Raw genomic sequence first — 288,358 nt, forward strand, 5'->3', positions numbered from 1 at the left:
TGCTTCAACAAAGTACTGAGTAAAGGGTCTGAATGCTTATGTAAATATTATTTTTTCTTTTACATTTGCTAACATTTCTGAAAACCTATTTTTGCTTTGTCATTATGGGGTATTGTGTGTAGATTGATGAGGGGGAAAAAACAATGTAATCCATTTAGAATAAGGCTGTAATGTAACAAATGTGGAAAATGTCAAGGAGTCTGAATACTTTCCGAATGCACTGTAAGATTGTTTTTAATGGGGAAAAATAAACATGAATAGCTATTTATATTATTATATTTCATTTGTTTTAGGCATAAGGGCAATGAAAAGTACCAATATTTATGTCTGGTTGCATGTTTTCATAAGCTTGGGTTGCAGGAAAACACAGAATTTCTCATTTAGGTCCCAGGAAAACACAGAATTTCTCATTTAGGTCGCAGGCTGAAAAAGTTGAAGAACCCCTGCTCTAGTAGGTTTCCACTACACACAGGTCAGTTTTCCCCTTGTATCTAAGTTCACATGCATTCAGTCCCACATGGCACCCTATTTTTTACAAAGTCCACTACTTTTCACCAGGGCCAAATAGTGCACAATAAAGGAAATTGGGTGCCATTTGGGAAGCAGATAGAGTTACTCAGAGGCATTAGTGTCCTCCAGTGGCCATTTTCAGAGAAGACAAAGTAACAAATGATCAGTCTGGGAGAGAGAGGGGAGGTGCACAATGTACTGTACAGAGAAGGTCCAAACTAAGAGGCCATTGATTTAGATGCCAGCTTGTAGCTACGTCAGATGTGCACAGGGACCTTCCATTCATACTCTCACATATGTAAGAAGACTGTATGTTATATCATACATACAGTATGACTGTAAGTTTTGTGTAAGAGGACTGACTACGGGCTCTGTAAAGCATTACAGATTCCGCATTAGAGATTTTAAGGTAATTTCCGATTGAGCCGACATATGCAGTGTTTACAGTGAGTCTCCTTTACAGTGAGTCTCCTTTAAAGCAGGAAAATAGCCTTTAAATGTCCATCATTCTGTAAAGCTTCTGCCACGCAGATTGAATACAGCAATAAATGATGATATATGTACAGTATGCATAGAAAAAAGTTTTTCTGATTATAAAACTTGATGTTGAATAAACCTTCATCTGCATCTTGAATAAACATTATGTTTTACTATCTTGAGACAATACTAAACCATCGCAAAACACTCATAAATCTAGCTTGTCATCTATAATTTCTCCAACACCAGACAAGGCTGTGCTGATAGGGCTTGGAAATCTGGCAACGAGGATCAAGCCTAGCCTGGTTTATTTTCAGTCACTAAAGCTTGACAGATGTCTGAAATCTGTAACTTCGGCTTGCAGACATTGTGAAGGGGCCTCCAATAAGACACTGGACCCTTATTAGGGAGGGCAACTGATCAACACAGGGGAATTGGCCTCCCTGTGGCTCAGTTGGTAGAGCATGGTGTTTGCAATGGTGTTTGCAACTCCAGGGTTGTGGGTTTGATTCCCACGGGGGGCCAGTACGAAAATAAAAAATGTATGAAATAAATTGAAATGTATGCATTCACTACTGTACGTCGCTCTGGATAAGAGTGTCTACTAAAATGTAAATGTAAAAATGTTAAGAGTTGCTAATCACTGCAAGCTTGTGCCCCAAATGGCATCTTATTCCCTACATAGTGCACTACTTTTGACCAGAGCACTATATATGGGCCCTGTTCAAAAGTAGTGCACTCTGCGGGGAATAGGATACCATTTGGGACGCAATCCTACAGTAAATAAAGGCCCTATGCATTTCAGTTCTCAGCCTTCTCATGTTCTCCATCCAATCACCAAGCAATTTTCCATCTTATGAGCGGCATTATGGCTAGCCTTGCATCTGCTGCTAGAGAATGGGTACATCCCAAATAGCACCCTATTCCATATGAGTGCATTACATTTGGTCAAAACCCTGGTTAAAAGTATGCCATTTGGGATGCAGAGAAGTGATATAGTCAGGGGGTACAGCGACAGTGCTTGTCTGAGAATAGTAACAGCAACAGGGACCCACCAGCGAGAAGAGAACAGAGGCGTCATTAGCCTGTGGTATGTTCTGCTCTCTTCTCAACAATAAGCTCTTTAACCCCTTCTATTCCTATCTTCCTCCCTCATTAACCTTTTTGCTGCTGTGTTAGGCTTAAATCATGCAACTCAGAGACAGGACATTTTGCCAATAGACAAAACAACAGGTATTACAGTGTAACACATAAGTTTCATTGAACATGTACTTTTCTATGAACTTTACACATTTCCACAATGTTAATATCTGGTGCGGGCCAGTGCATAGCTTTTACTTGTCTGATGTACTGAAACCATGTGATACAGGACTGATACACAGCACTAGATGGCAGCACAGAGATTAGGCATGTTGTCTGTAAGGGTTGGTTTGACTGCACCACAACAGGTGAGACCAGTACAAAAGCAGCCAGCGTTCTGTAAATATCCCTGATGCAGTAATACATAAACAAAAACATTGAATAATGAAGTAAGCTTTATGCTACATATTTTTCAGTGCGAACCCATTACACCTCTTTGAGCATCCTGTAAAGATCCAGTGTGACTTACATACTTGTTGCAATAGTTTATCAATGTCTCTAGCAACTGATTTTATTTCACCTTTATTTAACCAGGTAGGCAAGTTGAGAACAAGTTCTCATTTACAATTGCGACCTGGCCAAGATAAAGCAAAGCAGTTCGACAACATACAACAACACAGAGTTACACATGGAGTAAACAACATACAGTCAATAATACAGTAGAAAAAAATAAGACTATATACAATGTGAGCAAATGATGTGAGATATGGGAGGTAAAGGCAAAAAAATGCCATGGTGGCAAAGTAAATAAAGTATAGCAAGAAAAACACTGGAATGGTAGATTTGTAGTTTGAAGAAGGTTCAAAGTTCAAATCTAAATAATATGGTGCAAAGGAGCAAAATAAATAAAATAAATAAATACAGTAGGGGAAGAGGTGGTAGTTTGGGCTAAATTATAGATGGGCTATGTACAGGTGCAGTGATCTGTGAGCTGCTCTGACAGCTGGTGCTTAAAGCTAGTGAGGGAGATAAGTGTTTCCAGTTTCAGAGATTTTTGTAGTTCGTTCCAGTCATTGGCAGCAGAGAACTGGAAGGAGAGACGACCAAAGGAGGAGTTGGCTTTAGGGGTGACCAGAGAGATATACCTGCTGGAGCGAGTGCTACAGGTGGGTGCTGCTATGGTGACCAGTGAGCGGAGATAAGGGGGGACTTTATCTAGCAGGGTCTTGTAGATGACCTGGAGCCAATGTGTTTGGCGACGATTATGAAGTGAAGGCCAGCCAACGAGAGCATACAGGTCGCAGTGGTGGGTTGTATATGGGGCTTTGGTGACAAAACGGATGGCACTGTGATAGACTGCATCCAGCTTGTTGAGTAGGGTATTGGAGGCTAATTTGTAAATGACATCGCCGAAGTCGAGGATTGGTAGGATGGTCAGTTTTACGAGGGTATGTTTTGCAGCATGAGTGAAGGATGCTTTTGTCAGAGTGTTGCTAGGAGTGGTGGTAGGAGTCAGGCGCAGAGAGCAGAGGTACAGAACTTCGTGTTTATTTTGAACAAAAAAACCAACACGATAAACGCCAACACAAACGGCGTGGGAAAATTGCCAAGTGCCCAAAACAGGTGCACAGCATGCAATTAATAATAAGTAATAAATCGCCAGCACATTCAACGACAAAATACAACCTGACGCTAAAATAATCCCGCACAACACTGGGCGGGCTAACCAGGCTTAAATAACCAAAATCAAAAGACCAAATGAGGGACAGGTGCAAACAATAAGACATACCAAACGAAAAGGAAAAAAGGATCAGCGGCGGCTAGTAGGTCGGTGACGACGACCGCCGAGCGCCGCCCGAGCAGGCAGGGGAGCCACCTTCGGTGGGATTCGTGACAGTACCCCCCTCCTGACGCGCGGCTCCCGCAGCGCGCCGCCACCGACCTCGAGGGCGACCCGGAGGACGAGGCGCAGGGCGATCCCCATGAAGGCGGTGGAACTCCCTCAGTAGTGGGGGGTCCAAAATGTCCCTCTTGGGTACCCAGCACCTCCCCTCCGCGCCGTACCCCTCCCAGTCGACGAGGTACTGTAGGCCCCCCCCCGAAGTCTGGAGTCCAGAATGGCGCGTATCCTATACGCTGGGGACCCCCCAATGTCCAGCGGGGGGGGAGGAACCTCCGGCACCTCACCTTCCTGCATGGGACCAGCCACCACCGGCCTGAGGAGAGACACATGAAACGAGGGGTTAATACGGTAGTAAGATGGAAGTTGTAATCGGTAACACACCTCGTTTATCCTCCTCAGGACTTTAAACGGCCCTACACACTGCTTTAACGCGGTCATCCTCCATCACCACCCCCGAGGTGGAAATGCGATACCCCAGGAAGGAAACGGCTCATTTGAAAAACTCACATTTCTCAGCCTTGACGTACAGGTCATTCTCCAGCAGTCGCCCAAGCACCTTGCGCACCAGGGAGACATGCGCGGCGCGGGTGGCGGAATAAATCAGGATGTCGTCAATATACAACACCACCCCCTGCCCGTGCAGGTCCCTGAGAATCTCGTCAACAAAGGATTGAAAGACGGCTGGAGCATTCTTTAACCCGTACGGCATGACGAGGTACTCATAGTGGCCCGATGTGGTACTGAATGCGGTTTTCCACTCGTCTCCTCCCCGGATACGCACCAGATTGTAAGCGCTCCTGAGGTCTAGTTTCGTGAAAAAACGCGCGCCGTGAAATGATTCCACCGCCGTAGCGATGAGAGGTAGTGGGTAACTGAACCCTACTGTGATGGAATTTAGACCTCTATAATCAATGCACGGGCGCAAACCTCCATCCTTTTTCTTCACGAAAAAGAAACTCGAGGAGACGGGTGACATGGAGGGCCGTATATACCCCTGTCTCAGAGATTCCGTGACATATGTCTCCATAGCCAACGTCTCCTCCTGTGACAATGGGTACACATGACTCCTGGGAAGTGCAGCGTTTACCTGGAGATTTATCACGCAATCCCCTCGTCGATGAGGTGGTAATCGGGTCGCCCTCTTTTTACAGAAGGCGATAGCCAAATCGGCATATTCTGAGGGAATGCGCACTGTGGAAACCTGGTCTGGACTCTCCACCGTCGTTGCACCGATGGAAACTCCCTTACACCTGCCTGAGCACTCCTCTGACCACCCTCTGAGAACCCCCTGTCTCCACGAAATATTGGGATTGTGATTGGCCAGCCAGGGAATCCCCAGCACCACTGGAAACGCAGGAGAATCAATGAGGAAGAGACTAATCCATTCCCCATGATCCCCCTGCGTTACCATGTCCAGTGGCACCGTGGCCTCCCTGACCAGTCCTGACCCTAATGGTCGGCTATCTAAGGAGTGCACGGGGAAAGGTTGGTCCAACGATACCAGGGGAATCCCTAGCCTTAATGCGAGCCCACGATCCATAAAGTTTCCATCTGCGCCTGAATCGACTAGCGCCTTATGCTGGAAAGAGGGAGAAAACAAGGGGAAAGTTACTAAAACGAACATGTGACCAACAGGGGGCTCTGGGTGAGGTTGGTGCTTACTCACCTGAGATGGACGAGGAGTGCTCCACCTGCCATCCCGATTCCCAGAGGAGCTCCCCCAGCACCGGTCGGTAGTGTGTCCTCTCCGACCACACTGGGGACAAGGGGAGCCTCCTCCTCCGGTTCCCCTGGACGCGGCCCCCCCTAGCTCCATAGGTATGGGAGCTGGAGGACCTGGAGGTGGAACCAACAGGGCCCCGTCTGGACGCCCACGCGCAGCCAGCAGATTGTCGAGACGAATGGACATGTCGATCAGTTCATCTAGCGACAGGGTAGTGTCCCGACAGGCTAGCTCACGGCGGACGTCCTCCCGGAGGCTACACCTATAGTGGTCCATCAGGGCCCTGTCGTTCCACCCCGCTCCAGCAGCCAAGGTCCGGAACTCCAGAGCAAAGTCCTGTGCGCTCCTCGTCTCCTGACGCAGGTGGAACAGCCGTTCACCCGCCGCCCGGCCTTCTGCTGGGTGGTCGAACACGGCCCGGAAACGGCGGGTGAACTCGGGGTAATGATCCCTTGCCGAGTCTGGGCCATACCACACTGCGTTGGCCCACTCCAGGGCACGTCCCGTTAAGCAGGAGACGAGGACGCTTACGCTCTCCTCTCCCGAGGGAGCTGGATGAACGGTAGCCAGGTACAAATCCAACTGTAGCAGGAACCCCTGGCACCCAGCCGCCGCTCCATCGTACTCCCTGGGGAGAGCCAGGCGTAGGGCTCCGGGTCCGGACGTCGGTGGAGGGGTAGATGGTGGAGGGGGATTTGGTGCTGGGGACGCGGTAGGGAGGCCACTCCTCTCCCATCGGTCCATCCTTTCCATCATCTGCTCCATCGCTGAGCCGATTCGGTGGAGGATGGTGGTATGGTGAAGGACCCGTTCCTCCATCGATGGGAGAGGAGGGGAGGCTGCTCCTGCTGACTCCATAGCTGGTGCGGGATTCTGTCAGAGTGTTGCTAGGAGTGGTGGTAGGAGTCAGGCGCAGAGAGCAGAGGTACAGAACTTCGTGTTTATTTTGAACAAAAAAACCAACACGATAAACGCCAACACAAACGGCGTGGGAAAATTGCCAAGTGCCCAAAACAGGTGCACAGCATGTAATTAATAATAAGTAATAAATCGCCAGCACATCCAACGACAAAATACAACCTGACGCTAAAATAATCCCGCACAACACTGGGTGGGCTAACCAGGCTTAAATAACCAAAATCAAAAGACCAAATGAGGGACAGGTGCAAACAATAAGACATACCAAACGAAAAGGAAAAAAGGATCAGCGGCGGCTAGTAGGTCGGTGACGACGACCGCCGAGCGCCGCCCGAGCAGGCAGGGGAGCCACCTTCGGTGGGATTCGTGACAGCTTTGTTGCGAAATAGGAAGCCAATTCTAGATTTCACTTTTGATTGTAGATGATTGATGTGAGTCTGGAAGGAGAGTTTACAGTCTAACCAGACACCTAGGTATTTGTAGTTGTCCACAAATTCTAAGTTTGAACCGTCCAGAGAAGTTATGCTGGATGGGCGGGCAGGTGCAGGCAGCGATCGGTTGAAGAGCATGCATTTAGTTTTACTTGTGTTTAGGAGCAGTTGGAGACCACGGAAGGAGAGTTGAATGGCATTGAAGCTCGTCTGGAGGGTTGTTAACACAGTGTCCAAAGAAGGGCCAGAAGTATACAGAATGGTGTCGTCTGCGTAGAGGTGGATCAGAGATTCACCAGCAGCAAGAGCGTCATCATTTATGTATACAGAGAAAAGAGTTGGCCCAAGAATTGAACCCTGTGGTACCCCCATAGAGACTGCCAGAGGTCCAGACAGTAGGCCCTCCGATTTGACACACTGAACTCTGTCAGAGAAGTAGTTGGTGAACCAGGCGACGCAATCGTTTGAGAAACCAAGGCTACTAAGTCTGCCGATGAGGATGTGGTGATTAACAGAGTCAAAAGCTTTGGCCAGGTCAATGAATACGGCAGCACAGTATTGTTTCTTATCGATGGCGGTTACGATGTCGTTTAGGACCTTGAGCGTGGCTGAGGTGCACCCATGACCAGCTCTGAAACCAGATTGCATAGCGGAGAGGGTGCGGTGGGATTCGAAATACTCGGTAATCTGTTTGTTGACTTGGCTTTCGAAGACCTTAGAAAGGCAGGGTAGGATGGATATAGGTCTGTAGCAATTTGGGTCAAGAGTGTCACCTCCTTTGAAGAGGGGGATGACAGCAGCTGCTTTCCAATCTATGGGAATCTCAGACGACACGAAAGAGAGGTTGAACAGGCTAGTAATAGGGGTTGCAATAATTTCGGCAGATAATTTTAGAAAGAAAGGGTCCAGATTGTCAAGCCCAGCTGATTTGTAGGGGTCCAGATTTTGCAGCTCTTTCAGAACATCAGCTGAATGGATTTGGGAGAAGGAGAAATGGGGGAGGCTTGGGCGAGTAGCTGTGGGGGGTGCAGTGCTGTTGAATGCAGTAGGGGTAGTTAGGTGGAAAGCATGGCCAGCCGTAGAAAAATGCTTATTGAAATTCTCAATTATAGTGGGCTTATCGGTGGTGACAGAGTTTCCTATCCTCAGTGCAGTGGGCAGTTGGGAGGAGGTGTTCTTATTCTCCATGGACTTTACAATGTCCCAGAACTTTTTAGAGTTGGAGTTGCACGAAGCAAATTTCTGTTTGAAAAAGCTAGCCTTGGCGTTTCTAACTGCCTGTGTGTATTGGTTTCTAACTTCCCTAAAAAGTTGCATATCGCGGGGGCAGTTCGATGCTAATGCAGAACGCCACAGGATATTTTTGTGTTGGTTAAGGGCAGTAAGGTCTGGGGAGAACCAAGGGCTATATCTGTTCCTGGTTCTAAATTTCTTGAAAGGGGCATGCTTATTTAAGATGGAGAGGAAGGCATTTTTAAAAAATAACCAGGCATCCTCTACTGACGGGATGAGATCAATATCCTTCCAGGATACCAGGGCCAGGTCGATTAGAAAGGCTTGCTCGTTGAAATGTTTCAGGGAGCGTTTGACAGTGATGAGTGGAGGTCGTTTGACCGCTGACCCATTACGGGTGCAGGCAATGAGGCAGTGATCGCTGAGATCTTGGTTGAAAACAGCAGAGGTGTAATTAGAGGGCACATTGGTTAGGATGATATCTATGAGGGTGCCAGTGTTTGCGGCTTTGGGGTTGTACCTGGTGGGTTCATTAATAATTTGTGTGAGATTGAGGGCATCAAGCTTGGATTGTAGAATGGCTGGGGTGTTAAGCATGTCCCAGTTTAGGTCGCCTAGTAGCACGAGCTCTGAAGATAGATGGGGGGCAATCAGTTCACATATGGTGTCCAGATACATGCTACTCTTACATACATACATACATATATATAGCTCTGAAGATAGATGGGGGGCAATCAGTTCACATATGGTGTCCAGATACATGCTACTCTTACATACATACATACATATATATATATAGATACATGCTACTCTTGATTTTGTTTCATTGTTTGTTTTTCATGAGTGTTAAAAAAATGTAGTTGATTGGACGGAGAGCCTCTCTTTTCTTCTAACTTGTGACTTGTATATGTGTGTAAGTCCCACTAAAACAATACAGGATTTCAGATTAAGTCTGAGTTTTACATGAAGTCAGAGTTGTACATGAGCCAACGTCAAGTTAGGACCCAGCCCTGTGTGGTGACTGGAGGATAATGTAATGAGAAGCATCTCGAGGACATCCTTTGTACCCAAAGGAACTCAGTTAATTCCTGGAGTGAAAGATAATAAAGTCCCTTGTGGTGGTGGAGGATCTCCCTCCGACCATCCCTCCATCCTTCAGCTTAGTGTCAGGTTACCACTGCCCCCTCGTTGAATGGTCTCTCTCGCTCGCTCTCTTTCTTTCTCTCTCGCTCTCTCTCAATTCAATTTAAGGGGCTTTATTGGCATGGGAAACATATGTTTACATTGTCAAAGCAAGTGAAATAAATAATAAACAAAGTGAAATAAACAATAAAAAATGAACAGTAAACATCTCTCTCTCTCTCTCTTGCTGTCGCTCTTGTTATCTTCACCTTTCTCTTTCTCTTTATCTCTTTATTTCTTTCTCTGTCCCCATCCCCCCTCTCTCTCTCTCTTGCTCTCCTAGTCACAGGCAAAGGACAGAGCAGTGCTTTGTTTAGCTTGGCCCTGTCTAATCCCTGTCTGGCCAGTATGAGTGACTGTCAAAGTGAGCCACCAGCCCACCAACCCTACAGTGGGCCAGAGAGACATTCATCCCCCTTAAGGAGTCATGCCCCCTCTCTTAGAAATCCCAAGAAACTTCACACCTCTGCAGGGCCCTATAAATAGGTCCCATCTGTCCCCTAGGCTCATTTACACCCACATTCCTTTTGGTGCGCTTGCATGGCTTGGGGATGGGGGTTGGGGGTTGATGGGGGGGCCTGGAAGGAGGTGGTGGTGGGTGGGGGTAGAGGGGGAGAACAGAACCAGAGTCCAAAAGCAATACAGCACTACCCTCACCACCCAGCACTCACCGCTCATCACCCACTACTCACCACACACTACCCACCACTCACCACCCACCACCCACCACTCACCACTCACCATCCACCACCCACCACCCACCACTCACCACCCACCACTCACCACTCACCACCCACTGTCCATCACCCACCCCACCACCACCACCACTCACCAGCTACCACCCACCCACCACACACCAGCCACCACTCACCACTCACCGCCACCACCCACCCACCACTCACCGCCCACCACTCACCGCCCACCACCTACTACGGAGCCAGAGTCCAAACCATTACAGCAATACGCCCACCACTCACCACCCACCACCCACCACCCACCACTGACCAACCATTCACCACCCACTCACCACTCACGACCCACCCCCCACCAGTCACCACCCACCCACCACTCACCACCCACCCACCACTCACCACTCACTACTCACCACCCACCACTCACCACCCACCCACCACTCACCACTCACTACTCACCACCCACCACTTACCACCACCCACCACCCACCACTCACCACCCACTGTCCACCACCCACCCCACCACCACCCGCTCACCACCCACCACTCACCAGCTACCACCCACCCACCCACCCACGCCCACCACCCACCCACCCACCACTCACCGCCAACCACCTACCACGGAGTCCAAAAGCATTACAGCAATACGCCCACCACTCACCACTCACCACCCACCCACCCACCCACCACTCACCACCACTCACCACCACCCACCACTCACCACCCACCCACTCACCATTCACCACTCACCACCCACCACGGAGCCAGAGCCCAAAAGCAATACAGCAATATGCCCACCACCCACCACTCACAACCACCACTCACAAGCACCACTCACCACCTACCAATTACCACACACAAAACTCCTCCTCAGAGAGGGTAAATTACCTTAGAGACCCTTCCAACCACACCTTATTTTATCTCATGATTTTCCCTCGTTAGCCACACTTAACTCTAGATTACCCATGTTGAGAAGAAGATCTATTCCCATTGGATATTCAGAGTCATCATACCTTTTATAGTAATTGAACAAGAACAATGTTTCGGAGCTCAATAATCTAAATGCTATTTTGTAATCTATGGTATTTTGTCTCCCTATGACCATGGCAGATCGAATCCTAAATTCTAATTTGTCATTGTTTTTCTTACAACTAGAGTGTATTTAAAGATGTTAATAATGATTCTACAAATGTAATTTAATGTATTATTGTATTGTGATTCAGCAAACAACACCTTGACTATACAATGATAGTCATGTTCACTCTTTGAGACTGAAATTATCACTACCGTTGGTAAAGAGTGAAATCAAGGACGGACTGCGTCCTAAATTGGCGAGGTTGGAAGGTACGGTGTTATGAAAGTCACACCCTTCCATTTCAAGGAGAAGCCCCCCAGGCCTGCATGCTAGAGGAGGGGAGGGGGGGGTGATGAAGTGAGAGAGAAACAGACACCTGGGCATTCTAGTCTCTTCTCACAGAGCTGTATCTCCGTAGCACCCTGAGTCAGATGAAAGAGACTACAGGCATTCTAGCCCCCAACCAGCAACCCTAAACAACTAGAGAGCCCAACCTGAACTTCCCTCTCAGACTTCCTTTTAAGTATTCACCCCACTACTCGTGGTGTCCCTGTCCACCTTCTATTGTCCCTCAGCTGTTTACCAAAACAAGGTGCAAATTAACAAATGAACCGCTTTGTTGTCTTTTTAATCCCAGATTTCCCCTTTAAGGTCTCTGCGGGTTATACTACCTGCCTGAAGTAACCAACAGACATTATGCTGTTGTGTATCTACTGTGAATGTAGCTATCTGAATTCATTCAGGATTTTTTTTCTCCTTGCAAAGTGTGCTACATAAGAGCGTTATTGAGGATAGCTGCATTATCCGTGCTACAACTGTTTGTTGTAATGGTGACTCGGTATTAAAAGTTGTTTTCTGACAGATGTCAAGGTAGGTATTCTGTGTGCCTTGTACCAGATCACTTACTGTATGTCTCTATTCAGGAAGAAAGACGTCAATAGCAGCGTGTCATCAAGAAACAGCTCAGTGTATTGACAGACAGTGCAGCCAAGTTGCCGTCAATTAAATGATTGTTTAGCTATGGGATTGCAGAGAATGACAAACTAACTCTTTCTTTGGGTTGGGATGACATGGATACGTGACTTATTCTGTCGGTGTTAAGTTGCAAAGTTTATAGAGCGGACGTGGGCTTTGCCAAGCGGCAGTCAGTCCTTCAATGATCTGTCTTTATAGCTTCAGATTAAACCTGCGTTGTGGGGGGGATAATTCCTCATATCCAGGCAGTGATAGGGTTATTTTCACCTGTTGTCTGTCTTCATCTTACTCAAATAATTTTGACTTATCGTTCATAGGAAAAACATCCGCCCCCTACTGCTTTAGCAAAGCATTTTGGGTCTGGGTTTTGATTCTCTACGCTTTATCCAGTGTGCACACGTTCACTCCTCGTCATGCATTTAACATCATTGGACTGCTTCAAGCATGGCTGGAAAAGGTTTCCACCACTTTCCTTGTACCAGTCCATTCCTTTTAAACACATGAGCGGGAGTGTACAAGTACACTTTGGGAGAAGAGTGGAGTATCGTAACGTTGCCTGGGATTTGGATTCAGAAGCTACATGTTGACTTCGTAACCTTCAAAGGTGCTCCTGCTGTTTCCTGCTTCCTCTCTCGCACTCTGAGGAGGCTCCAGGCCAGGATCATATTCATTACGGCATGCAATGGAAAATGTTTAAATGTTTTTATTCCATGTGGTACCTAATGAATATGACCCTGCTTCCTCTCTCCCACTGTGGGAAGGCTCCACTGTCTCCTCAGTCTTCTCAGAGTTCTTGGCTCCAAGGCCTTGGGGTTTAATTTGATCCCAAGTCGTGCGTCACCCCAGTGTACAGCAATGGAGAGGAACGGAGCCCGCTTGCCCTTTACGGTACATAGGTGCAGAGTAAATCACCACACCCCTTTGGACAACTGATCTCACGTCTTCAATATGGCTGCCAGGAAGGAGGAGGAAGGAGGAGGAGTCAGCACTGCTTATGAATATGTATCTAAAATAATCCATGTTTACTACTTATAAGATGTTTATTGATGATTAGCGCCTGCCGATGTAATATTTATGTCCAGCCACTTGATTCTTAGAAGATATTACATATTAGTAATTAACTTTCTAACAGATGATAAGCTAATTTTGTATTATTTTCAGGTCTTTAAAAAGGTGTCAAAGCAAGCCACAAGACACAAGTCAATTCCGTCTGAGCAACAATCATACAAAACCACCTCAGTCCACAGAATAAAATAAACAATAATTAAAAGTCTGTGAGGCTCTAGTCCATAAGCCCCCATTTTAGGTATGCGCTGATTTGTAGTTTCTCCTCCACCCATAATAATAAAATAGCAGGTGTTCCTCACTATAGTTTTGGTGTTTAATTACAACCATTTATTTTTAAACCCATTCCACTTTAGTGGACAATTCCACAGCTGAAGGACAGACAACCAGGGCTACCAAGCCATTCAGCCTGCTGTTCCCCTTGTGTACTCTCATAACAAGCAGAAACCCTCTTGGGACACCAGGTGTTAGCTACGCTACCTGATGTAATACTGTCAGGGTTTGGGGTAAATTACATTTCAATTCAGTCAATTCAGGAAGTAAATTCCAATTCCAATGTTTTCTCATAGAGAAGCATTGAAGAAAATTTGAATTTCAGATGTCTGTTTCCTGAATTGACTGAATAGAAATGGAATTGACTGACCTCAACCCTGGTTGCTGTAAACCTGAAGAGGTTGGGCAGTGAGCAGGGGGCGGAGGGTGGAGGTATTTCTCTTGTCACGTCTTTATGAGGCCCTTGTCAGAAGTGGGAGTGGGGGGTAGGGTTAGTGCCACGGCCGGCCTCTTGAGACCGATATAGACAAGAGGAAGGAGCTACAATTTGCTCTGTTGGCCCTGCCTGGTTACTGACATCGGCAGCTGAAGCTCAGGCCCCCTTGATCTCCCATCTCCTACTCCCAATACCTCACACATCCCCCAGACATGGAGGATACCCAAGGCTCAGTGGTCACCATAGAGATAGAGGACTCATGTTTGTGTCAGTCTGTGACGGCAAGGGCAGCTTAATTGAGGCTATCTCCATTTTAAAGTAGTCAATTTTCTTCTTCACAATTAGCTACTGCCTCCTGAGAACCCGGTTGGACATGAGGGATCAGCCAATGAAGTTGGAAGTCCCACTCAGTTGACTACATTAAAATGGTGGACACCCTCAATGGCGCTGCCCATTCTAAAATGTTCTTTTGGCCACTATCATTCTCTATGGTGGTCACTCACTCTGACCACCACCCTGGCCTCGCCACCCCATGTGGGGTCATTCAAAGGGAGCTGGCCACTCATCACGTGCTCTAGTCTTGGGTGACTATGGCCCTGGTCCAAAGCAGTGCACTATATAGAAGTGCCATTTGGGATGCATGCCTAGTCTTGGTTCTGAGTTTCAAGATTACTTCCCCTGTCCTTTCTCCTAACTTTTAACACCAGAGCACAGACCAGTGAGGTGGATCATCACTCCATTCACAGCCAGTTAAAATGTATTGATGAAACCCTCTTTCGGTGCAGTAAGACAGTGTCGGAAAAACATATTATTCAATCTGAATGAGAAGAAGTACAGTACAGAGATGATATTAGGATGAATTAGAGGGATGTTTTCATGAATCAGACACTATGACTATTTGTTTTGAATCTACTGTGTGAAAAATGTACAGAAAAAATATATACACTGCTCAAAAAAATAAAGGGAACACTTAAACAACACAATGTAACTCCAAGTCAATCACACTTCTGTGAAATCAAACTGTCCACTTAGGAAGCAACACTGATTGACAATAAATTTCACATGCTGTTGTGCAAATGGAATAGACAACAGGTGGAAATTATAGGCAATTAGCAAGACACCCCCAATAAACGAGTGGTTCTGCAGGTGGGGACCACAGACCACTTCTCAGTTCCTATGCTTCCTGGCTGATGTTTTGGTCACTTTTGAATGCTGGAGGTGCTTTCACTCTAGTGGTAGCATGAGACGGAGTCTACAACCCACACAAGTGGCTCAGGTAGTGCAGCTCATCCAGGATGGAACATCAATGCGAGCTGTGGCAAGAAGGTTTGCTGTGTCTGTCAGCGTAGTGTCCAGAGCATGGAGGCGCTACCAGGAGACAGGCCAGTACATCAGGAGACGTGGAGGAGGCCGTAGGAGGGCAACAACCCAGCAGCAGGGCCGCTACCTCCGCCTTTGTGCAAGGAGGAGCAGGAGGAGCACAGCCAGAGCCCTGAAAAATGACCTCCAGCAGGCCACAAATGTGCATGTGTCTGCTCAAACGGTCAGAAACAGACTCCATGAGGGTGGTATGAGGGCCCGACATCCACAGGTGGGGGTTGTGCTTACAGCCCAACACCGTGCAGGACGTTTGGCATTTGCCAGAGAACACCAAGATTGGCAAATTCGCCACTGGCGCCCTGTGCTCTTCACAGATGAAAGCAGGTTCACACTGAGCACGTGACAGACGTGACAGAGTCTGGAGACGCCGTGGAGAATGTTCTGCTGCCTGCAACATCCTCCAGCATGACCGGTTTGGCGGTGGGTCAGTCATGGTGTGGGGTGGCATTTCTTTGGGGGGCCGCACAGCCCTCCATGTGCTCGCCAGAGGTAGCCTGACTGCCATTAGGTACCGAGATGAGATCCTCAGACCCCTTGTGAGACCATATGCTTGTGCGGTTGGCCCTGGGTTTCTCCTAATGCAAGACAATGCTAGACCTCATGTGGCTGGAGTGTGTCAGAAGTTCCTGCAAGAGGAAGGCATTGGTGCTATGGACTGGCCCGCCCGTTCCCCAGACCTGAATCCAATTGAGCACATCTGGGACATCATGTCTCGCTCCATCCACCAACGCCACGTTGCACCACAGACTGTCCAGGAGTTGGCGGATGCTTTAGTCCAGGTCTGGGAGAAGATCCCTCAGGAGACCATTCGCCACCTCATCAGGAGCATGCCCAGGCGTTGTAGGGAGGTCATACAGGCACGTGGAGGCCACACACACTACTGAGCCTCATTTTGACTTGTTTTAAGGACATTGCATCAAAGTTGGATCAGACTGTAGTGTGGTTTTCCACTTTAATTTTGAGTGTGACTCCAAATCCAGACCTCCATGGGTTGATAAATTGGATTTTCATTGATTATTTTTGTGTGATTTTGTTGTCAGCACATTCAACTATGTAAAGAAAAAAGTATTTAATACGATTATTTCATTCATTCAGATCTAGGATGTGTTATTTAAGTGTTCCCTTTATTTTTTTTAGCAGTATATTTTGGGGAAAATTATACCACTACCCAAAAGGGCACTTTGGAGACTGGAAGGGCAAAAGGGCATGTGCTCTGCACAGGTAGAGCCCTATCTGAGCATGTGCCTGGATAGCTGACCAGACTAACTACCAATCTAAAACATTTTGCTGACGAGGTTAATTGAGTGTCTGTCATTGACTGACATAACAAGAAAAAACTGCTGATGCACAATCTCATTTCAAAATTGCAGCTGGTGTATTCTACTATTCTAACTCTCAATAGTAAGTTGAGACCCGACTGAGTCCCCCCAAAAAACTGCTTATGTCGCTTACGCCTGGAACCGGTCCTGTGTGTGTGTGTGTGTGTGTGTGTGTGTGTGTGTGTGTGTGTGTGTGTGTGTGTGTGTGTGTGTGTGTGTGTGTGTGTGTGTGTGTGTGTGTGTGTGTGTGTGTGTGTGTGTTCAAAGATGAACAAATAGTCTATGATAAGGATAAAGGACACCATTTATGAAGTCCATACAAACATACTACCATAACTGTCTGAAATCTAAATTTGCACATGCTGGTAGCTTACTTGTGTAAACCACTCCCCCACTACCCCCTCATCCCCTGGGTCAGCAGCAGGAAGTGTCATTCCACTGTCATTAGGCCTACTGTTTCTACTACAAATAGAAACAGTTCCTTTAAAAAAGGATATTCAAGTGATTTCTACCAAGTAGAGTGAACGCCTTCACATGTTCATTTCAATAACCCATGGATCACGACAGTGAAGATATGATTTCAATGTCATTCATCATAGAGAGATACAGTATAAGACGTCACGAATTGTGTGATTGAATGTCTCTAACTGTGTGTGCGTGTTTCTGTGCGTGCGTGAGGGCGAGAGGGTTTTGTCTAGAAAGGATATAGCTTTTGTCAAAATTGACGTTTTGTAGCAGGTTTAGTTGAATTTATGCAGCAGGTTAGGATAATTAACGTAGCAGGATATAATAATTAGGTAAAGGTTAGGAAAGGGTTTGGGTTACCAAAAATGCAAAAAAAAGCTGTATCCCATCTAGAGAGAGAGCAAGTAGGCATATACATTCCGGTTTGATATTTTTTCTAAAGTGATGAAAGTAGCCTACCCTAGGCTACACTAGAAGTCATAACATAACGAGGGCATCGACATATACCACATTTGAAGCAGTCGTATTTCCAAGATCTGTTATTCTATTATATCCTATTATATATCACTGCATGCTGCTAACCCACATTTGACTAGAAGAATAGAACGCTTTGGCTACAATTTCTGAATATTGAAAACTGAACTATCTTACTGATAGCCCCATAAATAAACTTCTTCATACCGAGAGAAAATGGGAAAAATGATGCGCGATGTTGTGTCATCACACTCACAGAAGACTCATGCATTCCTTGGCTCAGCCGAAATAAAACAGTGAAATTATAAATCAGGCTACCGTTACCAGGCGGCTGCCCGTTAGGCTACCGGGTGACCCCGGACGACCTCAATCACCGTTTCCCATTTTTTTATTTTTTTATTTTTACACAGCTTACACTGTTTTAAATTAACATCTTCTGACGCTCAGCCCCGAGCGCGACTTAGATGGGGAGTCCCTATATTCCATGTATAGAACAGTCCCCCACCCGTCTCCTGTCGTTGTCCAATCCGGTCCCTTGAGCTACATTGACGAGGGTGCTGTGCAAAATATTATCATATATATACGCCCAGACCCACCCTTGATGCTCTGAGTCTCCTCCAAGCTTACGCGGGAACTGTCTGCCTGTATTACCGGTGAAGTAGTGAACTAATTTACTATCTGCTAAAATGGCACCCAAGAAGGACGCTAAGGCACCCGCCAAGAAAGCCGAGCCGGCAAAGGCAGCTGCACCCGCACCCGAGCCTGAGGTGGTAGCCGCCCCCCCTCCACTCGACTTGTCCACAGTCAAGGTAACTAACTATGTTCTGCATTTCCCTACCTCCTCTATTCTATGCCCTGCATCCTCCCTCTATCCCTCTAGCCTGGCTTCTTTGTCTGTCTGCAAAATAAACGTTTCAATTATTCTTTCCTGAGTCACAACATAATGTAAATAGTTAGGCTACAAAGCTTTATTATTTGCTATACTCCTTTAGTCTTTCCGTTGTATATGTTCCGTGGTATTTGGCCTGGTTGGTCATTGCAGTGTGTTTTGCTGAAGTTAGGTACAAGTTAGGGAATGGTTGTCAGTGAAGGGCCATTCTCGATACATGCTGATGCCACAATCATATAGGCCTAGGCTGCACATTTATAGGAGAATGTGAAACTCTATTCAGTTTAAATGTGAAAGACTGCCTATCTATTTGTGTGCTGTTTGGATATCGTAGGCAACTGTTAGGCTACTTATTATGTTTGATGAGTAGGCCTAGGGTACCTATTTCAATTTATGGAGTTACCACAGTTCTGGAATAGCTTAACTAAAAGTGGTGTTGTATTTGGACAAAACATTAGGTTGGGATTATTTTGGCATGTATTTTCCATACTGTAGCCTATTATTCTAACCATATTTGACAAGCGATAGCAAAATGGCAAGAGCCCGCTTGGACCCACGGACCTAGTTCTGAAGCAGGGTTGAAAGTGTTAAGACATCAGCACCTCGGATAGCTCCGGAGAGACGCTGCTCGCTCACCTAAACCCCGCCCCATGTGCCCCTCGGCTTCCTTGATAGGATGAAGGAGTTTGTGACAAGGTGAAACTGCAATGGAACTTGTCACCAAATGTGGACATGTTAAGGTATCTAAAGATGGACCTCCAAGATCGAGTGCCATCGTAGGAGTATAGCTGTGGAGCTAATTTTGTCTCGAGGATTGATAGGGGGTTAGTGTTTCTTCCGTGATTGATGAGCTGATGGGAGCGAAACGTTTTGCCTTTTTTTTTTGCTTGCTTGCTTATCTGATGTGGTGGTTTTGTTGTATATGCCCAATTTTGAATCCAACTGTCAAAATAAAGATCCAAATTATAAAGTAGGCTACAATACCACCGGTATTGGTCCATTATACATGATACAAAGAGATATATGCATATTAGGCTATATATACCTTCTTCACTTTCTCATTTGCAAACTGACTGTCTAATTTGCTCTACACTGTGAGGAGTCAGGAGAAAATCCACAGCTACATAATCACTTAAAAGTTGTACCTGCTTGCTCTTAAGGTAGTGAGCCTCTTGTGTATAGCCCAGGCCTACCCCAACAGTCCACGTCCTTACAGTTTAGGTAGTATGAGACCTAAAGTAAAACTGCGAGACTATTGCTCACAAAACCTCATCCCCTTCTTATGGCACTCTAATTCATTAGTGTTTGAGATGGACTGTAAAATAGTAAGGAGTCGTCCCAAACACCCTGCAAGTCATTATCTGGGCCTGGAAGTAGCCTAGGTGGAGGTAGCCTACTACACTGGTAGTCTTGCGATACCAAGACTCTCATTCCAGAATCAGGCTTAGGAGAGAAACTGTTCTGGGGTGAAATAGAAAGACTGTAGTCGAGGCTACTCAACAATTTCCCTTGACAGTGTAAAAGCAGGGTTTAAATCCATAGAAAGTCTCAGATCTGATAGCAGACAGGGGCTACGGTAGAATTGTGCCTAAATGGAATTACTTCACTGGCTGTAAATGTTCGAAAGTGGGCCCCACTTTCTTTCAATGTTCTGACTGTTGTTCTCTGCTGCCCTCTATAGGTGGAGTTCACTCCCGACCAGCAGGAGGGTAAGTTCACTAAACCAAATTACTAAGGGCAAGTTTCCCGGACACAGATTAAGCCTAGTCCCAGTCTAAAAACCATGATCAATGGAGATTCTCAGTTGAAAGTGTTTCTTAGGCCAAGACTAGGCTCAATCTGTGTCCTGTAAAAAAAAAAAGATATCAGATGTCACTATTAAAACGTAATCAGTAACAATACTGTGAAACAGATCATTATCACTGCACCTTCACAGACCTGGGTTCAAATACTATTTGAAATCATTTCAAATACTTTATCTGAGCTGGATTGAGCTTGCCTGGTTTAATGGACCAATAGAATAATTGCAGAACTGAAATCCAAAAACCTTGCTCACCTGGCACTCCAGGCAGGCTAGAGCAAACACTCAAAGTATTTCAAACAATTTCTAGTAGTACTGCACCCCTGACTCCTAAAAAACACTAAAATAAATCCACTCTAGGTCCTTTTAAAAGATGGATTAGCTGCCACTCTGATTTCTATCTCAATGTTAGCCTACTGTTACTAAACCCGGACTAAGTAGTGTTTACAAAGATAACAAATACAAAGATGGGTGAAAAATGCAATAGGACTATTTTGGCTAGGCTTACTTCTGATCTGACTAAACCAAATAACTTGTAACATTAAACAACCTCTGGAGTGCATTTACAATGTAATATTTCCTATAGAGGTGAACATTCTCAAATGACATGCACCTGAAGCCATTTTCAATACATTTTCCAAAATTGCAGTGGTCAGCCTCTAAGGTTCTTTGGACACGGTTGACCCCTCTGTATGAACCTTAATGCAAAAGAATTATGGCTAAATGAACACTGGCCAAAAATAATTATACATTAGCTAGTTTATATGAACAAACAAGAAAACTATTCAATTAAATCGAAAATATGTTTGGACCACAGATTAGGACACCACTTGACCTGTTATAAAATGTTCTAATCTGTCACAATGAGTTATAATGTTATAACATGAAGTCTAGTTAGCTGCTGTCAAAGTGAACCCATTGTAGGGGATGATATCCTAGGATTACATAGTATTCATTGAACACATTCACTGATTGACAACATCATGTGGACAGATAACTGGCATAGGTCTTTAAAGTTGTTGGGGAATATGGAACATCTAAAACACCTTTATCCGTAAGCCTAATAACACACATAGGAATCCCATTTTTAACTCCATTCTCGTAGACATTCTAAATGTCAAACAATTAAACGCATCCATGTCTTATATTGTCACCCTTTGATAAAGTCTAGCTCATTACGAGCAAGCGATAGGCCGCGCGGTCATCACGCCAGCCGGGAGTTGTTTAAGCCGCGGTCAGCATTCTCTTGGTTTATTCGTGTCAGTCCACTCACAGTATTGCCTTCTAAAGGAGCGAGCTCATATTCTCTCTTCAGTATCGATTCCAAGTCGGCTCCTGGTCGACGAGAGAGGGAAAGAGAGAGAGAGAGAGAGAGAGAGAGAGAGAGAATTGGCGAGGGCACTAGAACAGTCTCCAGCACCCGGCCTCACCCTACTAGAATCTAAAGTCAAATGTCTACTGTTTTCTGTTGATCTGGTGCTTCTGTCCCCCCCAACCAAGGAGGGCCTACAGCAGCACCTAGATATTCTGCACAGATTCTGTCATACCTGGGCCCTGACAGTAAATCTCAGTAAGACAAAAATAATGGTGTTCCAAAAAAGGTCCAGTTGCCAGGACCACAAGCACACAAAAAACTATACATACATTTGCCTTAACATCGGCGCCACAGGTAACTTCCACAAGCTGTTAACGATCTGATAGACAAGGCAAGAAGGGTCTTCTACGCCAGAGAGTACACAGTGGCAGAATACCTGACCACTGTGACTGACCCAAAATTAAGGAAAGCTTTGACTTGGTCCAGACTCAGTGAGCATAGCCTTGCTATTGAGAGAGGCCGCCATAGGCCGACCTGGCACCCAAGAGAAGACTGGCTATGTGCACACTGCCCACAAAATGAGGTGGAAACTGAGCTGCACTTCTTAACCTCCTGCCATATGTATGAACATGTTAGAGACATTTTTCCCTGACCCACAAAGAATTCGGAAACAAATTACATTTTTGATTTTGATAAACTCCCATATCTATTGGGTAAAGTACCACAGTGTGCTATCACATCAGCAATATTTGTGACTGACTTGGTATCCCCCTTTCCCTTTCCTTTATATGGGTCCACAGACTCAACACTTTCAATGTTGATTAAACACTCTGTGTTAATTATTTTGTTTATTTTTAACACCGGAGAATTTGCAGTGTGGATAATTAATAAAGGTTAAATAAAATAAAAACATTAACAGATGGTAATTCTACATCAAGGATAGGGCGAAGCTCTCATCATTCAATTGAGATATTCACAATAATCCCTGCAACAAAACAAAACACCAAAGTGGTGTGCATGTTCATTTCATAGATCTCTTGGTATGTTATCATAGCTTCTGTTGGCCACTAGCCCAGGCATTCTGAGGAAAATAAAACCCTCCCTCTCTCCCTCTCATCCCTCTCTCTTCCTCTCTCTCTCCTCTCACCTCACCTCACCACAGACTACAAGGAGGCTTTTGGGCTCTTCGACAGGGTGGGTGACGCAAAGGTGGCTTACAACCAGGTCGCTGATATCATGCGCGCCCTGGGACAGAACCCCACCAACAAGGAGGTGCGCAAAGTCCTGGGCAACCCTTCCGATGAGGGTAAGGCCCACACACACGCACACACACACATACGCAAGGTGATACAAGGATACACAAGCACAGGCACACACGCACACACGCACACACACACACACACACACACACACACACACACACACACACACACATACGGAAACAGTACAAGGACGCACAAGCACACATACACACACGTACACACACACACACTTTCCTTAATACTGACTCTGTGTACACTATTCTCTCCACTTCAGACCCTCTGTCCTTCATAGTTAAATTTGTCCTAATATAGCACACTAGGGGGAGGACATTTACACATAAGTGACCACACCTTGGCATTTGTCTGCTCCCTTTTATAGCACATTGTAACAATTCAGCACCCGTCATGATGGACATATCCCTCCATCCGTGGTGTAGCTGAGTAGCTGCAAGAGGCATTTGAAGTATTTTGGGTTACAAAGCCTGACATTGTGAAGCGTGATATACCTTTCTGTTATATCACCATGTATGTGTTTATAAATGCATTGTGTGTAGTTATATTTTGACACACACACACACACGGCCATTTTCAATGGTAAATCTGTGTGTACATGAGCTAGTATTATTATTTATTATTAGTAGTAGTGTACTGTATGGTAAGGGCCAGGGTGAAGTTGCCCCTACACACTGATCTGGAGTCAATGTAGCATATTCCCAACTAATGGTTAAGGTTAGGATTGGGAGAGGGAAAAGCTGATCCTAGATCTGTGCCTAGGGGAAACTTCACCTCGGAGCGTACTGTATACTTCTAATGCATTTCCTCTCACTCTGGCTGCCCACAGACATGGCCGGCAAGAGATTAGAGTTTGAGGCCTTCCTTCCCATGCTCCAGCACATCGTCAATGACCCAAACAAGGGAACTTTTGATGACTACGTTGAAGGTCTGCGCGTCTTTGACAAGGAGGGCAACGGCACCGTGATGGGGGCTGAGCTGCGTATCGTCCTTGGAACACTGGGTGAGTGGCTGCCCAGGCTTAGTTGTAACAGGAAGTGCTTGTGTGTGTGTGTGTGTGTGTGTGTGTGTGTGTGTGTGTGTGTGTGTGTGTGTGTGTGTGTGTGTGCGTGTGTGCGTGTGTGCGTGTGTGCGTGTGTGCGTGTGTGCGTGTGTGTGTGTGTGTGTGTGTGTGCGTGCATGCGTGCGCGTGTGTGTGTGTGTGTGTGAGACACCAGACCAACTGATGACCTGGCCTCTCTCACCTCTCCCTCCCTCTAGGTGAGAAGATGAGCGAGGCTGAGATTGATGCCCTCATGCAAGGACAGGAGGACGAGAACGGCAGTATCAACTTTGAAGGTAATCCTTCAAGTCTTCTAAGTCTTAGGTCATGTCCTAAATGGTACCCTGTTCCCTATCGGGAGGCATTTTCGTAGTGCAAAGCCAATATGCAAAATGCTATTATTGCCATTAACCTCATTATAATCTGGCAGCGTGATTTGATTTTAAACTTGTCTTCAACAATGTGCATTATAAGTAGGTGACTATTTATGTATTGCTCAGTTTACTAAACTCTAATTAATTGCCACCTTATCAAGCAGATTGTTGATGAAAAGTTTCAAATTAAATCACGCTCACAGATTATCATATGGTTTATTGTAATTGTTGCACTTTGAACATTGCTTTTTCCATATGAGAATCGCTCAAAGTGTACTACTTGATACCAGGGTCAATAGGTGGGAATTCGGACCCGAGTTAAACGCGCATAAATGAAACGTAATTACATTTTTATGCACTTTTCTCTCTATGCATATTCTGACCATGAATTTCAGCATGAGAATAGCATGCTATTCGCCCGCTATTCATTTGGGGTGGAGATCAAAGAAATGAAGGTGTGACGAATACATCCATATTCTGACCTTGACTTAATTCCCTCATAATTCCACCACCTTTACGTGTGATGAAACGATGAATAAGGTCGAGAAACGGTTCAAATAAATGGAACAGCATCGACTTTCTTTTGTAGTTGATAGAAATAACACCATTCTCCATGCACATTCTGTAACACCATTCTCCATGCACATTCTGTAACACCATTCTCCATGCACATTCTGTAACACCATTCTCCATGCACATACTGTAACACCATTCTCCATGCACATTCTGTAACACCATTCTCCATGCACATACTGTAACACCATTCTCCATGCACATACTGTAACACCATTCTCCATGCACATTCTGTAACACCATTCTCCATGCACATTCTGTAACAACATTCTCCATGCACATTCTGTAACACCATTCTCCATGCACATTCTGTAACACCATTCTCCATGCACATTCTGTAACACCATTCTCCACACACATTCTGTAACACCATTCTCCATGCACATTCTGTAACACCATTCTCCACACACATTCTGTAACACCATTCTCCACACACATTCTGTAACACCATTCTCCACACACATACTGTAACACCATTCTCCACACACATACTGTAACACCATTCTCCACACACATTCTGTAACACCATTCTCCACACACATTCTGTAACACCATTCTCCACACACATTCTGTAACACCATTCTCCATGCACATACTGTAACACCATTCTCCACACACATTCTGTAACACCATTCTCCACACACATTCTGTAACACCATTCTCCACACACATTCTGTAACACCATTCTCCGTGCACATACTGTAACACCATTCTCCACACACATACTGTAACACCATTCTCCACACACATACTGTAACACCATTCTCCATGCACATACTGTAACACCATTCTCCACGCATTTACAAATTGGATAAAGGGATTGAAAATATAAATGACAATTGTTTTGGATCTAGTTTACCTTATGATCACTGAACACAAATGTGAAACCAGTCATATGGCAGCAAACTGAAGCATATCAACATATCACCTTTTCCACACTGAGGTTTATTTAATGCTGGCCTTATAAGTTACAGGGATGAAATTTGGAGGAGACCCCAGCTATAGGCTTCTGTAGCCATGAGCAAATTACAGTATAGCGCCAAACCTTCCGAGTTGATTTATGATTTGTAGAATGTTTGGTAACACTTTACTTGACACCCAGCATCATAACACGTTATGACATGGTCATAACCATGTCATAAGATGTCATAACGGCTGACATAACTTGTCAAAACCTGTTATAATATGGTCATAACCCTGTCATGACACATATATGTACACCTGTTGTGATGTATATTGCATTATTTTATGGCTGGTTATGGCACCTACATAAGAGTATGAAAACCCACTGAACCTACCACACAAGGAAAAACATTCCATTCCACCATAGCCTGCATGTCAACAGTATGTTTCTGTTGTATTTTTTATTTTTTTTATTGACCATATTACATTTTCTTTGTAATTGCGGCACACACATTGATGTCAGTCATGCACCTACCTCAGTGCTCTGTTGCTGATGACTGGGATGAATGCAGGAGCAGATTTCAGGAGCAGGACAAGACACCATATTTTTGACTGTTGACTGATATAAGGGCATGAACATGACAGGCCTATCTGCCTTATATGATTATGATGGTCATAATGCTTCATGACAGTGTCATAAAGTGTATTTCCTAGAAGTTATTTAAAATATGATGGAGAAATAAAACTGTAAAGAATGAATTACAACAGAGCCCCACCTGCCCTGAATGACGGGTCGCCACTGATAGTGGATCATAGTAGGCTAACTTATTACAAGTTCTGCAATAACTTGGGACATGCATCCTATTTTAATCATTATGGAACGCAGACCATAGGTAGCAGTTCACGATGACTGGATCATTGTCATCACATGATTAGTGAGGATTATTAGGGTAGATTTATAGGTCTACTGTTCAACTGCTATTGTATACTTTTCTCCCCTTCCAGTATTTCATGGATTGAACTTTCTGGATGAATCAAAACACTGTATTTTTTTATTTTATTTTATTTAACCTTTATTTAACTATGCAAGTCAGTTAAGAACAAATTCATATTTACAATGATGGCCTACCCCAGCCAAACCCTAACCTGGATGACGCTAGGTCAATTGTGCGCTGCCCTATGGGACTCCCAGTCATGGTCGGTTGTGATACAGCCTGGAATCGAACCAGGGTCTGTAGTGACGTCTCTAGCACTGAGATGCAGTGCCTTAGACCACAGCGCCACTTTTGTACGTGTATGATTCATACATACTTTCCTAACTCTAAAATGTGCCTAAATAATATAGTTTTTTTTTTTATAAATCTACCAGTTGGTGCTGAAACAGAGACATATATGCATATATTTAGATGGATTTCTTTCATTGATCCCTAAAATTCTGAACCCGTTCTCTCAATGTATTTATTCCGTTCAATCTGTCGACAAAATTCGAATTAAAGGGACACCGTAATTAAAGGGAAGGCTTAAGATAAATGTACTGTAAGCCCTATTGAATGAAAATTCCACAAATAAATCTGTTATTCAGTGTGCTCAAGGTAGACACACCTGTAGAGTGAATACCTACTGAGAAGTGCATAGGAAAGGCGTAAATGTCCGACGTCTCAATCAGGCCAATAGGGAATAGGGTCCAATTTGAGAAGCAAAGATAGTTTTACGTCATACAGGTCTTGTGATATATTGTACATACATTAGAGCCACATTTCAGATTACACTGTAGTTCTAGATTTGTTTGATGTTTTTGTTTTTAATTTAGATCAAATGCTTCACTAGCTCACTCCTCTTTCTTTCCTTTCCCCTGTGACCCCCTGCCTACCTACTCCTCACCCCTCCCTTCCTCTCCTCTCCCTCCCTCCCTTCCTCTCCCCTACCTCATCCTCCCTCTACCTCCCTCACTCTCCCTCCACACCCCTCCCTCTACCTCCCCTCACTCCTCCCTCCCCCTCACCCCTACAGCCTTTGTCAAGCACATCATGTCTATTTAAGGATCCTCCGGCTGCAGTGGCTAACGAGGACGCTAACGTGTTATCTGCAGACCCAATGGTGTCAGGACATCCAGCCCCCACTGTTAGTCAACCACCACCTGAGAAACAGACAGGGGGATAAAGGACTATAAGATGTCATTTCTAAACCGTTCTTTTTTTTTTCATTATTATTTTTTTGGTCTGACTCCGACCTTCGCCTCTCTGCTCTCTATTCTCCTCCATTAGAAGCTGTCCATTCTTTTCAACCACCAACCAGCAGATGCTCTTGTTGTCTTGTCCCCCGCCATCTTGGCGGGGTATGCCTCTCCACCATGGTTCGGTGAAGGAAAGGGGGTAGGGAGGAGCTACCCATTCCATCCCTTACTTGCTGCCTGGATTGGGCCAGTAGAGGTAACTGGCTTTGCTGTAGACTGGCCATCAAAACTCACTCTCCCCTATGTCTTAATTAATTTTTCTCCTCCGCTATTTCACAAAATAAACTTTTCAAGAACCCTCCAGTGTCGCAGCTCTTATTCTTTGCTCTGCGGGAGAGTGCGGAGAGTGAGGCTTGTGTCCCAAATGGCACCCTAATCCCTATATAGTGCACTACTTTTGACTAGAGCCCAATAGGGTGCCATTTGGGACTCATACTTAGTGTAGCTATAGGGGAGAGGTTAAAACAGACAAACACTGGTGGTGGCCCAGCAGCCCAAATGTTCGTATTCTTGTTGCCTCTGAAAGAATGATTAAAATATTTTAAAAACATGCTTGAATCTCTTTCTTTAAGTATAGATCCCCACCACAACATTATAGGTGGTAACCATAATCTCCAAAAAGTTTGGAAATACTCACGACAAGAGTGTTTTTCATTGTTTTTATTGTCTTTAATTGTTAAGAGCATTTTGTTATCAGTATCATATCAACAGGAGAAAAACTGCGTACATCTACTTTTAATTACATTTACAGTTGCTGTAGGTTGGGGTAGAGGTTAGGGGATCGGGATTAGGGGGTAGGGGATAGGGGATAGGGGGGTGCAGAACGAACACAGAAGCAAACATTAATACTAAAAGAAGGAGGAATAAATACCACAAAATAGCGACAGAAAAAATATAGAGGAACACTTTATCAAACAGATGCAACATGACTTGTTGAGTTTCCTTTTTTTAAAGTTTTATTTCTTTTCCCCCTTTCTTTTCCCCCCTAAATGTTTTACACAAAACAAACCTAGCATCCAGAAGTGAACTGTAGGGACACAGGGTCCAGAGTTCCACAGCTGCTTTGTAAATGTCATCTTTAAATAATAGCTTCATCCACAATATGGTTCAGACAACTGCAAGCCCTCATGAGTTCAATCTCAGCCTGCTCTGAGAGCCTTGGGGTGTTCATCGAACACTATGGACTAAAATATCTTACAGCCATCCAATGCGTATTGCTAGCATGGTGAATGGATTGTGATCACAGCTTCTGTGAGCTCCTAGCTATATCAACGTTTCTTTTGAACTGGGATATTTGAGATGAGAATCAAAGCAGCATCCTCTTAAACTAGACTAGGACTGGCTAAGCAGCCTTTTAGAAGAACAGCTCCCAGAGAGAGTAGCATTGGTTAGTTCTCTGTAATTAAAGTAAGCCTGGTCCGAGCCAGAACGGCCCATAGGGGCAGGAGCTTATCTCCTGTTTCTGTAATGGGAGGCAGCTTGATGTACAACTACTGTACACCCCCAGGACAGGGCGCTAGTCATTCGCAGGGCCTTTAGTACTCTGTTGCAGGCCTGGAAGATGTACTCCTTAGCAATACCAGCACAGTTGTCTGAAGTCAACTTCAACAAGCATAACATACTAGTCAACTAATATCTACAAAAACATGAAGTGTTAATTTTTCTATCCAATGATTAAGGAAATAACTTACTAAAATCCTTTTATTTGAAATAGAAAATAGCCTTTGTAACTAGAATCAATACATGCTCATCATACCATTATCTAGTTATTGAAATAATGCAATTTTTCAGGTATAAGATACTTATAGGACTAATCACTTTTTTAAAATTGTTTTTCGAAGAGATGTTGTTGAAGACAAAGAGCTGGTATATTTATACATATTTTCAATATATTGTTTATATATTTATTATATATTGGATCTGGGACTAGCTGCAAGGATGCTTGATGTATGGTGAATGTTGAGTCTGGCGTCCATGCACTTTACTGAGCAAAACAAGACGTGCTGGCGGCATGGCATGGGTAGAGTACTGTATGGGCATGGCCACGTGACTTCCTACTTAGTGTAAGAAAAGGCTGCTCGTAAGAACTGAACAGAGACCAGCCCACCCTATACCTGGCCCATACCCAGATTATGTTGTGCAAAGAGCTACAGCTGATCTTGAGTCAGTGCTTGGACACTATCTATCTATACGCAGCATTAAAAAAAATACACCAGATAAAAGATGGAGAAAAAAGTACAAGTACTTGAAATGGAAATTTCAACAAACAATTGACCAAAAGTACTTTCTAAATAGTCTCTAGTTCCATAAGGGTTGTTGTTTTTTCTTAATTTGTCTTGTTGACATAGGGTGGGGTAGGCAGCTCCATCAGGCGGTGAGTATGAAGCTGCTGCAGGATGGGTGGGGTGTCTGGGCATCTGGGCTGGGGTTGACGAGAGGCCTGGGACAGGGTGAGGGAGCCTGGGTGGTTGAACTGAAGGCAAGATGGGAAGAGGGTGTCCAGGGCCTGGGATGGACGGGAGACAGGTTGGGTTCACGGTGTTCAGGGCCTGGAATGGACAGGAGGCAGGGTGGGTTCAGGGTGTCCAGGGTCTGGAATGGACGGAAGGCAGGGTGGGTTCAGGGTGTCCAGGGTCTGGAATGGACGGGAGGCAAGTTGGGTTCAGGGTGTCCATGGCCTGGAATGGACGGGAGGCAGGGTGGGTTCACGGTGTTCAGGGCTTGGAATGGACGGGAGGCAGGGTGGGTTCAGGGTGTCCATGGCCTGGAATGGACGGAAGGCAGGGTGGGTTCAGGGTGTCCAGGGTCTGGAATGGACGGAAGGCAGGGTGGGTTCAGGGTGTCCAGGGTCTGGAATGGACGGGAGGCAGGGTGGGAAGAGGGTGTCCATGGCCTAGAATGGACGGAAGGCAGGGTGGGTTCAGGGTGTCCAGGGCCTGGAATGGACGGGAGGCAGGTTGGGTTCAGGGTGTCCATGGCCTGGAATGGACGGGAGGCAGGGTGGGAAGAGGGTGTCCATGGCCTGGAATGGACGGAAGGCAGGGTGGGTTCAGGGTGTCCAGGGCCTGGAATGGACGGGAGGCAGGTTGGGTTCAGGGTGTTCAGGGCCTGGAATAGACAGAAGGCAGGGTGGGGTCAGGGTGTCCATGGCCTGGGATGGATGGGAGGCAGGGTGGGTTCAGGGTGTCCATGGTCTGGAATGGACGGGAGGCAGGTTGGGTTCAGGGTGTCCATGGCCTGGAATGGACGGGAGGCAGGGTGGGAAGAGGGTGTCCAGGGCCTGGAATGGACGGGAGGCAGGTTGGGTTCAGGGTGTCCATGGTCTGGAATGGACGGGAGGCAGGTTGGGTTCAGGGTGTCCAGGGTCTGGAATGGACGGGAGGCAGGGTGGGTTCAGGGTGTCCATGGCCTGGAATGGACGGAAGGCAGGGTGGGTTCAGGGTGTCCAGGGCCTGGAATGGACGGGAGGCAAGTTGGGTTCAGGGTGTTCAGGGCCTGGAATAGACAGAAGGCAGGGTGGGGTCAGGGTGTCCATGGCCTGGGATGGATGGGAGGCATGGTGGGGTCAGGGTGTCCATGGCCTGGGATGAATGGGAGGCATGGTGGGGTGAGGGTGTTTGACATGGACCGCATGGCAGGTAGCAGGGAAGGGTAGAGACTGGGTGGAGGCACAGAGAAGGTGTCCGGGGGGCAGAGTGGGGTTGAGGCAGAGTGGGGTTGAGGCAGGGTGGGGTTGAGGCAGGGTTGAGGCAGAGATTTGTGTGGGCTGTTCGGTACCCGAGGCTGGGGGTGGACTGAAGGGAGATTGGAGGCTGGGTGGAGGCATGATGAGGGAACTTGGGCTGGACTAGAAGCAAGTGAGGGAGTCCAAGGCTTGGGGTCAGGTTGAACTTGAGGCAAGTTGAGGGGGTCAGGACTGTTGGCAGGGGGAAGGTGTTCCGGGGCTGGGGTGGACTGTTGGCCTGGGGAAGGTGTCCCGGGGCTGGGGTGGACTGTTGGCAGGGGGAAGGTGTCCCGGGGCTGGGGTGGACTGTTGACAGGGGGAAGGTGTCCCGGGGCTGGGGTGGACTGTTGACAGGGGGAAGGTGTCCTGGGGCTGGGGTGGACTGTTGGCAGGGGGAAGGTGTCCCGGGGCTGGGGTGGACTGTTGGCAGGGGGAAGGTGTCCCGGGGCTGGGGTGGACTGTTGACAGGGGGAAGGAGTCCCGGGGCTGGGGTGGACTGTTGGAAGGGGGAAGGTGTCCCGGGGCTAGGGTGGACTGTTGGCAGGGGGAAGGTGTCCCGGGGCTGGAGTGGACTGTTGGCAGGGGGAAGGTGTCCGGGGCTGGGGTGGACTGGAGGCAGGGGGAAGGTCAAGAGATCCGGTGCCTTGGCTGAGGGGGTCAAGGCGCTCACAAGCCCTGCTTGGCCAGTGCGGCGGTGACGTCTTCAGCTAGAGTGGCTAGCTGTGGAGACTCCAGCAAGTTGATGCTGCCAGAGGAGGACAGGTGGCTGTCGCGGTGGGGGGACACCGTCCCTGACATGCCCATTTCCGGAGACTGGGTCATGATGATCTCCGCCCCGTGGTCCACCCGGGCCTTGGCCGTATCACGGAACAACAGCTTGTGGCTTTCGATCTACAGGGAGTTAGGGTGGGTGAGATAGGCGAGGGGTACACACACACACAGGTGGGTAATACATACACACATTTGGAGGATACACACACAGGTGGGTGATACATACACACACAAACGTCATATGGATGGTTGGAGGGGTGCTAACCTTGGAGGAGACTGTCTGAGACTGATGTCCAACTGATCAGGGCTGTGTCCCAAATGGCATCTTATTCCCTTTATCGACCACTACTTTTGACCAGGGCACATGGGGCCCTTTAAAGGGAATATGCGGTCATTTGGGATGCAAGCAATCTTCGTTGTGGAGTTTACAGTATGATGGGACTTACCATAATGTGGCCTCCACCAGGGGTGTGGTGTGCATTATCCAGGGAACCCACCTTGGGCTGGGCCTTGTCTTTAAAGTCCAGCTTCACACTCTCTATGCGCACGTTACCTCCCCCTAGTGGAGTGGAGTGGAGGGAGAGGGTAGAGAGAGAGAGAGAGGAGAGGAAGTAGAAGAGACTTCAAGACAGGAATGTATTATCCTCCCATGAATTTGTTCCAATACATCATTATAATTTATTATCAATAATTAGTCAAACTGATTATATGACAGAGTAGGCAGACCCTTATTCCTTATTAGGAGCCCCATCAGCTGTTGCCATGACTACAGTTAGTCTTCTTGGGGTCCATACCCTGCAGATATATCTGTAGTTTAATATGTAATGTAAAAGTTGCTTCGGAAATTGATCGTTACCTCTAGGATGCAGGGTGAGTGTCGCAGTGTGAATTTATTATTGGACAGAAGCTGATAATCAGTATGACCACGAGATGGCGCTGTAGGACTCTGACGCAGTAGTCAGTCACCACTATCAGAGCAGGGGGGATTTTTCCGTATCACACATTAGATCCTCTCACCGTGTGGAAGAATCCCAAATGGCACCTTCCCTATAGTGCACACATTTTGACTAGAGTCCATACCCATAGGTCTCTGGTCAAAAGTAGTGCATTATACAGGGAATAGGGCGGCATTTGGGACAAACCATATGATGCTCTCTCACTCTTTCCTTTATCTACAGTAAGGTAAAGGTCTACTTCCTATGCAAGCCCACCATGGTCCTAGTGTGTTGTGGATACACTGTAAGCTCCCATATCTCCCGACACATATTTTTGTAGTGTAAAGAGACATAGCTGCAGCTGGAATCAGATTGCCAAGGCACCTCCGTACACACAGTCTACAGGTAGAGCGGGTAGGTTACCTGGCCGGTGGCGGATGTTGTCCAGCGATCCACACTTGGAGGTCACGTGACTCAGGTCAATCTTCTTGGTCTGAATCTGCACCTGTGGGTATGATCTGTGTTAGTTTGCCAAGTCTGGTCATTTCTACCCATTAACCCATTGTCCAACCAAGGAGGATCAAGAGGCTGAGAACCACCATCCTTTACGTCTCTGACGTAAAGGACTGAACCAAGAGCCATTTGGCTATGGCTGGCCTGGATTAGAGGAGTATACTATGGATAGAGATGACACGTTTGGCTTGACCTCAAATTAAAAAGAAGATTTTGTAGGTTTTGAGAGTCATCACCTCAGAATCATGGTGTGTTGCTCTCCACAATCCTAGCAATATCTACTTCTAATATCAAGTACAACATCTGCTGTTATTATGCCTAACGACAACCCTCTGGTTCAGTTATGAAGGTCTGAAAAGACAATAAAATCACATATTCAGAATATTAGCCATATAATGTTAGCCAATAAAAATCACACATTCAGAATATTAGCCATATAATATTAGCCAATAAAAATACACATTCAGAATATTAGCCATAAAATATTAGCCAATAAAAATACACATTCAGAATTAGCGAGAAAGAGAGAAAGACGGAAGGAATAAAGTATACAAACAACCAACAGGAATAACAACTGCAGAATGAGTGAGTGAGTGAATTAGTGAGTGAATTATTATGAAAAATAAACCAACTATATCTTGATTATATTATTCATCCCCCTGTCAATACATGTTAGAATCACCTTTGGCAGATGTGAGTCTTTCTGGGTCTCTAAGAGCTTTGCACAGCTGGATTGCACAATACTTGCACATTATTCTTTAAAATAAATTCTTCAAGCTCTGTTAAGTTGGTTGTTGATCATTGTTAGACAGCCATTTTCAAGTCTTGCCATAGATTCACAAGCCAATTTAAGTCAAAACTGTAACTAGGCCACTCAGGAACATTCAATGTTGTCTTGGTAAGCAACTCCAGGGTACATGTGGCCTTGTGTTTTAGGTTATTGTCCTCGAGGAAAGGTGAATTTGTCTCCCAGTGTCTGGTGTAAAGCAGACTGAACCAGGTTTTCCTCTAAGACCTTGCCTGTGCTTAGCTCTATTCCGTGTTTTTTTATCTTAAAAACTCGATAGTCCTTGCTGATGACGAACATGCCCATAAATATGAAAAATATGAAGAGTGGTACTCAATGATGTGCGTGATTTGCCCAAACATAAAGTTTTGTATTCAGGACATACAGTTAATTTCTTTTCCACATTCTTTGCAGTTTAATTTTAGTGCCTTGTTGCAAAAAGGATGCATGTTTAGGTACATTTTTATTCTGTACAGGCTTCCTTCTTTCACTCTGTCAATTAGGTTAGTATTGTGGAGTAACTACAATGTTGTTGATCCATCCTCAGTTTTCTCCTTTCACAGTCATTAAACTCTGTAACTGTTTTCTTTGTGAGGCATTGGAAAACCTCCCTGGTCTTTGTGGTTGAATCTGTGTTTGAAATTCACTGCTCGACTGAGGGTCCTTACAGATAATTGTATGCGTGGGGTACAGAGATGAGGCAGTCATTCAAAAATCATGTTAAACCTTATAATTGCACACAAAGTGAGTCCATACAACTTATTATGTGAATAGTTAAGCACATGTTTACTCCTGAACGTATTTAGGATAGCCATAACAAAGGGGTTGAATGCTTATTGACTCAAGACATTTCAGCATCTCATTTTTAATTTTAGAAAAAAATAAATAAAAATATAATTCCACTTTGACATTATGGGGTATTGTGTGTAGGCCAGAGACACAACATTTCAACTTAATCCATTTTAAATTCAGGCTGTAACACAACTAAATTGAAAAAGCCAAGGGGTGTGAATACTTTCTAAAGGCACTGTATATGCTTGTTGCAACAGTATCTGATAGAAACTATACCCTCCCTAACCATGCAGAATGCTAGTGAACACGTTGAGAAAGATGGAGCTGTGGTTTGTGTCAGTGACTAATCTATCCATCAATCCATCTATCAATTAATTTTCACAAGTGGGGTTTGAGAGAGAGGGAGGTGAGAGAGATAGCCAATGTTCAAGTTCAAACCTTTCCCCTCCAAGAAACAGAAAGCACAACCATAAAAGAGATAGCCTGGTCCCAGATCTGTTTGTGCTCTTTTCTACTCCATTGCTTTTACTGTCAAGCCAAACAGTCTGGTATGACAATTCTATTAGGAGTTGGCAGAGAGAAGGGCACCCAGGCTATAGCAGAGGTGGTGTCAATTAGAGGTCGACCGATTAATCGGAATGGCCGATTAATTAGGGCCGATTTCAAGTTTTCATAACAATCGGAAATCTGTATTTTTGGACCTTATTTAACTAGGCAAGTCAGTTAAGAACACATTCTTATTTTCAATGATGGCCTAGGAACGGTGGGTTAACTGCCTTGTTCAGGGGCAGAACGACAGATTTTTACCTTGTCAGCTCGGGGATTCAATCTTGCAACCTTACGGTTAACTTGTCCAACGCTCTAACCACCTGCTTTACATTGCACTCCACGAGGAGCCTGCCTGTTACGCGAATGCAGTAAGAAGCTAAGGTAAGTTGCTAGCTAGCATTAAACTTATCTTATAAAAAACAATCAATCAATCATAATCACTAGTTAACTACACATGGTTGATGATATTACTAGTTTATCTAGCCTGTCCTGCGTTGCATATAATCGCTTAGGTACATGTTGCTCCAACCATAAACAACAATGCCTTTCTTAAAATCAATACACAAGTATATATTTTTAAACCTGCATATTTAGTCAATATTGCCTGCTAACATGAATTTCTTTTAACTAGGGAAAATGTGTCACTTCTCTTGCAAACAGAGTCAGGGTATATGCAGCAGTTTGGGCCGCCTGGCTCGTTGCGAACTGTGAAGACTATTTCTTCCTAACAAAGACAGCCGACTTCGCCAAACGGGGGATGATTTAACAAAAGCGCATTTGCGAAAAAAGCACAATCATTGTACGACTGTACCTAACCATAAACATCAATGCCTTTCTTAAAATCAATACACAGAAGTATATATTTTTAAACCTGCATATTTAACTAAAAGAAATCCAGGTTAGTAGGCAATATTAACCAGGTGAAATTGTGTCATTTTGCGTTCACTGCACGCAGAGTCAGGGTATATGCAACAGTTTGGGCCGCCTGGCTCGTTGCGAACTAATTTGCCAGAATTTTACGTAATTATGACATAACATTGAAGGTTGTGCAATGTAACAGGAATATTTAGACTTAGGGATGCCACCCGTTAGATAAAATACGGAACGGTTCCGTATTTCACTGAAAATAAAAACTTTATGTTTTTTAGATGATAGTTTCCGGATTCGACCATATTAATGACCAAAGGCTCGTATTTATGTGTGTTATTATGTTATAATTAAGTCTATGATTTGATAGAGCAGTCTGACTGAGCAGTGGTAGGTAGCAGCAGGCTCGTAAGCATTCATTCAAACAGCACTTTCGTGCATTTTGCCAGCAGCTCTTCGCTGTGCTTCAAGCATTGTGCTGTTTATGACTTCAAGCCTATCAACTCCCAAGATTAGGCTGGTGTAACCGATGTGAAATGGCTAGCTAGTTAGCGGGTGTGCGCTAATAGCGTTTCAAATGTCACTCGCTCTGAGACTTGGAGTAGTTGTTCCCCTTGCTCTACATGGGTAACGCTGCTTCGAGGGTGGCTGTTGTCGATGTGTTCCTGGTTCGAGCCCAGGTATCAGCGAGGAGAGGGATGGAAGCTATACTGTTACACTGGCAATACTAAGTGCCTATAAGAACATCCAATAGTCAAAGGTATATGAAATACAAATCGTATAGAGAGAAATAGTCCTATAACTCCTATAATAACTACAACCTAAAACTTCTTACCTGGGAATATTGAAGACTCATTTTAAAAGGAACCACCAGCTTTCATATGTTCTCATGTTCTGAGCAAGGAACTTAAATGTTAGCTTTCTTACATGGCACATATTGCACTTTTACTTTCTTCTCCAACACTTTGTTTTTGCATTATTTAAACCAAATTGAACATGTTTCATTATTTATTTGAGGCTAAATTGATTTTATTGATGTATTATATTAAGTTAAAATAAATGTTCATTCAGTATTGTTGTAATTGTCATTATTACAAATAAAAAATACAAAAACCGGCGGATTAATCGGTATCGGCTTTTTTTGGTCTGCCAAAAATTGGTATCGGCGTTGAAAAATCATAATCAGTCGACCTCTAGTGTCAATGCCAAGTGGAACAAAGTGAGAAGGTGAACACAGGTCGCATCTCAAATGGCACCCTATTCCCTATGGGCCTTGGTAAAATGTAGTGCACTAAATAGGGAATAGGGTGTAATTTGAGAAGTTGTACAATACATAGCCTTGGACTGGGATAGGAACCATGCAGTCCCCAGTCCTGCATCTCCCTGGAACTCTGACTGGTGAGTGAGTGAGTGAGTGAGTGAGTGAGTGAGTGAGTGAGTGAGTGAGTGAGTGAGTGAGTGAGTGAGTGAGTGAGTGAGTGAGTGAGAGAGAGAGAGAAAGAAAGAAACAGAGATGAGGTGTGTGTATGTGAGAGAGAGAGAGAGAGTGAGTGAGAGAAAGGGAGAGAGATGAGGTGTGAGTGTGTGTGTGAGAGAGTGAGAGAGAGACAGAAAAAGACAGAGAAAAGAAGGATGAAGAAGAGGAGGAGGTAGAATGTGTGTGAGAGAGAGAGAGAGAGAGAGGGATGGAGGAGAGACGTCAAGTGTATTAGGGATAAAAAACTCACATTTCCCCCTCCCGCAGCATACTGTCTTTTGTCCAGGGAGCCACACCTAGACTGAACATGGCTAAAGTCCAGTTTAACACTGGGAATAAGCACCTGTAGGAGTCGGAGATAGTTTATATAACATTTATATCATGTTTCTATTTATTGAAGTGAAGGTGAGCGGCGGGAGAGGGATTGGGTTTGTGACACAGAGCTTCATCCAGATGACTCAACAAACAGCTTCCCAAACCTCTAACCTCTGACCTCTCAACACATCAGGGCATAACATTAGTACCAGAGTTTAGAATTCAATTTCAATTCAATCAATCGTCAAAGAAAATGTCAGTTTAATTTATCCTCCAATAGGTTTTGAGAAGGACAAGAGGAGAGAGGATGTATTGAGTATGCAATTGAGATGACACGGTGACCTTCCTGCCTTGTGTCTACAACGGAGCAAGCTAGTCGTGATCCTCAAGAGTTAGGATAAACATACATATAAACTCAGCAAAAAGAGAAACGTCCCTTTTTCAGGACCCTGTCTTTCAAAGATAATTAGTAAAAATCCAAACTTCACAGATCTTCATTGTAAAGGGTTTAAACACTGTTTCCCATGCTTGTTCAATGAACCATAAACAATTAATGAACATGCACCTGTGGAACGGTCGTTAAGACACTAACAGCTTACAGACGGTAGGCAATTAAGGTCACAGTTATGAAAACTTAGGACATTAAAGAGGCCTTTCTACTGACTCTGAAAAACACCAAAAGAAAGATGCCCAGAGTCCCTGCTTATCGGCGTGAACGTGCCTTAGGCATGCTGCAAGGAGGCATGAGGACTGCAGATGTGGCCAGGGAAATAAAATGCAATGTCCATACTGTGAGACGCCTAAGACAACGCTACAGGGAAACAGGATGGACAGCTGATCGTCCTCACAGTGGCAGAACATGTGTAACAACACCTGCACAGGATCGGTACAGCCGAACATCACACCTGCGGGACAGGTACAGGATGGCAACAACAACTGCCAGAGTTACACCCGGAACACACAATCCCTCCATCAGTGCTCAGACTGTCCGCAATAGGCTGAGAGAGGCTAGACTGAGGGCTTGTAGGCCTGTTGTAAGGCAGGTCCTCACCAGATATCACCGGAAACAACGTCGCCTATGGGCACAAACCCACCGTCGTTGGACCAGACAGGTGTGGCAAAAAGTACTCTTTTTAACCTTTATTTAACTAGGCAAGTCAGTTAAGAACAAATTCTTATTTTCAATGACGGCCTAGGCACAGTGGGTTAACTGTCTTGTTCAGGAGCAGAACGACAGATTTTTACCTTGTCAGCTCAGGGATTTGATCTTGCAACCTTCTGGTTACTAGTCCAACGCTCTAACCACTAGGCTACCTGCCACGTCTTCACTGATGAGTCACAGTTTTGTCTGACCAGGGGTGATGGTCGGATTCGCGTTTATCGTTGAATGGAATGAGCATTACACCGAGACCTGTACTCTGGAGCGGGATCGATTTGGAGGTGGAGGGTCCGTCATGGTCTGGTGCGTTGTGTCACAGCATCATCGGACTGAGCTTGTTGTCATTGCAGGCAATCTCAACGCTGTGCGTTACAGGAAGACATCCTCCTCCCTCATGTGGTACCCTTCCTGCAGGCTCATCCTGACATGACCCTCCAGCATGACAATGCCACCAGCCATAATGCTCATTCTGTGCGTGATTTCCTGCAAGACAGAAATGTCAGTGTTCTGCCATGGCCAGCAAAGAGCCCGGATCTCAATCCCGTTAAGCACGTCTGGGACCTGTTGGATCAGAGAGTGAGGGCTAGGGCCATTCCCCCCAGAAATGTCCGGGAACTTGCAGGTGCCTTGGTGGAAGAGTGGGGAGCAATCTCACAGCAAGAACTGGCAAATCTGCTGCAGTCCATGAGGAGGAGATGCACTGCAGTACTTAATGCAGCTGGGGGCCACACCTGATACTGACTGTTACTTTTGATTTTGACCCCCCTTTGTTCAGGGACACATTATTCCATTTCTGTTAGTCACATGTCTGTGGAACTTGTTCAGTTTATGTCTCAGTTGTTGAATCTTATTATGTTAATACAAATATTTACACATGTTAAGTTTGCTGAAAATAAACGCAGTTGACAGTGATAGGACATTTCTTTTTTTGCTAAGTTTACAATGACTAGAACAGGGAAAGCCCCTCAGAGCACAGCAATTGACTTGAATGGGGATGGATCTAGTGAATCTAATGTAACATCCCCTGACATGCTGTATGTACTCCGTGCCTGTCAACGGGGAGATAGAGTGCTGAATCTGCCAGGACTACTCAGGCAGTCTTTTCCAGAGACTATCTTCTGTGCATCCCAAATGGCACCCTATTCCCTATATAGTACACTACTTTTGACCAGAGCCCTATGGGTCCTGGTCAAAAGTAGTGTACTATGTAGGGGAATAGGGTGCCATTTGGCATGCATCCATAGACTGTGAATATGGGATGTAAACTAGAATGGATAAGGGACAGGATTTCTTTCTAAAACAGTCACGGTGATTGGTCCAGGGCCTGCTGTAGCTGTAAGGAGACAAAGTAAGTTCGATTGAGACACAAACATAAAATAGCAGGATTGGTCGCGCTGCAAGGTATAAAACATGTTAATACATTTATAACGCTAGACATGCAGAGAGTGGGGAAGAAAATCTAAAGGAAAGTCACAGGCCAGCTGATAGCACAAAGAGAAAGATAACCTGTGAGCAGTGGATTGAAGAGGTTTTAAGCGGTGAGAAAGAAAGAAAGAAATAAAGAAAGAAAGAAAAAAAAGACAGAGCAAGAAGAGAGATAGGCAGAGGTCATCTGGTTGGAGGTCACTGCTGGAGCTTCACAGAAAAACAACACGTAGAAAACATTCTTCTTCCCACTGCATTTCTCTCACAACAACACAGACATTTTGATAAATCCCCTCATGTTGTACTTCTCTATACACCATGTACAGTATGCTTATAACACACACACTTATACATATATGCATATTCTCTATAAGCCTACACCATTTTAAGGCCACTACTGTGAAGAATAGTTGTTTTAATGCATCTCTATAGAACATGTTTGAAACTTCCATGTTGTGTTCCATGTCATAACAGGTACAGAGAGGTACAAATGATTGTTTGAGTATGTGAACTCTGAATGGAAGATACATACAGTAGATGCACATGTGTTGTTGATAAACTGTATCAACACCATCATTGTTTTGTTGCATGTGAATATATATACTTCCATCAATAGAGTGGGTATATATTACAACTGAATGACGAACAAGAAGAGGAGACTTCAGCTTTGATCATCAGGCTGTTCAGATAAGATACTGAACTATACAGGAAGTGCTCAGGAAAGGGAGTCTGTGATTTAAGTGTTTTTGGTTTTGTGCACATATCAATGGAACTGTACTCCCATTACAGTAGCTAGCTAGATGTGGTTCTGGGTTCCGAGATGAATGGAACTGAGTCTACAGTTCGCTCTTCAAGTGAGAGACAAGGAGATATCTTCACTTATAGGCTAATTGGAGAGTTCTGTAAACATACCAAGGTGGGAGTTGGTACATCTCAGAGCTAGCTGATTTGTAATGGAAAGAGGGGGAGCAGATTGTGCATGTTGGCAGACAGGCTGAAGTAGGACTGGGGACTGGGGTTGGAGAGAAGGATAGGGGCAGGGGTGGAAGCAGGGTTTGAATAATACAATACGATATGATATTTAAATGTTCTTGATATTTCAATTCTTATGGGGGGGACCCTGATTTATTATGGGGGTGCCAAGTCCCCCCCTCACCCCCCTGTAATTGGAACCCTGGCTGAGGGTAAGAGTGGCCCCTGTACGGACATGTGCTTGAGGGGGTCACAGTCCACTCATCTCCCAATAGAGGGAGAGGTCTAGTACACACTCAGGCCGTACAACTGACACATTTTTGCTGAGTTTTTCTGCACAACAATGTTTGCACAACAGTGGGTGTTAGGGGTGCAAAATTCTGGTAACTTTTCCCCAAATTCCAGGGAAAAACAGGGCATTTTGGGAAAGTCATCAGAATGTTGAAACCCTGCCTAGTGGTGTCTCCATAAGTACATCAGTTGTTCAACATGAGTGTGTAGCCTACTAGGCCAGAGACAGGAGAAGGGAGAGAGGGAACAGAACGGTAGGTAGAGGTACATACATGGCCTCCACGAGGAGAATGCTTCATGTTATCCTTGGATCCGCATTTTGACTGTACGTGACTGAAGTCCAGCTTCTTGTTTAAAATCTGAATCTAGAGGAAATACAGAGATATAATGTGGCTATTTACATGAGGATGAGGATGGATGCTAGACTTATGTGTTATGGAAGGGACGTATAGGCACAGCATTAACAGGACAGACAGATAGCTATGTATGAAGGCAGGACAACTGTTGAGGATGATCAGAGGAGCGCTGGATGAAGATTCAGTCGAAGGCTACATGTCTTAATAGTGATGATACAGTATGTCAGTAGATACAGAACACAGCAGGTAGGTGGAGTTCATGACCCTTTCTACCATTACATATAGGGCTGGTAGAATAGGTCATCAGACAGTGACCTTTGATAAATCAGAAACCAGAGTACTGTGAAACCAGAGTACTCCGGGTCAAAGGGGGACTTCATTTCCTGGCAAGATTTGACATGTCCCACTGGGCACAAACGTCAATTCAACGTCTATTCCACGTTGGTTTAACATAATTTAATTGAAATGACGTAGAAACAACATTGATTCACCCAGCGTGTGCCCAGTGGGGGGTTTGCGTTTGCCTCTTGTGTTTGACTGTGTGTGTGTGTGTTTGACTGTGTGTGTGTGTGTGTGTTTGAGTGTGTGTGTGAATAAGAGCGATCTTGGTAGATAAAGGTACTGTATACCAGTTGGTGTTTGGCTGGCATGGGGGCCCACGTCACACTGTGTGCAGCAGACAGATATAAGGAGAGAGAGACCAGGCGAAGGAGCAATCTCCAGATCCACGACGGGCTGCGTTTGGGCTCTGTTGTGTTGACCGTTTGGCCCCTGTCTCTGTGTTGCTGATAGAAAAGCAGACACATTATTGTTCTAGCTAGATAGGGAGTCACTGTACTGTAGATGGGTTACTGTATAGGTTTTGCTACTGCTACTGGGCTGGTTGGAAGTACTGTCATGGGTTCTGCTATGCTTCAGGGCTGGGATACTGTAGGTCTGACTGGTCTGTGTCCCAAATAGCAACCTATTTCCTATATAAGCTCTGGTCAAAAGTAGTGCACTATGTAGGGTATAGGGTACCACTTGGGATGCAATCTTGGTCTGCTACTGGGCTGGTTGGAAGTACTGTATAGGTTCTGCTATGCTACCGGACTGGGATACTACTGTAGGTCTGTTACTGCTACTGGGCTGGTTGGAAGTACTGCATAGGTTATGCGATGCTACAGGGCTGTGTATATGTATCAGGGCCTACTGAAGGCCCTAGAGCAGCCTATAGGAGTAAATCCAAAATGGCACCCTATACCCTCTATAGTACACTACGTTTGACCAGTCTCCACAGGGCTCTGTTCAAAAGTAGTGCACTATATAGGGAATAAGGTGCCATTTGGGATGCTGTCCTAGACAGCAGCTCTGAGTCAAGTCTATGCTGGTCATTAGAACCAAAGGTATCTTTCAGTTAAATGAAGAAATAGCTTTATATACAGTATATCTTTCCCCAAAACAGACTACATAAAGATGGAAGGCTGCAGGATACACAACCCTGAGAAAGGCTTATAAACTGTAGCTTAGTACTAAAGATGAAGAGACATGATATGAGAAATTCAGAAGAGTAGCAATGGCCACTCAAAGACAACAGACTCCCACACACAAGGTGACACATTTGAGATGTAGGACACATCAGCAGACAGGAGCAAGCAAGTGTTGGCGTTTAAAGGGTTTCAAGGCTCCTTTCAAATGCTGAAGGTAGCCCAGCTTGTAATAACAACAAGATGTTCAGCTTGCAACAATGTAAAAACATGAGGTGGTATCATGTGAATTAAAAGATAACCAAAAAGTTATGTTGTCTGGTAAAGTATATACAGACCTCCTGTTACCTGGACAAGAATCCAAGTCAAACAAGTTTATATACAAAATATTATTTTTAACAAAAACAGTAGCCAACACCAGCGCAGGCAACAAAACAAGGGTTTATCCTTATCCATCCTAGCCAGAAATGCCTCTTAACTCAAATATTTTTAGACAGTGAACGCTTAAAAAGAAATAGCCTACCACAATTCATAACATTAAGAATAAGAAATTACACTAAGATTGAAAATCTCCCCATTCTCCCTCTATTCCAGTAACTGTCTGGTCGTCTTCAAAATTATTCATCAGCTTCTCCGACAATTGAACCACTTACGGACACATATAGAGCCATTTCTAAGTGGCTGTCTAGGGTTATGCTACTGAGACTGCTAAAAGATTCATCATACCTTCCAAAAGCTTTGGAGTCGTCGAGTCAAAAGAGCCAGAAAACAAACACCATCGCCTCAAAGGGGTGATTCATATTTAACAAAGTCTGTTAGAATCAGTCTGTTAGAATCAGGCACTGTCTGCATTCCAAATGGCAGACAGTGCCTACTTTATAGAGCACTACTTTTGACCAGGGCCCATAGGCTCTTGTCAAAAGTAGTGCACTATATAGGCAATAGGGTGTCATTTGAGATGAAAATATTGAGAGGCTGGGAGAATTACAGCCTGGCAGCTGAGGCAACCCCATGCCCAGACAGTCACCCCTGGTTACGGGTTTATGTTGTCACTTCCTGTCACTGAGTACAGGGTTATGTTGTCACTTTCTGTTGGAACCCATGTCAGAGACACTTTCAGCCAGCCAGTCACCCGGGGGTTTAGTCTAGCTTGCCACGGTAATTATATAATCATATAACTGACGGTTATGGATGAAGACAGTCATGAAAATAAAATAACCGTCATAACTGTAAAAAATAAATAAATGTAACTTTACCCAAAAGTAGCAAAGTAAAAGTATGTTTGGTTTACATCTGACAGCCGATATAAGGCGAGAGGAGGCAAAGAAGACAGGACGGCTGTGCATTCAAAATGATGTCACGTGAGGTTGAGTCCGTTTCTGCGGTAACATGGACGCTCCTTGTTTTTAAGTGACGTAAGCCTATAGGCAACTGCACAAGAATGATGTTGGATTCTCTCAGACATTTCAAAAGGGGAAAATAACATTACTTAGGGCTCTTGAGTGGCGCAGCGGTCTAAGGCACTGCATCTCAGTACTAGAGGCATCACTACAGACACCCTGGTTCAAATCCAGGTATCACAACAGGCCATGATTGGCAGACCCATAGGGCGGCACACAATTGGCCCAGTGTTGTTCGGTGTAGGCCGTCATTGTAAATAATAATTTGTTCTTAACTGACTTGCCTAATAAAATAAATTATGGGAGGGTCCTCTTTAGACAGTCAACTCTCCTAACAAATCACAAGTTTGTGTAGACGGGGCTTAAAACGCGGGCAAGAATTGTGCTCATATTTAGCTAAGGCAATAGTAGATACGGCAGTGACGTGCTTCCCGTTTTCAACTCGTCCTCTCTGTCCCAACTGATGCCAGAACTTGTACAGATGTTTTAGCTGGAGCATTGATACATCCAGGAAGCAAACCGTCTGTCTAGAGACACTACCTTGTTTCAGCATGGTGCTGTAGCAAATGAGCCTTTGGTTGCCTAGGCAACACATCCCATCTGGGAGGCTAGACAGGTAGAGGTGTTCCAGACTATTCTTTAGCATCAATGGTGAGCTACAGAGGGACCGGACAGAGAAAACACCCCCAAGCACTCATCCTTTTTCTGTGTCAGCCATTTGAAAAGCTCAGCTGCTACATCTAAATGAGCCATTTTTCTCATTGCCCTCCTTTTAAAACCATGACCCAGCAAACAGAGACCAGACAGACAGACTGAGGGAGAACGAAGCTACAGTAACAAGGGAGCGACAGGCTATGAACATGAAGAGGAACACGAAAGACAGAGAGAGGGACAGAGGAGGGAGGAACAGGGTCTGAAAGGCTGGGAAGAAGCCCTGGAAAAGGAACTAGCAGATACAGCATCAGTCAAATACAATACAAGACTGAGGTAGAAAGGGAGGTAGAAACAGAGCATAAGGAGGAAAAACGAAGGGAGGTTAAATAAGGAGAAGGAAGAAAAGAGAGAGGGAGGGAGGGAGGGTGGATACATCAGGTAACCAAAGAAGGGGCACTAACCTGTCCCCCCTTGGGCTGGTACTTGATGTTGTCTGTGGAGCCGATTTTGGACTTGATGTTCTTGAGGTCGGGCAGAGGCTGGTTAAGGATGCGGAGCTGTTTGGGAGTGGTGGCAGGTGACTTGGGAGGGGTGCGGAGCAGAGCCACCTTGAATTAATGAATGAATTAATTGGGACCTGAATTGCCAAATGATAAATTGCTTCCATGATAAACTATGGTCTCATTAGGAAAATAGATGTCTCAGTATGATCTCCTGAATAAATAAAGGCTTAATAATTCAAATAAAATACAAATCCATTTAAAACACTTATAGAGTACTTGCCTCAAACGAGCACAGTACAACACCATTGCTTCCTTCCCAGCTCTATTGAACCGGTTACCTAGGGTGCCATTTCAGAGGTAGACCATACCTTCTTCTCCTGCAGCAGGCTTCGAGAACGGGGTGTGCCAGGGGTGAGAGGGGTCCCAGGTGTGCGGCAGGAGTAGCTGTAGCTGGGAGGAGTCCCAGGGGAGATGGCTGTGGACCCTGGGGTGCGGGTTGTGGTGCACAGCGAACGTGAACGCATCGACTGTGTGCCTGGGTGTGGGGAGGTTACATAAAGGTTACAGAGGTCATATAGAGAGGTTACTCAAAGGTCAATCAGGTTGGGCGTCTCTCAGCATTACTCTATCCTGGTCCCAGATTTATTTGTGCGGTTTTGTGTTGTCTATGATCAATATGAGTTGGAAAGACAGCACAAACAGATCTGGGACCAGGCTTACATTACTACACCAAACTATCGAAGTTCGTCAGATGAAGAGTGGATCAAAACAAGCACAAATGTGATAAAACAATGTAGTTAATAGAATGAAAGAGGTTAATGAAGCCCAAACTATAGGCTTATTACCATTGGGCACAGACGTCAATTCAATGTCTATTCCACTTTGGGTCAATGTAATTTCATTTAAATGACGTGGAAACAACATTGATTCAATCAGTGTGTGCCCAGTGGTTAACTACCAAGGATGAGACATTCCAACTAGTCATCTCTTACTAAGGATGTGATATTGAACACACAGAGATGAACTGGATGAGACTGGGTGAGACCATGTGAGACAAGATGAGAATAGCTGAGACACTGCAGGACTAGCTGAGACACTGCAGGACTAGGTGAAACCAGTTGGGATGAAGAGGGACCGAGTTAGACATGGATGAGACTGGATGGAACTGGATGAGATTGAGAGTTCCTCTATACCTGTCCAACTAGGGGCGCGTCCTGTCCTATGCTCCGCCCTGACCTCTGTACTGAATGCTAGAGGAGAGGATGAGCGGTAGAGGATTAAACAGAGAGAGAGATAGAGACAGAGAGACAGGGCGAGAGACACAGATAGGGCGAGAGACAGAGAGAGAGATAGGGAGAGAGAGTGAGAGGGCGAGAGAGAGCAAAAAGAGAGAGAGAGATTGGGAGCGAGAGAGATAGAGAGAGAGAGATAGGGCGAGAGAGAGAGAGGGCGAGAGAGAAAACGAGAGAGAGAGGGCAAGAGAGAGAGAGAGAGATAGGGCGAGAGAGATAAGGCGAGAGAGAGGGCAAGAGAGAGAGGGCGAGAGAGAGAGCGCGAGAGAGAGAGGGCGAGAGAGAGAGAGAGGGCGAGAGAGAGCGCGAGAGAGAGAGAGGGCGAAAGAGAGAGCGAGAGAGTGCCAGAGAGAGGGAGAGAGAGGGAGATGGGGCGCGAGAGAGGGAAATAGGTTGAGGGCGAGAGAAAGGTCAAGAGCAAAATCAAGAGGAAAAAAAGGTGAGTGCCAGATCAAAAGAGAAAGGGAGAGGTAGAAAGAGAGAGGCAGAAAGAGAGATACCAGTGTATCAAGGTGAGGGGATGGTGGAGGAGGGCTCAGGAGAAGTGACTTACACGTGGGTCTACGGGGTGCGGTAGAGCCGGAGCTGGTGATAGAGGTGGAGCTCTCCTCCTGGTCATGTGGTTGGTGGTGGGTACGCCGGCTCAGGATCGAGGCAGGCCGCGGGACAGAGGCAGGCCGGGGCAGGGACGACCTCTTTGGGCTCTGCGAACCGCCATCCTGTCACACACACACACACACACACACACACACACACACACACACACACACACACACACACACACACACACACACACACACACACACATGCAGGCAGGCACACACACCCACACACATGCAGGCAGGCACGTATGCAATGCACACACACACATTTAGCTTAGTACAGTAGTTACAGAAGTTAGGAGAGTGCCTAGCTTTATATATTCTTCTTTATACCCTGCCTTGCGAAAATATTCATTGTTGTGTTACAGCCTGAATTGAAAAATGGATTAAAGCAATTTTTTATTTACAAACAATACCCAATAATGACAAAGTGAAAACATGTTTTTAGATACTTCTGAGTCAATACTTTGTAGAAGCACCTTTGGTGGTGATTACAGCTTTGAGTGGTCTTGGGTATGTCTGTATCAGCTTAGTACATCTGGATTTGTTTTTTTTTTCCCCATTCTTCCTTGCAGATTTTCTCAAGCTCTGTTAAGTTAAATGGGGACTGGCGGTGAACAGCAATCTTCAAGTCTTTCCAAAGATTTTCATGTCTGGGCTTTGGCAGGGCCACTCCAATACTTTCACATTCTTGTTCTGAAGCCATTCCAGCATTGCTTTGGCTGTATATTTGGGGTCACTGTCCTGTTGGAACATAAATCTTCACCCCTAGGGATGGTGTTAGATGGGTGATGAGCTATGCCTGGTTTTCCCCAGACATAACACTTTGCATCTCAGCCAAGGAACTCTGTAGTTCTGTCAGTGGTCATTGGGTTCTTGGTCAACTCCCTGACCAAGGTCCTTCTTGCCCAGTTTGGTCAGATGGCCAGCTCGAGTCTGGGTAGTAACGTATGTTTTCAATTTCACAATGATGAAGAGCACTGTGCTCTTGGAAATGTTGAATACTCTTTAACAGTGGTCACCAACCTTCTCCGAGTCAAGATCACTTTCTAAATCAAAATGTAAGTCAAGATCTACAGCTCAGATTTTAAGCTGAGTGAGTTTAATAAATTGCATTTTTTTTACTGGACTGATTGCCTGCATCTGATGTTAAGTCTGAGGGGAGGGAGGGAGCAGCTGTGAGGCCTTCTCACCATCCCTCTGCTGAGAAAAGGGTATATAGTCTTCCAGCTGATGGCAAAACTCAAGTCACACTGTATTATTTCTGCCTCATGCACCAATTATTTTTGTTACTCCTATGACCAGAGAAAGTGATATATTCCTCAATATTAAAGAAAGACACAAGCCGCTAATAATAATAATGCAAGCTTATCGGAACACTTTGCTATGCTCATCCATTGCAGCTGGTTGTAGCGCGAGTTGAATTAGGGAGAACATACATTGTATTGCTTAGTAACAATTTAAACATGAACTTCCTCATCAAAAACAGCAGCTCTATGCTGTATTCATTGAGTCTCTCTCTAGTCATGGTTTCAAATGTTTTGTAATCTCACAGTATCAACTTTGCTGTGCATTCAAAGCTTCTTTTTACAGTCTATGGCTGGAGGAACTGTGCAGACACGGTGATCTGAGCTATCTGATTGGCCAGCTGTAGGCCTACAGGTGCACTTGATTTGCTCTGTGGGCCTGTCGGATAGGTGAAGTTCTACCATCAAACACATAAAATGGTTCAAAATGGGAACGCTTTGCCTTCCTGGCACCAGGGCTGCTGAATCAAGTGCACCTACCGCCAACAACGCGAAAATAAATAAAGAAATAGGAACACAATGTTAGGTTTTTCACATCACCGTCTGTTTCGACTAGGAATGCCTTGGAGATGGGCCAGTCTATCGTGATCGACCGGTTGATCGACCCTTGATATATGTATGCCTCATCCCAATTATATCTTTGAGATCTATGGACAGTTCCTTGGACTTCATGGTATAGATTCTGCTCTGACATGCACTGTCAACTTTGGGACCTTACATAGACAGGTGTGTTTCTTTCTAAATCATGTCCAAACATTTAAATTAGCCACAGGTGGACTCCTATCAAGTTGTAGCGACATCTCAAGGATGTGTCATAGCAAAGGGGTCTGAATCCTTATGTAAATTAGTTATCTGTATTTCATTTTCAAAACATTTGCTACAACTTCTAAAAACATGTTTTCACTTTGTCATTATGGGGTATTGTGTGTAGATGAGTGAGACAAAATAATTTATTTAAACCATTTTGAATTCAGGCTTTAAGACAACAAAATTTGAATAAGTCAAGGGGTATGAATACTATCTGAAGGCACTGTATATTGTTTATTGTTATATATTATTGTTTTCATCTCACATATGTGAGATCAGTTGATCAGTTCAGGGCCATATGCTAACCTTACCGCGTATATTAGTCTGTGTAGTGTGGTAGAGTCACGAGGCCCAGCTGAGGAGGGGCGGGGCCTATCAAGCTCCACCTCCCCCAGCAAGTTCTTTTGAGTGTGGGAGGAGCAGGACGAGTTAGGGCGGGGGGGCAGGAGGGCGACCACTCGCGTTTTACAGGTGGGGATCTTTGTTAATGGTGGTGACTGAGTTACAGACAGACAGATGGGGAGAGATGGGTGAGAGAGGGGGGATATGTGTGTGAGAGATGGGTGAGAAACATAGGCTGCAAACCACAGAAGTCATCAGAGGACAAAAAACTATGAAAGTGGAACCAAAAGATGACATGTTGTTGAAAACCAACCAGATTTACCCATACACTCCCTTAGATATTTATTTGGACAGTGAAGCTAAACCTTTTTATATGGCTCTATACTCCAGCATTTTGGATTTCAGATCAAGTGTTTTCAAAGAGGCGACAGTACAGAATGGCACCTTTTATTTGATGGCATTTCCATACATCTCGGTTTTACCGTTTAGAAATGAATGCACTTTATGTATCTAGTCTCCCCATTTGAAGGTTTCATAAGTATTTGGACAAATTCACTGATAGTGTACAACATTTAGTCAAACGTTTAGTATTGGTCCCATATTCCTTGCACGCAATGACTACATCAAGCTTGTGACTCTACAAACTTGTTGGATGCATTTGTAGTTTGTTTTGGTTGTGTTTCGGATTATGTTGTGCCCAATAGATATTAACGGTAAATAATGTATTGTGTCATTTTGAAGGTTGAGTCAAACAGGGAGATAGCCTACTACATGTATTCGATGGAACATGACATTATTGTGATGCAGTGTGCTGTACTTACTGAGGCTCTGTCCCGAGACTGTCTAGCAACACTGAGGGGCCGACGACCTTCTGGTACACCCACTGAAGAGAGGAGGTGAGAGAAGAGGAGAGAGGATGCAAGAGAGAGACGAGGAGAGAGGGAGACAGAGAGAAGTAGGAGGGAGAGAGAGAGAGAGAAAAAAGGGAAGCAGAGAAGGAGGAGAAAGAGAAAGCAAATGAGATAGAGAAGAGGTAAGGACAGAGGAGGAGAGAGAGCAAGAGTGAAGGAGAGAGGAGAGTGAGAGAGAAAGAGAAATACAGAGACGGTCTACAGTTAGACATGTGACTTAAAAGTTAGGTTTTCATTTTAATAACCAAATCTCAATTTATAGAAACTTACCCCAATCAGCAAATCACTTCCTCATCCTCGTTCTGTAGTATTGCAGCCCTGAAAAACTTGAACAAAGGCTCCAAAAACACCCAAATATGTTATTTTTTAATCCACAAAGCTCTCAGTATAGTGATGCAGGTCTTTAGATGTTGTACACATGAAATTGTGTCATTCCGAGCTTAATCAGCAATGTTATATTCAATTTTGTTGCGACTCGAGCGTTCATTCTACAGGTAAAAGAGCGTCTGCTAAATTACTTAAATGTAAATGCCAAAATAAAGGAAACACTGGAGTAAATAAGGGATACAAAGTATATTGAAAGCATGGGGTGCTTCCACACAGGAAGTTCCAGACACATGTAGAATCTATACCAAGACGCATTGAAGCTATTCTGGTAACTCGTGGTGGCCCAACGCACTATTAAGACACTTTATGTTGGTGTTTCCTTTATTTTGGCAGTTACATGTAGCAGCAGGCTACACGGAGAATGGAACAGCTGGATATGGGAAACGTCTGGTGACGCTCAAAACAAAATAAAACATTTCGGATAATTAAGTGTTAGCCACCAGAAAAGACAGAACAAATATTAGAGCAAATATTATGGTTAAACTCAAATATACTAATTGGTTAAAAATATATATATATTTTGTGTAACTTTTTTTAAAATGGTATTATCTTCATAAATTATATTATAAATAGGACTGGTGGAGTTATGTCACACATGCAGCTAACAAAAATATATGTAAATGTATGCTCTATTCAAAATTATAACCAATTAATTTCAGCATTACCCCAAAAATGGAAGAAGCAAGTGGAAGGGGGAGAAGTTAAGGGACTTGTCTGATGGCTATGCATTAAAGACCAAAATTGGTTAAAGAAAATTGTGCTAGATAAAAAAATATACCAGTTTAATTTAAGGACCAAAAATTGACAGCTGTGCCCATACAGCTAAATAGTTGGGAAGAGATTTTTGATGTACTCATTCCATGGCACATGGTTTATGAACTGATACACAAAATGACGCTGGAGTCAAAATTCAGTTTTTCAATTTAAATTATTTATATAGAATTCTTGCAACCAACAGAATGTCATACAGTGGCAAGAAAAAGTATGTGAACCCTTTGGAATGACGTGAATTTCTGCATAAATTGGTCATAAAATGTAATCTTATCTTCATCTAAGTCAACAGTAGACTTATAACACAAACAATTATACGTTTTCATGTCTTCATTGAGCACACCGTGTAAACATTCACTGTGCAAAAAGTATGTGAACCCTTGGATTTAATAACTAGTTGACCCTCCTTTGGCAGCAATAACCTCAACCAAACGTTTTCTGTAGGTCAGGAGGAATTTTGGACCATTCCTCTTTCAGTTCAGCAATATTCTTGGGATGTTTGGTGTGAATCACTCTCTTGAGGTCATGCCATAGCATCTCAATCGGGTTGAGGTCAGGACTGTGATTGGGCCACTCCAGAAGGCTATTTTCTTCTGTTGAAGCCATTTTGTTGTTGATTTACTTCTCTGTTTTGGGTCGTTGTCCTGTTGCATCACCCAACTTCTGTTGAGCTTCAATTCGCAGACAGATAGCCTTACATTCTCCTGCAAAATGTCTTGATAAACTAGGGAATTCATTTTTCCGTCAATGATAGCAAGCTGTCCAGGCCCTGAGGCAGCAAAGCAGCCCCAAACCATGATGCTCCCTCCACCATACTTTACAGTTGGGATGAGGTTTTGATGTTGGTGTGCTGTGCCTTTTTTTCTCCACACATAGTGCTGTGTGTTCCTTCCTAACAACTCAACTTTAGTTTAATCTGTCCACAGAATATTTAGCCAGTAGCGCTGTGGAACGCAGCAATGTTTTTTTTGGACAGCAATGGCTTTTTCCGTGGTGTCTTCCCATGACCACCAATCTTGTTCAGTGTTTTACGTATCGTAGACTCGTCAGCAGATATGATAGCATGTTCCAGAGATTTCTGTAAGTCTTTAGGTGACACTCTAGGATCCTTCTTAACCTCATTGAGCATTCTGCGCTGTGCTCTTGCAGTCATCTTTGCAGTACGGCCACTCCTAGGGAGAGTAGCAACAATGCTGAACTTTCTCCATTTATAGACAATTTGTCTTAACGTGGACTGATGAACATCAAGGCTTTTAAAGATACTTTTGTAACCCTTTCCAGCTTTATGCTAGTCAAATAATACTTAATCTTAGGTTTTCTGAGATCTCTTTTGTTTGAGGCATAGTTCACACCAGGCAATGCTTCTTGTGAATAGCAAACTCAAATTTTGTGAGTGTTTTTTATAGGGCAGGGCAGCTCTAACCAACATCTCCAATCTCCTCATTGATTGGACTCCAGGTTAACTGACTCCTGAATCCAATTAGCTGTTGGAGAAGTCATTAGCCTTGGGGTTCACATACTTTTTCAAACCTACACTGTGAATGTTTAACTGATGTATTAAATAAAGACAAGAAAAATACAATAATTTGTGTGTTATTAGTTTAAGGACAATGTGTTTGCCTATTGTTGTGACTTAGATGAAGATCAGATCAAATTGTATCACCAATTTATGCAGAAATCCAGGTAATTCCAAAGGGTTCACATACTTTTTCTTGCCACTGTATATATGGAGGATACAACCATCCTAAGAGACAGCATCATTAGAACCCTTGTTATGGTTCTGCCCATATGTAGCTTGTTTTTGGTCACAGGTTCATGAGTGGCTGAAGAATTACCACATTTACCTGGAGCTAAATCTGCAATCAGCACTGCTGGGTGATTTGAAAAGTCATAGTCAATTTATCAATAACTTAATAATACTCTTAGCAAAACATTTCATCTTTAATTTACAATCTGTAGAAACTATGAGAATAGAAATGTTCAGGACTTTTGTGAAACATCACAACACAGTTGAAAAATATATGGCTAATAGAAACTGGATGTTGTTCAGAAATAGATGGGAGGGGTTGAGGGGAGCTGAAAGGTGGGACTAAAAATAACAAAAATATATTTTTTAAACAAGATAATTATGGTAAAATATACTCTGTCCATAAAATGTATATAGTATGTTTAAGCTGGAAGTAAAAGCCTAAGTATTGTTGTCCAATTATGTTTAAGGGAAAATAATATATTAAAAAAATATATATAGCAAAAAATATATGGGTGATTGGAAATGATGCAGACGATTACATTGGTAGAAGCCAGAATCTATCTACAATATTAAAGCTGATCGACCCACTTAAAAATAAAAATAAAACATGGCGGATAAAGTTCGAAATGACACAATTTCATGTGTAAAACGTCTAAAGACCTGCATCACTATACTGAGAGCTTTGCTGTTTCTAAAATGACATATTTGGGTGTTTTTGGAGCATTTGTTCATGTGTTTTTTTTGGCCCCCATACTACACATCAAGGATGAGAAAGTTATTTCCTGTTTAGGGTGCGTTTCTCAGAATCATGTGAAATGACAAAAAAGAGGTCTGGACATTTCTATAACATACAAATAGATATTTGGTTGTAAAACAAGAAAACCTCTCCTTTAAACATTACAACAGATTGACAGCAACACAACAAAACTCTCCCACACACACACAACAGCTGTGGCTGAAGCACGCCACCCACTCTACAGCCTGTACAAACACAATCTAACTGACAAACTATTGGACAAACAGTTACCCCTCTTCTGTAAACAACTAAAGAAAACTTTGTGAGAGGTAATTTAGCCCTAAATCGGGTACAGTACTGTATAATTACACTGTATTACTGTATACAATGAGGGAATTGGCTGAGACCCTATTCAAGCTGCTAGAGAAAAGGTCTTTCTTCAATGCTTTGGAAGGAAATCATACAGACTACATAAGTGCACCTCCCATCCCATCCTCTATCTCACCCCTGAACGATTTAATTAGGGCAATGCAGCAATTTAGAGAGATTCTAGAATAGTCTATCTGTCTAAGATACACAGTTAGTAGAGAGTCACAGTACCAGTCAAAAGTTTGGACACACCTACTCATTCAAGGGTTTTTCTTTATTTTTACTATTTCCTACATTGTAGGATAATAGTGGAGACATCAAAACTATGAAATAACACATATGGAATCATGTAGTAAGCAAAAAAAGTGTTAAACAAATCAAAATATATTTTATATTTTATATTCTTCAAAGTAGCCACCCTTATGGTAGTAAGTGCCAGGTGCACCGGTTTGAGTGTGTCAAGAACTACAACGTGGCTGGGGTTTTCAAACACAACAGTTTCCTGTGTGTATCAAGAATGGTGCACCACCCAAAAAACTTGTCACAACTGTGGGAAGCATTGGAGTCAAAATGGGCCAGGATCCCTGTGTAAAGCTTTTCCGGCACCTGATAGAGTCCATGCCCCGACGAATTGAGGCTGTTCTGAGGAAAAACGGGAGCAACTCAAGTGTTCCTAATGTTTTGTACACTCAGTGTATATCTCTATTGTGGAAAATCTCTCTGTCAGATGAGGTACACCAATATCTGAGAGCTGCCAAACTACCAGTTGCTTGGCAACCACTACAGTTATTAGGTGTAAGTTTAAGAGGCTGTTGGTTACATCCTAAATGGCACCCTGTTCGCTAGGGGCTCTGGTCAAAAGTAGTGCACTACATAGGGAATATGGTGCCATTTGGGACTAATACTATCCTGCTCTGGGGAAATGCTGGGAGAACACACTTTTTTCACTGTAGTTCTTTCACAGCAAACAAGTTGCAATCATTACAAAGTTTAAAAAGAGACAGATAAAGTTAGGTGATAGGGTGAGAGATGGAGAATCTGTTAAAAAGAGAGAAAGTGAGAAAATAGAACACATACAGTTGAAGTCGGAAATTTACATACACCTTAGCCAAATACATTTAAACTCAGTTTTTCACAATTCCTGGCATTTAATCCTAGTAAAAAGTACCTGTCTTAGGTCAGATAGGATCACCACTTTATTTTAAGAATGTGAAATGAATGATGAATAATAGTTGAGAGAATTATTTATTTCAGCTTTTATTTCTTTCATCACATTCCCAGTGGGTCAGAAGTTTACATACACTCAATTAGTATTTGGTAGCATTGCCTTTAAATTGTTTAACTTGGGTCAAACGTTTCGGGTAGCCTTCCAGAAGCTTCCCACAATAAGTTGGGTGAATTTTAGCCCATTCCTCCTGACAGAGCTGGTGTAACTGAGTCAGGTTTGTAGGCCTCCTTGCTCGCACACGCTTTTTCAGTTCTGCCCACACATTTTCTATGGGATTGAGGTCAGGGCTTTGTGATGGCCACTCCAATACCTTGACTTTGTTGTCCTTAAGCCATTTTGCCACAACTTTGGAAGTATGCTTGGGGTCATTGTCCATTTGGAAGACTCATTTGCGACCAAGCTTTAACTTCCTGATTGATGTCTTGAGATGTTACTTTAATATATCCACATCATTTTCCTGCCTCATGATGCCATCTATTTTGTGAAGTGCACCAGTCCCTCCTGCAGCAAAGCACCCCCACAACATGATGCTGCCACCCCCGTGCTTCACGGTTGGGATGGTGATCTTCAGCTTGCAAGCCTCCCCCTTTTTTCCTCCAAACATAACAATGGTCATTATGGCCAAACAGTTCTATTTTGGTTTTATCCGACCAGAGGACAATTCTCCAAAAAGTACGATCTTTGTCCCCATGTGCAGTTGCAAACGGTAGTCTGGCTTTTTTATGGCAGTTTTGGAGCAGTGGCTTCTTCCTTGCTGAGCGGCTTTTCAGGTTATGTCGATATAGGACTCGTTTTTACTGTGGATATAGATACTTTTGTACCTGTTTCCTCCTGCATCTTCACAAGGTTCTTTGCGAGCTTTTCTGGGATTGATTTGCACTTTTCGCACAAAGGTACGTTCATCTCTAGGAGACAGAATGCGTCTCCTTCCTAAGCAGTATGATGGCTGCGTGGTCCCATGGTGTTTGTACTTGCGTACTATTGTTTGTACATATGAACGTGGTACCTTCCGGCGTTTGAAAATTGCTCCCAAGGATAAACCAGACTTGTGGAGGTCTACAATTTTTTTTCTGAGGTCTTGGCTGATTTATTTTGATTTTCCCGTGATGTCCAGCAAAGAGGCACTGAGTTTGAAGGTAGGCCTTGAAATACATCCACAGGTACACCTACAATTGACTCAAATGATGTCAATTAGCCAATCAGAAGCTTCTAAAGCCATGACATCATGTTCTGGAATTTTCCAAGCTGTTTAAAGGCACAGTCAACCTAGTGTATGTAAACTTCTGACCCACTGGAATTGTGATACAGTGAATTATAAGCAAAATAATATGTCTGTAAACAATTGTTGGAAAAATGACTTGTGTCATGCACAAAGTAGATGTCCTAACCGACTTGCCAAACTATAGTTTGTTAACAAGACATTTGAGGAGTGGTTGAAAAACAAGTTTTAATGACTCCAACCTAAGTGTATGTAAACTTCCAACTTCAACTGTAACTCTGAAGCAGTAACATTAAATTACCAAACAAACCATCTCACAGAAAAGAGAAACCCAGAATGAACATGGGAGCTGAGGAGAAGAAAGATGCAATTCAAAGTAAATAGCAAATAATAAAAGAAATCCCAAAAATTGAGCGACTGACTGTACACAACAAGCACATTTGAAAAATGAAGTCAAATGAAAAATGTATAACAAATTAGTTTTTATTCTAATAAAATGCAAACACTGAACATGACAAATGAACTAACAAATGAGACAGAATAAAAATGTATAGATTAACAAAATAATTTCTCAAAATTTAACAAAAATAGAAGCTTCAAACAACTGTAAGGATGAGGTTAATGTCGAGTACTTTGTGAAACTGCTGATGTAAAAACGGCTTTATAAATACATTTGATTGATTGATGAGATGAGAATGTTGATATTTGCAGCCACATTGCAGATGCCTCTCTGGCCCAGCCAGCGGGTCTGCATTCCAAATGGCACCCTATTTCCTATTTAGTGAGCTACTTTTGACCGTGCCCTACAGGCCCTATAGAGAATAGGGTGCCATTTGGGCCGAAACCCAGGAGTGGTTGGTCACCTGTAGGTTTCCTCCTAGCACAGGGGTGGGGTTGGGGCTGGGCGGGACGTGGGTGTCGGACCGCAGTAGGCTTTAACACACTCTTCCGGGATGGAGAGGAGCGCATCTCTGCTTTCTTAGTCAGCTCAGTCTTCTTGATCACGGCTAGGAGAAGGAAGAGGTAGAGAGATAGTCAAAGAGAGAAAAGGAAGAATGTACAAGTAGCATCAGAAGGAAGAGTGAGAGAAAGGGAAGGAAGGGACATAGTGTGGCACAAAGGTTTGGTAGGACAGACACCCACCAAGAGAGGCTGTCGGAATGCCAGTTAACATTCATCTGAGATCGTAAAAGGCTTTTAATTATGATAATCTTTGACAATTAGAATGAAAGAGAATAACAAAATCTGTCAATTAATAATATATAACTACAAAGAACTATATAGAAATGTTTTTAATTACTGGTTTTCCAAACACATATCCAGCCTTGTCCTGGAATAAAAAGCTATTTCAATCGAGATTCTCCACTGAAGTATCTGGGAATCTGGCCCTCTAGAGTAACAGACTGAATGGAGATCTACACCACTTCAAATCAAAGAGAATTAAATAATCTGTCAATGAATAATGTATAACTACAAATCATTTACAAAAATAAAATAAATAGAGTAACAAACTGATTTGGAGAGATACTGTAGTTCTGAACCTTTTTTCTTCTTGATGTCTTCCCTGGGGATATAGACCGTCTCCTTGCGGACGGGTTTACGTTCAGGGGTGGAGACGCACCCCTCGCGCCCCTTCACACGCCCGCCTTTAGCCTTGGGCTTCACTGGCTGCTTTTCCTGCTTCTGCTGCTGGAGAGTCTTGTACTTCTTGACTGGTGGGGCTGGGACCCGGTCGGCTCTAAGGGGATCAATCTGCTCGGTAGCCATGCTCATGTCATCATCCACATCTACAGTGGAGAGATCTAGGTACAAAACAGACATGGTAAGGTCATCATCATGCAGTAGTACTATGGACACAACACAAAATATGGGCATAACACTCATAAACTGGATAAAACAGTGTTGATGTGTAATTTTGTTATCATGATGAAATATGAAGTCTCCACTGTGAAAATATTGTAATAAACATGAACAGGTATCAGATCCATATATTTCAAGAAACTAGGCATTTGTCCCATGTCCCTACTTCAAAGAAGAGGCATTACTTGGGTGCGATGAGCCAAGTAAAGCCCCCCCCGGCCAAACCCTCCCGTAACCCAGACGATGCTGGGCCAGTCATGGCCGGTTGTGATACAGCATGGGATCAACCCAGGTCTGTAGAGACGCCTCTAGCACTGCGATGCAGTGCCTTTGACCGCTGCGGACCGCCTAAAATCATGTATTTTTTTATATAGTGTGTGTTTACTACAGATGGTAATGTGAAGAACAACATGACTAGGATATCAGATTAGGATACAGGCCAAGGACTAGATAAAGTGTATTTTGGCTGTTTCCTACACTGTGCATCCTTAAAGGAGATTGGTGGGGCTAAGGCTTAAGATGGTGTGAACGATGCTAAATGGGTGTAGACAAAGAAGAGCTCTCTAGTAGGTGTACCAAAACATTAACGGGCCATTTTGTCAAAAGTGAGGTTACAAGTTGATCAACTTTCAAAGCAGAAAGTTGATACATTGTTCCTCAACTGCAGTGTATGATATATAATTTTATAGCTCTGAGTCTCTACTTTTATCCAATGTAAAAAACACCATTACAAATGTTGCTACATTGGACCGAATCGAGAGGGCCACATATTGGCTATACTATTGCATAACCACTGATTATATTATTATTTCTGGTCATTAAAACATGTAATTTATCTGTCATTGAAACATGTATTATTGGATTATAACAGAGAGAAATCTCACCTTGAGTGTCGACCCAAGAGCTGTCTAGGATGGAGTCGTCCATGGTGGTCTCGTCTCTGTCGTAGCTCTCTGTCTGTCCCTCGATCTCCAACTGCACCTCCTTCTGTGGGGAGGCCTGCACCTCCTTCTCAAGGGCCTCCTCTGAGACATCCCCCACCTCCTCCAGACTAGCTGCCTCCATGATCTCCACCTCCTGGGACTCCTCCTCCTCCTCCTCTGGTGTCTCAGGCTCGGGCGGAGCGGAAAAACGCACGCTGTGTCCTGGCTTCTCACCCTCGTCGATGGTCTGGACTACAGTGATGAAGTCATCTTCTACGGTCACCACTGACTCTATGGCAGCTCTGGGTTCTTGAACATCAATCACCGCCGTCCCTGCCAGAGCTTCACTATCTTCCTCCTCCTCTTCCTCCTTGTTTGTCATTCTATCCTTCTCAACTTTCTCTTCTTTCTCTACAGGCATTGATGATTTTATCTTTATCATGATTTCCTCTGGTTCCACTGCCTGCTCTGTATCCTCCTCCTCCCCCTCTACCTTTTTCTTTTCTTCCATGGTCTTCTCTTTGACCTCAACAACCTGCTCCTTCTTCAGCTTCTCTTCACTAACTTTCTCATTCTCTTCTTCTGTGGTGCTCCCACCACCACCTGACACAGATGGAGACGTTGTCATGATGTCAACCTTGGTTGGCGTTGTCTGACCTCCATTCTGTGTAGGTTTCTCTATTTCCGTAACTGGAACCGTTTCTTCTTCTGTGGTGCTCACACCATCACCTGACACAGATGGAGAAGTCACCATGATGTCAACCCTCGTTGGCGTTTGACCTCCCATCTGTTTAGGTTTCTCTCTCTCTGTAACTGGAACCGTTTCTTCTTCTGTGGTGCCCACACCATCACCTGACACAGATGGAGAAGTCACCATGATGTCAACCCTCGTTGGCGTTTGACCCCCCGTCTGTTTAGGTTTCTCTGTCTCTGTAACTGGAACCTTGTCTTCTTCTGTGGTGCTCACACCACCACCTGACACAGAGGGAGACGTCCCCATGACGTCAACCTTCATTGGTGTTGTCTGACCTCCATTCTGTTTAGGTTTCTCTGTCTCCGTAACAGGAACCTTGTCTTCTTCTGTGGTGCTCACACCACCTGACACAGATGGAGACATTGCCATGACATCAAACTTTGTTGGTGTTGTCTGACCTCCTGTCTGTTTTGGTTTCTCTGTCTCCGTAACTGAAACCTTGTCTTCTTCTGTGGTGCTCACACCACCAACTGACACAGACGGAGACATCACCATGATGTCAACCTTCTTTGGCGTTGTCTGACCTCCATTCTGTTTAGGTTTCTCTGTCTCCGTAACAGGAACCTTGTCTTCTTCTGTGGTGCTCACACCATCACCTGCCACAGATGGAGACATTGCCATGACGTCAAGCTTTGTTGGTGTTGTCTGACCTCCCGTCTGTTTAGGTTTCTCTGTCTCCGTAACTGAAACCTTGTCTTCTTCTGTGGTGCTCACACCACCAACTGACAGAGATGGAGACGTCACCATGATGTCAACCTTCTTTGGCATTGTCTGACTTCCATTCTGTTTAGGTTTCTCTGTCTCCGTAACAGGAACCTTGCCTTCTTCTGTGGTGCTCACACCATCACCTGACACAGATGGAGACATTGCCATGACGTCAAGCTTTGTTGGTGTTGTCTGACCTCCCGTCTGTTTAGGTTTCTCTGTCTCTGTAACTGAAACATTGTCTTCTTCTGTGGTACTCTCCACGGAGGAGGCTGGGGAGGGCCTAACGGGCTTGCCGATCCTGTCCTTGGCAACTCCAGTCAGTTGGTAGACGTCTTCAGCATCCACCTCCTCGTATGCCTCCTGGTGCACCAGGAACTTGTCCTTCACCTTCTCCCTGAGCTCCTGCAGCTCCCGCTCCTCCTCCATGCTCAGGGGCCTGTCCTCCATCTCCAGCCGGCGGATCTGCCTCTCATAGGCAGCAATCTCAGCATCTGTCTCGGGTCCGTTGTCTCCTAGCTTCTCCTCCTCTTCCAGGGTAACCGTCACTGTAGGAGTTACAAAGGACTCGGCTGACTTCAGAGCTGAAGCTGGTTTGTCTTTTTGGTTTTCCATGGAAACATTTTCATGGCTGATCTTTTTGTCTTTTTCCTCTGAAGCTGAATCCTTCTGTCCCATTTGTTTGGTTTCTTCCTTTTCATTGGAACCGGCGCTCTCAGCTAACTGACTGGTCTTCTCATCTTCGGCTAGTTTGTCTCTGGCGTCGATTTTCAGTTTCTCCTCCGCCATCTTTTCCTCCAGAGCCATAGGGGTAAAGCGCTGGGGCGGGGAGTCAATGGGACTATGGAGGTCAGCAGGGGAAGGCATGGGCCCTGAGTACTCACTGAACACACAGTAACCCAACTCCTCCAGCTGGCTCTCACTCTTGGCAAGACTCTGGTTCTGACTCTGGTCCCCCAGAACTAGGTTAGCCAGGGAATCGCTGCCAAGGCCTTGGGCGTCCGCAGGGACAGACTTCCTCCTCATGATCTCAGGGTCAGTGTTCTCAGAAGCCAGTCTAGATCTGCTGCCCGCAAGGTCCAGCATTTCAGGTAGGTCAGGAGCCATGACTGTCCCGTTTTTGTAATAGTATTTGGGTGGGAAGGGAGATTCTGGGGACTCTGACCCCTGGGGGCTGGTCTTTTCACCGGGGGTCTCTGTTGCTGTGTCATGAGGAGGAGATGAGGAGTCGGACGTGACTGAGGCTGCCGTCTCCAGGATCAGGGGAGGGAAGGGTGGTGGCTCCTTCTCCACAGACGGGGTGGTGACTGGGAGATAGTTGGCAGACTCCTCCAGACTGCCGCTGGTAAAAGACATGATATCCGTGGCCAGTGGGGAGAAGTTTCTAGGTCGTCCATGACCACTGGGATCAATCGATCCAATCGTAATGTTGAGAGAGTAGCTTCTTTGATCCAGGGCCAGCTTCCCAGGAGACAGCCTACATTCGCTACTCCTGTCCAGTGCCGGTAAGGTCTCCTTTTGATCTCCCATCAAACTCTTCTTGGTGTCTGATTTCTCCTCCACTGACTGTGTTTGTGCCAGCATGCTGTAGTTGATCTCAAGGGGTGACGGAACTGTTGGGGAACTGTTCCCTAAGACCTTCTTCTCTTCTCCTGCGGTGCTCAGTTCATAATAACCTTCTGCTTGAACCCCCTTGGATCCCTCGTCTGGCTTCAGGGCCGAAGTCTCGAAATAAGCTGACATGCCCGATTTGTCTTTGTTAGAGTCAGATGGGACACCTTGTCCTTGACCTCGGTCTTCAGCTCTTGTGAACCCAGACCCTGAATCCGTCGTGAGGTTACTGGACTCAAGAACTTCCACTGACGGTTGCTTCTCTGAGACTGTTTTAGGTTCATCCAGTATAGACATTTTGCTAAGCTCTTTGGCTTGGCTCTGGCTGTTTGAAGGTAAAGGGGACAGAGAAGGGGAAGGGGGAGCCATGTCCGTTTTGGGGATCAGGGGTGCTGCTGCGTGGTCCCCGCTGAGGAAAGCTGGACTCTCTTGTTCAGTGAAGTCTGGGCTCAGGGATCCACTCCTCTCGCTGTCTGGTTTGTCCATGTCCATCTTCAAGGCTGTAAGTTAAATCTTTAGTAGTTTGTTTGGTTTTGCTTCAACATTCAGCTATTAAAGGTAGGCTACTTTGTTTTAGGTCAGCCATTTTAACCAGGGCCAGCCATACTATCACATACACAGGCAAAGCTCTGCTCCAGACTCACAGCCTGTTATCACTTACTGTAGCACAATACAAAGAACATCGCGCATCACTGAGGCAGGACAGGAGCATGAGGCAGAACCCATGAGGCGGAACCCACTCACTGATGGACGGAACAATGGCATGGAACGTGACGGAACGTTATGGAACCGGAATGACGGAACCGGAATGTGCAGGCAGCCATGGCGTTGATGGATGAGAAGAACCAAGCAATGAGAAATGGAAGCGACGACTTTACATATCTAAGAAAGGGTAAAATAATAGCCTTTCTGTCATTCTTTCTAGGCTTTATGGAGAAATCCTAATGATTTGCATTTAGCTAAATGTCTGCTTTACACCCTGATTTATGATTTTTGATTACATATTCAACTATTACCTTTGAGGACAATGTACAATCATCTATCATCATATTTTGCTAGAATAAGTTGTATAACTTCTAATTTTATTACAAGTCGTTAGTGTAAGGTTATTAAGATCAACTAAGACATAAATATATTTCAACAATAGGAAAAATGACAGAATAACACTATTGACACAATATCTAAAAGATGAAAACCAGTGAAATGGCAATAAAAACACTTGATATTGATATTATTACGAAACAGCTGAATCCAATAGAGAACGAGTGATTTACATGCTATAGAAATGAGGCATTTTAATGGCAAACATCACTGGCAGAAAGACACTGAGCAATGGGTTAACACCAATGAGACATCAATACATCGGTAAGTAGCATCAGAGAAGGGAAAGCTTGGTTGGGAGGATCGGCGACATTTCATTAATACACAGACACGAAAAGCCCGGCCTCAAAAACTGCAGCTAAAAACTGAAAACAAAAGCAAAGAGAAAGCAAAAAGGAGGAATCAGGAAGAAAGTTTTAAAACATGGCTCCTAGCTTTCACCTGTGTTGCCTTGCAGCCTTTAGCAGAGCGTAGCGGGGGGGGGGGGTATTCCCTTAAAGCCTAAATTATATTATTGTCTACACACAATACAATAACATGCAGCCTGGGAGAGGAGAGAGAGGACAGACAGACACACCTTCCGCAGGACTCTCCTCCTCCCCCTCAGCCTCTGCCACCTCCTCCTCTTTCTCCTCCACCCTCCTGTCAGGGCCTTCTGGGGCGGCACTAGCTGCCTCGGCCTGCACGGGTGGCACAGTATGGGCCTCGCCTATGGCCTCTGCCTGTTCTAAGGGCTCGGCTGGGGGGCTGTCCAGCTCAGGCTCATCCCCACTCCACAGCTCCTCAAGAGCTGCCACGATTTCTGCTGCTGCCCCTTCCATCTCCTCCTCCTCCAACATCAACACCTCTTCCTCCTCCTCCTCGAATGTGTCTGTAAGAGCCTCGACGGTCTCTACTTTGTATAAAAGAAGTAGACATCAAGACTACGGGTTGGCAACACAGACTTGGGTTACATAGGTACAAATCGGTGGGACACTTTCAGCTCTGTAAAGGTGGCTCACGGTGTATACTGTATAGAATCTATTGTAGACAGAGATAGATGCACTGGTCACAGATGTTGTAGCGTATGAGTGAGTGATGTTTCTCCCCCGGTCATGTGGTTTGTTTGGGTTTGGACTGTATGGGATGTTTTGGATCATAGAGTTTAAGCATGCAGAGGCTTTTCTTTATATTAAAGATATAAAATCATCCTGAAAGAAAGATAGATACTGGTCCAGCACACTGTTGAAAATTCTTGTAGTTTTATTGAGTGCAATTGTGACAGCGTGAACCCAAAGGTCTTCGTCAGGCTACAAAATAACCCTCACCTCTGTCTGTAAAATCTGCTGTGGATCGATGTTATCAAAATGCACACAATGGCCATAGTTTGTCTCTCTCTGTCACACACACACCATGCCGACACACCACATCAGGCTATTTCCATTCAAACATACCTTTATCAGTAAGAAAATGCATGCGTGATACACCATAACAGTCTTTTGCAAGCAAAGTTGTGTACTGTAGCTATACATACAGTACATTCTACACTAAGTGGACTTGGCCTTCCCATTGTCAGTTGAGAGAAGAGCCACAGAAATATATCAGAAATCCTACTCTCACCGCATCCAAGTTCTGTAACCATAACCTGAGTTGATCAGTCAGTCAGCATGTGATGGATTGTGGTGTGTGGGCACTATGTTCCAAAAGGGTTATTTGGCTGTCCCCATAAGAACACCATTTTATTTCCAGTTAAAACCAGTTTTGGTTTCAGGTAGAACCTTTTTTGGTTCCATGTAGAACCCTCTGTGGAAAGGGTTCTACCTGGAACCAAAACGGTTCTTCAAAGGATTCTCCTAAGGCCACAGCCAAAAAAACCTTTCAGGTTCTAGATAGTATAGTGTATGCAGAGGCAGAGACAGACAGTGGCTCCAAGGAGAACATGTCCTTTATCACTGTTCTAGGATCAGCCCTGGATCAGTAATCAAGCCTCCAAACCATTAGAAGATACGAAACAGATCCCCCAACAAGCATATCCTCACATCCTCTCTATGTGATCAGCACACACACCTAAAGTTTGATAATTCTATTGCATCTCCCTAATCCATTCCCTGTGGATAAAGGGGCTACAGTATATAGTGCTGCAGTACTGTTCTGCATGCGCAGGATGCTCTGCACAGTGATGTGCGATTGATTTCTTTAACTCTGGGCCGGGGGTGCCTCTGCTCCTAACTCCTAAGCTGTCATGCTGACGATGAGGTGCAAATTCAGATTCTGAAATCCTGCTTAGAGGCAGAAAGATGCTGCTCAACCCAACAGGCTTTATGCGGCAGCGTTACGCCTGCCCTCGCCAGGGTTTTATATTACGCCAGGCGTCTGGGCTGCTGTGTGTCTGTGTGTGTGTCTGTGTGTGCGTGTCTGTGTGTGTGTCTGTGTGTGTTTGTCTGTGGAGCAGGGCAGTGACTGGATGTGGCAGCAGTGTACAGCCTGCTGGGTCACATCACAGCAGGGGCACTCTCTGCACAGGGAGAGGAGATCTAGAGGAGGACTGATGCCTTATGGCGTCCGCACGCTTCTCGGCCGAAACAGTTTGGAACAGTTAGTGCATACAGTATATTATGATGACATTTTGTGACATTTTTGTTCGTTTTGAACTTTGGCTAGAGTTTTTATGGCTGTTCAGGCACACACATTTTTTTCTTGAGGCAAGCCTAAGTCGGTAGCCGAAGACTACGCCCCCTTGTTGGCGATTTGGTAAATAGTAGGGTTTCTTCAATGAAGTGCCTATTGTCATTCAACGAGAGAGCTCTCCATGGCAAAACCGTCAAACCTCAAAAAAATCTGTCATTAATTATCTTAGATTAATTATATTTTTAAGAAGTGTATACTGGCTATGGTGTCTCAAAATGGACAAACAGTACTATTGCCGCTTTTTATTCGTTTTTCAAGCAAAGGTCTTTTAAGGGAGTATGCGAGCACACTCGTTCGGTTCAGCTAGCTGAGATCGGCTAGGCACCAGCCGAACTGAAGCATGCTGACGCCTTTATACAGTCTGCAAGCTGGAGACATAGACGCGTTGTTTCTCTGTAATAATACAAGCCACCTAGAAATTTTATGAAGTTGGCTTTAGCTAGCCCACATAGGCTCCCAATCTCCCAACTAGCTACCAAGAAGCCATTTCATGCTATCAATCAAGTTTTTATTTTACTAGGCAAGTCAGTTAAGAACAAATTCTTATTTTACAATGATGGCCTACCCCGGCCAAACCCTCCCCTAACCCGGACGACGCTGGGCCAATTGTGCGCCACCCTATGGGACTCCCGATCACAGCCGGTTGTGATACAACCCGGGATTGAACCAGGGTCTGTAGTGACACCTCTAGCACTAAGATGCTGTGCCTTAGACCGCTGCGCCACTCAGGAGCCACAAGTTAGTGTTGCTAACTTGTCTAACTATCTTAGCTAGGATGCCTGTTGGCAAACTTTAGAAAAGAAAGCAATAGCTAAATGTAATGAATAAGTCTCACATTCCTTTTAATCTTTTACCCATATTTTAGCAGATGCAGAGAAGCATATTTAGTTTCTTTAAAAAAATAAACTGCAGTCAGGAGGATACAGACAGCTCAAGAGATATGCTTGGATATGCAGAAAAATATACATATTTTTTACATAGAATTAAGCATATTAATTATGGCTCTATATTGCAAAAAGCTGTTTCAGGTGTTTGAAAAGTGTAAAATTGCAGGGGACCAAGCCACCTTCCGGATCACCCCCTCAGATGTTTGTGGTACATGGAGCCACTTCATCCAGCCTACTACAGAAAACATTAACTTCAGCCTTGATGAGGTGCTAAGTAAGGACTTGTCTTTGTCAACTAATACTATAAGCCTTTTGGAGTTGTGAGAGAGCGTATTGAGAGTGTGTGTGCTGTGTGTCCTCTGAGAGCATGTGTGTGTATTTGCAGTGCAGTGTGTGTGTGTTGAGCTGAACATCGTCCTGTGGATCCGGTGATCTACAACGTGTGTGTGTGTGTGTGTGTGTGTGTGTGTGTGTGTGTGTGTGTGTGTGTGTGTGTGTGTGTGTGTGTGTGTGTGTGTGTGTGTGTGTGTGTGTGTGTGTGTATGATCGAGTGGTGGGACACATGAGAAGGGAGGGCTCAGGGATGAGTTTGTCTTTGAGGGAGCGATGACAGACAGAGACATAACACATGGCATGAAGATGTCACAGACCGGTCGAGAGGAAAACATGTGCATGGAACAAGTCTTAGTTCATGCACAACAATCTTCTGTATATTGCTGCAAGCCATTTGGACCACAGCAAGTCCTGCGCCTGCATGCCACTCTGATTACGTGATATGCATTTGGCTTTTTTTTTTTACCTGTATGCATAAACATTTTATGATATGCATCCTTGCAAGTATGCACATGTAGGTTTAAGAATTTTCTCAGCCAAATTTGTGTTCAAATTAAAAATGAAATCAGTTAGGTTTATATTCATCGGATCACTTTGATAAGTGATGGGATGCTTCCGGAGGCAAAGTCGACTACAGGGAACAAATGGCTTTGATTGAGATAAATCACAACAAACTAGATCATCTAAACATCACAAAACATGAAAGTGCTCAGATTCTTTGAACTAATTGACACCACAGGGACACAAACAAACACACGGACGGACGGACAGAAAGACGGAGGTTATTGGTCGAACCACAGAAAAGGGGGATCGGGGGTAAAAGAGAGGGAGAAAGAGGAAGGAAGAAGGGAAGATAGGAAGGAAGAATGGCGTACGTAGAGGAACCATGCGCGGTTCACCTTGGATCTGTCTAAAGGCAGCGGCCGGCACTGAGGGCCGAGAGGAGACAGAGCGATCCCACTCAGGGCTGAACAAGGGGTGATCATAGTATTCCTCGTCAGAGTGGTAGGGGTCATCCTCGGGCATAGACACAGAGATGGAGGGGGCGAGGAACTTGCACCTCTCCCGAGAATTTTGGAAGTGGTGGAGAGGGCAGGCCTCCTCCTCCTCATCCCCTACATCTACAAACAACAGACACACAGGAGAAGAACGTACTGCAGGGGAAATCTGGACACACAAAGAGAGAGAGGCAGACAGGGAGAGGGAGAGGGAAAGACACACAGAGAAACAAACAGGGAGGGAAAGAAATTGAGGAAGGGGAAGGGGGAGGGAGGTAGAGGGACAAACAACAGACACACAGGAGAAGAACGTACTGCAGGGGAAATCTGGACACACACAGAGAAACACACAGGGAGGGAGGGAGGGAGGGAGGGAGGGAGGGAGGGAGGGAGGGACTTAGAGTTGGGGAGAAAGAGAGAGACTGATGAGAGCGAGGAAGAGAAAGTAGTAGAGATAAAGAGAAAAAAGATTGAGAGAACAAGGGAAAACTAAGACAAAGGGTGAAAGAGAGAGAGAGAGAGAGAGAGAGAGAGAGAGAGAGAGAGAGAGAGAGAGAGAGAGAGAGAGAGAAGCAACAAGACAAAGACACAGGACAGTGACCAGCAACTGAAAGTGACTGAGTTTGGGGTCTGCCATAATCAGAGAGAAGATGGGACCACATAGTCAGAACAATTTAACAGTGACCGTGATGTAAAGCAATGTAACAATGACATCCATTGAAAGCTAGTGTTATTGGGCAAAGTGCTGTGGGCCGACAACTTTGCTTGCTGGCTGATGTATTTACTCACTGCCCTGAGTAAAACAGTGGTGCCAAGGTGTTCTTTTATAAACATACTTCAATTTCTATATGAATTGATAAAGATATTTAAATATAAGGGAGATTGCTACGTAATAAGATAGGAACAGAGGGAGTTTACATTTTCTGAACATCAGGAAGCTATGTAGCTAACATGTAAATTCAACCACCAGTCTGTCTGAGCATGGCTGGTTCCTCCCACAATCTCTGTCATAGGTCACATGTCCACTGCAGTCAGACTTGACTAAACAAACACAGATCAGGTCAGGCACGATCAGAAACAAACCAGGAAGACAAACAAGCATGGGCAGAGAACAAGGAAAAACTAACAAGAAGACATGCTTAAACACAGGACAGAAGAATAAAGACAAATACACATAAGTGGAAACAAGAGAGGTTAGGAAGGCAAACAGGCTACCAGAGTTATATCTGCAAGGACAGGAGGGGTGGATGATGAAAGTCAGGGGAGAGGAAGGATGCCGGTGGGGGGTGAGGAAGAGTGAGGATGGGTGAGGTCATGTGAAGGTCATGCACTGGCATTCCAAGACGAATGGTCAGGGAAGGGGGGAGGATGAAGGAGTATGGGCTTGTGGATGGATGGATTGAGGTAAAGAAGTGATAGAGGTGAAAGCATTTCTAAATCCGTGGTAAAAAGGAAAATGAGGAGAAGGGAGAGGACTTCTGTTCAAAGAGAATGAATGTCTAAGAAACACTTCCTGTGTTTGGTTTCCTGTTTCTGTGTAACCATATGACCCAGGTCGGGAGCCTCTGTGATTGGTTCTTCTGAAGGTGACATATACAGTATCCTCCAATGGGGCAGAGGAATGGTGTTCCAACTCGTCTCAGCACGGTCAAATACAACTCCACTTCACATTCACTCATGATGATAACACATCTCTCTCTCATCACTCTCTCCCTCATCTCTCTCTATAGACCTTACCTTGATCCAGGGGTCCGAAGCAGTGTTCAGCAGCAGGTGAGGGAGGAGGGGAGGGAGGCAGGTTCGCCGTGTCTTCAACTACAGAAAACCAGACAGAGGGAGACAATGTATAGGGAGTGACGTTTGGAAACAGCTAGTGGGTGTGTATCTGTGCATTATGGTCTGTGTGTGTGTGTCGAGGTAGTAGTTGATGAAGCCTGGAGTCTCTCTCTCTCTCACTCCCTACCTCTCTCTCCCTCCCTCTCTCTCTCTCTCTCTCCCTCCCTCTCTCTCCCTACCTCTCTCTCTCTCCCTACCTCTCTCTCTCTCTCGCTCTCCTCCTACCTACCTCTCTCTCCCTACCTACCTACCTTTCTCTCTCTCTCTCTCTACGTACCTCTCTCTCTCCCTACCAACCTCTCTCTCTCTCATCTCTCTCATCTCTCCCTACCTCTCTCTCTGGTTAATCCTTTAAAGCTCCTCTGAAAGTCACTGTAAATAGTAAAGATGTGAATAAATACTATAATGGCTGTTTTCTGCTGAGTAATTCCTCCAATGAGCATTCTCTGATGGAAATGTGATGAACTGTAATAGTGAATTAGCTAACAGTAGTAATACAAGTACATTACAGGCATCCTTATAAAGCAATTCAGAATAAAAAAAAAACAGCATAGTCCTTACAACCTTCCCTTCAGTGACGTCAAGGCTGGCTCACACACTAACCCTCCATAGATGTATGATGCCATAGATGTGCTGACAGACAGACGTCGCATCCGGGGATAGAGAGAGGCTACTACATGTTTAGGGTCAGTGTTGCTATGTGGCCTCCAGAGGGCTGATCTGGGATAAGCTCTGCTCTGGGTTTACTCCCCCAGCACTACCACCATGGTAGATCTACTCTGACAGCTGTCCGGACCTGACACGGATCTCTAACCCCTACACTCATACACCCCAACAGCACCATTTCTGTCCACTGACATCGGCCAAAAGGACCTCTTGTTTCACACTCAGAATCGCTATGCTTCCTCTGGAGGGGTGGGGAGGGCCGGCACATGTCAAGAGTGTGTGTGTGTGTGTGTGTGTGTGTGTGTGTGTGTGTGTGTGTGTGTGTGTGTGTGTGTGTGTGTGTGTGTGTGTGTACCTGAAGGCAGTCTTGTCTCCTGTTCTCCTTTCAGTACTGCCACTGCCTCGGCTGTCACCTCCTGCACGATCCGCGCAGACACTTGCTCTGTGACACACACACACACACACACACACACACACACGCACAAACACAGTCGTCAGTGACATGTCTAAACCAACCATATCTTGTCAATCATAGTATGTCAATTAAATATTAACTTAAGATCTGTCCTTATTGATTGATAATGCATTTAATGATTGCTTTCTGTCTATCTAAGGCTGATTATAATTTTTTGGGGTTCTCTGCATATTAAACAATCTATTCTTCAATCTATACTTGGAGCATTGGCAGCGTTCTAACTGCAGAAATCGCCATGGAAACACAGCTTCAGGCAGGAAGACAGCAGCCACAACTACTGGCCAATCAGAAATGGTCTTGGGCCTGGGCCTGTGATTGGCAGATAACTTTGAGCCAACAATTGTGTGGTCTGCCCAGGGTCGTACTAACTATGAGCCAAACAAAGCAAAGGAAGCATGTTTCGTTTTTTCGTTGCAAAATGTTTTGCTACGGTGTGCACTAACGAATACGACCCAGATACCTTCCACTGGTCAGAAACTATTTAATGTCGATGATGTCTTTACCCATTAGACCTACAGATGTAGGATCTTAATTTGATCACTATTTTGTTGCTTAGAATTTTCCTGCACAGCAGTAGTGTACTCGAGGTTTAAAAACTGTCAGACATTATTTGTCCTAACATAAAATGTTTTTGACGAAGCAAAGGTGGGGAGCTCTGGTGGAGCGTCGCACATTAAGGAAAAAAATTTGCAGCGCATATGATGCTGTTCTAACACACGTGCAATGATGTCCAAGGGAAATAAACAGTATTCATTGTTTGCGGGAATGTCTTTGTTGTTGTAATAATGCAAACCGACGTGGTACTTTCACCATTAAGGATTCCAGTTTTAACGTTAGCTAGTGCTAGTCGGCTGTATTTCTCCTTCTATAGCAGTGGTTCCCAACCAAGGGTACTAGGACCTATCCACAGGGTGTACTTGAGAAGACTCATGAGACCATAGGCCTACTGGTCAAATGAACATGAGGGGTTACATTCAGGGCTACACCGGGCAGAGCAAAATTCTGTTGGTGGTACAGTAACCAAAAAAGATCAACCACAGTTCAATAGCTTGGTCTCAATCTTCTTTCTAAATGGTGAGTCAAACATGTTTTCAGCTCTTTTATTTCCATAACTGATCATTTTCTCATGGCTCTCTCATCTCTCTGCAGCAGACATATAGTGAGCAATATGTTTGGAACATTGAATCGCAATAACGTCGCAGTATCAAATCGCAATACATATCGTAGATGGCACCTAAGTATCGTGAGGTCCCTGGCACTTCCCAGGCCTAGTGTGTGCATGTGTGTGGGTAGGGTTTGTGGATATACAGTATGTTGTAGTTGGACAGCCATACATCCATGATTCCTGTGCATATGGACTCCAATATATACTGTACATCCATATCATGTCCTTTATATTACATTCATGAGTTTCACTGTCATCATTTAGTGTTTTTCAGAATGTCAGTCTTATAAACCGTGTAATTGACATGGCAACAGTGTATTTCAGTGGGAATAGTTAGTTGGCGGTGGAGAACTTTGGTGGTCACGACGTGGAGCTGTTTCAGGACCATTTTCCACCCACCAGACACACTCGCTCATGTATGCGCGCATGCATGCGCACACACACACACGAAGGCACACACACGTGTACCAACACACACACAAACATGTCTTCTGGGAACACTCACACAGCACACTCACCCACTCAAATTATCCTGCTTTCTGTGGCTCCATTTCAGAGTGAAAAGGAGAGTGTCATACAGACATTGACAAATACGTACCACTGCCAAACCCAAGTGTCATTGCAGTCAATTTAATCCAATCAACACAAAATTATTCAAGAAAACGTGAAAACCTGAAAGAGTCTGTTTTAACAACTTCAGTAGAAGTTATACATGCCAAGTAGTCTCAAACTAGCTGGAAAATAGAACAAAACAATCGATACTGAAAATCTAGGACCATCAATTAACACCCTCAGATCACCCTGAGATCAAGATCATAAAACTGGATTTCATGTCTTCAATGTCAATCTCTCTTCAACCCAGTAATGTTGTGCCTGATGTACTGAACAAAAATATAAATGCAAGAAGCAACAATTTCAATTATTTATTTATTTATTTTTATTTCACCTTTATTTAACCAGGTAGACCAGTTGAGAACAAGTTCTCATTTACAACTGTGACCTGACCAAGATAAAGCAAAGCAGTGCGACAAAAACAACAACACAGAGTTACACATGGGATAAACAAATGTACAGTCAGTAACAGGCCATAGTGGCGAATTAATTACAATTTAGCAATTAACACTGGAGTGATATATGGGCAGATGAGGATGTGCAAGTAGAAATACTGGTGTGCAGAAGAGCAGAAAAACAAAAACAAATATGGGGATGAGGTAGATAGTTGGTTGAATGGGCTAATTACAGATGGGCTGTGTACAGCTGCAGCGATCGATAAGCTGCTCTGACAGCTGACGCTTAAAGTTAGTGAGGGAGATATAAGACTCCAACTTCAGTGATTTTTGCAATTCGTTCCAGTCATTGGCAGCAGAGAACTGGAAGGAAAGGTGGCCAAAGTAGGTGTTGGCTATGGGGATGACCAGTGAAATGTACCTGCTGGAGCGTGTGCTACGGGTGGGTGTTGCTATGGTGACCTGTGAGCTGAGATAAGGTAGGATAGTCAGTTTTACGTGGGTATGTTTGGCAGCATGACTGAAGGAGGCTTTGTTGTGAAATAAGAAGCCGATTCAAGATTTAACTTTGGATTGGAGATGCTTAATGTTTCTGTAAGCAGAGTTTAGAGTCTAGCCAGACACCTAGGTATTTATAATTGTCCACATATTCTAAGTCAGAACCGTCCAGAGTAGTGATGCCAGTCAGGTGGGCAGGTGCGGGCAGCGATCGTTTAAAGAGCATGCATTTTGTTTTACTAGAATTTAAGAGCAGTTGGAGGCCACAGAAGGAGTGTTGTATGACGTTGAAGCTCATTTGAAGGTTTGTTAACACAGTGTCCAAAGAAGGGCCAGATGTATACAGAATGGTGTCGTCTGCATAGAGGTGGATTAAAGAATCACCGCAGCAAGAGCGACATCATTGATATATACAGAGAAAAGAATCGGCCCACGAATTTAATCTTGTGGCACCCCCATAGAGACTGCCAGAGGTCCGGACAACAGGCCCTCCGATTTGACACACTGAATTCTATCTGAGAAGTAATTAGTGAACCAGGCGAGGCAGCCATTAGAGAAGCCAAGGCTGTTGAGTCTGCCGATAAGAATACGGTGATTGACAGAGTCGAAAGCCTTGGCCAGGTCAATGAAGACGGCTGCACAGTATTATCTTTTATCGATGGCAGTTATGATATCGTTTAGGACCTTGAGCATGGCTGAGGTGCAACTGTGACCAGCTCGGAAACCAGATTGCATAGAGGAGAAGGTCCGTTGGGATTCAAAATGGTAGGTGAGCTGTTTGTTCACTTGGCTTTCAAAGACTTTAGAAAGGCAGGGCAGGATGGATATAGGTCTGTAACAGTTTGGGTCTAGAGTGTCTCCCCCTTTGAACAGGGGGATGACCATGGCCGCTTTCCAATCTTTAGGAATCTCAGATGATATGAAAGAGAGGTTGAACAGACTAGTAATAGGGGTTGCAACAATGGCGGCAGATCATTTTAGGAAGAGAGGGTCCAGATTATCTAGCCTAGCTGATTTGTAGGGATCCAGATTTCGCAGTTCTTTCAAAACATCAGCTGTCTGGATTTGGTTGAAGGAGAAGCGGAGGGGGGCTTGGGCCAGTTGCTGTGGGGGGTGCAGAGATGTTGGCCGGGGTTGGGGTAGCCAGGTGGAAAGCATGGCCAGCCATAGAGAAATGCTTATTGAAATTCTCGATTATCGTGGATTTATCAGTGGTAACAGTATTTCCTAGTCTCAGTGCAGTGGGCAGCTGGGAGGAGGTACTCTTATTCTCCATGGACTTTACAGTGTCCCAAAACTTTTTGGAATTAGTGCTGCAGGATGCTAATTTCTGTTTGAAAAAGCAAGCATTTGCTTTCCTAACTGATTGTGTGTATTGGTTCCTGACTTCCCTGAATAGTTGCATATCGCAGGGACTACTCGATGCTAGTGTAGTATGCCACAGGGTGTTTTTGTGCTGGTCAAGGGCAGTCAAGTTTGGAGTGAACCAAAAGCTATATCTGTTCTTAGTTCTACATTTTTTGAATGGGGCATGCTTATTTAAGATAGTGAGGAAAGCACTTTGAAAGAACAACCAGGCATCCTCTTCTGACGGGATGAGGTCAATATCCTTCCAGGATACTTGGGCAAGGTCAATTAGAAAGGCCTGCACGCAGAAGTGTTTTCGGGAGCGTTTGACAGTGATGAGGGTTGGTTGTTTGACCCGGGGACCCATAACGGATGCAGGCAGTGAGGAAGTGATCGCTGAGATCCTGGTTGAAAACAGCAGAGGTGTATTTAGAGGGCAAGTTAGTCAGGATGATATCTATGAGCGTGCCCATGTTTATGGATTTGGGGTTTAACCTGGTAGGTTCATTGATAAATTGTGTGAGATTGATTTGTGTGAGATTGAGGGCATCAAGCTTAGATTGTAGGACGGCCGGGGTGTTAAGATGAGTCATGAGTTTACGGAGTTATAAACTCAGCAGAAAAAGAAAAGTCCCTTTTTCAGGACCTTGTCTTTCAAAGATAATTCGTAAAAATCCCAAAAACTTCACAGATCTTCATTGTAAAGGGTTTAAACACTGTTTCCCATGCTTGTTGAATGAACCATAAACAATTAATGAACATGCACCTATGGAACAGTCGTTAAGACACCAACCGTTTACAGACGGTAGGCAATTAAGGTCACAGTTATGAAAACTTAGGACACTAAAGAGGCCTTTCTACTGACTCAGAAAAACACCAAAAGAAAGTTGCCCAGGGTCCCTGCTCATCTGCGTGAACGTGCCTTAGGCGTGCTGCAAGGAGGCATGAGGACTGCAGATGTGTCCAGGGCAATAAATTGCAATGTCCGTACTGTGAGACGCCTAAGACAGTGCTACAGGGAAACAGGACGGACAGCTGATCGTCCTCGCAGTGGCAGACCACGTGTAACAACACCTGCACAGGATCGGTACATCTGAACATCACACCTGCGGGACAGGTACAGGATGGCAACAACAACTGTACGAGTTACACCAGGAATGCACAATCCCTCCATCAGTGCTCAGACTGTCCGCAATAGGCTGAGAGAGGCTGGACTGACGGCTTGTAGGCCTGTTGTAAGGCAGGTCCTCACCAGACATAACCGGCAACAACGTAGCCTATGGTCACAAACCCATCGTCGTTGGACCAGACAGGACTGGCAAAAAGTGCTCTTCACTAACGAGTCACGGTTTTGTCTCACCAGGGGTGATGGTCGGATTCGCGTTTATCATAGAAGGAATGAGCGTTACACCGAGGCCTTGTACTCTGGAGCGGGATCGATTTGGAGGTGGAGGGTCCGTCATGGTCTGGGGCGGTGTCACAGCATCATCGGACTGAGCTTGTTGTCATTGCAGGCAATCTCAACGCTGTGCGTTACAGGGAAGACATCCTCCTCCCTCATGTGGTACCGTTCCTGCAGGGTCATCCTGACATGACCCTCCAGCATGACAATGCCACCAATCATACTGCTTGTTCTGTGTGTGATTTCCTGCAAGATAGGAATGTCAGTGTTCTGCCATGGCCAGCGAAGAGCCCGGATCTCAATCCCATTGAGCACATCTGGGACCTGTTGGATCGGAGGGTGAGGGCTAGGGCCATTCCCCCCAGAAATATCTGGGAACTTGCAGGTGCCTTGGTGGAAGAGTGGGGTAACAATCTCACAGCAATAAATGGCAAATCTGGTGCAGTCCATGAGGAGGAGATGCACTGCAGTACTTAATGCAGCTGGGGGCCACACCAGATACTGACTGTTACTTTTGATTTTGACCCCCCTTTGTTCAGGAAAACATTATTCCATTTCTGTTAGTCACATGTCTGTGGAACTTGTTCAGTTTATGTCTCAGCTGTTGAATCTTGTTACGTTCATACAAATATTTACACATGTTAAGTTTGCTGAAAATAAACGCAGTTGACAGTGAGAGGACGTTTCTTTTTTTGCTGAGTTTAGTTCATATAAGGAAATCAGTCAATGGAAATAAATTCCTTAGGCCCTAATCTATGGATATCACATGACTGGGAATACAGATATGCATCTGTTGGTCATAGATACTTTTTAAAAAAATATATCAGTATCTGGTGTGATCACCATTTGCCTCATGTAGCGCGACACGTCTCCTTCACATAGAGTTGATCAGACTGTTGATTGCGGCCTGTGGAATGTTATCCCATTCCTATTCACTGGCTGTGCAAAGTTGCTGGATATTGGCGGGAACTGGAACACGTGTCATATACGTTGATCCAGAGCATCCCAAACATGCTCAATGGGTGACCCTGTTGGAGACGACGAGCATGCAAATGAGCTTTCCTGAGTCGGTTTCTGACAGTTGGTGCAGAAATTCTTTGGTTGTGCTAACTCACAGTTTCCTCAGCTGTCCAGTGGCTGGTCACAGATGATCCCTCAGGTGAAGAAGCCAGATGTGGAGGTCCTGGGCTGTTGTGGTTCTGCGGTTGTGAGGCTGGTAGGAAGTACTTGCCAAATTCTCTAAAACGACGTTGGAGGCGGCTTACGGTACAGAAATAAACATTCAATTCTCTGGCAACAGCTCTGGTGGATATTCCTGCAGTCAGCATGCCAATTGGACGCTCCCTCAAAACTTGAGACATCTGTGGCATTGTGTTGTGTGACAAAACTGAACATTTTAGAGTGGTCTTTTATTGTTCCCAGCACAAGGTGCACCTGTGTAATGATCATGCTGTTTAATCAGCTTCTTGATATGCCACACCTGTCAAGTGGATGGATTATCTTGGCAAAGGAGAAAGGCTCACTAACAGGGATGTAAACAAATTTGTGCACAACATTTGAGAGAAACAGGCTTTTTGAGGCGTATGGAACATTCATGGGATCTTTTACTTCAGCTCATGAAAGATGGGACCAACACAGATGGGACTGACTGTACTAGATGTTGCTTTTAAATTTTTGTTCAGTATAAATCTAATATGCTGAACAGGAGAGACATAAGGTGGACAGTGAGGAGAAGAAAAATAAGAGAGAAATGAACCACAGACCCACTGAGAAAGTACTGACAGATTATTGACAGATTCCTCCAAATGAAATCAAATGTATTTATAAAGCCTTTTTTACATTAGCAGATATTACAAAGTGCTTATACAGAAACCCAGCCTAAAACCCCAAACAGCAATCAATGCAGATGTAGAAGCACTGTGGCTAGGAAAAACTCCCTAGAAAGGCAGGAACCTAGGAAGAAATCTAGAGAGGAACCTCCAGCCTTCACCTCTTTGATCCCAGTCCGACTGACCTAGCAGATCAACCACACAGTGTGACATTCCAACACACACAGGAAAAGGCTGTGTCAAATGGTACCCTATTACCTATGTTGTATGCATAGGAGAAAAGGCATTTGCCATATTCAGGTTCTATTACTTTGGTTTCTATCCTGCTTCTTTTAACATGACCATAACGTCATTCTATTCTGGAGATTACAGCTTAGCTATGGTGAACTCCCTCCCTCCAGACAGACAGACAGACAGACAGACATGCACCGCTCACTCCCTCGCCTAGACAGATACCTTCTCTCCCTCGCTCTTCCCTTCTATCCCCCTCCCTTGTTCCTCCCTCCCTCCAGACAGATATGGCACCACTCCCACCCTCACCTAGACAGATTCCCTCGCTCTTCCCTTCTATCCCTCCTTCGCTCTTCCCTTCCTCTCTCTCTCCCTCCCTCCAGACAGACAGAAAGACATGCACCTCTCACACCTTCACCTAGACAGATACCTTCTCTCCCTCGCTCTTCCCTTTTATCCCTCCCTCACTCTTCCCTTCTATCCCTCCCTCCCTTGCTCTTTCCTTCCTCTCTCCCTCCCTCCAGACAGACATGCGCCGCTCTCTCCAGCACCTAGACAGATACCTTCTCTCCCTCGTCCTTGCCTTATTTCCCTCGCTCTTCCCTTCCTCTCTCCCTCCCTCCAGACCGACATGTCCCGCTCACTCCTTCACCTAGACAGATACCATCTCTCCTTTGCTCTTCCTTTCCCTCATTCCCTGCCTACCTCCTCACAGACTGGGCAGTGATGTGTCCTGCATCCAGATCAGCATAAGTCTCAAAGGCACACAACGACACAGGCTTAAACACACCTACCTCACACACACACACGCACGCACACACAGCATCACAAAGGTTTTGGGTTCATTCCAGTGAGACAACAGTTTTTACTATCTGACAGCTACACACCAGAAACACACACACAAACACATCTAATGTTAATGACAACTGTCTTCTTCAGTCTCATTTCAGCCCTTCCTGACAGAATAATGTTGAGTCAAATTAACAGTTTTCAGTGACAACTGTTACTGCTCTTAGCAAGTTTGTCTCATTGGCCTTAACACATGAATAATCAATAAAAACATGAATAAATAAAAACATATCAAAATGTATCTCAATGAAACAGCACAGCAGTATAAAATAGAAGGACAGTTATATTATAATACAAAACCACAACTAAAATCCTCACAGACATGCAGACAACACTGTACTGAGATACACTACCAGGACAGAAAAGCTTTTCTTTACCTGTACTGGTCAGACCAGTAGAGCAAAGCGACAAACTGATTCCCCTGGAGCTGAGACCTGAGGCAGCCACAGAGTCAGACACACTGCCAAACGCAGGCTTGCATCACACTGCAAGGCAGGGTGGAGCGGGGGGAGAGAGAGAGATACCAGCCCCAAAACTCCTCCGTGTGTGAAGGGAACAGAGCTGTTGCCACAGCAACACACGACTTAGGTGGTCTGGGCCCTGTCTAATTCTGAGCTTTGGTTGCTCTGTTCCCCTCCCCTCTCCTCCCATACCCATCCCTCTCTCCCTCCTCTCCCCTCATCCCCTCCCATCATGATCTCCTCCCCTCATCTCCCCTCTCAATGTCTGTGAGAGCTCACCCGCCACACCCAGCATGAGCACACCCCATGACCAACATAATGTCGCCAAAGGTACTGACTGACTAAATAACTGCACCCCGTGTACATGAGGAAGCTCATGAAGCTCATGAAAACCTCCAAAACCACCACAACAGAAAACCAAGACAACTGTCAGCTCCACAACCACCTCAACAGCACCACTCTACGGAGTCGATAACAACCGGATGCATCCAGTTTTCAGGGGAAATAGAAAGAAAGCCTTCCGCTTTTGAACGTTAACAAGGCGACACTCCATGTTAACTCCTCCACATTTACTGGATTGGTTCAACAGTGCAAAAGAGAACCACCCCCAACAGTTATTTTTTTCTCATCAGGACCAGAAAGAAAGAAACGTCGCTCAGGCCTGCTACGTCCTTCACAACAACCTCAACAGAAAACAAGGACAACTGTGTTCTTCACAACGACCTCAACAGAAAACAAGGACAACTGTGTTCTTCACAACGACCTCAACAGAAAACAAGGACAACTGTGTTCTTCACAACGACCTCAACAGAAAACCAGGACAACAGAGTCTTTCACAACCTCCTCAACAGACAAGAGTCAAAACACCAAATGATCATGTGAAATTATTATATTAAAAGGATACTTCAGGATTTTGGCAATGAAGAGTCAGATACAATTGGATAACATTTTTATGTCTCCGCATGCAGTTTGAAGGAAGTTGCTAACTAGCGTTAAAGTAATTGCTAACTAGCGAATGCTAGCAATAACTGCATCTCATAAGGACCGCCACAGGAAAGGAAGACTCAGAGTTACCTCTGCTGCAGAGGATAAGTTCATTAGAGCTAGCAAATGCTAGCAATTACTTTTCCAGTAATTGCACTAACTCTAGTTAACATTGGCTCTCAAAACTACCTCATAACTTCCTTCATACTGAATGCAGTATCACAACCTTACGCCGAAGTCGGCTCCTTTCCTTGTTCGGGCGGCGTTCAGCAGTCGACGTCACCGGCTTTCTAGCCATCGCCACTCCATTTTTTCATTGTTCCATTTGTTTTGTCTTGTTTCCTGCACACCTGGTTTACATTCCCTAATCACACTGCATGTATTTATTCCTCTGTTCCCCCCCCCATGTCTTTGTGTGAAATTGTTTTTGTTACGTGTTTCACGAAGGATGTTTAAATGTTAAACATTTGCTTATTTGTGTGACTGTTTCGCGCCTTGCACTTTTTACCTTTGGCTGGAGGTTTTGACGCAGTGGCGTCTGTCTGTTTTATTGCCTCTGCCTAAATAAAGTGTGCGCCTGTTCACAACTCTCTGCTCTCCTGCACCTGACTCCTCCACCAGTAGCGCACAGAATTTCACACCACCCATGAGGTCAGCAGGAGCAGGTACCCCGGTCAGAGGAGTGCGTCCGGGAACACTCAGCAATGCTGCAACATCTCGGTGCCACGATGGATCGCGTTGTCCAGAACATGGACCGCTGGGAGAGACAGGAAGTCTCTCCAGCACCTCGACCAGGGCAGCCGGGGTTACCTCTACCCGTCCCTCCTGGATCCAGTCCCAATGGGATGCATCTCTCCCTTCCCAGGGAGTATGATGGGACGGCAGCACGGTGCCAAGGGTTCCTATTACAGCTGGACCTATACCTGGCCACCGTTCACCCAGCTCCCATGGGAAGGGAGAGGGTGTCCGCCCTCGTCTCATGCCTCTCAGGGAGAGCTCTGGAGTGGGCAAACGCCGTGTGGGGAGAAGGAGACACGGCTCTTCCACTTGAGGCAGGGGACGAGGAGCGCCCAGGAGTTCGCCCTGGAATTCCGGACCTTGGCCGCCAGAGCAGGATGGAACGACAGGGCCCTTATCGACCACTACCGATGCAGCCTGCTCGAGGACGTCCGACGGGAGTTGGCCTGCAGGGATGCCACCATCACTTTTGACCTGCTGGTCACCCGCGGATGTCCAGAGAGGGCTCTGTCGGTTCCATCTTCCAGCACCCCCGCTCCGGTGCCCATGGAGCTGGGAAGGGCTGCGCTTAGGGAGGCTGGAGGAGGGGCCTTCACGTGCACCATCTGTGGCCGCAGAGGGCACACTGCCAGTCAGTGCCGGGTTGGTCCCTCTGGGAGTTGATGCAGCAGGCAGGGCACTCTGGCGTCTCCCCAGGTGAGTCTGCACTACTCTCATCCAGAGTCCTCTGTTGTCCACCTGTTTGTAACTGTTTGTTTATCTGAGTTTTCCCAGTATTCCCAGCATAAGGCAAAACCCCCCTCCCTCCCTATTTCCTTTGCAACTCTGAAGGGGGGATTGGGGGGCCTTGAATGCTCAGCTCACAAGGTTCCTTGATGATGTGAGGCAGTAGGCTTCTTCTACCTAATGGTAAGTCCGCCACTCCTTCTGCTCAACAAACTCAAACTCAAGAAATAATTGTTTTGGGGGCTGCAGTTCGCAAACGATATTGTGCTTCTCACCCTCACGGCAGCCAAGCAATGCATTCCACCAAGAGTCATTTAAAAAAAAATGTATAGCCTTTATTTAACCAGGTAAAACCCATTGAGGTTAAATACCTCTTTTGCGAGGGTGACCTGGCAAGAAGGCAAAACAGGGAAATAGCAGTGTCCATAAAACATTACAGTAAAATACAGAATACACTCAAAAGACAAAGTGTCACAAGTTAAAGATACAATTGAAAAATTAGAAACAACGGCAGTTATCATAAACATTGTTGTCGATCTCAGTTCTAGCCTTAGGAACAGACAAGGACAGCAGCGACTGTGAACAAAGACTGTATTGAGTGACTGATCTGGTCCGTAAAGAACAGATACAAAGGGAGTTGTCCCATCAATGCTTTGTACGCAAAAGTGTACCAGTGCTTTAGCCTACTGGTGGAGAGAGAGGTCCATTGCACCATAGCATACAGATCAAAGTGATGGGTGAGTGATCTAGCATTTATAAAGAATCTTAACGCACCATGATACACTGTGTCCAGAGTTTTTAAGGTACTTGCTGAGGCCTGCATATAAACAATATCACCATAATCCAGCACTGATAAAAAAAAGTGCTTTGAACAAGATTTTTTCTGAATAACATTGAAAAACAAGATTTGTTCCTGTAATAGAAACCCAATTTCAACTTCAGTTTCTTGGTCAAGGTATCAATGCGCTGTTTAAAATTTAACAATTCATCTAACCAAATCCCAAGACACTTATCAATTTGCAAGTGACTCCATCTGTTAACTTTCAGGGAAGAGAAAACCATAAACTTTGTTTTCCTTTCATTAAGCACAAGTTTCAATTGGAAAATCTGCCTTTGATTAACATAAAATACCAACTATAAGTCCTGAAAAGCCTTCTCAATATTAGACGCGCTAAAATAAATAATTGTGTCATACGCATGCACATGGAGATTTGCAGAGTCAACAGTCTTTCCTATATCATTTATATACAGTGTAAAAAGGATCGGACCTAAAATTGAGCCCTGGGGAACTCCTTTTGTAAGCCTTTGAAACTCAGATTTCATACCCTCCTGAGCTACTCACTGTGTTCTGTCAGAAAGGTAGTTTTGGAACCAATCCAATGCATCAACACTTCAACCAGCCTTTTTTAGTCTATACAACAGCAGGGCATGGTCAACAGTGTCAAAGGCCTTCTGAGCATCTAGATTATCACCTACAACCTTAATTACAGCAGTAATTGTACCATGCTTGGCTCTAAAACCCGGCTGGAATTGAGATAAAACTGAGTTATTACAAAGAAAGTCTTGTGAGTTCATCAGGTTTTCCAAAACTTTTGCCAGTGCAGATAGTTTAAATATGGGACGATATCTTTTCAACTGGGACAGATCTCCACCTTTATGTAAAGGCGTGACATAGGCTGCTTTCCAGACTTTTGTAATGGTATTACTCGCCAATGAAAGATTTAATATATGATTGAGAGGGGCAGCAATGATCTCTGCACCAATTTTTTGAAAATATGGGTTTAATTCATCCGGGCCAGGTGCTTTCTTAATATCAATAGATTTGAGTTCCTTTACAACTTCTGAAAGCTCAATCTCGGTAAAATGAAATAAATGAACCGTAGGCCGGCATGTGGCAGTTTCATTCACAGCCTCATTTGAGATGTTTGGAAAGAGTTCATTACCAAATAAATGCCCAGCTTTAACAAAATGTTCATTAAACATGACAAGCAGTTTATTCTTGTCAGTCACATCCATTGAATCTGAGGTCAATTTCAGTGGATGACCAGAGAAGTTCATGTTAGCATTCATGGATTTAATGGTTTTCCATAATTTTGTTGGGTTACTGAGGTTGGCCTTGGTAGATTCGTAATAGAAGCTAGATTTGCATTTCTGTAATAACAAGGTACACTTATTTCTCAATACCCTGAATAACTGCCATTCAGTCTGGGAATTACCCTTTCTGGCTTTGGCCCATTGTGTATTTCTGTCACGTCCTGGCCAGTATAAGGGTTAATTGTCATTTTAGTTTGGTCAGGACGTGGCAGAGGGTATTTGTTTTATGTGGTTCAGGGTGGTGTGTTAGGAGGGCGTTTGATTTATTATTTCCGGGTTTTGAGTTATGGTCTATGTTGATGTATTTCTATGTGTAGTCTGGTTGATCTGTTTCTATGTTGAGTTAATTGGGGTGGACTTCCAATTGAAGGCAGCTGTTTGGTGTTGCCTTTGATTGGAAGTCCTATATTAGTTGGGTGTGTTTGTCTGTGTATTTGTGGGAGATTGTTTCTTGTTTTGCTGAGTGAGCCTTTCAAGACTGTGTCGTTGTTTGTTTCGTTTTGTTGTTTTGGTGTGTTCATTTTTGAGTTAATAAATGTTCAGAATGAACAAAACCAGTCCTGCTGCATATTGGTCCTCCTTAACCCACGACAACCGTGACAGAATCTCCCACCAAACCAGGACCAAGCAGCAATGGACTTGGGAGGAGATCTTGGGGGGAGAAGGCTCCTACACTTGGGAGGAGATCCAATCAGGAAAAGATCGCCTTCCATGGGGACAGGTGGTAAGAGAGAGAGAGGAAAGGCGAAAGGCTGGTATGGACCGGGAACGTTTCCGAGGAACACGACTGGCGTTGAAGCACGAGAGGCACCCCCAATACATTTTTTGGGGGGGCACACGGGTAGTTTGGCTAGGCATAGGAAGAGCCGGAAGCCAGCTACCCGTGGTTATATGGAGGAGCGTATGAGGTGGAGAGCGCCATGTTTCGCTGAGGAGCGCACTCTCTCACCCATACGCACGCACAGTCCGGTGCGCATTATTCCAGCCCCTCGCAGGTGCCGTGCTAGAGCGGGCATCCAGCCTGGTAGGAGGATGCCTGCGCAGCGCATCTGGTCGCCGGTACGCCTCCGAGGACCAGGCTACCCAACTCCCGCTCTACGCACGGCTACCATCAGGCCCCTGCACAGCCCAGTCCGCCCTGTACAAGCACCCCGCTCGTGCAGGGCTACTAGTTCCATCCAGCCAGGACGGGTTGTGCAGGAGGTAAGATCAAGACCGACTGTGCGCCTCCATAGCCCTAGGTTTCCAGCTCCTGTCTCTCGTGCGGACCCGGAAGTACGTCAGCCCAGTCCGACTCGTCCTGTTCCCGCTCCCCGCACTAGCCTGGAGGTGTGTGTTCCCAGTCTGGTACGCCCAGTACCAGCACCACGCACAAGGCATCTAGTGCGTAAACCCAGCCTCGCCAGTCTAAAGTCGCCAGAGCTGCCCACCAGTCAACAGTCACCAGAGCTGCCCGCCAGTCAAGAGTCGCCAGAACTGCCCGTCAGTCAAGAGTCGCCAGAACTGCCCGTCAGTCAAGAGTCGCCAGAACTGCCCGTCAGTCAAGAGTTGCCAGAACTGCCCGTCAGTCAAGAGTCGCCAGAACTGCCCGTCAGTCAAGAGTCGCCAGAACTGCCCGTCAGTCAAGAGTCGCCAGAACTGCCCGTCAGTCAAGAGTCGCCAGAGCCGCCCGTCAGTGAAGAGTCGCCAGAGCCACCCACTAGTCAGGAGCTGCCAGAGTGGCCAGACTGCCCGGAGATGCCAGAGTGGCCAGACTGCCCGGAGATGTCAGAGTGGCCAGACTGCCCGGAGATGTCAGAGTGGCCAGACTGCCCGGAGATGTCAGAGTGGCCAGACTGCCCGGAGATGTCAGAGTGGCCAGACTGCCCGGAGATGCCAGAGTGGCCAGACTGCGCCGAGCTGCCAGAGTGGCCAGACTGCCCCGAGCTGCCAGAGTGGCCAGACTGCCCCGAGCTGCCAGAGTGGCCAGACTGCCCCGAGCTGCCAGAGTGGCCAGACTGCCCCGAGCTGAATTTCGTAAACCAGGGATTGTCTCTATCTCTTACCCGGTACTTTTTGAGAGGGGCATGTTTATCACCGATAGTAGAAAACATAGAATGAAAATAGGAGAATGCCTCTTCGATATCTGGAATAAGCGCACTCCTTTCCCAGTTGCATGCATAAAGTTCATGCAGGAATGCCTACTTACAGAACTGCATAAAATTTAGTGTGACTATGAACCGAGAGGGCACTTTGGGGAAAATCAACTGGGAAAGGAGTGCTGATGTATTGATGTTATTATAACAAACAATCCGCATAAATACAGTTGGATTCAGTGGTTAAAATTGGTATTTTTGTACACATGGTTTTAATTGCTGCCTACATGGGTTATGGCTCATTGCATAGTCTAAATTATCAAAAACAATCTCATCTCCCTAACCCAGACATACTGCTAAACCCTACTTTGACTGATGGTATTGCAGCTTTTATCTTTCAGAGGGATCCGATTGTGTTACCGTTTGACTCCTACTGTGACATGCACATAAAACTTAGATTTGATAGGATGTTATAGACCTCCATCTGCAAAAGTAGAATCCCTGGATTCTCTGGCTGAACTGATGCATGGTTGGGGGGAAATGAAATGGTCCTTATGGACGATTTAAACTGGGATTGGTTATCTCCAAACTCTGAGGCCATTAAATTTTACTCAAATTATAAATGTGGTTACAAGACTCAATCGCAAAGACATCTCTATGTCAACACTTATTGATGTTATTATAACAAACAATCCGCATAAATACTCGGGCGTTGGGATTTTCGATAACGATTTAAGTGATCATTGTGCAGTTGCTTGCATTAGTGACACCAAAATGGTGTCATTTTTGAGTTAATAAATGTTCAGAATGAACAAAACCAGTCCTGCTGCATATTTTGGTGTCACTAATGCAAGCAACTGCACAATGATCACTTAAATCGTTATCGAAAATCCCAACGCCCGAGTATTTATGCGGATTGTTTGTTATAATAACATCAATAAGTGTTGACATAGAGATGTCTTTGCGATTGAGTCTTGTAACCACATTTATAATTTGAGTAAAATTTAATGGCCTCAGAGTTTGGAGATAACCAATCCCAGTTTAAATCGTCCATAAGGACCATTTCATTTCCCCCCAACCATGCATCAGTTCAGCCAGAGAATCCAGGGATTCTACTTTTGCAGATGGAGGTCTATAACATCCTATCAAATCTAAGTTTTATGTGCATGTCACAGTAGGAGTCAAACGGTAACACAATCGGATCCCTCTGAAAGATAAAAGCTGCAATACCATCAGTCAAAGTAGGGTTTAGCAGTATGTCTGGGTTAGGGAGATGAGATTGTTTTTGATAATTTAGACTATGCAATGAGCCATAACCCATGTAGGCAGCAATTAAAACCATGTGTACAAAAATACCAATTTTAACCACTGAATCCAACTGTTCACTAAAACAAAAAGAAAACAAAATGAAAATATACTGAGTCAATCGTTTTAAACCTTAAATTCCCTAAAAATGTTCAGCTGTAGCCTACAGGTCTAGTAGAGTTAGAAAGCAAGTGTGCCCAAGTGTTGTTGCCTTGCAAGCTGACTACACTACTCGCGTCGCGAGCACCCACACTGCTCGCACGTGCCAACGAGGGTCTGTGTTGCCAAGGGCTAAAATAGAAGTCAGTTCTATTTCTGACGCAGGTCGTGCTACAAGTCCTGCCTCTCCCATCTCCTCATTGGTTTATTGAAGCAGGTACCCACGTGCCATCTCCTCATTGGTTATACCCTTGTGGGTGACTGAAAGACAAACTAGGTCGGTGGCGGTAATGCACCTAATTTATGATAGTTGCCAATCGCAATATAAAGTCAAGAGAAGAAAAAGCCTAGGAGGAGAGATGACTAGAAATGATTCGGTTGACCGTTTTATGTGTGGATTAATTGTCGGAGAAGAGGACCTTGTGCATTTCAGGTAAAATAACAACTCAATGTTTATATCCCAGGAAAAATTAGCTAGCAACAGCAAGCTAGCTAAATAGGACAAATTAGCTAGCAAGTGGAAACTAGCTAGCTAAATTGCCATAAAGGTTTAATGCTTTTTGACCTGTCCCCAAATTAATGTAATTGGTTCAGAGTTTGTTTTGATATTTTAACCTGCGTGTCGTGATCGCATTTGGTGTGGGGGGACAAAATACATTTATGCACGATGGCGCACGCGTGCAGCTGGCTTGGGTTCCGTGTTAGCTAGAAAGGTCAGCGTGTTCAACAGCCGCTGCAGGAATGTACTGACAGAGATTTCACCCAGTGTGTGGGTCTGGTCAATGCACCCAGTCGCCTTGCAGTAGGCTACCGCACATTGAGGCAGAGCGGGCCCAGTAGACCGGCCAATCACTGGAGGCTAGTCCACCTGGCAGGGGTATCCTGGGCTAGGAAGCCCAGCGCATCTAGACGTTATATCACAGAGCAGATAACAACCTCCGGCTTCCACCGCACAGTGGGGCAGGATCGGAGTCAGAAGACTCCGGTAGAATGGCGAAACACCGACCGTCGAGGAGTATCCAAGGCTAGTCGGCCCAACATGTCTAGACCGTCAGTCACAGCACAGCTTTCAGGGAGGGCACCACACCGGCATTATCTCCTCGTGTAGAAACCAGCAGATGTCAATTTAACGCTTTAATTGCTTTGATCCTGAAGGATTTTTGATTTTGCCTGTTGTTTAATGACAACTTTCGCAGCCTATGACGGTTTTGCTAAGTAATAAACACGTGTAACACAAACAAACAGAAACAAACAAACAAACAGTGTGACACATGTTCAGCAAAACTGCCCTGCCACCATCTTGATGATTAGAGTGAAGTGAAGTCATTCACAATCTAGACCTCGTTTCAAATGTATCAAGAGATAATTGTATTTGTATTCCTAGCAATCAATACATGTACATTGTTTAAAGCACACTTTTACAAGTCACAGTCACAAATTACAGCTCCAATAAGCTCCTATGGTGAACAACATGTGAACAAGAGGTTTGTAGAATCATGACTCTTGAGTTTTCAGTTCATTGTTCACCGGTAGGGGGTCCTGCGTGTTCTGGGCATTACTGAGTCAAATTAACAATGAGTCGAAAGATTAATTATTTTGACTGGACAGTAAAACTTCCCATCACTAATAGAAAACTTTCCAGGCTTTTTAGTACCACAGTACTTACGCAGATATTATTTAAGATTTAGTGCTTGCAGTGAACATATAATCATGCAAATAAAAATAAAAACATTACCTGATTGACATTCACTCTCACGGGTGGCCAAAAAGAACAAACTGAAAGCCACACCCAAAATAGGCCACGCCTCCAACTCTTCTGGTAGGCAGCCGCTGCTACATTGCACCCACTGCGATGCAATGTGAATGAGGTGTTGAAAGCAATTTAGAAGCTTTCATTCAATAAAAAAAATCACATTGACCTGTCAAATTTGTTATTTGATTTCAGACAAACTGAATAGAATAGGTTGAACGAACCAAAGGGTAATTTTGGATCACACCAATTCAGAAGAACAACAGTGCCATCCCACTTTTTACAGTATAATAGGGTAATAACTCTTTACATTTTCAGTTCTATTCTTTAGTTCCTTGAAGCCATGGCGAAGTCTTTGTAGCTTAATGTACATTTATTTCACAGAGTTTTGAATCCTTTAACTTATGTAAACATAATACAGATCCATCCAACTAGAACGAAACACTGCATGACACTATGACATTATGCCTAGGTATGCATTATGTTATGCAATATGAACGTGCATAACACTGAGTGCCGATGAGAGGAAAGACATTGGCTAATCATCATCTCACTTCAGATGTTGTTTTAGAACAGCTTCTCTCACGGTGCTTGCTACAGAAGGCAGCTGGCAGGATGGTTCCTTGTCTGTCAGTATTTTAGAAGACAAAACAACCTGCTCCTCTCTGCTTTTTCATAATGACTATATCTAACAGCAGCAGTTTTCCATTTACCTCCTCATCAACAAGACACATCAAAGACACTGGAACATCATCTCAAAATCAGAAAAATGGTAAAACCTACTGCTACTGAAACGAAGTCTTGACCATAGAGCAGTGCTGGTCCTCTGTGTTTGATACTGTCAGTTAGGTCCTGAACCCGTAGGCACAAAGCAACTCAGAGTACGACTGCTGATCTAAGATCAGGTCCTCCCTGACAATATACTGTAATCATATTTATTCTAAAATGCAAAGCTGATCCTTTACTCGGTCTCATAGGGGCCCTGGACCTCTGGCTATATTATACAGAGAGATCCTCCCCAGCTGTGTGTCTGTCTATTGGGGTGTTTTATGAGGCCAGACCAGGGCAGGGTGGACAGGATGGGAAGACAGTACGGTGGCATGGGGGCTAGAGCTGGACCAAGCTGGCTCACTTTAACCCTGCATGCCACCGCTTTTCCTCTTCAAAGCCCTCCAGATGCTGAAGAGCCATTGAAGCAGCAAATTGGCTTCTTGACATTCCTCTGTAACAAGTTAAAAAACACGACCAAGAGAAACAAAGAGCGGGAGGGAGGGAGAGAGAGAGAGAGAGAGAGAGAGAGAGAGAGAGAGAGAGAGAGAGAGAGAGAGAGAGAGAGAGGAACGCGGAGTTGGTGCTGGCTTGAATTAGGGTGATTGCATTGAAAAGGGAAGTGCCATGTCCTTAACATGCATAATATTCTGTATATGTCAAACACTTACCTGAAGATTATAGAGAGCACTTAGCATTCAGGCAACACGTAATAGTCCAACAGCTTCAGTGACCTTGCTAAAAGTCAATGTCAAAGACAGTTGTAATTACCCGATTGTGTTCCATCGCTATAGAGTGTGGGGAGTAAATGTCAACAAAGTTATAAATTGACTTTGATTTACAGACGCTCTAGTCAATGTTTGGAACAGACTATTTGACCATTAACCATACTGTCCAGGCTAGATACTAATGGAGCTCATTGCACAGGGTACAGTGTACTGTATGTGTGGTGATAACAGATAAGATACTGTGTTCTTTACTGCTTCTTCTTGACCAATAGTTTGGGATATGGTCTTAAACAGTGCATAGTATTCAATCTAACAGGCTAGCTAGCTGATGCAGTGTAAATGAATGATAGACAATAGCAGCATACTGCAGTTAAGATTGAGGTACAGGAGGTTAATATGACTCCTGTCAGGGATGGTAAATGGGTTTCTGTTCTGTGCTGTAAATGGTGGAAAGTGGCAGTAGTGGGTAGTGTTCGGTTCTGTTTGTCAGCAGAAATAGACATGTAAAGGCAGAAAAATTGCAGAGACAATAGAGCTCTGGCAAACTAAATTGTAGGGGTTGCTGCCATGGCAACAGGAATAGGAGGAAATGGAGCGGGGTACACTGTGTGTGGAGAGGGATAGAAGGAAAGGTGTATGTGTGTGTGTGCCTCGTTTCCTCTGAGTAAAGACAGGGATTTTCATCCTTATTTGCCACAGTAATAATGGAGTATGAATCTAAAGAGGGAGTTAAATGTTCTCTGTTTTTCCCACACAGTGAGAGGCAGGGCCCTGCTTATTGCCTGCTACACACAAACACTCACAGAATTAGCAACCAAACAGAATTACCTAATCCGGTCTGTGTGTGTGTGTGTGTGTGTGTGTGTGTGTGTGTGTGTGTGTGTGTGTGTGTGTGTGTGTGTGTGTGTGTGTGTGTGTGTGTGTGTGTGTGTGTGTGTGTGTGTGTGTGTGTGTGTGTGTGTGTGTGTGTGTAAGTATATATAAACTCAGCAAAAAAAGAAACGGCCCTTTTTCAGGACCCTGTCTTTCAAAGATAATTTGTAAAAATCCAAATAACTTCACAGATCTTCATTGTAAAGGGTTTAAACACTGTTTCCCATGCTTGTTCAATGAACTATAAACAATTCATGAACATGCACCTGTGGAACGGTCGTTAAGACACTAACAGCTTACAGACGGTAGGCAATTAAGGTCACAGTTACGAAAACGTATGACACTAAAGAGGCCTTTCTACTGACTCTGAAAAACACCAAAATAAAGATGCCCAGGGTCCCTGCTCATCTGCATGAACATGCCTTAGGTGTGCTGCAAGGAGGCATGAGGACTGCAGATGTGTCCAGGGCAATAAATTGCATTGTCCGTACTGTAAGACGCCTAAGACAGCGCTACAGGGAGACAGGATGGACAGCTGATCATCCTCGCAGTGGCAAACCACATGTAACAACACCTGCACAGGATCTGTACATCCAAACATCACACCTGCGGACCAGGTACAGGATGGCAACAACAACTGCCCGAGTTACACCAGGAACGCACAATCCCTCCATCAGTGCTCAGACTGTCCGCAATAGGCTGAGAGAGGCTGGACTGAGGGCTTGTAAGTCTGTTGTAAGGCAGGTCTTCACCAGACATCACCGGCAACAACGTCGCCTATGGGCACAAACCCATCATCACTGGACCAGAGGACTGGCAAAAAGTGCTCACCTGGGGTGATGGTCGGATTTGCGTTTATCGTCGAAGGAATGAGCGTTACACCGAGGCCTGTACTCTGGAGCGGGATTGATTTGGAGGTGGAGGGTCCGTCATGGTCTGGGGTGGTGTCACAGCATCATCGGACTGAGCTTGTTGTCATTGCAGGCAATCTCAATGCTGTGCGTTACAGGGAAGACATCCTCCTCCATCATGTGCTACCGTTCCTGCAGGCTCATCCTGACATGACCCTCCAGCATGACAATGCCACCAGCTATACTGCTCGTTCTGTGCATGACTTCCTGCAAGATAGGAATGTCAGTGTTCTGCCATGGCCAGCCCGGATCTCAATCCCATTGAGCACGTCTGGGACCTGTTGGATCAGAGGGTGAGGGCTAGACCCATTCCCCCCAGAAATGTCCTTGAACTTGCAGGTGCCTTGGTAGAAGAGTGGGGTAGCATCTCACCAGCGAATCTGGTGCAGTCCATGAGGAGGAGATGCACTGCAGTACTTAATGCAACCTGTGGCCACACCTGATACTGAGTGTTACTTTTGATTTTGACCCCCCCTTTGTTCAGGGACACATTATTCCATTTCTGTTAGTCACATGTCTGTGGAACTTGTTCAGTTTATGTCTCAGTTGTTGAATCTTGTTATGTTCATTCAAATATTTACACATGTTACGTTTGCTGAAAATAAACGCAGTTGACAGTGAGAGGACGTTTCTTTTTTTGCTGAGTTTATATATACAGTACCAGTCAAAAGTTTGGACACACCTACTCATTCAAGGGTTTCTTTTGTTTTTATTATTTTCTACATTTTAGAATAATAGTGAAGACATCGAAACTATGAAATAACACATGGAATCATGTAGTAACCAAAAAAAGTGTTATGCAAATATATATCAAAATATATTTTATTTGACATTCTTTAAAGTAGCCACCCTTTGCCTTGATGACAGCGTTGCACACTCTTGGCATTCTCTCAACCAGCTTCATGAGGTGATCACCTGGAATGCATTTCAATTAACAGGTGTGCCTTGTTAAAAGTTATTTTGTGGAATTTCTTTCCTTCTTAATGTGTTTGAGACAATCATTTGTGTTGTGACAAGGTAGGGGTGGTATAAAGAAAATAGCCCTATTTGGTAAAAGACCAAGTCCATATTATGGCAAGAACAGCTCAAATAAGCAAAGAGAAACGACAGTCCATCACTACTTTAAGACATGAACATTGGAAGTTTCTTCATGTGCAGTTGCACAAACCATCAAGCACGATTATGGAACTGGCTCTCATGAGGACAGCCACAGGAAAGGAAGACCGAGAGTTACCTCTGCTGCAGAGGATCAATTCTTTAGAGTTAACTGCACCTCAGATTGCAGCCAAAATAAATGGTTCACAGAGTTCAAGTAACAGACACATCTCAACATCACCTGTTCAGAGTCGACTGTGTGAATCTGGCCTTCATGGTTGATATGCTGCAAAGAAACCACTACTAAAGGAGAGTCTTGCTTGAGCCAAGAAACATGAGCAATGGACAATAGACCGGTGGAAATCTGTCTTTTGGTCTGATGAGTCACTGCCGTGTCTTCATGAGACGCAGAGTAGGTGAATGGATTATCTCCGCATGTGTGGTTCCCACCGTGAAGCATGGAGGAGGAGGTATTATGGTGTGGGGGGGCTTTGCCGGTGACACTGTCTGTGATTTATTTAAAATGTGAGGCACACTTAACCAGCATGGCTGCCACAGCATTCTGCAGCAATACGCCATCCCATCTGGTTTGCGCTTAATGGGACTGTCATTTGTTTATCAACAGGACAATGACCCAAAATACATCTCCAGGCTGTGTTAGGGCTATTTGACCAAGAAGGAGAGTGAAGGAGTGCTGCATCAGGGGCGGCAGGTAGCCGAAAGGTTGCTAGATTGAATCCCCGACCTGACAAGGTAAAAATCTGTCGTTCTGCCCCTGAACAAGGCTGTCATTGTAAATAACTATTTGTTCTTAACTGACTTGCCTAGTTAAATAAAATACATTTAAAAATGAGATGACCTGGCCTCCACCATCAGCTGACCTCATCCTAGTTGAGATGAGTTGGACTGCAGAGTGAGAGAAAAGCAGCTCAGCATTACGTGGGTTCTCCTTCAAGACTGTTGGAAAAGCAGGCCTCATGAAGCTGGTTGAGAGAATGCCAAGAGTGTACAAAGCTGTCATCAAAGCCAAGCATGGCTACTTTGAAGAATATTAAATATATTGGGATTTGTTTATTCTACAATTTAGAAAATAGTAAAAAATAAAGAAAAACCCTTGAATGAGTAGGTGTGTGCAAACTTTTGACTGGTACTGTACATCTGTGCGCAATTCTACAACTCGAAATTGTAGTCACAAAAAGTTTGGTCAATACTGATTAGGTATGTGGGTACAAGACAGCAGTTATAGAAGCTCTGTCTCTGAGTCCAAGATATCAGGTGTCCTTACCAGCCGTAACTGCATGGTCGCCGTTGAAGCCATTCTCTCTGGCGGTGTAGGAGGGTGGTGCTTCTCCATGAGCCGTCCCTGGCTGGCATGCCCTGTAGGAGGGGGGGTAGCCATTAGCCCCATGGGCTGGGGGGGGAGAGGGGTCCTGTGCCCCCGACGGATCCCACTGGGGGGGGCTGTCTTCACGTTGACGACCGTCTGCCATGCTGGGGGTGGGTGGCGACCAGGGGAGTCTCTCCTTAGGGCTGGGAGAAGAGGAGAATATGGTGATTGATTGATTGGTTGATTGATTGATTAGTGGGGGTCAGTGGCGTCCAGGGGTTCTCTGCTTATGGCAGGAGAAGAGGATGATCATAGATTAATATAATAAATGGTGGCTCATAATGGTTATTAACAGTTTGGCAGGTATACAGAATACAGAACATATTGATGGGGTGGAAGAGACCCAATGACAAAGGACATCATTCATATTCAACACACTCTTCTGCCTCAGATCACAAATCACCCCCCACATCTACAGACTGTTAGAACTGGCTTATGGACTTCAGATCACAGGACAGTCTCTCTCTATCTCTGCTGCGAAGTTCACTTTTTTTTATTTCACCTTTATTTAACCAGGAAGGCAAGTTGAGAACAAGTTCTCATTTACAACTGCGACCTGGCCAAGATAAAGCAAAGCAGTTCGATACATACAACAACACAGAATTACACATGGAGTAAAACAAACATACAGTCAATAATACAGTAGAAAAATAAGTCTATATACAATTTGAGCAAATGAGGTCAGATAAGGGAGGTATTGGCAAAAAAGGCCATGGTGGCAAAGTAAATACAATATAGCAAGTAAAACACTGGAATGGTAGATTTGTAGTGGAAGAAAGTGCAAAGTAGAAATAGAAATAATGGGGTGCAAAGGAGCAAAATAAATAAATACAGTAGGGGAAGTGGTAGTTGTTTGGACTAAATTATAGATGGGCTATGTACAGGTGCAGTGATCTGTGAGCTGCTCTGACAGTTGGTGCTTAAAGCTAGTGAGGGAGATAAGTGTTTCCAGTTTCAGAGAGTTTTGTAGTTCGTTCCAGTCATTGGCAGCAGAGAACTGGAAGGAGAGACAGCCAAAGGAGGAATTGGCTTTGGGGGTGACTAGAGAGATATACCTGCTGGAGCGCGTGCTACAGGTGGGTGCTGCTACGGTGACCAGTGAGCTGAGATAAGGGGGGGACTTTACCTAGCAGGGTCTTGTAGATGACCTGGAGCCAGTGGGTTTGGCGACGAGTATGAAGCGAGGGCCAGCCAAAGAGAGCGTACAGGTCGCAGTGGTGGGTAGTATATGGGGCTTTGGTGACAAAACGGATGGCACTGGATAGACTGCATCCAGTTTATTGAGTAGGGTATTGGAGGCTACTTTGTAAATGACATCGCGGAAGTCGAGGATCGGTAGGATGGTCAGTTTTACGAGGGTAAGTTTGGCAGCATGAGTGAAGGATGCTTTGTTGCGAAATAGGAAGCCAATTCTAGATTTAACTTTGGATTGGAGATGTTTGATATGAGTCTGGAAGGAGAGCTTACAGTCTAACCAGACACCTAGGTATTTGTAGTTGTCCACATATTCTAAGTAAGAACCGTCCAGAGTAGTGATGCTGGACGGGCGGGCAGGTGCGGGCAACGATCGGTTGAAGAGCATGCATTTAGTTTTACTTGTATTTAAGAGCAGTTGGAGGCCACGGAAGGAGAGTTGTATGGCACTGAAGCTCGTCTGGAGGGTTGTTAACACAGTGTCCAAAGAAGGGCCAGAAGTATATAGAATGGTGTCGTCTGCGTAGAGGTGGATCAGAGACTCACCAGCAGCAAGAGCGACATCATTGATGTATACAGAGAAAAGAGTTGGCCCAAGAATTGAACCCTGTGGCACCCACATAGAGACTACCAGACAACAGGCCATCCGATTTGACACATTGAACTCTATCAGAGAAGTAGTCGGTGAACCAGGCGAGGCAATCATTTGAGAAACCAAGGCTATTGAGTCCGCCGATGAGGAGCTGTGCTGTTGGCTTCCTGGCATACCCAGACTGCCCCAGACTGTAGCCAGCATTGGAGTCTCTGTGACAGGGATATGTCTGAGGACAGAGTGCTTGGAGTTCTGATTCCTGAAACCCCACAGGGCTAAGGAAAGAGCATGTGGGACCATCTGAGGGGAGGGGCGTTCTGCTGGGTCCCTCTAGTGGACTGATCCTGCTCTACAACACAGGGGGAGAGCAAACGAATAGGTAATAATGCTGAATTCCAAATGGTCCCCAGATCTCAGACGATTGGATACAGTATAAGCACTATATTAATAGCTTCATCGTGCCATCTGATTGGCTAGGTGGAAATGTCTGCATCCACCTATCCAATCCTCTCACATACAGTGCATTTGTAAAGTATTCAGACCCTTTGACTTTTTCCACATTTTGTTACGTTACAGACTTATTCTAAAATGTATTAAAAGTAAAATGTTCCTCCTCAATCTACACAAAATACCCCATAATGACAAAGCCAAAACAGCTTTTTTATTTGGCAAATGTATTAAAAGTAAAAAACTGAAATACCTTATTTACATAAGTATTTAGACCCGTTGCTATGAAATTGAAATTGAGCTCAGGTGCATCCTGTTTCCATTGACCAAGCCATGAGGTCGAAATTGTCCGTAGAGCTCCGAGACAGAATTGTGTCGAAGAACGGATCTGGGGAAGGGTACCAAAATATTTCTGCAGTATTGAACATCCCCAAGAACAAAGTGACCTCCATCATTCTTAAATGGGAGAAGTTTGGAACCACCAAGACTCTTCCTAGAGCTGGCCGTCTGGCCAAACTCAGCAATCTGGGTAGAAGGGCCTTGGTCAGGGAGGTGACCAAGGTCCCGACTGTCACTCTGACAGAGCTCCAACATTCCTCTGTAGAGATGGAAGAACCTTCTAGAATTATAACCATCTCTGCAGCACTCCACCAATCAGAGCTTTATGGTAGAGTGACCAGACAGAAGCCACTCCTCAGTAAAAGGCACATGACAGCCCACTTGGAGTTTGCCAAAAGGCATCTGGTCTGATGAAACCAAGATTGAAATCTTTGGCCTGAATGCCAAACGTCACGTCTGGAGGAAACCTAGCACCATCTCTACGGTGAAGCATGGTGGTGGCAGCATCATGCTGTGGGGATGTTTTTTTGTCAGGATCGAGGGAAAGATTAACGGAGAAAAGTACAAAGAGATCCTTGAAGAAAGCCTGCTCTAGAACGCTCAGGACCTCAGACTGGAGCGAAGGTTTACCTTCTAACAGGACAACAACCCTAAGCACACAGCCAAGACAACACAGGAGGGGCTTTGGGACAAGTCTCTGAATGTCCTTCAGTGGCCCAGCCAGAGCCCGGACTTGAACCCGATCTAACATCTCTGGAGAGACCTGAAAATAGCTGTGCAGCGACAATCCCCATTCAACCTGATATAGCTTGAGAGGATCTGCAGAGAAGAAAGGGAGGAACTCCAAATAAAGGTGTGCCAAGCTTGTACTGTAGCATCATACGCATGAAGACCTGAGGCTGTAATCACTGCCAAAGGTGCTTAAACAAAGTACTGAGTAAAGGGTCTGAATACTTATGTAAATGTGATATTTCAATTTTATATATTTAATAAATTAGCAATAAAATCTAAAAACCTCTTTTTGTTTGTCATTATGGGGTATTGTGTGTAGATTGATGAAGAAAAACATATATTTAATTAATTTTAGAATAAGGCTGGAACGTAACAAAGTGTGGAAAAAGTCAAGGGGTTTGAATACTTTCTGAATGCACTGAATACAGGAGTAGCTAGGGAGTAGAGGCTATAGGACGTAAGGAATTGGAGTGGGGAGCAGAGTGAGTGGTCAGTCAGTCATTTGCAGGCAGCAGAGCCTGTGTCATCAGGCCAGCCTGACGGTTGATTTTGCTGTCCAGGATGGGTTGTTGTGGCACCAGAGGGCACGGGGGCAGGGTAATATGGCCACAATGATTTCCTGTTCTTTTGTCACCACTTCAGAGTGTCTATCATATGAGAGCCCCCCTCCCCCTCACTCTCTCTGTCTCAATTCAATTTCAATTTCAATTCAGTTTTAGGGGCTTTATTTCCATGGGAAACATATATTTACATTGCCAAAGCAAGTGAAATAGATAATAAACAAAAGTGAAATACACAAAAAAAAATCAAATCAAAGTTTATTTGTCACGTGTGCTGAATACAACAGGAGTAGACCTTACAGTGAAATGCTTACTTACAGGCTCTAACCAATAGTGCAAAAAAGGTATTAGGTGAACAATAGGTAGGTAAAGAAATAAAACAACAGTAAAAAGACAGGCTATATACAGTAGCGAGGCTATAAAAGTAGCGAGGCTACATACAGACACCGGTTAGTCAGGCTGATTGAGGTAGTATGTACATGTAGATATGGTTAAAGTGACTATGCATATATGATGAACAGAGAGTAGAAGTAGCATAAAAGAGGGGTTGGCGGGTGGTGGGTGGGACACAATGCAGATAGCCCAGTTAGCCAATGTGCGGGAGCACTGGTTGGTCGGCCCAATTGATGTAGTATGTACATGAATGTACAGTTAAAGTGACTATGCATATATGATAAACAGAGAGTAGCAGAAGCGTAAAAAGAGGGGTTGGGGGGGCAAGCAATGCAAATAGTCCGGGTAGCCATTTGGTTACCTGTTCAGTAGTCTTATGGCTTGCAGGGTAAAAACTGTTGGGAAGTCTTTTTGTCCTAGACCCGGCACTCTGGTACTGCTTGCCATGCGGTAGTAGAGAGAACAGTCTATGACTGGGGTGGCTGGGGTCTTTGACAATTTTTAGGGCCTGTCCTGGATGGCAGGCAGCTTAGCCCCAGTGATGTACTGGGCCGTACGCACTACCCTCTGTAGTGCCTTGCGGTCAGAGGCTGAGCAGTTGCCGTACCAGGCAGTGATGCAACCAGTCAGGATGCTCTCGATATTGCAGCTGTAGAACCTTTTGAGAATCTCAGGACCCATGCCAAATCTTTTTAGTTTCCTGGGGGGGGGGGGGAATAGGCTTTGTCGTGCCCTCTTCATGACTGTCTTGGTGTATTGGACCATTCTAGTTTGTTGTTGATGTGGACACCAAGGAACTTGAAGCTCTCAACCTGCTCCACTACAGCCCCATCAATGAGAATGGGGGCGTGCTCGGTCCTCCTTTTCCTGTAGTCCACAATAATCTCCTTAGTCTTGGTTACGTTGAGGGAGAGGTGCTTGTCCTTGCACCACCCGGCCAGGTCTCTGACTTCCTCCCTATAGGCTGTCTCATCGTTGTCGGTGATCAGGCCTTCCACTGTTGTGTCATCTGCAAACTTAATGATGGTGTTGGAGTCGTGCCTGGCCATGCAGTCGTGGGTGAACAGGGAGTACAGGAGGGGACTGAGCACGCACCCCTGGGGAGCTCCAGTGTTGAGGATCAGCGTGGCAAATGTGTTGCTACCTACCCTCACCACCTGGGGGCGGCTCGTCAGGAAGTCCAGGATCCAGTTGCAGAGGGAGGTGTTTAGTCCCAGGATCCTTAGCTTATTGATGAGCTTTGAGGGTACTATGGTGTTGAACGCTGAGCTGTAGTCAATGAATCACATTCTCACGTAAGTGTTCCTTTTGTCCAGGTGGGAAAGGGCAGTGTGGAGTGCAATAGAGATTGCATCATCTGTGGATCTGTTTGGGCGGTATGCAAATTGGAGTGGGTCTAGGGTTTCTGGGATAATGGTGTTGATGTGAGCCATTACCAACCTTTCAAAGCACTTCATGGCTACAGACCTGAGTGCTACGGGTCTGTAGTCATTTAGGCAGGTTGCCTTTGTGTTCTTGGGCACAGGGACTATGGTGGTCTGCTTGAAACATGTTGGTATTACAGACTTAATCAGGGACATGTTGAAAATGTCAGTGAAGACACGTGCCAGTTGGTCAGCACATGCCCGGAGCACATGTCCTGGTAATCCGTCTGGCCCCGCAGCCTTGTGTATGTTGACCTGTTTAAAGGTCTTACTCATGTTGGCTACTGAGAGCGTGATCACACAGTCGCCTGGAACAGCTGATGCTCTCATGCATGCCTCAGTGTTGCTTGCCTTGAAGCGAGTATAGAAGTAATTTAGCTCGTCTGGTAGGCTCGTGTTACTGTGCTTCCTTTTGTAGTCTGTAATAGTTTGCAAGCCCTGCCACATAAGACGAGCGTCGGAGCCGGTGTAGTATGATTCAATCTTGGCCCTGTATTGACGCTTTGCCTGTTTGATGGTTCGTCACAGGGCATAGCAGGATTTCTTGTAAGCTTCCAGGTTAGAGTCCCGCACCTTGAAAGCGGCAGCTCTACCCTTTAGCTCAGTGCGAATGTTGTCTGTAATCCATGGCTTCTGGTTTGGGTGTGTACGTACAGTCACTGTGGGGACAACGTCCTCGATACACTTATTGATAAAGCCAGTGACTGATAGCAAAACAGTCCTGTAGTTTAGCATCTGCTTCATCTGACCACATTTTATAGACCGAGTCACTGGTGCTTCCTGCTTTAATTTTTGCTTGTAAGCAGGAATCAGGAGGATAGAGTTGTGGTCGGATTTACCAAATGGAGGGCGAGGGAGTGCTTTGTACGTGTCTCTGTGTGTGGAGTACAGGTGATCCAGAATTTTTTTCCCTCTGGTTGCACATTTAACATGTTGATAGAAATTTGGTAGAACTGATTTAAGTTTCCCTGCATTAAAGTCTACGGCCACTAGGAGCGCCACCTCTGGGTGAGTGGTTTCCTGTTTGCTTATTTCCTTATACAGCTGACTGAGTGCGGTCTTAGTGCCAGCATCTGTCTGTGGTGGTAAATAAAGAGCCACGAAAAGTATAGCTGAAACTGTATAAGCAAATAGTGTGGCCTGCAATTTATCACAATATACTCTACTTCAGGCGAGCAAAATCTAGAGACTTCCTTAGATTTCATGCACCAGCTGTTGTTTACAAATATGCACAGACCGCCACCCCTCGTCTTACCGGAGTGTGCTGTTCTATCTTGACGGTGCAGCGTATATCCTGCCAGCTGAATATCCATGTCGTCATTCAGCCACGATTCCGTGAAACATAGGATATTACAGTTTTTGATGTCCCGTTGGTAGGATATTCGTGATCGTACCTTGTCTAATTTATTGTCCAATGATTGGACGTTGGCGAGTAGTATTGACGGTAACGGCAGCTTTCCCACTCGCATTTTCGGGTCCTGACCAGGCATCCGGCTCTTTGTCCTCTGTACCTGCGTCGCTTCCTCTTGCAAATAACGTGGATGTCGGCCCTGCTAGGTGTTTGGAGAATGTCTTGTGCGTCTTGTTTGTTGAAGAAAAATTATTTGTCTAATCCGAGGTGAGTGATCCCTGTCCTGATATCCAGAAGCTCTTTTTTGACGTAAGATACGGTGGCAGAAACATGTACAAAATAAGTTACAAATAACCTGAAAAATAACACATAATAGCACAATTGGTTTGTCGCCCGTAAAACTGCTGCCATTTCTTCCGGTACAGTAAACATTACACTCTCTCTCTCTGACGTCCCTCATCTCTCTCTCTCTCTTTCTATTCCATCTATCCCTCCCTGGCTCCCTCCGACCCCTCCTCCATCCGATCCTTCCGCTCTCTCTCTCTCTTTCTCTCCATAACCAGAAGGGATAAACTCTGTCTCTCTGACTGTGCATAAAAAGCCATAAATACTCTTATCCTCAACTGGAGCAATATTGCATAATTTGAAACCACCATGGAGTCTTTGGAATCTAATAAATCACTGTGTGTGTTTAATGAAAAAAACAAAAAATATATGTTTCATAATTTATTTTGCCTCCTTTGGCCCTCTGATCATGAGGGCGTTGGGAAACAAATTTGAAGATATTTAGCTGGTGTTATTCTCAAACCCAGCAAAAGCACAACGTGTTTCTAGTACAACCACACACATTACAATCTTTAATGTATCACCAATGACTCACTGCTACAGGGTGTAGGGGAGTAGGGGGGCAGGGGGAAGGGGGGAAGGGAGGCAGGGGGACACTGACAGTGGGGGCAGGGTGTAGGGGGGGCACAGGGCAGGAGGGGAAAATGAAAGCAGGTGTAGGGGAAAATGAAAGCAGGGGGGCAGACTGGGTGTAGGGGAAAAGGGAGGAAGGGGAACAGACTGGGTGTAGGGGAAAAGGGAGGAAGGGGAACAGACTGGGTGTAGGGGAAAAGGGAGGCAGGGGGACAGACTGGGTGTAGGGGAAAAGGGAGGCAGGGGGGCAGACTGGGTGTAGGGGAAAAGGGAGGCAGGGGGGCAGACTGGGTGTAGGGGAAAAAGGAGGCAGGGGGACAGACTGGGTGTAGGGGAAAAGGGAGGCAGGGGAACACAGACTGGGTGTAGGGGAAAAGGGAGGCAGGGGGACACAGACAGTGGGTTAGGGCAAAGGGGGCCCGGGGACCGGGTGGAGGCCAGGGTGTAGGCTGACAGAGCAGGGTGGGGAGCTAGGCCAACACCCCCCATCCAGTCCACAGAGATAAGATGATAGGATGCTCAGAGCCTGGGTGGCAGGAAGGACAGCTGCATGGGGGAACTGAAACAAAATGTCAATTTCACATGTGACACGGCTACCCATTCCCACCTGTCCTCATCCCTCGGCTTTTACCCACCTCTCTCTGTCTGGATAATAGAAACTTGGTTGTGCCATCTACCTCCCTAAAGTAGTACTCTGTAGGGAACAGGGCAACATTAGGGACAAACTTCACCTCTCCCCTGCTGGCAACAACTGCACCGACGGACCAGGACAGGGTGGAAATTAGCATAGGCTGGTTGTTGTTTTAGAGCTAAGCTCAGTTACATATAGATGTTCTCATGAATCAAAGTACATGTACAACAGCATACAGTACCAGTATTTGAAAATCCCATTAAAACCTATTACTGAGGGAGAATTTTGCTTAGCAACAGAGAACAGTTTGAATAGTGCATGGTATTCTGAGAATATAGCTCAACAGGCCTAGTAGTGATATTTCTTGTATAACAGTGGTTTTCAACCTGTGGCATGTGGTCTGCAATTTTTTAATGGCTGCCATGCATTGATCATCATGTCACCTCAATATTTATTGGAAAGGAGCATCAAGCTCATCATCTTGCACATTCACCACCCTGTGAAGTTCATTGTAACTTTTTTCATCTGTAGCCTAATAAACTGTATGGTTTCCCACGTTGTAGTGGGAGGACCACACAACATATCATTGAGTGACTCAAGTTCACTTGGATATCAGTATTTGCGTATTAAGGCATTTCCACAGCCATTTCTCCCATAATACATTTAGCGACACAAAAATATCCCACCACGTCACACGAACAAGTGTCTGTCGGCATTTATAAAATTGTACCGGCATTTCTCATTTTCATCAGACTGGTCGTGACTTTTCCATGCGTCAGGTAATTTATTAAATGGTTGGATGGAAACTTGGTTATTCACTGATAAAACTGACTCTAAATTTGTCAGCCAAGATATATATTTTTTAATTATACAACTCCGCGAGAGCTTTTGAATGTGATTTGGAGGTCCCCGGAACAGAAAAGTTTGGGAACATCAACTGTCAAGGCAAGCTGCTGACAAGCTAATAAGTAGGGTAGCCCACTTTTCTTATTTTCCTCCTTATTCCTCTTGTCCTCCCCTTCCTCTATATCTTCCTACTCAGTCCTTTCTTTCTCCTCTCCTCTCTCTCCTCCTCTTCATCCACTTATTCCTCCCACTACTCCTCCTCCTCCTCATCCAGTTTGAAACCCCACTCCACCTGATGCCTACCTGCCTGCCTGCATCCCTACCTGCCTCCATGCCTGCCTGCCTCCCTCCATGCCTGCCTGCCTCCATCCCTCCCTGCCTGCCTCCCTCCCTCCATGCCTGCCTGCCTGCCTGCCTCCCTCCCTCCCTCCCTCCATGCCTGCCTGCCTGCCTCCCTCCCTCCCTCCATGCCTGCCTGCCTGCATCCCTCCCTGCCTGCCTGCCTCCATGCCTGCCTGCCTGCCTCCCTCCCTCCCTCCATGCCTGCCTGCCTCCCTCCCTCCCTCCATGCCTGCCTGCCTGCCTGCCTGCCTGCCTGCCTGCCTGCCTGCCTGCCTGCCTGCCTGCTTGCCTGCTTGCCTCCCTCCCTCCCTCCCTCCCATGCCTGCCTCCATGCCTGCCTCCCTCCCTCCATGCCTGCCTCCCTCCATGCCTGCCTCTCTCCCTGCCTGCCTACCTCCCTGTGTCTCAGTGTGTGTCTGTGTATGTGACTGTGTATGTGACTGTGTATGTGTCTTTCTGTGCCGTGTGTGAGTCACTTGGCTGCTGCATTGCAGGGCTCTCCACTCACAGTTGGCTCACTGCAAGAGACAGGGAGCACAGAGAGGGAGACAGGGAGCACAGAGAGGGAGACAGGGAGCACAGAGAGGGAGACAGGGAGCACAGAGAAGGAGACAGGGAGCACAGAGAGGGAGACAGGGAGCACAGAGAGGGAGACAGGGAGCACAGAAAGAGAGACAGGGAGCACAGAGAGGGAGAGAGGGAGCACAGAGAGGGAGACGGGAAGCACAGAGAGGGAGACGGGAAGCACAGAGAGGGAGACGGGAAGCACAGAGAGAGACAGGGAGCACAGAGAGAGACAGGGAGCATAGAGAGAGACAGGGAGCACAGAGAGAGACAGGGAGCACAGAGAGAGACAGGGAGCACAGAGAGAGAGACAGGGAGCACAGAGAGGGAGAGGGGAAGCACAGAAAGAGAGAGGGAGGGAACACAGAGAAGGAGAGAGGGAGCACAGAGAGGGAGAGAGGGAGCACAGAGAGGGAGAGAGGAAGCACAGAGAGGGAGAGAGGAAGCACAGAGAGGGAGAGAGGGAGCACAGAGAGGGAAAGGGGAAGCACAGAGAGAGACAGGGAGCACAGAGAGAGACAGGGAGCACAGAGAGGGAGAGAGGGAGCACAGAGAGGGAGAGGGGAAGCACAGAGAGAGACAGGGAGCACAGAGAGAGACAGGGAGCACAGAGAGAGAGACAGGGAGCACAGAGAGGGAGAGGGGAAGCACAGAAAGAGAGAGGGAGGGAACACAGAGAGGGAGAGAGGGAGCACAGAGAGGGAGACAGGGAGCACAGAGAGGGAGACAGGGAGCACAGAGAGGGAGACAGGGAGCACAGAGAGGGAGACAGGGAGCACAGAGAGGGAGACAGGGAGCACAGAGAGAGAAAGGGAGACAGGAATCACAGAGAGAGAGGGCGGGAGCACAGAAAGAGAGAGGGAGGGAGCACAGAAAGAGAGAGGGAGGGAGCATAGAAAGAGAGAGGGAGGGGGCACATAAAGAGAGAGGGAGGGAGCACAGAGAGGAGAAAGGGAACACAGAGAGGAGAAGAGGGGGCGAGAGGGAGCATAGGGGGGCATGGGGAGCTCATATCCTCTATGTGGACACTAGGATGGTGTGCAGTGAGGGGGATAGTGAAGTAAGGCTGCCAGTGAGGCAACTGATTCATTGATTTGTTTCTTTCACCATTTCCACACACATACAAGTAAACAAATTGTTTATGCCAATTGATGCAAGATCCCCATTGGAAATTAAGGTTCTCTATAAAATGAATGGCTTTGACTGCTTTTTGACCTGATTCTCTGTTGAATAATTCAGCTAAAGTGGGTGATGGTGTCAGCTGGTCAGTAATGAGATCTACTGGACTGTAGTAAGAAACTAAAATGGGGCTGCTAGGCTGTAACGCTCTAAAAGGGTCCTTCTGTTTGTGAGACGCTGCCCTTTTGTTCTGTAGCAGTAGTGATCCACAGTAGTAGAGACTACAGAGCCCCTCCCTGTACCTGTAGCAGCATCACATTTCCCCTGTCTCAGACCTGGAGGGCCAGAGTGTCTGTCATCTGAGAGTCCCCACTCTCTCTCTCTCTCTGCGCTACATAAAACCAAGCCAGTAATATTTGTTAGAACTATGCAAATGACCAACAGTTTAACACATGAAGTGTTTTAATGACACTGAGACAGAGAGACATTAGTCTCTCTCTCTCATGCTGGGAGTGAGTCGGGAAGCAGGAGCGATTATGGGAGTGACTGGAATTCTTTTCACCCTATTGGGTTTAAGTCTGTATAAATATATAAACTCAGCAAAAAAAGAAACGTCCCTTTTTCAGGACCCTGTCTTTCAAAGATAATTTGTAAAAATCCAAATAACTTCACAGATCTTCATTGTAAAGGGTTTAAACACTGTTTCTCATGCTTGTTCAATGAACCATAAACAATTAATGAACATGCACCTGTGAAACGGTTGTTAAGACACTAACGGCTTACAGACGGTAGGCAATTAAGATCACAGTTATGAAAACGTATGGCACTAAAGAGGCCTTTCTACTGACTCTGAAACACACCAAAAGAAAGATGCCCAGGGTCCCTGCTCTTCTGCGTGAATGTGCCTTAGGCATGCTGCAAGGAGGCATGAGGACTGCAGATGTGGCCAGGGCAATAAATGCACCAATTTGTAAGTCGCTCTGGATAAGTCGCTCTGGATAAGAGCGTCTGCTAAATGACGTAAATGTAAATGTAAATTGCAATGTCCGTACTGTGAGACGCCTAAGACAGCACTACAGGGAGACAGGACGGACAGCTGATCGTCCTCGCAGTGGCAGACCACATGTAACAAACCTGCACAGGATCTGTACATCCGAACATCACACCTGCAGACCAGGTACAGGATGGCAACAACAACTGCCCGAGTGACACCAGGAACACACAATCCCTCCATCAGTGCTCAGACTGTCCGCAATAAGCTGAGAGAGGCTGGACTGAGGGCTTGTAGGCCTGTTGTAAGGCAGGTCCTCTCCAGACATCACTGGCAACAATGTCGCCTATGGGCACAAACCCACCGTCGCTGGACCAGACAGGACTGGCAAAAAGTGTTCTTCACTGACGAGTCGCGGTTTTGTCTCACCGGGGGTGATGGTCGGATTCGCGTTTATCGTCGAAGGAATGAGCGTTACACTGAGGCCTGTACTCTGGAGCGGGATCGATTTGGAGGTGGAGGGTCTGTCATGGTCTGGGGCGGTGTGTCACAGCATCATCGGACTGAGCTTGTTGTCATTGCAGGCAATCTCAACGCTGTGCATTACAGGGAAAACATCCTCTTCCCTCATGTGGTACCCTTCCTGCAGGCTCATCCTGACATGACCCTCCAGCATGACAATGCCACCAGCCATACTGCTCGTTCTGTGCGTGATTTCCTGCAAGACAGGAATGTCAGTGTCTGTCATGGCCAGCAAAGAACCTGGATCTCAATCCCATTGAGCACGTCTGTTGGATCAGAGGGTGAGGGCTATGGCCATTCCACCCAGAAATGTCCGGGAACTTGCAGGTGCTTTGGTGGAAGAGTGGAGTAACATCTCACAGCAAGAACTGGCAAATCTGGTACAGTCCATGAGGAGGAGATGCACTGCAGTACTTAATGCAACCTGTGGCCACACCTGATACTGAGTGTTACTTTTGATTTTGACCCCCCTTTGTTCAGGGACACATTATTCCATTTCTGTTAGTCACATGTCTGTGGAACTTGTTCAGTTTATGTCTCAGTTGTTGAATCTTATGTTCATACAAATATTTACACATGTTAAGTTTGCTGAAAATAAACACAGTTGACAGTGAGAGGACATTTATTTATTTTTTGCTGAGTTTATATATATATATATTGATTAGTCAAGTTGTTTTAAGGTTATATTGTCCCACTATCACTAAGCACGTATAGGGGTGGTAGAGGTTGTTTCTCTCAAGGGCACAACCAGCGGGAGGGGCTGGTTGTAATGGCCTCTGGTGGAGGTGTAGAGTTTGAAAAACTTAGTCCGCGGCATGGGGTGAAGGTTGCAGCTGCAACAGATTGTTCGGTGGAAGAATCTTCCCTGTGGCTCAGTTGGTAGAGCATGGTGTTTGCAACGCCAGCATGGTGTGTGCAACACCAGGGTTGTGGATTCGATTCCCACGGGGGGCCAGTACAAAAAAAAAATGCATGAAATGTATGAAATGCACTACTGTAAGTCGCTCTGGAAAAGAGCGTCAGCTAAATGACTCAAATGTAAGAATGTAGTTTATCAGTGGGCACTATCATTGGGTATGATAGCATAAAATCAGCCTCAAGGATGAATAGCACTGTAGAAATATTTTTCGATTCCATTGAAAAGGTGAATACAATAGTTGAGAGTGGTGTTGTGGGAGACAGACGCCATGGACAACTTGTTTCTACAATAAAAAAGGTTATTTTTGGATGCAAATCACCATTGCTGAAACATGTCGTATCTCATAGGAGACAAGTGCACACGATTTTAAAGAAGGATACTGACAAACTGAATTTAGCGTTCAGTTTCAAGATTGATGGGTTTGATTATGTGTTCTACGCTTCTACTGAATCAGTGAAATGCTTTGGGTGTGGAAGAGAAGGGCATTTGGTGCGTAATTGTCCAGAGAACGAGCGCGCAGAGCCCGGTAGCAGCTCTAGCGCTGGTGCAGCTAAAGCACCACTGTGAAGGGATGAACAGGCTAAGGGTTCAGGAGAAGGGAGAAGGTGGGCAGATGTGGTGGGAGAAATAGGAAAGGAGAGCAATGTGGCTACGGAGGAAGTTGTGGCAGAGCAGGGAAAAGACGGGCTGGCAGTAGGTGAGACTGCGATTGAGGTCGCTGAGGGGGTGCTGGAGAATGAAATGGGAGTTCAAGAGGAGAGTGAAACATATGGAAAATGAAGCAGCTGTTTTCAAAGTTGTGAGGAGTAAGAGGAATAAAAAGGGGTGGTGAAGGTTCAGATTCTAAGAGGAAGGTAGAGATTGATAGATCAGTTGAGGATAAACAGGTTGTATAGATGGACATTTCTTCTGGCATCTGATGCGTCACAACAAAATAGCGAGAGAAATGGGGTGAAAGGGAGGTATAGGCTTGAAAAAGTTAGTCAATTTCTGAATTTGCCAAAAGGGAATATATGCAGGATTATAATGTAACAGATTTATTTCCTGAACGTGAATTGTTTATTGAATCAGCAAAGTTTCTGATGGCAAAAATAACAGGTGGATATTTGACAAGCCCAGAAATTGCTAGACCAAAGAAAGTGGTCACAAGAGTGACAAGCGAGGTAAATTCTAAAGGAAATGAAAGAGTTCAGTCGCAGCCTTAAATCTGTAAAGAAATGTGTTTTGTCTCTTCCTCTGTATTTTTTTCAGCCATGAGCAGTTAAGATTTCTTCTTTAAACGTAAATGGGGCGAGAGACGGGAAATAGAAGAGCCGTGGTGTATGAGTTAATGAAGGGAAGTGACATAAGTTTTCTACAAGAAACGCATAGTAATATGGAAAATGAAGTTGTGTGGCAACAGGGGTGGAGGGGGGGGGCAGTGGTGTGTAGTCATAAAACTCAAAAAGTGGGGGTGTGGCCATCCTGTTCTCAAAAGGTTTTTTGCCTTTGTCATATGAGGTTGAGGAGCTGGTTGAGGGGAGGTTGATAAATGCATATGCCCCAGTAGTGGCAGTTAAGAGGGTATGTTTTTCAGAGACATTATCAAATACAATTGAGAAATGTAATAGTGAGGATTATGTATTTCTTGCTGGGGATTTGAACTGTACAGTCAGTGGTTTGGATAGAAATCCCAAATAACCTCATATAGCCTCAAGAACTTTTTAAAAATGCCTTATTGAAACACATGAACTATGTGATATTTGGCAGAGTCAAAATGGAGGCACAACACAGTACACATGGGCTAATGTGAGAGAGAACACCATCTCTCTGGCCAGGTTAGATAGGTTTTGAGCATCAATCTCAGGTCTGTAAATCAAGTGTGATAACCCCAGTGGGATTTTCTGATCATTGTTTAGTAACAGAGGTGGTGTTCATTAACGCTGTAAAACCCAAAAGTGCATACTGGCATTTTAACATAACTTTATTGATTGATGCTCACTTCAGGAAATATTTGAGTTTATTTCTGGGAGAGGTGGAGGTCTGAAAAGGGCAGTTTTGTATCTCTTCAACAGTGGTGGGATATAAGGAAAATCCAGATTCAACAATTCTGTAATCAATACACGATGAATGTCACCAGAGATATCACCAACTCAATGAACGCCCTAGAGTCTGAAATAGTGGAACTCCTGACGTTAGTTGAGACCACAGGAGATCGAGGCCATATTCAGGCGCTCAAGAGGAAAAAAGCCTCATTTGCAGACCTGCTGGGTATGGGTATCAAAGCACAGGGGGCATTGGTGAGAAGTAAGTTTCAGGGAATCTCTGAAATGGATGCCTCATCCAAATTTTTCTTTGGTTTAGAGAAATAGAATGGACAAAGAAGAATTATTCATTGCCTCAAATCAGCTGTTGGACAGGAGCTCAGTAGCCCTAGCGAAATTAGAAAGAGGGCAGTAGAGTTCTATGCTGAGCTCTACAAGTGTGAGTACAAAGAGGATAAAACAGTGACACAGCAGTTCCTTGATGGGCTCTCACAGGTGGCTGCAGAAGCTCGGGTTGAACTAGAGCAACCATCGTCTTTGCAGGAGCTTTACACTGCATTAAAAGGCATGGAAAATGGGAGGGCACCGGGCATTGATGGGCTTCTTGTTGACTTTTTAAAGTACTTTTGGGCTATGTTGGGAGAGGCTTGGCTAAAAGTAGTTAACGATAGTTTGACCAGAGGGTTACTACCGCTAAGCAGTAGAAGGGCTGTCCTCACCCTACTGCCAAAAAAGGGTGACCCTATGGAGGTGAAGAACTGGAGGCTGGTAGCCTTAATGTGCACTGATTATAAGATCCTGTCAAAAGCTTTGTCCAACAGGCTGAAGGAGGTGATGGGGCAAATCATACACATGGACCAGTCCTACTGTGTTCCCAGCTGGCAGATAGGGGACAACATTTCCCTGATTCGGGATTTCTTTGGACGTCTCTAGGGCTATTGGGTTGGATGCTGATCTAATTTCAATTGATCAGGAAAAGGCATTTGACCGAGTTGAAGATCAATACCTATGGTGCTCTTTTGAGGCTTTTGGTTTCAGCTCTGGTTTTATTGCCATGATCAGGGTGATATATAGTGACACTGAAAGTGTATTGAAAGTTAACGGTGGCTTGAGTGCTCCTTTTAAAGTGTGTAGAGGAATTAGGCAGGGGTGTTTGTTGTCTGGAATGTTGTATGCCATCGCTATAGAGCCACTACTAAATAGCATTAGAAGTCGCATTGAAGGGGTGTACCTTTCAGATTATATTCCTCCTATTCGTCTCTAAGGATATGCTAATGATGTAGTTATTTTGGTGAAAAATCAAGCAGATGTGGATAGTTTGAGTCTCATAGTTGATCGGTTTAGGGGAATACCCTCTGCAAAGGTAAATTGGGAAAAAAGTTGTGCTTTACAGATTGAGAAATGGTCCGGAAGGGATCATGGCTTTGCCAGGGGGGTTGGAATGGTGTAAGGGAAGGTTTCAAGTATCTTGGAGTGTCCCTAGGGGATGGGGAAAAAATTGGAAAGGGGTGGTTGAAATGGTAGAAGGGAAGATGAGGAGATGGCGTTGGTTTCTATCTCGTATGTCATATAGGGGGCACACTATTATTGTTAATAATGTGGTTGTCTCTGCAGTGTGTTATCGGTTGTCATGTTTAGAGCCACCGTCAGGCCTTCTGGCCAAGATACAGGCAATTATTGTTGATTTTTTGGGGGATAAATAACATTGCGTTCCACCAAGTGCTTTGTATTTGTCAAAAGAGGGGGGACAAGGTCTTGTACATCTTGCTAGTAAGGCTGCTGCTTTCCCGTTTCAGTTTATTCAAAGGTTGCTTTATGGACCAAAAAAGGTGGTGTGGAGAGGGGTGGCAGAACGTAGGGGGATTAGATTTAAAGAAGGCTTTATTTTGGTTGACAGTAGCCAGATTTCTACGGATGGAGTATCTCCGTTTTACAGAGGCCTTCTTAGGGTTTGGAGTATAATGAAGGTGTCCAGATGCACTAAGGCGGAGTCAGTGTATTGGCTGTTGGAGGAACCTCTGGTGTACGGGGCAAGACTGGATTGTAAAACTGAAGCTGTTCCATATTTCTCCAAGATGCTGGTGAAGGGCAAAATCATCAACCTAAGGAAGTTAATGGACATGGCTGGGGCAACATTAATGGTTGGAGGACGGGTGGCTGAACATTTGGGGGTGAGGTCGGAAAGGATTGTCGGACAACTTCTGGAAAGTTGCAGAAGGCTCTGTCAGCAGAAGAGTGGATTATGCTCAAGAGTTACTACAAAAAGGCACAAGATGAAGACGCCCCATTTCCAAGACTAAGGTTTACACCCAATATCCCAGAGTCCGACAGAAAGGCTTTACTCCTGGATTTGAGAGGGTTGGAAGAGGTGGATTTGGATGAAGTGAATGGGAAGGAGTTATATAGGGGGGTGTCAAGGTTTTAAATAAAGATCATTTGAAAAATGGAAAAGACACTCCTTGGAGGGTAAAACTGGGCCTTGATAAAGGTAAAGCCAGCATGGAGAACACTGTACAAGCCACTGTTACAAAAGGGTTCTGGTGATATGCAATGGAGGGTGTTGCATGGTATCCTTGCAGTTAATGCTTTTGTATCTGTTATTAATTCAGATGTTGGAGATGGATGTCCTTTTTGTAATATAAGAGAAAATGTTTCACTGTTTTATGGAGTGTGAGGATAAAGCCGCTCTTTGAAATACAAGTCTTTGTTTACAGCTGTAGGGGACATTTTGGGGGGTTTAGTATAGTAAACATGTCAACTGTTAAATTTTATTTTGGGTTCAAGTTAAATGTCAATTTTTCTGATTAGGAAAAATAAGATAGATAAGGAATATAGTAAGTATAGTAATATAGTAAAGAATTAGTAAAAGTGAGAATAAAAGTGGATTTTGAGTTCTTCTCGGCTGTAAAAGACCTCCCATTGTTTGAGGAGAAGTGGACTTATGAAGGAGCGGTATGTTTTGTGGAGGAGGGGAAACTATTTTTTGTTTATGTAATAAGTTGAATGTAAATAATTTATTTAATGTATTAGTTTTTTTTTTGTAATTTCTGAAAAGGCAGTGTGCTAATATTTGTGTTAATACTTTAGTTTAAAATAAAGGTTTTATAAAAACTCAAAAAATGTATAAACAGTAAATATAACACTCACAAAGTACAATGTAATCTGAAGGAAATATGTGTCTCTAATATAGCCATACATTTGGTTAGGAAGTGCAGATCAGTTTCCACCTCATTTTGTGGGCAGTGTGCACATTGCCGGTCTTCTCTTGAGAGCCAGGTCTGCCTCTCTCAATAGCAAGGCTACGCTCACAGAGTCTGTACATAGTCAAAGCTTTCCTTAATTTTGGGTCAGTCACTGTGGTCAGATATTCTGCCACTGTGTACTCTCTGTGTAGAGCCAAATAGCATTCTAGTTTGCTCAATTTTTTGTTAATTCTTTCCAATGTGTCAAGTAATTATCTTTTTGTTTTCTTATGATTTGGTTAGGTGTAATTGTGTTGGTGTCCTGGGGCTCTGTGGGGTCTGTTTGTGTTTGTGAAGAGAGCCCCAGGACCAGATTTAGATTCAGATTCCATGGAGGGGGAGTAGCGGGGGGTATGTCCATAGGGGGATTAGCAGGGGGGAGCAGATAGCTGACTAGTGGTGGCTATTCAGCAGCCTGATGGTCTGAGGGTAGAAACTATTGTCCAGTCTTATAGTTTCTGCCATGATCCTCCTGTGCTGCCCACTTGATTGAAGCGGGGAGAACGGGGCATGGCTTGGGTGGATGGGGTCCCTGATGATGTTCTTGACCTTTCTGCAACACCTGGTGTTGTAGGTGTCCTGTAGGGCAGGCACCGTGTACCCAATGGTGCGTTCGGCTGCACGTATCACCCTCTGAAGAGCCTTGCGGTCCGTGGTGGTGGAGTTGCCGTACCAGGCTGTGATGCAGCCCAACAGTATGCTCTCGATGGTGCTCTTGTAGAACAATGTGAGGGCCCTCGATACAGGCCAATTTTTTTTTGCATCCCAAGGTTGAAGAGTCACTGTGGTGCCTTCTTCACTACGGTGTCTGTGTGGTTGGACCATTTCAGCTGCTCTGACATGTGTAAGCTGAGGAATTTGAAGTTATTGACCGTCTCCACGGCGGCCCCGTTGATGAGGATGGGAGCGTGTCTAGCCTGGTTCCTCCTGAAGTCCACAATCAGCTCCTTTGTTTTGATAACATTGAGGGAGAGGTTGTTTACCTGGCACCACGCCATCAGAGTGCCTACATCTTCTCTGTAGGATGTCTCAACGTTGTTGGTGATCAGGTCTACTACTGTCATGTCGTCAGTGAGCTTGATTATGGAGTTGGAACTGTGTGAGGCCAAGCAGTTGTGGGTATACAGGGAGTACAGGAGGGGACTGAGGACGCACCCTTGCGGGGCCCCCCTGTTGAGGATCAGTGTCGAGGAGGTAATGTTGCCTACCTTCACCACCAGGACCCAGGTGCTTAGTGAGGATATTCAAAACCAGGGGTGTGAGCTTTGAAATGAACTTATAGGGCACTATGTTATTGAAGGCTAAGCTGTGGTTGATGAACAGCATCCTCACATATGCATTCCTTTGTCCAGGTGGGTAAGGGCAGTGTGAAGTGCAATGGCGATTGAGTCGGATGTGAATCTGTCAGGGTGGTAGGCAAATTGGAGAGGGTTGAGTGTGTCGTGGAGGGAGGAGGTGATATGGTCTTTGACTAGCCTATCGAAGCACTTCATGATGACAGAAGTAAATGCTACTGGTCAGTAGTCATTCAGTTCAATTACTTTCCCTTTCTTGGGCACAGGGATGACAGTGAATATCTTGAAGCAGGTGGGTATAGAGTCCTGAGCTAGGGAGAGATTGAAAATGTCAGAGAACACAACAGCCAGCTATAACAGCCAGTCTGCAAATGCACTGAAGGCACGGCTAGAGATGCCATCTGGGCCGGCAGCCTTGCAAAGGTTAACACTTTTTAATAACTTAGATACGTCCTCAGTGAACTGATGGAGCCGGAAGAGATGGCTGCCATTTACGGGCTCCTAACCAAATTGTGCTATTGTGTGTGTTTTTTTGCATCATGTGTAACTTATTTTGTACATAATGTTTCTGCCACCATCTCTTATGACCGAAAATAACTTCTGGATATCAGGACAGCGATTACTCACCTCATACTTGACAAAGATTTTTTCTTTAACTTCTTTGGGATAGGGGGCAGCATTTTCACTGCAGGATCAAAAACGTACCCGATTTAATCTGGTTACTACTCCTGCCCAGAAATTAGAATATGCATATAAGTAGTAGATTTGGATAGAAAAAACTCTAAAGTTTCTAAAACTGTTTGAATGGTGTCTGTGAGTATAACAGCACTCATATGGCAGGCCAAAACCTGAGAAGATTCCATACAGGAAGTGCCCTGTCTGACAATTTGTTGTCCTTCTGTTGCATCTCTATCGACATTACAGCATCTGTGCTGTAACGTGACACTTTCTAACTCTTCCATTGGCTCTCAGAATGCACCAGAAAGTGGAATGGGGTGTCTGCTGTCTCTGGACAAAGTACAGCAGCAGAATTTGTGAGTGGTCAGCCTGGGGACAGTGACACTGAGATGCGCGTCCACGAGACTACTCCATTTTTTTCTTTCAGCCTTTGAATGAATACAACATTGCCTGCTTGGAATATTATCGCTATTTTACGAGAAAAGTAGCATAAAAATTCATTTTAAACAGCGTTTGACATACTTCTAAGTACGGTAATGGAATATTTTTTAAAAATTTGTCACGAAATGCGCTCGCGCGTCACCGTTTGGATTGTTACCTGAACGCATGAACAAAACGGCGGTATTTGGATATAACTATGGATTATTTGGAACCAAAACAACATTTGTTGTTGAAGTAGAAGTCCTGGGAGTGCATTCTGACGAAGAACAGCAAAGGTATTCTAATTTTTCTAATAGTAATTCTGAGTTTAGGTTGTCCCAATCTTGGTGGGTGTCAAATTAGCTAGCCGTGATGGCCGAGCAATGTACTCAAGCACATTTTGCAATATTCTTTCGCCGAAAAGCTATTTTAAAATCGGACATAGCGATTGCATAAAGGAGTTCTGTATCTATAATTCTTTAAAAAATTGTTATGTATTTTGTGAACGTTTATCGTGAGTAATTTAGTAAATTCACCGGAAGTTTGCGGGGGGTATGCTAGTTCTGAACAACACATGCTAATGTAAAAAGCTGGTTTTTGATATAAATATGAACTTGATTGAACAAAACATGCATGTATTGTATAACATAATGTCCTAGGAGTGTCATCTGATGAAGATCATCAAAGGTTAGTGCTGCATTTAGCTGTGTTTTGGGTATTTGTGATGCATGCTAGTTGCTTGGAAATGGCTGTGTGTTATTTTGTGTCTATGTACTCTCCTAACATAATCAAATGTTTTTCTTTCGCTGTAAAGCCTTTTGGAAATCGGACAACATGGTTCGATTCAGGAGAAGTGTATCTATAAAATAGTCCTGTTTGAGAACTTTGAATTATGACATTTTGTGGTTTTAAATTTGGCGCTCTGATTTGTCACTGGCTGTTGAATAGTGTGGGACGATTTCATCCCACCTCCCCTAGAGAGGTTAACGAGTCGGACGCGAAGGATTTACTTCAGACACTCGACAAGACCCACATCCCCGTCATTCGCATGAAGAAGAGACGGCGATATCGGGGACATAGGTCGGGGTGCCTTGTAAGGATTCGACGGCGAGTGAGTAATCCCTCTCAACCATCAGTCCTGTTAGCCAAAATGCAATAATTGGATAACAAAATGCATGAGCTCTGATCAAGGCTGTCCTACATTAAAAACTGTAATATCTTATGTTTCACTGAGTTGTGGCTGAATGACGACATGGATAAGATACAGCTGGCGGAGTTTTCGGTCCAACGGCAAGATAGAACAGCTGCCTCTGGTAAAACAAGGGTTGGCGGTCTGTGTCTATTTGTAAATAACAGCTGGTGCCCGAAATCTAATATTAAGGAAGTCTCAAGGTTTTGTTCGCCTGAGGTAGAGTATCTCATGATAAGCTGTAGACCACAATATTTACCAAGAGAGTTTTCATCTATATTTTTAGTAGCTGTCTATTTACCTCCACAAACCGATGCTGGCACTAAGACGGCACTCAACGAGCTGTATAAGACCATAATCAAATAGGAAAATGCTCATCCAGAGGCGGCGCTCCAACTGGCCCGGGGACTTTTATGCAGGGAAACTTTATTCTGTTTTACCTCATTTCTACAAGCATGTTAAATGTGCAACCAGAGGAAACATAAATCTAGACCACCTTTACTCCACACACAGAGACGTGTGCAAAGTTCTCCCTCGCCCTCCATATGGCAAATCTGACCATAACTCTATTCTCCTGATTCCTGCTTACAAGCAAAAACTAAAGCAGGAAGTACCAATGACTCACTCAATAAGGAAGTGTTCAGATGAAGCAGATACTAAGCTACAGGACTGTTTTGCTAGAACAGACTGGAATATGTTCCTGGGATTCTTCCGATGGCATTGAGGAGTACACCACATCAGTCACTGGCTTCATCAATAAGTGCATCAATGACATCGTCCCCACAGTGAGCGTACATACATACCCCAACCAGAAGCCATGGATTACAGGAAACATCCACACTGGGCTAAAGCGTAGAGCTGCCGCTTTCAAGGAGCGGGACTCTAACTCAGATGCTTATAAGAAATCCTGCTATACCCTCCGACGAACCATCAAACACGCAAAGTGTCAATAAAGGACTAAGATTGAATAGTACTACACTGGCTCCAACGCTCGTTGGATGTGGCAGGGCTTGCAAACTATTACGGACTACAAAGGAAAGCACAGCCGTTAGCTGAACAGTGACACAAGACTACCAGACAAGCTAAATTACTACTATGCTCGATTCAAGGCAAGCAACACTGAAACATGCATGAGAGCATCAGCTCTCCGTAGCCCATGTGAGTAAGACCTTTAAACAAGTCAACATTCACAAGGCCGCAGGGCCAAACAGATTACCGGGACGTGAACGCCGAGCATGCACTGACCAACTTGCAAGTGTCTTCACTGACATTTTCAACCTCTCCCTGACCGAGTCTGTAATACCATTTACATTTTACATTTTAGTCATTTAGCAGACGCTCTTATCCAGAGCGACTTACAGTAGTGAATACATACATTTCATTTCATACATTTTTTTATGTTGTTTTTTTGTTTTCGTACCAACACGTTTCAAGCAGACCACCATAGTCCCTGTGCCAAAGAACACTAAGGTAACCTGCCTAAATGACTACCGACCAATAGCACTCACATCTGTAGCCATGAAGTGCTTTGAAAGGCTGGTCATTTTGTTTTATTTTTTATTTAACCAGGTAGGCCAGTTGACAACAAGCTCTCATTTACAACTGCGACCTGGTCAAGATAAAGAAAAGCAGTGTGACAAAAACAACAGAGTTACACATGTGACAAACAAAAGTACAGTAAATAACACAATAGAAAAAAATCTATACACAGTGTGTGCAAATGTAGTAAGATTAGGAAGGTGAGGTAAGGCAATAAATAGGCCATATTGGCGAAATAATTACAATTTAGCATTAACACTGGAGTGATAGATGTGCAAGTAGAGATACTGGTGTGCAAAAGAGCAAAAATAAATAACAATATGGGGATGAGGTAGTTAGGTGGGCCATTTACAGATAGGCTGTGTACAGGTGCAATGATCGGTAAGCTGCTCTGACAGCTGATGCTTAAAGTTAGTGAGGGAGAGTCTCCAGCTTTAGTGATTTTTGCAGTTTGTTCCAGTCATTGGTAGCAGAACACTGGAAGGAAAGGCGGCCAAAGGAGGAGTTGGCTTTGGGGATGACCAGTGAAATATACCTGCTGGAGCGTGTGCTACGGGTGGGTGTTGCTATAGTGACCAGTGAGCTGAGATAAGGCGGGGCTTTACCTAGCAAAGACTTATAGATGACCTGGAGCCAGTGGGTTTGGCAACGAAAATGAAGTGAGGGCCAGCCAACAAGAGCATATAGGTCACAGTGGTGGGTAGTATATGGGGCTTTGGTGATAAAACGGATGGCACTGTGATAGACTGCATCTAATTTGCTGAGTAGAGTGTTGGAGGCTATTTTGTAAATGACATGGCCAAAGTCAAGGATCGGTAGGATAGTCAGTTTTATGAGGGTATGTTTAGCAGCATAAGTGAAGGAGGGTTTGTTGCAAAATTGGAAGCCAATTCGAGATTTAATTTTGGATTAGAGATGCTTAATGTGAGTCTGGAAGGAGAGTTACAGTCTAACCAGACACCGAGGTATTTGTAAACACAGCAAAAAAAAGAAATGTCCCTTTTTCAGGACCCTGTCTTTCAAAGATAATTCGGAAAAATCAAAATTACTTCACAGATCTTCATTGTAAAGGGTTTAAACACTGTTTCCCATGCTTGTTCAATGAACCATAAACAATTAATGAACATGCACCTGTGGAACGGTCGTTAAGACACTAACAGCTTACGGTAGGCAATTAAAGTCACAGTTCTGAAAACGTATGGCACTAAAGAGGCCTTTCTACTGACTCGGAAAAACACCAAAAGAAAGATGCCCAGGGTCCCTGCTCATCTGCATGAACATGCCTTAGGTGTGCTGCAAGGAGGCATGAGGACTGCAGATGTGTCCAGGGCAATAAATTGCATTGTCCGTACTGTAAGACGCCTAAGACAGCGCTACAGGGAGACAGGATGGACAGCTGATCATCCTCGCAGTGGCAAACCACATGTAACAACACCTGCACAGGATCTGTACATCCAAACATCACACCTGCGGACCAGGTACAGGATGGCAACAACAACTGCCCGAGTTACACCAGGAACGCACAATCCCTCCATCAGTGCTCAGACTGTCCGCAATAGGCTGAGAGAGGCTGGACTGAGGGCTTGTAAGTCTGTTGTAAGGCAGGTCTTCACCAGACATCACCGGCAACAACGTCGCCTATGGGCACAAACCCATCATCACTGGACCAGAGGACTGGCAAAAAGTGCTCACCTGGGGTGATGGTCGGATTTGCGTTTATCGTCGAAGGAATGAGCGTTACACCGAGGCCTGTACTCTGGAGCGGGATTGATGGACACTCGCTCTAAACAAGACTCCTATGCATTAGACCTCCTGGAGAAGCGCACCACCACCACTGAAATGGATGGCGTTCGGAGGTACGCAACCCCACTGCTACGGGTGCCCAACCATCCTCCTCTGGCAACCACGACGCGGGCTGTACTCCCACTATTGCGTGGAACGGAGCGACGCCTGGTGAAAAATCCTGAGCTTGCTGAAGTTCATAACCGAGAGATTCATAACCTTGTAAAGGCAGGCTATGTCACCAAAGTGACAACTCAAGAAGAGGGGAAACGCACTCGGCGAATCCTGGTATCTCCCTCATCATGTTATCCAGCAACACGGTGGGAAGTACAGACTTGTCTTCAACTGTTCATTCCAAGCTGCTGGTCAAAGCCTGAATGACTGTCTACTCCCCGGACCAATTTTAGGTCCTTCCTTGCTTGGTGTCCTTCTCCGGTTCCGGCAGCACTCTACAGCCATCAGTGGAGACATCAAAGCCATGTTTCATCAGATTCGTCTGCTGCCTTCCGACACTACACTGCTCCGGTTCATATGGCGAGATATGGAACGAGACGCAGAGCCCACAATCTATGAATGGCAAGTACTCCCATTTGGCACCACCTGCAGTCCTTGCTGTGCCATATACGCTCTGCAGAGACACACACGGGAGCACCCAGACAGTGACCCAGAAGTATGGGATTCAGTGGAAAATGCCTTCTATGTGGATAACTGCTTACAGAGCGTCCCATCCACGGCTGAAGCGAAAACACTCCTTGACAAAATACGGAATCTCCTGTCCAAAGGGGGATTTGAGGTCCGACAGTGGGCGAGTAACAGAGCGGAGGTTATCCAGCACCTCCCGCCACAAGCCAGGTCTAGTAGCAGTGAACTATGGCTATCGCAGTCTGGCGCTAACCCACAAGAGCCCACTCTAGGACTGAGATGGAGCTGCATACCGGATACCCTGGGGTACAAGCACCGCTCCGCCCTGAGTACCGAAACCCCCACTCTGCGCACCATCTATCGGACCCTGGCCAGTCAATACGATCCCCTTGGGTATATTCTGCCATACACAACCCGGGCCAAAGTCTTAGTCCAGGACCTGTGGCAGACCGAGAGGGACTGGGATGAACCGATCCACCCGGCTGACCTAGTGGAACGATGGATCTGTTGGGAAACAGAGTTATCGGAGCTCTCTGAAGTCCAAATGCCAAGATGTTATGTACCACCCTGTGCTGACCAACTGGGATCATGCCTGGAACTGCATGTGTTCCGTGACGCTTCAGAGCGAGCTTATGGGGCGGTTTCCTATCTAAGAGTGGAGGATAAGGCAGGCCACATCCATGTATCATTCGTCATGGCCAGGTCCAGGGTCGCACCCAAGAAGCAGTTGTCAATGCCTAGGCTGGAACTCAGTGCTGCCCTTTCCGGAGCCCAGTTGGCATCAACCTTGCGAGCCGAGCTCACCTTGCCAATCCAAAGGGTCATCTACTGGAGTGATTCAACCACTGTATTGACCTGGCTCAAGTCAGAGTCCTGCAGGTATAAGGTGTTCGTCGGAACTCGCATTGCGGAAATCCAAGACCTAACAGAAGTCCAAGACTGGAGGTATGTTGACAGCGTAAACAATCCTGCTGATGACGTTACTCGTGGTAAAACACTTAGGGAACTGGCTCAACCCCATCGCTGGAGTTTGGGGCCACCATTCTTGTCCCAACCAGAGAACGAGTGGCCGACAGCCCCCAGGCGTGCAGCCCCTCCGCAACCAACTGAAGCTCATGAGTTAAGGAAGTCCACCCAATGCTACAGCATCTCTATGGAACCGACAACAGCTCTCCCTGACATGACACAATCCCAAACCCTGCCGGATCTGATCACCGCCACAAACCGGACCTCAGATGGGGTGGCTTCCATACCCACCTCCCTCGCGGCAGAGACACTACTCCTCCAGCATGCACAAGCAGTTAGCTTCCCTGAGGAGCTAAAAGCTCTGAAAGCCAGTAGGGAGGTGGCTAAGGACAGCCGTCTTCTCTCTCTGGCCCCAGAATATGATCAAATCCTTGGAGTGATCAGAGTCGGATGGAGGCTGCGCCAAGCAGAAGTTTTGGATCCCGATGCTATCCACCCAATTATCCTTGACTCCAGACACCCTAGTACCAGGCTCCTCATCAAGAGTTATGATAAGAGGCTTCTCCACCCAGGGCCAGAGAGAGTCTATGGGGAGATGAGGCGGAAGTACTGGATACTTGGAGGACGAGGAGCCATTCGTAAGCACAAATACACCTGCGTGGAATGTCAGAGATGGCGGGCCAGAGCCACGGTGCCCAAAATGGCAGATTTACCCCCTGCTCGCTTACGCCTCCTCAAACCACCCTTCTGGTCAACAGGAGTCGATTGCTTTGGCCCCTTGACGATCAAGCTAGGTCGTCGAGTGGAAAAGCGCTGGGGCATTCTATTCAAGTGTTTGACCACTAGATGTGTCCACCTGGACCTACGGGAGAGTTTGGATACTGAAGCCTTCCTCATGGCCCTACGGCGGTTTATCTCCCGACGGGGGAAACCCTACGAGATCCTGGCTGACAGAGGCACAAACTTCAAGGCAGGAGAAGCCAGGTTAGAGGAAGCCTTCCAAGCCATGGAACCCAGCCTCCAGGATCAGCTGATGGACCAACAAATCTCATTGAAATTTAACCCTCCAGGAGCTCCTCATTTTGGAGGAACATGGGAGCGAGAGATCAAATCTGTAAAGACGGCCTTACGAGTCGTACTGGGGGACCAAACTGTCATGGAAACTGTCTTGCGGACTGTCCTGATAGAGGTGGAAGGGATACTGAACTCCAAACCCTTGGGATATCTCTCTGCAGACATCGCTGACCCCGATCCGGTTACACCGAATATGCTCTTGATGGGACGCCGAGATGTGTCACTTCCTCAAGCCATGTACGCTGATACCAACCTCGTTGGCAGGCGCCGGTGGCGACACAGCCAGATCTTGGCTGACCATTTCTGGGCCCGATTGATTCGGGATTACCTACCAAGTCTACAGCACAGAGGAAAATGGCGGAGAGAAATGGCCAGCCTGGAAACTGGCCAAGTCTTAATGATGGTGGACCCTCAGCTGCCTCGAGCATCCTGGCCTGTGGGCCGTATCACTAAGATCATGCCTGGGACCGATGGTCGTGTTAGATCGGTGGAGATCCAGGTAAAGAACCGGACATATATCCGGCCAGTTGCCCGACTAATTCCTCTCCCTGAGATGACAGAGGACGGGGAGCAATAAGCCTTTTTTGAGGAGTGTGGAAATTAACCAATTTCCGGGGTGGCTGTAGAAAAAGCCCATGGAGTTGGTGGAATAATCCTTTAATTCATTGCCACTTACTCAGCTGGGCCAGGGGTGCTTTAATTAGGTCAGGTGGAAATGTCCGACAGATCTCCACTCCATAAAAGGAGGAAATCACCATCGCCTGATCGCGCTGCTTTCTCTTCCTTCACTCTGTCAAATCCAGAAGTTCTGTGCGTCCATGAATCCACGTAAGTCCACCGACTCTGTTACCTTTCATCTGAACTTTCATCTGAACTATCTGTTGCGATCGGGAGAGTGGGCCATCAGTTGTTGTTTGAAGTTATTATCGCGTGGCTTGGAGCGCACGCTTCAAACATTTTGTCTAATGTGAATGGTCAATGATTCCGGCCCTACGGATCATAATAGGACAATTATGCAATTGGTATAGTTAATATGTAATGACATTCCGTGTACACATGAAGACACTTGAAAGGGTGAAATAAGAAAGTCATTGTTTGTTGAACTGATCGGCTCTGATATCCAACTAATGGCGATTTATAGATTGAATAACCGATCACTGTTTGTATTATTCTTTCATGATTTATGATAAATAGTTACAAGCCTAAATTACTCACCGACGATTCCTATTGACTTATTAATGAACTGGATTGTTGAATTCCCTAAATGATGTTAACAATGAATGATTGTTATGATTAGATCTTTGTGATGATGGATTTGATTGGATACACGTTATTCTGTTTCCTTTGTTATGCAACACAGACTACTCAGTAAATATACCACTTTATGGTTAAAGGAATTCCTGCCTCAGTCTCATCCATTCCTCTGTCACCTGACCCGTGACCACCTGTTCACCCTCACTGTCAGTCATCCTACCTGTCCAGCTACCCACACAGATTCCACTAATCTTTCACAAGGGCTATACCTGTTCTTAGTTCTACATTTTTTGAATGGGGGCATGCTTATTTAAGATGGTGAGGAAAGCACATTTGAAGAATAACCAAGCATCCCCTGCTGACGGGATGAGGTCAATATCCTTAAAGGATACCCGGGCCAGGTCGATTAGAAAGGCCTGCTCGCTGAAGTGTTTTAGAGAGCGTTTGACAGTGATGAGGGGTGGTCGTTTGACCGGGGACCCATTACGGACGCAGGCAATGAGGCAGTGGTCGCTGCGATTCTGGTTGAAGACAGCAGATGTGTATTTAGAGGGCAGGTTGGTCAGGATGCTATCTATGAGGGTGCCCGTGTTTACGAATTTAGGGTTGTACCTGGTAGGTTCCTTGATCATTTGTGTGAGATTGAGGGCATCTAGCTTAGATTGTAGGACAGCCGGGGTGCTAAGCATATCCCAATTTAGGTCACCTAACATTACGAACTCTGAAGATAAATGGGGGGCAATCAATTCACATATGGTGTCCAGGGCACAGGTAGGGGCTGAGGGGGGTCTATAGCAAGCGGCAACAGTGAGAGACTTATTTCTGGAAAGGTGTATTTTTAAAAGTAGAAGCTCAAACTGTTTGGGCACAGACCTGGATAGTATGACAGAACTTTGCAGGCGCTCTCTGCAGTAGATTGCAACTCCGCCCCCTTTGGCAGTTCTCTCTTGGCTGAAAATGTTGTAGTTGGGGCTGGAAATTTCAGAATTTTTGGTGTCCTTCCTAAGCCAGGATTCAGATACGGCTAGGACATCAGGGTTGGCGGAGTGTGCTAAAGCAGTGAATAAAACAAACTTAGGGAAGAGGCTTCTGATGTTAACATGCATGAAACCAAGGCTTTTACGGTTACAGAAGTCAACAAATGATAGCGCCTGGGGAATAGGAGTGGAACTGGGGGCTACAGGGCCTGGGTTAACCCCTACATCACCAGAGGAACAGAGGAGTAGCATAAGGGTACGGCTAAAGGCTATAATAACTGGTTGTCTAGTGCGTTGGGAACAGCGAATAAAAGGAGCAGATTTCTGGGTGTGGTAAAATAGATTCAGGGCATAATGTACAGACAAGGGTATGGTAGGATGTGAGTACAGTGGGGGTAAACCTAGGCGTTGAGTGACAATAAGAGAGGTTTCGTCTCTGGAGGCACGAGTTAGGCCAGGTGAGGTCTCCGCATGTGTGTGGGGTGGGACAAAAGAGCTGTCTAAGGCACGTTGAGCGGGACTGGGGGCTCTACAGTGAAATAAAACAATAAGAACCAGCCGAGACAGCAGTAGACAAGGCATATTGACATTAGAGAGAGGCATAAAGCAATCACAGGTGTTGATCGGGAGAGCTAAGACAACGGGTAAATGGCAATGAATAGGCAGAGCGGGTCAGTTGGGTACATACAGGGCCTGAGTTCGAGGTGGGGCCGACAGATAAACAAAATGAGGTACCGTGTTATTGAAACAGTCCGGGGGGCATCAGCTGTGTACCCGAGTGATCAATGAACAGCAATAGGTGAGTCAGGGGGCCGTTCGGTAGTCACTACTACGCTAGGCGAGCGAGGGACACGGCGATCAGCGAGCTAGCGGGCCGGGGCTAGCAGATGTTTCTTCTGCGACATCGTAACAGAATAGCCTGTTGAGACCACATCGGGCGTTTATGTCGGCAGAAAAGTCATGATGGATCAGCGGGGCTCCGTGTTGACAATAAAGGGTCCAGGCCAATTGGCAATAGAGGTATTGTAGCCCTAGAATTAGCTGGTTTATGGGCCTAGCTCGAGGCTAGCTCAAGGCTAACTGGTGCTTGTTTCGGGACACAGGCGTTAGCTAACAGTAGCCACTTGTTTGCAGCTAGCTAGCTCTGATGATCCGGTGTAATGATCCAGAGCGGCAGGAATCCGATGATGTGGAAGAGAGAAGCAATCCGATATGCTCTGGGTTGGTATCACGCTGTGCAGACTGGCAGGTATTGTCCGGGCTAAGGCTGGCTGGTATCCAAGCTAAAGGTGAAGACCGCTAGCCGTGGCTAACGAAGACTAGTAGCTAGTTAGCTGGCTAGCTCCTGATGGAAGTTCTTGGTATAAGGAATAAAAATAGATCCGTACCACATTGAGTGAGGCGGGTTGCAGGAAGGTATATTTAGTTCGTAGATAGAAAGTGAGATTAAAAACTGGCTATTTACACAGGATAAGACAAAGACAAACACACATCCAACTGCTACGCCATCTTGGATATATGACTCATATCAATATCATTATCCCAGAAAGCTTAGACCCACTCCAATTTGCATACCGCCCAAACAGATCCACAGATGATGCAATCTCTATTGCACTCCACACTGCCCTTTCACACCTGGACAAAAGGAACACCTATGTGAGAATGCTATTCATTGACTACAGCTCAGTGTTCAACACCATAGTGCCCTCAAAGCTCATCACTAAGCTAAGGACCCTGGGACTAAACACCTCCCTGTGCAAATGGATCCTTGACTTCCTGACGGGCCGCCCCCAGATGGTAAGGGTAGGTAACAACACATCCGCCATGCTGATCCTCAAAACGGGGACCCCTCAGGGGTGCGTGCTCAGTCCCCTCCTGTATTCCCTGTTCACTCATGACTGCACGGCCAGGCACGACTCATACACCATCATTAAGTTTGCTGATGAAACAACAGTGGTAGGCCTGATCACAGACAACGATGAGACAGCCTATAGGGAGGAGGTCAGAGACCTGACAGTGTGGTGCAAGGACAAGCACCTCTTCCTCAATGTGATCAAGACGAATGAGATGATTGTGGACTACAGGAAAAGGAGGACCGAGCACATCCCCATTCTCATCGACGGGGCTGTTGGAGAGCAGGTTGTGAGCTTCAAGTTTCTTGGCGTCCGCATCAACAACAAACTAACATGGTCCAACACACCAAGACAATTGTGAAGAGCACACGACAAAACCTATTCCACCTCAAGAAACTGAAAAGATTTGGCATGGGTCCTCAGGTCCTCAAAAGGTTTTACAGCTGCACCATCGAGAACATCCTGACGGGATGCATCACTGCCTGGTATGGCAACTGCTCGGCCTCCGACCGCAAGGCACTACAGAGGTTAGTGCTTACAGCCCAGTACATCACCGGGGCCAAGCTTCCTGCCATCCAGGACCTCTATACCTGGCGGTGTCAGAGGAAGGCCCTAACAATTGTCAAAGACTTCAGCCACTCTAGTCATAGACTGTTCTCTCTGCTACCGCATGGCAAGCGGTACCGGAGCGCCAAATCTAGGTCCAAGAGGATTCTAAACAGCTTCTAACCGCAAGCCATAAGACTCCTGGTTGGGGTTACCCCCCCTTTTCTACACTCCTGCTACTCTCTGTTATTATCTATGCATAGTCACTTTAATAACTCTACCTACATGTACATATTACCTCAATTACCTCGACACCAGTGCCCCCGCACATTGACTCTGTACCGGCGCCCCCTGTATATAGCCCCGCTATTGTTATTTACTGCTGCTCTTTACTTTTTTGGGGGGCATTTTCTTAAAACTGCATTGTTGGTTAAGGGCTTGTAAGTAATAATTTCACTGTAAGGTCTACACCCTGTATTCGGTGCATGTGACAAATACAATTTGATTTAACACACACACACGCACAAACGAACACACACACACAGGGACACAGGCACTCTCTCTCACACACACACACACACAATGTGGTTGCGTAAGTATGTTTCTGGCTGGGACACACCGCCTGCCTGATGGCTGCTATCGATGCTGCCGGTTGGGTTGAAAATGTTGTGTGTGTGTGTGTGTGTGTGTCTGTGTGTGTGTGTTTAGTGAGCACAGGACAGGGAGCAGTGACCCCACGGCACCAGACAAACGCAAGCACACCACCAGATGACCACAGTCAGAGCACACACACACACACGTTTTAAACCAACCTGCAGCATCGAAAGCAGCCCTCAGGCAGGCAGTGTGTGTGTATGTGTGTGTGGACGTGTTTAACTATTCTTGTAGTAAACAAACAAATATTTGACCAACTGGGGACATTTTGTTAGTCCCTACAAGGTCAAATGCTATTTCTAGGAGGTTTAGGGTTAAGATTAGAACACGTGTTAGGGTTACAATTAGGTTTAGGGTTAGGAGCTAAGGTTAGTTTTAGGGTTAGGAGCTAGGGTTAGGCTAGGGTTAGGTTTAGGGTTAAGGTTAGGTTAGGTTTTTGGGTTAAGTTTAGGGTAAGGAGCTAGGGTTAGTTTTACGGTTAGGAGCTAGGTTTAGGGAAAATAGAATTTTGAATGGGACTGAATTGTGCGTCCCCACAAGGTTAGCCGTACAAGACTGTGTGTGTGTGTGTGTGTGTGTGTGTGTGACAGAGGCAACCAAGAGCAGGAACCTAGACTTCATCAAAGAAATTGGAAATACAGGCATTGTCCTCCTACAAGAAACATGCTATAGAGGAGACTGACCTACTGGTTGCCCTTTAGATTACAGGGAGCTGGTCATCCCATCCACTAAACTACCAGGTGTGAAACAGGAAAGAGACTGAGTGGGTATGTTCATTTGGTATAGAGCAGACCTAACCCACTCTATTAAATTAGTCAAAACAGGAACATTTTACATCTAGCTGGAAATGAATAAGAAAATTATCTCCACAGATAAGTGTGCAACCTATATAGCCCCAATAGAATCCTCATACTTTAATGATGACAGCTTCTCCATCCTAGAGGGGGAGATCAACCATTTCCAGGCCCAGGGACATGTACTAGTCTGTGGTGACCTAAATGTCAGAACAGGACCAGAACATGACACTCTCAGCACACAAGGAGACAAAACAGCGAAACAACATTTGAGGTTACACCAACAGAAAAAACACCCTAATCTGTGAGGTGTAAGGCTGGTTGAGAGCTCCATGAACACGGTTATGCCTAACATTTTTAGAAGCATTAGACCAGAACCTTGATACTGTTTGAAGTCTAAGTTTGAACATTAGTCATGAAGCTTAGGCTGGTTGAACCTGCCAGTAGCATATGCTTGTCTCAAAGATTAAGCCATGCAAGTCTAAGTACAGTTGGCTGTTACAGTGAAACTGCAAATGGCTCATTAAATAAAATAAATGATACATTTTAATTTGGAAGAGACAGCTTTTTAAACCAACATGGCTCAGTTTCTTCCTAGGTTTTTGGCCTTTCTAGGGAGTTTTTCCTAGGGAGTTTTTCCTAGCCACCGTGCTTCTTTCACATGCATTGCTTGCTGTTTGGGGTTTTAGGCTGTGTTTCTGTACAGCACTTTGAGATTTCAGCTGATATACGAAGGGCTATATAAATAAATTTGATTTGATTTGAACCCAGAGTCTCTTAGAGCGTTCACAGTCAGTCCACTGTCACCTCTATCAGATCACAGCAGAATCACACTCTACTTTAACATAGCTTTGCTCAATCATTAGGCATCAAAGCCAAAGGAACTGAATAATATTAAGAAATTCTATAGATGGAAGGAAAGTATTGTGTAAATCTACCAAAAAACTATTAGGCAACAACAAATTCAATCCTTTGTAGACAATTTCCTGAACAAAATGTTTCACTGTAATAGTGACGGTGTAAACTTGGCAGTAGAAAACCTAAACAGTATATTTGACCTCTCAAATTAACAACAATGACAAATGGTTTAATGAAGAATGCAAAAACCTAAGAAAGAAATTGAGAAACCTATCCGACAAAAAACACAGAGACACAGAAAACCTGAGTGTACGCTTTCACTATGGTGAATCACTAAAACAATACAGAAATACAAGGAACAGCACGTCAGAAATCAGCTCAATGTAATTGAAGAATCCATATAATCTAACCACTTCTGGGAAAATTGGAAAACTCTAAACAAACAACACGAAAAGTTATCTATCCACAATGGAGATGTGTGGATAAACCACTTCTCCAATCTTTTTGGCTCTATAACAAAGAACAAACAGCAAAAACATATACATGATCAAATACAAATCTTAGAATCAACTATTAAAGACTACCAGAACCCACTGGATTCTCCAATTACATTGAATGAACTACAGGACAAAATACAAACCCTCCAACCCAAAAAGGCCTGTGGGGTTGATGGTATCCTAAATCAAATAATAAAATATACAGACCACAAATTCCAATTGGCTATACTTAAACTTTTTTACATCATCCTCAGCTCTGGCATTATCATTAACAGCAGACTTGTACATTTCCTCAGCGAAAACAATGTACTGAGCAAATGGCAAATTGGCTTTTTACCAAATTATCATACAACAGACCACGTATTCACCCTGCACACCCTAATTGACAAACAAACAAACCAAAACAAAGGTAAAGTCTTCTCATGCTTTGTTGATTTCAAAAAAGCTTTCGACTCAATTTAGCACGAGGGCCTGCTATACAAATTGATGGAAAATGGTGTTGGGGGAAAAACATACGACGTTATAAAATCCAAACATATTGGGTGAAATAACAGTGTGCAATCACAGCAGCAAGATGTGTGACCTGTTGCCACAAGAAAAGAGAAACCAGTGAAGAACAAACAACATTTTAAGTACCACCTATTTTTATGTTTATTTATTTTCCCGTTAGTACTTTAACTATTTGCACATCATACATACAAATAAGTTGAGACACACACACACACACTCGCTCTCTCTCCCTCTCACACACACACACACTCACCAACACAAACACAAACACACACACTCTTGGGGGTAGTATGTAGCTGGTTTGGTCTTTCAGCGAGACAGAGGCAGGGCCTTCAAAGTGATGACTGAAGGGGGTAGAGATAGAGATGGAGTATGTCTGCCCTCTGTCACCCTGCTAAAGTCTGCTCTGTGTGGGTGGGAACTGAGGGGAACTGCTCTAAAGTCTTTCTGCACACATTATCACAGCTGGATGTCTACCCATCAGAGACGGTTGTGCTGGCCATCAGAGTACAGCCCATGCATGCACACACACACCGACAAGTGAAAGTGTGCGTGCACACACACACACACACACACACACACACACACACACACACACACACACACACACACACACACACACACACATTCTGTACATATACACAGACGCACACACAAACACACATTCACACTGTACACACACAGACGCACATTCACACACACATACGGTACATATACACAGACGCACACACAAACACACATTCACACACACAGAAGCACGAGAGCGCACACACACACACACACACGAGCGAGCGCACACACACACTCACTTAAACGTACCCACACAAACACACACAAAGACTAACAAACACAAGCAAGCACAGAGCTAAGCAGAAAATGCCAGCCTGTGCCTAAGCTAGAATAACAAAGAGAGAGGGAGAGAGGGAGAGAGTGTACATAATGGTATTTTGTTTTGTTTAGGTTTCATGGTCGTGCGTCACATTCATTTTCTCTGGTAGAGCAGCTCTTTTCTTCTCTTCCCTCCTACACTCGGCACACACGTGGCTCCTAGCATTGGGAAGGCAACAGAAACAACCGACACTCACACATACATACATCCACCCACCCACATACACCCACCCACACACAGCCAGAGACACGCAGCCAAAAACTCACAGCCATTTGTCTCTCTCTCTCTGTCTCTCTCTGTCTGTCCCTCTCTATGTCTGTCCCTCTCTATGTCTGTCCCTCTCTATGTCTGTCCCTCTCCCTCTCTCTGTCCCTCTCCCTCTCTCTCTGTCCCTCTCCCTCTGTCCCTGTCCCTCTCTCTCTCTCTGTCTCTCTCTCTCTCTCTCTCTCTCTCTCTCTCTCTGTCCCTCTCTCTCTCTGTCCCTCTCTCTCTGTCCCTCTCTATTTATATATATATATATATATCTTTCTCTCTCTTTCTCTCCCTGTCCCCCTCTCTCTCTCTCTTTCCCTCTCTCTATTTCTTTGTTTGTGTGTGTCTTTTCCTCTTTCTCCTCTCTGATCATCTCAATTAAAGACTGTGGAAACCATTGACCAGCAGCTTACAGCTTGGTCTACCTGGTAAGGCAGTGTGGGACTCGAGGTGGTGAGTCGAGGTCGGTGCAGACAGAGGCCTCTTATCTTCAGAAGTGCGGTACGGGACAGGACAGAGATGACCAAGGAAAGACGATACCAAGGGACAACCTAGTCACACCTGGAAAGGAGAAAGGGTGAATAAGTTTACTTAAGACTGGGACTAATATACTACGGTACACAGACACTCAAGCACTGTATCGACAGTGAAGTGTGTACATTTACAAACAGAGAGAAAGAGAGGAGGAGAGATGGGGAATGAAAGGGAGAGAGAGAAAAAAAGAGAGAGAAAGAGAACGAACAAGGTTCTAATCCAAAAGATTCCCCCTTATTGAGTGCAGTCCAGAAACCTTGTGTTTGTTTATTTCATATCTTGGCAAAATATTTATTTCCCTCCCAGAAGTTAGAAAGAAACAAACAGTAGATTTGATCATGAGCATGAATACAGTGACTGTTTCTTCAGCCAGCCCAGTTGATCATGAGTATGAATTACAGTGACTGTTTCTTCAGCCAGCCCAGTTGATCATGAGTATGAATACAGTGACTGTTACTTCAGCCAGCCCAGTTGATCATGAGCATGAATACAGTGACTGTTTCTTCAGCCAGCCCAGTTGATCATGAGTATGAATTACAGTGACTGTTTCTTCAGCCAGCCCAGTTGATCATGAGTATGAATACAGTGACTGTTTCTTCAGCCAGCCCAGTTGATCACGAGCATGAATTACAGTGACTGTTTCTTCAGCCAGCCCAGTTGATCATGAGTATGAATTACAGTGACTGTTTCTTCAGCCAGCCCAGTTGATCATGAGTATGAATTACAGTGACTCTTTCTTCAGCCAGCCCAGATGGTCATGAGCGTGTATCACTGTGACTGTTTCTTCAGCCAGCCCAGTTGATCATGAGCATGAATTACTGTCACGCCCTGATCTGTTTCACCTGTCTTTGTGCTTGTCTCCATCCCCCTCCAGGTGTCGCCCATCTTCCCCATTATCCCCTGTGTATTTATATCTGGGTTCTCCATTTGTCTGCTGCCAGTTCATTTTGTTTGTGAAACCTAGCAGCATTTGTTCCCCTGCTCCTGTCTGATTCTTGCTCCTGTTTTCTAGTCCTTCCCGGTTTAGACCGTTGTGCCATCCCTGACCCTGAGACTGCCTGCCGTTCTGGACCCTTTGCACCCTCTCTGGATTATTGACCCCTGCCTGCCCTGACCCCGAGACTGCCTGCCGTTCTGGACCCTTTGTATCGCCTCTGGATTATTGACCCCTGCCTGCCTTTGTTTGACCTGTCGTTTGCCTGCCCCTGTTTTTGAAATGAACTTTTGTTTCTTAGACACTGACTGCATCTGGGTCATACCTAAAACGTGATAATTACAGTGACTGTTTCTTCAGCCACCCCAGTTCCCTGGTGGCATGTTGTGTTGTGTGGGTTGTTGTCTGGTACTGTCGTGTCTGTAGTGTCTTGTTAAAACCAACCAGCTAAGGCAGGGAGAGATAGACAGTAGGTAACTGATGCACACACACACACACACACACACACACACACACACACACGAAGAACTGGAGACCGTACCTGCAGCAACACAGTACCAGTAAAGGAAACAGACACCATTTACAGTACAATAGGTGAGTGTTTGAAGTTATATCATGGATGGGAACTATAAAGAAATATGCTGTTTGTGCCTACATATACATACACCTGTTACACCCTCGACAACTGTGATTATTATTATTTGACCATGCTGGTCATTTATGAACATTTGAACATCTTGGCCATGTTCTGTTATAATCTCCACCCGGCACAGCCAGAAGAGGACTGGCCACCCCTCATAGCCTGGTTCCTCTCTAGGTTTCTTCCTAGGTTTTGGCCTTTCTAGGGAGTTTTTCCTAGCCACCATGCTTCTACACCTGCATTGCTTGCTGTTTGGGGTTTTAGGCTGGGTTTCTGTACAGCACTTTGAGATATCAGCTGATGTAAGAAGGGCTATATAAATAAATGTGATTTGATTTGATATAGACTGAGACTGGATAGTGTGATCGTGTAAGTGTGATGCGTAACCTTGGCCGAGACCTGAAGACTTACATTATCTCCCTGAGTTAAAGGCATAAGCTGAGTGGGCTAACACAGTCTTGTGGCAGGCAGTAGTCAAACCTAGTTGGTAACACCCTGTTATGTGGTTACTCTGTTTCATAACAGTGCTTTGGTTTAAGGTCCATAGTTAGCTTTCTTACCCAGAACCCTCTCTGTCTAGCACCATGCTCTAACTCACTGAGTTCATCAATACCAATCCCATCCCCTCTGAGAGACAGCCATCCTATCCTACGCCAGGATCCTAGACAGTACGGGAGACTGGCCCATCCTCAGTCCCATCCTCTCCCACTTCACATGGACACACACACAAACAAACAGAGAGAGGATGGACCTGGGTTCGATCCCATCACAAGGACCATCAAAATGGTTCTGGATGAGAGAGAGCCAAGCCATAAAGTCCAGGAGCTTACAGCAGGACAAAGTGGGGATAAAGTAAACATAGAACACCAGCAACGCGCATAAGCACTGAGTCATACAGTCATGAACAGACTCTCAGACAGACAATATGTTCACTGAGCAAACCCACAGCTAGCTACACACAGTAAATTACACAATAACCCACTCCGGGCGTTGTGGGTTCTTGGTAATGTAATAGACTCAGCTCAGCCTGGTCCCTATTTCTGCTGTCTTGCCAACTCCTTTTGTCTGCTAAAGACCCCAGCAATAGCCTGCGCTCCCAGAGCTCTCTCTCTCTTTTGCTCTTTCTCTCTCTCTCTCTAATTCTCTCTCTCTCTCTCTGGTTCTGCCACGGCTCTGTTCAGGATGTCATTATGTGAGTTTCAGAGTGTGCAGCATCTAAATGAGCCTCTCTACTCTGACCACTCGGGGTGTGGCTCGGTTGTTTTGTGTGTGTTTTTGGTTTTACTATCCTTGTGGGGACCAGAAGTCCTCACAAGGATAGCCAAACAAGGAAAATGTGGATAAGTGGGGACATTTCACCGGACCTCACAGGGGACATTGCTCTTTTAGGTTTATGGGTTAGGTTTAGAGATAGGGTTAGAAGTAGAGTTAGGTTTAGAGATAGGGTTAGAAGTAGGGTTAGGTTTAGAGATAGGGTTAGAATTGGGGTTAGAAGTTAGGGTTAGGTTTGGGAAAATAAGATTTTGAATGGGAATGAATTGTTAGGATAGTAAAACAAACGTGTGTGTGTGTGTTGACTCATCCCTTTATCAGTGTATCTTGCAGTAGGAATAAGGCAGATGGTTGTTAGCATACACCCAGCATCACCCTGTGAACTGCTGTCTCACCCTCCTCTCTACTGCAGTGATCTTACATACGCTACTCTGAGGGACACACTCACACTCTGTTTGCCAGGTCTTTACGTGCCAGGCGACATGCGTTTCCCTCACACACTCATCCTCGCTTTCATCCTGAGAGATCATACACACGGCTTACACAGGGTTTCCCAATGTCAGTCCTGTACCCCCCGGGTGCACATGTAGGTTGTTGCACTAGCACTACACAGCAGTTTCATATGATCAAAGCTTGATGATGAGTTGGTTATTTGAATCAGCTGTGTAGTACTAGGGCAAAAATGTGCACCCAGGTGGTGCCCCAGGACCGAGTTTGGGAAACCCTGGTTTAAACGACATACGTTCCTATTTAAATGTAATAAAAATGTGTCATTCAGGCTTTCATGTGAACAGCTGCCAACACGTCCTACAGTATAGTAGAACATGCTATAGTTAATACAATGGGGACAACTAGCATAACATCTCATGCTTGGCTGTTTTTCTGTGATATAAAAGGTAACGGTAATGTAGGTACTGTTGTGTTAGTGCTCTACTGCAGTTTATGAATATAAAAAAGGTTCAAAGATCATAAGGGAGTGCTTTTACAGGGCTTGCCCTTGTTGTACTGGCCACATCTCCACTGAGTCCTTTAATGTTAGCTACATGCTATTGCCAGTAGTGCCGCATCCCAGGGGGAGTAGTGTTGGTGGTGGTACTGGCCTCACTCCCCCCCTATCTGAGCTCTCTACTACAGCCCTCATCCTCCACATACAAAACCTGTTCTGCCAGTCACATTCTGTTAAAGGTCCCTAAAGCACACACATCCCTGGGTCACTCGTCTTTTCAGTTCGCTGCAGCTAGCGACTGGAACGAGCTGCAACAAACACTCAAACTGGACAGTTTTATCTCAGTCTCTTCATTCAAAGACTCAATCATGGACAATCTTACTGACAGTTGTGGCTGCTTTGCGTGATGTATTGTTGTCTCCTTATTGCCCTTCGTGCTGTTGTCTGTGCCTAATAATATTTGTACCATGTTTAGTGCTGTATTTTTTTATCCCAGCCCCCGTCCCTGCAGGAGGCCTTTTGCCTTCTGGTAGGCTGTCATTGTAAATAATAATTTGCTCTTAATGGACTTACCTAGTTAAATAAAGGTTAAATAAAAAATATAAACATTTGAAATGGTGGTGATGGTGGTTTGTAGTGGAAGTAGTGCGGTTGCTACAGTTTCTGAGAAAAGGAGCAACTTTTGCTCACTATTACAGTTTCTAACCAGACTCCATGAGGAGGGGACAGTAGACATCCTTCTCCTTCCCTAACTTGAAGTTTCTATCTACCGCTGCCTTAACCTCATCCATAATTCACATAATGAACACCCACACATGCACTAACAAAAATACACACACACTGCTTATCCCCCCAGGACCGCTTCTCCCAGCAGCCACCTGTCAGACCATGTAAAAAGCAGCACACAGGGGGGCCGAGGTTAAAGTGAACTTGCATTTTTTTTTCTTCAGGAAATCTCAGGGCTCATGAATTTACAATGTGGCGGAGGAGGATAGGGATCTCTCTCTCTCTCTCTCTCTGAAGAAAAGACAAATTGATCTTTCTTTGCCTTTGAACTGCAGAAAGAAACTTGTTTGCACTGTCAGACTCCTTAGTATGAATCTGAAGCACGTTGCCTTAGATGACTCCAAAACCTGATTAAAAGTTTGGCTGGTGTGTTTGTTTACATAAGATATTTCATTTTAAATGAGTAGGATATACTCTGTTTAGGTATTCCTATATGCTTAATTTAGAATTATTAATGTAACGTTAGTATTTCTACAAACATTGGGCTACATTAATAACACTAAATTAAGCATATAGGAATACCTATTTCTTAACTGCTCAACACAGAATAGCTGCATGTGCGCACTCCCTCAAATACTTTAGAAAATATTAGTTATATTTATTCAGCTTTGTTCAATTGTATTCTTCATACTATAAATAATATAAAATAATGCCACGGAATTCTAACCAGATCTTGTCTGCTAAATGAACTAGTGTAGCCCACAGCCATATGGCATAACCAGATCAGGACCTAAAATCAGGACAACTCAGAGTATGCTATTCTGTTCTTCTGAAATAGACTAGATTTAGACTACATATCATGCTTCTTTAGACCTAAAATAAATCATGAATTTATTGTGATGGTGTAGGCTATATTACATGGATTTATTGTGATGGTGTAGGCTATATTACATGGATTTATTTGACTTTTTAAAATGTAGATGTTCCAAAGGTCTGCATCAGAAGCTTGTAGGCTATGTGTGAAAGCCAGGAGATGTTTGGAAGACACATCGGGGATGCAACTGTGCACAAAGATATTGGAAGAACTGTCCACATTTACTTTTCATCAGCCAACAAGATGAGTAGGCCTAACGAACTCCGAAAGCACCAGCCTATACAAAAGTCGACCTATTCTATTCTGTGCGAGAAATAAATATTCCAAACATAGTCTGGGATAGTTGTGGGATGCGATAGATCCCAAATTAACACAACCTCTAGCATCAAAAAACATTTGTTACACAATGTGGCTGACGCAACAGATTAATTAAAAATGTTGATAAACTATTAGGCTATTTCTTCACATTATAAGCGCAGTAATGCGCACACGGCAGTAGATTATAAGCGTGAATGTTCCATTACCGGAAAACACCATTATCAGAATGTACTACAAATACAATTATGCATGTAATGCTTTTATTAAAGTTGCCTTTTTATAGTGAAAATGATCTTCCTCAAAGTTGAAACACCCGCGCTGCTTATGTATGCCAGTTAGGCTCTACACCCCTTGTAAAGCGGATTAATGTGCTTCATTTTAAGAAAGTATTTGGTCACTTTAGTTGTGTTACAAACCTTATCAAAACATATAGGCCTATGGGCTAGGCTACATGAGGTTTGCAACTATGACTAGAAAAAGTTGCTGGGCATCATTCACAAGTGATAATATATAATTCACAAGTGATAGGCTAATATTTTGACCCATCAGACTATTCTTGATTTAATCTAAATAATATATATGTGTGAAATTTGTTTCGATTTAGAATGGACCATATTCATGCACCTGTATCGATACAGGGGAAGCAGGAAAAAAATCTATGCACTTAAATAGCGAAAAGCGAATGAAGGAAGCTTTTCCAGTGGTTGATTTTCATGCCAGTCATGTAGGCTATACTCCTGTTGTAAATATAAGCAATGTGCTTAATATTAGGAAAGTTGAGAAATAAATATAGCAGGCCAGGCCTAGCCTATAGAAAGCTGACGGGATCCTCCTCTTTTTAATAGAGGCCATAACTCTGTTTTCTCACGCAATTGCATAGCCTATAGAAATGTTGCGTAACATTAGCTCATGGGCTCTCTATGATGACATTTGCATTGATGTCAGAGTGATTAGAGGGAAAATAGAGTGCTGAGTACCAGGCAGTTAGCTAGTTTGGTAGGCTACTAATGACCATAAGCAGCATCAGAGATTGGAGAAGCCTAATTACCGTGGCTAAATGGTCAAGTGGAATCTTACTGCCTTTCATGACTCGTGACCGCCGGTGTGGCGGCAATACGGTCACCGCAACAGCCCTAGTCACATGTGCCGAATACAACGGGTGTAGGCTTTACCATGGAATGCTTCCCAATGATGCAGAGTTTAAAAAAATATAGTAAAAAGAACAATAGTAACACAAGAGAAATAAAATACACAAGAATGGAGCTATATTACAGGGAGTACCAAATCAATGTGCAAGGGTATGACGTAGGGTAAAGTGACTAGGCATCAGGATAGATAATAATAATAATAAAATAAAGAACAGAGTAGTAGCAGCATATGATGAGTGTAAAAGTGTGTGTGTATGTGTGTTAGTGTGGTGTTGGTATGCGTGTGTGTTGTGTGTGTGTGTGTATATGTGAATGTGTGTTGGTTTTGTGTGAGTGTCAGCGTACCGTGTGTGAGTTTGTATATAGTGTGTAAACAATGCCTTTACAAAGTATTCAGACCCCTTGACTTATTCCAAATTTTATTGTGTTACAACCATAATTCAAAATTGATTAAATAGATTATCGTGTCATCCATCTACACAAAATACCCCACAATGACAAAGAGAAAACATGTTTTTGGTTGTATTAAAAATGTAATACAGAAAAATATAATTTACATACGTTTTCACTTCCCTGAGTCAATATATGCTAGAATCACCTTTGGCAGTGATTACAGCTGTAAGTCTTTCTGGGTTATTCTCTAAGAGCTTTGCACATCTGGATTGTACAATATATTCCCATTTTTATCTTCAAGCTCTCTCAAATTGTTGGTTGATCATTGCTAGACAAAGATGTTCTTGTCTTGCCATAGATTTCCAATCATATTTAAGTAAAAACTGTAAATTGGCCACTCGGGAACATTCACTGTAGATTTGGCCTTATGTTTTAGGTTATTGTCCAGCTGAAAGGTTAATTCAACTCCCAGTGTCTGGTGGAAAACAGATTGAACCAGGTTTTCCTCTAGGATTTTGCCTGTGTAGCTCCATTCCATTTATTTTTATACGTAAAAAATCCCCAGTCCTTAACGATTATAAGCATACCCATAACATGATGCAACCACCACTATGCTTGAAAATATGGAGAGTCGTACTCAGCAATGTGTTGTATTGGATTTGCCCCAAACATAACACTTTTTATTGAGGACAAAACGTTAACTGCTTTACCACATTTTTTGAAGTATTATTTTATTGCATTGTTGCAAACCGGATGCTTGTTTTGTAATATTTATATTCTGTACAGGCTGCCTTCTTTTCACTCTGTCAATTAGATTAGTATTGTGGAGTAACTAGAATGTTGTTGATCCACAGCCATTAAACTCTAACTGTTTTAAAGTCATCATTGGCCTCATGGTGAAATCCCTGAGCGGTTGCCTTCCTCTCCAGCAACTGAGTTAGGAAGGACGCCTGTATCTTTGTAGCGACAGGGTATACTGATACACCATCCAAAGTGTAATTAATAACTTCACCATGCTCAAAGGGATATTCAATGTCTGCTTTTTGAATGTTTACCCATCTACCACACTCCAAAAAGCAAGTCCTGCAGGCTCTAGTTTTGTCTTATCTTGATTATTGCCCAGTCGTGGGGTCAAGTGCAGCAAGTAAAGACCTAGTTAAGCTGCAGCTGGCCAAAAACAGAGTGGCATGTCTTGTTCTTCATTGTAATCAGTGGGCTCATATAAATACTATGCATGCCAGTCTCTCTTGGTTAAGAGTTGAGGAGAGACTGACTGCATCACTTATTTTTATAAGAAACATTAATGTGTTGAAAATCCCAAATTGTTTGCATAGTCAACTTACACACAGCTCTGACACACACACTTACCCCACCAGACATGCCACCAGGGGTCTTTTCACAGTCCACAAATCCAGAAGAAATTCAAGCCTGTAATCGAACCCACAAATACTGACACTCCAGATACTCAACTAGTCTAAAGAAGGACAGTTTTATTGCTTCTTTAATCAGATCAACAGTTTTCAGCTGTGCTAACATAATTGCAAAAAAGGGTTTTCTAATGATCAATTAGCCTTTTAAAATGATAAACTTGGATTAGCTAACATGTGCCATTGGAACACAGGAGTGATGGTTGCTGATAATGGTCCTCTGTACGCATATGAAGATATTCCATAAAAAAATATGCCGTTTCCAGCTACAATAGTCATTTACAACATTAACAATGTCTACACTGTATTTCTGATCAATTTGATGTTATTTTAATGGACAAAAAAATAGCTTTTCTTTCAAAAACAAGGACATTTCTAAGTGACCCCAAACTTTTGAACGGTAGTGTATATAAAATAAATATGTAGTTCGGTCCTTGAGCTGTTGTTTATTAAGGTTTTCTATTATGTCATGATTCTTGTTTTGTGTTGACCCCAAGGAGAATAGCTGCTGCTCCTAATAAAATACAGAATAACAATAGGTGCCCTTAGCGAGGCCTTGGAAAACCTACCTGGTCTTTGTGGTTGAATCTGCGTTAGAAATTCACTGCTCGACTGAGGGACCATACAGATAATTGTATGTGTGGGGTACAGAGGTAGTCATTAAAAAATCAAGTTAAACACTACTATTGCACACAAAGTGAGTTCATGGAACTTATTATGTGACTTGTTAGGCAAATTTCTACTCCTAAACCTATTTAGGGTTGCCATAAGTAATTAGTTGAATACTTATTGACCCAAGACATTTAAGATTAATTTGTAAAAAAACGCTAAAACATAATTCTATTTTGACATTATATGGTATTGTTTGTAGGCCAGTGACAAAAAATCTAAATTTAATCAATATTAAATTCAGGATGTAACACAACAATATGTGGAAAAAGTCAAGGGGCGTGAATACTTTTTGAAGGCACTGTATTGTACTCTTGTGAGTGTACATAGAGTCAGTGAAAAATAGGGTCAGTGCAGATAGTCCGGCTAACCATTAATTAACTATTTACCGTAGCAGTCTTATGGCCATTTAGAAGTCTTATGGCTTGGGGGTAGAAGCTGTCTTGGAGCCTGTTGGTCTTAGAGTCGATGCTACAGTACAATGTATGGCTCCGGTACCAATCTATGACTTGGGTGGCTGGAGTTTTTAGCAATTTTTCCAGGCCTTCCTCTGACACCGATTGATATAGAGGTCCTGGATGGCAGGGAGCTTGGCCCCAGTGATGTACTGAGCTGTCCACACCACCCTTTGTAGCGCTATGCAGTCGAGGGTGGTGCATTTGTCATACCAATTGGTGATGCAACCAGTTAAGATGCTCTCGATGGTGCAGCTGTAGAACTTTTTGAGGATCTGAGGGCCCATGCTAAATCTTTTCCGCCTCCTGAGGGGGAAGAGGCGCTTTCCAGCCCTCTTCACGACTGTGTGGGTGTGTGTGAAGCATGTTAAGTCCTTAGCAGTGGCAAGTATTCATGGATGCCAAGGGCCATCTATCTGATGCTGTCTGGTCCAAATGAGTATGACATTGTTGCCACACATAGCATAGAAGGCAAGGGAAGCTAGCATCTTGCCTCCCTTGACAAAAAAAGTATTCAAAATTTGCCAATAAACGTTGAGCTAAACTTTCAATGGTCCTTGAAAAAAAAAAAGTGTCAAATGAAGCCAGCTTGGATTTGACGTCACTCTTATAAAATCCCATTGAGCACATATGTCATTGACAGAAAAACTTGAATTGTTGCATCTCATTGTGTTGTTGTCCACATGTGGCTAGATAGCCAGCTAGCTAAAATTGGCTGTTTCCCAAATTAACCATAGATGGAGATAGGGATTTGGACTTGTGGTTTTACTTAATTCTTCATACTGACCAATGATTATAATGCTGATTCTGATCCAACCATTAATTCATACATTGTTGTAGAAAGCTAATATTAAATAGCTAACATTGCACATGAATGGAAGTTACCAATTTTAATCACTTAATAATTCATAAACAAAATTGATATCAGTAAAATCAATATAACTAATTGGTAGGTCTACCATTACTTCTTACGGTCACACTTTATTTGGATAGTATGGATTTTTCATCTGTAGATGTCCTACAGATGGTCATACTATCAACAAACTGTTGATAAGCAACTGCTTGCTAAGGTTACAGTTAGCGTTAGGCTTGGAATAAGGGTTATGGTTAAGTTTGGGTTAGGATAAGGGTTAGGGTTAGACCTTGGGTTAGGGTGTTAGTAGATAGTTAGTTGAAATGTTACTGCTACTCTTGTTTCTTCTATGAACATTCATTATCCTCCCTCCTCATGAAGGAGAGAAATTATAAAGTATCTTAAAGATATGTGGATTGTCGTCTTGTGAAACAGTGGATGTAAAAAAATCGAGCTAGTTAAAGTATGTACTGCAAAATGTAATGTACAATTGTGTACGCTTGCCTTGCTGATATTTGCCATGCAATGAAGCTGAAGTAAGGTAGCGAGCTCTTTTCTTGCTTATTGTGTAGTGGAGGATAAAAATACTTGTATGTCTATGGATGTGTAGCTAGCTATGTAGCCGATCTGTGCATGGACTCTAAAACGTTTGATGTAAATATTAGTTCAGAACAGTGGTTTTAATTGCTTCCACCAATTAATCATTCATCCCAAGAAATTGCAGAAATGTACTGTTACACACATGACTGTTACATGTCAATATTAGCTAGCTAGCTATGAACCTCAGCTATTATAGCCGGTTTAATTGACTTCAAGACACTCTGAATGGCATCAATGAAGCCTATGGTTTGAGTTGAATGGGTTCTTTTCAATAGAAATGCCCTTTACTCACAATGGCCATGGAGGGTGAGATCACAGTCCTCCAGAACAACAGGTGCTTTCACGCAAGACTGTGTTGTACTCCTCAAAGCGAGCATAAAAGGTATTTATACTGAACAAAAATATAAACGCAACATGCTTCAATTTCTGAGTTACAGTTCATATGAGGAAATCAGTTCATTAAATTATATTCATTAGGCCCTAATCAATGGATTTCACATGACTGGGAATACCGATACACATCTGTTGCTCACAGATTTAAAAGAAATGGGCCTCACAATGGGCCTCAGGATCTTGTCAATTTATTTCTGTGCATTCAAATTGCCATCAATAAAATGCAATTGTGTTCGTTGTCCGTAGCTTATGCCTGCCGATACCATACTCCACCGCCACCTTGGCGCACTCTGTCTACAACATTGACATCAGCAAACCGCTCACCCACACGACGCCATACACGTGGTCCACAGTTGCGAGGCCAGTTAGATGTACTGCTAAATTCTCTAAATTGATGTTGGAGGCGGCTTAACATTCAATTCTCTGGCAACAGCTCTGGTGGACATTCCTGCAGTCAGCATGTCAATTGCACGCTGCACCAAGACATTTGTGGCATTGTGTTGTGAGACAAATCTGCACATTTTAGAGTGGCCTTTTATTGTTTCCAGCACAAGGTGCACCTGTGTAATGATCATGCTGTTTAATCAGCTTCTTGATATGCCACACCTGTCAGGATTAACTTGGCAAAGGATAAATGCTCACTAACAGGGATGTAAACTAATTTGTGCACAACATTTTAGATAAATAAGCTTTTTTGTGCACATGGAACATTTCTGAGGTCTTTTATTTCAGCTCATGAAACACTATATGTTGCATTTATATTTTTGTTCAGTGTAGCTCGTTTGGTAGTTCTGCATCACTGGGCATCTCACGGCTGGGTTTCCCTTTGTAATATGTTAACAACTCCAGATAAAGGCACAACCATTACAGTAGAATTACTATACATTTATATTTCTATGGGCACAAAGTTTAAGTGCAGTGCAATTTACTACCAATTCAAATGTATTAGTTATTTTTTTAATGGAAGAAAAAAACATGGCAGATCTATAATAGTTAAGCTAGGAGAATAAATTATTATCTTTGATTAGCTCAAATCATTAATCACCCTCAGCAGGCAGCCTCCCCTGGAGTAGCCTAGCTCTGTGGCTCACCCAGAGCCAGCATGGGATCATACACTAGGATCACGCTGTGGAATGACGTACTGTATTTGATGGCCCAGTGTGACTTCCTCTCCCTCTAGGAAGTCATCTTCACCACCAGAGGCTTCTGGTGCATCAAGATATTATTATCAACCCTCAAGGCCCATGGGATAATATCATTATCAACCCACAAGGCCCATGGGATAATATCATCATCAACCCACAAGGCCCATGGGATAATATCATTATCAACCCACAAGGCCCATGGGATAATATCATCATCAACCCACAAGGCCCATGGGATAATATCATCATCAACCCACAAGGCCCATGGGATAATATCATCATCGACCCACAAGGCCCATGGGATAATATCATCATCAACCCACAAGGCTCATATAATTATATCACCCCATCACCAGGCCTCCAGCAAAGACCACACAGGGTAGGCCTACAGACAGTGAGTAGGTGGAGAATGGGTTTAGATGTGCATTAGGCCTAGTACATCCTTCCCATGAAGTACCAGACCAGCTAGCTAGAAGCATAGAGCAGCAACCCATGTTCCTGCTTAACTGTGTATGGTGAGGGGGAGGGAGAGGGAGTGAGGCAGAGAGAGAGAAAATGAAAGCGGGAGAGAGAGAGAGTTAGAAAGGGAGAGAGATGGAGAGAGAGGGGGCGGGGAGATAGAGAAGGAGGGAAAAGGGGAGAGGGAGACTGAAAGAGAGAGGGAGAGAGAGAGGGGGATACCAAAAGGGGCCCATTCTAGGACATTACATCATTGGTCTCCCTGCTGCAGTGGCCGGCAATGAAAGAACAATCCCATCTCTCCGTTTCTACACAGTAACCGGTTAGCTACCTCTGTTCACACACACACACACTCTCTCTCTCTCTCTCTCTCTCTCTCTCTATCTCTCTCCTTGGGTTTGCCAGACAACCAACAGGCAGCTTCAGAGGATCTAATTGCTGTTGTGTCAATAAGGAGTGTATCTGGCATGAAGCATGCACAGACACACACATAGTCTCTCTCTCTCACACACACTCAACACACATGCACCTAAGCATGCACACTCACACGCATGGATGCACACAGGCAGGCTGGCCCTCTCCTCTCGTCCTCTAATAAAATATTCTGTTGTTCTGATCTGGGAAAATGGGCCACTTTCTCTCTCTGCTGTGATGGGTTCTCCAATAAGAACAACAAACAAGAAACATGGCTGTTGCAGCATCTGCCTGACTCTACTCTATGCTGCTTCAGAGACGGGCTGGGTGACTGAAGGGAGAGAGGCTAAACAAATAGGAAAAGGTCAATCAGAAATGTCACTGCTGATTTCACTCCTCAGAGAAAGAGGGAGGGAGGGCGAGAGAGAGAAAGAGAGAGGGATGGAGAGAGGGATGGAGAGAGAGAGAGATGCCTAATCGCTAATCAGCTCTCAGGCATTTAGTGTGCGATGGGGATGAAGGGCATAGCAGCTGAGGTGAAATGTGCCTGAATGTCAACAGCCACCAAGAACAATTCAACATGAAGGGACGAGTTGTTACAACATATCAGCAGCCTATCAGAAGACAAAGACACTATTCACCTGCTGTTTGATCTAAACCTTGAGGGAGTTGTGTGTGTTCGGTCGTCCTCCATACACCAATTAGACAAAGTCCTGGCTGCACTTGGGCTGTCAGTCCCCCTCACTGTCATTTTGGCACACAGTGTCTGTCTGTCTCTCTCTAACACACACACGCACGCACGCACGCACGCACGCACGCACACACACACACACACACACACACACACACACACACACTTAAACGGCCTTCTCAATGTCAAATTGTTCATCACCTAAAACACACAAACAGTACACTACCATACTTTCTTTGGCCACAACTACATGATCCTCAATAATTCCCCCAAACACAAACACTGAATAGCAGTAAAGAAGAGGGTGTGAGAAAGAAAAAGAAGAGAGAGTGTGAGAAAGAACATGAGCAGATAGAGAGATGGAGGAGAAAGGAGAGCAGTAATATGCCAGTGCTCCCTGTAGCTGTGGCAGTCTAGCAGCTAGCTCGTGTAGCTCCCCTACAGAGAGAGAGAGACTCTTCATATGCCTGAGAAACAGTAACAGTGACGCAGCATTTTTGCAACCGCATACATAAAATATATACAGAGAAATTATACAGAGAGAAATATAGAGAGCATGAGGGAGAGAAAGAGATAGGGAGAGAGACATACCTGGTGAGAGAAGGCAGGGGAGAGGATAACAGTTTTCCTTTCAGCACACGGAGGAGAAAAAAAGACTTTCAGAGACGTTCAGAGACCTGAAGAGAGAGATATCAGAGAGAGAGACAGATATCAGAGAATGAGCGAGAGACAGGGAGAAATAGAGAAATAGAGAGAGAGAGAGAGACAGAAAGAGATGCTCAACCTGCTCTGCTCACACCTGCTGTGATGGTCCGGGCCTAAACCACACAAAAACAATACTAAACACTATGGAACACAAAGCTTTTACTATCTCTTCCTGGAATATACAAGGCCTGAGGTCATCTGCTGTTGGCCTAAAGAGCAAGAACCCAGACTTCATCAAATAAATTGGAAATACAAGCATTGTCATCCTACAAGAAACATGGTATAAAGGAGACGGACCCAATGGTTGCCCTCTAGGATACAGAGAGCTGGTAGTCCCATCCATCAAACTACCAGGTGTGAAACAGGGAAGAGACTCAGGGGCAGTGGCGACCTGTCATTCAACCTGTTTTGAGACCCACATGTTTTGCAAAAAATATCTATATATATATATTCGTTTTTTTATTTGCAAAAAATGTTACTGTTACTCAGGCATATGAAGAGTCTCTCTCTCTCTCTCTGTAGGGAAGCTACACGAGCTAGCTGCTAGACTGCCACAGCTCTCTCTCTCTCTCTCTCTCTCTCTCTCTCTCTCTCTCTCTCTCTCTCTCTCTCTCTCTCTCTCTCTCTCTCTCTCTCTCTCTCTCTCTCTCTCTCTCTCTCTCTCTCTCTCTCTCTCTCTCTCTCTCTCTCTCTCTCTCTCTCTCTCTCTCTCTCTCTCTCTCTCTCTCAAAAAAAAATGGGGGTGGCATGCATGTTATTTTGGCATTAATACGTGTCACATATCAGTTTGCAAACAATGTCAAAAAATATATATATAATTGAATTAATAAAGCCGCATACAACCATGGTCTCTTTTTTGTTTTCTTGAGTAAAGCAGCTCAAAAATGCAGGTGTTTCAGCCGAGCTCAGTGCTTTCTGTGGTGGTGGGGTAAGTCAGCAGAAAATAAGATCATTGCGCCGGGATTGGCTCAGTATTCTGTCACTCATGGGGACATTGTGCAATCGCCTAGCTTCAGTACTTTAGTAACGGTAGACATCCAAAACGTCGGCCCTTTGGGTCCTACCATAGTGTTATATTACAAGTGCCCTTCCAAGAAGGCTCAAGGTCATTGGCCACAGAAATTATGTCAAATCACGTTATATGTACAGTAGCTTTGATTGGACTGATCATGTCAACATCTTACTTTCACAATCTTAGCTAGCAGTCGTCATCGTAAATCAAGTCTACTGGCAAATCCTTTTAAATCCTTGTCATATGAAGAAAAATAATAAAGAGAAAATCTAGATAAAACGTATCGGTGCTCATTGGCCATAAACATTACACAACAAGTTGGAAATTGCAAATTTCAGTGGCTAACCGCAAGCATTACAGTGGGAAGTCAGACTGGGAAAATACGTTTTGAACGGTATTCCAACTCAGAATTGTCAATCTTTTTCTTTGATGACAAAATATGCCAACGAAGGACCGCCGCGCACAACAAGGGGAGTCCAAAAATATCTTATATGCTGCTGCATAAATGATGTATTATGTCAGCCATATCAGCTATGTTTTTAAAAAGGCAGTAAACGAGGCTGAATTAATTGTTTCGTTGCCAGATAAGGCTCCGCTGATAGCCAAGTGCAGCGGTGGTAAGGATTCACTCCATTGTGCTAGAAAGAAAGCAATAGTGTTGGGACAACTTTATGTAGACCCTAAATGTTTGTGGGCACCGCTTGTTATAGTGCAAGTGTTGTGTTGTGTAGTGGATTTGCTGGCAAGCATCTAAAAAAAAATTGTGTGGGGGGGGAGTTGCCCCACCAAGATTGACATGCTAAAATCGACATTGCTCAAGGGGTATACTAATCTGATATAGAGCAGACCTAACCCACTCTATTAAATTAGTCAAAACAGGAACATTTTACATCTGGCTAGAAATTAATATGGAAATTATCTCAACAGAGAAAAATGTCCTAGTGTGTGTTAACTGTACCCCTCTCAGTAGAATCCCCATACTTTAATGCTAAAATCTTCTCCATCCTAGAGGGGGAGATCAACAATTTCCAGGCCCAGGGACATGTACTAGTCTGTGGCGACCTAAATGCCAGAACTGGACAAGAACCTTACACCCTCAGCACACAGGAGGACAAAGACCTACCTGGAGGGGACAGCATTCCCTCCCCATATGCCCACCTAGACACAACTACGACAACATAACAAACAAAAACGGGTCACAACTCCTGCAGCTCTGTCGGATGCTGGGTATTAAGTAGACAATGGTAGGCTTTGAGGGGACTCCTATGGTAGGTACACCTATAGCTCACCTATAGCTCATATAGTCGTGGCCAAAGGTTTTGAGAATGACACAAATATTCATTTTCACAAAGTCTGCTGCCTCTGTATGATGGCAATTTGCAAATACTCCAGAATGTTATGAAGAGTGATCAGATGAATTGCAATTAATTGCAAAGTCCCTCTTTGCCATGCAGATGAACTGAATCCCCCAAAAACATTTCCACTGCATTTCAGCCCTGCCACAAAAGGACCAGCTGATATCATGTCAGTGATTCTCTCGTTAACACAGGTGAGAATGTTGACGAGGACAAGGCTGGAGATCACTCTGTCATGCTGATTGAGTTCGAATAACAGACTGGAAGCTTCAAAAGGAGGGTGGTGCTTGGGATCATTGTTCTTGCTCTGTCAACCATGGTTACCTGCAAGGAAACATGTGCCGTCATCATTGCTTTGCACAAAAAGGGCTTCACAGGCAAGGATATTGCTGCCAGTAAGATTGCACCTAAATCAACCATTTATCAGATTATCAAGAACTTCAAGGAGAGCGGTTCAATTGTTGTGAAGAAGGCTTCAGGGCGCCCAAGAAAGTCCAGCAAGCGCCAGGACCGTCTCCTAAAGTTGATTCAGCTGCGGGACCACCAATACAGAGCTTGCTCAGGAATGGCAGCAAGCAGGTGTGAGTGCATCTGCACACACAGTGAGGCGAAGACTTTTGGAGGATGGCCTGGTGTCAAGAAGGGCAGCAAAGAAGCCACTTCTCTCCAGGAAAAACATCAGGGACAGACTGATATTCTGCAAAAGGTACAGGGATTGGACTGCTGAGGACTGGGGTAAAGTCATTTTCTCTGATGAATCCCCTTTCCGATTGTTTGGGGCATCCGGAAAAAGGCTTGTCTGGAGAAGACAAGGTGAGCGCTACCATCAGTCCTGTGTCATGCCAACAGTAAAGCATCCTGAGACCATTCATGTGTGGGGTTGCTTCTCAGCCAAGAGAGTGGGCTCACTCACAATTTTGCCTAAGAACACAGCCATGAATAAAGAATGGTACCAACACATCCTCCGAGAGCAACTTCTCCCAACCATCCAGGAACAGTTTGGTGACGAACAATGCCTTTTCCAGCATGACCGAGCACCTTGCCATAAGGCAAAAGTGATAACTAAGTGGCTCAGGGAACAAAACATCGATATTTTGGGTCCCCAGACCTTAATCCCATTGAGAACTTGTGGTCAATCCTCAAGAGGCGGGTGGACAAACAAAAACCCACATATTCTGACAAACTCCATGCATTGATTATGCAAGAATGGGCTGCCATCAGTCAGGATGTGGTCCTGAAGTTAATTGACAGCATGCTAGGGCGGATTGCAGAGGTCTTGAAAAAGAAGAGTCAACACTGCAAATATTGACTCTGCATCAGCTTCATATAATTGTCAATAAAAGCCTTTGACACTTATGAAATGCTTGTAATTATACTTCAGTATTCCATAGTAACATCTGACAAAAAATATCTAAAGACACTAAAGCAGCAAACTTTGTGGAAATTAATATTTGTGTCATTCTCAAAACTTTTGGCCATGACTGCAGACTACTTTATCACTGACCTCAACCCAGAGTCTCTTAGAGCATTCACTGTCAGTCCACTGACACCTCTATCAGATCACAGCAAAATCACACTCTACTTTAACATAGCTTTGCTCAATCATGAGTCATCAAAGCCAAAGGAACTGAATAATATTAAGAAATGCTATAGATGGAATGAAAGTAGTGTGTAAATCTACCAAAAAACTATTAGGCAACAACAAATTCAATCCCTTTTTGAAAATTTCCTGGACAAAAAAGGTGTAACTTTGGCAGTAGAAAACCTAAACAGTATATTTGACCTCTCAGCTTCCCTATCAAATCAAAATATTTCAAGCAGACAACCTAAGAAAATTAATAGCAATGACAAATGGTTTGATGAAGAATGCAAAAACCTAAGAAAGAAATTGAGAAACAAATCCAACCAAAAACATAGAGACCCAGAAAAAGAGACCCAGAGTGTACGCCTTCACTATGGTGAATCACTAAAACAATACAGAAATACAAGGAACAGCACGTCAGAAATCAGCTCAATGTATTTGAAGAATCCATATAATCTAACCACTTCTGTGAAAATTGGAAAACTCTAAACAAACAACAATACGAAGAGTTATCTATCCACAATGGAGATGTATGGATAAACCACTTCTCCAATCTTTTTGGCTCTATATCAAAGAACAAACAGCAAAAACATATACATGATCAAATACAAATCTTAGAATCAACTATTAAAGACTACCAGAACCCACTGGATTCTCCAATCACATTGAATGAACTACAGGACAAAATACAAACCCTCCAACCCAAAAAGGCCTGTGGGGTTGATGGTATCCTAAATCAAATGATAAAATATACAGACCACAAATTCCAATTGGCTATACTTAATAAACTCTTTTACATCATCCTCAGCTCTGGCATATTCCCCAATATTTGGAGCCAAGGACTGATCACCCTAATCCACAAAAGTGGAGACAAACATGACCCCAATAACTACTGTGAGATATGAGTCAACAGCAACCTTGGGAAAATCCTCTGCGTTATCATTAACATCAGACTCATATATTTCCTCAGCGAAAACAATGTACTGAGCAAATGTCAAATTGGCTTTTTATCAAATTACTGTTTGACAGACCACGTATTCACCCTAATTGAACAACTAATAAGCCAAAACAATGGCAAAGTCTTCTCATGCTTTGTTGATTTCAAAAAAGCTTGACTCAAATTGGTATGAGGGCCTGTTATACAAATTGATGGAAAGTGGTGTTGGGGGAAAAACATACAACATTATAAAATCCATGTACAAGAACAAGTGTTACAATTGGCAAAAAACACACACATTTCTTTACACAGGGCCGGGGGGTGACACATGGATGCAGCTTAAGCCCCACTCTCTTCAACATACAGTTGAAATCTGAAGTTTACATACACTTAGGTTGGAGTCATTAAAACTCGTTTTTCAACCACTCCACAAATTTCTTGTTAACAAACTATAGTTTTGGCAAGTCGGTAAGACATCTACTTTGTGCTTTATACAAGTCATTTTTCCAACAATTGTTTACAGACAGATTATTTCACATATAATTCACTGTATCACAATTCCAGTGGATCAGAAGTTTACGTACACTAAGTTGACTGTACATTTAAACAGATTGGAAAAATCCAGAAAATTATGTAATGGCTTTGGAAGCTTCTGATAGGCTAATTGACATCATTTGAGTCAATTGGAGGTGGACCTGTGGATGTATTTCAAGGCCTACCTTTAAACTCAGTGCCTCTTTGCTTGACATCATGAGAAAATCAAAAGAAATCAGCCAAGACCTCAGAAAAACAATGGTAGATCTCCACAAGTCTGGTTCATCCTTGGGAGCAATTTCCAAACGCCTGAAGGTACCATGTTCAACTGTACAAACAATAGTACACAAGTATAAACACCATGGGACCACGCTCAGGAAGGAGACGTGTTCTGTCTCCTAGGTTATGAACGCACTTTGGTGTGAAAAGTAAAAAATCAATCCCAGAACAACAGCAAAGGACCTTGTGAAGATGCTGGAGGAAACAGGTACAAAAGTATCTATATACACAGTAAACCAAGTCCTATATCGACATAACCTGAAAGGCCGCTCAGCAAGGAAGAAGCCACCGCTCCAAAACCGCCATAAAAAAGCCAGACTACGGTTTGCAACTGCACATGGGGACAAAGATCGTACTTTTTGGAGAAATGTCCTCTGGTCAGATGAAACAAAAATACAACTGTTTGGCCATAATGACCATTGTTATGTTTGAAGGAAAAAGGGGGAGGCTTGCAAGCCGAAGATCACCATCCCAACCGTGAAGCACGGGGGTGACAGCATCATGTTGTGGGGGTGCTGTGCTGCAGGAGGGACTGGTGCACTTCACAAACTAGATGGCATCATGAGGCAGAAAAATGATGTGGATATATTGAAGCAACATCTCAAGACATCAGTCAGGAAGTTAAAGCTTGGTCGCAAATGGACATTGACCCCAAGCATACTTCCAAAGTTGTGGCAAAATGGCTTAAGGACAACAAAGTCAAGGTATTGGAGTGGCCATCACAAAGCCCTAACCTCAATCCCATAGAAGATTTGTGGGCAGAACTGAAAAAGTGTGTGCAAGCAAGGAGGCCTACAAACCTGACTCAGTTACACCAGCTCTGTCAGGAGGAATGGGCCAAAATTCACCCAACTTATTGTGGGAAGCTTGTGGAAGGCTACCCGAAACGTTTGACCCAAGTTAAACAATTTAAAGGCAATGCTACCAAATACTAGTTGAGTGTATGTAAACTTCTGACCCACTGGGAATAAGCTGAAAGAAATAAAATCTGAAATAAATCATTCTCTCAACTATTATTCTTACATTTCCCCTTCTAAAAAGGGAATTTTTACTAGGATTAAATGTCAGGAATTGTGAAAAACTGAGTTTAAATGTATTTGGCTAAGGTGTGTGTAAACGTCCGACTTACACTGTATATACACTGCTCAAAAAAATAAAGGGAACACTTAAACAACACAATGTAACTCCAAGTCAATCACACTTCTGTGAAATCAAACTGTCCACTTAAGAAGCAACACTGATTGACAATAAATTTCACATGCTGTTGTGCAAATGGAATAGACAACAGGTGGAAATTATAGGCAATTAGCAAGACACCCCCAATAAAGGAGTGGTTCTGCAGGTGGGGACCACAGACCACTTCTCAGTTCCTATGCTTCCTGACTGATGTTTTGGTCACTTTTGAATGCTGGCGGTGCTTTCACTCTAGTGGTAGCATGAGACGGAGTCTACAACCCACACAAGTGGCTCAGGTAGTGCAGCTCATCCAGGATGGCACATCAATGCGAGCTGTGGCAAGAAGGTTTGCTGTGTCTGTCAGCGTAGTGTCCAGAGCATGGAGGCGCTACCAGGAGACAGGCCAGTACATCAGGAGATGTGGACAAGGCCGTAGGAGGGCAACAACCCAGCAGCAGGACCGCTACCTCCGCCTTTCTGCAAGGAGGAGCAGGAGGAGCACAGCCAGAGCCCTGCAAAATGACCTCCAGCAGGCCACAAATGTGCATGTGTCTGCTCAAACGGTCAGAAACAGACTCCATGAGGGTGGTATGAGGGCCCGACGTCCACAGGTGGGGGTTGTGCGTACAGCCCTACACCGTGCAGGACGTTTGGCATTTGCCAGAGAACACCAAGATTGGCAAATTTGCCACTGGCGCCCTGTGCTCTTCACAGATGAAAGCAGGTTCACACTGAGCACATGGGACAGACGTGACAGAGTCTGGAGACACCGTGGAGAACTTTCTGCTGCCTGCAACATCCTCCAGCATGACCGGTTTGGCGGTGGGTCAGTCATGGTGTGGGGTGGCATTTCTTTGGGGGGCCGCACAGCCCTCCATGTGCTCGCCAGAGGTAGCCTGACTGCCATTAGGTACCGAGATGAGATCCTCAGACCCCTTGTAAGACCATATGTTGGTGCGGTTGGCCCTGGGTTCCTCCTAATGCAAGACAATGCTAGACCTCATGTGGCTGGAGTGTGTCAGCAGTTCCTGCAAGAGGAAGGCATTGATGCTATGGACTGGCCCGCCCGTTCCCCAGACCTGAATCCAATTGAGCACATCTGGGACATCATGTCTCACTCCATCCACCAATACCACGTTGCACCACAGACTGTCCAGGAGTTGGCGGATGCTTTAGTCCAGGTCTGGGAGGAGATCCCTCAGGAGACCATCCGCCTCCTCATCAGGAGCATGCCCAGGCGTTGTAGGGAGGTCATACAGGCACGTGGAGGCCACACACACTACTGAGCCTCATTTTGACTTGTTTTAAGGACATTACATCAAAGTTGGATCAGCCTGTAGTGTGGTTTTCCACTTTAATTTTGAGTGTGACTCCAAATCCAGACCTCCATGGGTTGATAAATTGGATTTCCATTGATTATTTTTGTGTGATTGTGTTGTCAGCACATTCAACTATGTAAAGAAAAAAGTATTTAATAAGATTATTTCATTCATTCAGATCTAGGATGTGTTATTTTAGTGTTCCCTTTATTTTTTTGAGCAGTATATCAATGAATTGGTGAGGGCACTAGAACAGTCTGCAGCACCTGGCCTCACCCTACTAGAATCTGAAGTCAAATGTGGGGCGGCAGGGTAGCTTAGTGGTTAGAGCATTGGACTAGCAATCGAAAGGTTGCAAGTTCAAATCCCCAAGCTGACAAGGTACAAATCTGTCATTCTGCCCCTGAACAAGGCAGTTAACCCACTGTTCCTAGGCTGTCATTGAAAATAAGAATTTGTTCTTAACTGACCTGCCTAGTTAAATAAAGGTAAAATAAAATGTCTACTGTTTGCTGATGATCTGGGGCTTCTGACCTACAGCAGCACCTAGATCTTCTGCACAGATGGTGTCAGACCTGGCCCCTGACAGTAAATCTCAGTTAAACAAAAAATAATGGTGTTCCGAAAAAGGTCCAGTTTTCAGGACTTCGAATACAAATTCCATGTAGACACTGTTGCCCTAGAGCACACAAAAAATTATACATACCTCAGCTTAAACATCAGCGCCACAGGTAACTTCCACAAAGCTGTGAACAATCTGAGAGACAAGACAAGAAAGGCCTTCTACACAAACTATGCAATCAAAAGGAACATAAAATTCAACATACCAATTACCAGCTAAAAATATTTGAATCAGTTATAGAACCCTTTATGGTTGTGAGGTCTGGGGTCCGCTCACCAACCAAGAATTCAAAAAATGGGGCAAACACCAAATTGAGATTCTGCAAAAACATCTGTGTACAACGTAAAACACAAAATAATGTATACAGAGCAGAATTAGGCCGATTCCCGCTAATTATCAAAATTGAGAAAAGAGCCTTTTTAAATTCTATAACCATCTAAAAGGAAGCGATTCCCAAACATTCCATAACAAAGCAATCACCTACAGAGTAATTAACCTGTTCCTGGGGCTCTGTTCACCTGTTGTATTCGCCGCATGTGACAAATACAATTTTATTTGATTTAAATCATTAGGTAGGACTGACCACAGACACACAGACAAAGACCCGACTTCCTACTGGCTCCTGACACTTCCTGTTTTGCACTACAGGAGTCTGTCACCTAATCTCAGTCAGCAACCTCGCACTCTGGGAACAGCCATGGAGTCTGTCACCTAATCCCAGTCAGCAACCTCCCACTCTGGGAACAGCCATGGAGTCTGTCACCTAATCCCAGTCAGCAACCTCCCACTCTGGGAACAGCCATGGAGTCTGTCACCTAAACCCAGTCAGCAACCTCCCACTCTGGGAACAGCCATGGAGTCTGTCACCTAATCCCAGTCAGCAACCTCGCACTCTGGGAACAGCCATGGAGTCTGTCACCTAATCCCAGTCAGCAACCTCCCACTCTGGGAACAGCCATGGAGTCTGTCACCTAAACCCAGTCAGCAACCTCCCACTCTGGGAACAGCCATGGAGTCTGTCACCTAATCCCAGTCAGCAACCTCCCACTCTGGGAACAGCCATGGAGTCTGTCACCTAATCCCAGTCAGCAACCTCCCACTCTGGGAACAGCCATGGAGTCTGTCACCTAATCCCAGTCAGCAACCTCCCACTCTGAGAACAGCCATGCTTTCATCTTAAACACTGTCGAAGAGACCTTGCCCATGCACACACATACACACACACACACATACACACACACACACACACACACATACACACAAAGACACACACTCCACACACTGCATTCTGAGCCCCTAATCATCCCTCTACCCACTTTGAACGCAAATACATCCCCAGCCAGGCCACAGCAGCAAGGTTTCATATAGCCAAACCCTAACCAAGCCCCAGGACACAAAAACATCCATACCCTCAGCTAGGGACAACCCACATGCACAATTAGCCTCTTTAGATGGGCATGCTCCCTCTAAGCAGGGGATGCTCTGCTCCATGTGTGTCCATGTGAGGGTGCATTATGTGAATGAGAGGGGTTAATGGAGGCTATAATCACGTAAAGGAAATCATATATTTTGTATGTTAAGTATACAGTGTAAAAGCTTCATACTGAGCTTCCCCTAGATGGCTCAAAGGATCAAAAGGGCATCAAAGGATAACGGAGAGTATATGTAAGGAAATCAGTGAGGTGCTCAGTCCATCTATCTGTCTCTCTGTCAAACACTATTAGCAGATTAAGACCAGAGTTGTTCATGAAATCAGGGTGACCAGTAACTAATGACCAGTAAGCTGATTGGCTGTGACTCGGTCCAGTCAGTCAGTCCAGACAGTCAAAGCCCCCCCACTACACTATGTAGGGAACAGGGTGCCATTTGGGACACAGCCTGTGTGTCTCTCCAGTCAAGGACACTCTTTAACTACACTGACTTTGAACTGGTGTGATGATATGTGATTGACTCAGCCTGAAGCCTCATTTGCAGCATAGAAAAGCCTTTTTGTTTGAGCAGGATGAGATGCGATGAGATTTGATCAGTCATCGAGTGGAGAGAATCCAGTGAGTCAGATCCCTTTGATGAAATGGGTTTAAACATGATGGAACTGCTGAGAGCAGATTGATTATACACCAGGACTCAGAGGGATTGTGCTAATGAAGGAACACAGACAAAGACACAGACAAAGACACAAACTAAGACACAGACAAAGACACAGACAAAGACACAGACAAAGACACAGACACAGACACAGACACAGAATGACTGAGCTAATGTCCTGGAACTAGTGCTGAGTGATTAACCGAAATTGTGGTTATTTGAATTACATTTTGTTCGCTTTTTTTCTGTGAGCTCGATGTACAGTTTCTGTAGAGATAAATTAGATCAAGCCTGAACTGTGAGATGTAGTCGGGATTTGTTGAAACTACAAAATAGACTAGAGTCACACACCTTTTGATAATAACCGGAGCCACATCCTCTCTGTGGCAGGATGTGTGAGGTTTATAGTGTGTACACAGATACACACACCACTTCTCTCCTCCCAGATCACACATAGAGTTGTTGCCAAAGGCACAGGCAGACCAGACACACCACAAGCACCTGCTCGTTATCAGATGTGGCAGAATTCTCTCCTCCCCAGTAATACATAACAGTGGTAACATATTAGAAAACAAATGATCATTATCAATACAAAGCATCAACACCAGGGGGCAATTAATATGGGAATTATTCAGAGAGCATCATACAGTCATTAAAGTGGAACTGACAGCATTGTAACTAGTTTGCAGATATGAAACAGACAGACAAAGGCATTTTTGGATGCAGTTCAATGCATGATTAATATAATTCACCAACACATTTTTAAGTAGTCCAAAAAATATTGTTTGTTGGTACTGGTACATTGTTTGCTGTCTCCATTCGAGATGCAGTTTCCGTTTCAATGACTCAATATTTTGGACGAATGTAACTAAGGCTGGGAATGTCAATACAATCAAACTAGCAAGGCCAATGATCACAAGTCAGTCATAAAGTGGCTAATAGGCTAGCGTATATATTTATGTAGCTGGCTAAAAACACAAAGCCTGAGCTTTTTCCCCTCATGTTGTTTTTTGGTGGCTATACACAGCTAGAGATGCAGGAGTCATTTGGTTAGCCAGCAGGAACTTGAATGACTGTTATCCAGTTAGCGTATCTCTTGTGTTTGCAAATTCACTCTGGCTATCTACTCAGAGTTACAAATGTGCAACACCTGCTGAATATGACCGGTGTCAGTAAACGTAGTTGGTCACGAACGCTCTAGATAACATGTAAACAGCCTAGCTAACCAGCTCTGCTATGGCGAGTAAAATGGCCAGAGTGAGGTGTTCTTCTCATTTGTGTCTAGAAGTAGCTAGCTAGCAAGCTAGCCAACTTTAGCCAGTTAGCTTGGGTGCTTGGATGTAGGCAAGCTGCAGAAGGACAAGTGGGCTACAATTCCCCATTATTTATCAGTGCAATTTTGACGGTGAACTAGCTGAAAAAGTTTGAGAAGGTTTATCTAATATTCCTTCGGCAGATTTGAGTTAATCTTGCGCTGGCTAGCATTTGTTGTTGATGATTGTTGTTGATGTGCATTACTGAGGGAGAGAGAGCCTACCTTTCCATGGTTGTTTGATCAATAGGACTGTAAAGTTCCCAAATGTAAGAGAACTCCCATGGTGTTGACATGTTTGCAGAAATCCATTCAGGTGTATTTTGTGGCTTTTGGCGAATGCATTCTAATGATCTAAAGTCACGCTGTTGCAACTGTCTGTAAACACACAGTCCAGTTCAAAGTGAATGATGGCAAGCCTGTGTGGTAAATGGCTTGTTTGCATAAAGGCCTACTTGTAGCTCTGATTAGCTATGGTGCATCGGTCTGCTTAGACTCCGGTCCTGGACAAGACATGTTTATATTAGGTTTTATTTACTGCAGTGTCTATTAATTGTCCAAACGCACAGCTGCTTTCCCACTCTATATTGCTATAGAATTTTCACAAATACCTTATAATATGTAATTCCCAAGCATTCTATGAACTTAAGAAAATTTGAAAATGACCATATCTAAATGCTTGCTTGTCAGAAAATGTTTTCATGTTGCTAAAATGCTGAAAGGCTCCACTTTAAACTACATACTTGTACAGAAATAGAATCCATAGACTGTTAATTACGCACATAGATATGCTGAAGTTCCTGCTATACTTCTTGCTTTCCCTCCTACAGGTAGACCCAATATGGCCACCGGTCCCACCATTTCTGTACATAGCCCATCTATAATTTAGCCCAAACTACTACCTCTTCCCCTACTGTATTTATTTTATTTATTTTGCTCCTTTGCACCATCTTATTTATATTTTAACTTTGAACTTTCTTCAAATAACAAATCTACCATTCCAGTGTTTTACTTGCTATACTTTATTTACTTTGCCACCATGGCCTTTTTTGCCTTTACCTCCCTTATCTCACATCATTTGCTCACATTGTATATAGTCTTATTTTTTTTTACTGTATCATTGATTGTATGTTGTTTTACTCCATGTGTAACTCTGTGTTTTTGTATGTTGTCGAACTGCTTTGCTTTATCTTGGCCAGGTCGCAATTGTAAATGAGAACTTGTTCTCAACTTGCCTACCTGGTTAAATAAAGGTGAAATAAATCAATAAATAAAATTACAGAACATGAATGGGAATGTTTGTCTCAAATGACTCCCTAGTCCCTATATAATGCACTACTTTTGACCAGAGCCATTACCCTTATTTTACCAGGTAAGTTGACTTAGAACACATTCTCATTTACAGCAACGACATGGGGACTAGTTACAGGGGAGAGGAGAAAGTCTATGAGTTAGTGGACTAACAGTCTGGACCCTATTACATTCTCCTGTAGACAGCCACACACATCCACTGTGGTTAGAGTGATCCCAGAATAAGCTATTCACTAAGGTTAGAGTGCCAAGCCTCTTATGACACTGCACCATAAACCCAGGCTGTCAGGGAGAGAGAGGGAGGGAGAGAGAGTGTGTGAAAGAGAGAGAGAGAGAGAGAGAAAGAGACACAGAGACACAGAGAGAGAGTGAGAGAGGACGAGAGAGTAAGAGAAAGAACTGAAAACAGGGTAGATGGGTGAAAGTAGTATGACCTATTGAGCTCCAATAGTCTCATACCAACACTTCTGGGGCCACTTCCCAAATGTCACCCTATTCCCCATATAGTGCATTACTTTTTGAAGAGGCCCATGGGGTTTAGGGTACCATTTGGAATACAGCCTGAGTGTGAATTCTCTCAGTTTGACTTCCTCTACGGGACATAAACATCACTTTGACCAAATCACATTACAGTGTGATAGACCGCAGTGCCACCAGGGCTTACACACACACACACAGACACACACACACACACACACACAGTGATACAGAGTTTACAGAGTCAGGGAAGAGGGTTAGACAGACTAGCAGACATGAACACAGAGAAAATACTATCTCTCTGTGTCTGTCTTCCCCAAGCCTTACTACCACAGTAGCTAGTAAACATAATGACTGGAATGTAACTATAATGGATAAGACAGGCTTACTTATGGTACCGATGTCATATACACACTCAAACATTTTGTAAACACACTCACACAGAGGATGATGCCTTTGGCTGGGGTGCCAAAAGAAGCCCCTGCCTCCTGCAATCTCATTCCCTCACTCTTTCTTGTTCTCTCTCTTTCTCGTTCTCTCTCTCTATTGCTCTCTCTCTCTTTCCCTTCATCCCCATTTTCTAGAGGACAGGAAATGTATTTTATGTCAAATATGTTTCCCAGGGGCTTATTTAGAACTGGGACCTAAATAAAGAGAGGAGAGAGGAAGTGCAGAAAAGAAGAGCAGCACCCTTGAGAGGGAAGAAGAGGGAGAACGAGAAGAGGGAGGAGTGAGGCAGGGAGGATGAGAGAGGAAAGAGAGAGCGGGAGGAGAAGGGAAGGAGAGGGACAGGAGAGAGAGAGGAGGAGTGAGGGAAAAGACAGAGCGGAAGGAGGGGTGGAAGAGATGGAGAGAAGGAGAGAGTGGAAACAGAGCAAGAAATATTTGTCTTGTTCTATGTGAGAAACAGAGACAAGCACACGATTGTATGTTCAGTTGGAGTCTTAGTCACAGAGATAGTGACCCCCCAAAGTTAAGGTCATGTCCTTGCCTTGTGGTTGCTACTCTAGCTCAATACATGTCTGAGATTACAGTAATGGAAACTGTGAACCAGCACCACTACCACGCCTCTCTGTGGCTTCACACTGCCCACATCATACACTCCTCTCCAGGGTGGGGTCTGACTGACACACACACACACACACACACACACACAGCCCTGCAGAAGCTGCTGCCTGGGACCAGACTTCAAGAACATTTAGCTTTAATTAGCTAGTTTATTACAATCCCCATTAGCTGCTTACAGTGTGTTTTACAGTATCTCTGGTGGCTATGTGTGTGTGTGTTGACTGGAAACAGACAAAGCTGAACAGAAAGAAAAAAAGAGAAAAACAGAGATAGTATGTCTGTTACTGATCATTTATTCTCCGTGAAGTGTGGATGGCCAATCTCCTCAATGCTCTTCCTGTGTGGTTTCACATCTAGCACCCCATCTGCCTTCCATCCCCCCCATCCCCTCATCCCCATCTGCCTTCCATCCCCCCCATCCCCTCATCCCCATCTGCCTTCCATCCCCCCCATCCCCTCATCCCCATCTGCCTTCCATCCCCTCATCCCAAACAAAGAAGGGGGAAAAGGGCTAGACAAATATAAGCACTGCCGTATGTTAAGAAAACATGCATTTTATGACTACATGGCTTTCTGATGAGGGCCATTGGCGACGATACATAATGATTTTAACAAGAATTAGATCAATTAAGTCTTTGTTTTTAATTGTGAGCTAGTCGCACCTATTCTTACAAAATGAAAACCAACCTGGAAATAGGAGAAGGAGAATAGTCACCGCTGCATCAAAGGTGACAGACTAGACTACTGTTGCCTTCTCTTCATTTTGAAATATGAGATTATTTTGGTCCCTGTGTGGAAGGAGTGCCTGTCTGAGAAGCAGCTACGGTTATGGAGGAGGAAGAGTAACCCAGACCTGCGTGGGTTTCTCTTCATTAGAGTGTGTGAGTTTGTGTGTGTGTGTGTGTGTATACAGTCCCAGTCAAAAGGTTGGACAATCCTACTCAGGGTTTTTAATTATTTTTACTATTTTCTACATGGTAGAATAATAGTGAAGACATCAAAACTATGAAATAACACATATGGAATCATGTAGCAACCCCCCAAAAAAAAGTGTTAAACTGTCACGGATTCCCCCAGTTCAGCTGCTCATTCCGTTCACCAGCTCCGGAGGTCTACGTCACCGGCCTTTTAGGTGTCACTGAACTGGATCATCACCACCAACCCCGGACTGTCTTGTCTCATTACGCACACCTGGTTCCCATTCCCCCTGTATGTGTATATACAGTTGAAGTCGGAAGTTTACATACACCTTAGCCAAATACATTTAAACTCAGTTTTTCACAATTCCTGACATTTAATCCTAGTAAAAATTCCCTGTCTTAGGTCAGTTAGGATCACCACTTTATTTTAAGAATGTGAAATGTCAGAATAATAGTAGAGAGAAGGATTTATTTCAGCTTTTATTTCATCACATTCCCAGTGGGTCAGAAGTTTACATACACTCAATTAGTATTGAAGGCTTGCAAGTCTCCCTCTTTTTCCTCCAAACATAACGATGGTCATTATGGCTAAACAGTTCTATTTTTGTTTCATCAGACCAGAGGAAATTTCTCCAAAAAGTACGATCTTTGTGCCCATGTGCAGTTGCAAACCGTAGTCTGGCTTTTTTATGGTGGTTTTGGAGCAGTGTCTTCTTCCTTACTGAACGGCCTTTCAGGTTATGTCAATATAGGACTCGTTTTACTGTGGATATAGATACTTTTGTACCTGTTTCCTCCAGCATCTTCATAAGGTCCTTTGCTGTTGTTCTGGGATTGATTTGCACTTTTTGCACCAAAGTACGTTCATCTCTAGGAGACAGAATGCGTCTCCTTCCTGAGCGGTGTGACGTCTGCGTGGTCCCATGGTGTTTATACTTGTGTACTATTGTTTGTACAGATCAACGTTGTACCTTCAGGCGTTTGGAAATTGCTCCCAAGGATGAACCAGACTTGTGGAGGTCTACAATTATTTTTCTGAGGTCTTGGCTGATTTCTTTTGATTTTCCCATGATATCAAGCACTGAGTATGAAGGTAGGCCTTGAAATACATCCACAGGTATACCTCCAATTGACTCAAATTATGTCAATTAGCCTATCATTTTCTGGAATTTTCCAAGCTGTTTAAAGGTACAGTTAACTTAGTGTATGTAAACTTCTGACCCACTGGAAATGTGATAAAGTGAATTACAAATTAAATAATCTGTCTGTAAACAGTTGTTGGAAAAATCACTTGTGTCATGCACAAAGTAGATGTCCTAACCAACTTGTCAAAACTATAGTTTGTTAACAAGAAATTTGTGGAGTGGTTGAAAAACGAGTTTTAATGTCTCCAACCTAACTGTATGTAAACTTCCGACTTCAACTGTATGTGCCCTCTGTTCCCCATTGTCCTTGTCGATCATTGTCCTATGTCCGTTGGTCTTGTAAGTACCTGTGCCCTGTTTTATTTGTTTTTTGGTGCTAGGTGTATTTTTGGGCACTTGTCATCATGGGTCTCGTCCCGTGAATTATATTAGTTAACACCTCGCTCTTTTGTTTTGGGTCGAGAATTAAAAAACTCTATTACGTATTCCTGCACCTGTCTCCCATCCTTATGAGATTCACCCTTTGCCTTGATGACAGCTTTGCACACTCTTGGCATTCTCTCAACCAGATTCATTAGGTAGTCACCTGGAATGCATTTCAATTAACAGGTGTGCCTTTTAAAAAAAGTACATTTCTGGAATTTAATTCCTTCTTAATGCGTTTGAGCCAATCAGTTGTGTTGTGCCAAGGTAGAGGTGGTATTTCGCAACAGACCAAGTCTATATTATGGCAAGAACAGCTCAAATAAACAAAGAGAAACAACAGCCCATCATTACTTTTAGACATGAAGGTCAGTCAATACAGAAAATATCAAGAACTTTGAAAGTTTCTTAGAGTGCAGTTGCAAAAACCATCAAGCGCTATGATGAAAATGTCTCTCATGAGAACCTCCACAGAAAAGGAAGACCCAGAGTTACCTCTGCTGCAGAGGATAAGTTCATTAGAGTTAACTTATTTGGGCTAGGGGGCAGTATTTTCACATCCGGATAAAAAGCGTACCCGATTTAATCTGGTTACGACTCCTGCCCAGTAACTAGAATATGCATATAATTATTGGCTTTGGATAGAAAACACCCTAAAGTTTCTAAAACTGTTTGAATGGTGTCTGTGAGTATAACAGAACTCCTATGGCAGGCAAAAACCTGAGAAGATTTCATGCAGGAAGTGGCCTGTCTGACAAGGTGTTGTTGTTCTTGCTTCTGTTTATTGAAGAGTCAGGATCTTAGCTGTAACGTGACATTTCCTACGGCTCCAATAGGCTCACAGAGCCCGGGAAAAACATGAACGATGACGAGGCAGCCTCAGGCTGAAACACATTATCGCCTTTTCCAAGTGGCCCATCAGAGGACAATGGAATTAGGCACGTGCCCGATTCGACCCCGTGCAGTATTTTCCTTCGGCTGTTTACCTAATTGCAGATTCCCGGTCGGAATATTATCGCTTTTTTACGAGAATAATGGCATAAAAATTGATTTTAAACAGCGGTTGACATGCTTCGAAGTACGGTAATGAAATATTTAGAAATCTTTTGTCACGTTATGCGCCATGCGCGCGACCGTTATTTACCATTGGGCTAGTGTCTAGAACGCATGAACAAAACGTCGCTGATGGAATATAACTATGGATTATTTGGGACCAAACCTACATTTGTTATTGAAGTAGAAGTCCTGGGAGTGCATTCTGACGAAGAACAGGAAAGGTAAGACCATTTTTGTTATAGTAAATGTGATTTTGGTGAGTGCTAAACTGGGTGGGTGTCTAAATAGCTAGCCCTGTGATGCCGGGCTATCTACTCAGAATATTGCAAAATGTGCTTCATCCGAAAAGCTATTTTAAAATCGGACATATCGAGTGCATAGAGGAGTAATGTATCTATAATTCTTAAAATAATTGTTATGCTTTTTGTGAACGTTTATCGTGAGTAATTTAGTAAATTGTTAGTAAATTCCCCGGAAGTTTGCGGGGGGTATGCTTTTTCTGAACGTCACATGCTAATGTAAAAAGCGGGTTTTTGATATAAATATGAACTTGATTGAACAGACATGCATGTATTGTATAACATAATGTCCTAGGTGTGTCATCTGATGAAGATCATCAAAGGTTAGTGCTGCATTTAGCTGTCTTCTGGGTTTTTGTGACATTATATGCTAGCTTGAAAAATGGGTGTCTGATTATTTCTGGCTGTGTACTCTGCTGACATGATCTAATGTTTTGCTTTCATTGTAAAGCCTTTTGAAATCGGACAGTGTGGTTAGATTAACGAGAGTCTTGTCTTTAAATAGCTGTAAAATAGTCATATGTTTGAGAAATTGAAGTAATAGCATTACAAAGGTTTAGAAAATCGCGCCACAGGATTCAACTGGCTGTTACGTAGGTGGGACGAATTCGTCCCGCCGGTCCCATAGAGGTTAACTGCACCTCAGATTGCAGCCCAAATAAATGCTTCACAGAGTTCAAGTAACAGACACATCTCAACATCAACTGCTCAGAGGAGACTGCATGAATCAGGCCTTCATGGTCGAATTGCTGCAAAGAAACCACTACTAAAGGACACCAATAAGAAGAAGAGGCTTGCTTGGGCCAAGAAACACGAGCAATGGACATTAGACCGGTGGAAATTCATCCCTTGGTCTGATGAGTCCAAATTTTGGATTTTTGGTTCCAACCGCCATGTCTTTGTGAGATGTAGAGTAGGTGAACGGATGATCTCTGCATGTGTGGTTCCCACCGCGAAGCATGGAGAAGGAGGTGTGATGGTGTGTGGGGGCTTTGCTGTTGACACTGTCAGTGATTTATTTAGAATTCAAGGCACACTTAACCAGCATGGCTACCACAGCATTCTGTAGCGATACGCCATCCCATCTGGTTTGCGCTTACTGGGACTATCATTTGTTTTTCAACAGGACAATGACCCAACACACATCCAGGCTGTGTAAGGGCTATTTGACCAAGGAGAGTGATGGAGTGCTGCATCAGATGACCTGGCCTTCACAATCACCCGACCTCAACCCAATTGAGATTTTTTGGGATGAGTGGGACCGCAAAGTGAAAGAAAAGCAGCCAACAAGTGCTCAGCATATGTGGGAACTCCTTCAAGACTGTTCGAAAAGCATTCCTCATGAAGCTGTTTGGGAGAATGCTAAGAGTGTGTAAAGCTGTCATCAAGGCAAAGGGTGGCTACTTTGATTGTAAAATATAACCTATATTTTGATTTGTTTAACACTTTTTTGGTTACTACATGATTCCATATGTGTTATTTCATAGTTTTGATGTCTTCCCTATTATTCTTCAATGTAGAAAACAGTACAAATAAAGAAAAACCCTTGAATGAGTAGGTGTGTCCAAACTTTTGACTGGTACTGTACGTTAGTGTATACAGTATTTCACATCTAGTCAGTAGCAGACTCAGAAGACAAGGGGTCTTTCAGAAGGTTGTATTTTCCCCTCATAAACACAGCTTACAGTTTAAGTGGCTGCTTCCCCTACCACCAACAAACTTCTCTCTCTACTTCTCTCCCTCACTCCTTCCTTCCCTCTCCCTTTCCCTCCCTATCCTCCTCTCTCCTTCCCTCTCTCCTTCCTTCCCTCTCCTTCCTTCCCTCTCCTTCCTTCCCTCTCATTCCTTCCCTCTCCTTCCTTCCCTCTCCTTCCTTCCCTCTCCTTCCTTCCCTCTCCTTCCTTCCCTCTCATTCCTTCCCTCTCCTTCCTTCCCTCTCCTTCCTTCCCTCTCCTTCCTTCCCTCTCATTCCTTCCCTCTCCTTCCTTCCCTCTCCTTCCTTCCCTCTCCTTCCTTCCCTCTGAATTGAATTCAATTCAAAGGGCTTTATTGGCATGGGAAACATATGTTTACAATGCCAAAGCAAGTGAAATAGATAAACAAAAGTGAAATAATCAGTCAAAAATGAACAGTTAACATTACACTCACAAGTGTCAAAGGAATAGACAAATTTCAAATGTCAGATTATGGCTTTGTACAGTGTTATAATGATGTGCAAATAGTACCAAAGGGAAAATAAATAAACATGAATATGGATTGTATTTGCAATGATGTTTGTTCTTCACTGATTGCCCTTTTGTTGTGGCAACAGGTCACAAATCTTGCTGATGTATTTGTATTTATTTGTATATATTACAGTGAAGAGGCGACTCCAGGATGCTGGCCTTCTAGGCAGAGTTGCAAAGAAAAAGACATATCTCAGACTGGCCAATAAAAATACAATATTATGATGGGCAAAAGAACACAGACACTGGACAGAGGAACTCTGCCTAGAAGGCCAGCATCCCGGAGTCGCCTCTTCACTGTTGACGTTGAGACTGGTGTTTTGCGGGTACCATTTAATGAAGCTGCCAGTTGAGGACTTGTGAGGCGTCTGTTTCTCAAACTAGACACAAATGTACTTGCCCTCTTGCTCAGTAGTGCACCGGGGCCTCCCACTCCTCTTTCTATTCTGGTTAGAGCCAGTTTACACTGTTCTGTGAAGGGTGTAGTACTCAGCGTTGTACGAGATCTTCAGTTTCTTGAAAATTTCTTGCATGGAATAGCCTTAATTTCTGAGACTAATAATAACCTGACGAGTTTCAGAAAAAAACATTTTTGTTTCTGGCCATTTTCAGACCATAATCGAACCCACAAATGCTGATGCTCCAGATACTCAATTAATCTAAAGGACAGTTTTATTGCTTCTTTAATCAGATCAACAGTTTTCAGCTGTGCTAACATAATTGCAAAGTGATTTCTAATGATCAATTAGCCTTTAAAAATGATAAACTTGGATTAGCAAACACAACGTGCCATTGGAACACAGGAGTGATGGTTGCTGATAATGAGCCTCTGTACGCCTATGTAGATATTCCATAAAAATTCTGCCGTTTCCAGCTACAATAGTCATTTACAACATTAACAATGTCTACATTGTATTTCTGATCAATTTGATGTCATTTTAATGAACAAAGAATGCTTTTCTTTCAAAAACAAGGACATTTCTAAGTGAACTCAAACTTTTGAATGGTAGTGTATGTCCCCATTACCAGTAAAATATAATCAAAACCTATTTCTTTCACTTACTTGCTGTGCTGTTTTGTTGTTCATTTGTTCAGTCATTTCATTCTTAACCAGGATTTCATCAGACATGTCAAGCAGGAAAGTTTCAGCTCTGTCTGTCCGTGACCTCTCTTCCTCGGTGCGCACAGCTGTGTATGTAGCATTTCACGTAAACCCTGTTTCTTGTCTGCATCGAAGTAGCGGTCCTTGTAGCTAGCATCTAGCATGGTGGCAAGAATACCACCGAATCGCTTGTTCACAGCCTCTAGTACTTTTGTAAGTGTTAACCCCACGGTCTGTCAGCAGTTTTGTTGAGCAGGTGTTTCAGTGCCATGACAGAGGGCATCACGTCTGCTGCAGACGCAGTTGATTAGCGTATTTCTCAAGTCAGTCGTTCAAATGGCGCTAGGAGTGTGTTCATGTTTCCAAGTTTCAAACATGTTCTCAAATGCCACTGAAATGGCAGCAGCGGTATGAGAACCAGCACATTATTGAGCATGCAATACGGCTTTCCTCAGTATGAAATCCTCGTCGACCCACTGTGATGTCAGACTCAGCATGCTCATGGGGCTGTCATCGCTGGTCCAAATTTCAGTCGTGAAGCTAATAGCAGTGACGCCCATAGCAAATAGTTCATGGATGTGTTTCAACAATACTGTGTAACTCCGGTAGGGCAACATCTGAAAAAATAGCGCCTACTTGATAGTGTGTACCGGTGCTCAACCAGTCGGCGAAAGCCAACATCATCCACGACAGAGAACGGTTGATTGTCAAGGGCAATGAATTCCATTATCTTGGCGTTAATGGATTTTGCCTTTGAGTTGTCTCGCTGAAATTTTTTTAATCTTTCAAATGACTGCTCGACTTGAACTTGTTCAGTTGTTGGAATTGTGCCTTAGTATTTTTCTGCTTTTGTTCTGTGCAGTGCTGTATTTTTCATGGGGTCATTACGACATCTACCTACAATATATAGGTATGCACGTCAACTTTGACATCAGTTTTGTACATCGGCGTTAAACTAGACATCGGGTCGATGCGGATGTTGGCATTTTTAGCTAATATTGGCCGATTACGATATGCTCACAGATATATCGTGCATCCCTAGTATTTGGTCAAACACCTTTTTTTCCTTAAGTTTACTAAGGGTTGGTAACAGGCTGATTGGTCGGCTATTTGAGACAGATCCTAATTGGGATGTCGGATTTTATGTTCCTTTTGATGGTGTAGAAGGCCCTTCTTGCCTTGTCTCGCAGAACGTTCACAGGTTTGTGGAAGTAACCTGTAGTGCTGATGTTTAGGCCGAGGTAGGTCTGTTTTTTTTCTGTGCTCCAGGGCAACGGTGTCTAGATGGAATTTGTATTTGTGGTCCTGGGAACTGGACCTTTTTTGGAACACCATTATTTTTGTCTCACTGAGATTTACTGTCAGGGCCCAGGTCTGACAGAATCTGTGCAGAAGATCTCGGAGCTGCTGTAGGGCCTCCTTGGTTGGGGACAGAAGTGCTGCAGACTGTTCTAGTGCACTCGCCAATTTGTTGATATACAGTGCATTTGGAAAGTATTCAGACTCCTTGACTTTTTCCACAGCCTTATTCTAAAATGTATAAAATTGTATTTTTTCCCCCTCATCAATCTAGACACAATACCCCATAATGACAAAGCAAAAATAGGTTTTTAGAAATGTTTGCAAATTTATTAAAAGTAAAAAACTTAAATATCACATTTACATAAGTATTCATACCCTTCACTCAGTACTTTGTTGAAGCACCTTTGGCAGCGATTACAGCCTTGAGTCTTCTTGGGTATGACACTACAAGTTTGGCACACCTGTATTTGGGGAGTTTCTCCCATTCTTGTCTGCAGATCGTCTCAAGCTCTGTCAGGTTGGATGGGGAGCGTCGCTGCACAGCTATTTTCAGGTTTCTCTAGAGATGTTTGATCAGGTTCAAGTCCGGGCTCTGGCTGGGCCACTCAAGGACATTCAGAGACTTGTCCCGAAGCCACTCCTGCATTGTCTTGGCTGTGTACTTAGGGTCATTGTCCTGTTGTCCTCCCCAGTCTGAGACCCTGAGCTTTCTGGAGCAGGTTTTCATCAAGGACCTCTCTGTACATTGCTCAGTTCATCTTTCCCTCAATCCTGACTAGTCTCCCAGTCCCTGCTGCATAAAAAACATCCCCACAGCATCTTGCTGCCACCACCATACTTAATCGTAGAGGTGGTGCCAGGTTTCCTCCAGAAACGACACTTGCCATTCAGGCCAAAGAGTTAAATCCTGGTTACATCAGACCAGAGAATTATGTTTCTCATGAGTCTTTAGGTGCCTTTTGGCAAATTCCAAGCAGGCTGTCATGTGCCTTTTACTGAGGAGTGGCTTCCGTCTGGCCACTCTACCATAAAGGCCTGATTGGTGGAGTGCTGCAGAGGTGGTTGTCCTTCTGGAAGGTTTTCGCATCTCTGGAGCTCTATCAGAGTGACCATCGGATTCTTGGTCACCTCCTTGACCAAGGCCCTTCTCCCCCGATTGCTTAGTTTGGCTGGGCAGCCAGCTCTAGGAAGAGTCTTGGTGTTTCCAAACTTTTTCCATTTAAGAATGATGGAGGCCACTGTGTTCTTGGGGACCTTTTGGTACCCTTCCCCAGGTCTATGTCTCGACACAATCCTGTCTCGGCGCTCTATGGACAATTCCTTCGACCTCACGGCTTGTTTTTTTGCATTGACATGCACTGTCAACTGTTGGACCTTATATAGACAGGTCAGTGCCTTTCAAAATCAACAGAACAATTGAATTTACCACAGGTGGACTCCAATCAAGTTGTAGAAACATCTCAAGGATGATCAAGGGAAACAGGATTCACCTGAGCTCAATTTCGAGTCTCATAGCAAAGGGTCTGAATACTTATGTAAATAAGGTATATCAGTTTATTTTTTATACATTTGCAAAAATTTCTAAAAACCTGTTTTTGCTTTGTCATTATGGGTTATTGTGTGTAGATTGATCATCCATTTTAGAATAATGCTGTAAAGTAACACAAATTTGAAAAAGTCAAGGGGTCTGAATATTTTTCTCATGCACTGTATATGTTGAAGAGGGTGGGGCTCAAGCTGCATCCCTGTCTCACCCCACGGCCTTGTGGAAAGAAATGTGTGTGTTTTTGCCAATTTTAACCGCACAGTAGCTGTTTGTGTACATGTATTTCATAATGTTGTATGTTTGTCCCCTAACAACGCTTTCCATCAATTTGTATAGCAGACCCTCATGCCAAATTGAGTCAAAAGCTTTTTTGAAATCAACAAAGCATGAGAAGACTGCCTTTATTTTGGTTTGTTTGTTTGTCAATTAGGGTGTGGAGGGTGAATACCTGGTCTGTCGTATGGTAATTTGGTCTCCCTCCCTCCAATCTCTCCGTCCCTCATTCTCTCTGTACCCTTCTGCTTCCATTTCTCCTCTGCCCCGGAATTACTGTATTTCACCTCTGCCGCTTCCAGCTCAGCGGGACATTGTGGTGTTAATCTGCATACCATGCCAGTCATGACGCATAATCCCACACCGTGCCATCATTCTGACATTCCATATCATTGTACAGGGAAGACTGGAACAGTCAAGGGGAAAATGAGATTTCAGAAAAACAAGACTAAAAAAAACAAGATTCTCTGAATGACTGGGCTACTATACCCAGAGCCATACACATCTATCTGAATATGTCATTTTGGCTCTGACTGAACCATGTGTAACTCTTCATCCCTACTATACATGGGCATACAAGTAGACTGGTAAAACTATTTGAACTGTACATGACAACAAAGGTCATAATATTGTCATAAAAATGACATAACTTATAGATCTGCTCAGCTAAGATATATGGTTCACATGTGTATGTATTGCAGTGTGAAGGTAAGAAGCTCAACATCATATGAGTACTGTTGGCTGTATGGAGTGAGTCAGAACTTGAATAGGCCCCAGAGCTGGGCTGACTCTTCAATAGAGTTGTGTGGGTGGAGCTCGCTCTCTCTATTCTCTTCCTCTCACTCTCGGTTCCATCTCTCTCACTCCCTCAGTTTCTTTCACTCTGTGTCTTCTCTTTCCATCTCCCACTCTCTCTCTTCCACTCCCTCTGTGAGTATCTTTGCTCATTCTCTATTCTCTCCCGCTCCTTTCTCTCGTTCTACCTCTACCCATTCTCTCTCTCTTGCGCTCTCTCTCTCTCTCATTCCCTCACTCAAGAGCCGTCAGTCAGAAACAACACCACAAAAACAAAATAAGCGCTCTGTAACTTCACTTCGAGGCAGTAGCTCCTCTCACAACCCTCCTCTAGAGCTGAGGCTGCAGGCAGTTCACATCCGTAGTGACTGTCTCAAAAGACAATTGGGAAGCCATTCATCTCCCTCTCCACTCAGGATACATTCACTCTCTCTCCCACTCGGTCTCCCAGTCATGTGTATGACCACCGTAGGGTTGCACAGCAGCTTACTGTGTGGCACTTTGCTTTAGTAGAAAATATCGCTGAGGTTCTAGTACCAATGTATCCCACTCCTCCAACCTAACAAAAAACATCACAGCAGCTTGCTGTGGAGGATATCAAAGAGTCTCTAGCCACCGCCTGGCCTCCATCCCAAATGACAGCCTATTCTCTATATAGTGACCTGCTTTTGACCTATGGGTCCTGGTCAAAAGTATTCCACTAAATAGGGAATAAGGTGCCATTTGGGACAGTGAACTGTGGGCTTGGAGGTGTCAAACATAGGGGTGTGTGCTGCAGGCGATGCAGGATATTTCATAGCTTTATACAAGATTGTCTGTGTGGGAGTCAGGCGTAAACAACCAACGACAGCTCAATTACTGCCGAGTTAATGACCTTACAACTCCCCCTCCACACACATGCAGGTGCGCACGCACGCACGCACACGCGCACACACGCACACACACACACACACACACACACACACACACACACACACACACACTCTTACACAGTGAATAGGCCGGACACATGGACACATGTTTATGACCCGGCCGATTCACTGTCAATGAATCTCAGGCTATAGCAGTCCTGAGAGCAGAACCTCACATTATTGAGGGCCATTGTAAATCCCATGTGGTGTGGGTTAATCATTGTTCTCAAGGTAGGTAATTTTCACTAGATACAAAAAGTAAACCTACTATGGTATTGTACTGTGAGTGGGAATGTACTTGACCACAGCACAGTACAGAGGGTGGGTGGGCGGCCGGCCTTCGGGGTGGTGTCAGTGTGTGTGTTTGTGTGGCACAGCTATCAGTATCACATATCCATATCCACATACCAAGGGAGCAGTAAAAACACAGAACGACAACCACCGCACAAAGCGACTTGCTCCTGATGAATTAATAAAGAGCTAGGTCTGTGGGGGAGATGAAGAAAATAACCTTGTATGGAATGTAAGACTAAAATGTCTTTCTGTGCCTGTCGGTCTGCATGCCTGCTGGCATGTCGATCTGTCTGCTTGTCTATGGGTCCACTCCAGTGTAGATTTAGACCATCTCTCTCTACAGTATGTGGTTCTGTCCGGGACTTTCACGTTAAACTGCCTGCTGCCTGCCTCAGTAAAAAGCCTGGCTGCTATGGACGGTCGTGGGCGGCGAATAGAGAAGCCGCCCGCCACAGCTAAAAACTATATTTCCATGACAACACCAAGACTCAGTCAGTCTCCATGGCGACCAATAACAGCCAGCATTATAGCGGTAGAAGGGCTTTATACAGCAGATGGAAATATGCTGTAAAAAAATGGCTGATAGAAGAGCTGCTGTTGGTGTTGGTGCATGCAGAGCTATAATTCTCCTGGGTGACATCATCATATGGTTTACAGAGGCCTAAACACCATGGCTGAGGTCGAAATTGCACCCTATAACCTACTGAAAAGCAATAAGAGGAAGAAGGAAAGAGGGGACGAGGCTACGACTTTAGGGATGAGAACAGAGAGCCTAGGGCAGCATCCCCAATGGCACCCTTTGGACCAGGCCCCGTAGGGCCATTTGGGATGCATCCAAAGACTCTTACAGAGAGAAAGATAACGGGAGTGAGAAAGAGAGTGAAATAAATTGCACTCCAAGGAATTAAAGCATCTTTGCAGCCATTTGGAGGCCAGAGTAGCACTCTCCTCTCTCACTCTGTGGGAGACTCATGTCAGTACCCTCAACCAGCGAGGTGAAATAACCACAGCTCAACACAGTAAAACACACACACAACAGCCAATCCATCAGAACAATACATAATGTCTTGACCACGACAGAACCAAAGGGGTCCGTTTCGATCAGGAGTCCCCATGGGTAAATCGTGAATTTGGGTCTGGGAGTTGGCTTTCTTTAGATGGTCTTAAAAGCCAAGCACAACAATAAAACGTGTATTGTTCTTCAAGAAAGAGGAAACGAGTACACACAGTCTCTGGGACAGGAAACCCCCTCTAAAGGGAGTCTCTTCTCACCAGGTCATCATGGTTCCCATCCCAGCCCTCCAGATTGAAATAAGCTTTCCTCAGCTTTCTTCTCATCACCAGGGCATGGCTCTTATCCCATCCTGACGCTCCAGCACCAAGCTTAACTTTACACCTGCTTTGTCACAGCAGCTGTTTGAAAAAGCTCTGGTTGGAACCCAAGAAGAGGTAGAGACAGGAAGGCTGGCTTCACACAATGTCTGGATGTCCAAAGTCTTACTTGTTCCTCTTAATGCCTTTGTTGGGAATCTGAATCAGAATTCTGTGACATTCTAGAAGGGAAGAAGCGTCCAATGGTAAACCATTGAGACACTACCACAGTTGTGATTGGTTTGGCTATAGAGCCCATAGAGACCGGGGAGGTGGGGGGGCCTTGATTAAAAGGTAAGGGTGAATGGTACAGAGTCATGAAAGAAGGTTCTTGTGAGCCAGCAGAAAAACACGCACGCACACACACACGCACACACACACGCACACACACACACACACACACAGAGATCCCTCCCTCTGATCCAGTGCTTTGCAGCTTTGTGGTTGCATTGCATTTCCAAGGCTATCCCCAGTATGCATTGTCAGCACTGCCATTGACTATATATAAGCAGCTAGCTGGCAGTATACAGACACTTATAATCTTTTCTTTCTTTCTTAAGGATTTTTCCTCCCTCCCTTTGGTATTGCTCTGTTCTGCTCCTCAGCTGAAAACAAGAGAAAGACACATAAACACATGTGCAGTAGTCAGCCACCACAGAACACTGAGATCAACAGAACAGCCAGTGACTGCATTGACAGTCAAAGAATAGGCCGGTGTCCCCAATGGCACCCGATTCCCTATATAGTGCACTACTTTCAACCAGAGCCCTATGGGGTACAGGGTGTCATTTGGGACACAAGCCAGATAATAGATGTATGAGGATGACTACAAGAAAGCTGTTGGCAGTTAGTGTTTCTCTGTGCTATATGGACACAATTATCAACACAATAGCCATACTGTATAGTTCCAAAGGGAGAAGAAGACCGATTGGTACAACACCCCCTCATACCCTCCCCCAGTCCCTCTCAGGGGGGCTTACCCCTGTCTCTGCTTAAAGTAACACTGACCTCTCCTCTCTTCCTCCATTCCTTCAGTTAATCCTGTCTTTTCCTCTTAAAAAGAGGGGGTTCCTGCTCACGTTTAATGATATCTAAACCAGTGTTTTAATCCAGATAATCTAATAACTACTGTATTGTGTTTGGGTTGCGGTTCTGTACCATGGCCTCTCAGTGATGGTATGTCTGTATAGCAGAGCAGAGCTAGCCTGGTTAAACCAGACTGAATGCTGTGCTCAATGGTCAGTTTACACACCTTTTTATTTTGTGAATTGGGTTAACCCCCTTAAAAACACTAGAAAGGTCTAATGGTTTTTGGCATTAGAGTTTATCCACCTATTTACCCAGAGCCCTCAGGGTTTGCCCATTTACTTATGTACTCTGGTGTGGTGGGGTGGGGTGTGGTGGGGTGTGGTGGAATAGAGTGTGGTGGCGTGTGGTGGGGTGGAGTGAGGTGGGGTGCAGTGTGGTGGGATAGTGTGTGGTGGGGTGGAGTGAGGTGGGGTGCGGTGTGGTGGGATAGTGTGTGGTGGGGTGTGGTGGGATAGTGTGCGGTGGGGTGGAGTGAGGTGGGGTGCGGTGTGGTGGGATAGTGTGCGGTGGGGTGGAGTGAGGTGGGGTGCGGTGTGGTGGGATAGTGTGTGGTGGGGTGTGGTGGGATAGTGTGTGGTGGGGTGGGATAGTGTGTGGTGGGGTGTGGTGGGATAGTGTGTGGTGGGGTGTGGTGGGATAGTGTGCGGTGGGGTGGAGTGAGGTGGGGTGCGGTGTGGTGGGATAGTGTGTGGTGGGGTGTGGTGGAATAGAGTGTGGTGGCGTGTGGTGGGATAGTGTGCGGTGGGGTGGAGTGAGGTGGGGTGCGGTGTGGTGGGATAGTGTGTGGTGGGGTGGGATAGTGTGTGGTGGGGTGGAGTGTGGTGGAGTCGGGTGGGGTGATGTAGTGTGGGTTGGGATAGGGTAGTGTGTACTAGGGTGGTTTGGGGTGTGGTGGGGATAAGCGTGGTGCAGTGGAGTGGGTTGGTGTAGTGTGGGGTGGGGTCATCAGAGTGCCTGCAGACAGACAGACTAGACCTTGGTCCTACAATAACAGATGGTAACAGATTACTGTCTATACTGTATGAACACTAGTGCTACCAGACAAGATTACTCAGTACCCATCCCCCTAACCATTACACTACTAACCCACATATAGGGATGAGGATGGGGGGACACCCGTCTAAAATAAACACACAATGATGGGGCTGGGGTTATAATCCTGAATAAGTGTGAATCCCAAATGTCACCCTATTCCCTTACATAGTGCGCTTCTTTTGACAAGGGCCCTGGTCAAAAATAGTGCACTATATAGGGAATAAGGTGCCATTTTGGACGCATATTAAAGTGAAGAAGGGGATTTTCCCCTATAAGGACATTGGTCTTATATGGCAAATGTTTTGGGGTGCATGTACACTGAGTGTACAAAACATTAGGAACTTGACATAGACTGACCAGGTAAATCCATGTGAAAACTATGATCCCTTATTGATGTAACTTGTTAGATCCACTCCAATCAGTGTAGATGAAGGGGAGGAGACTGGTTAAAGAAGGATTTTTAAGCCTTGTGACACTGCACAGTCTTGGCCAAAAGTTTTGAGAATGACACAAATATTAATTTTCACAAAGTCTGCTGCCTCAGTGTCTTTAGATATCTTTGTCCGATGTTATTATGAAATACTGAAGTATAATTATAAGCATTTCATAAGTGTCAAAGGCTTTTATTGACAATTACATGAAGTTGATGTAAAGAGTCAATATTTGCAGTGTTGACCCTTCTTTTTCAAGACCTCTGCAATCTGCCCTGGCATGCTGTCAATTAACTTCTGGGCCACATCCTGACTGATGGCAGCCCATTCTTGCATAATCAATGTTTGGAGTTTGTCAGAATTTGTGGGTTTTTGTTTGTCCACCCGCCTCTTGAGGATTGACAACAAGTTCTCAATGGGATTAAGGTCTGGGGAGTTTCCTGGTCATGGACCCAAAATATCAATGTTTTGTTCCCTGAGCCACTTAGTTATCACTTTTGCCTAATGGCAAGGTGCTCCATCACGCTGGAAAAGGCATTGTTCATCACCAAACTGTTCCTGGATGGGCGGGAGAAGTTGCTCTCGGAGGATGTGTTGGTACCATTCTTTATTCATGGCTGTGTTCTTAGGCAAAATTGTGAGTGAGCCCACTCGCTTGGCCGAGAAGCAACCCCACATGAATGGTCTCAGGATGCTTTACTGTTGGCATGACACAAGACTGATGGTAGCACTCACCTTGTCTTCTCCAGACAAGCTTCTTTCCGGATGCCCCAAACAATCGGAAACGGATTCATCAGAGAAAATGACTTTACCCCAGTCCTCAGCAGTCCAATCCCTGTACCTTTTGCAGAATATCAGTCTGTCCCTGATGTTTTTCCTGGAGAGAAGTGGCTTCTTTGCTGCCCTTGTTGACACCAGGTCATCCTCCAAAAGTCTTCGCCTCACTGTGCGTGCAGATGCACTCACACCTGCCTGCTGCCATTTCTGAGCAAGCTCTGTACTGGTGGTGCCCCGATCCCGCAGCTGAATCAACTTTAGGAGACGGTCGTGGCGCTTGCTGGACTTTCTTGGGCACCCTGAAGCCTTCTTCACAACAATTGAACCGCTCTCCTTGAAGTTCTTGATGATCCGATAAAAGGTTGATTTAGGTGCAATCTTACTGGCAGCAATATCCTTGCCTGTGAAGCCCTTTTTGTGCAAAGCAATGATAACGTGTTCCTTGCAGCTAACCATGGATGACAGAGGAAGAACAATGATTCCAAGCACCACCTTCCTTTTGAAGCTTCCAGTCTGTTTTTTGAACTCAATCAGCATGACAGAGTGATCGCCAGCCTTGTCCTCGTCAACACTCACACCTGTGTTAACGAGAGAATCACTGACATGATATCAGCTGGTCCTTTTGTGGCAGGGCTGAAATGCAGTGGAAATGTTTTTGGGGGATTCAGTTCCTTTGTATGGCAAAGAGGGACTTTGCAATTAATTGCAATTCATCTGATCACTCTTCATAACATTCTGGAGTATATGCAAATTGCCATCATACAAACTGAGGCAGCAGACTTTGTGAAAATTAATATTTGTGTCATTCTCAAAACTTTTGGCCACGACTGTAGACATGGATTGTCTTGCCATTTGGCCTTTGAACGCGGTATGGTAGTAGGTGCCAGGCCCACTGGTTTGAGTCGGTTAAGAACTGCAACGCTGCTGGGTTTTTCACTCTCAACTGTTTCCTGTGTATATAACGAATGGTTCACCACCCAAAGGACATCCAGCCAACTTGACACAACTGTGGAATGCATTGGAGTCAGCATGGGCCAGCATCCCTGTGGAACGATTTCTACACCTTGTAGAGTCCATGCCCCAACTAATTGAGGCTGTTCTGAGGGAAAAAGGGAGTGCAACTCAATATTAGGAATGTGTTCCTAATGTTTCGTACACTACTGTGTATATGTCACATGTATATTTCACACTCACAACCCAAAATGAATGGAAAAGATAAGCACCATTTTAATTTCCAGATTTACAGTGCTTATCTTTACCAATAATTTTGGGTTGGTATAATTACTGCAACTGACTGAGTGATGTAGCCTACACACTCAAGTGGTTCTGGTCCATAAAGCAACATGAACTGATCCAAGCTTATAAACATCTGCTGTTTTTAAATGCCAAGGCTAAAAAAGCATCCCAACATGCAGAATGACATGACATGGAGAATACAGTGTGCGTGTGCATGCCTGCATAAAGCCTCGGAATCACACACTCCAGCTTACTGTAATGTGTTAGCCCAAAGCTTAGGTTTATTGTTTGTCAGTGAGGTTGTTTCATAACACAGTTCTCTCTTCACACCTACTGCCTGTGTAATAATGTGTTGTAGCCATTCCTTCTGTTGTAATGGTTCTGTAATGAGGTGACCAGTGAATAGCAGCACAGGAGAATAAAGACGTGCACACACCAACCCTGACCTCATCATTGTCCCCTTATGTGACCGCCTCTCACACACACACTACAGCCACCGCGCACGCACGCACACGCACACTCACACACACACTACAGCCACCGCGCACGCACGCACACGCACACTCACACTCACACACACACTACAGCCACCACACACTACAGCCACCGCGCACGCACGCACACGCACACTCACACACACACACTACAGCCACCGCGCACGCACGCACACGCACACTCACACACACACACAGCCCCAGAAAAAGGAGGGAACCCCAAATATGAACACAATTATTTTCAAATGACAGCACTGGAGGAATTGCAATGACTTCATCCCAAATGGCACCCTATTCCCTTTTTAGTGCACTACTTTTGACCACGGACCATAGGGCTTTGGTCAAAAGTAGTGGACTATGTAGGGAAGAGGGTGCCATTTGAAATGCCTATCAAACTCAAGTACATTTTGGGGTTTGGAAAGTCATGTGAATGTGAACAAAGCCAGGATTAGAAAACCACGCCATTTACTACCCATTATGCTACAGTCCATGTAATATATGTAACATCAAATTAATTAGAAAATAAATAGACTTTTCAGACAAGAACCGTGGAGAATAAAGATATTTGAAGTTCGAAATAGGATATGGTATGTTACGTGATCAAAAAAGGTTAAATACTGTTAATCATTAATAATGATCTTATTTTATTTCACTTCCCCCCTCTTTCTACAGTGTCTTCAGAAAGTATTCACAACCCTTGACTTTTTCCACACTTTGTTGTGTTAGAGCCTGAATTTAAAATGGATTCCATTTAGATTTTTTTTGTCACTGGCCTACACACAATACCCCATAATTATAGTAGGCAGGCTATCAGCACGTCACCCACCACAATGTGAGCTGTATGCATTTTGAAAACATACTTAATTGTTTGAAACATGAATGCTTTGCTTTATATTAAGAGGCATGTCTTACCTTGCTTGAAAGTCCAACCATAGAAATATGGAAGCAATTCTTTTATAAAGACTTCAGGGCGGTGTGTGAGTTTTAAGTTTGCAGAAGCATACAATTTATCCTACCATTTCTACCGATCTGCGTGCCAGTTATGATTTTCATATGCGCATTTTTTTGTGGAACAGTTTAATTTCAATGATAACGTTTTTGTTTCTCAAAATCGTTGTCACATGGTTAATCATAAAAATCTTAATTAAAACAATACAAATATGAAATTTAGAATTCAACTAATGCGAGAGCACCAGTCTCTGCCATATGGACACATTGATTCCAGATGCCAGTCAGCTCAGGACAGACAGCTGTTTTTGCACAAGGTAAAGGTATTTTATGACGTTTCCACTGGATATATGGGATCATCAAACTATGATATTTTGCTCTTTCACACCGAGGTCTGATTCTTTTACACCGAGGCCTGATTATTTTACACCGAGGCCTGATTCTTTTACACCGAGGCCTGGTAATTATCAAGGGGGAGATTGTTAAAACTATTTTTCAAATAGTCCTACTGTGAGGAACTATTAGGCTATCATTCGCAATGGAAGTTAAAAAAAACGGACTTCGTTGACTTACTGTCTGAGGAGAAGAAAAAATTACTAAGAAGCTCAGCTTATTAGTGGCATACTGGTGAGATAAGACAATCAGAAATCAACCATCCCCAAATAGGCACTTTCCTACATTTGCGCGCAGCAGGCCAGGTAGGCAACGTCTATGCCTGCTCAGGCGCGCGTGCACTCCCTCAGCATTAATAACAAGACGGAGAAACCAGACCCATGCTCATTGCTCACGTGGAACACTCCAAAAAAGACTATGACACTAAATCATAACTCGTAAATGTTATGAAATAAACCAAAACTTGTTGCTCACAATGTTTCCACTCCAAGAATGAGAACGGTAAATTACTGTAAGCCTAATTAGTAATACAATGCAGTAACAGAAATTAATGTAACTAAATGACGGGGATTAACGGTACATTTACTACTGGTGATATGTAATGGGGAATTGATAAACAAATTAACAACGGGCAAACAATTCACACAATGAAACAATGAATGCGCAAGATTTGGCGGGAGCCAGCGGAGTTCATTCTGGAGAGAGATGTGCCCATAGGCAATCTTCGCAACACAACCCTTCCCTTCTTCTTGACTACATTTTTAATTATACTCAGAACACATTATCTCCAAACTTATTTTAGATGCATTTCACTGACAGACCAAACTCAATAGTCAGCAAGGCTCTAACACCCCAGGAAGCTAGTTTCTTATGACAAATGTTTTTTGTTTTTAGGGGTGCGTCTGCATCTAGGGTATTGCGCAAGGTTAAATTGAGTTCCTCAGTTAGGTGGTTAACACATTTTTGTACTCTGACGTCCTTGGGTAGGCGGAGGGAGTCTGGAAGGGCATCTAGGAATCTTTGTGTTTTCCAAGAATTTATAGCATTACTTTTGATGATCCTTGGTTGGGGTCTGAGCAGATTATTTGTTGCAATTCCAAACGTAATAAAATGGTGGTCCGATAGTCCAGGATTGAGGAAAAACATTAAGATCCACAACATTTATTCCACGGGACAAAACTAGGTCCAGATATGACTGTAGCAGTGAGTTGGCCCGGAGACCTGTTGGATAAAACCCACTGAGTCGATGATGGCTCCGAAAGCCTTTTGGAGTGGGTCTGTGGACTTTTCCAAAAATTATGACTACAAGGTCCGATAGGAATTCAGGGAACTCAGTGAGGAACGCTCTATATGGCCCTGGAGGCCTGTAAACAGTAGCTAAACAAGTTATTGAGTAGGATGCATAGATTTCATGACTAGAAGCTCAAAATACAATTTTTTAAAACATTTTTTTTGTCAATTGAAATTTGGTATCGTAAATGTTAGCAACACCTCAGCCTTTGCGGGATGCGCGGGGGATATGGTCACTAGTGTAACCAGAAGGTGAGGCCTCATTTAACACAGTAAATTCATCAGGCTTAAGCCATGTTTCAGTCAGGCCAATCACATCAAGATTATGATCAGTGACTAGTTAATTGACTATAACTGCCTTGGAAGTGAGGGATCTAACATTAAGTAGCCCTATTTTGAGATGTGAGGTATCACAATCTCTTTCAATAATGTCAGGCATGGTCTTTATTCCAGTGAGATTGCTAAAGCAAACATCGCCATGTTTATTTTTGCCCAACCTAGGTCGAGGCACAGACACGGTCTCAATGGGGATAGCTGAGTTTACTACGCTGACTGTGAGTCCACTAAGCTGGCAGGCTGGCTAACAGTCTTCTGCCTGGCCTGCACCATATCTCATTGTGGAGCTAGGTATACAGAAAATACCCGAGCTCTGAAGCAAGCTTCCAGAAAATTGGAACGGAAATGGCTCTACACCAAACTGGAAGTCTTCTGACTAGCTTGGAAAGACAGTACTGTGCAATATCTAAGAGCCCTCACTGATACTCGATCATCCTATTTTTCCAACTTATTTGAGGAAAATAAGAAGAATCCAAAATAAAAAATGTATACTGTCGCAAAGCTAACTAAAAAGCAGCATTCCCCAAGAGAGGATGGCTTTCACTTCAGCTGTGATAAATTCATGAACTTCTTTGAGGAGAAGATCATGATCATTAGAAGGAAAATTACGGGCTCTTTAACCTCACTAGGATAGGGGGCACTATTTTCACCTCCGGGTGAAAAGCGTGCCCAAAGTAAACTGCCTGCTACTCAGGCACAGAAGCTAGGATATGCATATAATTGGTAGATTTGGATAGAAAACACTCTAAAGTTTCCAAAACTGTTAAAATAATGTCTGTGAGTATAAACGCACTGATACGGCAGGCGAAAACCTGAGAACAATCCATCCAGGAAGTGGGATTTTCTTTTTTTTGTAGTTTTCTATTGAATGCCATTACAGTATCCATTGACTTAGGACTCAAACTGCACTTCCTATGGCTTCCACTAGATGTCTTTAGAAATTGTTTCAGGCTTGTATTCTGAAAAATGACAGAGTAATGAGTGGACCATTCAGTGCCCCAGAGGTTTTTCATGCACACGACCGAGAGTACGCCTTTCTTGTTTTCCTTTATTATTGATGAATCTTTTGTCCGGTTGAAATGTTATTGATTATTATGACTAAAAACAACCTGAGGATTGATTATAAACATCGTTTGACATGTTTCTACGGAAAGGCACTGAAGCAACAAACTGCCCTTGCTGTCTCTGCCTGACCGTTTCCTCTCTCTCCACTGGGATTCTCTGCCTCTAACCCTATTACAGGGGCTGAGTCACTGGCTTACTGGTGCTCTTCCATGCCGTCCCTAGGAGGGGTGCGTCACTTGAGTGGGTTGAGTCACTGACGTGATCTTCCTGTCCAGGTTGACGCCCCCCCTTGGGTTGTGCCGTGGCGGAGATCTTTGTGGGCTATACTCGGCCTTGTCTCAGGATGGTAAGTTGGTGGTTGAAGATATCCCTCTAGTCGTGTGGGGGCTGTGCTTTGGCAAAGTGGGTGGGGTTATATCCTGCCTGTTTGGCCCTGTCCGGGGGTATCGTCGGACGGGACCACAGTGTTTCCCGACCCCTCCTGTCTCAGCCTCCAGTATTTATGCTGCAGTAGTTTATGTGTTGGGGGCTATGGCCAGTCTGTTATATCTGGAGTATTTCTCCTGTCTTATCCAATGTCCTGTGTGAATTTAAGTATGCTCTCTATTCTCTCTCTCTCTCCTTCTTTCTCTCTCTCTCGGAGGACCTGAGTCCTAGGACCATGCCTCAGGACTACCTGGCCTGATGACTCCTTGCTGTCCCCAGACCACCTGGCCGTGCTGCTGCTCCAGTTTCAACTGTTCTGCCTGTGGCTATGGAACCCTGACCTGTTCACCGGATTTGCTATCTGTTCCAGACATGCTGTTTTCAACTCTCTAGAGACAGCAGGAGCGGTAGAGATACTCTGAATGATCAGCTATGAAAAGCCAACTGACATTTACTCCTGTTGCACCCTCAACAACCACTGTGATTATTATTATTTGACCCTGCTGGTCATCTATGAACATTTGAACATCTTGGCCATGTTCTGCTATAATCTCCACCCGGCACAGCCAGAAGAGGACTGGCCACCCCTCATAGCCTGGTTCCTCTCTAGGTTTCTTCCTAGGTTTTGGCCTTTCTAGGGAGTTTTTCCTAGCCACTGTGCTTCTACACCTGCATTGCTTGCTGTTTGGGGTTTTAGGCTAGGTTTCTGTACAGCACTTTGTGACATCAGCTGATGACATTTGATTGATTTTCATATTAGTCATATTAGCAACCCATCCTAGTTGTTACGTCTTTAGATTCAGCCTCTTTCTACATTTTCTAACTGAGATTTTAATCTCTGTTGTATACAGCTCGCATCAGGTGCGCTGTTAAGAATGGTGTTTTGCAGCAAATTGCATTTTGGCAAATGTTTTATTGGCCGCTTCATTGCAGGAGTTAACCTTTTACTGCAGTGGGCTAATCAGGGCTGCACAGAGTGTTTGTTGGTAGTCTTAAACAAATCTACTTTGAAACAAAAGTATACACCTCACACACACGGTTATGGGTTTAGAAAAAAAAAGACACCTGAACGCGTCTCCTTCCTGAGCAGTATGACGGCTGTGTGGTCCCTTGGTGTTTATACTTGTTTATACTTGTGTACTATTGTTTGTACAGATAAACGTGGTACCTTCAGGTGTTCGGAAATTGCTCCGAAGGATGAACCAGACTTGTAGAGGTCTACAATTTCTTTTCTGATATATTGGCTGATTTCTTTTGCTTTTCTCATGATGTCAAGCAAAGAGGCACAGAGTCTGAAGGTAGGCCTTATAAAACATCCACATGTACACCTCCAATTGACTCAAATGATGTCAATTAGCCTATCAGAAGCTTCTACAGCCATGACATCATTTTCTGGAATTTTCCAAGCTCTTTAAAGGCACAGTCAACTTAGTGTATGTAAACTTCTGACCCACTGGAATTGTGATACAGTGAATTATAAGTGAAATAATCTTTCTTTAAACAATTGTTGGAAACATTATCCCTACAGGCTACTTGCCATGGATTATCCCTACAGGCTCCGGGCCATGGATTACCTCTGGAGGCTTCGTGCCATGGATCATCTCTACAGGCTTCGAACCATAGATTATCACTGGAGGCTTTTCTCATGGAGCTGGAACAGGTCTCACCGGACTGGAGAGACGCACTGAGGACCGGGTGCTCAGAGCAGGCACCGGCCGTACTGGGCTATGGAGGCGCACTGGAGGGAGAGTGTGAGGAGCAGGCACAGGACGTACTGGGCTATGGAGGCGCACTGGAGGGAGAGTGCGAGGAGCAGGCACAGGACGTACTGGGCTATGGAGGCGCACTGGAGGGAGAGTGCGAGGAGCAGGCACAGGACGTACTGGGATATGGAGGCGCACTGGAGGGAGAGTGCGAGAGGCAGGCACATGCTCACCACAATAAGCACGGGGAGTTGGCTCAGGTCTCACCCCTGGCCCCGCCAAACTACCCGTGTGCCCCCCCCAAAAAAATTTTTTGGGGCTGCCTCTCGTTCTTCCCCGGTAGGCTACGATACCTGTCTATTACCTGGCCCCAAGTCCAGTTTCTCCTTTCTATCCAATCCTCCATCGACCAGGTATCCATCTCTGCCCGGGCACGCCGCTTGATCCAATCGTGGTGGGTAGTTCTGTAACGGGTGTCATATAGAGGAGACCAAGGCGCAGCGTGTTGAGTGCTCATGTAACCGATGTGAAATGGCTAGTTAGTTAGCGGTGGTGCCCGCTAATAGCATTTCAATCAGTGACGTCACTCGCTCTGAGACTTGAAGTAGGGTTTCCCCTTGCGTTGCAGGGGCCGCGGCTTTTGTGGCGCGATGGGTAACATTGCTTCGTGGGGTGTCAGTTGTTGATGTGTGCAAGGGTCCCTGGTTCGAGCCCGGGTTGGGGCGAAGAGAGGGACGGAACCTACACTGTTACATTGATGCTGTTGACCCGGATCATTGGTTGCTGCGGAAAAGGAGGAGGTCGAGCCCGGGTTGGGGCGAAGAGAGGGACGGAACCTACACTGTTACACTCATCTTTACTTTTAATGAACACACTTAAACAAAGAAAACAAAACTACAGCCAACAGTTCTGTCAGGTTATACTAACAAAACAGAAAACAACTACCCACGAAAACCAAGGTGAAAAAAGGCTGCCTAATTATGGCTTCTAATCAGAGACAACGATAGACAGCTGCCTCTGATTGGAAACCATACCTGGTCAAAACATAGAAAACAAAACATAGAATGCCCACCCCCATCACACCCTGACCTAACTAAACAGAGAAAAAACAGCTCTCTTAGGTCAGAGCGTGACAATATGAGTCTGGAAGAAGAGTTTACAGTCTAGCCAGACACCTTTGCTATTGCTATTTGTTCTGCCAACTTTGCAAGAGAATGTGTCAGTAATGAGCTACACTGTGAAGAGGTTATTGTTGCCAGAAGTTGCTGTGAATTTGTCATTTCTTGTAAAAGTCACAATAACTGTCTGGCAAAATGTTGCCAGTAACCTACAGAACACTTGCTGCCAATAGCAATCTTGCCAGTAACCTACTGTGCCTTCACTGACTCTGTTGACAACATGCACATCACTTGCTGATTGGCAGCATACTGTAACTGCAGCAGCCTATCAGAAGATTGCAGGCGTGGCTTATTTGAGGCGTGGCTTTCAGCGACATTACAGTTAATCTGGTCTGTTCATAAACATTAAGTTTGTACACTGTCAATTATGCAGCCTTGTTAACCTCTTCAGTCCTGAGACCTTAGTTGAAATTGGCTTTTTGCTTATCTGACCAGTTATCTACATGTTCAACCCTTATATTTAGCCTCACAATTAAGTATTTTTCCATTTCCTTTTAATGACAACCAGGGCTACAAGTAGAACAAAAACAATTTAGCATATATAGTTTCATTAAATACTTTAATTTACAAATGTCTATAAAAAACTAAGATCTGCCAAAATAAAAACCCAATAAAAAAAGTATTTATATGAATGCTGTAAGTACAGAAATTGTTTCCTCACTGGGACATGAACATCCAACTAGTCAGTGGCAACTGTGTGGAGTCTGGAGTTTGTGACAGCAAATATGTGAGCTTATTACAGTATAATAGACACAATGTCCTGGGATTTCCTATGATCTTCTATCTAGAAGAACCCCTTTCCTTCTAACAACTCCTGTGTAGCTTGTGAGCTTTGTTACATGTTCGTGAGATTGTAGCTCAAACCATTCGCACTCTACAGACCCTTTTGGGATCCGTCCTTGTCTCACAAAGACCGCTCTAGCTCAGCCCCCGTTAATCACACAGACTAATGGTTGTTATCTACAGATGCAGAATAAATAGACAAATCCAATGGTACAACCAAGTCTGTAGCACACAATGTTTAAAAGGGTTTAAAGTCCAAAACGCACCGGCGTTACGGTGGGACTCATTGGGTTAAAGGCTGACATAAGTGCATGTGATACCAAAGAACCATAAGATATTTAATTTTTGTGGCTAGTCACCATGTAATTGTAATACTCACTTTCCTACCTGACCATAAGGTCAGTGAGTGTAATGGATTAGCTTCTATAAGTTACTGTGAATTTCACAATAACCCACTTGTTACTAGTAAAATTAAACATGAACCTCCTGTGAACCAACTGCCATTAAGCTACTGGAAAATGCACAGTAACTTAACAGTGCAGCTCTTGATCGTCACACATTCTTACACAGATTGCAGCACTGACCATTTTAGACATGCTCAACTTCCATCTGCCTAATGATGAAACCAGTTAAACTGGTATAACACTTCCACTAACAGTTGGCACAAATACATCATATTTTAGACCATGCCCCCAAATATGATAATGACCAGCAAATTTGCCCCACCTACATTTCAAAGTGCAGTAATGATTGTAACTAATGCTGTGCTCGTAACCAAGTGGGAAATGGAAATTTACCACATACGACTGCAAAAATCCACTTGAACAGACCTGCAACTGGTAATTACTTGTTGTAAATTAGTGAGTGTAATTACTAGTGGTTAACAAGTATTGGGAAACGCCTCCATCATTCCTGAGCTCTGACTTCTCCCACATGCTGACCTCTAAAGTCACCTACAAAGGACATGACCTCGATAACAGCATTTTAACCATTTAAATGTAACAAAATATTATTTATTAAAAGTAATCTATTAATATGGTTTTTGAACTCTATAATTTGTTTACAAGCATGATAGCTGTACTTTTAGTTTATGGTTAACGCAGCTTGGTGGCCATTAGCCAATTGGCATTTCCCAACGATTTCAAAGAAAGTGAATGCATCCAACTGGTATTTACGACTTTACAACTAGTAAATTCCCACCTCCCACATGGTTACGAACACCGCTTTATATTTAATATATTGGATATATGTGTTGTACACCAAGGAACAACACTGTACCATAATCGTACACTTATTTTTGATAGTAATGTGGATACACCACAATTTTCATAAAAATGGATCGCTCCTACAGACAATGAGTCAAGTGGACGTGGCTTGTTATATAAAGCAGGCATCGAGGCATTCAGTTACTGTTCGCTTGAAAATTAGAATGGGTAAAGCGAGTGACCTAAGCGACTTTGAACGTGGTATGATCGTCGGTGCCTGGCGCTCCAGATCCAGTATTTCAGAAACGGCTGCACTCCTGGGCATTTCACGCACGTGTCTAGGGCAGGACTCTCCAACCCTGCTCATGGAGAGCTATCTTCCTGTAGGTTTTCGTTCCAACCCTAATCTAGCGCACCGGATTCTAATAATTAGCTGGTTAATCAGCTGAATCAGGTTAGTTACAACTGGATTTGGAGTGAAAACCTACAGGAGGGTAGCTCTCCAGGAACAGTATTGGAGAGCCCTAGACTCGGGTTTACTGAGAATGGAGTGACAAACAAACATCCAGTCAGCATCCAGTCAGCTCGTTGATGGGAGAGAGAGAGAGAGAGAGGTGTACTGTAAAGAGAAGTACATGTATGAGTTATAGGGTCCAAACCAAGAGGCCAAAGATGTAGATGCCAGGGTGGTCTGCTGGTAGCTGGTTCCTCTGTAAAGCTCTATGTTCTGTATGGTGGTGCTACTAGTCTAGTGATGTAGTTCCTCTCCTCCCTTCAGTAGAGCCTCTTAGTCCACTCTATTCTGGATCTGAGCTTTAAGACTCGGCTTCCCGAAATTAAGACCTGGAACACGCATGGGCCATCTCACACACACACACACACACACACACACACACACACACACACACACACACACACACACACACACACACACACACACACACACACACACAGGGCATTACGTCAGGCTTTGGCCATAGTGAGTGGGGAGTACTAGCCTGTGGCAGCTGCTCTGTGAGAGGATGCTGATGGGATTCACACACACACACGTACACGCACACACACACACACACACACAGAGTCAGGGAGAGAGAAAGAGAGTCAGGGTGCAGATTATGGCTGGTTGCAGCAGCACTGTTACAGGCAGACAGACAGGTTATGTAAAACTGCTGCTACACCACTATCTATCTGACATAACCTGCAGCCTGGCATTTCCTCATCTCAACACACAACAGCATCTCAAATGGTATCATATTCCCTATGAAGTGCTCTACTTCAGATCAGTGCCTATAGGGCTTTGATGTAGTGCACTATATAGGAAATAGGGTGCCATTTTGGACACACCTCTGGTCAAAAGTAGTGCACTACATTGGGAATGGGGTGCCATTTGGGAAGCAGACACAATCTTGTGTGCGCTAGCTAGCTAGCATGTATGCTAGTGACCTCTCTCTGTCACTAGAGATTAGGCATTACCTAACCTGACACCAGGCCAGCTTCACACTAGACAGTGTCTATATAAATATGGACTACACAGAACTTTTCATTCATAAAAACAACTCTCTCCTTCAGGCAAATCAGTAGCAAAGTAGTACAGATTCAAACATATTATCTCAGGAATACAAATCAAATCAAATTGTATTTGTCACATGCGCCGAATACAACAGACCTTAAAGTGAAATGTTTACTTACAAGCCCTTAACCAACAATGCAATTTTAAGAAAAAAATGAATAAAATAGAATAAAAGAAGCAAATAACTGAAGAGCAGCAGTAAAATAACAATAGCGAACCTATATACAGGGGGTACCGGTACAGAGTCAATGTGCGGGGGCACCGGTTAGTCAAGGTAATTGAGGTAGTATGTACATGTAGGTAGAGTTATTATAGTGACTATGCATAGATAATAACAGAGAGTAGCAGCAGCGTAAAAGAGGGGGGGGGGGGCAATGCAAATAGTCTGGGTAGCCATTTGATTAGATGTTCAGGAGTTTTATGGCTTGGGGTTAGAAGCTGTTTAGAAGCCTCTTGGACCTAGACTTGGTGCTCCGGTACTGCTTGCCGTGCGGTAGCATAGAAAACAGTCTAAAACGTGGGTGATTGGAGTCTCTGACAATTTTATGGGCTTTCCTCTGACTCAGCCTATTATATAGGTCCTGGATGGCAGGAAGCTTGGCCCCAGTGATGTACTGGGCCGTTCGCACTAGAGGTCGACCGATTATCAAAAAAAGCCGATACCAATTAATCGGCCGATTATTTTTATTTATTTGTAATAATGACAATTACAACAATACTGAATGAACACTTATTTTAACTTAATATAATACATCAATAAAATCAATTTAGCCTCAAATAAATAATGAAACATGTTCAATTTGGTTTCAATAATGCAAAAACAAAGTGCTGGAGAAGAAAGTAAAAGTGCAATATGTGCCATGTAAGAAAGCTAACGTTTAAGTGCCTTGCTCAGAACATGGGAACATTTGAAAGCTGGTGGTATCTTTTAACATGAGTCTTCAATATTCCCAGGTAAGAAGTTTTAGGTTGTAGTTATTATAGGAATTATAGGACTATTTCTCTGTATACGATTTGTATTTCATATACCTTTGACTATTGGATGTTCTTATAGGCACTTTAGTATTGCCAGTGTAACAGTATAGCTTCCGTCCCTCTCCTCGCTCCTACCTGGGCTCGAACCAGGAACACATCGACAACAGCCACCCTCGAAGCAGCGTTACCCATGTAGAGCAAGGGGAACAACTACTCCAAGTCTCAGAGCGAGTGACGTTTGAAATGCTATTAGCGCGCACCCGCTAACTAGCTAGCCATTTCACATTGGTTACACCAGCCTAATCTTGGGAGTTGACAGGCTTGAAGTCATAAACAGCGCAATGCGTTGCGAAGGGCTGGTGGCAAAACGCACGAAAGTGCTGTTTGAATGAATGCTTACGAGCCTGCTGGTGCCTACCACCCCTCAGTCAGACTGCTCTATCAAATCATAGACTTAATTATAATATAACAAAAACACACAGAAATACGAGCCTTAAGTCATTAATATGGTCAAATCCGGAAACTATCATCTCGAAAACAAAACGTTTTTTTCTTTCAGTGAAATACAGAACCGGTCCGTATTTTATCTAACAGGGGTGGCATCCCTAAGTCTAAATATTCCTGTTACATTGCACAACCTTCAATGGTATGTCATAATTACGTAAAATTCTGGCAAATTAGTTCGCAACGAGCCAGGCAATGAACGCAAGAGCAGTGACACAATTTCATGTTAGCAGGCAATATTAACTAAATATGCAGGTTTAAAAATATTTATGTATTGATTTTAAAGAAAGGCATTGATGTTTATGGTTAGGTACATTGGTGCAACGACAGTGCTTTTTTCGCAAATGCGCTTGTTAAATCATCACCCGTTTGTCGAAGTAGGCTGTGATTCGATGACAAATTAACAGGCACCACATCGATTATATGCAACGCAGGACACGTTAGATAAACTACTAATATCATCAACCATGTGTAGTTAACTAGTGATTATGTTAAGATTGATAGCTTTTTATAGGATAAGTTTAATGCTAGCTAGCAACTTACCTTGGCTTCTTGCTGCCCTCGCGTAACAGGTAGTCAGCCTGCCGTGCAGGCTCCTCGTGGAGTGCAATGTAAGGCAGGTGGTTAGAGCGTTGGACTAGTAACCAGAAGGTTGCAAAAACGAATTCCCGAATCCCCCCTGAACAAGGCAGTTAATACCCATTCCTAGGCCGTCATTGAAAATAAGAATGTGTTCTTAATCTGACTTGCGGAGTTAAATAAAGGTGTAAAAAAAATTGGCATATTGGTGGCCAAAAATACCAATTACCGATTGTTATGAAAACTTGAAATCGGCCCCAATTAATCGGCCATTCCGATTAATCGGTCGACCTCTAATTCCCACTACCCTCTGTAACGCCTTATGGTCAGATGCCAAGCAGTTGCCATACCAGGTGGTGATGCAACCGGTCAGGATGCTCTCGATGGTGCAGCAGTAAAACCTTTTGAAGATCTGGGGACCCATGCCAAATCTTTTCAGTCTCCTGAGGGGTAAAAAGGTTTTGTCATGCCCTCTTCATGACTGTCTTGGTATGTTTGGACCATGATAGTTTGTTGGTGATGTGGACGTCAAGGAACTTGAAGCTCTCAACCTGCTCCACTACAACCCTGTCGATGAGAATGGGGGCGTGCTCGGTCCTCCTTTTCCTGTAGTCCACAATCATCTCCTTTGTCTTGATCATGTTGAGGGAGAGGTTGTTGTCTTTGCACCACACTGTCAGGTCTCTGACCTCCTCCATATAGGCTGTCTTGTCATTGATCAGGCCTACCATCGTTGTGTCATCGGCAAACTTAATGATGGTGTTGGAGTCGTGCCTGGCCGTGCAGTCATGAATGAACAGGGAGTACAGGACTGAGCACGCACGCCTGAGGGGCCCCCGTGTTTAGAATCAGCATGGCTAATGTGTTGTTACCTACCCTTACCACCTGGGGGCGGCCCGTCAGGAAGTCAAGGATCCAGTTGCAGAGGGAGGTGTTTAGCCACAGGGTCCTTAGCTTAGTGATGAGTTTTGAGGGCACTATGGTTTTGAACGCTGAGCTGTAGTCAATGAATAGCATTCTCACATAGGTGTTCCTTTTGTCTAGGTGTGAAAGGGCAATGTGGAGTGCAACAGAGATTGCATCATCTGTGGATCTGTTGGGGGCGGTATGCAAATTGGAGTGGGTCTAGGGTTTCTGGGATAATGGTATTGATGTGAGCCATGACCAGCCTTTCAAAGCACTTCATTCATGGCTGCAGACGTGAGTGCTACGGGTCGGTAGTCATGTAGGCAGGTTACTTTAGTGTTCTTGGGCACAGGGACTATGGTGGTCTGCTTGAAACAGACTCAGACATGTAGAGGTTGAAAATGTCAGTGAAGACACTTGCCAGCTGGTCAGCGCATGCTCGGAGTACACGTCCTGGTAATCTGTCTGGCCCTGCGGCCTTGTGAATGTTGACCTGTTTAAAGGTCTTACTTACATCAGCTGCGGAGAGCGTGATCACACAGCTGGTGCTCTCATGCATGTTTCAGTGTTACTTGCCTCAAAGTGAGCAAAGAAGTAATTTAGCTCGTCTGGTAGGCTTGTGTCACTGGGCAGCTCTCGACTGTGCTTCCCTTTGCAGTCTGTAATAGTTTGCAAGCCCTGCCACATCTGACGAGTGTCGGAGCCGGTATAGTACGATTCGATCCTAGCCCTGTATTGACGCTTTGCCTGTTTGATGGTTCGTCGGAAGGCATAGCGGGATTTCTTATAAGCTTCCGGGTTGGAGTCACGCTCCTTGAAAGTGGCAGCTCTACCCTTTAGCTCAGTGCGAATGTTGCCTGTAATCCATGGCTTCTGGTAGGGGTATGTACGTACAGTCACTGTGAGGACGACGTCATTGATGCACTTATTGTTGAAGCCAGTGCCTGATGTGGTGTACTCCTCAATGCCATTGGAAGAATCCCAGAACATATTCCAGTCTGTGCTAGCAAAACAGTCCTGTAGTTTAGCATCTGCTTCATCTGACCCCTTTTTTTATTGACCGAATCACTGGTGCTTCTTGCTTTAATTTTAGCTTGTAAGCAGGAATCAGGAGGATAGAATTAAGGTCAGACTTGCCAAATGGAGGGCGAGGGAGAGCTTTGCACGCGTCTCTGTGTGTGTAGTAAAGGTGGTCTAGAGTTTTTTCCCCCTCTGGTTGCACATTTAACAAGCTGGTAGAAATGAGGTAAAACTGATTTAAGTTTCCCTGTATTAAATTTCCCGGCTACTAGGAGCGTCGCCTCTGGATGAGCGTTTTCCTGTTTGCTTATGGCTGTATACAGCTCATTGAGTGCGGTCTTCATGCCAGCATCGGTTTGTGGTGGTAAATAGACAGCTACAAAGAATATAGATAAACTCTTTAGATAGATAGTGTGGTTTACAGCTTATCATGAGGTACTCTACCTCAGGTGAGCAAACCCCAAGACTTACTTAGATATCGTGCACCAGCTGTTTACAAATATACATAGACCGCCACCCCTTATCTTACCAGAGGCTGCTGTTCTATCCTGCTGATACAGTGTATAACCAGCCAGCTGTTTGTTATTCATGTCGTCGTCCAGTCACGACTCGGTGAAACATAAGATATTACAGTTTACAGTTGGTAGGATATACGTGATTTTAGTTCATCCACTTTATTATCCAGTGATTGTGTTTTGGACAATAGTACCAATGGCAAAGGCAGATTAGCCACTCGTCGCCGGATCCTCACAAGGCACCCCGATCTCCGTGTCTGGAGTAAATCCCTATCGTCCGACTCATTAAAGAAAAATGATTAGTCCAATTCAAGGTGAGTAATCACTGTTCTGATGTCCAGAAGCTCTTTTTGGTCATAAGAGACGGTAGCAGCAACATTATGTACAAAGTAAGCTACAAACAATGCGAAAAACTAACAAAATATCACAGTTGGTTAAGAGCCCATAAAACGGCAGCCATCCCCTCCGGCACCATTATCAATCACAGTAGGCAAAAGAGTGATCAAGACCTTTTCACTTTTAATGAAACAGAAGTCTATCTGTGGTCCCTTGGAACTCTCTCAGGGGCCTACTTTGTGTGTGTGTGTTTGTTTCTTTCCTCATGGGGACCAGAAGTCTTTAAAAGCTGGGCAGTATTTATGCATTTCATTTACTTCTGAGTATTTTGTAATTTGTATTACACTGTGCTAAACTAGACTAAAATGTATTTTGAAACAAGATAATTTCGAGAGCTGTATTTTGTATTTTCTAAATACTTTATATACAATTTTTTATAGCGGTTCCCCATTTTGTGGCCCTCTTTCCCCCTGCATTGGTATCAGAAGTCTAATAACATTATGGTGTGATAAGAGCGTCTGCTAAAGGAACTAAATATAAATGTCGAAATAGACAATTGCAAAGCATGCAGAGTATTATTCTAACAACCTCCGCACCGAAACAAGGTAGGAAGGGATACAGCTTTTGTCAAAATATATATATTTTTTTGTAGGACGTTTAGGAGAATTTAAGCAGCAGGTTAGGAGAATTAGGTTAAGCTATATCCCATCTAGACATGACCCTGAAACAAGGCCAATAATAATACCCAGTGTGCTTTGCAGTTCATTTTGGTATGTTCATTTTCACCTATACTGTACATTGGTCATTTAGCAGACACTCTTATACATAGTGACTTACAGTCAGTGCTACAACTAAGGTAGTTTAAACAACAACAACATATCAGAGTCATAGCAAGTAAAACGTTTCTGTAAACATTCCTGAGAATGTTATTTCGCTACCTACTTCAAAATGTATTAATGTATTTAAATGTTTTATTATATACCAATTTCAAATGATTTTGTAATTTATAAGTATTTTGATGTTTATTTTGATGCACTGATCTTTGTAATTGTATTTGGTAATTTTTGCCAATCCCTGCTCACAAGGATAGGAAAACAAGGAACAAGTGGGGACATTTCCCCACAAGGAAAAGGCTATTTTAGGCTTAGGGGTTATGTTTAGGGTTACAATTATGGTTAGGGGTTAGGTTTAGGGGTTTGGGGTTAAGGTTAGGGAAAATAGGATTTTGAATGTTAATCAATTGTTTGGTCCCCACAAGGATAGTAAACCAAATACACAGTTGAAGTCTAAAGTTTACATACACCTTAGCCGAATACATTTAAACTCAGTTTTTCACAATTCCTGACATTTAATCGTAGAAAACTATTCCCTGTCTTAGGTCAGTTAGGATCACCACTTTATTTTAAGAATGTGAAATGTCAGAATAATAGTAGAAAGAATGATTTATTTCAGCTTTTATTTCTTTCATCACATTCCCAGTGGGTCAGAAGTTTGCATACACTCAATTAGTATTTGGTAGCATTGCCTTTAAATTGTTTAACTTGGGTCAAACGTTTCGGGTAGCCTTCCACGAGCTTCCCACAATAAGTTGGGTGAATTTTGGCCCATTCCTCCTGACAGAACTGGTGTAACTGAGTCAGGTTTATAGGCCTCCGTGCTCGCACACACTTTTTCAGTTCTGCCCACAAATGTTCTATAGGATTGAGGTCAGGGCTACGTGATGGCCACTCCAATACCTTGACTTTTTTTGTCCTTAAGCCATTCTGCCACAACTTTGGAAGTATGCTTGGGGTCATTATCCATTTGGAAGAGCCATTTGCGACCAAGCTTTAACTTCCTGACTGATGTCTTGAGATGTTGCTTCAATATATCCGCATAATTTTCCTCCCTCATGATGCCATCTATTTTATGAAGTGCCCCAGTCCCTCCTGCAGCAAAGCACCCTCACAACATGATGCTGCCACCCCCGTGCTTCATGGTTGGGATGGTGTTCTTCGGCTTGCAAGCCTCCCCCTTTTCCTCCAAACATAACGATGGTCATTATGGCCAAACAGTTCTATTTTTTTTCATCAGCCCAGAGGACATTTCTCCAAAAATCACGATCTTTGTCCCCATGTTTGGCTTTTTTATGGCGGTTTTTGAGCAGTGGTCTCTTCCTTGCTGAGCGGCCTTTCAGGTTATGTCGATATAGGACTCATTTTACTGTGGCTATAGATACTTTTGTACCGGTTTCCTCCAGCATTTTCAAAAGGTCCTTTGCTGTTGTTCTGGGATGGATTTTCACTTTTCGCACCAAAGTACGTTCATCTCTAGGAGACAGAACGCGTCTCCTTCCTGAGCGGTATGACGTCTGCGTGGTCCCATAGTGTTTATACTTGCGTACTATTGTTTGTACAGATGAACGTGGTACCTTCAGGTGTTTGGAAATTGCTCCCAAGGATGAACCAGACTTGTGGAGGTCTACTATTTTTTTCTGAGGTCTTTGCAAATTCCTTTTAATTTCCCCATGATGTCAAGCAAAGAGGCACTGAGTTTGAAGGTAGACCTTGAAATACATCCACAGGTACACCTCCAATTGACTCAAATTATGTAAATTAGCCTATCAGAAGCTTCTAAAGCCATGACATAATTTTCTGGAATTTGCCAAGCTGTATAAAGGCACAGTCAACTTAGTGTATGTAAACTTCAGACCCACTGGAATTGTGATAAAGTGAATGATAAATCAAATAATCTGTCTGTAAACAATTGTTGGAAAAACTATAGTTTGTTGACAAGAAATTTGTGGAGTGGTTGAAAAACGAGTTTTAATGACTCCAACCTAAGTGTATGTAAACTTCCGACTTGAACTTTATGAGTGTGTGTGTGTGTGTGTGTGTGTGTGTGTGTGTGTGTGTGTGTGTGTGTGTGTGTGTGTGTGTGTGTGTGTGTGTGTGTGTGTGTGTGTGACTGTTTGTTAATGCCCTGCCCCTCTTTTTTGAATACTTACACAATGACTGATTCATTGACTCTCAGGTATAGATGCACCAAACACAATGGACAGTTTCTTTTTTATATATACATCAAGGTGTCTTGATCAAACAGCTAAACGATCCTAGGTATGACTTTCCTAAAACAATTCCATATAGATTAGTAGAACCCCCTCCCTGGCTTAGACAGGGCTTAGACTGTAGAGGTCACTAGCCTACACATAATACCCCATAATGTCAAAGTGGAATTGTGTTTTTAGAACATTTTACAAATGTCTTCAAAATGAAAATCTGAAATGTCTTAAGCCACTAAGTATTCAACCACTTTGTTAGGGGCAAGCTTAAATAAGTTCAGTAGTAAAATCTTGCTTAACAAGTCACATAATAAGTTGCATGGACTCACTCTGTGTGCAATAATAGTGTTTAACAGGATTTTTGAACAACTACCTCATCTCTGTACCCCACACATACAAATAATTGTAAGGTCCCTCAGTAAAGCAGTGAATTTCACACAGATTCAACCACAAAGACAATGGAGGTTTACCAAAGCCTCACAAAGAAGGGCATTGAATAACCCTTTGAGCATGGTGAAGTTATTAATTACACTTTGGATGGTGTATCAATACAACCAGTCACTACAATGATAAAGGCGTCCTTCCTAACTCAGTTGCCTCAGAGGAAGGAAACAGCTCAGGGATTTCACCATGGCCAATGGTGAGTTTAAAACATTTACTGAGTTTAGTGGCTGTGATAGGAGAAAACTGAGAACGGATCAATAACACTGTAGTTACTCCACAATACTAACCTAAATAACAGAGTGAAAAGAAGGAAGTCTGTAGAGAATACAAATATTCCAAAACCTGCATCCTGTTAGCAATAAGGGACTAAAGTAAAACATACCAAAAAATTGCAAAGAAATTAACTTCATGCCCAGAATGCGTTATGTTCAGGGCAAATCCATAACACAACACATCACTGACTATCACTCTTCATACCACAAGAATGGTGGTGGCAGCATCATGTTATGGGAATGCTTGTCATCAGCAAGGACTAGGTTTGTTTTTGTGGGGGATAAAAAATACATGGAATCGAGCTAAGCACAGGCAAAATCCTAGAGGACAATCTCGTTCAGTCTGCTTTCCAGCAGACACTGCTAGGCAAATTCACCTTTCAGCAGGACAATAACCTAAAACACAAGGCCAAATATACACTGGAGTTGCTTACCAAGACAACATTGAATGTTCCTGAGTGGCCTAGTTACAGTGTTCACTTAAATCGGCTTGAAACCCTATGGCTGTTTAGCAATACTCAACAACCAACTTGACAGAGCTTGAAGAAATACTTATTTCCCTCATTAAAATGCTAATCAATTTATACAATTTTTGACGTGCGTTTTTCTGGATTTTTTTTTTGTTATTCTGTCTCTCACTGTTCAAATAAACCTACCATTAAAATGATAGACTGATAATTTCTTTGTCAGTGGGCAAACGTACAAAATCAGCAGGGGATCAAATACTTTTTTCCCTCACTGTATCACCGTCAACGGTCATACAAATTATATGAGAACATTTCTATGCAAGTTATTCTCCAATAAAAACAGTTCTGCTGTTACACAGGCTCTAAAAATGTTATCATTGAAAGCATGAACATTTACCATGGTAAATGCATATATTGACTACAAACAAACATAGTAGGGTAGTAGTCTGCATAAATCAATCTACTGAAAATATTAAAGTAGACCGATCAAGAGAGATAAATTAAGCACATTTTTACTCCTGAACTTATTTAGACTTGCCATAACAAACGGGTTGAATACTTATTGACTCAAGACATTCCAGCTTTTCATTTTGTATTCATTTGTAAAAATGTCTAAAAACACAATTCCACTTAGACATTATGGGGTATTGTGTGAAGGCCAGTGTCACAAAATCTAAATGTAATCCATTTTAAATTCAGGCTGTAACACAACAAAATTTGGAAAAAGTCAAGGGGTGTGAATACTTTCTGACGGCACTGTATATATCTCTATGTATAATAAACTTTTTAGTGCACCAGGCTTGTGGTCAATTCCACAAATTAAATTATACTTAAATTCTCTCTCCCTGTAAATTACATTGAATTCAATTAAATTCCCCTTAATTCCAATGGTAGGTACATTTCAATAATTAAATTCCCAATTTAATATTATCCCCAACAATTCCCCAATTTCCAATTCCAATTCAATCCCCTCAGGCTGATCATGTCACAGTTCTGACAGCCTAGCTCCAGCTATACTGGAAATATAGGAATACAGGTTGAAATGATTCAAAACAAATCCTACAGTCATTTTTTTATACAATGTGCATTCATTCCATTAACTGGGAAATGTAAAAATATTGAATTCCAATTCAGTTCCAAAGAAGAAATGTTTTTACAATTCCAATTCAAAAAGTATAATTCCAATTCAATTAAAAAGTAATTGTAATTGACCCCAACACTGCAGTGCACTAGTTTTGACCAGAGCCCATAGGGAACCTTCAGTTTGTCCTCCTACTGAACAAAGCGCAAACACACACACACTGGGCCAGAAGTGACCTGCTTTTAACAGACAGCCAGAACGGAGAACAGTGAGCAGATAGGGGCTAGCTCCTCCGCAGCACTTGCTAGACATTTAAAAGAGCTGGAATTCTCCTGTGGGTTTTTCATTGCAACATAGCCTTTGCATATTAGACAGTGTCTTATTTGACTATTTAAACCACATAAGACATTACTGTAATACCTCTTTTTTTATTTATTGTTTTACATAATTTAGTCATTTAGCAGACACTCTTATCCAGAGCAACTTACTGTAGTGAGTGCATACATTTTTGTACTGGTCCTACGTGGGAATTGAACCCACAATCCTGGTGTTGCAAGCACCATGCTCTACCAACTGAGCCACACAAGACCCTCCAAAGCAGATACCATTAACCCTAGTGGCCTGGTTCACTAAGTACACAGTCCTTGTGGGCAGAAAGTATAAGACACACACACACACACACACACACACACACACACACACACACACACAATGATTTACACAAACATGCACATCAAACTAGGTCTATGCAGCTATATATAATCCACAAGTGTGCAACGTGATGCTTCACTTCAGTCCCATTTCTCCTCATGTACCAAAGGGAGAATAAATACTTTCATGTCTTGCCATGGCTGGACAGTAACAGAGAGATGTTCACACAGACCAACGGCAGACAGGCTCAGATCCCAGATAACAGATGTATATCTGTCATTAGAGAGCTCGAACAGAGGAAACCAGCAGGAAGACTAGAACATCTAGGGTCTTCAAGAGGTCTCATGACAATAACAAAGTCTGACTGACCACCAACCACCACTCCCCAGAGACTAGAGACAGAGAGATACACGGAGAGAGAGAGACCCGGAGAAACTCCATTCTAATCCTGAAAGTATCAGGCCATTAGTACCTGGACATACAGACAAGACCATAACCACCATGGAGGAAATAAATCAATATAGCTTTAATATCATGTCAATCTGATTAAACTGGAGAGTATCTACATTCCAATCAATATCTGTTTAGTATTTAAATAAAGTCTCAAGGGTTTACCTTCAGCCTGACACCTTGTTGTCACATACAGTACACACACAGTACAGGCCTCTAAAATGGACGATGGCCACTTCAGCCTCTAAAGAGCCCCACAGTATCGGTCAGCAGTGCTCTAATTCTCTCTCAATAAAGGCTTTCGAGATGAACGCAAAGGACACTCCACTCCCAGTACTGTAGCAGTGTTGCAGAGGCAGTGGAAGCACACTCATAGCTAGCCTGGATGCCAGTCTGTTTCTGCTCTCTTGCCAACTCCTTGTCTCTCATTGCCACTGTCATACCTCATTTCCATGAGGAGTTGGCAAGAAAGCAGAAACAGACTGGCATGCAGGCTAACTCGTAAGAGCTCTCCTCAAGCTACTGTATTGTAAAGGCTGTATGACAGGGTAAGAAATAGAATACATCATATGTCACAATGTTCATCCTCTGTTGTCAAGGGGGATTCATTTGAAAAAAAAATTCTACAAGAGATTGTACACATTAAATGACCCAGTGTTAAATCATCACAGTGTTAAATTTAACACTTACAGAGTTAATGTAACACCTCAATCAACACTAGTAATGTTACTAGGTAACATTGGCCAATTTGCTCTATATGTAATCCCACTGTAACATAATGATAATAACATGCATGAATTATTATTTTACTGATCCATAGTGAAGACGTCCATGGAGGAAAACAATAAAGCTCCTACATATGCAGTAAGGTAGGGTATTGCAGAATTACCATTAGAATGAACCAATAAAATCGTGTGACTCAGCATCGTGTGTGAGAGAGAGGGGGGAGTGAGAGAGAGAGAAACAGGCAGACGGACAAGACGACAGAAATATAGACAGACAAAGAGAGGGGGGGAAATACCAATCTCGCCAAGCCTCAAGCACCTTCTATTGCTTCCACCGTCACGAATCCTAGATCAGCTATAGCCTGCCTGCTAAACTCAACTATAGCTCTCCTAGTCTAAAATGATCCAAAAACTGTAGCCTATGCATAGATAATGAAGATGATATCTGTCTAAATCTTAACAATAGAAACAAGGAACTGTTTGGCTAAACCAATTCAAAACATATCCTGTAGGCTTTTTGAACGAAACTGGGGAGAAGGATTTGATAGCTTACAGAATCGGTCATGAGTTAACCGGGACTGCCGATGTTTCAGCACCTTACGTGCTGGACCTAATAGAAACAGCGCGTAAAATTCACCGGCGTTCTGCAGACCGGCTGGTTGTGACATCGACAGATCGTTCTCCCTGCAGCGCCTACTATGCGTTCACCGCAGATCAGCAATTCACATAAATAGGCTATAACAGCATACAAATTCTATCAATAATATTTTATTTCGTGTAGCCTACCAAGATAAGATGATTGATTGGTTGGTTCAATATGCTACAGCTGCCAACAAACTACCAATAAACCGTTCTAGGTGATCCATTATGGGCAAGGTTTGCGAGTCCCCATCTTCAAATGTGACCTTTTAAATGAAACAAAATGCTAAGATGTAGGTGGCGTTGGAAGTGACCACAAAATATGTCTAGCTGCCCGGCACTATTTAGCAGTTCCAACAGTGGAAATGAACAATGAATCCTTTCTCTTGATCGATTCATTGGGGTAGTTCACATTTTTTCTGCTCATGCACTGATGCACACAATTAGAAAACTTCAAAAACCAACACGGTGATGTGAATTAATAAAATACTATAAGATACAGGCAAAACCACCCGACCATTTACACTTAGTCTGCATTCTGTTTTCAATCAATATAAATACATATGTCATCTTTACCTGTTCGGTGCAGTGGCTTCGCAGTAGAACTCGCTCTTGCCGGAGCGCAGTGACTGGCAAAGGAATCCTGGGCCCACTTAGCCCCTCCCGCTACTCCCTGACTACCGTAAGTATTTCAACAGGGGCGCTACAGAATTCACACTCAATGATAACAAGTCCATTAATATTTCATAAACCATTCTAACCCTCATTAATTGACTTAAAAAAGCAAATGATTATATAAAGCAAATTAATCACAATGGCAGTTGGTAAGGCGATTATTTAGTTATTCCTATGGCCCAATTAGTTTGTTTTATTTATTTGGGTCCTGGTCAAAAGTAGTGCACTGTAAAGGGAATAAGATGCCATTTGGGACAAAACCCATGCCACCACTGATGCTCCACTCTGGCCTCATTATTTTCTAATGTTGGGTGTTATTTTGAATGTCTAGCACCTATTTGAATGTCTAGCACCTGAATAAGGGCTATACAATAGTAACCTGGGCTTTGCCACAAATGGCAACCTTTTTCCTATATAGTGCACTACATTTTGACAAAACGCCAGTGTGCAATAGTGAAAAATTGTGCAAAAACTGAATAGGGTACAACTTGGGCCGCAGACCTAGTCCATCAGGCTGGTTAGGTCGTTTTTTGTTGTAGTTGGTCATACTTAGTAGGCCTATTGTTGCAACACTTTCAACCATTCTACTGTACATATAATACATTGCAAAACAGATACTTCAGTGACCCTTTCCTTGGCCTTGCCTCTTGATGTTTTGTGATGTCTGCTCATTGAAGGTGTCAACACACTTCAAGGGAAGTACAAGGGGAATGGCTCCTAGAGTCTAGCCTGTAGGCCTCGGTTAATGACAGGGGGGAGAGGCTTTTCCACCCCCTTGTTCTCCAAGCCTGCTTCAGATGGAGCTGATAACCTTGACCGCTACTTGCCTGCAATTAGCCTTCCAAATGGCACCCTATTCCCTAGAGTGGACTACTTTTGACCAGCGCACTATATAGGGAATAGGGTGCCATTTGGGATGGAAACCCCGATGATGCTAGTGAAGGATAAAATGGGCCTGTATCTTTGAGTCTGTGATGCTGATGGACAGAGCAGCTCAACACTGAGGAGAAGGTCAAAGTTGAACAGTTAAAGAACTGACTGGACCAGTGGGTTTAGGAAACTTAAGCTCGGAGTGTGAAAGATAAGTTTGACAATGATAGCAAGAGAAATAGTAATTATATGTAGAGTGGAATAACCACCCTATCAAAAGGCCTATTTACAAAGCATCACTAAATGCTTAGGCCTCGGCCTGCATTCATACCACATTTTTAGGGCCTCTTACCTAACAAGTATGTGTCTCACTAAATTCTTATTTGCTAATAAAAGACAACAGTGACACACTGTGTTGAGCGTGGGTCATTCAGTCTGGCCAGGTAATGGGTGTTATAGCAGTGATTACAAAGTAACTGGTTTGACCACTCAATACTATAATAAAAGGACAAGACACATGAACGATGGTTGTGTGCAATAGATCCCCTGCTGGGTGTCGACGAATGGTTGGGATTCAACATGTGGAATCATTGGGACAATGTTACGTGGTCAGAGGCAATAGAACGACCATCCCGTTACCTTTAACCATTCGTCGGCACGGTCTGGTTTGTCCTTAATAATGTGACAGTCAGACAGGGGCCTGAATGATTTTAATGACTTGTGTTCAACAGAGATTACACCGTCAGACGAGAAGTACAACAACTAAAAAAAACTATGAAAATACTTCACTTGTTTTTTTGTCTGTATAAAAATGATCACTAATGGAAAAATACAATCTGTTAACCAAGAGTAAAACTGGTGAAAATCTAAAAATACCTACATACACACATATAGACTTTACATTTTCAGACACGTCTTGAAACATAAATAAATATCAGGTAACAACTATGTACATACAGTGGTTACGATCAGTTGTGCACTAGTACGCAGATCTTCAATAAGAATGCAGGTCAGGGTTACATAAAAAGTACACATTTAAAATGTTGAATATCCAACACAGTCCACACCAATATCTTACAATACAGGGAAGAAATTTAAATAAATATAAAAACTCTCCCCTAATTTTTTTTAAAACCAAATTAAAACACTGTGTTCAGGAAATGTAGCAAACATTAAGTGTGACGTCTCCACCAGGTAGTTCAGGCCTCCTCGTGTATCTCTGCCCCTCGGGTCTCCCAATCTCCTGTGGAGACCTGTTGAAGACAGAAAACAGGCACTTAAAGGCATGTGGAACACACTGTCCATTTAACCATAAATAAACCATTAAGCAATGGATCAGTGAAAGGCAGGTAGGCGTGGCTGTGCGCTCCGTAACACTACTGCTTTATGACATACCCAGCCCACATCAATAGACTGGTTGATACATGCATTCAACAACACAAAATACACACTTCTATAAGTAACTGTACATGCTACCTGTGCTGTGCAGTGGTTAATCCAAGCCATCTCAGGTGACTCTGCTGTCTGCTGTAAGACTGTTGTTCCCATCCTCTACATCAGGTGGTGCTGTTGTACTGGACAGGGCTGAGAATGGGTGTGACTGAACAGATACACTGTTCTCGTCTGTGCTGCTGGTGGGCTCTGACTTCACTCTCTTCTCCCAGTGACACTCCTCCTGCTCCTCTTCATCACACCTCAGAGCCGCATCCTCATCCTCACACAGCGGGAACACACGACTCTCCCACGGGAAACAGGGCTGCAGACAGAGAGGGGAGGAGGAAATACTGAGGGCTACATACGAGTACATTACTTTTATCACTTTCATACGTGGGTAACACAGCATGGGCAACTGAATGTCAAATTAGATTGAGCTAGTATAAACACTCACCGTACATCATTATTCTCCCGTGATAAAGGGTCAGATTTCAAACCAAAATTCATGCAAGGCGAGTATGGTCCCTGTGACCTTCACACCCACATCCTGCGCATCAGGGAGCCTGCAGCCTTCCCTCTGAATGTGTGACAGGAAGTAGGGAGAGTGCCCACTGACAGACACCACCCCTACTCTATCATTACTTGCAGGGTCGGGGAGTAACGGATAACATGTCATGGATTTGTTTTAAACTCTAACTAATCCATTACCAGCAAAAATAGTGTAATTGGATTACAGATATTGAAAAACTTTATGATTACTTCTAAGATAACTTTTAAACTCAATAACAAACTATGACACCTTTGTTTTCTCAATGCCATTCAATCAGCATTGAAAAAAGACGCAAGTTTAAGTTTGATCCACCTGAGCGAGTCTGACCACAAGTTAGAGACCACTATGTTGACGCACCAAATGTGTTTGATGGATCGCGGGAAAAGAGCAGGAATAGGCTTTTGTAGGCTACAGTCCAAGCTGTCTTCCAATGGTGTGACTGCTGTTGGCATCCAAAGATTATCCAACTTGAATAAAAACACTTGGAGGTAAGGATGACAGCAGTGGTGTAGTTCACAGGCTATACAGATATCGCCTATTATTGATGTCTACATAGTGCAATGATGTGAATCACACTGCTGCTCTCTCATTTAGCTATTTGCACCTTACGGATTGTGGTTGTTGTGGATGGCTGTTCACAAATGTGCATTTTAACCTTACTGGTTGTATTGAAGAAGTTTAAACTGCCTATCAATCATTGATTTTGCAACCAGTGGACAGCCAGTGAAAAATGCGATCTTGGAACAGCTGCATAGTGCAGATCCCAACCTATGGAATAAAAGTTTGAGGCCATTCCTCCCTTCTAAACTCCTCCATGGTATTATGCTCCATACTGTCAAAAACAAGTTCAAATTAGGAAGACCACGAGTGGGGCTTTAATTGCTCAATCTAATTCATGCTGCAAAAATAAATACAAAATCCAGCCTAACGGTCACATGCTTTTGAAATGATCGAGATAAAGTGTCTACAATAAAAACATACAGAGCATTCAGAAAGTATTCAGACCCCTTCCCTTTTTCCACATTTTTGTTACGTCACAGCCTTATTCTAAAATGGATTTAAAAAAAAAAAAAAGTATTATCTACACACAATAACCCATAATAACAAAGAAAACAAATTACCTAAGTATTCAGACCCTTTAATCAGTACTTTGTTGAAGCACATTTGGCAGTGATTACAGCATCGAGTCTTCTTGGGTATGATGCTACAAGCTTGACACACCTGTATTTGGGGAGTTTCTTCCATTCTTCTCTGCAGATCCTTTCAAGCTCTGTCAGGTTGGATGGGGAGCGTCACAGCTATTTTCATGTCTCTCCAGAGATGTTCAAATCGGGTTGAAGTCTGGGCTCTGGCTGGACTACTTAAGGACAATGAGACTTATCCCAAAGCCACTCCTGCATGGTCTTGGCTGTGTGCTTAGGGTTGTTGTCCTGTTGGACGGTGAACCTTCGCCCCAGTCTGAAGGCCTGAGCGCTCCGGTGCAGGTTTTCGTCAAGGATCTCTCTGTACTTTGCTCCATTCATCTTTCCCTCTATCCTGGCTAGTTACCCAGTGCCTGCCGCTGAAAACATCCCCACAGCATGATGCTGCCACCACCATGCTTCACCGTAGAGATGGTGCAAGGTTTCTTCCAGACGTGACTACTGGTATTCAGGCCAAAGAGTTCAATCTTGGTTTCATCTGACCAGAGAATCTTGTTTCAGTAGGCAGCTCTCTCATCCATTTATACGCAGATGATACAGTCTCATTCTCAACTGGCCCCTCCCCGGATTTTGTGTTAAATGCTCTACAACAAAGTTCTTAGTGTCCAACAAGCTTTCTCTACCCTAAACCTAGTTCTGAACACCTCTAAAACAAAGGTCATGTGGTTTGGTAAGAAGAATGCCCCTCTCCCCACAGGTGTGATTACAACCTCTGAGGGTTTAGAGCTTGAGGTAGTCACCTCATACAAGTACTTGGGAGTAGGGCTAGAAGGTGCACTGTCCTTCTGTCAGCACATATCAAAGCTGCAGGCTAAAGTTAAATCTAGACTTGGTTTCATCAATTGTAATCGCTCTTCTTTCACCCCAGCTATTTATTGCCTATTGCCTACCTCCCTACATTTGCACACACTATACACAGATCTTTCGATTTTTCTTTTCTTATGTGTTATTGACTGTACGTTTGTTTATGTGTAACTCTGTGTTGTTGTTTTTGTCGCACTGCTTTGCTTTATCTTGGCCAGGTCGCAGTTGTAAATGAGAACTTGTTCTCAACTGGCCTACCTGGTTAAACAAAAGGTGAAATAAATTACATTTAAAAAATAAAACCCTCTTAGGCCTCACTCCCCCCTATCTGAGATCTCTACTGCAGCCCTCATCCTCCACATACAACACCCGTTCTGCCAGTCACATTCTGCTAAAGGTCCCCAAAACACACACATCCCTGGGTCGCTCGTCTTTTCAGTTTGCTGCAGCTAGCGACTGGAACGAGCTGCAACACTCAAACTTGACAGTTTTATCTCAATCTCTTAATCCAAAGACTCAATCATGGACATTCTTACTGGCAGTTGTGGCTGCTTGCGTGATGTATTGTTGTCTCTATTTTCTTGCCCTTTGTGCTGTTGTCTGTGGCTAATAATGTTTGTACCCTGTTTTGTGCTGCGAACATGTTGTGTTTCTACCATGTTGTTGTCGTAACGTTGTGTTGCTACCATGCTGTGTTGTCATGTTATGTTGTCGTCTTAGGTCTCTTTATGTAGTGTAGTGTTGTCTTTCTTGTCGTGATGTATGTTTTGTCCTATATTTTTATTTTATTTTTAATCCCAGCCCCATCCCCTTAGGAGGCCTTTTGCCTTTTGGTAGGCCGTCATTGTGAATTTGTTCTTAACTGACTTGCCTAGTTAAATATATATATTTTTTAAATAAATGGTCTGAGAGTCCTTTAGTCTGGTCTGAGAGTCCTTTAGTCTGGTCTGAGAGTCCTTTAGTCTGGTCTGAGAGTCCTTTAGTCTGGTCTGAGAGTCTGCAGCACTCCACCATCATGTGCGTTTTACTGAGGAGTTGCTTCCGTCTGGCCACTCTACCATAAAGGCCTGATTGGTGGAGTGCTGCAGAGATGGTTGTCCTTCTGGAAGGTTCTCGCATCTCTGGAGCTTTGTCAGAGTGACCATCAGCATCTTGGTCACCTCCCTGACCAAGGTCCTTCTCTCCCGATTGCTCAGTTTGGCCGGGCGGTCGGCTCTAGGAAGAGTCTTGGTGGCTCCCAACTTCTTCCATTTAAGAATGATGGAGACCACTGTGTTCTTGTGGACCTTCAATGCTGCAGAAATGTTTTGGTACCCTTCCCCAGATCTGTGCCTCGACACAATCCTGTCTCGGAGCTCTACGGACAATTCCTTCAACCTCATGGCTTGCTTTTTGCTGTCATGCACTGTTAACCGTGGGACCTTATATAGACAGGTGTGTGCCTTTCCAAATCATGTCCAATCAATTGAGTTTACCCCAGGTGGACTCCAATCAAGTTGTAGAAACATCTCAAGGATGATCAATGGAAACAGGATGCATCGGAGCTCAATTTCCAGTCTCATAGCACAGGGTCTGAATACTTATGTAAAAAATGAATTTTGTTTATTTTTCATTAGCAAAAATTTCTAAATACCTGTTTTCGCTTTGCTATTAGGGGGTATTGTGTGTAGATTGATGAGGATTTTATTATGTATTTATTTAATACATTTTAGAATAAGGCTGTAACGTAACAAAATGTGGAAAAAGGGAAATGGGTCCGAATACTTTCCGAACGCACTGCAAACAATAGGCCTATAGCAAATGCAGCATATGGCATACATTTTTCACATGCAAATAGTATTTTTCAGTAGTGCTCAAAGCATGTTATTCCATGAGAGCAGCATTTATTTTTCAACTCGAAGCAATGACCCAATCAGTCCTCCATGACAACAAAAATCATAAACAACAGTAGGCTAAATATGTCCTTACATCTTGGGTTATGCTCAGGTAAGAGTCTTGTAGTCTTGAAGATCAAGGGGTATTAAATTAAAATGGAATGACTGGAAATCTGTCACACTGATTTTGTACGTAAATTAATAGCTTAAATCGGATTATTAACTGTGGTAGAAACCAATGGGTTAGAAGAAGCCCACATAACAAACCTAGAAAAGTAAAATGCAACATCCATTTATGGCCAGCTATGTAAAACGCTAACATTGGTTTATCCTACAATCTCTTACATAAAATGCCCAATATTCATATGTCACCCAAGTTATATACAGTTCTCTGCTACCGCACGGCAAGCGGTACCGGAGCACCAAGTCTAGGACCAAAAGGCTCCTCAACAGCTTCTACCCCCAAGCCATAAGACTGCTGAACAATTCATAAAAATCGCCACCAGACAATTTCCATTGACTGACACCCCCCCTCGTACACTGCTGCTACTCGTTGTTTGTTTGTTACCTATGCATAGTCACTTCGCCCCCCCTACATGTACAGATTACCTCAACAAGCCTGTATCCCAGGACACTGACTCGGTACCGGTGCCCCCTGTATATAGCCTCATTATTCTTATTGTGTTTCTGTTTATTATTACTTTTTATTTTAACCTACTTGGTAAATATTTTCTTCGTCTTGAACTGCACTGTTAGTTAAGGGCTTATAAGTAAGCATTGCACATATAAGCGGCAGGGTAGCCTAGTGGTTAGAGCGTTGGACTAGTAACCGAAAGGTTGCAAGATCAAATCCCCGAGCTGACAAGATACAAATCTGTCGTTCTGCCACTGAACAAGGTAGTTAACCCACTGTTCCTAGGCCGTCATTGAAAATAAGAATTTGTTCTTAACTGACTCGCCTAATTAAATAAAGGTAAAATAAAAAATGTAAAAAAGTCTGCAGTTGTTGTATTCGGCGCAAGTGGCAAATAAAGTTTGATTTGATCAGAAACTGTTTTTCAGTCTCAGCGAGTCATATTTTAAATGAAAACCTCTAACTAATTCAGCTCTGCATTATACTTAATAGCTTATTGATTAGAATGTTCCTGAATTTGCAGCAGGGTTAATAGATGGTAGTACCAAGACTTCATACTCAGAATGTAACAAAGAGCTGAACCGGGATCCAGACTTTAGGTTGGTACAGACTAGACAGTGAATGTCCTTTCTTACCACCCACTCCTCTAAGGCTCCGTCCGTGTCCAGATGGCTCCAGTCCACGTGAGTGCTCACGTCACCTCTGGTGTCACCCATGACAGCACAGTCCCATACAGAAACACCTGGTCCATCGTTCCTACTGCCAGACCTACAGAGAGAGGCGATTCAAATTTTATATTTAAAAAAAAAATATACTGCAACAGAGCAAGAGAATGCTGCACTTCATTCTCAAAGGAAAAAAACAGACACTGTGTATTGAATTGACATCCAGTGAGGTAAGAAGCTTTACTGCAGGATCAATCAGCAACAGCAAGGTGATGTGTGGTGTGCCCAGTCCCCACCTGGCGGTGCGTCTATAGAGTCTGGTCTTGTCCCAGGAGGTCCAGCGGAGTTTCTCTCTCTGCTCACACTCCAGGTGCCTCTGGCAAAATGTCTCGTCACACAGCAGCTCCTCTTCCTCCTCCTCCCTCTCCTCCAGGGGTGGGTTATCAACCACTCTCCAGCTACAAGGAAGGAGGGAGGAGCAGAGCAATGTGTAAGGTGACAGAATACACTACATGGCCAAATGTATGTGGACACCTGCTCATCTGACTTCTCATTCCAAAATCATGGGCATGAATATGGAGTTGGTCCCTCCTTTGCTGCTATAACAGCCTCCACTCTTCTGGGAAGGCTTTCCTCTAGATGTTGGAACATTGCTGCAGGGACTTGCTTCCATTCAGCCACAAGAACATTAGTGAGGTCGGGCATTGATGTTGGACGATTAGGCCTGGCTCGCAGTCGGTGTTCCAATTCATCCCAAAAGGTGTTCGATGGGCAGTGGTGTAAAGTATTTAAGTCAAAATACTTTAAAGTACTACTTAAGTAGCTTTTTGGGGTATCTGTACTTTACTATTTCTATTTTTGACAACTTTTACTTTACTACATTCCTAAAGAAAATAATGTACCTTTTACTCCATACATTTTCCCTGACACCCAAAAGTATTCGTTACATTTTGAATGCTTAGCAGGACAGGAACATGGTCCAATTCACACACTTATCAAGAGAACATCCCTGGTCATCCCTACTACCTCTGATCTGGTGGACTCACTAAACACAAATGCTTTGTTTGTAAATTATGTCTGCATGTTTGTACATGGCCATCCCTGACCATCGCTAAATAACAAAATAAATGTATGTGATCTGGTTTGCTTAATATTAGCAATTTGAAATGATTTATACTTTTACTTTTGATACTTAAGTATAATTAAAACGAAATACTTTTACTCAAGTAGTATTTTACTGGGTGACTTTCACTTTATTCGTTTTCTATTAAGGTATCTTTACTTTTACTCAAGTCAGGCAATTGGGTACTTTTTCCACTACTGTCGATGGAGTTGAGGTCAGGGCTCTGTGCAGGCCAGTCAAGTTCTTCCACACCGATCTCGACAAACCATTTCTGTATGGACCTGACACAGGAAAGGGCCTTCCCCAAACTGTTGCCACAAAGTTGAAAGCACAGAATCATCTAGAATGTAATTGTAAGATGTAGCGTTAAGATTTCCCTTCACTAGAACTAAGGGGCATAGCCAGAACCATGAAAAACAGCCACAGATAATTCCTCCTCCACCAAACTTTACAGTTGGTACTATGCATTCGGGCAGGTAGCGTTCTCCTGGCATCCGCAAAACCCAGATTTGTCCGTCAGACGGTGAAGCGTGATTCATCACTCTGGAGCGTTTCCACTGCTCCAGAGTCCAATGGCGGCGAACCTTACACCACTCCAGCCGACGCTTGGCATTGCTCATGGTGATCTTAGACTTGTGTGCGGCTGCTCGGCCATGGAAACCCATTTCATGAAGCTCCCGTTGAACATTTATTGTGCTGATGTTGCTTCTAGAGGCAGTTTGGAACTCGGTAGTGAGTGTTGCAACCGAGTACAGACTATTTTTACACACTACGCGCTTCAGCACTCGGTGGTCTCGTTCTGTGTGGCCTACCACTTCGTGGCTGAGCCGCTGTTGCTCCTAGACATTTCCATTTCACAATAACAGAACTTAACAGTTGACCGGGGCAGCTCTAGTAGGGCAGAAATTTGACCGACTTGGTGGAAAGGTGGCATCCTATGACAGTGCCACATTGAAAGTCACTGAACTCTTCAGTACTGCCCATTCTCTTGCCAATGTCTGACTATGGAGATTGCATGGCTGTGTGCTCAATTTTATACATCTGTCAGCAACGGGTGTGGCTGAAATAGTTGAATCCACTAATTTGATGGGGTGTCCTCAGATCATAGGACATCAAAGAACAGACTCATTTCTTGGGAGGTTTGATCAAACTCAAAATATAGTTAAGCAAAAACTGGTGGCTTTAGCTTTTGTTGAGAAGTAACTCAAGCCAAAGAACAAGCTCCAGAAGCCATACCTGGGCGTTATAATATCTCTGTACTGAAGTCTCTCCACCTTTGTAGTGGCAGCCAGGGACAAAGGGATGACGATGTTGTCAATATTGTAAACACTCTCTCCCTGACGTCTGCGGATTGGGCCCTGAGAACAGAATAGCAAAAAAAAATACTGTAGCAAAGCTCACTGATCAACAAGCGGGCTGTATGCCTATAATGTACACCATTTGTTCTAAACTTCTCCACTAGATGTCAGTATTCATTACAAGGCAATTCTCAAGATATTAGTTGGTTTATCTATCCTTCTATTTCCAACATTCCCATGAGGACAAAACTATTTTAAATTGAAGGGTTAGGTTTAGGGTGAAAATTAGGGATAGAATTAGAGTAAGGTTGAGGAGTTAGGGTTACGGGTTAAAGTTATGGTAAGGGTTATAGGGAAAATAAGATTTTGAATGGAAATACATTTTAGGTCCCCGCGAGGATAGAAGATCATAACGTGTGTGTGTGTGGTACCCGTTTGCGTGTGTGTGAGGTCTGGGGTGTAACGGCATCCTCCAGGCTATCCTCTGGACTGTCCTCAGGGTCTGACAGCTGAGACAGGAAGTCCTCCTCATCTAGAGACCAACAACATCTAACTGTTAACGCCATGGGTCGCTCTGTAACAAGCTACATAGCATACATGTAATGACCACACTCGCAGGCTACATGTATGTAATAACTAGTTGGATATGTGTTGGACAACATAGGAAATCAGGATTTGGCTAGAGGTTAGGTCTATTTCTAATTGAAATTAATGTTGGATAGATCTAAAAAAATTTTTTTTAAATAACATTAAAAAAGCAGGAATTCCTGATTACTGAGTAAAAATCCCATCCCAGGGATCATGCATACCTTCCATGGTCCTGTCGGTATGTCTCCTCTTCCTCCCCCCGCGATAGGCTCTCCTGTGTGGGGTCTGAGCAGAGCCCGCCCACCTGATAGTTGACAGTCCCCTGGCCCCTCGCCACAGGTGCCTCCCATGCTGCTTGTGGCGGCAACCTGGAAGCACACAGTACCCACGTTAAAGTGGAACTGACAGCATTTTAGCAACATGAAATCTCATTAAAATCTGTTGATATACCCGAAGGAAGAATTACACTTTTATTTTACATTTTCATAAATTTATAGTACATGTAATTCCCAAACATTCTAAGGCATTTGTGAAAATTCTATAGCAATATAGAGTGGTAAAGCGGGTTTGGACAATTAACAGACACTGCAGCAAATAAAACCTCATAAAAACGTGTCTCATCCAAAGACAGGAGTCTACGCAGACAAAATCAATCTCTCTCTCAAACCAAGCACCCAAGCTAACTGGCTAGCTACTTCCAGACACAAATGAAATAACACCTCACTCTGACCATTTAACTAGCAGAGCTGGTTAGCTAGGCTGTTTACATGTTATCTAGAGCGTTCGTGACTAACTAACTTTTTTTGCCTACGTTTACTGACACCGGTCATATCTAGCGGGTGTTGCGCTTCGTAAATTCATCAGTTATTCTGCGCTCTGGCACACTCAGATGAGAGTGCTCTAAAATCGGAGTAGATAGCATATCTCTTCGTTGGCAAATGCACTAACTGGATAACAGTTATTCACATTCTTGCTAGCTAACCAAATGATACCTGCATCTGGAGCTGTTGTATAGCCACCGGAAAACGAGGGGGAAAAGTCAGTCACTCCTCCAATGACATGACATTCGCTAGCTAGCTAACGTTAGGCTCTGTGTTTTTAACTAGCTATAGAAATAGATACGCTAGGCTATTAGCCACTTTATGACTGACTTGTGATCATTGGCCTTGCTAGTTTGATTGTATTGACATTCCCAGCCTTAGTTACATTTGTCCAAAATATTGAGTCATTGTAACTGAACAAGTGCATCCTGAATGGGGGCCGCAAACAATGTACCAGGCGAGCTGTGTTGTACAACCCGATAGCATTAAATTATACGAATCCTACAGTGAACTGCATCCATCTATCCTGCCAACAATGCCTTAGTGTACGTCATGGAATGTTGAGTCATTGAAACTTTATAAAACCTCTTATAAAGTTGGTTTTGTAGCATAAACTGGGAATTGCATCTTATTGACTTATATTATGATTGTCTGTTTCATATCTGCAAACTAGTTAAAATGTTTTCAGTGCCACTAACTCAACAGTGAGGGATTCCCCTCGTCTGATTCCCCTCATAAGATTAAAAGGCTTGGTTAGAGAGTTGCCTATATTAACAAGCCAGCATAATGTTTAACTACCATTAGGTTAGACATATTCCTTCTCAATGCTTCCTCACCAGCTCTACAGACAATCAACGTCTTTGTCATGGCCCTGTTTCATTGTTAGAACAAACATGTTGGGGGGCTGATAATTACATAGCTGCTATGGTAATATGCAGTGTGAGCTTTAAGGTTGCTGGGCTGAACAGGACAAGTGGTGCTAAATCCTGAGGCAAACCTCAAAACTGCCACAACCGCGCTTCCTGCCTGTCAGGGCCAGATTAGCAGGACAATACCTGAAGCTCTCATCTCTCCCTCTCACACACCACATCGCCCCCTCTCTCTCACACACACTGTGGCCCAATCTCTCTCACACACACACAAACACTGTGGCCCAATCTCACACACACACAAACACCGTGGCCCAATCTCTCTCACACACACACAAACACCGTGGCCCAATCTCTCTCACACACACCGTGGCCCAATCTCTCTCACACACACCGTGGCCCAATCTCTCTCACACACACCGTGGCCCAATCTCTCTCACACACACCGTGGCCCAATCTCTCTCACACACACCGTGGCCCAATCTCTCTCACACACACCGTGGCCCAATCTCTCTCACACACACCGTGGCCCAATCTCTCTCACACACACCGTGGCCCAATCTCTCTCACTCACACACACACACACCCCGCCCCCCCCACACACACACACACACACACACACACCACACCGCCCCCCACACACACACACACACACACACACACACACACACCGCCCCCCACACACACACACACACACCACACCGCCCCCCACACACACACACACACCACACTGCCCCCCCCACACTGCCCCCCCCCACACACACACACACATCACCCCCCCCCCACACACACACCACACCGCCCCCCCCCCCCACACACACACCACATCGCCCCCACAGACACACACACACACCACATCGCCCCGCCCCCACACACACACACACACACCACATCGCCCCGCCCCCACATCGCCCCGCCCCCACACACACCACATCGCCCCCACACACACACACACCACCCCGCCCCCACTCACACACACACACCACATCGCCCCGACCACATCACCCCCCCCCCACACGTCGCCCCCCCCCCACACACACACACCACATCGCCCCGCCCCCACTCACACACACACCACACCGCCCCCCCCCCCACACATCACACATCGCCCCCACACACACCACATCGCCCCCACAGACACACACCACACATCGCCCCCACACACACCACATCGCCCCCACAGACACACACACACACACACACACAACATCGCCCCGCCCCCACACACACCACATCGCCCCCCGACACACACACCACATCGCCCCGCCCCCACACACACCACATCGCCCCGCCCCCACTCACACACCACATTGCCCCACACACACCACATCGCCCCGCCCCCACATCGCCCCGCCCCCACACACACCACATCGCCCCGCCCCACACACACATCACATCGCCCCGCCCCCACATCGCCCCACTCACACACACCACATCACCCCGCCCCCACTCACACACACATACCACATCGCCCGACCACATCGCCCCCCCCCACACGTCGCCCCCCCACACACACACACCACATCGCCCTGCCCCCACTCACACACACACACATCGCGCCGCCCCCCCCCCCCCCCCCACACACACACACACACACACCGCCCCCCCACACACAATATTCCTTATGGTGTTTGTTTTTAGCTCAATCATTGTCCATGGGGTGATATTAAGGTTGACAGGACATCGACTGGAGCAGTGCGAGTTACGTCTTTAAGACTGACCCAGTGCTCTCCTCATCAGTCACAGCTCAGTACCCCAACCCCTCAGCCCCTCTAGCCAGCCCATCGCTCCAGCCACGGCCCACTGCCTCAGAACCTCGGATCATTAACCTCCCTGCAGGGAATAGCCAACAGTAGAGTAATGATTAGACTGGCTGACTCAGAGCATGCTGCTGTGAAAGTCCCCCAGTAAGATGCCAAAGAGAATTACTGTCAAATCATTTCTCAGAATACACTGTACTTTATTCTATTTTCACACCTATCTTGGTCAATGTAAATGAACAATAAAGTATTGTATCGTACCTTTCACCCTCATCTACCGACCATCAACAGAATATTAGACCTATTTCCAGACAAAAAGAGTTGAAGCATACAGCTCAATATGATGAACAGCACAGTAATTATAACACAACAGTAATCACTGGCATCAGTTAACCCAAGCAGACATATTTCCATAGCTGTTTTAGGAGAGATGCGCCTACCTGAGGTGAGAGAACAGGGTGTGGTACAGTACAGATAGCTTAACACAAGAACACATACAGTATTATAATGTCTGTCCAGCAGTGAGAGATGTGCCTACCTGGGGTGAGACAGAGAGCAGGGTGTGGTATAGTGTGACTGGTCCTGGAGGTCAGGGTGCTGCTGGAGGAGCAGGCTGGGTCAGAACACAGTGCCAGGGGATCACAGGAGGCACAGGTGAGACAGAGGGAGGGTGGGTCCTACAGGAGAGAGAAAGGTTCTAGAATAACTTACTCTTTACACCCTCCAGGACCAGGTGTGGATACCACTGATTTAATGCATTTTTATGAACTCAAACCACCTGGGACTCTTGAAGATAGTAGCCCATTGCTATCAGAGAGTTACCAAAGACCACCACAAACTCATTAGCAAAGAAAGGAGCCAGGGGAATGTGTGTATATGTTTAAACATACAGATGTGACTGGTTTCTCTGCTCTGCTAACATGTAGCCTTACTATGCGGTTGCTGTGAGTCACCGTGACCTGGAGGAGCAGCCAGCCGCTCAGCTAAATCACGCTAATGAAACTAGTTAAAGTCGTGAACAGCTTTCTTCTCTTTCCTCCATTAAAATCTCAGTAGGCTTGGCACATTGCCTTCCTCTGTAATAACATCAGTTAGAGTGAGGTGCCCCTGGCTGGCTCCCTTTGTGGCTTGGTGGGTAGAGACTGGAGGATTAGCAGCAGGACTGGAGAGATGGATAGACTGACTGGATGTGTTCCAAATGGCACCCTATTCCCTATATAGTGCACTACTTTTGAACAGAGCCTTATGGGCTGTGTGTTGCAGGTTGAAGCTCTACTCTGGAGCAGGTTGATAGAGGTCAGAACAGACAAAATCAAGGGTTGAGAATAGCAGTCATGGAGGGTGTCACATTAAAATGAACTGGTCCACTCCGTTTTGGTAAACTGCTGGAGAGAGCTCTTCACCGCATCATGATGAGACTCAGAGACTCAGCACAGGGTCCCTTTCCAAAGACTACAGCTACAATTAATACTCCACTTTAAATAAGCCAGCACGTCACAGGTTAGTAAACCTTTGAGAACAAAGAGTTAATATCATCCCTGTTTTTATTTATACATACATGACAAAAACACTAATATGCAAGAGTTTCTATAACTCATTCTCAAATGTCAAGATGAGTCCCTCTGCATAAACAAATAAGGCCAGCTTGATTTACTCTCTTATCCTTTAAATTTAGTATACTTCATCTGACATTTCATTATTGGCAGCAGGTGTGTGTGTGTGTGTGTGTGTGTGTGTTGAGGGTTGCTACCTGCTGTTTGTGGCTGGTGTTGAGGGTTGCTACCTGCTGTCTGTGGCTGGTGTGGGTGGTGTTGAGGGTTGCTACCTGCTGTCTGTGGCTGGTGTTGAGGGTTTCTACCTGCTGTCTGTGGCTGGTGTGGGTGGTGTTGAGGGTTGCTACCTGCTGTCTGTGGCTGGTGTGGGTGGTGTTGAGGGTTGCTACCTGCTGTCTGTGGCTGGTGTTGAGGGTTGCTACCTGCTGTCTGTGGCTGGTGTGGGTGGTGTTGAGGGTTTCTACCTGCTGTCTGTGGCTGGTGTGGGTGGTGTTGAGGGTTGCTACCTGCTGTCTGTGGCTGGTGTGGGTGGTGTTGAGGGTTGCTACCTGCTGTCTGTGGCTGGTGTTGAGGGTTGCTACCTGCTGTCTGTGGCTGGTGTGGGTAGTGTTGAGGGTTGCTACCTGCTGTCTGTGGCTGGTGTGGGTGGTGTTGAGGGTTGCTACCTGCTGTCTGTGGCTGGTGTGGGTAGTGTTGAGGGTTTCAACCTGCTGTCTGTGGCTGGTGTGGGTGGTGTTCAGGGTTGCTACCTGCTGTCTGTGGCTGGTGTTGAGGGTTGCTACCTGCTGTCTGTGGCTGGTGTTGAGGGTTGCTACCTGCTGTCTGTGGCTGGTGTGGGTAGTGTTGAGGGTTGCTACCTGCTGTCTGTGGCTGGTGTGGGTGGTGTTGAGGGTTTCTACCTGCTGTCTGTGGCTGGTGTTGAGGGTTTCGAGGGTTTCTACCTGCTGTCTGTGGCTGGTGTGGGTAGTGTTGAGGGTTGCTACCTGCTGTCTGTGGCTGGTGTGGGTAGTGTTGAGGGTTGCTACCTGCTGTCTGTGGCTGGTGTGGGTAGTGTTGAGGGTTGCTACCTGCTGTCTGTGGCTGGTGTGGGTAGTGTTGAGGGTTGCTACCTGCTGTCTGTGGCTGGTGTGGGTAGTGTTGAGGGTTGCTACCTGCTGTCTGTGGCTGGTGTGGGTGGTGTTGAGGGTTGCTACCTGCTGTCTGTGGCTGGTGTGGGTAGTGTTGAGGGTTGCTACCTGCTGTCTGTGGCTGGTGTGGGTAGTGTTGAGGGTTGCTACCTGCTGTCTGTGGCTGGTGTGGGTGGTGTTGATGAAGAGTGGTGGTTTGTGATAGATCACCAGGGGTCGGGTGCGGGCTGAGACACAGGTGGCGTCCACTTGGAGGAGGTGTTGTCTTCTGCGGTTCACTCTCCTCCTCTTGGGTGCCTTCTGGGAGAAGGCTTCACATCCTCCCAGGACCAGGCTACTGCAGGGGACAACAGAGGGGATACTTAGTATATGGGCCAACTGGCATGGCACCCATAGCGCTCTGGTCAAAAGTAGTGCACTATAAGGAATAGGGTGCCATTTGAAACTCAACCTAAGTCACAAAACACACAGCACTTTATTCACTCAGCACACAAATGCAACAGTTCTATTGGTAGAGAGCTGCCCAGACTTTACATTGAACAGTCAGTGTACAGACGCACTTAAACAACTCAAAACACAAACAATCCAACCCAGTGGTCCCAGTCATATATCATCCGTATTCTACGACATCCATGGCAGTGTGGGAGTCAAATCAGAACAGGGGAGGTGAAGACTTTTTATTGGAGGGTAAAAAGGGGGCAAGAGGAAGTAGGAACCTGAGCTTAATGACTTTAATCCAAATCACAGCCGGACATTGTGAAATTTTTCCAAGAGTTATTTTAAGGATAGCTAGAGCATGTTTAATATTACTAGTGATGGATAGGAGATCTGAGGTCCTCTCTGGGCTGTAGAGTAGGGCTTCGGCACAAATGGCACCCTATATATTTCCTACCCTATGGAACCTGGTCAAAAGTAGGGAATAGGGTTCCATTTTTGGTACCTAGACTAGCAGACACTGGTTTTAGAACATTGCTAGTCCAACACTCACTAGGGGCCTGTCATTTCCAGCTCTGGTGGGATAGGCTTCCCTTGGAACCAGGAAGTGAAATGATTTTGTTCATTATCCTGCCAGGCCCTCCTAGACCCCACCTCCCTGTCCTCTGGATCAGGCTTTACATTTCTTAGAGAAAAACTAGACAAACACTCTGCTGTGCTGCCTTTGACAGAAATAAAAACAGCAGCTCTGTGAAGTCCTACAGTACAGCACCCTTGAGGGTAGTTGGTACCACCCAAAGAACAACAACCCTAGCCTGTTAGAGGGAGTGGTTGTGCCTAAAAACAGGGCTGTCCAGGAACCATAATGTCACTTCCATTTAAATTAAAATAAACAGCCCTGTACAGGATCTAGTTTCTGGCATCTCAGTAATCCACAGAACAGTGACTGAAATTCCACAAAGTCCTTCTATTCTTTATAGAATACCATTTGATCTGGCTTTTGATTGACAGCTTATGCCCGATTTCTATTTTCTTTGATCCTCTGACGTGGTAAGCAACAGTGGAACTGGGAGCATTATTTAACCAGGTAGGCCAGTTGAGAACAAGTTCTCATTTACAACTGAGACCTGGCCAAGATAAAGCAAAGCAGTGCGACACAAACAACAACACAGAGTTACACATGGAATAAACAAACATACTTTTTCTACTGTATTATTGACTATACACAATGTGTGCAAATGAGGTAGGACAAGGGAGGTAAGGCAATAAATAGGCCATAGTGGCGAAATAATTACAATATAGCAATTAAACACTGGAGTGATGGATGTGCAGAAGATGAGTGAGCAAGTAGAGATACTGGGGTGCAAAGGAGCAAAAATAAATAACAGTATGGAGATGAGGTAGTTGGATGGGCTATTTACAGATGAGCTATGTACAGGTGCAGTAATCTGTGAGCTGCTCTGACAGCTGGTGATTAAAGCTAGTGAAGGAGATATGGGTCTCCAGCTTCAGTGATTTTTGCAGTTTGTTCCAGTCATTGGCAGCAGAGAACTGGAAGGAAAGGCGGCCAAAGGAGGAATTGGCTTTGGGGGTGACCAGTGAAATATACCTGCTGGAGCGCGTACTACGGGTGGGTGCTGCTATGGTGACCAGTGAGCTGAGATAAGGCGGGGCTTTACCTAGCAAAGACTTATAGATAACCTGGAGCCAGTGGGTTTGGCGACGAATATGAAGCGAGGGCCAGCCAACGATAGCATACAGGTCGCAGTGGTGGGTAGTATATGGGGCTTTGGTGACGAAACGGATAGCACTGTGATAGACTACATCCAATTTGTTGAGTAGAGTGCTGGAGGCTATTTTGTAAATGACGTCGCCGAAGTCAACGATCGGTATGATAGTCAGTTTTACGAGGGTATGTTTGGCAGCATGAGTGAAGGATGCTTTGTTGCGAAATAGGATGCCGATTCTAGATTTAATTTTGGAATGGAGATGCTTAATGTGAGTCTGGAAGGAGAGTTTACAGTCTAACCAGACACCCAGGTATTTGCAATTGTCCACATATTCTAAGGCAGAACCGTCCAGAGTAGTGATGCTGGATGGGCAGGCAGGTGTGGGCACCGATCATTTAGTTTTACTTGCATTTGAGAGCAGTTGGAGGCCACGGAAGGAGAGTTGTATGGCATTGAAGCTCATCTGGAGGTTAGTTAACACAGTGTCCAAAGAAGGGCCAGAAGTATACAGAATGGTGTCGTCTGCATAGAGGTGGATCAGAGCATCACCAGCAGCAAGAGCGACATCATTGATGTATACAGAGAAAAGAGGCGGCACGAGGATTGAACCCTGTGGCACCCCCATAGAGACTGCCAGATGTCCGGACAACAGGCTCTCCGATTTGACACATTGAACTCTATCGGAGAAGTAGTTGGTGAACCAGACGAGGCAGTCATTTGAGAAACCAAGGCTGTTGAGTCTGCCGATAAGAATGTGGTGATTGATAGAGTCGAAAGCCTTGGCCAGGTCGATGAATACAGCTGCACAGTATTGCACTGTCATTAGCAAAGTGTAGCCGATTAATTACAGAAAACTGTTGGAATATCTGTTTCTGACATGATCCTGAGTCAAGGTCACCATTACCTTTTTCACACTACCGGGCCAAACCCAGCTGTACTGTACTGGCTGGGCTGGCCACGCAACTACCATAGGTACTGGAACCCAGGAAGAGTAGCTGCTGCATGAGCAACAACTAATGGGGATCTTAATAAACTAAACTGCGCAGGAAATGGCATTGTGGGCTGGTGGGGCTTATTGGGTCTACCTGCTGAAGACTCTCTTGTTCTGTCCTTTCCACCTGCAGGAGATGGGAGAGGAGGAAGGAGAGAGGTTCAGAGGAGGCATCAGGCTGTTGACGATCTGGCTCAGCTGGGCACTCTGTGGGGACAAGGACAACAGATCATCCAGTATCTACTGAAGTGAACCATATAGGCCTATAGGTCTACATAGCCCCCCACTTGCTAAGCAGTATGGTAGATAAGTCCCGACTCCCCAGACCTGTAATCTAATGTGAAGTGAGGCTTTCTGGTTGGAGAATGTCCTGTCACACCCCCTTAGAGTCAAGAAGACAAAGGCCAGCAGCACTACAACCAGACTTCCCCCTACATAAAAACCAGAGATGTGCTGGGAGTGGAGCTGTCCTATCAACAGCAGCAGGGCTAGACTCTCACAGATTGCTGTGTGTGATTAACCACTAAACCAGGAAATAGCAGTAACGGCTGCTTTGGTCCTTTTGACCTATCAACATTTTTGGTTTGATGATTTGCTGGGTTAAAAAGCCCTCTGATCTCTGTGACATAACTAATGCTAAATCATTACATATATCATTGGACCCTTACAGGGCTCATTTGAAAAAGAGACCGAAACTCAACAAAAAGAGAAACGTCCCTTTTTCAGGACCTTGTCTTTCAAGATAACTTCACAGATCTTCATTGTAAAGGGTTTAAACAATTTTTCCCATGCTTGTTCATTGAACCATAAACAATTAATGAACATGCAGCACCTGTGGAACGGTCGTTAAGACACTAACAGCTTACAGAGTAGGAAATTAAGGTCACAGTTATGAAAACTTATGACACTAAAGAGGCCTTTCTACTGACTCTGAAACACACCAAAAGAAAGATGCCCAGGATCCCTGCTCATCTGCGTGAACGTGCCTTAGGCATGCTGCAAGGAGGCATGAGGACTGCAGATGTGGCCAGGGCAATAAATTGCAATGTCCGTACTGTGAGACGCTGAAGACAGCGCTACAGGGAGACAGGATGGACAGCTGATCGTCCTCATAGTGGCAGACCACATGTAACAACACCTGCACAGGATCAGTACATCTGAACATCACACCTGCGGGACAGGTACAGGATGGCAATAACAACTGCCCGAGTTACACCAGGAACACACAATCCCTCCATCAGTGCTCAGACTGTCCGCAATAAGCTGAGAGAGACTGGACTGAGGGCTTGTAGGCCTGTTGTAAGGCAGGTCCCCACCAGACATCTCCGGCAACAACGTCGCCTATGGGCACAAACCCACTGTCGCTGGACCAGACAGGACTGGCAAAAAGTGCTCTTCACTGAAGAGTCGCGGTTTTGTCTCACCAGGGGTGATGGTCGGATTCGTGTTTATCGTCGAAGGAATGAGCGTTACACCGAGGCCTTGTACTCTGGAGCGGGATCGATTTGGAGGTGGAGGGTCTGTCATGGTCTGGGGCGGTGTGTCACAGCATCATCGGACTGAGCTTGTTGTCATTGCAGGCAATCTCAACACTGTGCGTTACAGGGAAGACATCCTTCTCCCTCATGTGGTACCCTTCCTGCAGGCTCATCCTGACATGACCCTCCGGCATGACAATGCCACCAGCCATACTGCTCGTTCTGTGTGTGATTTCCTGCAAGACAGAAATGTCAGTGTTCTGCCATGGCCAGCAAAAAGCCCGGATCTCAATCCCGTTAAGCACGTCTGGGACCTGTTGGATCAGAGGGTGAGGGCTAGGGCCACTCCCCCCAGAAATGTCCGGGAACTTGCAGGTGCTTTGGTGGAAGAGTGGAGTAACATCTCACAGCAAGAACTGGCAAATCTGGTACAGTCCATGAGGACGAGATGCACTGCAGTACTTAATGCAGCTGGTGGCCACACCAGATACTGACTGTTACTTTTGATTTTGACCCCCCTTTGTTCAGGGACACATTATTCCATTTCTGTTAGTCACATGTCTGTGGAACTTGTTCAGTTTATGTCTCAGTTGTTGAATCTTGTTATGTTCATACAAATATTTACACATGTTAAGTTTGCTGAAAATAAAAGCAATTGACAGTGAGAGGATGTTTCTTTTTTTGCTAAGTTTAGGTCTCAATGTTACTGTCGAAGCAAAGGTTAAATAAAAAGTTAAAATGTACCTGTCTCTGTATGTTCCTGAGGAGGCGTGTGGGGCTGCTGGGTTCGTTCTCCGTGTCGGAGGGAGGGTCTCTAGCACTGCCCCTCGATGTGAACGGCAGCCCTGCCGTCTCCGTTAGTAACGTCTGCTGAATCTGCCCGTCTGTCATCGGCTGGGAATCCGCCAAGACCACACCCCCCTGGGACCACAAACACACTACTATCAACGCCACAAGGGCATATTCACACACCAAAGGAAGCTGGTGAGGCGAGGACGGCTCATATGGCTAATGCAAACCATGTGCTTGAAACCATTCCAGCCATTACTATAAGCCGATGAAGTGCCACCGGCCACCACTGATTCACACATGATCATAGGAAAGGTCGTGAGGGAGGTCATGGTGTTTAGAGCTGTCTGGAGACAGCAGGAGGAGGGGGCCTATTCACTAGGGGCCTATGGAACTGGGCCTTACCTTGGTGGAGGTGATCTGTTTGTGCAGGTCCCCCAGTTGATGGATGCGTCCCTCAAGCTCTGCCACATGCAGCTGTAGCCAGGTCCACCCGCTGCCCACCTCAGCCCTCCCCCTCTGCCACCTCCACTCACACCTACTGGAGAGGGAGACAGACAGACACAAAGAGAGGTAGAAAGAGCCTATGACCAAACAAACAATTCCATATTTTTCTAGATTCATAATTTCTGTAGGTTTTGTATCCCCCCCCCCATCTATTAAAAAGACAACCCTTTCCTTGAAACAGGTTGAACGGTTGGAGTGTGTGTAGGTTTACTGACCTTTATAACATAGATAGCCCAGCACAACAAGAGTACAGAGGCTGAGGACATATGGTTTATATTTACGCAGTACCGTCAACAAATAGCCTACACTATGACCTACATTTTAAAGCACCAGATGAAAATGATTATTTTGCAAATCAGCTTTTTCTTATTATACGGCAGATGAGGGGGCTTTATTCTTATTCTGTTGAGATGAGTATAAAGTATATCTAGGCTACAAATAAATCATTAGAAAATTGTGTAGGTTTCCATGGAGCTTCTGACTGCGTTCCACTATTACTGTAGTGCCTGGTTAGACGTTGGTTTCTGGCAGGCAGTTCCACAGTCCAGTTAGGTTAGTTACCATGGCTCTATGTAGCGACCCTGGGAATGCCAGGAGCAAGCCACTTAAACAGAGTGGACAACTAAAGGGAACGTTTTTCATCAGACCGGCTGGTGAGGCTGGTGACTGGTGCGGCATAGACATAAATAGACCCCCACACGAACAAACACAGGCCCAATGCTGTAACACTGTAGCCTCTCAAACTAAGACCGCTTCAAGTTTGGTTTCATTTAACAATAAGGAAAGTGACAAAATGACTTTTGACATCCTGAGTGATAGCCTCGGTGGTGGAACGTATCCACACTGTAAAAGTGTAAAAAGCTGCCACCCCCATCCCCAGTCAAGCAGTCTCAGAGGAGAGGAGAGGCACTTCCTCCCTCCCTCTCGGGTTGCAACATAAACAAACAGCCCACAGGACCTGGGCATTATCTCCATTCTCCAGAGACACTGCTGCCGCCCAATGGAACACCCCCCATCCACTCTCTGCTAGGCCAGCTCAACAAAGATAAATACACAGTGGCACTGGAGCTGTTCTATACTGCTGGTGCATTTCTTTACTCTTGCAGTTACACACAGGTTGTTTTCAGCCCTGATCACAACTGAGGAAAAAGCCAGCCTGTCTGTATTAACTAAGCTCTGCTGTCTTAAACACTTATTTCTCTAGTTGTAGGTCTGGAGATGAAGTAAAGCTTACAGCTGGGATGGCCAGCGGATCAATCCCCCCCAAAATTATTATTTTAAACAATATACACTTCCATTCAAAAGTTTGGGGTCACTTAGAAATGTCCATTAAATGTCTATGAAAATAACATCAAATTGATCAGAAATACGGTGTAGACATTATTAATGCTGTAAATGACTATTGTAGCTGGAAACGGCAGATTTTTAATGGAATATCTACATAGGCGTACAGAGGCCCATTATCAGCAACCATCACTCCTGTGTTCCAATGGCACGTTGTGTTAGCTAATCATTTTAAAAGGCTAATTGATCATTAGAAAACACTTTTGCAATTATGTTAGCACAGCTGAAAACTGTTGATCTGATTAAAGAAGCAATAAAACTGGCCTTCTTCAGACTAGTTGAGTATCTGGAGCATCAGGATTTGTGGTTTCGATTACAGGCTCAAAATGGCCAGGAACAAAGCCCTTTTTTCTGAAACTCGTCAGTCTATTCTTGTTCTGAGAAATTAAGGCTATTCCATGCGAGAAATTGCCAAGAAACTGAAGATCTGGTACAATGCTGTGTATTACTCCCTTCATAGAACAGCGCAAACTGGCTCTAACCAGAATAGAAAGAGGAGTGGGAGGCCCCAGCACACACTGAGGACAACAAGTACATTAGAGTGTCTAGTTTGAGAAACAGACAAGTCCTCAACTGGCAGCTTCATTAAATAGTACCCGCAAATTGTCATTAATAAAAAAATTTAAAAAATCTGCTCTAGTGGCCAGCTACCTAAACTTACAGTAATCATGTTCCAATTATTGACCGAGTTGGCCACCATTGATTTTGTTTGTCACTCTCTGAGAGTGACTGCAAACATTTCTCTCCACCCTATAGAACATTTTTTAGAATTGCAGGAAATGTTGCTTAGGGCCCCCAAAAGGCTAGAGCAAGCTCTGACTGCATGTTTGGGTGTGGATGTGGGTACACAGACCCGCAAGCCACTGCAGCCATGAGTTCAGATTTCTGTGGCCCCCACTCCCATCAAAGTTGCCCATACCTGGTATACAGGGTGTACCCCTCATTTCACTTTCAAATAATTATCCTAGTCCGCCACAGTAACTCCCACATCAAATTATGAACATATGTGAGTGAAACTGAAAGAGGACAGAAATCAAGTGTTCGACTTCCCAATTTTAACCTTGTAACCATTGTTATCACATTTTGCAGGAAGAGGGGCCCAAAACGGCCCATCCAGTCTCGGAGGAGATATTCCCGGGGGAGGTGCATGCCATAACCTCTCCCCATGAAGGAGCTAATGAAAGGCCACAGAGACAGACCGTTCTACCCCATAGAAATGGAATGAATAGAATAGACTTGGAACCGTTCTGTGTTCTACCCAGCAGGAGACAGGGGCTGCAACAAAGACAAGACTGCTGCTGCCAGGATGATGCCAGACCCAAACCACCCCGCCAAACAAATCATCAACCCCCCTTCCATCTCTTCCCCACTTCTCCCCTGTTCCTGTTCCCAGAGCTCATAAACCTGGAACTCTTTCTCATCCACCCCCCATTTATTAGACAGGGAATCACAAAGGCATCCCCTCCACATTCCCCTTTGGTCCCTTCCACCCCATGCAAACCCTGTCTCCTTCTTCAGTCACTACATTCCAGACAGGGAGAGCAGGTTACCTGGCGATGTGCTGCCTGCCTGGAACTAAAAGACAAACCGGCTCCTCTTTGCTACTTAAAAGTTCAAACCTCCCACCAAACTATAATGAGAAACATGAACCCTTCCTAAATGCTGGATGATTCAAATGTTTAGAAACCTGGCGTGATCACAGTGTGGGAGTCTCAGAGAGCTGTTACTCCTACCTAGGCAGAGAGACACACCATAGCAGAACCATTATTACATCCGCTTAATTTAGCCCTAAACACTTTCCTCATCTCATGATCTGGGTCACACAGACTTCAGAGGAGGACTCAAAGGGCTCTTCCACCGAGGCAGTGTGTGGGGGTGGATATATGGCCTTACAAAGTCTGTGTTTATGCATGTACCTGGCCTGGATGTGGGTTAGGAGAGGAAAGGGTCTGTTCTGTTCGTACTGAAGTAGAGGGCCAGGTGAATAGTGGAGGAATCTGCTGCCTCTGCCGCAAACTAAAGAGGTTATATGACGTTAACAGACGGTTTTGTGCATTGAGTGCTGTCAAGTGAAATGTAATTTCAAGTGTAAGGTCTGTGTTTTTCCATGTATAATTCACTCACTGCCACACATATGGCATGTGTTTCTCATAGCCTACCTCTGCCCTTAACCCTGTATATTTAGCTGTGATAACCCACTGTGGTATCCAGGAAAACACCACAGCTCTTTAAAATATGCCCGAAATATGAAAAACAGACCCAAGCTCAAACAAAGCTACAGGTTCAGCTAACAGCTTTTAACAAAACTCCTCCATAAACATAGTTAACTCTGAAAATGCTGTGTTCCTGTTGCATACAGTTAGGACTACAATGTTTTTGCATCCCAGTCAAGCATGAAATAAAATTCTCTACTATTTTTATTCAACTGAACAGACTTCCTGTTTCTCATAAGTAATTAACAGGTCTACAACATAATTACAGCACATTACCAGAATGTCTGTACTCACATTGGTTGAGATGTGGTCCCCCATTTCTGCTCAGGCTCCAACTCTTCATCTGAGCTGCTCTCTGTGGCATCAGAGTCTACAGCCTCCTGAACCCCGCGCAGCACGGCCTGGGCATAGCGCGTAAACTCCTGGATGTCTGTGGAGGGGGATGGCGGTAAGGAGGTCTGCAGTAGGGCACGGCCCTGGGTCCTGCGGCTCAGTGTACCTGTCTGTCTCTGCCCCATGGCTGGATCAAAGGGCTTGGTGTTTGCAGGGGGTGAGGGGGGACCTGGGGTCTCCCTGCCCTGACTCCCCTTCAGACCCTCCAGCTGGAGGCTGCAGTGGCGAGAGGCGTGGTCCCCTAGTAGAGCTTGAAGTCTCCTCTGGAGCCGCCCAGCCCGTCCTAACTGAGACATTTGTTGGGAGAGATGCCAGTGAGTCTGCTCTCTCAATGCCTCCTCTACCAGTGCAGTCACAGGCTGCTCCAGGCCCTGGCTCTTAGCTCCCCTGGCCCACAGCTGTGCTGGAGCTGTGTCTGTGCTGCTGGAGCCCCCCTCCTCCTGCCTCTCAATGAGGGGTGTGGGGACAGCAGGGTTATACTGGGACATGAGATCTCCCTGGCAGAATTTTGAAGGAGACTGGGGGATATCATAGCCATCTGGTCCATGGCCACTGTGTTGACACTGCTGTTGCTGCTGAGCCACAACTTGGCTATTGTGTTCAGGGCCAGGAACCAAATACATGTCTTGTGCACCTGGACAGGCAGCCAGGGAATGCTTCAGGTTTTTGTTGAGAGACAGGAAGCTGAGCAGGGAACCAGGGTTGGAGAGAAGCACCGTTTTGTACTGGCCAGCCGAGGCCTGTAGCAGAGGGGACAGGAGCGAATCGGGAAAGTCAAGGGGACTCTTGCTTGAGCAACAAGTGTCCAGAAAGGGCAGAGAGGAGAGGTTGAGCCACACCCTCTGAGCATAGCTGTCCTCCATCAGTTTCAACTGAGGATCACACTCCATATTGAGCATTGCCCCATCTGCATCCATGTTGCTGGACGCCAGGTGCATTCCGTGGACGTCTTTGGAGAGCTTGGTCAGGGCTGGGGCCATTCCCTCCAACCAATGATGTCACTGTTGTTCACTGTCACAGCAGAGGATGCCAGATCTGCCTCCTAGACCAAAAAATAAAACCCTGTCAGCACTTCATCCACCAAGCTGAAAATACTAAAAACTGCAAATTATGGGTAGGAAAACATCCAGACAGTAGCTAGGCACATTAGCTTAGCTATAGTGATAAAGATGAAGTCAGAAAAAAAACATTAACGTTAGCTAGCTATCATCATGGATGGCTCAAACAAGTCAATGAACTGACGAGGTGGGACCTGTGCTGATATTTATAATTGTCTAACTGCAGTCAGAGACATCAAACCTACTTGACTTACTAACAAGACCGTTTGCTAGCATAAATCAAACACCTTAATCAGCTTGAAAGCTTCCTGGAACACACAAACGGACACGGAACGTCAAGTTGAAAATAACGTATCGACCATCTTTTTGCTATTCACCTTGAATGAAAATTGACAGGGTCCACGAAAATCTTATTCTTGAAGCCTTGATTTATGTCGTAAAAAGGAAAGCCATTCCCTCATTTGACATGTTAACCGCAACAGTCTGGCTAGACAGTTTATCAGAAGATCTTTCGTTTGACAGTCCCTTCTCCTTGGTCCTATTTATTTCCAACTGCCATAGAACGACGGCTGCTGCTGCTCTGCGTTTGACGCAATGACTGTACGCGTCGAGGAGCTTTGAGTGAGTGTTGGGGGGCGTGGATTCCTACGTGGGGGCAAGTCTATGCAAATGCAGTTCCATTCAGGACCAATAATATTCAGTCATATGAAAACTAGAAGCAATAAATAACAATTTCTCTTCAAATCCTTGATTCTTTCATAGCCTAGCCCAGTGGTTTCCAAACTGTGGGTCGGGACACACTTGTGGGTCGTTGCAGGGGTCCAGGTGGGTCACGAGGTGAATTCTTTTGAGTGTAGAAAATATAATGGTCCTATATATTGTTTAAATAATAGCTTATAATAATAAGAGAAATTAAAATCACCAAAATTAAAGCTAGACAATCATTCCCCCAATGATTTTGTTATGTTTGAGCATTAGAACACAGCATTAGCCATGTCAAAATCTGTAGAATTGGGGGAAATGAACGTGAAAACTGCCAAAATTCTCTCTCAGCTCTATTGCAAATGTACAGAATTACTGGAAATTGGCATTAAAACTGCAACATTTTCTAGAGGGCCTCAAATGTTCTTGCCCAGGGCCAAGACAGAATTGTGCATGCATAGACCTGTCAGCCCATTGCCAGGCCCTGTGTCACGCCCACCACCTAGGCCCCCTTTCGATCCAGAAAAAAACCCTGCTCTAATCATCCACAGTTTTAAAATCATTCCATGTAAAAAAAAAAAAATCATGACGAAAAAGGAAATGCAGACAGATAATTTGTTTGTTCGACATGGTGGGATCTTTTATGCGAGAAATGGCGGTGGAAACGCCTTTATGCGCTGTTTAACACAAAAGCAAATAGACCTACTGTATAGTTCTCCATGTCACTAAGATCTATTGTTTGCCTGAAGTCTCCATCAGCCCAAAATGAAAATACAGGGGTGTATTCATTACACTGATTCTGTTGCAAAACGTTTCTTAAACGGAAGCAAACGGAATGAAACGGAGAGGGACCTAGTGACCTACCTGAATTTGTCCAATAGAAACTCTCGTTTTAGTTGCAAAATGTTCAGTTTTGCAACTGGTTGGACTAATGATTACACCCCTGGCAACATAGCTCTCTTCTATATTATTTATTTATTGGGCACACAAAGTCATACTTCTTTTCACAAAGGTTTTTAAGATACATTTGTTACAAATCAACCATAAGCACAATTTCCACAATAAAAGTCACACATTTCATACAAGTATTTTTTAACAAGTTAACATTTATAATCAAACACACAATCATGTATAATATATGAATATATAGGTCAATTTACAGCAAGAAAATGCATGGTTATCTTCATAATTGCTAAACAGATTATATTTGTTTAAGTAAAATCTATGCTCATATCATAGTCCACATGTCACACACCCTGATCTGTTTCACCTGTCTTTGTGCTTGGCTCCACCCCCCTCCAGGTGTCGCCCATCATCCCCATTATCCCCTGTGCACTTATACCTGTGTTTTCTGTTTGTCTGTTGCCAGTTTGTCTTGTTTGTCAAGCTTACCAGTATTTGTCCTGTCAGCTCATGTCTTTTCCCAGCCTCTCTTTTTCTCGCCCTCCCAGTTTTTGACCCTTGCCCGTCCTGACCTGACCCTGAACCCGCCCGCCTGACCACTCTGCCTAACCCTGAGCCTGCCTGCCGTCCTGTACCTTTGCCTCTGCTGTAATAAGCATTGTTACTTCGACACGGTCTGCATCTGGGTCTTACCTTAAACTGACACCACAGAAGAATGATAAAGATGAGAAAACTAAAAGGAATATCACAGGTCTGAGGTATGAAAACATGTTCAAGGTACATACAGTGCACTCAAAGTATTCAGACCCCTTGACTTTTTCCATATTACAGCCTTATTCCATAATTGATTAAATCGTTTTTTCCCCCCATAAATCTACACACAACACCCCATAATGACAAAGCAAACACCGGTATTTTGATTTTTTTTCTCACATTTACATAAGTGTTCAGACCCTTTACTCAGTACTTTGTTGAAGCACCTTTGGCAGCTATTACAGCCTCAAGTTTTCTTGGGTATGACGCTACAAGCTTGGCACACATGTATTTGGGGAGTTTCTCCCATTCTTCTCTGCAGATCCTCTCAAGCTCTGTCAGGTTGGATGGAGAGTGTAGCTGCACAGCTATTTTCAGGTTTCTCCAGAGATGTTCAATTGGGTTCAAGTCTGGGCTCTGGCTGGGCCACTCAAGGGCATTCGGAGACTTGTCCCAAATCCACTCCTGCTTTGTCTTGGCTGTGTGCTTAGGGTCGTTGTCCTGTTGGAAAGTGAACCTTCGCCCCAGTCTAAGGTCCTGAGTGCTCTGGAGCAGGTTTTCATCAAGGATCTCTCTGTACTTTGCTCCGTTTATATTTCCCTCGATCCTGACTAGTCTCCCAGTCCCTGAAAAACATCCCCAAGCATGATGCTGCCACCCCCATGCTTCACATTTACTTCACCGTAGGGATGGTGCCAGGTTTCCGACAGACGTGACGATTGACATTCAGACCAAAAAGTTCAATCTTGGTTCCATAAGACCAGATACAGTGAGGGAAAAAAGTATTTGATCCCCTGTTGATTTTGTAAGTTTGCCTACTGACAAAGAAATGATCAGTCTATAATTTTAATAGTAGGTTTATTTCAACAGTGAGAGACAGAATAACAACAAAAAAATCCAGAATAACACATGTCAAAAATGTTATAAACTGATTTGCATTTTAATGAAGGAAATAAGAATTTGACCCCTCTGCAAAACATGATTTAGTACTTGGTGGCACAACCCTTGTTGGCAATCACAGAGGTCAAACGTTTCTTGTAGTTGGCCACCAGGTTTGCACACATCTCAGGAGGGATTTTGTCCCACGCCTCTTTGCAGATCTTCTCCAAGTCATTAAGGTTTCGAGGCTGACGTTTGGCAACTCGAACCTTCAGCTCCCTCCACAGATTTTCTATGGGATTATGGTCTGGAGAATGGCTAGGCCACTCCAGGACCTTAATGTGCTTCTTCTTGAGCCACTCCTTTGTTGCCTTGGCCGTGTGTTTTGGGTCATTGTCATGCTGGAATACCCATCCACGACCCATTTTCAATGCCCTGGCTGAGGGAAGGAGGTTCTCACCCAAGATTTGACGGGACATGGCCCCGTCCGTCGTCCCTTTGATGCGGTGAAGTTGTCCTGCCCCCTTAGTAGAAAAACACCCCCAAAGCATAATGTTTCCACCCCCATGGTTGACGGTGGGGATGGTGTTCTTGGGGTCATAGGCAGCATTCCTCCTCCAAACACGGCGAGTTGAGTTGATGCCAAAGAGCTCCATTTTGGTCTCATCTGACCACAACATTTTCACCCAGTTGTCGTCTGAACCATTCACATGTTCATTGGCAAACTTCAGACGGGCATGTATATGTGCTTTCTTGAGCAGGGGGACCTTGTGGGCGCTACAGGATTTCAGTCCTTCACGGCGTAGTGTGTTACCAATTGTTTTCTTGGTGACTAGTTACATTTATTTACATTCCTTGAGATCATTGACAAGATCCTCCCGTGTAGTTCTGGGCTGATTCCTTACCGTTCTCATGATCATATCAACTCCACGAGGTGAGATCTTGCATGGAGCCCCAGTCCGAGGGAGATTGACAGTTCTTTTGTGTTTCTTCCATTTGCAAATAATCGCACCAACTGTTGTCACCTTCTCACCAAGCTGCTTGCCTTTCCAAATCATGTCCAATCAATTGAATTTACCAGAGGTGGATTCCAATCAAGTTGTAGAAGGATGATGAATGGGAACAGGATGCACCTGAGCTCAATTTCGAGTCTCATAGCAAAGGGTCTGAATACTTATGTAAATAAGGTATATCTGTTTTAATTTTTTTTTTACATTTGCAAAAAATTCAAAAAAACTGTTTTCACTTTTTCATGCGGTATTGTGTGTAGATTGATGAGGAATTATAAAAAAAAACATCTTCAGAATAAGGCTGTAACGTAACAAAATGTGGAAAAACTGAGTGCCGTCTGAATACTTTCTGAATGCACTGTAACCTGTTTGCGTCTCAAATAGGCTATACATGTAGATGAAAATCAGAATTCAGAAACATGAACCAAAAACAGGTCTAAATATATAATTGCTAAAATAAATATTTATATAGTTCTATGATGACTCGCTTGTAAAAGAGAAAGCATCATTTTCACACTAAAGCCTACGTAATGGACCAGTTTCACAGACCCAGACTGTCATTTAATATTCTCAGATGATTATTTACCATAGTCCAGGAAAGTATAGGACAAAGTTCTATGAGGTCAAATTATCATCATAGTATTCATTCAATCCAATGAATAATATGATGATAACTTGACTTCATAGAAATTTGCATACCACCCCAACAGATCCACAGATGATGCCATCTCTATTGCACTCCACGCTTCCCATTCCCACGTGGACAAAAGGAACACCTATGTGCGAATGCTATTCATTGACTACAGCTCAGTGTTCAACACCATAGTGCCCTCAAAGCTCATCACTAAGCTAAGGACCCTGGGACTAAACACCTCCCTCTGCAACTGGATCCTGGACTTCCTGACGGGCCGCCCCCAGGTGGTAAGGGTAGGTAACAACACATCCGCCACGCTGATCCTCAACACAGGGGCCCCTCAGGGGTGGGTGCTCAGTCACGGCCAGGCACAACTCCAACACCATCATTAAGTTTGCCTATGACACAACAGTGGTAGGCCTGATCAACGACGAGACAGCCTATAGGGAGAAGGTCAGAGACCTGGTCGTGTGGTGCCAGGACAACAACCTCTCCCTCATCGTGATCAAGACAAAGGAGATGATGGTGGACTACAGGAAAAAGAGGGCCGAGCACGCCCCCATTCTCATCGACGGGGCTGCAGTGGAGCAGGTTGAGAGCTTCAAGTTCCTTGGTGTCCACATCACCCAACAAACTAACATGGTCCAAGCACACCAAGACAGTCGTGAAGAGGGCACGACAAAACCTATTTCATAGACTGTTCTCACTGCTAACGCACAGCAAGCGGTATCGGAACGCCAAGTCTAGGTCCAAGAGGCTTCTAAACAGCTTCTAACCCCAAGCCATAAGACTCCTGAACACCTAATCAAATGGCTACCCAGACTATTTGCATTGCCCCCCCACTTCCCCCTCTTTTACACCGCTGCTACTCTCTGTTGTTATCATCTATACATAGTTACTTTAATAACTCTACCTACATATACATATTACCTCAACTAACCGGTGCCCCCGCACATTGACTCTGTACCGGTACCCCCCTGTATATAGTCTCGCTATTGTTATTTTACTGCTGCTCTTTAATTACTTGTTACTTTTATTTCTTATTCTTATCCATATTTTTTTAACTGCATTGTTGGTTAGGGGCTCGTAAGTAAGCATTTCACTGTAAGGTGAAATGTACTGTAAGTATATTTCACTGTAAGTAAGTGTAAGTGTATTTCACTGTAAGGTCAAAACCTGTTGTATTCGGCGCATGTGACTAATAACATTTGATTTGATTTAAGTCCTGGGATTTATAGACTTACAGTATGTGTCCATGAAGCTGGCCCTTTAACTCCCTATTTATCTTAACACAGCATGATATGACATCTTCATGTAACAGTGTATAAGGGTCAATGTACACCTGTGATTGATTGTTTTATCCACACAACATCCACACAACTTCAATGATGGGGACTGTGAAGCAGCACAGACACATGCATACAAACACATGGATTTTGTGTTGTAGATATGTGGTAGTAGAGTAGGGGCCTGAGGGCACACACTTAATGTGTTGTTAAATTTGTTGTGAATTTATTGTAGTGTTTTTTAAATGGTATAACTGCCTTCATTTTGCTGGACCCCAGGAAGAGTAGCTGCTGCCTTGGCAGCGGCTAATGGGGATCCATAATAAATAGAAAGTTTGTATTTGTATTATGTGTTTTGCATCATATGATGCGTAATAAAACCATTTGGTTCTACTGACAGTGCTTTGTATTGAAAACTTGACTGCTGACATGAACACATTTTTGGGATGTATTAACAGACTAATGGATAAAATACTAAAATATAGTTTTTGCGGTGTAGAGGGGCAATCTGCAGTTGCTACATCCATTATTGAACTTGTAAATTCATTAAATGTACACATTGAGTCTTGAAGAATAGAACTTATAAATGCCTCATGAGCTTAGTTCAACTGTCGTACCCCATCCGAACCCCAAATATAAGCTTGGTTTACTCCAATATTTGTAAACAAAGCAAATGTAAACAAACAGTATATAGCCTCAAAACATGGCTAACACTATCATTTTCATATTGTGGATGGTCAGTCCTTGCATCCATTGCTCTGTCTATGAATTTAAGATTGGTTACATTTCTCCCATCTCCTATTGCTTTTCCCAAAACAGGAGCAGTGGGGTGGGGAGTACGCTTTGCTATTATTTCAACTAATGATTGCCACTTTAACACAGCATGGCATTACATCTAATTGTAACAATGTACAATGGTTAATGTCATATACAACTGTGATTGTTTCATCCTTCATCCACACATCCTCAATGTCCTTACAGCCCGCTGGGGGCTTTGAGCCAAATATCAGCTGCCCTCTGTCTGAAAACAAACAGACCAATACCAAGGTTTACAGTAGAGAGAGATGAGTGTGAGTGAACATTTCTGGCTGAAGAAGACAGTGAAGAGCCACATCGCACAAAGGAAGCTGAAAAGTGATGGTGACGATCATCTGACCGTGCAGACAGAGAGAGGAGAAGGGGCTGCCACTCTCTTTCATGCTCTTCATGTGTCTCTGCAGTGGCCCAGCTCGACACCACCATGTCGCAGAAACCAGTGTAATACAGTCAGTTTGAGCCAGAAGCATTGCCATTAGTTGAGGTGTAAGCATGGGAAGATGTTTTGGGTTGGGGGTGCTGTCGACTGGGGGTCTCATACAATACAAGTGTAATAAAGGGCTAGTTCAATAATTTTGTGGAAATTGTATTTTTATCATTACAAATAAATAATGATTCATATTTTTTTTATTGTGATTTATCTGGTGGTGTTGTAGCACCCTCAACACCCCTATATCCCGTGGCTATGGGTGTAAGTGCTGCTAGTGCTGTTATTTCTGGTTATTTCAGTTATTGTTATTTCTAGAGCCATTGTTGAGAAAAACAACTTTCCGTAGGTACTGTATGAACGAGCTCTATTTTCATGTCACCTGCCATATCAGGCATTGGCACTTGGATTGAAACCGGTGCTATGGTCAGATTACATGAAAATAGAGCTCTTTGGCCATGAACACCAGTGATCAGTTTGGTGTCGAAAAACGGAAGCATATGCAGAAAAGTACTTCATGCCTATGGGAAAATATGGTCGTGGATCTTTGATGTTATGGGGCTATTTTACTTGCACTGGTCCTGAGGCCCTTGTTAAGGACAACAGCATCATGAACTTTACGAAGTGCCAGGACATGTTAGCCAAAAACCTGGTTTCCTCTGTCAGGAGGCTGACACTTGGTCCAAAGTGTGTCTTCTAGCAGGACAATAATACCTAGCACTAATCAAAATCCACAAAGAAATGGTTCATTGACCACAAAATCAACATTTTTCAATGGTCATCTCAGTCTCCTGACTTCAACCCCATTGTGGTGTGAATTGAAGAGGACAGTCCATAATATCAGATGGAGGAATGGTCTAAGATCCCTCCCAATCTCATAAAACATTTGAGAAAAGGCTGTGTCCTTATCCTTGCAAGGGGAGGGTGCTAGAGTTTAGACCTCTTATCTTTTTTTAGATTTGTTTTATTACTTCATCAACAAAATCTCTTTCTCTGAACAATTGTATTAGCATAAAATACAATAATTTCCCAATTTTGTTGAGCATATAATATAGCTCAGTATTTGCATTATATATTTTATACAGCCTTTTTTGCTCATTTTTATCAAGAGTGCCAATAATTATGGACAGGCTATAATAATAGTCAAGGCTATAGAAGATAATTGGTAGCAGAAGAAATCAATGAAGTTCCACAGAGCACAAAGGAAGTAGAGAATTTCCTGCAGGATCCCTGTGATGACCCTCATCTGACTGTGCAGTGTATTGGTAGAGGCATGGGCTAGCGGGAATTTGTACACCATATTTCTTATACCAAATCAAATCAAATTGGGACATAGCCCATATCACTATGATATGAACAACACATGAAGTCTGTATTCATAAACTGACTCAGAATAGGATTGCTTATCTAGGGTCAGGTCCCCCCTGACCATATAATTGTATTCATTATAATCTAAAAGGCAGAACTGATCCTAGATCAGCACTCCTACTCTCAGATGCTTTATAAATATGGGCCCTGAGCTTGAGTGTGATCATGCAAGCATAACTTCCCCCAACGATCACATTTAAAGAGTCAACAGACAGGCAATTGTACAGAATGTTCTTTTATTTCTTAAATATGCATATCTGACTAAAACGCCAGAGGTAATAGACCATTCATATTAGAAGGAAGACAACAAAGATATAAAAGGGTACTCTATCTACAAATATAGTACATCTCTATGCAAACCATAAATGAGAGTTGACACTTAGCATGATTATTGAACTGAATTAATCCAAGATTCACACACATACACACAGTCTTGTACAACAAACCATGTGGGGACACACAATTCAGTCCCATTCAAAATCCTATTCTCCCTAACCCTAACCCGTACCCTAATCTTAACCCTAACCTGAAAATCATTAAACCTAACACTTAGCTCCTAATCCTAACCCTAAACCTAATTCTAACCTTAACCCTAAACCCCCTTGAAATAGCATTTGACCTTGTGGGGACCAACAAAATGTCCCCAGTTAGTCAAATGTGGGTCCCCACAAGTATAGTTAAACACATCCACACATCCATACACGCGTCCACTCACACACACGCGTCCACTCACACACACGCACACACAGCCTTATGTGTTCCAAACTTCAGATGTTTGTCCCTACAGAACAGGGTGGGGTATGAGTCCCTCTGACAATGCAACATGTTGAAAATGTCTTCATACATTTTTAACTGTTGAAATACATTCAATAAATTACAAAAACTGTTGTACTGTTCCGATCGACAGACGGCAGCTTGACCATCATTCAATGTGTCATAGGAAACCACTTTGGTGCATCTATTCTTCATCTGATAAATACAGTACATTGATTTTCCATCTGACATGCCGTTAAATATCTTTACACAATGTAACAATACTTGACACACACAAAACAAGTTTTTGCAGCATTCTCTTTTCAACCTGCTTTTTCAGTACACACACACTTATACACACACACACACACACACACACACACACACACACACACACACACACACACACACACACACACACACACACACACACACACACACACACACACACACACACACACACACTTTGCAGAACAAACAGACATGCATCCACACATTATGAATACATGGTATACACTGTAACTTTTATAATTTATGGATTGCTTTTATTATTGCTTTTGACATACGATCAAATCATATGATCAAATTTGCACTGATCAAATCAGTGTGAAGTGTTTTTGGTGCACTTAATCATGGATGTGGTTGGCTGGAGACCAGGCAGCGGTAGCCTGCGCGCCCGTGTGTTTATGCTACCATGACAACTCCTTATCACTCATTGCCATGTTTGGCTTGACAAGGACAGCAATGGAGTACGCAAGAGCACAAACAGATCTGGGACCAGGCTAAAGCCTAATTTACACCTTCCACTTCTGAGCTGTCCACTTGGTCCACTCAAACGAAATTATGCAAAATCGAATGTCCACTCCTGTCCGTTCGGACAAATCTCTGCATCCGCAGGACACTTTGCCAAGGAGGTGCGCAGATGCGGACCTTGTGTGGACGTTGAAGTGAAGAAGAAGGTGTGTAAATTAGGCTTATGGCAGTGGTGGAGTTGGCTGGCTAGGCAGGGCCAGAGGTGGACTTGGCTGGCTAGGCAGGGCCAGAGGCGGAGTTGGCTGGCTAGGCAGGGCCAGAGGTGGAGTTGGCTGGCTAGGCAGGGCCAGAGGCGGAGTTGGCTGGCTAGGCAGGGCCAGAGGTGGAGTTGGCTGGCTAGGCAGGGCCAGAGGTGGAGTTGGCTGGCTAGGCAGGGCCAGAGGTGGAGTTGGCTGGTGAGGCAGGGCCAGACGGAGTTGGCTGGCTAGGCAGGGCCAAAGGCAGAGTTGGCTGGCTAGGCAGGGCCAGAGGTGGGGTTGGTTGGCAAGGCAGGGCCAGAGGCGGGGTTGGCTGGCTTGGCAGGGCCAGAGGTGGGGTTGGCTGGCTAGGCAGGGCCAGATGCGGAGGCGGAGTTAGCTGGCTAGGCAGGGCCAGAGGCGGAGTTGGCTGGCTAGGCAGGGCCAGAGGTGGAGTTGGCAGGCTAGGCAGGGCCAGAGGCGGAGTTGGCTGGCTAGGCAGGGCCAGAGGTGGAGTTGGCTGGCTAGGCAGGGCCAGAGGCAGAGTTGGCTAGCTAGGCAGGGCCAGAGGCAGAGTTGGCTAGCTAGGCAGGGCCAGAGGCAGAGTTGGCTAGCTAGGCAGGGCCAGAGGCAGAGTTGGCTAGCTAGGCAGGGCCAGAGGTGGGGTAGCTGGGTGTCAGAAGTAGTCCCGACGTCGTGAGTCATCGTTAATGAACGAAGGGTTCCATTGGGCGGGATAGATACAGGAGTGACGGGAGCTTGGCAGGCCAGAGAACGGGTAGAGGCCGTTACGCTCTAGGTCAGAGTTACGTAACGCAGGCTGCAACACAGGGATGGGGTGGTCAGTATCAACGGGGGGGGGGGGGGGGGGGTGAGAGAGAGAAAGAGAGCGGTGTATGCTACTCCTTACCTGCTATGGTGGACCAAAAATAACAAACGTAGTGGCCCTTCTGTCTAATTGGTTTGTCTATTGTCTTCTAGAGAAATGCTATGTTTATGTCTTGCTAACATTGTGTTGTGTTTCTTTATGTATCGCTAGATGTCTGTGCTTATAGAGAATAGATGTTTATACATAGAGTACATAGACGTATACTGTATGTAAAGAGTAGTAGTTTGTATATGTACAGAGTAGTAGTTTGTATATGTACCAGAATAGTAGTTTGTATATGCACAAAGTAGTAGTTTGTATATGTACAGAGTAGTAGTTTGTATATGTACAGAGTAGTAGTTTCTATATGTACAGAGTAATAGTTTGTATATGTACAGAGTAGTAGTTTCTATACGTACAGTGTAGTAGTTTGTATATGTACAGAGTAGTAGTTTCTATACGTACAGTGTAGTAGTTTGTATATGTACAGAGTAGTATTTTCTATACGTACAGAGTAGTAGATTCTATATGTACAGAGTAGTAGATTCTATATGTACAGAGTAGTAGAATCTATATGTACAGAGTAGTAGGTTCTATATGTACAGAGTAGTAGTGTCTATACATACAGAGTAGTAGATGTCTGTCATTTGTAGCAGGTTCTTGGTGCTACCGTTCTCCTGCATCTCGATGGCCTCTCTCCCCCACTCCATAGAAACACGGTTACTCTTCGGGAACTCTGCGTACGGCGACATCTGAAAATCGCCACTTTTGAAAATGATCTTGTTGATGTCATTCTTGTCTTTCCTGTAAAGAGACACACAAAATATTATACGTTCACTGAATTATTTTATAAACACTTATAACAGTTATTACAAATTGTGTAGTCAATTAAGTTTTTCTAATATGGCACAACATGGACTAAGAATAAGGATTTAGGGGTAGTCTTCTTACTACTGTGTTATTACATGGTTGTAACTACAGCAATAGTATAATGGAATCTTACTTGCAGCAGGTGACAATGAGAGCGATGATGAGAACAAGGAGTAGGGCACCTCCTACTGGAGATACCACCACAGCTATCAGCTTGTAGACTAGAAGAAAGACAAAATGTTATGATTAAACTGGAGGTCTACGTTGTGATTGTGAGTGCAGAAAGAATAACCATGACAACAACTAAGGAGTTAAGTGATTAAAATGTTGTCTTGATTCTCCATTATATCTTTTTCTCATACTTTTTAAATGATCATTTAAGTCATTATAGTCTCCTACTTACAATTTCCACAGTTGAATCCTCCAAATCCAAATGTGCACCTGAAAGATATAAACAACCAAATATAAGACCAAAAAACATTAATAACATGTATTAATGGAATGGTCCAGTGGATTAAGTAGATGATTAGAGTTGTTGTTGCTTACTTGACACAGGTTCCATTGACCCGTTTCAGACCATCACCGCATTCTGAAAGATGTAATTTTACAATCATTTCAAAGCAACAACATTTTTGTTTTATAATACATTTTCTTTTCATATAAAATAAAAATAAAAATAAATAAAGTGAATTTGACATAAGATATGTTTGACCAAGGCTGGGTCATATTCACGAGGCACCAAAAGGAAGAAAACGCACTGAAACCCTGCAGGGACTACGTGTTTTTTGTTTTGCATTGCAAAACGTTTTGCTATGGTATACTTTAACGTCTGCTTGCTCCACCCTTCCAGGTCACACCTAGGCAAGATGGAGGACTACCCTCCACCTTATCCCTGATTCAGGTCACACCTAGGCAAGATGGAGGACTACCCTCCACCTTATCCTCGTTTCAGGCCTCACCTAGGCAAGATGGAGGACTACCCTCCAACTTATCCTCGTTTCAGGCCTCATCTAGGCAAGATGGAGGACTACCCTCCAACTTATCCACCTTCCAGGTCACACCTAGGCAAAATGGAGGACTACCCTCCACCTTATCCTCGTTTCAGGCCTCACCTAGGCAAGATGGAGGACTACCCTCCAACTTATCCCCATTTTAGGCCTCAGCTATGCAAAATGGAGGACTACCCTCCACCTTGTTCTCGTTTCAGGCCTCACCTAGGCAGGACTGGTCCTCAGGGTTGAGTTTGAAGTACCCTGGTTGACACTGGCAGTAGGCTGTCCCATTGGAGTCGGCACAGAAGGAACGCTCTAGGTGACACTGGGTGTTCTGGGCCAGACACAGACTCTCAACTGGGGGGCAGAGATAGGAGAGGGGTAGATTAGGATGGTTGTAGCAGGGTCAGGTATGAAATGTAAAACATGCTAATGTCATACATTGATTTACATCGTTTTTTGGGCTAGAAAATGCTAAAGTTAGCAGATGGTGGCATCGACGGCATACACAAACCCAATGCATGGATTGAATTCTGCCTTTGTCCCCACAGGTTGCTTACAAAGTAACAAAACAATTCTGTAATTTTGAAATTAGGATGAACTAATCCTTTAAGACTGGGGTTAGGGGAAAGAGGTGAGGATGGGTCATGAAGCTGAGGGTGAAAGAGGGGAAGACGGAGGATGGAGGAAGTTGAGAGAGGAAGATGGAGGTAGAGAGTGCTGTTACCGTGATATGAGAGCTGGTGATTGACCACCACTCTGCTGTGACCAGCGGTGTTGTTATAGTCTTTCAGGGTTAGAGTTAGGGTTAGAGTAAAGAGGAGAGGATTGGTCATGAAGACGAGGGAAGAGGACTGAGGATGATGAATGGAGAAAGATGAGAGGGGCAGCAGGTAGCCTAGTGGTTAAGAGTGCTGGGTAATTAACCGAAAGGTCGCTGGTTCAAATCCCCGAGTCGACTAGATAAAAAATATCCTGATGTGCCCTTGAGCAAGGCACTTAACTCCAATTGCTTCTGTAAGTCGCTCTGGATAAAAGCTAAATGACAAAAAAATTAATTAGAGCACAAGACGGAGGGATGTAGAGAGTGCTGTACTTTGATAGGAGAGCTGGTGAGTGACCACCACTCTGCAGTGTCCAGCAGTGCTGTTACAGTTGTTCAGAGACATCTGTATGCTGTCGTAGACCTCAGAGCTGGTCACGTCAGCAGAGAGGGAGAACATGTTGACAGCAGAGATATGAACTCCGTCTTCCCCTCTGGAACACACATCACAGCAAACATGATTTAAAACCCGAAAAGCGTCAAGAGTTGTGAAGTTGTTGTTCTATTGAACATCCATTACAATAAAGTCCTTTTAAATGTATCAAGAGTGTCTTGGCATTGCTTGGTTTTTTATTACACTTTACATGCAATGTTGTCATGCATGTTGTGCAAAGACAAATTTATGGGGGAAGAAGAAACTCACTTTTTACTCAATGTAGAGCGCCGGTAACCACGCAGAATTGATAGTGAGGCATTAAGCTGTGAAAAAAAAGAGTGAAAAAAGAGGGCTAAATATTATTAGTCGGGCATCATCACGTTTAATTATTTATAACACATTCACTATATCTTCCTTGCATTCCTAATACATCTATCACATTGATTGAACAGGTTTGCTGCATCACTACAACAAATATACAATGAACAATGTCAGTGATAGTCATTCCTCTCGCCACACTAGGGTTGCAAAACTCCCGGTAATCTACCAAACATACCAACATTCTTGAGAGATTCCAAAATTACTGGTTACAGGGAATATTCAGGGTTGTATACAGGGAATATTCTGGGATGTATACAGGGAATATTCTGGGATGTATACAGGGAATATTCTGGGATGTATTCATGGAATATTCTGGGATGTATTCAGGGAATATTCAGGGATGTATACAAGGAATATTCAGGGATGTATACAGGGAATATTCTGGGATGTATGCAGGGAATATTCTGGGATGTATACAGGGAATATTCTGGGATGTATACAGGGAATATTCTGGGATGTATACAGGGAATATTCAGGGATGTATACAGGGAATATTCCCTCCTTCTGCAACTCTACTTCCCAGCCTGTCCCTGTCCTTACCAGCTGGTTGATCTCTCTCTGGATCTCATGCAGTGTGGCGCTCCTGGAGAGCAGTGGGTCATAGTAAGAGTTGTTGACACTGAACGTCCCTAAGAAAGTTTTTGCTGTAGAGGTAAACAGACACTGTGGTTAACTAAGGTTCAAGACTGTCTCTAAAGTTTACAGTCATTTCTTTAAACTAATGAAATATAGCTAACCCTTTATTGACAATGAATACATCAATCAGATTAGTAGTGTCTTATCTTATCATTACCTAATAACATAACCCAGGGTCCCCCAACTGGCAACCCCTGCATCGAATTTGGCCTGCGGGTGGTTTATTTAGCCCCTCCAAGATTCCAGAGCAAAAAAAATATTATTTATCATTTTCATTGTTGGACAGGAAATCAACTCCAAGTGATTTTAATGTAAGAAATCTGTTCCAAAGTATTCCCACGCATAATAGAGAGAAACATGATCGTATACAAATGTAAGCAAGGTTGGAAATGATGTTTTAGTAAAATATGATATCTGTTTGGGCTTCTTGCAGTCAATTTGCAGTCTACAAATTATTTGTAATTATGTTCCGCCCCCCAATCATCTTGTTACAAAAAAAATCTAGAATCTAGTTGATGATCGCTGACATAACCTATAACATAACCTGATCAACCATACGAGCCACGGCCTGTTCACCTCGCTATCATCCAGAAGGCCAGGTCTGTACAGGCGCATCAAAGCTGGGACCGACAGACTGAAAAACAGCTTCTATCTCAAGGCCATCAGACTGTTAAATAGCCATCACTAGCCGGTTTCCACCCGGTTACGCAAACCCTGCACCTTCGAAGCTGCTTAATAATGTTGAAATAATGTTTACATACGGCTTTATTCATCTCATATGTATATACTGTATTCTATTCAACTGTATTTTAGTCAATGCCACTCCGACATTGCTCAATCTAATATTTATATATTTCTTAATTCCATTCTTTTACATGTGTGTGTATTGTTATGAATTGTTAGATACTACTGCACTGTTGGAGCTAGGAGCACATGCATTTCGCTACACCCACAATAACATCTGCTAAATATGTGTATGTGGCCAATTAAATTTGAGTTGATTTGATCTAAGATAACCTAAACAAGGCCCTACGTATTGTTTATATTGTCATGTGATATGAGACTTGTAAATAAAGCATGTATGTTAAGTTGTATGATTAGTAGTGCAACTGTCTTACTTTAACATCACCCCAAAAATAAAGAGCTAAATATTGTTTATATTTTTATCGTCATATGAGACTGTAAACAAAGGCTGTATGTACTGTTTGTTAAGCCGTACCTCGCGTGCAGTCTCGTCCGTTCTCAATGTCAAGGCCCAGAGGACACTCGCAGCTGAAGGAGCCCCTGGTGTTAACACACATAGAGTCACTGGGACACGGGCCCGAGGGGCTGGGGCCACTCTCACACTCATCCACATCTGGACACAGCAGAGACAGAGGACAGAGAGGGCAGTGTGAACATAGAGGACAAGATGACTATAGTGAATACAATCAGCAATATAAAGACATTTTCACATCTGGACAAACAAAGCAACACAGATACATAGACAGAGGACAGGGACAGAGGACAGCTGACAGAGGACAGATATCAGGTACACAAAACGGCACAAAACTTGAATCATTAAACCCTCACTAAAACTCTCTCTGGTCCTGGGCCAAGAGCCTTGGGCTCTATAGCTGCTGCAATAGGCATCCATCTCCCTATGGGTTGTAAAACAGGTTGTTCTGTTACTCGGCCAGGTTGCTAGGGTCGCCTAGACTCAATCATGGACACTCTTAATGACAGTTGTGGCTGCTTTGCGTGATGTATTGTTGTCTCTACCTTCTTGCCCTTTGTGCTGTTGTCTGTGCCCAATAATGTTTGTACCATATTTTGTGCTGCTACCATGTTCTGCTGCTGCCATGTTGTGTTGCTACCATGCTGTTGTCATGTTGTGTTGCTACCATGCTGTGTTTTCATGTGTTGCTGCCATTTTTTTATTTTTTTATTTTTTATTTCACCTTTATTTAACCAGGTAGGCAAGTTGAGAACAAGTTCTCATTTACAATTGCGACCTGGCCAAGATAAAGCAAAGCAGTTCGACAACATACAACAACACAGAGTTACACATGGAGTAAACAACATACAGTCAATAATACAGTAGAAAAAATAAGACTATATACAATGTGAGCAAATGATGTGAGATAAGGGAGGTAAAGGCAAAAAAATGCCATGGTGGCAAAGTAAATAACGTATAGCAAGAAAAACACTGGAATGGTAGATTTGTAGTTTGAAGAAAGTTCAAAGTTCAAATCTAAATGCTATGTTGTTGTCTTAGGTCTCTCTTTGTGTAGTGTTGTGGTGTCTCTCTTGTCGTGATGTGTGTTTTGGCCTATATTTAAATTGTATTTTATATTTTTAACCCCAGCCCCCGTCCCCGCAGGAGGCCTTTTGCCTTCTGGTAGGCCGTCATTGTAAATAATAATCTGGTCTTAACTGACTTGCCCAGTTAAATAAATAAATAAAATTTAAAAAAAAAAAATATATATATATATATATATATATATATATATATATATATATATATATATATACACTACTGTTCAAAAGTTTGGGGTCAATTAGAAATGTCCTTGTTTTTGAAAGAAAAGCACATTTTTGTCGATGAAAATAACATCAAATTAATCAGAAATACAATGTAGACATTGTTAATGTTGTAAATTACTATTGTAGCTGGAAACGGCAGATTTTTTATGGAATATCTACATAGGCATACAGAGGCCCATTATCAGCAACCATCACTCCTGTGTTCCAATGGCACATTGTGTTAGCTAATCCAAGTTTATCATTTTAAAAGGCAAATTGATCATTAGAAAACCCTTTTTCAATTATGTTAGCACAGCTGAAAACTGTTGTTCTGATTAAAGAAGCAATAAAACTGTCCATCTTTAGACTAGTTTAGTATCTGGAGCATCAGCATTTGTTGGTTCGATTACATTCTCAAAATAGCCAGAAACAAAGACCTTTCTTCTGAAACTCGTCAGTCTATTCTTATTCTGAGAAATGAAGGCTATTCCATGCGAGAAATTGCCAAGAAACTGAAGATGACGTACCACGCTGTGTACTACTCCCTTCACAGAACAGCGCAAACTGGCTCTAACCGGAATAGAAAGAGGAGGTGGAGGCCCCGGTGCACAACTGAGCAAGAGGACAAGTACATTAGAGTGTCTAATTTGAGAAACAGACGCCTCACAAGTCCTCAACTGGCAGCTTCATGAAACAGTACCCGCAAAACACCAGTCTCAACGTCAACAGTGAAGAGGGGACTCCGGGATGCTGGCCTTCTAGGCAGAGTTGCAAAAAAAACGCCATATCTCAGACTGGCCAATAAAAAGAAAAGATTAAGATGGGCAAAAGAACACAAACACTGGACAGGTGAACTCTGCCTAGAAGGCTGGGAATGGTAGGTTGAACTCACCCTCATTGCAGGTAGGTCCTGTCCATGCTGACAGACAGTAACAGGTGAATTCCCTCGCTCCATAGGTCCCTCCACACCCACCTCCGTTCAGACAGGGGTTGGGCTCACAGGCACTACCTAAAGAAGAGAGATGGATTCAGACTGATGTACTGCATCTCATATCAATGCAGTTCATAGATCTTCTTCATTGTTCCAAACAACAGTCATTAGGATTTGGGAATACACACATCTTAATTCCACGTTCCCAGCTAAATTCAGGGAAAAACTAACTTTAGCAGAATAAAAGCTTTTAAAGATAGACTGTTGACAAACCTGGTGTCTGGGGTGTAGATCTGATGTCCATTGGAGCTGTAGTCACTTCTACCTCAGTGGTCCCCCTGTCAGCATGTTTCCCTGTAGTGTGCAGTTCCACTGTGCTCCTGGTGGTGGTGCTGTGGCTGTAGGAAGAGGAGGCTGTAGTAGTGGTGGTGGGGATGGCCTGGCCGCTGTGGGGCGTGGTGTTCCCCGGTGTGGCCGTGCTGGTCTCCAGGTGCAAGGTGGTTACATCGGTGGAGCTGGTGACGTCGGTGAGGCTCACCCCTGTTGAGGGCTCCTGGGTCTGGGTCTGAAGGGTAGCTGGGCGCTGGGGGGTTGAAGCCGAGGTCTGGAGACCCAGAGTGGTCTCAGTGGTAATGGTGGTAGGGATGGTGGTGGGTTGAGTCTGGGCTTCGACAGAGGTGGTGGTGCTAAGCTGAACCATCCTTGTCGTAGCCAGAGGGGGTGTCAGTGTGGTGCTGGTTGCCGTAGTAAATCTGTAGGTCTCCTCCTCAGTGACCTGTGACGTCATCGTAATGGTAGCGGATGTGGTGGACATCAGGACCTCTGTGGTCACCGCCGGCGATGGCTGCTCTGTCTTGGGGACAAAAGGAGGCTGGCTTGAGATGAACCGGGACAGGGAGTCGTCCAGGGCGGTGGCACTTTCTCGTAGCGTCGGGTGAGCAGTAGTTAGAGCCAGACCTACGATGGTAGGGGTGTCCTCTGTATGGAGCGATGTGACTCCTTCTGTCTCACCCTGGCCCCCCTGGGTGCTGAGGGGACCTGTGGAGGACTCCGTGGAAGTCCCAGACCCGGTGACCATGATGGAGGGAGTATCTCTATCTCCTCCCTGAGAGGTGTTGGTGCTGGGATGGCTGGGTCCTTCTGAAAACATGATGGGGGGCTGTGAAGAATCAGGGACCCCATCTTCTGTCTGGGACGTCCTGCCTCTGGAGGGCTGACTGGAGTCTGTTGTGTCTGTGTCCCGTCTGCTGTGGTTATCAGCCACGCTGAGAGGGGGAGTGGAGTAGGGGGTTCCCTCCGAAACCAGAGAGGTGAGGTCCTGCTGTTGGGTCACATTGGGGGGTCCAGTCAGCGGGTTGGTCCCTCTGGAGGAAAAACCACCAGGCCACTCTGTTTAGAATAAGCAGAAGAAGAGGAAGAGGGAGAAGAAGATTACTTTTTGTCCATTTACAACATGAGAAATGGAAATTTGTATTTTGCATATCCCATTCTCCCCGGTAGACATACACATACTGTACATACATATACACAAAGAGGGAATTTCAGAAGGTTGTTTACCTTGTGAAGAGTTGGTGTTGGAGTGGGGGTGGGGGTGAGAGTCAAACCCAGACGTAGCGTCATGCCCATGGTCAGGTCCGGTGGAGGGTATCCTGTCGGTGACATCCCCAGCCCCGGCACCGGTGCGGCCGGTTGGGAGGCCCCAGGTGGAGTCCTCAGGGTACATGGAGGTGCTGTTGGAGCTCACAGACAGTAAGGTCCTCTCTCCCGCTCGACTCATAGTGGAGGAGATGTAGGTGCGGTCGGTGTGGACAGGGATGGGGAGAGCCATGGTCCCTAGGTCGGTCCACTGGTCCTTCCTGAGAGTAGCTGTTGACTGTCCTTGGCCGAGACCCATGGTGCCTTGGTTTGTGGACTGGTCCTCTCTGAGACCCACAGTACCTCGGTTTGTGGACTGGTCCTCTCTGAGACCCATGGTGCCTCGGATTGTGGACTGGTCCTCACTGAGACCCATGGTGCCTCGGTTTGTGGACTGGTCCTCTCTGAGTCCCACAGTACCTCGGTTTGTGGACTGGTCCTCTCTGAGACCCATGGTGCCTCGGATTGTGGACTGGTCCTCACTGAGACCCATGGTGCCTCGGTTTGTGGACTGGTCCTCTCTGAGGCCCACAGTGCCTTGGTTTATGGACTGGTCCTCGCTGAGACCCACGGTGCCTTGGGTTGTGGATTGGTCCTCTCTGAGATCCACAGTACCTCGGTTTGTGGACTGGTCCTCTCTGAGACCCATGGTGCCTCGGGTTGTGGGCTGGTCCTCACTGAGACCCACGGTGCCTCGGTTTGTGGACTGGTCCTCTCTGAGACCCACAGTACCTTGGTTTGTGGACTGGTCCTCTCTGAGGCCCTCAGTGCCTTGGTTTGTGGACTGGTCCTCACTGAGACCCATGGTGCCTCGGATATTGGACTGGTCCTCACTGAGACCCAAGGTTCCCCGGTTTGTGGACTGGTCCCCTCTGAAACCCACAGTACCTCGGTTTGTGGACTGGTTCTCTCTGAGGCCCTCAGTGCCTTGGTTTGTGGACTGGTCCTCGCTGAGACCCATGGTGCCTCGGATATTGGACTGGTCCTCGCTGAGACCCAAGGTGCTACGGTTTGTGGACTGGTCCTCTCTGAGACCCACAGTACCTCGGTTTGTGGACTGGTCCTCTCTGAGGCCCTCAATGCCTTGGTTTGTGGACTGGTATTTGCTGAGACCCACGGTGCCTTGGGTTGTGGATTGGTCCTCTCTGAGATCCACAGTACCTCGGTTTGTGGACTGGTCCCCTCTGAGACTGCTGCCAACATCAGGGCTCTCCTGAGGCGGTCTGGCTTCAGTAACAGACACAGACTTAAGATCTACTGAGCGTTTTGTTTCAGTCAAAGCCCTGAGTTGTGCTGGGAGCCCAGAGTAGGCCTCTGGTAGGTGGTCTGTTGTTAGTCTGGTCTTGTCCTCCCACTGTGTGGTAGCCTCTGTAGACACTACAATGGTAGAGCTCCTCTGCTCTGTCGACAAACCAAGGGTTCCTTCTGATGTCCAACTGGTTGAGCCCGAGGAGAGACGTGTGTTTTGTTCAGTGGCTTTGAAGAATAAATATATAAATACAATTAAAAAAGGATGACAGGTATATGTTTTCTGTATTCAAGGAAAGCTATGTGAAACATAGGCCTACATAAAAAGTTGGGAAGAAAGACACCCAAAACAAAACCTTAAATGTCTGGACCACCAGATGGCCCCAGAGAGGTTGTATCTTGCTTCAAACACTAAAAGGGAAGATGTCAGGAGTTGCTGCCTGCGGCTGTTCTGATTTTGGGTGGAGAAGAATTGGCAGCCAGGCCTGTCTACCCTAACAAAAGCCTGGGCCCTAAATATGGAGGTGACTCTGGCCTTTGGGACTTTGCCATTTCCTTCCTTAAGCTGACATAGCAGAAGCCATAGATGTTATAATACTGTCACACTGCAGACGTTGGTTGGGTTCATATTGAAGCAGAGTTTGCTCTCTGGCTCACAGTTTTTTGGGGCATTTTGAAAACAGTCAGTTAAAGACATGCTCCACTAGTATTTTTTAAACCTCCCGCTTTGTGATGGATGTGTCAATGTGTAGTTCATACATGCATAATCTATGAGCAGAATTACTGTCTTACCTCAATTAGCCACGAAATCCCTAGTTTGAAAGTGACCGTTTTTTGGAAGCTTTGCGCAGCCATCTTGCCTACATTTACCCCTATGTGGACAGCCCTCTAGCAGTTTGAGACTCCAGATTGAATTAATTAATACACTTGTAGTATAAACCAGTCTTTAGTCTTGAAATCTTTGGTTGTTTAGTACATGGCCTCACATCGTGAATCCTTAAAGCGATGGGCGGGGCTAAGGCTTAAGAGGTTTAAAACGATGCTGAATGGGTGTAGACGAAGAAGAGCTCTCCAGTAGGTTTACAAAAACATTCAAGGGCCATTTTCTAAAAAGTGAGGTTACAAGTTTATCAACTTTCAAAGCAGAACTACTTTCCCATTGTTCCTCAACTGTAGTGTATGCTATGCCATTTTCTAGCTCTGAGTCTCTACTTTTATCCAATGTAAAAAACACAATTTCAAATTTCGCTATATAAGACCGAATCAAGCCGGTCGGTCACATATATACACATTTGTGACATAGTATGCAGTTTTTGGGGACCTTTTGCCTTGTGGGCGCTACTTTCAGAACGACTGGCTAAAAAGTATACAAATCTCATTTAAATCTAACAATGAATTGGTATGTTCATTGCTTTAAGTTTCTGTTTGTAAAGATACATGACTAGGCCTCCTACTACTAAGATATGGCAGTTCTAGGCCTCCTATTGCTAAAATATGGCAGTTCTAGGCCTCCTACTACTAAGACATGGCAGTTCTAGGCCTCCTATTGCTAAAATATGGCAGTTCTAGGCCTCCTACTACTAAGATATGGCAGTTCTAGGCCTCCTATTGCTAAAATATGGCAGTTCTAGGCCTCCTACTACTAAGATAGGGCAGTTCTTGGCCAACACGTGCAGATGACACATGTAGGCTATTTCATGGTATGAGAACAAAACAGACACCCCGGGTGTGGTGTGTTCCTGTCCGTATCACCACTACTACTAGGGCCTACAAACTCCACCTAGGCCTAAAGCTGGGTTTATAGATGGTCTGGAGCCTGAAATCGCCACCCCTCTACTCTGTGGCAGCCTGCCTGTTTGTCTGCCTGTCTGTCAGCCTGGCACTTCTCCACTAACTCAACACTGCTGCTGGGGAGCTTTGGAACAATAACCTACTGCCACTGCCAAGGAAGAGCGCTGTCTGTGCTAGATAACATCCTGAATGTAACACATAGCAATGACACACTCAAACAGTCAGACTGTCAGACAGTATGCAGATAGCGGGAAGAAGAGTACAGCAACGGTACAGTCATTCCACAGAGCGAGAGACCTAGGATGCATCCCAAATGGCACCGTATTCCCTATATAGTGCACTACTTTTGACCAGAGACGTACAGTGCCATCAGAAAGTATTCATAGCCCTGGACTTATTCCACATTTTGTTGTGTTACATACAGCCTGAATTCAAAACTCATTAAATATATTTTATCACACATCTACACACAATACCCCATAATGACAAAATTAAAACATGTTTTTAGAAATAAACAATTCACACCCCTGAGTCAATACATGTTAGAATCACCTTCGGCAGCTGTGAGTCTTTCTGGGTAAGTCTCTAAGACCTTTGCACACCTGGATTGTATAATATTTGCCCATTAAATAAAGGTTAAATAATATTATTTTAACAATTCTTCAAGCTCTGTCAAATTGGTTGTTGATCATTGCTAGACAAACATTTTCAAGTCTTGCCATAGATTTTCAAGCAGATTTAAGTCAAAACTATAACTTGGCCACTCAGGAACATTCACTGTCTTCTTGGTAAGCAACTCCAGTGTAGATTTGGCCTTGTGTTTTAGGTTATTGTCCTGCTGAAAGGTGCATTAATCTCCTAGTGTCTGGTGGAAATCTACGATTTTGCCTTTCAGTTTATTTTTTATCCTGAAAAACTCCCCAGGCCCTAATGATTACAAGCATACCCATAACATCATGAAGCCACCACTATGCTTGAAAATATGGAGAGTAGTACTCATTAATGTGTTGTATTGGACTTGCCCCAAACATAAGACTTTGTATTCAGGACAAAAAGTGAATTGCTTTGAAACATTTATGTTGCGGTATTACTTTAGTGCCTTGTTGCAAACAGGATGCATGTTTTGGAATATTTTTCTTCTGTAGAGGATTCATTCTTTTCACTCTGTCAATGACTTTAGTTTTGTGGAGTAACTACAATGTTGTTGATCCATCCTCAGATTTCTCCTATCACATCCATTAAACTCTGTAACTGTTTTAAAGTCATCTTTGGCCTCATGGTGAAATCCCTGAGCGGTTTCCTTCATCTCTGGCAACTGAGTTAGGAAGGACGCCTGTATTTTTGTTGTGACTGGGTGTACTGATACACCACCCAAAGTGTAATGAATAACTTCACCATGCTCAAAGGGATATTAGATGTCTGCTTTTTAAATGTTTACCCATCTACCAATAGGTGCCCTGCTTTCCGAGGATCTGGAAAACCTACTTGGTCTATGTGGTTGAATTTGCATTTGAAATTCACTGCTCGGCTGAGGGACCTTACAGATAATTGTAGGTGTGGGGTACAGAGATGAGGTATTAATTCAAAAATCATGTTAAATACTATTATTGCACACCGAGTGTGTTCATGCAACTTATTATGTGACTTGTTAAGCAAGTTTCTACTCCTGAAATTATTTAGGCTTACCATAACAAAGGGTTAGGGTTAAGGTTAGGGTTAGTATTTATTGACTCAAGACATTTCAGCTTTTAATTTTTAATTAATTTGTAGACATTTCTAAAAACATAATTTCACTTTTACATTATGGGGTATTGTGTCTAGGCCAGTGACACAAATTTCTAAATTTAATCAATTTCAAATTCAGGCTGTAACACAACACAATGTGGAAAAGGTCAAGGGGTGTGAATACTTTCTGAAGGCACTGTATGGGCCCTGGTCAAAAGTAGTGCAATATATAGGGAATATGCTTACATTTGTGACGCACTCTTAGAGAATTAGGCCATTTGCCTCTAAACTAAAGCTCTCTGGATGGAGTCCATTGGCCTAACTGGCTGTCTTAGCCCTGCATTCAGTACACTGTAATCAAAAGCAGACTGGAATGGAGCACTATTGGTGCTGGCAGGACCAAGAAGTTAGCTTTTGTGTGTTTAGTTATTTTTTTGGAACTTCTGTGGCTCCCAGTTCATGATGATGATGAAATGGCTTCTGTCCCAAATGGCACCCTATTCTCTTTATAGTGCATTTATACCACATTTCCATGGAGACTTACCGCTACACCAGTGTGTTGCCAGTGTTTTATGTTAATACAAACTCTAGTGTAATTGTGTTTCCATAGCTAGGGCTGACAGTAAAGGCGTCCACATGCTTCCCAGCCGAAACAGTTCGGAAAAATTTGTGCATATATTATGATGACATTTTGTGACATTTTTGTTCGTTTTTGTCACGGTTGTCGTCGGTGAAGGAGGACCAAAACGCAGCAGGTACGTGTATGCTCATCTTGAGAATTTATTAACTTCAAAAAATGAACGTACAAAATAACAAAACAAAAAAAGAACGAACGAACAACTACAAACAGTCTGGCTAGCATAGGCTCAACACAGAACAATCACCCACAAATACCAAACACAAACACACCCTACTATATGGGACTCTCAATCAAAGGCAGATAGACAACACCTGCCTTCAACTGAGAGTCCCAACCCCAATTAACCAAACATAGACATACACTCACTAGACTCTACATAGAAATACCTAAACATAAACCAACACCCGGAATTACTAATCAAACACCCTTTTTACAAAAACACACCACCCTGAACCACATAAAACAAATACCCTCTGCCACGTCCTGACCAAACTACAAAACAATTAACCTTATACTGGCCAGGACGTGACAGTACCCCCCCCTTAAAGGTGCTACCCCGGAAGCACCTTAACAAAAAATAACCCCAAGCAACACCAAAAGAAAAATTCCCCTTTTCTAAAGGGAGGGAAGGGAGGGTGGCTGCCGTCAACGACGGCACTGTGCTACACCCCCCCTCCCCAACCCACCTATTTCTGGAGGTGGCTCCGGCTCAGGCCGTTCCAGGCTGTCTGGGCAGTCTGGCAGCTCGGGACAGTCTGGGCAGTCTGGCAGCTCGGGACAGTCTGGGCAGTCTGGCAGCTCGGGACAGTCTGGGCAGTCTGGCAGCTCGGGACAGTCTGGGCAGTCTGGCAGCTCGGGACAGTCTGGGCAGTCTGGCAGCTCGGGACCGTCTGGGCAGTCTGGCAGCTCGGGACAGTCTGGTTAGTCTGGCAACTCGGGACAGTCTGGGCAGTCTGGCAACTCGGGACAGTCTGGGCAGTCTGGCAACTCGGGACAGTCTGGGCAGTCTGGCAACTCGGGACAGTCTGGGCAGTCTGGCAACTCGGGACAGTCTGGGCAGTCTGGCAACTCGGGACAGTCTGGGCAGTCTGGCAACTCGGGACAGTCTGGGCAGTCTGGCCACTCCGGCAGTTCAGGGCAGTCTGGCCACTCCGGCAGTTCAGGGCAGTCTGGCCACTCCGGCAGATCAGGGCAGTCTGGCCACTCCGGCAGATCAGGGCAGTCTGGCCACTCCGGCAGATCAGGGCAGTCTGGCCACTCCGGCAGATCAGGGCAGTCTGGCCACTCCGGCAGATCAGGGCAGTCTGGCCACTCCGGCAGTTCAGGGCAGTCTGGCCACTCCGGCAGATCAGGGCAGTCTGGCCACTCCGGCAGTTCAGCGCAGTCTGGCCACTCCGGCAGTTCAGCGCAGTCTGGCCACTCCGGCAGTTCAGCACAGTCTGGCCACTCCGGCAGTTCAGCGCAGTCTGGCCACTCCGGCAGTACAGCCCAGCCTGGCCACTCCGGCAGTTCAGCGCAGTCTGGCCACTCCGGCGACTGTTGACTGGCGGGCAGCTCCGACGACTGTTGACTGGCGGGCAGCTCCGACGACTGTTGACTGGCGGGCAGCTCCGACGACTGTTGACTGGCGTGCAGCTCCGACGACTGTTGACTGGCAGGCAGCTCCGACGACTGTTGACTGGCGGGCAGCTCTGACGACTGTTGACTGGCGGTGCTGGGTTTACGCACTTGAATGCTAGTGCGGGGAGCAGGAACAGGACGAGTCGGACTGGGTTGACGCACTTCCGGGTCCGCACGAGAGACAGGAGCTGGAAACCCAGGGCTATGGAGGCGCACAGCCGGTCTAGATCTTACCTCCTGCACAACCCGCCTTGGCTGGATGGAACTAGTAGCCCTGTACGAGCGGGGTGCTCGTACAGGGCAGACTGGGCTGTGCAGGGGCCTGATGGTAGCCGTACGTAGAGCGGGAGTTGGGTAGCCTGGTCCTCGGAGGCGTACCGGCGACCAGATGCGCTGCGCAGGCATCCTCCTACCAGGCTGGATGCCCGCTCTAGCACGGCACCTGCGAGGGGCTGGAATAACTCGCACCGGACTGTGCGTGCGTATGGGTGAGATAGTGCGCTTCTCAGCGAAACATAGCGCTCTCCACCCCATACGCTCCTCCATATAACCACGGGTAGCTGGCTTCCGGCTCTTCCTTCGCCTAGCCAAACTACCCGTGTGCCCCCCCAAAACATTTTCTTGGGGGTGCCTCTCGTGCTTCTCCCTCAGCGCGTCCATGGCCTCGTACCTCCGCCTCTCCGCCTTGGCTGCCTCAATTTCCCCCTGCGGGCGGCGATACTCCCCAGCCTGGTGCCAAGGTCCGGCCCCGTCCAGAACTTCCTCCCAAGTCCACTTCTCCCGCCAGTCCAACTCGAAAACCGTCTGCTCCTTCCTCTGCTGCTTGGTCCTTGAGTGGTGGGTGATTCTGTCACGGTTGTCGTCGGTGAAGGAGGACCAAAACGCAGCAGGTACGTGTATGCTCATCTTGAGAATTTATTAACTTCAAAAAATGAACGTACAAAATAACAAAACAAAAAAAGAACGAACGAACAACTACAAACAGTCTGGCTAGCATAGGCTCAACACAGAACAATCACCCACAAATACCAAACACAAACACACCCTACTATATGGGACTCTCAATCAAAGGCAGATAGACAACACCTGCCTTCAACTGAGAGTCCCAACCCCAATTAACCAAACATAGACATACACTCACTAGACTCTACATAGAAATACCTAAACATAAACCAACACCCGGAATTACTAATCAAACACCCTTTTTACAAAAACACACCACCCTGAACCACATAAAACAAATACCCTCTGCCACGTCCTGACCAAACTACAAAACAATTAACCTTATACTGGCCAGGACGTGACAGTTTTGGACTTCGGTGAGGGTTTTTTCGGCTGTTCGTGCAGACACATTTTTTTCTGGAGGCAAGCCGAAGTTCGGAGCCGAAGTATATGTCCCTTCATGGGTAATTGGTCAACAGTAGGGATTCTTCAATAAAGTCTTTGTTGTCATTCAATGAGATATGACTCGTTTTCAGGCACATTTTTTCATTGCGTAATACTGCATCAAACATTGCGAGATTAAAATCTCGGCAAAAATTCATGACAGATTTCTTGAGTTATCTTAGATTAATTCTGACTATTTTGAGGAAGTGTATACTGGCTACGACGTCTCAAAAGGGACAAACAGTATTATTGCCGCTTTTTTCAAATTTTTCAAGTGAAGGTATTTTAAGGGAGTATGCGAACACACTCGTTCGTTTCGGCTAGCCGAGTTTTGTCGAGGAGCCAGCTGAACTGATGCATGCAGAATCAACAACCTCTGCATAATCAAAACAAATGCTTTGTGAGAAGGTGTTAAAATTAACAGTTAGTCATTGTTATGTAAATGCTGGCTGAAAAGTATCAGTGGCCTGCTTTGGCCCCAGGTGAAAGCAGGTCCGCTGGAGCCATGGCCCAGTGAGACAGAGGTGCCGGCCCCTGTAGATGGAAACAGAAAAGTCTGAGCCTTTTGGGTAAAACACTGGGGTAAATCCTGTATGGAAATGCATCATAACTTTTGACCGGGCTCTGGTCCTATTCCCTGGTCCCATTCCCTATATGGTGCATTACTTTTGACCAGGGCCTGGTCAAAAGTAGTCGCTATATAGTGCACTACTTTTGACCAGGGTCTCAGGGCAAGCAGGGCAAGCCATAAAGGTCCCGACTCAGACCTCTTGACAGTGGATGTGATAGTTGCCCATAGCATGTTGGCTGGAGTACATCTGTGACATCACACCTTCCCTGATCTAAAGCCAACTGTCACTCACGGAGTGGCTCTTGCTCTGCTGGCTAAGACGGTTGGCTTTGAGTTCTGTAGGCCTAGTGCATGTTGTTGTGCAGATGATTGGTGGTTTGCGCCCTGTTCGCCACAGAAGAGAATGCACTCTGTTACACTTCTATACAGAGAGATGACACTCTTCACCTTCTGGAAAAGCAGAAAATGTACCTCTCTCACAAACCCCAATGCAGACTGAGGCATTCTTCCAGTAAAGGCCTGAGAGATATTGTGGTTATCCCAGCTGTTGCCACCGATGTAGTGATTGAGAAGGGACAACGAGAACTGGACTTGAACCAGCAACCCTGCAGTTAATAGGCAAGCACACTGCCCCCTGTGCCATAAAGGTTCAGACGTCTTGGCAGTGGCCGTAGTACGCTTACAAGGAAGCTTTAATAACTAATGAACTCTGGGCAATTATTCCCAGAAAGAGTTAACACTTTCTCCACATGTAGTCACTGGCAATACCTAGAATTTATGGAGGTAGACAACATTTCTAGCAGAGTCCTGAAACATGAGTCAACAAATACATTGATTGGTTTGAAAGGTAAACCTTGGAAGTTGTTCAATACAAGGTGTATAATTCTAATCTACTTTAGGCTATCAGCTGCCTATGATATTTTAGTTTAATGGCTCAAATGATCACTATGATGAACTATACTATTATCAGAAGACCTTACTATGGCTTAGATGAGGCTACATCAAATGTCCATAGGCATACAGGTGAATGACAGGGTCCAAGACCAGTTGATTTTCTTTGAGGGGATGCCTGCACTAGATTACAAGAAAATAACCCACCAAAACCATCAAACAGGAGGGGAAAAACATGGTTAGAAGCTTGTGTCAGTGTGGAAAAACCACCAGGTTCAGGTGGGGAATTCCAAGTACAATTCTGATAGCCCACAGATAGGGCCTTATATAACCTACTCATTTAGTAAGTTAAATGTTGGTTTCTGACTGTCAGCAAATTACGCAATCATTGTATCCATATTTTAAATGTATCCATGTTTTTTTCTTATTTTGTTCTGGGGGTTATCAGCCTAAATGCCGTTATTTTAAATTAGTCCAAGTGGACCCAAGAACCATATAAACTTGTAATAAACCATCCGTTATAGCTTCTACATACAATGATCAAATCATGACTGAGGTTTAAATATTGTCACTGCGCGCGACCCTTGCCACATAACGGGATGGGACAGTGTGTAGAACTCTTGTCCCATTTTCGAAGCCCAAGGGTGCACTCTTCCATATGTCTGTACCATACTGCACCTTACCTAATTTGTCTTCACTCAACGCCCGTGTCTCACTCTCATCGGAATGCCTGACTCTGTGGTGGAGTTCTGTTCCAGATGATGGTGATGATACCTCCCTAAAGTCCGTAGAAGTTGCCGGAGTAGTAAACAAGTATTTTGGTAAGGCAGTTATGGCAGTTATTTCTTCAGAGTTAGTAACCCGGGGAGAAAAGTATACCCCCGTTACCAGTGCCCTATCCATATCGTTGCTGCTGGAGGTGTAAGTCCACGCATTGAGGGGTCTCAGAACGACCAAGAGGACCACCAGAGAAAGACGGGCTAGGACTACGTGACTCAAATAACACGTTTCCATAATCAAAACGACCCGAAAACGGCGGCGGGTAGGCGTATATTCCAAACAAGTAGCAGCGAAGTGCCCACAGCCACCATCAGAAACTATATTCTTCAAAAATGTATAATTTTAAATACCTTCGGAGACCGTAAACATCAGTTCATCCGATGACTTTTAATACGTTTTCAGACCGTAAAGCGGTGCAGTGGTGCTGGAAACAGAAGTCTGTTATCACATCATAGGCGCCAAGCTCCTCCCACACACATCAGCGATAGTGGTTTCCACCCAATTCCGCCCTAGTAGACTGAGGTTCCGCGGGATGTGGGCTATTGTTACGCTCAACTAGACTTCAGAATATCAAGAATCTCTGAATCTGGTATTTTGCAGTGATTTCTTCAGTGTAAGATACTATAGTAAACTTTACATGCATGTCCACAAGTGTGGAGTGCAGACCTCTCAGATGAAAAGTCGACTTGATATGCCGACAAATGTTACATTGTTGCAAGTGAACAAAGTTGCAAATTGTTACAGTTGCTTGCAATGGGGACATCCCCAACCACCCAGCTACATACAAGCAGATGAAGAAAGACATTCTAATGAGGTCAAACAGATTGGAAGAAAACATTCCATGGATTGCCTCACTCAGTCACAGAGACCTGTAAAAATCCAGATCAATCATATTTATTTATAAAACACTTTTTACAAAGAGCTATACAGAAACCCAGCCTGAAACCCCAAACAGCAAGCAATGCAGATGTAGAAGCATGGTGGCTAGGAAAAACTCCCTTGATGTCAGTAGAGTAGGTTTTCAGCTTTTGGTCTGACTGCTTATAATCTGTCTATAAGGCCTAGAATGAGACACTACTTTAGCCTCGTCCCAGATCTGTCAAGTGCTGTTTTGCCAACTTCTATGGTCATTGTCACGAGTTGTTAAGACAGCACAAGCAGATCTTGGACCAGGCTACTATGGTCTGTGATGGGACCAGCCATCCAGAGGTTTGATGATCAGTTGAGTTGTAGGTGTGCCATCCTGTCTGGTTCAATAAAAGAAGACTGGTGGTAGCGGTCCTGAGAGGCAAAGTCCAGGTTTATTCCGTCAGCTGCGTAGTTTCCATGCCGACTCCTGACAGAGAGTGTCACGACAATCTGGTCCTGAGGAAGCTCACCCTTGAAGGAAAGGACATTAGAATAGAATAGAATTAGAAACCCATCTGATTAATCCGGTTAAACACATTAGCAGCAAGTTAATGTAAGCCTTCTAGTAGGCTATGATGCTTTATTATTTGTTATAAGCATAAATTATGAATGTTTGTAATGTAGGCAATTGAGCTAGGTACTCATGACACAAACAGTTTACTTAAATGCTTTATTACTTCTTATAAGCATTTACTACAAGCCTTTATAATGTCTTGGTTCTTTCTACTCGTGACCAGCTCAACATAAATGGCAGGCCTATGACGCTTCTACAAACATACTGCACCACAATATGGATGTATCCTAAATTGCACCCTATTCCCTAGATAGTGCAGTACTTTTGACCAGGGTCCTGTCCAAAATGGCACCCTACTTCCCTATACAGTGCAGTACTTTTGACCATAGCCCTACGGGTCCTGGTCAAAAGTAGTGCTCTATATAGGGAATAGGGTGTCATTTGAGATGCAACCAATGTCAGTAACTCCCTACTCTGAACCCAGCACCAGTGGTAAACAGCTCCAGAGGGTACTGCAGTGAGTACTGTATCACAAGCAAGCAGCTGACCTGACCTTGTGCAGGGAAAGATACTGTTGTTTCAGGGCTCTCGGTTGTTTTTGCTGTTCAGAGCTGATATTGTACGAGCATTTCCTGAGTTCCTGAACATTTCCTCAACTTGGTTACAAAGACGTTGATTTCACTGCTTCAGTCTGCTCTATTTCATACATGATTGCATATAGCAATGATCTACATACTTGGTCTTCAAGACATCATGAATAAATATCATACAGTTAGAGAGCTGAATACATGAGATTACAAGATTTGGAGTGAAGCTTTATACCTTCCCAAACTACTCAGGGTGGTCCTAATCCATCTGAATAAGCTGAAACGAGCTGCAGCTCCTGTAGGTAGATTCACAAAACCTACTGTAATTTAATATATTACTATATTATAAACCATACATTTCAACACAAAACTTGAGGTAAGATGTCACTTTTTGCCACTCCAGAATAAAAATCTACTCCTGTGATATACAGTAGAAGATCTTTGTGTGACCTGTAAAATATGAAAACCATCTCACTACCCATGATACCTGTGGTACAAGCGATCCCCATGTGTGATCTACAGTATGCCTCTGCCACAGTCTTGAGATAGGGAAGTAAGCAGGGCATTGTTTGCCTGGCTACCCAGATTCCTTGCTCGGCCAAACGCTAGGCCACGCCGATGGAACATAATGCCTGGACAATGGGAAAACATGAGTAAATCAAGAAAATACATTTAGATACAATAGGGCAGAGGTGTGATACTACATGTTCAACTGGCTTACACCAATCAGTGCAATCTAGTGGTTGCAGAATTTGGCATAGAAGGAATCAGACAACGGTTGGAGATAGAGAGCGAGAGAAACACGGGGGGTCTGAATACTTTCGCAAGGTATTCAGACCCCTTGACGTTTTCCACATTTTGTTAGGTTACATCCTTATTCTAAAATTGAGTAAATAGTTTTTTTCCCTTATCAATCTACCCCATGAAGACAAAGCAAAAACAGTTTTTTAGACATTTTTGCTAATTTCTAAAAAATATAAAACTGATATATCACATTTACTTAAGTATTAGACCCTTTAGTCAGTACTTTGTTGAAGCACCTTTGGCAGCGATTACAGTCTCAAGTCTTCTTGGGTATGATGCTACAAGCTTGTCACACATGTATTTGGGGATTTTCTCCCATTCTTCTGTGCAGATCCTCTCAAGCTTTGTCAGGGTGGATGGGGAGCATTGCTGCACAGCTATTTTCAGATCTCTCCAGAGATGTTCGATCGGGTTTAAGTCCAGGCTCTGGCTGGGCCACTCAAGGACATTCATAGACTTGTCCCAAAGTCACTCCTGCATTGTCTTGGCTGTGTGTGCTTAGGGTCATTGTCATGTTGGAAGGTGAACCTTTGCCCCAGTCTGAGGCCCTGTGCACTCTGGAGCAGGTTTTCATCAAGGATCTTTCTGTAATTTGCTCCGTTCATCTTTGCCTCGATCCTGATTAGTCTTCCAGTCCCTGCCGCTGAAAACATCCCCACAGCATGATGCTGCCACCACCATGCTTCACCGTTGGGATGTTGCCAGGTTTCCTCCAGACGTGACACTTGGCATTCAGGCCAATGAGTTCAATCTTGGTTCAGACCAAGATCAGACCAGAAAATCTTGTTTCTCATGATCTGAGAGTCTTTAGGTACCTTTTGGCCAACTTCAAGCGGGCGGTCATGTGCCTTGTACCGAGGAGTGGCTTCCGTCTGGCCACTCTACCATAAAGGCCTAATTGGTGGAGTGCTGCAGAGATGGTTGTCCTTCTGGAAGATTCTCCCATCTCCATGGAGGGACTCCTCTTGGTCACCTCCCTGACCAAGGCCCTTCTCTCCCGATTCTTGGTGGTTCCAAACTTCTTTGATTTAAGAATGATGTCGGCCATTGTGTTCTTGGGGACCTTCAATGCTGCAGAATTTTTTGGTACCATTCCCCAGGTCTGTGCATCGACACAATCCTGTCTCTGAGCTCTACGGACAAGTCCTTTGACCTCATGGCTTGGTTTCTGCTCTGACATGCACTGTCAACTGTGGGACCTCATATAGACAGGTGTGTGCCTTTCCAAATAATGCCCAATCAATTGAATTTACCACAGGTGGACTCCAATCAAGTTGTTGAAACATCTCAAGGATGATCAATTGAAACAGAAAACACCTGAGCTCAATTTCGAGTCTCATAGCAAAGGGTCTGAATACTTATGTAAATAAGGTATTTCTGTTTTATTTTTTGTAAATTTGCAAACATTTCTAAAAACCTGCTTTCGGTTGGTCATTATGAGGTATTGTGTGTAGATTGCTGAGGAAATTGTTTTATTTAATACATTTTAGAATAAGGCTGTAACGTAACAAAACGTGGAAAAAGTTAAGGGGTATGAATACTTTCCGAATGCTCTGTACACTTCAACCATCCTGCCTTAACCACCACTGGTACTCTCTGGCAGTGTTCCAGGGCAATCTGGGCCAGCCCCATCCGTCTCCCTTCATCTCCCTTCCTGCATTTGTTCTAAGGCTTTGATTCAGGGCGAGATGTCTAGGGCCTGGTTCCAGCACGAAAACACACACACACACACACACACACACACACACACACACACACACACACACACACACACACACACACACACACACACACACACACACACACACACACACACACACACACACTACAGGTCAGACAGTACTGAGGGGCGTGGGGGCCGAGGAGAGGAAGTGGGGAGTCAGGGGGGTCAGTGTGCTGCGTTTCAAAAGACACGACCAACCTTTAGACCGTTATGCTACACTCCACCTGCATTCCAAATGGCACCCTATTCCTTACGTAGTGCACTACTTTTGACCAGAGCCTATAGCATCTCCATAGGGTTCAAAAGTAGCGCACTATATAGGAAATAGGGTGCCGTTTGAATTTCCCCTCAGTTCCCTCACTTCACTCTCTCTCTGTGAGGTTAGTTTACTCTACTGACCACTCTAAAATTAGGCCCTTCTCTCACCGTTTCCCGTGGAACCCACCCATCGTACTGGTACCACACCCCCCACTCGAGACAGACTATATTGTGTTTGATGGTTCTGATTTATAGCCAAAAGAGAAAAACTTCAGTTTAAGTTATGTGACGGAAAACTGTTTGCAGCAAAATGTGTTTTTGCACTTATGTTAGTTATTTATTTAAGTGCTGGAGAGTACTGTAAGTAGGCTGCTGACATGGGGTTTAAGTGGGCTGTTATTTCTGTTCATGTAAGAATTACTATCAGGAGCTTTATGTATCAACTGTCTCAGAGTAGGAGTGCTGATATAGGATCAGGTCCCTCTATCTATTTCACTTTATTCATTACGATCTAAAAGGCTAAACTGATCCTAGATCAGCACTCCTACTCTGAGACGCTTGAAACGTAAAGCACCTGATCCATTTATCTTGATATTTTGTGATTCCTGGATCATCCATCCATTCTGCCAGGCAGATCCAACCCTTGTCCCAGGAAGGTCAGGGCTGGGATGACCCTCTCCTTGGCGATGACCTGGAGGATCCTGGGTGCCCTGTACAGAGCACCCATGTAGGAGGCCAGCGAAAGATATAGAGGCCCAGCAAAAACAGGAAATCCACCAAGGAGACCTGGGAAGTTGGAACAAAACCGGGAAAGAGATTAGTAAACTTTTCCCAGCTCAGTTCAGCTCAACCAACCCCTTATGAAAGCAGGACAATGTAGGCATTTTGAAAATTAGAACAAATTCATATATTAATTTGGTAACATTTTACCTGTAGGCATTAAATAAAGTGTTACCATGAATTGTATCGTTTTTTTAACACCAAAAAAATATATGCTTGCAAAGACCTTGATATACAGAATGTGTGATGTATATTTGTGCTGAGCTCCGTAGTATTTCTGCTGTAGATAACATGTAGCTAGACATCAGCAACAGATCGCCCATTCCTCTCAATCCCCCACTACACTACCACCCACTAATCCAACCCCCCAATCCTACCACAGACAGCTGAGCTGTGTCACTCCCTGTTTAGTGGATCAACCCCAGAGTGCCCACACCCCCTACTCTCCCCTGCTGTATCGTATCTGGTGAAGAGACAGCTGTGACTGGGGATAGTGTGAGGCTGTGAGTGCGAGGGTATTGACCCTTAGCTGTACAGCAGGGCTGTGCACAGACCTTTGCAGGGGCAGGTGCTCAGTGAATAAAATAAAAAATCAACATATTTGTTTAGCATTTCCTGCAAAAACACTCATCCCACTGTAACCAAGCTACCTAGTGGGACGCAGGAGTCCCAATGTCAGCCCAATGTCCCAACAGACTCCCAGAATGTGTTGCGTCAAAGCTACCTAGCTAGCCTATTGCTCACAGGGACGGCAAATAGATGAGGGCTATCAGCTGATCATAGTGAATGTAGACTATGTAAATAAGCTAACTGTAAATAAGCTAAATAACTGTAAGCTATGCTGTTGTAACAATTTAAACTCTTTAACTGTGATTGGAGTTTGTTCTGCTGAATGATCTGCGTTGTATGCCCATTTAAAAACAGTTGAATTGAACCCTTCCTTGTCTCTGACTGTTAGAGACGACATACAACTAAAAGGTATCCAGTGTGCCACTACTCATACTACTGCAAAGTGCCGGTAGCGTCTGCTTTTGCTTCAGCGGTAGTTTGAGCAGCAGGAGGACGAGTGCAGTTCACGTGGGGGCAGAAGAGCGGGGGAGAGAGAATTTTCCAAGATTTTTTTTATTTTTAAATTAGCTAGTTTGATGGCCGTTTTTTTAGAGAACAGGAGAGAAAAGAGACCAAACTAAAATAAAAATGTATTAATTAAAAAAGTATCATATTTCCCAACCATAAATACTTTCAAACAAGCTAGCAAGCACACCAGATTTTCTTCAGAAAATGTACTTTTCTTGTTAGAGATTGATTCCCATTATGCCCATCACACAGATAGGTTATATGGGAGCATACACAGACAATTCTTGTGTAGCTTATGTCTGTGTATATTTTCTATATTTGAAGAATGTGTAGGAAGTATGACCTACATTGGACATGAATACTTCTGAAATTTTTCAACCATAGGAAATAGAGTAACCTCTTCTAAAGGAAATAGACACTATGTTTAACATGAGGAAAGCCCCTTATAAAAAGGGGGCAGCCCTTTTGTATGGAGGACGGGAGGATAGACGGAGAGAGTTTACCTTTTCCGCTATTAAGAAGTCATAGCGCAGTGCCTCGCTGGTGCAGATGGCTCCCAGAAGGAACACAAAGATAAGATACAGGAACCACCTGTAGTGGCCAACAATACCAATAGCGGTTTATCATCAGTTAGATGGAAGATCACACACATCACACATCTCACTATAAATAGAGGATTATGTAACATATTTATATGATGGATATGAATTCAGATGGCTGAAATTCTTAAATATTAAAGCACTGAACCTGTCACTAAAGACTTCAGTCAAAGTTGTACTTAAATCTGAACTGGTTTCCATCAGATTAGTAAAACTGTCTCACCTTCTTTAAAAATAAACAGCCTTTTCCCATTTATTCAGATTACAACCTCTCACTTTTGGTTATTTGAATGTTTTTTTAAAAATTAAACAAGCCATAGAAAGTTGGTTGCAATTTCAGTTTAATCCAACAGAAAAGACAGAACAAATATTACAACAAATCTTAAGGTTAAACTCAAATACACTAATTGATGAACAATATATGTATATTTTTGGAAGAAATGCTAAAGAACAGTATAATCTTTGTTAATGATATCATAAATAGGACTGGTGCAATTATGTCACACAATGCAGCTAAAAAATATATATGGAAACGTCTGCTCTATCCAAAATTACAACCAACTGATTGCAGCATTACCGCAAAAATTGAATTATTAAACAGAATTATACAAGAATTACTGCAAAAAGTGGAAGGAGGAGAAGGTAAAGAACTTGACTGTCGGCCCTACATTAAAGACCAAAAAGAAAATTGTGATAAATAAAAAAAGTACAACAGTTTAATTTAAGGACAAAAAAAATGGACAGATGCGCCATACAGGTTGTAAAATAGGTGGGAAGAGATTTTCGATGTGCCTATTTCATGGCATATGGTTTATGAACAAATATAATGTTATGTATATGGGGGACACAACCATCCCAGCTCTGCAGATTTTGCTGTAAAGACACAGAATCATTAGATCACTTGTTTTAGTACTGTCCATATGTAGCTTGTTTTTGGTCGCAGATTCAGGAATGGCTGAAGAATTGCAATATTTACCTGGAGCCAACTCTGCAAGTAGCACTGCTGGGTGACTTGAAAAGCCATAGTCAATCGATAAATAATATAATAATACTCTTAGTAAAAATGTTCATCTTTATTTTGCAATCTGTAGAAACTGAGAATAGAAAGATTCAGAATTTAGAATTAAAAAAAATATCAAAACTGGATGGTTTTCAGAGATAGATGGGAGCGGTTTAGGGTAGCTGAAGGGTGGGACTAAAAACAAATTAAAAAAGATAACTCGTAAAATATACTGTGTCCTTAAAATGTATATAGTATGTATAAGCTGGAAGTAGAAGACTAAGTTGTTGTCCATTAGTTTACTCCAATTAGGGGAGGAGTGGAAGGGTTAGGGGAAAATATATATATAAAAAAACAGAAGGAAGTAACAACAATAGACACGTATGAGGTACAGACGGCAGCCAGAGATGTGTTCAGGTCTCTGCAAATCAGAGCTCACGTTGAGCTCACACCTACACACCAGGGACAGGAGTACTGTTATAATTACATAAATCACAGGTATTCAAACACTGTGGAAGCTCACACCTACCATGAAGGCAATGTGTTCATTTAAATGACCAATTTAAATGAACAGCAGGACACCTTACAGATTGTGCCTTTACAGTATGGCTTATGGCTTATAGTCGGTCCTTTCAACAACTATAATGTTACAAGTGTCAATGAATTCACTGACGGACTGGCTAAGAGTGTCTGCTAAATTACAAAATGTAAAAATGAAGGCTGTCAATCAGTTTACTCCATTTAACTTTTTATTTTAGTGCATACTTTTTTTATCGTGATTAATCGCATTGTCTGAAAGTGTACAAAATACACTGAAAACAAAAAAAATACATTATCTATATATCTAAAAACAACAATGCAATGTAAAAACATGTTGAAATTAAGGTTAAAGAAATTGTGCTCTTAATTTACCTAATTTTGCCAACTGTTACTTTAGACAAAATCAAAAGGTCTATAGTCTTGTAGTGTTTTTGTATGAAAAATTGTAAATTACAGCTTAAGTTGAGTGATTTCTGAACTTGCTATTAATCGCGATTAATCACACAACATCCTGCGATTAACACAATTCCATTTTTTTATCGTTTGACAGCCTTAGTAAAAATGTAAGCAGCTGTAAATATGGCTATACTAATGTAAGATCTTAAGTTCATCACCATATTGCAGGATCATTTTATTTGAGGTTTCAAAAGGCTTCTGAAGTTTGTCATTTCCACTTAGAAATTTCTGACTTGATTTTCCCTTATGAAAAATTGATCAACCCAAATATGTCCATTAATTATAATCTACATAATAACAGCTGGGGAGAACACTCCAAAAACAGTGAAGAATCCTTCTCCTGTCTTATAGTGTGGTAGAGTGTTCTTACGCAGCAGCTCCTCTAAATAACCTATGAAACCATGTTCTGAAACAACAAAACATCCACCAAGACTTAGGTTTAACAGAAATATTCAGCATCAAATGAAGTCTTATTTGTGTGGATATAGGGATTGAATCTTTACTTTCATTACGTTTTCATAACGCGCTCAGGCATTTTAACTCCTGCCTAACTCTGTGATTGGTTCCATAACTCCTGGTAAAAATTTTGTGAAAGCCATTAGATTATTATTAAGGCTCATAAATGCTCAGAACAAGTTATAAAGCATCCTTACTGCAAGTTAGGTGTTACCCTAGTATTTGTTCCATTGTCCGGAAGACCAAGGCTGGATTTCAGACTGGACTAATCCTAACCCTGACCCGCAGAGATCAAGCCAGAGTTGTCTGCTCTTATCCTGACAGCCAACGCCCCTTAGATGCATTATTATGGCTCATACATGCTTATAACAACTTTTAAAGCATCATTTCTGCAGATGTTAAGTAAGACTGGATTCCCGGAACTGCCAGAACATCTGGACCAGAACACCGGGACCAAGCCAGAGGTGTCTGCTCTGATCCTGACAGACAACCCCAGACCTTTACAATTCTAAACATAACCCAGCCCCATAAGTAACTATCCAGAAGGAGAAGAACCAAATGGGGCCCCGCCTAGATGCTAGCAATCAGGGGGCCAGATCCTAGTTCACAGTAACACTTGCCAAGTTCAATAGTACTAGCAGGCTAGCTGTAACAGCACTGTGGTTCTGACAGAGAGAGAAAGAGAGAGAGAGAGAGGGAAAGGGGGGAGAGAGAGGGGTTATAGAGGGGGCGAGAGAGAGAGAGCGAGACAGACATACACACACAGACAGAGAGCGAGAGAGAGTGAGAGAGCTGAACTGGATTTGCTCACTCACAAACACAAGCAGCCTCACACTGGCGCCGGACGAACATTTGCACGAACAGCAAATGGAAGATAAAAGGTTTTGCTGCTATACAGTCGTTTGGACAAGACTGATTTGTTCACACCACCTTATGAAATTTAACATGGGGCATCATATTGAGTATGGATGGCTTAGATTTCAGAGCACATAACTGGTCATGATATGCAGGCAAGCCTGCACGAAGTACAGCTATATCAACAACTGTGGAGTAAATGGTCAGCTTACACAAACAATACCCTACAAGCAATTCAAAAAACACAGGAAAATATAAAGTCCTGACCATGAATAAAAGCTTGTCTGAATCGAGCTCCTCAGCTGCAAGAAACTATTCCTGTAGTCTTTGTACATGGTTCATGTGGTTCTTCCTGAGGTTGAGGTACTGTAAAGTCTGTGCCCCAAATAGCATCCCATTCCCTATATAGTGCACTACCTTTGACCAGGGCGCATAGAGTCCAATGTAGTGCACTATATAGGGAATAGGGTGCCATTTAGGACGTAGTCCATGTTCTAGTGCGGTTAAAAGGTTTAATCCAGAGGGTCAAATCTGAAGGACCCGCCTATGTTACGATCATGAACCATTTCCCTCTTGGTTATCTTGCGATGGGAAAGAATGTGTTCTCTCAGATTAATGACATGTTTATCCAAAAGGAAGTCACCACCCTTTTCAGAAGCCCTGCTGGTTCCAAGTCCAAGAGAAAGAAACAGACAGAGAGAGAGAGAGAGAGAGAGAGAGAGAGAGAGAGAGAGAGAGAGACAGACAGACAGACAGACAGACAGACAGACAGACAGACAGACAGACAGACAGACAGACAGACAGACAGACAGACAGACAGACAGACAGAGACAGAGAGAGAGAAACAGAGAGAGAGAAAGAGAGAGAGCTAAAGAGTGAGAGGAAGAGAGAAACAGAGAGGGCAAGAGAAACAGGGAAAGAAACAGAGAGAGAACGGCACCTCATGTACTCTCATTTTAGCTCTGCAGCAACACCACAGAATGAACCAAACACCAACCTCACTTTTGGCAACTATAATAACAGGGACAAAGGTAAAAACTAAGCTCTCTTGGGTCGTCACTAGTTACCACAGCCACAAAGTCATTAACCCTGCCTTTGGGTGTGAACAAAACCTTTAAACAGGTCAATATTCACAAAGCCACTCGGCCAGACGGATTACCAGGACGTGTACTCAAAGCATGCACAGACCAACTCTCAAGTGTCTTCACTGACATTTTCAACCTCTCCCTGACCGAGTCTGTAATACCTACATGTTTCAAGCAGACCACCATAGTCCCTGTGCACAAGGAAGCGAAGGTAACCTGCCTGAGAGTAGGCAACAACACATCTGACACGCTGATCCTTAACACTGGGGATCCTTAACACTGGGGCCCCTCAGGGGTGTGTACTTAGTCCCCTCCTGTATTCCCTGTTCACCCACGACTGCATGGCCAAACACGACTCAAACACCATCATTAAGTTTGCTGACGACACAACAGTGGTAGGCCTGATCACCGACAATGATGAGACAGCCTATAGGGAGGAGGTCAGAGAACTGGCAGTGTGGTGCCAGGACAACAGCCTCTCCCTCATTGTGAGCAAGACAAAGGAGCTGATCATGGACTACAGGAAAAGGCGGGCCAAACAGGCCCCCATTAACATCAACGGGGCTGTAGTGGAGCGGGTCGAGAGTTTCAAGTTCCTTAATGTCCACATCACCAACAAACTATTATGGTCCAAACATACCAAGACAGTCGTGAAGAGGTCACGACAAAACCTTTTTTGGCATGGGTCCCCAGATCCTCAAAAGGTTCTATAGCTGCACCATCGAGAGCATCCTGACTGGTTGCATCACCGCCTGGTATGGCAACTGCTCGGCATCTGACCATAAGGCGGGTAGTGCGAACGGTCCAGTACATCACTGGGGCCAAGCTTCCTGCCATCCAGGACCTATATAATAGGCGGTGTCAGAGGAAAGCCCATAAAATTGTCAGAGACTCCAGTCACCCAAGTAGTGTGTTTTCTCTGCTACTGCACGGCAAGCGGTACCGGAGCACCAAGTCTAGGACCAAAAGGCTCCTCAACAGCTTCTACCCCCAAGCCATAAGACTGCTGAACAATTCATAAAAATCACCACCAGACAATTTACATTGACGCCCCCCCCCCTCTCTCTCCCTTTTGTACACTGCTGCTACTCGCTGTTTGTTAGTTATCTATGCATAGTCACTTCGCCCCACCTACATGTACAGATTACCTCAACTAGCCTGTACCCCTGCACACTGACTCGGTACCGGTGCCCCCTGTATATAGCCTCGTTATTCTTATTATTATTGTGTTACTTTTTATTATTCTTTTTTATTTTAGCTTACTTGGTAAATATGTTCTTCTTCTTGAACTGCACTGTTGGTTAAGGGCTTGTAAGTAAGCACAGTAAAGTGTTGTTGTATTCGGTGCATGTGGCAAATCAAGTTTGATTTTATTTGATTTCTACCTAACCTTAACCACACTGCTAACCTTATGCTTAACCTTAAATTAAGACCAAAAAGCACATTTTGGTTTTCATGCATTTTTACTATATAGTTAATTTTGACCTTGTGGCTGTGGTAACTAGAGGAAATCGCACTCTTGCGCTCCAGCAACAATGGCCACAAAATCCTTGTACATTCCATGACCCACTGAGACCTCCCTCTATCCAAACAAAGATAAGGTCACTGAAGTACAAGTGAACAGAGACAGGCCCAGGCAGGTTGTGTCCCAAAGGCCACCCTATTCCCTATAGCCCCAAAGGCCTCTGATCAAAAGTTGTGCACTATACAGGGAATAGGGTGCCATTTGGGACACAACCCCAGTGTCCATGAGCTCCACTCTAATGGTGTCCAGACTGACCAAGTTCACCTGACACAGCTCTTCCCACTCCTCTCATTCACCCACACTGACCAAAAGTAAATAAACCTTGTGCGTGAGTGCATGCATGCTGACTGGAGACCATAGAGATCCAATAATTCACTTTTATATTTATTTCTGTGTTTATGACCCTTGATGACATCCCTCTCCGAGCACTGAGCAGTCACCACAGCCAGGACAGTGTTCATTGGGAGGAGACCCTGATTTTCTGATTGGAGGACCCTTCATAGTACAACAGGAAGGGATGATGTGGTGCTTGGTCTCAAGATCCACTCTCTCTTTTTTGTCATTGTTCAAAAATGTGGGTGAGCCCGGTTAACACCCTACAACCTAAACCATGAAACACATTATGGAACTTCATGTCTGTTCGATCTGGAAAAGGGTTTAAATGAATATCGAGAGAGACGAGAGAGAGAGAAAAGAGGAAGAGAGAGCGAGAGAGAGAGAGAAATGGAGAGGGACAAGGAGAGAGATTGTGTTTTGTGATGAAGTGACAACACTGTCTCCAGCATAATAAATATGAACCAATATACTAGCTTCGGTTACAGGAATTAGACCATAAAATTCCACTGGTTAAATAAATGAACACATGCATGTATGATGCAAATGCTCTACCATGTGAGGACAGAGGATTTTCCTCGTATTAGTTATGAAGAAGATTACTTTATTGTCCAGTTCACATAAACGTCCATTGTAAAATAAATCTTTATCCCACTGCTCTACAACACTGGTTTTTGTTAGTCTCAGTAGTGGGCTCAGGATTTTTAGTCAGACTACACTACTGTAGCCAGGAAGGACTTGTCAGTCTACATCATTAAATAGCTACATGAACGGGGAAAGGAAGTTAAGATCACTTCACAAATCAAAGCGTCTCTAGTTTAAAGGGTTAGGCGTATTCCCATTTGACTCATAATGAGTTTTCCACACAGAACACAGATCAGTGTGGCAGGATAACGATGCAGGAATGTTAAAGAGAGATTTAGAAGAGGTTTCAAAACCTATTCATATTTCACTACAAAGTTATGCCACTAGCTTCTGAATTCTCCCACGAGAAACTGTTAGTTAATCCTTCCTTTATGCCCTCTCAGATCTCTTTACCGCCTCAGGTTGTCTGACATCAAGAGTACAGTCACAGTCAGTAAAACACTATAGAAGCAGGTTGATGGGGTATAGAAACTGCAACCATATAGCTGTTATTAGTGTAATAAGCAATAACTAAACCTTTACTACAACATTTCTGTCACATAGACAACAATTTCATCTACATCATCCAACACCATGGATCTTGCCAGAAAAGACAGCATTAACCGTTGAGACTACCCTGACCCTATGCCGACTAGGCCAGCTTCTCCTCAAATCACCAGTCTGATTAAACGTGTTATCAAACTATAAACACATCTGCATGGCAGCTCATTTTTCCAGCCACTGGCAGGTAACCAGCCAAACCAGGCCATGCAGCGCCCAGCCAAGTGCGTATCCAAAATGGCACCCTTTCCCTTATATAGTGCACTACTTTTGACCAGAGCTCTATTGGCCCTGGTAAAAAGTAGTGCACTATATAGAGAATAGCGTGTAGTTTCAGACGCAGTCCTAGTCTCCTACACTGGAGGACCCAGTGGCTCCGTGCCAAAGCATGAGGTCACTTCAAAATACAGCAGCAACTTAATTGGAAAAACCTTGGCAATCCACTGCCTCAGTTTCACTAGGCCACAACCACGAGATGTGGTCCATATGCCAGCTCTGGTGTGTGTCCCAAATGGCACCCTATTCTCTTAGGGGCTCTGGTCAAAAGTAGTGCACTATGCAGGGAATAGGGATTAATTTGGGACGCAGAACCTGGACTCTGGGTTCTGACTGAGAAGGGAGAGAGGATCATTAGGAATGAAAGGTTTGAACTGGAGAGGAGAGACATGGTGGGCAAAAGGCTGGGGTAAGGTTTAAGGTTTCAGCTTCCTGAACTAAACCAACTCCCACCACCACCATTGACTCTAGTCCTTGTGGTTTGTAATTTTTTTTTTTTTTTAAATAAAAATCCCAGGCCCTACTGGTAAACAGAGTTTTTGCATCCCAAATGGAACCCTATTCCCTAATCAGTGCACTACTTTCGACCATGGGCTCAGGTCAAAAGTAGTGCACTACATAGGGAGTAGGGTGCATTTGAGATGCATACTGTGCTCTACCCCTGGCCTGGACAGGAAGTGGATAATCAGTGAGAACAGGAAGAGCAGGGATCAACTTCCTGTTGAATGCTGGGGAAAGAATACATACCGTCTAAAAGCACACGCACCATTTCCTCATCATGAAAAACCTTCTGGGTAAACATTACACAAGATTTAGTGCTGCCCAAGTCAATTTAACTTGCCTCAGGGCTGATTGCGCTCTATGCATTATCTTTGTTCATAAGCTACTACACAGGCATGCACAAACACACATACCACACACACACACAGTCTTGTTTTAATAAACTTGATTCCCATTCAAAATCTAATTTTTCATAACCCTTAACCTAACCCTTAACCCTATCACTAATTCTAACCCCCCTAGAAATAAACGTTTTCCTTGTGGGGACTGGCAAAATGTCCCCAGTTGTTCTCATTTTTTATTGTTTACTATTCTTGTGGAGATTTCTGGTCCCCACAAGTACAGTTAAACATGTTCACACACACACACACACACACACACACACACACACACACACACACACACACACACACACACACACACACACACACACACACACACACACACACACACACACACACACACACACACACACAAATAGTCTGGAAACTTCAAACTGTGATGGGGACTAAACAAGGTTCTCTACAAGGGGATTCTATTTGACCAAGGTGAAGAACTAGATATGCTTATAAGCTACAGCTACTGCATAAGAGCATGATGTAAGAGGTGCAGTACATTTGCAACAAAGCTAGAGGGCTGAGAGACAGCTTATGAACTCTGAAGTCTACAGTAAATACAAAGCCTCAAGGATTACCACAGACTATATTATGCCACAATGACACCTACTGGAGAAAACAGTTAATTGATCCTGTAATCCAGGCTACACAATAACAACTCCACCACTGTGCTACTCCTGGCACTCAACTCCATTCTGTCAGATCTACAGGCACACAACAGTTACATGTGATTTTGTCAAGCAGAACACATTCTCAGGCCTACTGTAGGCTATGTCACGTACACACATATGTCACGTACACACCAGTAGTATCAGCTGGAGACGGATGATCCATTTACCCCCGGCGAGGTTAATACCCAGAAAGCAGAGCAGGATAGCCACTGACATAAATTAATTATTTGAAATAAATTCTGTTCAGATAAACTGAAATTAAGTGGTCTTACAGAAGGTATACTGTATATTATCAACAAGTGGACAACACTACATTCAGCAGTTATATAGCATGACTTTAGAAGAATCTCAGAACTGTTATGTTGACATGGCATATGGTAACAGGCCCCATATTCATAGGGCCTCAGAGTAAGTGGCTGATCTAGGACCAGCCACCTTGCCTGACGACCCACCCTGAATTTATTTCCGCTCCTCTATCGATCGCTATCACACCCTAATCAGTTTCACCTGTCCTCGTTATTGTCTCCACCCCCTCCAGGTGTCGCTTGTTTTCCCCAGTGTATTTATCCCTGTGTTTCCTGGCTCTCTGTGCCAGTTCGTCTTGTATGTTTCCAAGTCAACCAGCGGTTTTCCCGTTCTCCTGCTTTTTACATTGTCCTTTTTCTAGTCCTCCCGGTTTTGACCCTTGCCTGTTTCTGGACTTTGTACTCGCCTGCCTGACCATTCTGCCTGCCTTGACCATGAGCCTGTCTGTCGCTCTGTACCTCCTGGACTCTGATCTGGTTTTGACCTTTTTGCCTGTCCACGACTCTTCTCCAACCATCTGCCTCCTGTGTCTGCATTTGGGTCTTGCCTTGATATTGCTACATACATTCTGTCTGAAACTGCCATCCTAAAAGTTGTTTCTGTCTTCAAAATGAGGGGCGTAGAAAACAAATTCATTAGCGATTGGGTCGTCTAACAAATCAAATCAATCAGAGAATCAAAGTTGATAACGTAGTTGTGTAGGCTGGCTCTAGCCCATCCTATTTGGAAACGACCAAGTCAAGAAGTATTATGCCGAGTTAGGGGTTCAGCCAAATAATTTTTCATTTGCAAAGGTAGCAACAACCAACATTTCCAGTATGCTAGCAGAGCAGGTTAAATGATCCACAGGCCTGTATAATATTCCTGCAAGGTGTCTTGTAGATTCTGCTGAGCAAATTGCCCTTAGTATTACACATATTGCTAATCTCTCTCTTGAACAAGGCATCTTTCCCATGGATATGAAACACTACAGTTCTACCTCTGTATAAGAAGGGGACAAAGTCTGACCCTGGGAATTATAGGCCTGTATCTATCCTCAGTATAACATCAAAGATCATGAGCAAATTTATGAATGAGCAAATTTATGAATATGTTAAAAAACAGGGTCTAATGTATGATTTTCAGTCGGGTTTTAGAAAAACATACTCCACTGATTCATGTCTACTTTACTTGACTGACATCATCAAGAAAGAGATTGATGAGGGAAATATCTGTGGAATGGTACTGCTTGACCTACAAAAGGCCTTTGATACAGTTAACCACTGTCTCCTAATCTCCAAACTGGAGGCATTGGGGTTAAGCAGTGTCCCTCTAGGCTGGGTAAAGTCCTATTTATCAAGTAAGGAGCAAGTAGTAGAGGCATACTTAGCACGGAGCTTAATTAGCACAGAGCTTACTAACATTAGCAAATAGCTTGGAGATAGTAAGCTATCTCTGCACTTAGGGAAAACTGAGGCAATTATTTTTGGACCCAGACCTAAATTGAGTAGGTCCTCTGAAATCAGAGTGGAGTTAGGGGGTGAGGTGCTGACTACTAAAACCTCTGTTAGGTACCTGGGATGAATCCTTGATGGAAGCTTGGGAGGTGTGAGCATGGCCATTAAAGTGATAGGGAAGGTTAATGGTAGGACTAGAAAGCCCAAACTGCTTGATAAGGACTCCATGAAAGTGCTAGCCACTGCCCTCTTTCAATGCTATTTTGACTACGCTAGTACTTAATGGTTTGGGGGCTTATCTAAGCTGATGAAGGGGAAGCTCCAGATAGCCCAGAATAAGCTGATCAGGGTAGTACTGAAGGTGAGGCCACGTACTCACATATACAGGAGCTGCTTTCAGGAACTCAAGTGACTGCCTGTTGAGTTCTAGGGTTTCCCAGATTAGACTGGGTTTGGTTTACAGGAGTATTTATGGTTCTGCGCCCAGATATCTAACTGATTACTTTCCTCGTGTTAGGGATGCACATAATCACAGCACCAGATCAGGTGTTGCTAACGTGTGCTTATACAGGTTCAGGAGTAATGCTGGGACAGGTACTTTCTTGTATACTGGAGCCTCAGAATGGAATGAGTTGCCTCTGCCCATAAAAATGGCGTCCTCTCTGGGTAGCTTTAAAAATGAAGTAAAACACTGTTTGATGTATTCTGTGCCCATATGAACGACCCCTATGATGAAACTGCAATGATGAGATAGATGTTCTTCTTCTTTGTTATTTTTTGTATTATCTCGCTGTCATACTGTGTTCAACCGTGTTCGATTTTGCCTAGCCACCTTGTTTCAATAGGACCACAATGGAAATAAGTCTCAGACTTTATTGTGTTATCCTCGATGATTTTACTCATGCACATGTATGGCTTATTCATGTTTTAAGTGTGCTTGTTTTTTTTAAATGGTCGAATTAATAAACTAAACTAAACAACCCATTGGTTTCTGGAACCAATCAGAATGGTCAGAATATGTTTGAGTTCTACAAATCATCGGGGGAGGCAGACAAATCCATACTCATTATGGAGAACAAACGTCAGTTGGCCGGAGAAATGTTGATGGGTAGCCAGGCAACCAGCCAACCCCCCCCCCGTCCATACAGTCTTCTTCATTATGATCTAAAAAGGAAGAAACTGATCCTAGATCAGCACTACTACTCCGAGACGCTTTATAAATACAGACCCAGATATCTGGTGAGAGTTAAAGCAAGAAAAAGAAAGGTGGAAGAAACATGATTAAAGTTGATTAGAAAATGAAAACAGAGAAATAATTATAATGTAAGAGTTACTATGCAACCAAATCCTTTTCATTACACCTTTGTGGCTTACATTTCTTAATTTACATTCTAATAAACCCCAATGAGTGCTTTTTCCCCCGCAACCCAATTACATATGGAAAAGTGCTTCTCATACAGATATATTTTCCCCCCCTATTTTAATAATTACCAAAATGTACTATTTTAATCTAA

The 288,358-nt window shown here is 44.3% G+C and overlaps 4 protein-coding genes across 29 annotated transcripts; 1 reads left to right on the top strand and 3 right to left on the bottom strand.

The window, feature by feature from the left end:
• The first annotated feature begins 18,081 nt into the window (after nucleotides 1-18,081).
• Nucleotides 18,082-28,563, top strand: LOC115155641 (myosin light chain 1, skeletal muscle isoform). The gene is made up of 6 exons (XM_029702475.1): nucleotides 18,082-18,420; nucleotides 20,182-20,209; nucleotides 22,779-22,922; nucleotides 23,720-23,893; nucleotides 24,151-24,228; nucleotides 27,793-28,563. The coding sequence occupies exons 1-6, from the start codon at nucleotides 18,298-18,300 to the stop codon at nucleotides 27,819-27,821; spliced, it is 576 nt and encodes a 191-aa protein (XP_029558335.1). The 5' UTR covers nucleotides 18,082-18,297; the 3' UTR covers nucleotides 27,822-28,563.
• Nucleotides 28,564-28,660: 97 nt separating this feature from the next.
• On the bottom strand, nucleotides 28,661-209,252 carry LOC115155638 (microtubule-associated protein 2). Of its 23 annotated transcripts, none has more exons than XM_029702461.1 (22): nucleotides 209,176-209,252; nucleotides 151,192-151,277; nucleotides 136,135-136,270; nucleotides 97,789-98,033; nucleotides 73,389-73,475; nucleotides 72,269-72,346; nucleotides 70,433-70,654; nucleotides 66,224-66,538; nucleotides 61,437-65,045; nucleotides 60,234-60,494; nucleotides 59,556-59,699; nucleotides 52,143-52,204; nucleotides 51,291-51,476; nucleotides 48,817-48,982; nucleotides 48,165-48,221; nucleotides 47,340-47,506; nucleotides 46,930-47,076; nucleotides 42,865-42,957; nucleotides 38,681-38,773; nucleotides 33,869-33,950; nucleotides 33,008-33,069; nucleotides 28,661-31,510 (listed from the first exon to the last, which is right to left on the bottom strand). In XM_029702461.1, exons 4-22 carry the CDS (start codon nucleotides 97,991-97,993, stop codon nucleotides 31,409-31,411), a joined length of 6,138 nt encoding a protein of 2,045 aa, XP_029558321.1. In that variant the 5' UTR covers nucleotides 97,994-98,033; nucleotides 136,135-136,270; nucleotides 151,192-151,277; nucleotides 209,176-209,252; the 3' UTR covers nucleotides 28,661-31,408. The 23 variants fall into 23 exon arrangements, with proteins under 23 accessions (XP_029558321.1, XP_029558315.1, XP_029558319.1 ...); XM_029702455.1 differs by having other exon boundaries at nucleotides 28,661-32,630; XM_029702459.1 differs by having other exon boundaries at nucleotides 32,957-33,069.
• Nucleotides 209,253-210,672: 1,420 nt separating this feature from the next.
• On the bottom strand, nucleotides 210,673-237,963 carry kansl1l (KAT8 regulatory NSL complex subunit 1-like). Of its 2 annotated transcripts, none has more exons than XM_029702477.1 (14): nucleotides 237,762-237,963; nucleotides 236,228-237,368; nucleotides 232,275-232,407; nucleotides 231,825-232,001; nucleotides 229,697-229,809; nucleotides 226,597-226,783; nucleotides 224,305-224,443; nucleotides 220,538-220,684; nucleotides 220,160-220,260; nucleotides 219,667-219,788; nucleotides 217,604-217,765; nucleotides 217,278-217,410; nucleotides 211,621-211,900; nucleotides 210,673-211,397 (listed from the first exon to the last, which is right to left on the bottom strand). In XM_029702477.1, the coding sequence occupies exons 2-13, from the start codon at nucleotides 237,304-237,306 to the stop codon at nucleotides 211,652-211,654; spliced, it is 2,742 nt and encodes a 913-aa protein (XP_029558337.1). In that variant the 5' UTR covers nucleotides 237,307-237,368; nucleotides 237,762-237,963; the 3' UTR covers nucleotides 210,673-211,397; nucleotides 211,621-211,651. The 2 variants fall into 2 exon arrangements, with proteins under 2 accessions (XP_029558337.1, XP_029558336.1); XM_029702476.1 differs by having other exon boundaries at nucleotides 232,275-232,410.
• Nucleotides 237,964-246,381: 8,418 nt separating this feature from the next.
• Nucleotides 246,382-269,044, bottom strand: LOC115155643 (protein HEG). 3 transcript variants are annotated; one of them, XM_029702481.1, is made up of 15 exons: nucleotides 268,477-269,043; nucleotides 259,102-259,397; nucleotides 257,844-258,555; nucleotides 256,560-257,675; nucleotides 256,248-256,364; nucleotides 254,070-254,207; nucleotides 252,755-252,858; nucleotides 252,101-252,156; nucleotides 251,731-251,891; nucleotides 250,857-250,991; nucleotides 250,189-250,231; nucleotides 250,046-250,083; nucleotides 249,776-249,863; nucleotides 249,399-249,576; nucleotides 246,382-248,724 (listed from the first exon to the last, which is right to left on the bottom strand). In XM_029702481.1, the coding sequence occupies exons 1-15, from the start codon at nucleotides 268,805-268,807 to the stop codon at nucleotides 248,581-248,583; spliced, it is 3,657 nt and encodes a 1,218-aa protein (XP_029558341.1). In that variant the 5' UTR covers nucleotides 268,808-269,043; the 3' UTR covers nucleotides 246,382-248,580. The 3 variants fall into 3 exon arrangements, with proteins under 3 accessions (XP_029558341.1, XP_029558340.1, XP_029558338.1); XM_029702480.1 differs by having other exon boundaries at nucleotides 257,844-258,653; nucleotides 258,966-259,397; XM_029702478.1 differs by having other exon boundaries at nucleotides 257,844-259,397; nucleotides 268,477-269,044.
• Between the last annotated feature and the right edge of the window lie 19,314 nt (nucleotides 269,045-288,358).

This window comes from Salmo trutta, chromosome 20 (assembly GCF_901001165.1).
Source record: "Salmo trutta chromosome 20, fSalTru1.1, whole genome shotgun sequence".
Taxonomy (NCBI): domain Eukaryota; kingdom Metazoa; phylum Chordata; class Actinopteri; order Salmoniformes; family Salmonidae; genus Salmo; species Salmo trutta.

Bases quoted from the DNA above. Each gene is read 5' to 3' on its own strand.
- LOC115155638 (XM_029702454.1), bottom strand. From the start codon at position 97,993: ATGGCAGACGGTCGTCAACGTGAAGACAGCCCCCCCCAGTGGGATCCG. The intron at 52,205-59,555 runs GTGACCAACCAC...TCCTCTCTTCAG, and splicing joins TGCTAGGAGGAAACCTACAG to TGGGTGTACCAGAAGGTCGT. The intron at 51,477-52,142 runs GTAAGTACAGCA...TCTGTAACTCAG, and splicing joins AGTCTCGGGACAGAGCCTCA to TCACCACCATTAACAAAGAT.
- LOC115155641 (XM_029702475.1), top strand. From the start codon at position 18,298: ATGGCACCCAAGAAGGACGCTAAGGCACCCGCCAAGAAAGCCGAGCCG. The intron at 22,923-23,719 runs GTAAGGCCCACA...GGCTGCCCACAG, and splicing joins GGGCAACCCTTCCGATGAGG to ACATGGCCGGCAAGAGATTA. The intron at 24,229-27,792 runs GTAATCCTTCAA...TCACCCCTACAG, and splicing joins CGGCAGTATCAACTTTGAAG to CCTTTGTCAAGCACATCATG.
- kansl1l (XM_029702476.1), bottom strand. From the start codon at position 237,306: ATGGCCCCAGCCCTGACCAAGCTCTCCAAAGACGTCCACGGAATGCAC. The intron at 232,411-236,227 runs GTGAGTACAGAC...CTCCCTCTCCAG, and splicing joins GGGACCACATCTCAACCAAT to TAGGTGTGAGTGGAGGTGGC. The intron at 219,789-220,159 runs GTACCACACACA...TTCTGTTCTCAG, and splicing joins CCTCACACACACGCAAACGG to GGCCCAATCCGCAGACGTCA.
- LOC115155643 (XM_029702478.1), bottom strand. From the start codon at position 268,807: ATGGAAACGTGTTATTTGAGTCACGTAGTCCTAGCCCGTCTTTCTCTG. The intron at 259,398-268,476 runs GTAAGGTGCAGT...TATTCTTCAAAG, and splicing joins GTTGAGTGAAGACAAATTAG to CCACTGAACAAAACACACGT. The intron at 251,892-252,100 runs GTGAGTTTCTTC...TGTGTGTTCCAG, and splicing joins CGCTCTACATTGAGTAAAAA to AGGGGAAGACGGAGTTCATA.